General features: G+C 48.7%; 18 protein-coding genes, 5 long non-coding RNA genes and 2 other non-coding genes across 97 annotated transcripts in view; 11 read left to right on the plus strand and 14 right to left on the minus strand.

Moving 5' to 3' along the window:
* The first annotated feature begins 4160 nt into the window (after positions 1-4160).
* CD27 (CD27 molecule) lies at positions 4161-10481 on the plus strand. 2 transcript variants are annotated; one of them, XM_045462805.1, is made up of 6 exons: positions 4164-4479; positions 4626-4757; positions 8860-9039; positions 9268-9357; positions 9611-9730; positions 9978-10481. In XM_045462805.1, the coding sequence occupies exons 1-6, from the start codon at positions 4344-4346 to the stop codon at positions 10100-10102; spliced, it is 783 nt and encodes a 260-aa protein (XP_045318761.1). In that variant the 5' UTR covers positions 4164-4343; the 3' UTR covers positions 10103-10481. The 2 variants fall into 2 exon arrangements, with proteins under 2 accessions (XP_045318762.1, XP_045318761.1); XM_045462806.1 differs by lacking the exon at positions 4626-4757 and having other exon boundaries at positions 4161-4479.
* Positions 10482-10571: 90 nt separating this feature from the next.
* TAPBPL (TAP binding protein like) lies at positions 10572-18178 on the plus strand. The gene is given in 9 exon segments (XM_045462804.1): positions 10572-10685; positions 10869-11118; positions 11904-12122; positions 12269-12523; positions 15067-15279; positions 15282-15404; positions 15981-16283; positions 17471-17554; positions 17738-18178. Coding segments are annotated over 8 exon segments (1308 nt in total). The 5' UTR covers positions 10572-10685; positions 10869-11051; the 3' UTR covers positions 17782-18178.
* VAMP1 (vesicle associated membrane protein 1) lies at positions 14138-25669 on the minus strand. Of its 2 annotated transcripts, none has more exons than XM_045462808.1 (5): positions 25389-25669; positions 22535-22661; positions 22174-22332; positions 21509-21560; positions 14138-14559 (listed from the first exon to the last, which is right to left on the minus strand). In XM_045462808.1, coding segments are annotated over exons 1-5 (405 nt in total). In that variant the 5' UTR covers positions 25391-25669; the 3' UTR covers positions 14138-14494. The 2 variants fall into 2 exon arrangements, with proteins under 2 accessions (XP_045318764.1, XP_045318763.1); XM_045462807.1 differs by lacking the exon at positions 14138-14559 and adding an exon at positions 18887-21094 and having other exon boundaries at positions 25389-25567.
* Positions 25670-38715: 13046 nt separating this feature from the next.
* On the minus strand, positions 38716-40216 carry MRPL51 (mitochondrial ribosomal protein L51). The gene is made up of 4 exons (XM_045463248.1): positions 40105-40216; positions 39684-39778; positions 39490-39600; positions 38716-39040 (listed from the first exon to the last, which is right to left on the minus strand). Exons 2-4 carry the CDS (start codon positions 39760-39762, stop codon positions 38844-38846), a joined length of 387 nt encoding a protein of 128 aa, XP_045319204.1. The 5' UTR covers positions 39763-39778; positions 40105-40216; the 3' UTR covers positions 38716-38843.
* On the plus strand, positions 40019-70763 carry NCAPD2 (non-SMC condensin I complex subunit D2). Of its 7 annotated transcripts, none has more exons than XM_045463228.1 (32): positions 40019-40144; positions 41798-41947; positions 50329-50404; positions 50670-50728; positions 51211-51389; positions 51700-51842; positions 53995-54122; positions 54195-54318; positions 54492-54639; positions 55574-55771; positions 56107-56241; positions 56339-56426; positions 56519-56699; positions 60511-60635; positions 61003-61239; positions 61548-61722; positions 61971-62055; positions 64149-64282; positions 64628-64760; positions 64850-64934; positions 65011-65178; positions 65504-65673; positions 66690-66801; positions 66877-67000; positions 67081-67236; positions 67711-67888; positions 67980-68074; positions 68512-68592; positions 68697-68880; positions 69805-69931; positions 70019-70180; positions 70434-70763. In XM_045463228.1, the coding sequence occupies exons 2-32, from the start codon at positions 41821-41823 to the stop codon at positions 70517-70519; spliced, it is 4203 nt and encodes a 1400-aa protein (XP_045319184.1). In that variant the 5' UTR covers positions 40019-40144; positions 41798-41820; the 3' UTR covers positions 70520-70763. The 7 variants fall into 7 exon arrangements, 5 of the variants coding, with proteins under 5 accessions (XP_045319184.1, XP_045319182.1, XP_045319183.1 ...); XM_045463226.1 differs by lacking the exon at positions 40019-40144 and adding an exon at positions 40461-40779; XM_045463227.1 differs by lacking the exon at positions 40019-40144 and adding an exon at positions 40461-40693.
* Positions 50806-51134, plus strand: LOC123592346. The gene has a single exon (XR_006709734.1). It is a non-coding gene; the product is annotated as a small nucleolar RNA U85 (small nucleolar RNA).
* LOC123590274 lies at positions 63911-65067 on the minus strand. Its single transcript, XR_006708698.1, has 2 exons — positions 64821-65067; positions 63911-64306 (listed from the first exon to the last, which is right to left on the minus strand). It is a non-coding gene; the product is annotated as an uncharacterized LOC123590274 (long non-coding RNA).
* LOC123590273 lies at positions 66291-72761 on the minus strand. The gene is made up of 3 exons (XR_006708697.1): positions 72561-72761; positions 67677-67771; positions 66291-66394 (listed from the first exon to the last, which is right to left on the minus strand). It is a non-coding gene; the product is annotated as an uncharacterized LOC123590273 (long non-coding RNA).
* A 551-nt stretch (positions 72762-73312) lies between these two features.
* On the plus strand, positions 73313-77579 carry GAPDH (glyceraldehyde-3-phosphate dehydrogenase). Its single transcript, XM_045463247.1, has 11 exons — positions 73313-73403; positions 73659-73699; positions 75497-75596; positions 75680-75786; positions 75909-75999; positions 76109-76224; positions 76327-76408; positions 76624-76775; positions 76860-76938; positions 77042-77223; positions 77310-77579. Exons 2-11 carry the CDS (start codon positions 73677-73679, stop codon positions 77377-77379), a joined length of 1002 nt encoding a protein of 333 aa, XP_045319203.1. The 5' UTR covers positions 73313-73403; positions 73659-73676; the 3' UTR covers positions 77380-77579.
* Positions 77580-78638: 1059 nt separating this feature from the next.
* Positions 78639-91840, minus strand: IFFO1 (intermediate filament family orphan 1). 13 transcript variants are annotated; one of them, XM_045463237.1, is made up of 10 exons: positions 91017-91840; positions 86984-87044; positions 86738-86833; positions 85907-86047; positions 85557-85565; positions 84738-84919; positions 84494-84614; positions 84134-84229; positions 80315-80445; positions 78639-79742 (listed from the first exon to the last, which is right to left on the minus strand). In XM_045463237.1, the coding sequence occupies exons 1-10, from the start codon at positions 91787-91789 to the stop codon at positions 79643-79645; spliced, it is 1710 nt and encodes a 569-aa protein (XP_045319193.1). In that variant the 5' UTR covers positions 91790-91840; the 3' UTR covers positions 78639-79642. The 13 variants fall into 13 exon arrangements, with proteins under 13 accessions (XP_045319193.1, XP_045319197.1, XP_045319196.1 ...); XM_045463241.1 differs by having other exon boundaries at positions 78639-79746; positions 84134-84226; positions 84738-84895; positions 85557-85562; positions 91017-91839; XM_045463240.1 differs by having other exon boundaries at positions 78639-79746; positions 84738-84895; positions 85557-85562; positions 91017-91839.
* Positions 91841-92321: 481 nt separating this feature from the next.
* On the minus strand, positions 92322-102578 carry NOP2 (NOP2 nucleolar protein). Of its 2 annotated transcripts, none has more exons than XM_045463232.1 (16): positions 102445-102578; positions 102058-102164; positions 100335-100380; positions 100074-100162; positions 99656-99897; positions 97988-98043; positions 97712-97872; positions 97413-97612; positions 97168-97257; positions 96234-96321; positions 96017-96157; positions 95299-95438; positions 95063-95152; positions 94762-94884; positions 94413-94641; positions 92322-93104 (listed from the first exon to the last, which is right to left on the minus strand). In XM_045463232.1, the coding sequence occupies exons 2-16, from the start codon at positions 102158-102160 to the stop codon at positions 92446-92448; spliced, it is 2457 nt and encodes an 818-aa protein (XP_045319188.1). In that variant the 5' UTR covers positions 102161-102164; positions 102445-102578; the 3' UTR covers positions 92322-92445. The 2 variants fall into 2 exon arrangements, with proteins under 2 accessions (XP_045319188.1, XP_045319189.1); XM_045463233.1 differs by having other exon boundaries at positions 102428-102552.
* A 961-nt stretch (positions 102579-103539) lies between these two features.
* CHD4 (chromodomain helicase DNA binding protein 4) lies at positions 103540-134703 on the minus strand. 23 transcript variants are annotated; one of them, XM_045463217.1, is made up of 40 exons: positions 134488-134703; positions 133438-133615; positions 129676-129797; positions 129241-129435; positions 128908-129026; positions 128542-128783; positions 128165-128292; positions 127783-127918; positions 127452-127630; positions 127019-127258; positions 126298-126501; positions 125970-126175; positions 125464-125595; positions 125287-125383; positions 124229-124420; positions 123332-123532; positions 123029-123166; positions 122631-122752; positions 122363-122536; positions 121863-122004; positions 121646-121777; positions 121413-121530; positions 119008-119132; positions 118487-118724; positions 118148-118323; positions 114359-114536; positions 114188-114274; positions 114014-114102; positions 113774-113907; positions 113288-113432; positions 113008-113173; positions 112657-112754; positions 112418-112547; positions 110557-110628; positions 110111-110248; positions 109773-109881; positions 109534-109666; positions 105150-105348; positions 104255-104418; positions 103540-104091 (listed from the first exon to the last, which is right to left on the minus strand). In XM_045463217.1, exons 2-40 carry the CDS (start codon positions 133535-133537, stop codon positions 104074-104076), a joined length of 5718 nt encoding a protein of 1905 aa, XP_045319173.1. In that variant the 5' UTR covers positions 133538-133615; positions 134488-134703; the 3' UTR covers positions 103540-104073. The 23 variants fall into 23 exon arrangements, with proteins under 23 accessions (XP_045319173.1, XP_045319172.1, XP_045319170.1 ...); XM_045463216.1 differs by having other exon boundaries at positions 105153-105348; positions 114359-114539; XM_045463214.1 differs by having other exon boundaries at positions 114359-114539.
* Positions 112840-112975, minus strand: LOC123592334. Its single transcript, XR_006709723.1, has one exon. It is a non-coding gene; the product is annotated as a small Cajal body-specific RNA 11 (non-coding RNA).
* Positions 134704-142896: 8193 nt separating the features above from the next.
* Positions 142897-155816, minus strand: LPAR5 (lysophosphatidic acid receptor 5). 6 transcript variants are annotated; one of them, XM_045462736.1, is made up of 5 exons: positions 154941-155266; positions 153564-153693; positions 153116-153255; positions 152368-152540; positions 142897-146541 (listed from the first exon to the last, which is right to left on the minus strand). In XM_045462736.1, exon 5 carries the CDS (start codon positions 146331-146333, stop codon positions 145212-145214), a length of 1122 nt encoding a protein of 373 aa, XP_045318692.1. In that variant the 5' UTR covers positions 146334-146541; positions 152368-152540; positions 153116-153255; positions 153564-153693; positions 154941-155266; the 3' UTR covers positions 142897-145211. The 6 variants fall into 6 exon arrangements, 5 of the variants coding, with proteins under 5 accessions (XP_045318692.1, XP_045318693.1, XP_045318695.1 ...); XM_045462737.1 differs by having other exon boundaries at positions 153106-153255; XM_045462739.1 differs by lacking the exon at positions 154941-155266 and adding an exon at positions 154415-154833.
* A 623-nt stretch (positions 155817-156439) lies between these two features.
* On the minus strand, positions 156440-164412 carry LOC123590006 (acrosin binding protein). Of its 2 annotated transcripts, none has more exons than XM_045462735.1 (10): positions 164251-164412; positions 163730-163948; positions 163460-163554; positions 162851-162968; positions 161737-162205; positions 161122-161254; positions 158973-159152; positions 158673-158840; positions 157526-157609; positions 156440-156569 (listed from the first exon to the last, which is right to left on the minus strand). In XM_045462735.1, the coding sequence occupies exons 1-10, from the start codon at positions 164291-164293 to the stop codon at positions 156489-156491; spliced, it is 1590 nt and encodes a 529-aa protein (XP_045318691.1). In that variant the 5' UTR covers positions 164294-164412; the 3' UTR covers positions 156440-156488. The 2 variants fall into 2 exon arrangements, with proteins under 2 accessions (XP_045318691.1, XP_045318690.1); XM_045462734.1 differs by lacking the exon at positions 156440-156569 and adding an exon at positions 156603-156948.
* Positions 164413-164489: 77 nt separating this feature from the next.
* LOC123590009 lies at positions 164490-171896 on the plus strand. 2 transcript variants are annotated; one of them, XR_006708555.1, is made up of 4 exons: positions 164490-164608; positions 167795-167919; positions 168047-168129; positions 171784-171896. It is a non-coding gene; the product is annotated as an uncharacterized LOC123590009 (long non-coding RNA). The 2 variants fall into 2 exon arrangements; XR_006708556.1 differs by lacking the exon at positions 171784-171896 and adding an exon at positions 168536-168728.
* Positions 164953-172464, minus strand: ING4 (inhibitor of growth family member 4). Of its 6 annotated transcripts, XM_045462746.1 has the most exons (9): positions 172290-172333; positions 169195-169266; positions 168433-168887; positions 167304-167470; positions 167010-167124; positions 166738-166846; positions 166348-166495; positions 166019-166080; positions 164953-165906 (listed from the first exon to the last, which is right to left on the minus strand). In XM_045462746.1, exons 4-9 carry the CDS (start codon positions 167430-167432, stop codon positions 165867-165869), a joined length of 603 nt encoding a protein of 200 aa, XP_045318702.1. In that variant the 5' UTR covers positions 167433-167470; positions 168433-168887; positions 169195-169266; positions 172290-172333; the 3' UTR covers positions 164953-165866. The 6 variants fall into 6 exon arrangements, with proteins under 6 accessions (XP_045318702.1, XP_045318701.1, XP_045318700.1 ...); XM_045462745.1 differs by lacking the exon at positions 168433-168887 and having other exon boundaries at positions 166738-166843; positions 167019-167124; positions 172290-172401; XM_045462744.1 differs by lacking the exon at positions 168433-168887 and having other exon boundaries at positions 167019-167124; positions 172290-172401.
* Positions 172465-174825: 2361 nt separating this feature from the next.
* On the minus strand, positions 174826-194107 carry ZNF384 (zinc finger protein 384). 14 transcript variants are annotated; one of them, XM_045466305.1, is made up of 13 exons: positions 193946-194107; positions 193678-193739; positions 192744-192803; positions 186681-186751; positions 186158-186395; positions 185875-185922; positions 185337-185670; positions 184399-184491; positions 180435-180659; positions 179547-179729; positions 177964-178042; positions 176844-177002; positions 174826-176185 (listed from the first exon to the last, which is right to left on the minus strand). In XM_045466305.1, the coding sequence occupies exons 4-13, from the start codon at positions 186744-186746 to the stop codon at positions 175793-175795; spliced, it is 1818 nt and encodes a 605-aa protein (XP_045322261.1). In that variant the 5' UTR covers positions 186747-186751; positions 192744-192803; positions 193678-193739; positions 193946-194107; the 3' UTR covers positions 174826-175792. The 14 variants fall into 14 exon arrangements, with proteins under 14 accessions (XP_045322261.1, XP_045322258.1, XP_045322259.1 ...); XM_045466302.1 differs by lacking the exon at positions 193678-193739; XM_045466303.1 differs by lacking the exon at positions 193946-194107 and having other exon boundaries at positions 193678-193914.
* Positions 176059-198058, plus strand: LOC123591710. The gene is made up of 3 exons (XR_006709468.1): positions 176059-176196; positions 194161-194423; positions 197950-198058. It is a non-coding gene; the product is annotated as an uncharacterized LOC123591710 (long non-coding RNA).
* On the minus strand, positions 197979-204589 carry LOC123591708 (PILR alpha associated neural protein). 3 transcript variants are annotated; one of them, XM_045466318.1, is made up of 6 exons: positions 204485-204589; positions 202249-202308; positions 201474-201985; positions 200625-200706; positions 199583-199804; positions 197979-199271 (listed from the first exon to the last, which is right to left on the minus strand). In XM_045466318.1, the coding sequence occupies exons 2-6, from the start codon at positions 202263-202265 to the stop codon at positions 199250-199252; spliced, it is 855 nt and encodes a 284-aa protein (XP_045322274.1). In that variant the 5' UTR covers positions 202266-202308; positions 204485-204589; the 3' UTR covers positions 197979-199249. The 3 variants fall into 3 exon arrangements, with proteins under 3 accessions (XP_045322274.1, XP_045322275.1, XP_045322276.1); XM_045466319.1 differs by lacking the exon at positions 204485-204589 and adding an exon at positions 204006-204409; XM_045466320.1 differs by lacking the exon at positions 204485-204589 and adding an exon at positions 202543-202676.
* An 18867-nt stretch (positions 204590-223456) lies between these two features.
* Positions 223457-229266, plus strand: COPS7A (COP9 signalosome subunit 7A). 3 transcript variants are annotated; one of them, XM_045466323.1, is made up of 8 exons: positions 223457-223743; positions 224113-224317; positions 226034-226109; positions 226571-226659; positions 227620-227822; positions 228433-228538; positions 228703-228854; positions 229022-229266. In XM_045466323.1, the coding sequence occupies exons 2-8, from the start codon at positions 224156-224158 to the stop codon at positions 229059-229061; spliced, it is 828 nt and encodes a 275-aa protein (XP_045322279.1). In that variant the 5' UTR covers positions 223457-223743; positions 224113-224155; the 3' UTR covers positions 229062-229266. The 3 variants fall into 3 exon arrangements, with proteins under 3 accessions (XP_045322279.1, XP_045322277.1, XP_045322278.1); XM_045466321.1 differs by having other exon boundaries at positions 223457-223657; XM_045466322.1 differs by having other exon boundaries at positions 223457-223626.
* A 12515-nt stretch (positions 229267-241781) lies between these two features.
* On the plus strand, positions 241782-246924 carry LOC123590171. Its single transcript, XR_006708643.1, has 4 exons — positions 241782-241911; positions 242300-242372; positions 242956-243160; positions 246820-246924. It is a non-coding gene; the product is annotated as an uncharacterized LOC123590171 (long non-coding RNA).
* MLF2 (myeloid leukemia factor 2) lies at positions 246187-251940 on the minus strand. The gene is made up of 9 exons (XM_045463051.1): positions 251294-251940; positions 250643-250720; positions 250256-250382; positions 249969-250004; positions 249094-249147; positions 248563-248691; positions 248236-248395; positions 246986-247198; positions 246187-246742 (listed from the first exon to the last, which is right to left on the minus strand). The coding sequence occupies exons 2-8, from the start codon at positions 250690-250692 to the stop codon at positions 247011-247013; spliced, it is 744 nt and encodes a 247-aa protein (XP_045319007.1). The 5' UTR covers positions 250693-250720; positions 251294-251940; the 3' UTR covers positions 246187-246742; positions 246986-247010.
* An 8841-nt stretch (positions 251941-260781) lies between these two features.
* Positions 260782-266878, plus strand: PTMS (parathymosin). The gene is made up of 6 exons (XM_045466449.1): positions 260782-260832; positions 261939-262622; positions 265603-265674; positions 265870-265948; positions 266091-266152; positions 266323-266878. The coding sequence occupies exons 1-6, from the start codon at positions 260782-260784 to the stop codon at positions 266371-266373; spliced, it is 999 nt and encodes a 332-aa protein (XP_045322405.1). The 3' UTR covers positions 266374-266878.
* Positions 266879-268180: 1302 nt separating this feature from the next.
* The window catches only part of LAG3 (lymphocyte activating 3), a 6450-nt gene continuing 614 nt past the window's right edge, over positions 268181-274016 (plus strand). The window contains exons 1-7 of the mRNA XM_045463074.1: positions 268181-268764; positions 269064-269211; positions 269583-269873; positions 270623-270882; positions 271296-271571; positions 273458-273700; positions 273963-274016. The exon at positions 273963-274016 is cut by the window's right edge and continues 77 nt beyond it. Of these exons, the coding sequence (XP_045319030.1) occupies positions 268707-268764; positions 269064-269211; positions 269583-269873; positions 270623-270882; positions 271296-271571; positions 273458-273700; positions 273963-274016 (1330 nt within the window). The 5' untranslated portion in view covers positions 268181-268706. The remainder of the gene's footprint in view (positions 268765-269063; positions 269212-269582; positions 269874-270622; positions 270883-271295; positions 271572-273457; positions 273701-273962) is intronic.

Below are 274016 nucleotides of genomic sequence, written 5' to 3' on the forward strand. Positions count from 1 at the left end.
CTCCCTCTCTTTGACCCTCCCCCGTTCATGCTCTGTCTCTCTCTGTCTCAGAGATAAATAAATGTTAAAAATAAAATAAAAATAAAAATTTTACATTTGTCTTTGAGATTATTTGGTCAATTTCTGATTCTGTCACTGGTGTGTCAATTACATGAGGGCAGAAACCACATGTTTGTTTGTTTGTTTGTTTGTTTGTTTGTTTCATCTTTGTGATCCATTACCTGGCATAGAATGTATGTGCAAAAAATTCTTGTTGAGAGAAGAGTGGAATTTGGGAGGTCAATGTGCCCTCGGGCCCCCTGAAATTTCAAACTTATAATTGTGGATAGAACTGTCAAGGAATATAGCTGAGGATAGACCATCTAATACTCAGCAAGTAATACTCACTTAAGTGCCAGGAGATGCTAGGAGCTGGAGATGAGAAACTGAAAAGTGGTCAGAGGTTGGAAGAAATGCCCACAAATGCTTGGTCCCCTTTGACTGAGGAGTCCCAAGAATGCAAATTATAGAAGTGGGAAGTGAGTGCACCCCACTGTGCTGCCCACTTGGCTACATGGTCTCTCAAAGAGTGGCTGGGAAGGAGGACCTAAAGTGGTGGGTCGGGGGGAAAGGATGGGGTGGCGTCATCAAAGAAAGGCAGGAGTGGAGGACAAAGGAATGGAATGGGGGACAAAGAAGACTAGAAAAACTAAGGCATTTGGATATTAAAGATCAGGAACAGTGATTTCTGATGCCTATGTAATGTAACAGAACTCCCTTCTAATGAAAGATCTTGGAGAGAATGTGTTCCTGTGAGTACTTTGACTGATAGATTTATAAAGGGCCGAGACTGATTTGGAGATTAGGAGCTGAAGACAGATGAGGTATGCTGCCAGACAGAACATTTCTGAAAGGCAGACTGTGACAGAAAGGGCAGGGTGGGGTGGGGGCGGTGTCAGCAAGATAGTGCCTTTCCCACCTTGTAAGGTAGCAAGATCACTGATTAATCTCTGGGGTGGGAAGGACCATTGAGAACAAGAATATCCAAAATACAATTTTAGGTTGTATCTTTATGAATATAAACCTTCAGGGGTGCCTAGGTGGCTTACTTGGTTAAGTGTCCAACTTTGGCTCAGGTGATGATCTCACAGTTCATGAGTTCAAGCCCCACATTGGGCTCTTTGCTGTCAGCACAGAGCCCACTTCAGATCCTCTGTCCCCATCTCCCTCTGCCCCTCTCCCATTTGCTCTCATGCTCTCTCTCTCTCTCTCTCTCTCTCTCTCTCTCAAAAATAAACATTAAAAAAAAAAAACCTTCTGGGGCACCTGGGTGGCTCAGTCGGTTGAGCATCCGACTTCGTCTCAGGTCATGATCTCGCAGACCATGAGTTCGAGCCCCGCATCGGGCTCTGTGCTGACAGCTGGGAGCCTGGAGCCTGACTCAGATTCTGTGTCTCCCTCTCTCTCTGCCCCTGCCCCACTCATACTCTGTGTCTCTGTCTCTCAATAATAAATAAACATTTTACAAATTTTTTTAAAAAAACAAAAAACCTTCAGTAAAAGTTTTGCCACACCTAACAAGCTTCTGTTTATAGCTGGTTTGGAAAATTCAAGAAAGCCCTGTGTCTCAAATTTGGAACCTGTGCGAGCAGAGGTAAGGGAACAGCCAGGCGCACAGAAGCAGGAACAGGACTTTAGCTGAAAGAGGAGTCGGAACGAGAGGTGACTGTAACAGCTGACCCACTGAAATTTATCCAGTAGACAGTCCTGTCTCCTCCCCACTCTGCCCAGGACCTGCCCTGCCTGGAAGCTGAGCAGTGTCTTACCTAGATGTCGAGGAGGAGAGTGGCCCCAGCTGACATCCACGCTATGGTCACTGCTCCAGATCGAGAGTTTAGTCACGCCCTCAAAAGCAATGAAAATCAGGGGTGCCGGGCTGCCTCGGTCGATAGAGCATGTGACTCTTGATCTCAGGGTTATGAGTTCAGGCCCCACACTGGGCATGGAGCCTACTTAAAAAAAAAAAAAAAAAAAGTAACAAATATCACCAAAAGAAAAGTCTTCTGTGGGCCTGTCTCTGGAGATGCAAGAGAAGGAAGGAGATGTTGAAAAGAGAATATGTATCTCTGTGCCAGCAGGTGTGGAGAGAAGCTGCACCCCAAAAGAGAATGTGGTAGTAGAAGATTCTGAAGGAGAGGTCAGCAGGTTGCACCCACAGGGTCTGTGGACAAAAGGAAGGAACTGTCCAGGGAGCCAGTCCAGGAAAGGCCAAGACTCGCCAGAAATTGATGCAAACAGCACAGCAGGCAGGAGATGAGGTCATTCCATTTGCCCAGAGGAAAGTGAGGTCGAGAAAGCTGGCTTTCCTCCTCCTGGCCAGGGTACTCCAGGACAGCCAGGCAGACCCTGCTCCTGCCCTTGCCCCCACAGAGAGGGGACGATGGGCCCTAGCTCAGAGCATGGAATCCTCCCTCGCATGGCTGAGCAGCTCATGACTAGTCAGTCCTCCCAGGGCCCCCAATTCCCTTTTGGGTAAGTTCTCTGTAAAGGTCCCAACTGCCCATTGTTCCTGCATGGGGTCATCCATCCCCACAGGCCCCCACCTCCCCATGCCCACCAAGGTTTAAGATTCACAGTGAAGACAGTGACCATAACCTGGGGAGCGGCAGGACTGGTAATGACGGCACAAGCCTCAGATCCCACGGTTCACACTCTGAGGTGGGAATTCAGGCACCCTGCCAGATAGTGGAAAGGATGGTTGGGTACAAGTCATTCTTCAGATCACACTCATATGTGGCTTCCCACTTGGGAGGACCCTCTTAAAGAGAAGAGGGGGCTGGGGAAAGGCGGGAGGATGGAAAATATGAAGAGAAAGGAAACCAGGGCGAGAGAGAGAACAGACCTAACAAGTGAGATCACAGAAGTGTGACATTTTATGGGCAGAGCGGAAAACAACTGCGAGGCCCCTGAATGAAACGTGGCCTGGAGAAATAAGCCATGTGTTCCCAGGACTCAAAGAGGGAAAAGCCCAGCTAGCTCTCACATCCCCAGATCAGCCTTTCCAGGAGGACAGAGCAAGGAGGAGTCTAAGACCCAGAGGAGTCTAACCCCACATGACTAAGCTGGGAAGGGAAATGCCCCAGGTGCTCCAGGACACCAGGGATGGACACAGCTGGAGGTGGGGGTGGGAAGGGAGGGTAAAGATGGTAGTAAGGTGAGGAAGGAGGGCCAATGGACAGGCGTGATCCCCGTCCCACAGGTTGGCAGGAAGATTAGATGAGATCACATGTCATTTCCTTGCAGAGTCCGGCAGAGAGGGAACCGGTTTAAATCCCTTGTTTGCAGTTCTGAACAATTCTGTAGCAGTCTTTTGGCCATAAAACCAGACCTCGGTTGATGCAAGGGTTAGTTACAGTCCTATCCATCCCTACTTAATTTTGTTTTTTTTTGTTTTTGTTTTGTTTTTGTTTTTTTTTTTTAGAGAGAGAGAAAGAAAGCAGGGGAGAGGGGCAGAGGAAGAAAGAGACAAAGAATCTTGGGCAGGCTCCATGCCCCAGGACAGAGCCTGACACAGGGCTCGATCCCACAACCGTGAGATCATGATTCTGGGATCATGACCCAAGCCAAAATCAAGAGTCAGCCGCTCAACCACTCAACTGAGCCTCCCAGGTGCCCCAAACCCCACTTAGTTTAAATATTCAATAGTTTTGCTACAGAAATGTTGTGCTTGAGTGTGAGTGCTACCCCGGCCCCATGAGGCATCTTGTGGTGCTAGCTTCTCCCCCAAGTCTGAAAAATTCTGAGTTCAGAAACTTATCTGACCCCAGCTGTTTCAGATAAAGGTTTGTGGGCCTGTACTCAGTTCAGGCTCCCCTTCCTCCTCTAAACCATCAAGAGCTTGTAAGCTGTGAACAGGGGGTGATGTGGGCATAACGTGTACAAGTGCGTGAATAGGAGAGGTCAGTGCCCCACGCATCCAACATTGGGTAAAAGAGGACGGCACGAATGGGTTAAGTTCTTAGCGAGCACAGAGGCCAGCGTGTTGGAGGTGGTGGATGCCTTTGAAGAGCAGCAAGTCTTCTGACAGAGCGTGCCCTTTAATGCTCTCCCCACACCCAGCACCCAGCACATGGAAAAGGGGGAGGGGGTGGAAGTCACTGCTTTGAGAAAAAAAACAGCCACCAGAGAGCTTCAGCTGCCATCAAAGGTCGGCTTGCACCTGAAACCAGCAACTCGAAGAGCACCTACAGCTGCTGCCCAGGAGGTGCAGAGAGCAGGCGCCTGCACCCAGCTGGGGGCAGCAGGTCTGCAGAGCCCAGAGGTCAGTGGCTGGAGTGCAGAAAGAGCTCCCCTGGGCAAGAGCCATGGCCCGGCCACCCCCCTGCTGGCTGTGGATTCTGGGGACCCTGGCGGGGCTCTCAGCTACCCTGGCCCCCCAGTGCTGTCCAGAGAAGCATTACTGGGCCCAGGGACAACTGTGCTGCCAGATGTGTAAGCCAGGTAAGAGAGAAGCCCTCGCCAGGGGTTTGGGGTGAAGGGCAGTGGAGAGCACATCTGAGTTCCAGCAAGGAGAGGAAGCCGGTACCACCTTGAAGAGGGCAGAGAAGTGGCCTTCCTTGGGCCTTGACCCGGATCTCTGCTCACAGGGACTTTCCTGGTGAAGGACTGTGACAGACACGGAGAGGCTGCTCAGTGTGATCCATGCATACCGGGGGCCTCCTTCTCACCAGACCACCACATCCGGCGCCACTGTGAGAGTTGTCGGCATTGTAACTCTGGTGAGATGGGCAAACCTCTGGGGGATCAAGGTGGCAGAGCCGGGGATGGAGAAGCAAAGAGGAGGGAGGTCAGAGCTTGTCACTTCAAGGCTACTGCAAGTGGAGCCAATGCTGGGAAATGGAGTGCCCTGGGCAGGGCACATATTGATGTGGAGAGAACTCTAGCGTTACAGGGAATGGGGTAAGCAGAATTTGGGGAGTTGCGGAGAATGGGTGCACAACTCAGATGACAATATAAAGGGGAAGTGAAAAAAAAGGGAGGTGGTCCTAGGTCCCAGATTTCAGGTGAGCAAACCCCCATTGATGAATTGGCTGCGTCTGAAGTGCACATTCATTTGGAACTTGGAGTACATCTATCTATCTTTCTTTCTTTCTTTCTTTCTTTCTTTCTTTCTTTGTTTCTCTTTCTTTCTTTCTTTCTTTCTTTCTTTCTTTCTTTCTTTTTTTATGTATTTATTTGAGAGAGAGAGAGAACAGAGGAGAGGCAGAGAGAGGGAGAGAGAGAATCCCAAGCAGGCTCCACAGTCAGCACAGAGCCCAATGTGGGGCTTGAACTCACGAACTGTGAGATCATGACCTGAGCCAAAATCAAGAGTCAAATCCTTAACCAACTGAGTCATCCAAGCACCCCCTTTTTTTTTTTTTTTTATATTTATTTTGAGAGAGAGAGAGTGCAGGGGAGGGGCAGAGAGAGAGGGGGGGGGGGGGAAGAGAGAATCCCAAGCAAGCTCCAAGCTGTCAGTATGGAGCCCAACTCAGGGCTCAATCTCACAAACCATGAGACCATGGTCTGAGCCAAAATCAAGAGCTGAAGGCTCAACTGACTGAGCCACCCAGGTGCCCCTAAGGAAATAACAATACCAGCCAGTCGAGTAACATCCTTTCTTTCCTTCTTTCTTTTTTTTTTTTTTTTTTTTGCACAACAGCCAATTTAGGAAAATGAATATGTATGTGGCCTATATTTCTTGTTTATTTTGTAATTTTATCTTTAAAAAAAATTTTTAATGTTTATTTATTTTTGGGAGACAGAGAGACAGAGTGCAAGCAGGGGAGGGGCAGAGAGAGAGAGAGGGAGACACAGAATCTGAAGCAGGCTCCAGGCTCTAAGCTCCATCTGAGCTGTCAGCACAGAGCCTGATGTGGGACTCAAGCCCACGAAGCGCAGGATCATGACCTGGGTTGAAGTCGGATGCTTAACTGACTGAGCCACCCAGGCACCCCAGTAATTTTATCTTTTTTAAATGAAGAAGTAACATGTGCAGCTGATGTGAATTCTTTTATTATTTCTGCATCTTAGCTAGAATTTCAGAATCTGTGTGCCAGCCCAGATAGAGCAGCAGACTTTAAAGTGGTCCCTTGGGGCACCTGGGTGGCTCAGTCAGTTGCACATCCAACTTCGGCTCAGGTCATGATCTCACAGTTCGTGGGTTCTAGCCCCACATCAGGCTTTGCACTGACAGCACGGAGCCTGCCTGGGATTCTCTCTCCCTCTCTCTTTCTCTGGTCTTCCCCCTCTCTTTTTTTCTCTCTCTCAAAATAAATAAATATTAAAAAATAAAAATAAAAACAAATGAAAAAAGGTTTGCCATTGCAAGTAAGTCAAAAAAAAAAAAACAAAAACAACAACATCTCAAATACACAAGAAGTATTCCTCAGTCCACTCAACTTAAAAATATATTAATGGATGCTTCTCTCTTCTTGTCAGCAACCCCAGCAGGGTTGGAATTATTTATTTATTTTTGATGTTTATTTATTTTGAGAGAGAGAGTGAACACGAGCAGGGCAGGGGCAGAGAGAGTGGGAGAGAGAGAATCCCAACCAGGCTCCATGCTCAGCACGGAGCCCTACTCAGGGCTTGATCTCAGGAACTGTGAGATCATGACTGGAGCCAACACCAAGAGTAGGATGCCCAACCGACTTAACCACACAGGCACCCCTGGAATTATTTTAGTCAAAGTCCACCCACTCATTCTGCAGGCCCCGCCAAAAGGCCTTTTCCCAATACTGTACCAGCCTGAACTCCCTTTGCTGTGTTCCAGACCAGGCGGTTCAGACTCAGCCCATAGGCCCCCAAAACTCTCAGGCAGCAATTGGCTGAGGGACTCCAGGTGACGGGGGTCAGGGGTGAGGCTGAATGAGTTTGGCCCCCTCTGGACCTCAGTATTCCCATGGGTAAGATGGAAAAGTGCTTAAAATTCTCCTGGAATTTGGGGCACAGGTTATACAAGGTGAAAAGAACTCCCAGGTCTCTGGATACTCCTCACTAAAAACAATGGCACGCCTTCCATTGTAACCAAGCCCAGCCCCCTCCTTAACCCTTCTCTTGCCTTTGGGCAGATACCCTCCTGCCCACCCCCTCCTGGGTCTGAGGTGATCTTCCTCACCTTTGCCTACCTCTTCTCCTCTCCCCTATCACTGTTCTCTTCTTGCAGATCCTTGTCCAGGCTGGCTCACAATTCCTGGTAAGCCACAAGGAAACCAAATTCTAGTAGCAACTACGAGTCAAAATTCAGAAAGAAGCAGCCCTAGGGGCCTAAGGATGGGAAGAAGGAATTTGTGTCCCTCTCCCTTTCCTCACAAAAAGCACATGCTAAAGGAATATTAGAGTACTAGTAGGCATCTTCGACATCTGCCAGCCTTCCTTTCTGCACCCCTCCTTGCCTGTGGGGGCTCTTCTCCCTGGTTCCCCATGAGTGCACTCTCCTAAGGTCCCACCAGTCCATGGGCAAACCTGGCCCACGTCCGGGTGCCAATGCCTTCCCCAGAATCACCCTCCTCTTCTTAACCCCAACCACCTGTGAGTCCAACCCAGACTAGAACCCCTCACATCCTCCTCCTCTAGTATAATTTATTGGCAGTCATTCAGCACCCGACCTCTATACTTGAATAACATTTCTATTTAAAAGGCAAAGTAGGGGTACCTGGGTGGCTCAGTCGGTTGAGTGTCCGACTTCAGCTCAGGTCATGATCTCACGGTTTGTGGGTTTGAGCCCTGCATCGGGCTCTGTGCTGACAGCTCAGAGCCTGGAGCCAGCTTCAGATTCTGTGTCTCCCTCTCTCTCTGCCCTCCTCTGTTTGCACTCTGTGTCTCTGTCTCTCAAAAATAAATAAACATTTAAAAAAAATTTTTTTAAGGCAAAGTGTGTTAGTAATGAAGTAAATCTCTAGTAAAGTTAAAAACCTAACAGGGGGCCACCTGGGTGGCTCAGTTGCTTAAGTGTCCAACTCTTGATTTCAGCTCAGGTCATGATCTCATGGTTTGTGGGTTTGAGCCCGCGTCGGGCTCTGCACTGCCAGCTCAGAGCCTGCTTGAGATTCTCTCTCTCCCTCTCTTTTTGCCCCTCCCCCCCCTCAAAAATGAACATTTAAAAACCAATTAAAAAATAAAAACCTATCAGGGACCATAGCAGCACTATTCCTGATTGCTTAAAAACTGGACACTACCCACGTGCCATTTGCAGTAGAATAGATAACTGAATCATGGGAAATTCATACAGTGGAATACTATACAGCAGGAGAAGGAATAGCCTATGGTTACAATGTTGATGAATTTCACAAAGATTGAATAAGAGTGCCTGATACAAGTAAGTACACACGCATGACTACACAAATGTAGTGCAAAAAGAAGCAAAATGAACTCGCAATGTTAGGAAGTCAGGCTAGATAGTGGTTATGTGTGGGTGGGAGGAGGTAGTGACTAGAAAGGAACTCTGCTTCTCTTGTCTATGGGTCCAATTTGTAGCAATTCTCAAGCTTGACGCTTCTGATCTGTGTACCTCTCTGTAAGTAAATTACACTTCAAGAAGTTATAAAAGTATCAGTGAATAAGAGAGAAAATCATGCAAGCTGTTTCTACTTTTTCCAGTTTGCATTTCCGAAGCATGAATTTTCTAAAAGATCTACATTTTTCCTTTCATGGCAATAGCAATAAAGGCAGAGGCACTGGGTGACAGCGAGGGAGGGGCAGGCCCTTGTGTAGACGGGGCAGGAGTTCCGGGAGCCGGGTCTGGGACGGCAGCTCAAGATAGGATTTAGCGAGCACACCTTGCAGGTCTCTGAGGCCTGAGCTTCTCGTGTTCCTCCTGCCCCCCTCTGTCCCCAGGTCTCCTCATTCGAAACTGCACCCTCACCGCCAATGCAGAGTGTGCCTGCCCCAAGGGCTGGCAGTGCAGGGACAAGGAGTGTACCGAGTGTGATCCTCCTTCAAACCCCTCACTGACACCTCGTCCATCTCAGGCCCCAGGCCCACACCCACAACCCACCCACTTACCTTACGCCAAAAGTAAGTTCCAGGCAACATTTTGTCCAGTCACAGGGCTAAGTGTCACCCCCACCCCCACCCCCCCCCCCCCCCCCCCCCGCCAACCAGCACCCTCCCCACATAAGTTGCCTGGCCAGCTGGTCAGCCTTCCCATCTCACCCAGCACCTCTTAGGCCTCAGGCCTTCATTCAGCCCAGGCTTGTGCCCTGGGAGGTGCCCTGCTGCTGCTCACCCTGTCTCTTTTTCCAGAGATGCCAGAGGCCGGGACAGTCCGGCAGGTGCAAACTCTAGCTGATTTCAGGCGGCTGCCTGTCCCAGCTCTCTCTACCCACGGACCACGTGAGTTTCCTCCCCATTCTCCACCCCCAGAGAGAATGCATACAAGAGAGGGAAGTCAGCCAGAAAGCTCCTGGAGTAGGAGTAAGAAGTAGGAGAAGCAGAATCTAAGGATTAGGAAAGAACTTAGTCCAATGGTAGCAGTGGGGATTGGGGTGAGAGAGAGATGGCAGATGGGTAACAGGAGGCCTGGGCTGAGGAGAGTCGAGACCTAGGCCCTCCCCAAAAACACTTGTGTGGCCCCTGTCTACCACAGCCCAAAGGTCCCTGTGCAGCACAGACTGCATCCGCATCTTTGTGGTCCTCTCTGGAATGTTTCTTGCTTTCACCATGGTCGGAGCCCTGTGCCTCCATCAACAAAGAAAAAATGGACTAAGTAAGAGACAAAATGCAGGTCTCCAGTCCTGTCCCTGCACCCCACCCTACTTCCTTAGCCCCGCCACCCATGCCTGGAACCTCTGGGAAGCCTCCCTCGCACCATCTTTACCAACCCTTGCTCCTGCCTTCTCTCTCGCCTCTTCGTGGGCACCCCCTGACAGCCTCCCCCAAGCTAACCCTCCTTTGTTCATGTCCACTCTCTTCACCACCCCCCACCTTTACTGCCTCTGATTCTCCTCCTGCAGACAAAGAAGAAAGTCCAGTGATGCCTGCAGAGCCTTGTCCTTACAGCTGCCCCAGGGAGGAAGAGGGGGGCGCCATCCCCATTCAGGAAGACTACCGAAAACCAGAGCCTGCTTCCTACCCCTGAGCGTGCTCGCCTTGGGGGGTGGGGAGGTCATCACTACAATAAAATCCCAGCCTCAGTCCCACCCCATCGGCCACCCAGGCTGATGAGCCGAATGAGACCTGGCACCCCCGGTTTCAGTACCATCCTCTTATCAGGACCCTTTCCTGTGTGCAGACTTGAGAACGTGCCTTTTGGAGACTGGCAGTGACAAGGACACGAGGGGATGCGGTGGAGGGTGGGTCACAGGAGCCCGAGTGTGCCCTGGCTCAGCCGGCTTCGCCCCTGCGCTGCACTGGAGGGCTGAGGCCCTAGCTGGAAAACACACTTCTGCCTACGAACCCCCACGTGCTGTATCACTGACGTAGAAATTCGGCAAAATAAAGTGACGGCCAGCCACACACCGATGCTCTCCGCCCGGGCTCTGAAATTCAATCTCTGGGCGCCAGCCACTCCCAGATCCGGGATCTGAAGGAGGAGCTCTCTCCTGGGCGGACTGGTGCTAGGGGCCCGCCCCAGTCGCCGAAGGAGGACCGCCAGGGGGTGTGGCACCAACCGAAAATGAAGAAAGGTTCCCAGGCTCCTGGGGATCCTGCTTCTGGCTTCGGTCTCTGCCTCCCCCCACCCCCTCCCTTACTTCGGCTCCGCTCTCTTGGGTGGGGGGTCCAAGGGTGCATGCCGTTGAAGTCAGGTCTTGACAGAACGAGACGATTTGCGGGAGGCGGGGGAAGAAAAGAGAACCGTGATCACGACGCTGGCACGCGCGCCTAGTTAGTAGTTTCACTCCCAGGCAGAAGCAGCCGCGGTGACACTCGAAGTGAAAGCGAAAGAGGAGGAGGCCAACGGCTGGAGAGAAAGCGACAGGCCAGAAAGTGTGGTTCGGAGAGCCCCCTCTTCTCCAGCCGGGACGCGCCCGCCGGAGCAGTGGGGAAGGGCGGCGGGGCGGGGCGGGAGGGGTGGCAGCGCAGCCCCCATGGGCGCGGGGCAGGGCTGGTGCCTGCTGCTCTGCCTGGCCCTGTCCCGCGTGGCGGCAGACCCAGGTGAGCGGGGAGCGCCGGCCGGAGTGGGGGGAGGGGGAGGGAAGAGGAGGGTGGGGGTGTTGGGCCCAGGGCGCACCAGGGACCCACCCACCCCGAGATTCCAGAAGGGGAAGGGGGTGGGGGGAGGGGGCCGGCTTCCAGCAGCCTCCTAAGCCCAACAGGAGAAAGGCTGGCAAAATAAGGAACCAGTGGTGTTGGGGAGGAGGCCGCAACCTGTGGGATAAGGGCAAAGGAAGAGAGGCCTCCTGGGGGATGCGGTGGGGGGCCTAGTGGAGAGGGCACTGCCTGGGAGCAGACACCTTCCCAAGCGGAAAGCTGGGAAATCCCCGGGAGGTGTGCCATGGAGGTGGGGGAGGGGAAGGCCACCTGTAACCGCAGAAAGCTGAGTAGACCCAGTGGGCTGGCTGGGAAATTGTGCGAACTCCCCTCGCCACACGGGCGGCCTGTCTCCTCTCCCAGTGGCAATTTTGCTCATTTATGTGCTTTTGCCGAGAATTCCTTTGACTGAAGAGAGAGTTTTTTGGCTGGCAGTTGTAATGAGAATAAAAACATAAACTCTCCTGACCAATGTAAATCAGGACTTTAATTCATACCAGGTATGTGCCTGGACTAGCAGGTGCTTCCCAGAAAGCTGGTTTGGGGGTGACGAGAGGGACACAGAGACAGCTAGGACCCTGGATGACAACTTCTACACCTTCCTTGATGACTCCACAGTTGGGGTGCGAGGCGAGTACAGAGGCAACTCTCTGGGCAAGAGGGTGCTCACTCCTGTCTTTAACCTGCAGAAGAAAGGCAGTGGCGGAAGGTGGATGTGGTCCTAGACTGCTTCCTGGTGGAGGAAGACAGGCACCCTGGAAGTCTTGCCGGCAGTAGGACCACGGTGGAGGCCTTGCTCGTGCTGAGGCAGGTACCAGTGCTGGATGACGGCTCCCTGGAAGCCTTCACTGATTTCCAAGGGGGCACACTGGCCAAAGACAACCCACCTGTTACCTTCGAGGCCTCAGGTAAGAGCCCTCCACCCTATGTCTCAATCTTTCTGGGCTCCCTCCGCTGGGACGGTGCAGTTCCTGAGGACACCCACCGCACCTGTTTCCCATGGACCCAGGTGTTCTCAATCCAACTAGACCTCTGTGCTGCCCTTCTGCCCCAGTGAACTTGGTACAGATTCCTCAAGCCGAGGCCTTACTCCATGCTGACTGCAACGGGAAGGAGGTGTCCTGTGAGATCTCCCACTATTTCCTCCAGGCCACTAAGAAAGCTTCGTTCATCGCCAACGTGCAGGTACCCGGAGGGGGACCTAGTGTCTCCATGGTGATGAAGGTTCTCAGGGATGCTGAGAATGGGGCTGTCTTGCACCCCACACTGAAGCTGCCCCTGAGCCCCCAGGGGATGGTGCAGACTGCAGGTGAGAAAATTAAAAGTAGCAGAAATGAAGTTGTGGGTTTTTTCAAGTGGGCAGCTCATGGGGGACTAGAAGAAGGAAGGGAATAAGTACACTTCCATCCACATCAGTCATCTCAGGGTGTCCCCTAGCCTCAGTCCTTTCTCCTAAAGACCCAAAGGATTGGATTGGGATCATTTTCACCTCCCTTGTGTGAGGAAATGACATGCGAGGCTCTGTTCACGTACGCTGTCCATAGCAGTGTTATTAAACCAAGCACCAGTTGTATCGCGGTGAAAGCCAGCCTGTTCTGGTGCTTCAAGATGATTAGAGTGACACACATGCAGGATTTGTTCATTAACTCTTATTAGCAAAACCTGGTTCTTGCCCTTTGCAACCTGGCACATCCCAGAGGACACAGGAAATTGAGAACATGATGATAGGCTTCTCCAGAGTTCCTCAAATCCAGTATTTTGCCTCCAAAAAGAGGACAACCAAGTCCAGAGATTAGGGGGCTAGCCTCTTATCCTTAGAAAGCCCCAGAAGACTCAACCTAACTTTACCCTGCCACAGCAGAAAAGAGGGGTTCTCATGTCTGTCCAGTGTTAGCCATAGTCCTAGCATGGCTTAGGTATTCCCCTTAAGCCATGCTAGGGTATTCCCCCTTTGGGGGAGGTATTCCCCCCCTGTCTTTCTACCTTTTGTAGGGATATTTCAAACCTACAAAAATGTAAAAGAATAATGTAATGAGCACCTGTGTACCATTCACCCAATTATTTTTTAATGTTTATTTATTTTTGAAGGAAAGAGAGATAGAGCACGAGCAGGGGAGGGGCAGACAGAGAAGGAGACACAGAATCCGAAGCAGGCTCCAGGCTCCGAGCTGTCAGCACAGAGCCTGACACAGGGCTCGAACTCACCTGCCATGAGATCATGACCTGAGCCGAAGTTGGTAGCTTAACCTACTGAGCCACCCAGATGCCCCTGTATCAACCAATTATTAATGTCTTGCCGCATTCTCTCTCTTGATAGATGAAAGGATAGGTATCCCTCCCTGAACTGAAAGTAAATTGCAGACATTCCAACACTTCACCCCAAATGTTTCCATGTATGTCATGTATTGGCTCATAACACAAAGTTTATAACCAAAAACAAGGATATTCTCTTTCATAATCACAAAACCATCACCTTGGCAGGAAATCAAGGTGGGGAGCAGTCTAGGGTGGTGCAGGCAATAAGGGAGTACAGTGTGTAAAGACTTTAAGAACATATTCTCACCATTACATCACCACCATATTGACAATCTTGAACACTATCACTGATAAAACACTCCTCCCTGCCCAGGCAGTCCATTCCTACCATTACTTGGTACACCACTGAGCATTAGACTTAAGAAATGTTCTTTAATGTTCATTTATTTTGAGAGAGAGGGAGAATGGGCGTATGTGCGCACATACAAGTGGGAAGGGGCAGAGAGAGAATCCCAAGCAGGCTCCATACCGTCAGTGCACAGTTGGACGTGGCACTTGAACTCATGAATCGTGAGATCATGACCTGAGCTGAAGTCAAGACGCTTAACCGACTGAGACACCCAGGTGCCGCCAGACTTAAGAAATTTTTAAATTGATGCAATAGTACTGTCAATATAGAGTCCAAGTTCAAATTTCTCCAGTGGTCCCATTAATGTTCTAGTTTGTTTTTAAGTCCAGGATTCAAACAAGGGTCATGCATTCAGTTGTCCTGTGCCTTTAGCCTCCTTTACTCCAGAACAGTCTTTTCCTAGCATTGACATTTTGAAGAGTCCAGGCCTGCTGTCTTGTAGAGTATCCCACCATTTGGATGTGTCTGATTGTTTTCGTCATTGGATTCAGCTTCAGCATGTTTGGCACGAATACTACCACTGGGTGCTTTTTAAATTTCTTATTCCTATTTAGTCTTTGCAGCAGCTTCGCCTTAAGCAGATGACCTTGGCAACCCTTACTGCCTTGCCCAAGGTCACAGAGCTAGTAAGTGGAAGAAGCAGGGTTCCAAAGCTTTTGCTGCTATTCCAGTGGTCTTACCTGAGGGTCAATGGTAACACATAATTTTGCATGTGTAATTTTCTGGTGAGACGTCCATAGCTTTCGTCAGATTATCCAGGGGTAAGTGACTCCAAAATAGTTAGGATTACCATGTGTGCCATGCTGCTTTTCCACAGCACCATTTCTTTGTGGTTCCATCTTTTTTTTTTTTTTTTTTTAATTTATTTATTTTGAGAGAGAGAGAGAGAGCATAAGCAGGGGAGGGGCAGAGAGAAGGACAGACAGAATCCCGAGCAGGCTCCACACCATCAGTGCAGAACCCAACGTGGGGCTTGAACTCATGAACTGTGAGATCATGACCTGAGCCATGATCCAGGGTCAGATGCCTAACTGTGCCACCCACGTGCCCCATTTTGTGGTTGCACCTGATGGGAAATGTCCAGGAAGGAGGCAGGGGCAGGCATACGCCCACAACATGCCCACAGCTTAGCGATCAGGTGGACTCAAGGAAGTAGCCCACAGTCACCCTTCTTTTTCTCACTATAGTGGAGCTCCAAGTGACAACACAGACCCCATTGCTGAATTTCCTGCTGGGGTCCTCAGCCTCCCTGCACTGTGGCTTCTCCGTGGCCCCGGGCTTAGACCTGACTGGCGTGGAGTGGCGGCTGCAACATAAGGGCCAAGGCCAGCTGGTGTACAGCTGGACCACGGGGCAGCGGCAGGCCAAGCGGGAGAGTGCCTCCCTGGAGTCAGAGCAGCTACTCCTGGCCGGGATGCCTCCCTCACCCTGCCTAGCCTCACCCTGAAGGACGAGGGGACCTACATTTGCCAGATCACCACCTCTCTGTACCAAGCCCAACAGATCGTCCAGCTCCACGTCCAAGGTGAGGTCATTTTCGGTTCTCCAAGGAGACAGGAAGGGATATGCCTATGGAGGTGTTTTCCAGGACAGCATCCAACACAAGGGCAATTTTCTGAGAAGCAGGCTGAATGGCCACAACCTAACTGCCATCTCCATCCTAGAAGTGCAGACTGTTCTCTGTCAGACTCCAGGGTAATTCCAGTACGCAATTTCCCAGCCCAGGAGCCTGCTGCCCTGCCCTGGCTGGCTGTCTCCAAGTACCTCCGTCCTCTGGAGCACATCCTAAGAAGGAGCAGCGGCAAACCATGGAGGGGCTGTCTGACTGGCAGGAGTATTTCATCACTGACGTCCTTTAAAATCGCCAGCTTATAGTGATGATAAGAACCCAACCTTTCGTTGGTTTTCCTATTGCTTTTCAATTACCTGTGGAAGGCGCACCCCTCCTGGCCCACATCTAGAGTGGACCCATTACAGCCCCCTTGGCACTCCACTGAGCTCCCACAACCCGCTCTTACTCCCAGCAGGAAGAGAATGCTTTGGGCAACTCTGTTGTCCGGCTGGATATCTCTGGAATCTGATTCCTCGTTCTTTCTTCTAGCTTCCCCCAAAGTACAACTAAGCTTGACAAACAAAGCGCTGCCACCCACCCTCATCTGCAACATCGCTGGCTATTATCCTCTGGACGTGACTGTGACGTGGATCCGAGAAGAGCCAGGTGGAGCCCCAGTCCCCGTCTCTGGGGCCTCCTTCTCCAGCCTCCGACAAAGCACAGCGGGCACCTACAGCGTCTCCTCCTTCTTGAAGGCAGAACCTGGCCCTGAAGGCACCACTTACACCTGCCAGGTCTCCCACATCTCCCTGGAGGAGCCCCTTAGGTCCACCGCCTGGGTTGCCCCACCAGGTACTAGGAGTGCCCTCTTTTCCCCACCTCCATACTTGGGCTCATGGCTCGCCTGCCCCCAGCTCATCTTTGGCCTTGTTCTGCTTCCCTCAGCACTTTGTTCAGCCTTGGCTCCTTTCCCAAGGTGGCAGCCTCCATAGCTGCCACCACATGCCGAGATGCATCATTACACCCCAGGTTCCAGGGTACCAGGCGATGTACTGACAGCGGGAGATCAAGGGTGAATTGTTCCTGCCCTCAAGGCGCTTAGTCAGGTTGGAGGGACTGACTAGGCAGTCAGAGGACAGCCTGGAGGAGACATTCAAGCCAAGCTAGCTAGCTCAGTGGGAAGGGAACAGCTAAGATGGGAAAAAGGGCGCATCTGACGGCCAAATTATAAGTCTAAGGAAAATGTGGGAACTGCACAGCTAGAGCCAAGGGTGTGTGGGAAAAGAGAGAAGTGGCTCTAAAGCTTGAAAGTGACTACATTTATTGAGCATTTACATGAATCAAGCACTCAGCTGTACGATCACATGTATTATCACAACTCCCATTTTACTGTTGAGCAAACTGGCACTTACAGATGTTAAGAAATTTGCCCAAAGTCACCTACCTCATAAATGGTAAAAAAGAAAATATGAAAAATGGGCTGCCCTACAGCCTTCAACCCTCTCTGGCTATTAGTGGGTAGATCGCAATGGGCCTTCGAGCTGGAATTTCATGCTGAAGTCACAGAATGTCATTGAAAGGTTTTCGACAAGAGATGCAAACATCCAGGAACACTGGGCATCATTTGGTGGCTCGCCAGACTGCCAAGTTTCCCAAAAACTGGGAGTTTTGCCTCAGCTTACACCATTCCCCAGCTAGTTGCAAAATTCCAGTTTACCCGTCAACAATTAATCTAATCTAAATCGCTCTCGTGAAGCAATTAAAAATGTCCCAGGGTGGAAGAGGTAGGAAATCCCGTGTGGAGGAACACACGGACACCCAACAATCTTGAACAAGTATGAATACTACAGTGCGCCCAGGTCCTGGGCAAAAGCAGAACACTTGCTATGAGCTCCTTCACCAGTGATAGGGTGTCTGTCTGTCTCTCCCTCTCCTTCCCTCCCTCCCTCCCTCCTTTGTTCCTCTTGCTGGGGATCTGGCTTGGGCTCAGAAAGGATTCCTGCCTACTAATTCCTGCCTATGCTGCTTTCAACCTACAGAGCAGAAAACGGCCTTTGGAGTCCTCTTGGCCAGCAGCCTCTTCCTTCTTACACTGTTGTTCCTGGGGCTCCAGAGATGGCCAGGTAAGCTCCTGCTGGTCCTTAGCCCTGCCCCAGCCCCTCTTCACCTGAAGATTAGCCAGCTGTAGCCCCCTCCCCACCCAGACCAAGATGAAACCCAAGTGTCCCGAGTCCCGGCCCATCCCCCCACCATTTATGGGGTTACCCCAACTGAAACCAACCTCCTACCCCCTTGTTTTCCCCTAGCTCCCTCACCGAGGTCTGCCAAGACGCTGAGGCCCTCTCGGTAACCACTCTCCTGCCTCAGTAAGAAGAAAGAGTAGTCACATTCTCCCAGAAGGACCCTAGCCAAGTGTCAGAAATCAAAAAGGCCTGAAGAAAAGCATGAGGAAGGCACAGGTCACAGGGGCTTGGGCTCTGGCTCTGTGCACGTCTCTGCCTTCCTTCATTGTGTCCCTGGGCTGAACACCAAGGGAGAAAACGTGAAGAGGTGAGAGGGTGGTAGGAAGGCAGAATGTCTGTGTGGAGGTTAAAAATAAGCCTGTGGTAGGAAAAGAAAATGGGAAGACATTAAGAAAGGAGCAAGTGAGGGGCCGGGGCGGGGGGGGGGCAAAATGGTGGGGGTTGGGCTATCACATGCAAACATTTGAACTCTGTCCAAATAAAAGCCCCTTGTGTCCTCAGAAACAAAGCTTTTCCACGTTGCCATCTTTCCCCACACTGGACCCAAATGAGCCCTGTCCCCAAGCCTAGCCATGCCGCCGACTCACAGAGTGTTCAAGGTGTCAAACGAAGGCCCTCAGAGGCAGCCTTGGGGCGCCACGCCCGTTGCTCTGTGTACCCTTGAGCTGCAATTAAGGTTGTGCCCCTTTAGACAGCTACCGGGCATTTCAGGATACCTACAAACTCCTCAGTCCCTCAACTGCAGGGGAAGATGTCTCTTTTCATCCATTCCTAAATTGTGTCTGGTCAGCACAGTGGAACTCGGCGTAAGGAAACTGTACGTGAGGCTGCTGGGGAACGGGCGTGTTTGCTGAGGCCTCATCTCGGCACACCCCCGGGACAGGCCGCGCAGCCTGGGGACCTAGGAAGGAGGTGGACAGGAGGTGTCTGAGAAAACCTGCAGTTGTTTGTGAGGTGATGTTCGAGATGCCCACTCAGCTTCCTGCCATCACTTCCTCTCGCTAGCACCTGGAAGAGTTGGGCTGCTCCAGGTACGAACAAGAGCAGAGACCACTTCCTCTGCCAACACACACATCTTTCATCTCGAGAAGACCACACGGCACACATAAGCCAGCCTTCCGGCCTCACACAACATCAGACTAGAGAAGGAAAACAATCCCCCACCCTGGCCCCTCCTCAGTGACTCCAACCCAAACAACAACCAAGTCAGCATAGTGGTAGGAATTTATATTTTTTGCCTTTGTTCAGAATACATGAGATTGGTAAATATGCCACATGCCTTTGGTGGAAGTACAACTGTTATTATTCTATACAAGTGTGGGGTTGGGGGTAGGAAAAAAGACAGAGGTGATGACAGACAAACAGTGGAAACCCCACATCGCCTCATGGCAAACCAAAGAAGAAGGGGATGTGGGAAGCTTGGCTTCATTTGACTGCAAAGTCCCAGGGTTTGGTTGCATATTTGCTCATGCACATGGGTGGTTGGGGGGGCGGGGGGGCACAGCAAAGACACAGAAGAGGGTACAGGGTGGGGTGAGAAAGAAAGTAGAAGGGCAAACATCCCCAAAAGAACAAAGCCAACTACATCTGGTGAGCCTCAGAGGGACAGAAACCCAGGAAAGAATTCCTGTGACAGGGCTAGGTGGGCCAAGAGGGCGAATTGGCTCCAGGCTCGGGACACATCGAGGACACTGGTGGTTCTTCTCCAGCGGTGACCCCCTGCATTAGGCAAGGAGGAGCCCAGAGGAGAGTGGAGACCTTCGAGGGGGGCCGTTGGGAGGGTACACTGACTGCTTTCTTCCAGCTCTTCAGTCCTGCCCTGGGGCAGGACGAAGGGAATGTGGGAAAAGGGGGCAAAGGGAAAGGAAAGATGGTTTTGCGCAATGAAATGCTGCTGCGTGGAAAATGGCATCCAGACCCAGCCCAGCCTGGCCTCAGCCTCTTCCTACACATGGGCCAGATGACGGGAAGAATAAAGGGTCATGGGTGCTCCCCCTCCTGTTCCCAGCCTGCCCTCCTCCCCTCACACCTGGGTCTGTTCCACTCAACACCCTATCCTGAAGTCCACCAGTGGCCGCCTCAGCTTCCACTGTCTGTCCCCACAAACCACACAGAGGAAAGGAAAGGAGGCAAAGTGGCATTCAGATGGGTACAGGTGGTTTAGAAGGGGAATACAGTGCAGGAAGAACAGACAGGTGGCTCTCGATGAGAGGGCCCCATGACAGCACAGCAGTCCACAAGCACACTTGTCTACAGACCGTCCTGCCTCCCACCTGAGACTGGGCTGGCAAGTATGTTGGACTTCTCTGAACACTCAGAATCGGCTACCCTCAGGAAGGACCTCCTGCCTCGTCCTTGCCTTTGGCAAGTAGCTGGGAATAGTGTAGAGAAAAGGAGCCCCTGAGAGTCCAAGGACCCTCATTCCTAACACTTCACACTTTATCAATGGGAAGGGAGGAACAGGACCCTCCTCAAAAAGCAGGCAAGAGGTAGCTTCTTCCGATCTTGTTATTTTCAGATTGGGTCCTTGACTCATTGTCTCTCTGGAATTAACACATACTCTCTCTTTATCTATGCCAACAATTAAAATGGAGAGTCCCAAGCTTTGGCTCTATATTTGGTATTCTCAGGAACAACACAGAATGCTGCAGAAAATGTGGATGAGAGACAGCCCCTTGTAGTCATGAGCTTATGGGGCTGCATCTAGGATAGGAATGAAGCTGGTACTTTAGCAATTAACGTGTGTGCTCTAGGTCTCCAGAAAACAAAGCAAAAGGTTGTAATATCCCTGACAACATAGAAAATCTTGGACTAACAGATTAGAAATTACTGCAAAAATAAGCTTGACTTTCTAAAAGGGTATCGCACCAGAACCAAGTTGGTCTCTGGGCCCACCCCAGGATCCTCTGCAGGCCTGGCCTAGAAGAAGAGCCCCATGTGACCAGGGCAGTCTTGAGTGAGCTGCCATTCTTCTAGCTGTTCACAGCCTCCTCCTGCCAGTGGCCTGGCCTTTCCTGGTGGCACCACGGGCACCAGATACCCTTCTCCTCCCCTTGGTCTTGGCACCTTCTTGGGCATATCACCCCAGCTACACCTCTTCCTCTTCTCTTGGCCTCCCACTCTTTTTGGCTTTGGGGGAACTTGAGTGGGTACATAAGAAGGGGGTAGGGGGAAGGTGCCAGCTGTTGCTCTTCAGGTGGTTACTTCAGGATGGTGCCACGAGCAGCATTTCTAGTGTTGAGGGACACAGTGCAAATGAAAGCAACAGAAAAGAAGGAGTGGGCGACGGAGAAGCCTGGACGGGGTGGACGGAGGTAGATGGGGACGTTTGTTGAGAGAGTAAACAGAGGGAAGGGGACATGAGTTGGATGGCAATGGAGAACAGGGAAGGGGTGGCACATTCTCAAGTAAAAAAGTAGACTGGACACAGGAATCAGGAAGTCCCAGATGGAAAAGAGAAAGAGACAGGAGAAAACAAGAGGGCAAATTACATCAAGTTACTAGACAGTCGGGGCTTACAGTTGCAGGTGTCCCATCCCCATGGTCTCCCCTAAGCCCAGCCAGTGACAAACAGCATAGCCCCAATTCCTCAGAATAGGAGGGACCATCTTCCCACAATATCTTGCAGAGGGAAGGCTTGCCCACCTAGGAAGTCCTTCGTCCTTGACCTCCCTCCCTCCCAAACCGGGTGATGACCCCACAGCAGCGATCTCCATACCTCAGTCAGAGCAGCCCCACTCCCCAGGCAGGCAGGCAGGCAGGCAGGCAGGGCTGGGAGAAGACTCCAGGACCTTCCCACCTCTTCACCCCACCAGCAACCTCAGCAATACTTACTTACAATAACTACCACGATGATGGCACAGATAGCTCCCAGCATGATCATCATCTGAGGAAACATTGACCAAAAATGGGCCCTTGGATTTAGGGAAGGAGGAAAGACCTATAACCCTAACCCTAACCCTAACCCTAACCCTGCACCACATCTGAAGCTTCCCAGAAACATTATAGCATCTGCAGCCTGCTCTGTTTCACTTAGCGCCTGTTGCCCGAAGGCCTTGAAAGGAACTCGAGTGGAGGTGTAGACTTGGAATCTTTAGCCAGCTAGTTCATTTTTCATCATGAAGTGTTCAGCTCATTCCTAAAAGCTGCAGGTATTTAAATATATATCTAGCCTAGCCATCATGCTGAGGTTAGTTGTGTGTGGGGAATGTCCAGGGGAAATTTTTCCAGGGATCTTTTGGGGAAAAGCAGCTTGACTGACCATTTCCAAACTCCTCAGGGTATCACTGTCCCCCAGTTAGTGGTTCTGAATACTCTAGCCTACCCTGGTGGCCAATTCCGGGTAATGCATCTCAAGGAGGCTTTCAGGTTTTCTCCCGAGTTCTGCAGGGCAGAGATCCTGTGCCACTAGAGGTAAGGAAGGTATGCGGCCAAAGGTTTTCTTGCCTTCTAAGAGTTGAGGCCCAGGAAGTAAAGGCAGAGAGAAAAAGAAAACTCACCTTGCAGTTTTTCCACCAATACTTCCTCTTTAGCTTGGCAGCACTGCTCTCAAATTGTGATGCTCCCACCTGCAAGGCGTCAGCTCGGTCATCCAGCTGTGACAGTATCTCATCCCTCTTCAGGACCTTGTCCACATTCACACGCATGATGTCCACCACCTGAGGGAGGTTGCAGAAACAAAGCCAGTAAGCTTCCTTGCTAGCGACAGAGGTAAGAACAACAAGGGAATCACAAGTCTGGCCCCATGTAACTCAAGAATGCCTTGCCCTTCTATTAAAAAAAAAAAAAAAAAGAAAAAAGAAAAAAAGTTTCTAAACTTCTAGCAGCTGGAAACTCTCAGAGACAAAGCTCTCCACTTACTTCCTCCACTTGTGCCTGGGTTTGCTGTAGTCGTCTGTTACTGGTCGTATTAGGAGGAGGGCCAGGGGGGCCCCCACCTGGGGCAGCCCCTTCTGCCCCTTCAGTGGGCGGCTGAGCCGGAGCAGACCTGTGGAGAGAAGTGGGCCAAGTACACAACGTAACCGAGACAGAAAGGAATCCCATGTATTCTCACCCCCATCACCAACGCCAAGGTGATTAGGTTATATGCAACTAGAAGGGATTCTAACTTCTTGACAACACCAAGTAAGAAGATGCAGCGTACAGGAAGAACCAAAAGACGAAAAATCCTGTAACAACACTTCGATGGGGCTCAGGGACATCCAGGATGGCATCAAGAGATCCTGCTTGGGGCTATCCTTTGACCCAAACTCAAATATCCTCTGGCACAATGGCTACGGGGACAAATGTGCCAGTCTTAGACTAGATGGTACTTTCCTGTCAGAAGCCTTTCACATGAAGTCAAACTGGAAAATTCCTATCCAGGTTAGGAGAAATTCACACAAAAACTAAACCCTCAGGACAAGCTTGTGGACTGAGCAGCTCTTTTACACAAAGCCTGAAAAAAGGGCAAGCCGACAGACCCTGCTTAAGAGGATCTAGTTAACAGTTGTTTCACACAATCATTAGTATGTTGGGACTGCCATGAGGACAACTTGGGAAAATCACCAAAGGCAAGGCTTCTGTAGGTAGAGTTGAGTCAGGACTGTTAGCTTGCTTTGTTTGGGGCAGAGAAGATGGGGGTTTTACTTAGGTAGAACTGGGGCCCAAAGCAATTGTGCTAGTTATGAAACTGTTCCAAGAACATAGACAGGAAGCAAAAATATGGGTAATGGTCCCCAATGTACATGCATCACAAACATCATGGCCCTTCCTTTTCTAGATTTGGCATCAAGTCTCAGGAGGCTCCCCTAGTTCTTTATGTCCCAAAGAGAAATCCTGGTTTATACTACTATACACAGAGATTGTTCTTACTTTCCCTTAGCCTTAGAAAGGGTCTTCAACATAAGCTCCTTTCCATGTCCCAACAATGGAGGCTAAATTCATCTCCTAAAGAATTTCTAGAAGTCTAACCTAGGGCATGAGATTTTTCTCTCCCAAGGAAGACTCCACTGGCAGAGGGAGATTCTCAAACTTGATGGAGAATAGATGTTATAGTAAGAACTCCTCAAACAGAAGCAGAATCTCAAAAACATACCTCCCAGGCCCAGTCCAAGAGCAAAAGCATTAGGAATTAAACCATCACAAGTCACCAAAAGGAAATGCCTTGACTACTCACAATAGAATACCCAGAAGTTCTTCCTCCCTAAGTGAATTTCTTTTGGTCTTAAAAAAATAGAGAATAACTTCAGAAAGGCTTTACCAGCTGATTATACCCGACTCATCCCCATTCAAGAAATCACTTTCTCATTTCCCTCTAAAGCACAAAAGAAGCAAAGAAAAGAAATACACAAAGCCATGGAAGCCACAAGACTCTTGTGTTACTACTGAGCTAAGCAATCTAGTTCTCTGAAGGTGGAAAACTCAGTATGTAGCAGCCAGTATTTGATCTTGGAAGCAGTCCAGTATGGTGGCACCAATGACAAGATTAAGGTCAGAGATCTCGTGATGCCCTGCTAGTCACCATGCTCTCTCCATCTCCTTCAGTTCATCCCACATGCCTGCTACTGGGAACCAGTCCACTGAGAAGGATCCCCCCTCCTCCCCAAAGCAGGAGGAAAAAAAAAAAAAAAATGGAATCTTAGGGCTTGGCCAAAATGCATAGAATATCACATACACTTAAAACTGTAGAAATCAAATAAAGAAAAATGAAATGGTTACAAAGCATCTGAAGGGACCATTTCACTTACTATTTGTTGGAAGTTGGGAACACTCAGCAATAAAATATCCAGGGGTAGTCATAACCCATATGAAACCTTAATGAAATCTTTTCCCTTTTTTGTCACTAGGAGAAGCAACACAAATATATCTAGGACCAAGCCAGGACTCCAGACAGTAACAAGAAAGAAAAATCTTTTTTTAATTCATTGTGGTCCTGACAGGGAAATACTTGATTCGTCTAGCCACAGTTCTCCCCCAGGATCTTGGGAACGGGGCTGATGTTGAAGACGGTCAGAGACTAAATTGATTTGTTGGGGGAAGGCAGGGATCCTTGGTTCTGTTTCTCTTCCAAATACTTGGCTAAGAGTCAACGACAGGAAAACACCTCCTATACAGGTGGCCTTGAGATGAATGGCTGCTGGGAATCACATGCCACTGCCCCTTGAGTCTTTCTGAGCTGCTCGCCTGGCGCCAAAGAACTGTCAGATAAGTTTCGGGACCTTTGCGTACTGCCAAGAGGGGCGTGGGAGAGGTGGGTAACGCGTCACAGTTGAGATGAGGGGCATACATAAATCCAGACATTGCAGGGCAACCCAAGTTACTAACTGGCAGGTGCACTACTCATTACTGTTTCCAGAGGCCGCAAGTACAATTAGACAACAAGAAAGGGTCTTGAACCCCCTCCCCAGTGTCTCCATGCCCCACCTTCGCCCGGTCCCGGGCTTCACTATTACAGAGACCTGAATGAGGCGCCCCGCAGGCGAGAGAAGACAGTGCAATGAAGGTGGGACCCCCGCGCCCCTACCCCGCCTGTGGGGTGCTGGCTGTGGCTGCTGCAGGAATGGGGTACTGCCTTCTCTCCCCAGGGGTGGCCAGGTCTGGGGGCGGCGCGCGGTGGTGCTTCCCCGTGTCGCTGCAGCTGCTGCAATGCGCCATTTTCCGTCCCGCAGAGTCTGGCGCTGAGGGTGGGAGTTGGCGAGGAAGTGTCGAGCCCCCCACACCAGAGTCCACTCACATTTCTGTGGCGGCGGAGGGCTCCGTCTTTTCTCCCGTGGCTGCGGCGAGGCTACAGACCGGGGGACCGCTGCGGGTGAAGTCGACGGAAGTGCCGCGCTTCGCCGCCACCTGACCACCCGGGGCTCTAGCTGCGGTGGAACATACCGCAGCTGCCGCGCGGGCCTCACTCTTTATTAGTGTCGGCCACGCCTCCCAGTAACGTAGACAATCCCGCAGCCCAATCCGAGCCCAGGACAGGCGCCAGTCCAGAAGCCAAGCCCGAATAAAGCCAAGCCCGCCCCGTCCCTACAAATTGGCCAATCCCAGCTCTCCCCTCTTATTCCCGACTCCGGAAAAGAGCCGTTGCTTAGGGGATCGGTTCTCTGACCACTTCAACTGTCGTTTGCTTACCAGTCTAACTAAGCGACGGGATTAGATGGAAAAACGCGCCAGCTCTCTGGAAGGGAGGCGCCAACAGTTTGATTTAGGCCTTTTGGGTACCTAGCAGCCAATCGCTGAGCAGTTCCTGCAGTCCGGGCCCGCCCACGACCCCAGGCGCTCGCAGCACCAGCCAATCACAGCCGCGGGCGGGCCCAACTCGCAGTGACCTAGACACCAGCGTGCTGGGTGTAGAGGCAGTTCCGCTCACAGAGGTTCAGCTCACAGGCCAGCAGACCTGGTCGGCGCTCCGCCTTACCTACCCACCTCCCACAAACAACTCTGATGTACAGAATCCATAAAGGCCGAGCCCCAAGTCCTCAAGACCCAGTACCAGACGCGGGGTTCTGTCCCTCCAGAGCAATTAGGAAGGCTTTATTCATCCTTTTCCTTCAACATAGCCAGCAAGCTCCTCATGCAATGAATTATCCTAAATCGAACTCCCCCCTGTAATCCCTCCCAGGTAGGCTACCACACTGACTCAGTTGCCCAAACCAGAAACCTAGAAACCACCCTAGATTTCCTTCCCCGTTCATCTGTACCCTTCCTCTGATAATTCACCAAGCTGAGTGGATCTTTCCTTCTTAGTTTTTCAAGAATTCGTTTCCCTCGTATCACTGTCCTACTCTCACTTTAGACTATTATGCCTTGCCTGGACACTATCCGTTGTAAAACTTACCATTATTTTAGCTTCCGCTAAGGAAAAAAGAAAACTGACACAATGCTTTCTTATCACTTAGAATTTTTATTTTATATTTATTGAAAGTGTAGATTTATATACAGATTTTTTATAATAGTTCACTCTTGTGCATACATAAAAAGGAAATTTTAAAAGAGCAACATGGTAACAGTATTCCCAAAACTTCACATTCAGAGCCTGACTCTTATGATTTTTTTTTTTTTTTTTTTTTTTACTTACTCTTAGATGTCCATGATTTTTCACACAATGTAGTCCTCTGTGCATGCCATCAAGGGCTTCGGTGATGCGGCATTTCTTAAAGTAGAGTGTTTCTCTTCTGTCTCCAGAATTTTCTTCCAAGCCTTAGACACCCATTTGGCAAGTTTTGATTCTTCTGCCTAGGTATGACAAATACAGTATGACTACCATCTGGCTAATAGTTACAGTGAAACATCCCAATTTAGATATTTTTTACCATCTTTTTTTTTTTTTAAGTTTATTTCTTTTTGAGAGGCGGGGAGGGGCAGAGAGAGGGAGACACAGAATCCCAACCAAGCAAGCTCCAGGCTCTGAGCTGTCAGCACAGAGCCGGAGGCAGGATTCAAACTCACCAACTAGGAGATCATGACCTGAGCTGAAGTTGGACGCTCAACCAACTGAGCCACCCAGGCACCCCCCAATTTAGATGTTAAAATGAAAAGAAAAAAATGCCTCCTAGAATCAGTGAACTATATCTTTCTGCTTCTAGTCTTGCCCTCCCTCATATCCATCCTCTAAGAAACTACCAGGATGATCTATCCAAATGTTACAATCCTGCTTAAACCCTCAAAACCCCACCAAATCTCCCCTGGGAAAAAAACCTTAAAATCACCGAGTTTTTAAAAAATTAAGATCACTGGAGAAAAAACTTAAAAGCACTGAATTTTTTTTTAATTAATATGTTTTGGGGTGCCTGGGTGGCTCAGTCAGTTGAGTGTCCAACTTTGGCTCAGGTCATGATCTTGCGGTTCATGGATTTGAGCCCCAGTCAGGCTCTGAGCTGTCAGAGCCTGCTTGGGATTCTCTGTCTCCCTCTCTCTCTGCTCCTCCCCACTCATGCTCTGTCTCTCTTTCTCTCTCTCTGTCTCTGTCTCTGTCTCTCTCTCAAAAATAAACATTAAAGGGCGCCTGGGTGGCTCAGGCGGCCCATTTCGGCTCAGGTCATGATCTCGCGGTCGGTGAGTTCGAGCCCCGCGTCGGGCTCTGTGCTGACAGCTCAGAGCCTGGAGCCTGTTTCAGATTCTGTGTCTCCCTCTCTCTGACCCTCTCCCGTTCGTGCTCCGTCTCTCTCTGTCTCAAAAATAAATAAATTTTAAAAAAAATTAAAAAATAAAAAAATAAACATTAAAAATAAATTTAAAGGGGCGCCTGGGTGGCGCAGTCGGTTAAGCGTCCGACTTCAGCCAGGTCACGATCTCGCGGTCCGGGAGTTCGAGCCCCGCGTCGGGCTCTGGGCTGATGGCTCAGAGCCTGGAGCCTGTTTCCGATTCTGTGTCTCCCTCTCTCTCTGCCCCTCCCCCGTTCATGCTCTGTCTCTCTCTGTCCCAAAAATAAATAAACGTTGAAAAAAAATAAAATAAAATAAATTTAAAAAATAACAATTACCATGTTTTTAAACTTGCTAAAAAAATAATTATAGATTCACATGAGGTGGCCCTCAAAAAAGTACAGATAGGTTCCCCATCTCCCTTCACTTACCTCCCCCAGTGATAGCAGTACCCTATTAAAACCAGGATATTGACATTGGTACAATCCTTGGAGTTTATTCATATTTCATCAGTTTTACATGCATTCACATGTGCATGTAGCTTTAAATGTAGATTCCTGTAACCACCACCACACTCATGATACAGAACTGTTACATTACTACAAGACTCCCCTGTGCTATCTTTTCATAGCCACACCTACCAATCCTTGTCAGACACTAATTTGTTCTCCATCTCTATAATTTTATTTCAAGAATATTATAGAAGTGGAATCATACAAATGAAACCTTTTAAGATTGGCTTTTTTTCCCATTTTTGCCTATGGATGTCCCATTGCTCAAGGACCATTTGCTGAAAAAGCAGTCCTTCCTCCATGATATCCTTGAGATCCATCCAATTTGTGTGTATCAATAATTTTCATTGTTGAGTTGTATTCTGTGGAATGGATATGTCATAATTTGTTTAACCATCTACCTGATAAAAAGACATTTGGGCTGATTTCAGTTTGAGATTACAAATAAGACTGCTATGAACAGCCATGTACAGGTTTGCATGAACATAATTTTCTCTGGGACAAGAGAGAAATTACTGGTTTGGAAGGTAATTGCATGTTTAGTTTCAGAAAAAAACTGCCAAACTGGTTTCCGGAATTGCTTTACCATTTAAATTACCACAAGCAGTGTAAGTGGGATCCAGCTTCTCCACATCTTCACCACTACTTGGTGTTGTCGCTGTTTCTTTTTTATTCTAGCCATTCTAATAGGTATGTAGTCATATATCATTGTAGTTTCTTTTTTTTTTTTTTTTTTTTTAAGTAGTCTCCATGCTTAGTATAAAGTCCAATGCCAGGCTTGAACTCATGACCCTGAGTTCAAGACCTGAGCTGAGATCAAGAGTCAGACGCCAACCTACTGAGTCACCCAGGCACCCGGGATCATTGTAGTTTTAACTCTCATTTCTATGATGGCTGATTATGTTGAACATGTTTTAATGTGATTTTTGCCTCCTATATATATATCCTCTTTGATGAAAGGTCTGCTCATATCTTTTGCCTGTTTTCTTTTTTTTTTTAATTTTTAAAAAATGTTTATTGATATTGAGAGAGAGAGAAAGAGAGAGAGTGCACGTGAGCAAGGGAGAGGCAGAGAGAGAGAGAGAGGAAGAGAGAGAATCCCAAGCAGGCTCCGTGCTGTCAGCACAGAGCCCAACATGGGGCTTGATCTCACAAATCTTGACATCATGACCTGAGCCGAGATCAAGAGTCGAATGGTTCACCGACTGAGCCACCCAGGTGCCCTGACCATTTTCTAATTGGGTTGTTCATTTTTTTACTATTGAGTTTTAGGAATTCTTCAAATATTCCAGATAAAGTACTTCGTCTGATAGGTGCTTTCTCCTGGTCTGTCATTTGCCTTTTCATCCTCTCAAAGGGATCTCACACAGAGCGAAGGTTTTCAATTCTGTTTAGATCCAATTTATCAACTTGTCCTCCTATGGATTATACTTTTGGTGTGAAGTCAAGGAAGCTTTGCCTAGCCCTACATCCTGATGATTATTTTCTTATTTTATTTTCTAAAAGTTGTACATTTTTGTGTTTCACATATAAGTCTGTGATCCATTTTGAGTTCATTGTCGTATAAGGTGTAAAGTTTAGATCAGAGTTCATTTTCTTGTTTATGGATGTCCATTGCTCCAGACCATTTGTTGAAAAAAGCAAACCTTCCTCTGTTGAATTGCTTTTGCACCTTTGTCAAAAATCAGTTTGGTATATTTGGGCAGATCTATTTCTGGGTTCTCTTCAGTTCCACTGATCTATGTGTCTTTCCTTCTGCCAATAACACACTGTCTTAATTACTGTAGCTATAAATAGTAAGTCTTAACATCAGGTAGAACTATTTCTCCCACTTTATTATTGTTGTTGTTTTCAAAATTGTTTTAGCTATTCTAGATTCTTTGCCTCAAAGGTTATCTTTAAAATGAATTTACAGGGGCGCCTGGGTGGCGCAGTCGGTCAAGCCTCCGACTTCAGCCAGGTCACGATCTCGCGGTCCATGAGTTCGAGCCCCGCGTCAGGCTCTGGGCTGATGGCTCAGAGCCTGGAGCCTGTTTCCGATTCTGTGTCTCCCTCTCTCTCTGCCCCTCCCCCGTTCATGCTCTGTCTCTCTCTGTCCCCAAAAAATAAACGTTGAAAAAAAAAAATTAAAAAAAAAAAAAAAAGTAAAATGAATTTACAGGGCACCTGGGTGGCTCAGTTGGTTTGGCAGCTGACTTCGGCTCAGGTCATGATCTCAGGGCTCGTGAGCACAACCCCCCCCCCCCCCCCGCCCCTCCAGTCAGTCTCTGTGCTGACAGCTCAGAACCTGGAGCCTGCTTCAGATTCTGTGTCTCCCTCACTCTCTACCCCTCCCCCACTCACACTGTGTCTCTGTCTGTCTCAAAGGTAAATAAACATTAAAAAAAAAATTTTAATGCATTTATGAGCTGATAAGAAAATAGACTGTAGACCAAAATAAAGACTATAGACCAAAAACTAAGTCAAAGTCAAAGCTGCTACCCAGAGAGGTAAGCTGAGCACTGAAGTCTGTTTTGCCTTGCAGCATTTGCTAAAAAGTTGAATTTAGGCATGGTGATGGACTCACCAGTTGCCACTGTGTCATGGGAGACAGAGCTCAGGGCTTTTCTGGGGTTGGAAATCTAACAGAAGATCCCCACCATTAAGTCAGAACCTCTATGTCTTCGTTTAAGAGTGGATTCAAAATATTCTAACACCCATGCTGTCCCTAGGGGACTTCATAGGAAACTGCTTGTCTGGAACCTAGGTGCCTAGTGGAGATCTTTTTTTATTTTATTTTTTCTTGTAAACACTAGTAAAGAATTTATGACCACAAGCTGTGGCTTTACTGTCTGAATTTTTTGTTGATCCTAAGAACAAAATGGCAAGAATTTAAAGTGATTCTAGGTTGACAGTCCCACCAAGCACCTGGCAAAAGTGATGCAATTCTCTCTGGATGAGCTCATCTTTGATCTAGGCCCTGGGGAATTTCCACAGATACAGTTCCAAAAAATATAAATTGTGGTCAAAAATTGCAAACAAATAAGGAACAAAGGTCCAAGAGCAAGAGCCAACAGAGGTAGGGATAGGAAGTAAGAAAGAAAGTTAGAAAATCAAGCCAAATAGTCCAATATCTGACTAACAGGAATTCTAAAAGAGAAAACAGGATATAAGACAGAGATATAAAAGAAATAAAAGAAAATTTTCCTGAATTGAACAAGTCTCTCTGGATTAAACAGTGTGCTATGTGCCCAACACAACGAAAGAAAAAAGAAGCATATCAAGACACATTTTTATGAAATTGGAATATTTTGGAAAAAAGAGAAGAAGCTAAAAAAATTCAAAAAGAGGGGGGAAAAGAACAGGAATCAGAATAGCATCTCAATACAGTATTAGAAGATAGAAGACGGGCCGCCTGGGTGGCGCAGTCGGTTGAGCGTCCGACTTCAGCCAGGTCACGATCTCGCGGTCCGGGAGTTCGAGCCCCGCGTCAGGCTCTGGGCTGATGGCTCGGAGCCTGGAGCCTGTTTCCGATTCTGTGTCTCCCTCTCTCTCTGCCCCTCCCCCGTTCGTGCTCTGTCTCTCTCTGTCCCAAAAATAAATAAACGTTGAAAAAAAAAATTTTTTTTAAATAAAAAAAAAAAGAAGATAGAAGACAATGTGGCAGTGTCTTTAAAATTCTGAAGAAATATCATTAACCTAGAATTTCATACCAATCTAACTACCAATATAAGATCATTTTTTTTAAAAGATCAATGTATATCAAAAGAAGAATATAGACTCCTTTCATTATCAAAATTCTTACCTCTCTATTTAAGTAGGCTACTACAAGATGCACTCTGGCAAACAGGAAAGAGAAAGGCAATAGATATAAGGAATGGAATGCTGGATCCACACACAAAAATGGTTAAAGAAAATCCTGGGTATGGAAGCTGTGCCATGTGTCCTGACCGAAGCAAGAGGATGGAAAAAAACTGCAGGAAAGTCTCCAGAGAAAAAAACTGATAAAGTATCTGCCATGTTTAAATATTTGAAAAGTAAGGGGTGCCTGGGTAGCTCAGTAGGTTAAGCTTCTGACTCTTGATCTCGGCTTTCATGGGATCCAGCCCTGTTCGAGTTCTGTGCTTACAGCACGGAGCCTTTTTGGGATTCTCTCTCTCCCTCTCCCTCTGCCCTTCCGCAACTCATGCACACGTGCATAAACACTCTCTTTCTCTCAAAATAAATAAATAAAAACTTTAAAAATAAATAAATAAGAGGCACCTGGGTGGCTCAGTCAGTTAAGCGTTGGACTCATGATTTCAGCCCAGGTCATGGTTTCACAGTTCGTGGGTTCGAGCCCTGAGTCAGGCTCTGAACTGGCAGTGTGGAGCCTGCTTGGGATTCTCTCTCCCTCTCTCTGCCCCTCCCCCCTCAAGTTCTCTCTCTCTCTCTCTCTCTCTCTCTCAAAATAAATAAATAAATAATAAAACTTTTAAAAAATTGTAAACATAAATAAATACATAATAAATAATTGAAAAATAATATGAACAAGTATTTAACAGTTCCAATGGGATATATGGAAAAAAATTAGAGCTAGATATATAGAAAATTACACAAAAGAAAAAGAGGCAATTAACTTGAGAAAAAACAAAAAGTTAAATAAGAAATAGAAGTTACTTTACATTTATGTCAATTGATTTTCAACAAGGGTGCCAAGACCATTTAATGGGGGAAAGAATAGTCTCTTCAACAAATGCTGCTGGACAACTGGATGTGAACATGCAAAAGAATGAATTTGGATGGCTACCTCCCACCATACACAAACATTAAATCAAAATGTATCAAAAAATTAAATGTAAGAGCTGAAACTACAAAAGTCTTAAAAGAAAACATAGCTATATGTCTTCATGACCTTGGATTAAGCAATGATTTCCTAGATATGATAACAAAAGCACAAACCGCAAAAGGAAAAATAAACAGGGCATCAGCAAATTATGAAACTTTTGTGCTTCAAAGAACGTGATCAAGACAATGAAAAGAATTCACAGAATCAAAGAAAATATTTGCAAATCAGATATCTGATATGGTAATTGTATCTAGGATATATAAAGGACTCTTCCAACTCAATTATAATTTTAAAAATTTGAAAATGGACAGAGGATCTAAATAAACATTTCTCAAAAAGAAGATAAGCAAATGGCCAATAAAGCACAAGAAAAATGCTCTATATCATTAGCCATCAGGGAAATACAGATCAAAGCCACAGTGAGACACTATTTTATGCCTACTAGGATGGCTATAATGAAAAACAAAACAAACAAAGAATACCAAATGGTGACAAGCCTGTAGAGAAATTAAACCTTCATACACTACAGGTAGAGATACAAAATAATGCAGCCAATTTGGAAAAGAGTTGGCAGTTCCTCAAATAGTTAAACATACAGTTACCATAGAGTGACCCAGGAACTCGACTCCTTGGTTTATACCCAAGAGAAATGAAAATGTCTACACAAAACCTTGTTACACAAATGTCCATGGCAGCATTTTTCAGAGTAACCACAGGGCACCTGGATGGCTCAGTTGGTTAAGCATCTGGCTCTTGACTTCGGCTCAGGTCATGATCTCATAGTTCATGAGTTCAAGCCCCACATCAGGATCCACACTGACAGTGTGGAGCCTGCTTGGGACTCTCTCCCTCTCTCTCTTCCCCTCCCTATTTGTGCTCTCTTTCTCTCGCAAAATAAACTTTAAAAAAAACAAAAAAAAAAGAATAACCAAAAAGTAAAAACAACCTAGATGTCCACCCACTGATGAATGGATAAATATGAGGTGGTATATCCATACAACGGAATATTATTCAGTAATAAAAAGGAATGAAGTACTAATATATGTTACAACATGGATGAACCTTGAAAGCACTATGCTAAATTTAAAAAGCCAGTCACAAAGGATGAAATCTGGTATGATTCCATTTAAGATGAAACATCCAGAATAGGCAAGAATGTATAGGGGCAGAAAGTGGGTTTGTGGTTGTCTAGAACCGGGAGGGAGGGGGAATTGAGGGTGACAGTTAAGGGGCATAGGATTTCGTTTTGGAGTAGTGATGAAAATGTTCCAAAATGATGATGGATGTACAACTCTGTGAATATACTAAAATCCATTGGATTGGTTGACTTGTATCTCGATAAAGATATAGAGGTTTTATTGTTTAAATGTTTTTCTTTTTTTAAATGATTGTTTATTTTTGAATGAGAAATTGGGGGAGGGACAGAGAGAGAGGGAAACGGAGGACCTGAAGTGGGCTCTGAAGTGCTCACAGCAGAGAGCCCCATGTGGGGCTCAAACTCATGAACCCCGAGATCATGACCTGAGCCACTCAGATACCTAAACGACAGAGCCACCCAAGCGCCCCAAGATACAGAATTTTTAAATAAGAAACACTAGTTATCCCCCAGTACACCAAGTAGTAAACAATATTTACATGGTCCTAATAATGTAAATACTGTCTACTGATTTAAGCCAAAATAACTATGATGAAGAGGAATGGGGAAAGGGCTACAAGAAAGGAGAGGATTGCAGAGTGTAAATCCAGTTTCCTGACAAGATAACTAATAGAGGCCACTGGCTTCCTCTTCCAAAATCAAACCTGGAGAATCTATAGAAGCTATAAGGAATCATGAATTTCAAGAACTAACAACAGAAGCACAAGAATGTCTTGGGGACACCAAAGACTATTGTTATGGGTTGAATTGTGTTCTTCAAAAATTTTTATATTGAAGTCCCAAGGCACCTGGCTGACTTGGTTTGTAGAGCATGTGAACCTTGATCTCAGGGTTATGAGTTCAAGCCCACACTGAGTAGAGATTATTTAAAAATAAAATGTTTAGGGGAGCCTGGGTGGCTCAGTCAGTTAAGCACCCAACTTCAACTCACATCATGATCTCACACTCCGTGAGTTCAAGCTCTACGTTGGGCTCTGTACTGACACTGTGGAGCCTGCTTGGGATTCTCTCTCTCTTCTTCTCTCTCTGCCCCTCCCCTGCTCACGCTCTCTCTCCCTCAAAATACATAAATCAACATTAAATATGTTTTTAAAAGATTCCTGTTTTAGACAATGAAAATCATATAATTTGTAAATGATCACAATTTGACAAATATTAAAAAAATGATAATTTGGGGCGCCTGGGTGGCGCAGTCGGTTAAGCGTCCGACTTCAGCCAGGTCACGATCTCGCGGCCCGTGGGTTCGAGCCCCGCGTCAGGCTCTGGGCTGATGGCTCAGAGCCTGGAGCCTGTTTCCGATTCTGTGTCTCCCTCTCTCTCTGCCCCTCCCCCGTTCATGCTCTGTCTCTCTCTGTCCCAAAAATAAATAAACGTTGAAAAAAAAAAAATTAAAAAAAAAAATGATAATTTGATCTCTATTCTTTCAACCCTCATATCCACTCTTTTTTTCTTTCTTTCCCTTTCTTCCTCCTTTCTTTCTTGACATTCACTAGGACTTTCAATACTAAGTTAAAGTGCAACAGGAATGTACGCATCCTTGTCTTGTTACTAATCTTTTTTTTCTTTTTAAAAAATTTATTTATTTAAATTCAACTTTGTTAACATACAGTATAGTGTTTGTTTCAGGAGTAGAACCCAGTAATTCATCACTTACATATAACACCCAGTGCTCATCCCAACAAGTGCCCTCCTTAATGCCCATTACACATTTAGCCCATCCTCCCACCTGTCTCCCCTTCAGCAATCCTCAGTTTGTTCTCTGTATTTAACAGTCTCTTATGTTTTGCCTTCCTCTCTGTTTTTACCTTATTTTTCCTTCCCTGTCCCTATGTTCATCTGTTGTTTTTTAAATTCCACATGCAAATTAAATCATATATTTGTCTTTTTCTGACTTATTTAGCTTATTATGTCTTATTACAGATCTTAAAGGGAATGCATGTCTATTAAATATTTGTGGTTGATCTCTAGTATGTAATCTTTACCAAGTTAAAGAAATTTCCTCCTGTTCCTAGCTTAACAGGTTTTTTATTTTAAATCATTGGGCTAAATCTTCATCTTTCATAACAGGAAGCTAATAAAGTCTAAAGCTGATAAATCATAAAGAGCAGTGGGGCATATTGTTTCAAATTATGATAATAAATACCAAAATATTTCAAAGAAGTGAGAGCCTTTCATTCGAGGAAGCTAGTTTGGAGGGTAGACAGGTGAAGCAGGGGACTTTTTGTCACACGACTTTCCCTTCTGTTTAATTAACTATATGCATGCATTACTTTGATTTTCTAAAAATAAAGCTTAATTTAGAAATAAATCAAGTCTCCTACACCATTTTAAAAATTGAGATATAATTCATATACCATATGATTATATAGTATACAATTGTTTTTTAGTGTATTCACAAGGTCGTGCAACCATCACTGCTAATTCCAGAACATTTTTACCATCCCTAAAAGAGCCTTGTATCTGTTAGCAGTCATCTCTCATTCCCTATCCCTTATCCCATTCCCTGGCAATAACTAATCTACTTTCTGTCTCTGTAGGTTTGCCTATTCTGGACATTTCATATGAATACAATACAAGCCTTTTATGACTGCCTTCTTTGGTTTATTAAAGTGTTTTCATGGTTCATTCATGTTGTTAGATGTATCAGTACCTCATTCTTTTTTATGGCTGAATAATATTCCATTGCATGAATATACCACATTTTCTGTATCAGTTGATAGACATTTGCTTTGTTTCTTCTTTTTTGCTATTATGAATAACAATGCTATGAACATTTATGTACCACTTTTTGTATGAACATGTTTTCATTTCTGGTGGGTATATACTTAGGAGTGGATTTGCTGGGTCATATGCACCACTGATCACTCTTCTCTTCCCCACTTGAAATGTTCTACCACTTATTTCTTTGCTGAAATCCAGCCTCTTCTAGGAAGCCTCTCCTGATTAGACCAAATACAATCTCTTATTTAGATCATTTATCACCAGTGGTTTCTAAACATGGTTAATGAAAATCACCTGAGGGATTTTACAATCAGAATTGTCTAAAATTAGGAGTCATGCTTTGAAAAAGTAAAAGGCTGGAAACAATCTAAATATCTATCAAAATGGAACTAGTTAAATCATTATGGTATAGAATGTGAGGATATAAAACAATCCAGGTTGTATTAAGTGAATAAGCAAGGTATAGAACGGTGTATATAGAATCCTCTTTTCATTAAAAATAAAAACTAAAAATAAATAGAATCCTCTTTTCAAAAGGAGATATAGAGTTAATACATGATTATATATGCACAGTTTATGTCCAAAGGACTAAAAAAAAAAAAAAAAAAAAAAATAGTGGTTGCCTCTGCAAAGCACAAAAAAAACAGGCCGTGAGAAAACTCTTTACCTGATTACCCTTCAGTAATTTAAAAAATTTCCATTGTATTTTTTTAATGTATTTTTTAAAAAAGTAGATGTGCAAGACTCAGCTCATCTCTACAGATCACAAATCTTTGGGGGCAGGGACCCGGCTTTTGAAATCGTGAAACTACCAACGTGATTCTGATGATCAGTCAGGCTTAGTATGCAAACCATTCATATGGTACTTAATGCCTCATATTAAAGTGTACATGTGAGAATATATCTTTATCCCCTAACTAGGAAATCATGTTATCTATTACATTTTTTCTTGCATTTCTCAACTTAGAAAAAGTACCCAATATTTTTGATGAAAATAATGAACAAGCATAATTCTATTTGTTACATTTCATTCCAGTATGAAAATGTTTTCAAACATACATTTAAGATAACAGCATTATGAAGCAATAAGAAATTACCCCTTCAATACATGAAAAGCTAAATGTCAAAAAGTGCCAACAATTTCCTTTTTCTTTTTTTTTTTTAAAGTTTATTTATTTTGAGAGCAGGGGAGTGGCCAAGAGAATCTCTAGCAGGCTCCACGACGGCAGCGCAGAGCCCCCATTAGGGGCTCAATCTCATGAACTGTGAGATCAGGACCTGAGCAGAAATCAAGAATCCAAGGCTCAACCAATTGAGCCACCCAGGTGCCCCGTTTCTTTTTTTTTTTTTTTTTAATGTTTATTTATTTTTGAGAGAGAGAGAGACAGAGAAAGACAGAGCATGAGTAGGGGAGGGGCAGAGAGAAAGGGAGACACAGAATCCAAAGCAGGTTCCAGGCTCCAAGCTGTCAGCACAGAGCTGGATGCGGGGCTGGAACCCACAAACCGCAAGATCAATGAGCTGAGCTGAAGTCAGACACTTAACTGACTGAGCCACCCAGGCGCCCCCACCCCCTTTTCTTTTTTAAAGGCTAAAAATATAGCTAGTCTGCAATGGGCAAGTGGTGAAGTCCAAACCTAAGACTTATGGATGGATGAGCCAGAGTTCATAGTCTACTTGAATGAATAAAAGTAGCATCTAGAGTAAAATAAAGAGCAGATAACAGATTCCAAAGAAGCCCCATTTTATTAGAGGGCATACAAATCCCAAAGGGAAAAGTACTGTCCCCCCCCCCCCCCCCCCCCCCCCCCCCCCGTGACAGATGTGTCTCTTCCACAGTTCCCAGCTTTCTCTTCTACCGGTACTTTCCATGTCTGTTAAAGTGTTTGTAGAGATAGCTGATGCGTTTGTTAAGGTTGTGCAGGTCATCAAGGAACATTCGATTTCCAACCATTTTCTTCTTTCGGATACAACGTTGCAATTCATTCCCCTTCCAGCCTCTAAGCCATCTGGGGCCCCTGATCAGTTCTTTGGGGTGCATTTCAAAGTCTCCTGTGTAATGTGAGAGAACACGTTAGTTCCCAGACAAGAGGCAACGAACACAGCCTCCACCAGCTAAGCCTTCAGCATGCAGTTGCATTTTCCTGAGCTGCGCCTACAGACAAGCAGCACCTACACGATCAAGAGCACAGACCCTGGAGCCAGACTGCTTGTGGTTCAAATTCTGGCACTGCCATTTACTAGCATTGGAAAAAAATCACTTAACCCCTCTGTGCTTCAGTTTCCTTACCTGTAAACTGAAAAAACAAAAAAACAACCCTTACTGTAAGGATTAATACATGTAGTGCACTTAGAACAGCGTCAAAAACAACCAGAATACGCACGTTAAGTGTCGGCTCTTATTACTGAGCATGGTACCATTCGTACACTGGTGGGGGGGAAAAAGATAATCTTACGTAAAAAATTACTCTGAAATTCTGTACCACGTAATCGAATCTTACCCAGGATCCCGATGTTGTCATACACCCCGAACATAGCCCTCTTCTCGTTCCAACGATCAACCACTTTGGGAGGCGGGAGGGTGAGCCTTACGTGGAACATTCCAGGAATACCTAGGGACGGGGAAGAAAGGGAATGAGTCTGAGCCGCTTACTGACAAGCAGTTCTCAGGGCAATTTTTACATCAGCCACTTACCCAGAGAGAAGCTTCTGCAGGATAGGGGCGCCCGGCCCCATAGGACCCTGCCTGCCCCCAAAGAGAGGCTCCCTGCCATTGCTCTCGTCTCTTCCCTACAACAGCAACCACACAAGCATAAGAGTAGGGTCACACGTGACCTTCGAGGAGCTGACAGGGACCTTCCGCGCCAGCCTCACAGGACACTAGACGGAAGGAGCCATCTTGGGTCTCATCGAGGTACCTCCCGCAGCCAGACCCGTCTTGGCTCCTCCTTCCCAAGCCACAAACCCCACCCTCCAAGTTCCGGTGTACAGAGGCCTTGAAACCCCGCCCAGGTGCTTCCGGTTCGCCCGCCGAAGTCTTGGAGAGTCCGAGGAGCAGAGGGATTCATTTCGTCGTTGCCTAGGACGCCCCAAAGCTGAGTCTCGAGGAAACTCACCCTTTCCTGGGGGCGTCCCTCAACTGTGAGGGAGATGAAGGTGCAAACTCTGGAACCCAAAACCTCTTTTTCTGTGCCTCACAGCAGTATTGTGTTGTAGCTGTTTTTATTATCCCTTTTCTACTGGGGAGGAAATCTGAGGCGCAGAGAGTGAAGTGACCTGCTGGACGTCACATAGAGGAGATGGCGGAACATGGATTAGAGCCTAAACCTTTTAACTCCCTGCTTGGACTTGCCTCCTGCCCCGGGGGGGGCGGGGCGGTGACTGAGAGGGTCACTAGCCCAAGGGCGCCATCACCGCCTAGCTAGAAAGGGCGGCAGAATGAAGCAGCCGCGAGACAAGGGGAGGTGGGCAGGGGATCTAGACCCTGCCCCGCCCCTGGCGGCGCGTCTGGCTTCCAGGCTCCTGAGATGTGATTGGCGGGTCTCTGCAGAGAGTGACGCGATTGGCCTCCTAACGGCGGTTGAGATTTGAACTCCACCTTTGTGGCTTTGCCCGCGCGGCGCCTGGCTCAGAGGCGGGTTTTTGCCTCCGCCTGCCGGGGATTGGCCGGTTTCTCTGCCCGCTTGAGTGCTGCGGTGCTGATTGGTGCGTATTGTGCAGTCCGTGTTTTTTCCTTCATTTCGGCCCCACGTCCTGAGTCGGAGGAGCGGCGGGTGAAGTTCTTTTCTGAGGTGTGGTGTTAATGGGCAGCGGGGAATGAAAGACTGGGAAGATTGGGGATGGGGCAGTATGACGCGATATTAGGCGTAATTCTGGCGGTAAGATGTAGTAGAAACAGTAAGTTTTAACAGACCCGTGCGGAATATGGGCAAATCTCTTAACCTTTTTTTTTTTTTTAGCTTCAGTTTCCTCATCTGTAAATAGGGTTGTGTTATGCATTCCATGAGATTGGCATTCGAAGAACTAGATCAGATATGATATATTCAAATAGCCTAATAAGAACGTGACACAAAGTAAACAGATGTTAAATGTTAATACTCTCCCATTCTGGAGCCAGGACACGCACTAGGCCATGCTGGCCCACTGCCCTAGCCTTGAGTGAGGCCTTCTCTCAGTGCATAAAAATGGAAATGTCCGTTAAAATGGAAATGCTAACTTGATGCATTGATATGCCACTTTGTATTTTTTTTTAATTTTTTTTTTAATGTTTATTAATTTTTGAAGGAGAGACAGAATGTGACGGGGCGGGGGGGGGGGGGTGTGGGCAGAGAGAGAGGGAGACATAGAATCTGATGCAGGCTCCAGGCTCTGAGCTGTCAGCACAGAGCCCGATGGGGGCTCGAACACACAAACCACCAGATCATGACCTGAGCCGAAGTCGGACGCTCAACCGACTGAGCCACCCAGGTGCCCTGCCACTTTGTATTTCTTTAAACATTCTCATGTCTTTTGACTCATTTGATCCTCAGAGCAACTTTGCAAAATAATCAGATTAGTAACTCTGTTGTGCAGATGAGGTTCAGGGGGGTAAGTGACATAACCAAATAGCAGAGTCACAACTAGAATTCGATTCTGAACTAGAATCCTGGACTAGTCCAGGGTTGCCTCACATCCTCTTAAGATAACGATACTGCCGTGGTATAAGTTTGATATAAGCGTCATATATCTGAGGGTGGAGGAATAATAGAACCAGATTAAAAAGACAGTCCTTAGATATAGATCTTGATCTGTTTGCTGTTTGGTTTCCAGCCCTGTGAGCCAGTGGGAGAAAGATGTGTCCCCAGCTGTATGAGTTCCATCTGCCTTTAGCCCCAGAGGAATTGTTGAAAAGTGGAGGAGTGAATCAGTATGTAGTGCAAGAGGTACTGTCCATCCGACATCTTCCATCACAGCTTAGAGGTAAGACTTCATAGCGGCTACTGTGCCTGGTCCTTCAAAACAGCCATCCCCCGTGTAATTATATTATTGGCCTTTTGCACTACACTGCTAAGCTCCATGAGGGCAAAGAACCCATCTTTCCTATTCATGGTTTTCTTCCTAGCATTGCTTGGGATGTATTACATGAAGAGTATCCACATTGACCTCCTTTTCTCAATCATTCAAAAAACAGTCGTGGTGTATGCAGCTACTCTTTGGAGAAAAACTTATTTTAGATCTTTACCTCTTACCATGTGCCAAAACTAAGTTCTGATGGATTTAAAAGTTACAGGAAAAGGTAGCTTTCTCAGAATGTATGGGACTTGACCTGACCTGTTTCAGGTAGTACTTTTTTAGAGTCTAGATCTCTTGTTTCCAGGGGTGTGCAATAATAAGAAAAAAATATGTACACCTACAACACTGAACAGTATATGCACAATACAGTTATCCGTTGAAACCTACAGATGGGGGCGCCTGGGTGGCGCAGTCGGTTAAGCGTCCGACTTCAGCCAGGTCACGATCTCGCGGTCCGTGAGTTCGAGCCCCGCGTCGGGCTCTGGGCTGATGGCTCAGAGCCTGGAGCCTGTTTCCGATTCTGTGTCTCCCGCTCTCTCTGCCCCTCCCCCATTCATGCTCTGTCTCTCTCTGTCCCAAAAATAAATGAAAAACATTGAAAAAAAAAAATTAAAAAAAAAAAAAAAAAAAAGAAACCTACAGATGAACAAGGCAATTTATACATTATCACTAAGACCTTGTAATGTCACTATACTTCTTGGAAGTGGTCTTTCAGGTTGTTTTAGAGAGGTACATAGAGTAGAGATTAAGATTCTGGAGCCAAGCTATCTGAATTTGAATCCTGGCTCTACCACTCTCACCTTAGACAAGTTACTTATTCTGTCTGTACCTGTTTCCTCATCTGTTAAGATAGGGATAATAGCCTACTTCATTTATTATCTTCTATAACAAGAAGGGTTGGTTAATGCAGCAGCTTGATAATTTAACTCCAGCTTTTCCCCTCTTGGCCATGATGGTTGCTAGATGCCAGCTCCTTGCTCTTATGTACAGAAGTAGTAAAGAAGTAGTATACTTCTTTCTTTTTTTAAAACTTTACCAGAAGCCTCCCAACAGACCTAGCCAGAATTGGATTTTGCCTATTTCCCTGAACTAATTACTGATAAGGGATACAGATTTACCCAGATTGTCTAAATTGATAAAGATTATTATCTAGGAGCCTCCCTAAACCCAGACATATCACCATTTGGTAAGTAAAGAACGCAGAGTGTGGAGGTCAACCAGTAGCTGGCAAGTCAACAGAATCCACTATGGTGGAGATAGACTATTCTGTCCATATAGTGTTGATATATGCGTCACCAATTGCACAGGCTGCACAGTGTAGTAAATTGTTCTTCAGTTATTATAATGCATCATTTTTTAAATGAATAATTACTCACTTTAAGAGTTCTTTTTATAATAATTGCATTGCTTTTGGTGTTTAGAACCCTAACTATAAGTTCTTTAAGATCAAATCATTTCCTTTTTCAATAGGTATTTACTGACGATACACTGTCAGACACTGTTCTGGGTCCTGGGGACACAACAGTAAACAAAACAGACAAGTTGACAAAGTTCTTTCTCTCAAGGTTCTCAACAAGGAATAAATAAATAAGGACTATGTCAGATGGCTATAAGTGCCAGGGAGAAAAGTAAGCAGGATAAACAAAATATGGTGTGGCAGGGTAGGAACTGCGTTTTATGTTGGATGATCAGTGAAGGCTTGCTGATCAGTGACATTTGAGCAGAGGCCTTAAAAGTGAAGAAGTAAACTATGCAGATAGTTCTCATAGGCCTTCTAAGCAGAGAGAAAAGCCAGTGCCAAGGCTCGGAGGTGGGAAAATGCCAATATGGTTGGAGTGGAGTAAGCTAGGGAAAGATGTCAGATGAGAAGTGGTGCAGGTTATTCTAGAGTCTTGCTCCTTACACTGTGGCCTTCAGACCAGCAAATTAGAATCATGATTTAGGAATTTATCAGAAATCCAAAAAAAAAAAAAAAAAAAAATGAAATCCAAGATAAAGACCCATCCCAGAACTACTGAATCAGAAAATCCGTTTTTTAAGAATATCCTTAGGTAATTCAGATGGACATTTAAGTTAGAGAAGCACTAATCTGGAGTCTTGTAGGTCATAATAAAGATTTAGCTTCAGTGTGAACACAGGAATGGCACAGTCTGACATTTTAAAAGTATCACTATTGTGTTAAATAGTGTGAGGGGCAAGGGAAGAAGCAGGAGACTCATTGAGAGGATAATACAGTAGTACCAGGTAGCTTGCCTTGCCTGGGGTGATAACAGTAGAGGTATTCATAAAAAGTTAGGTTCTGAATAGATGTTTTTGCCTTTTAATATTTTTTATTTATTTTTGAAAGAGAGAGTGCAAGCGGGGGAGGGTCAGAGAGAGGCGGGGACAGAGGATCTGACGCAGGGTCCATGCTAACAGCAGTGAGCCCAATGCGGAGCTCAAATTCAAGGGCTATGAATCATGACCTGAGCCGAAGTTGGACACTCAACAACTGAGCCGCCAAGGCACCCCAGGTTCTGAATAGATGTTAAAAGTAGAGCCAACAGGATTGTTGATGGATTGGCTGGGATTTACAGGGTTAGAGAAAGAAGAATCTAGGATGATTACAAGGTTTTTGGATCCGAGCAACTAGAAAAATGGAAGTACCATTTACTGAGATGGGGTAACTTATGAGAGGAGCAGCTTTGGGCTGTTGGTTGTAGAATTGTGGAGTTTGGGGGAGAGGTGCCCGCTACAGTTATATGTTTGGGGTTTAATGTTCAGCATGTAGAAGGCCATTTAAAGCCATGAAATTTGAGTGTAGATGGAGACAAAAAGCAGTTTAGAGATGTAAGAGCTGAGACAGCCCAGTATTTAGAGGCTGGAAAGATGAGAAAGAACCAGTAGGAGAAACTGAGGACCAGTCATTGAGGCAGAAAGTGAACAAAGGCACTAAACGGAGGCTAAATTAAGAGATGTTTCAAAAAGAAGTGGAGAGCTCAACTGCAAATTAATTACTGGACTTCACAATGCGGTGATTGGGGAAAGCGGTTTCAGAGGAGTGGTGGGGGCAAAAGGCTAATTGAAATAGGTGGGTTTATGAAAAAATGGGAAGACAGAGTTTAGATAACTTTCTGATTGTTTTGCTTTCATGAGTAACAGAGAAATGAGGTGATGATGGAGGAGGAGGTAGAGTTGAGGGAGGATTTTTTGTTTATTTTTTTATTTTGAGAGAGAGAGGAAGAGCAGGGGAAGGGCAGAGAGAAGGAGAGAGAGATAATCCCAAGCAGGCTCCATGCTGTCAGCACAGAGTCCATCGTGGGACTGGATTCCACAAACTGAGATCATGGCCTGAGCCAAAATCAAGAGTCAGAGACTTAACTGACTGAGCCACCCAGGCTCCCCGGGAGGATTTTTTATAAGATGGGTGGCATTACATGTGTATGTACTGAATGGAAGCTATCAGAGAAGGTTAGGTTGATGATGCAAGAGGGAGAGGGGACAGATTGTTGGAGTAGTATCTTTAGTAGGTAAGAGAGTGTGTAATCTGGTGCACAGAGGGAGGAGATGGTTTTACTAGAGGGTGGGACAGTTTATCTGCAGTAGCAAAAGAAAAGACAGAATAGCTAGGCACAGATGCAGGTAGTGAGGGGAAGAAATACAGATCTTGGGGCAGCTGGAAGTTCTCTTCTATGTGCTTCTTAATGTTTATTTTTGAGAGAGAGAGAGAGTAGGGGAGGGGCAGAGAGAGGGAGAAACAGAATCTGAAGCCAGCTCCAGGCTCCAAGCTGTCAACACAGAGCTCGACATGGGGCTTGAACCCACAGACTGCATGATCATGACCTGAGCCAAAGTTGGCTATTTAACCAACTGAGCCACCCAGGTGCCCCTCTTCTGTGTGATTCTATTTTCTCAGTGAGATAGGAAGTGAAGCCTTTAACTGAGAAGGAATTGGGGAAGAAGGCCTTGATCTTATGAGCAGAGGAAAGGTGTGAAATAATTGCCTAGAAGAAGGTGAGGAGGCCTGGGAATTTGTAACAGGCTTACCAAGAAATACTAAGGGCCCACTTGAGATTAATGGTCATAAGTTTAAAGTAAGAATAGTTAGCATGATTGTATATTTTTGTCAAGCCATTTTTATTTGTATGATTACATGAATGAAGTAAGCAGGCAGTTGAATTTAATCCAGATTTGCCAAGGGAGTAAATGTGAATTTTAGTGGAAAAAATTAGAAATATCATATTGTCTAACAATAGGGGCACCTGGCTGACTCAGTAGAGAATGCTACTCTTCATCTCAGGGTCCTGAGTTCAAGCCCCACATTGGACATGAAGCCTACATTATAAAGAAGAGAGGGACACCTGGGTGGCTCAGTCGATTAAGCGTCTGACTTCAGCTCAGGTCATGATCTCAATGCTCATGAGTTTGAGCCCCGTGTCGGGCTCTGTGCTGACAGCTTAGAGCCTGGAACCTGCTTTGATTCTGTGCCTCCCTCTTTCTCTATCCTCCCCAGCTCACACTCTGTCTCTCTCTGTCTCAAAAAATAAACATTAGAAAAATAAAAAAAAAAAAAGATACAATGTCTAATGATAGAGGAATAGTAAGTTAATTAAGATATATACATATGATGGACTATTATGTGACCATTAAAATTGTTTACAAAGGTTTTATAATATGCTTATTGTAAAATTAAGTTTTATTTATTTATTTGGAGAGAGAGAGTGGGGGACAAGCAGAGAGAGAGAGAATCCCAAGCAGGCTCCACGCTCAGCACAAGAGCCCAATGCAGGGCTCAATCCCACAACCCTGGGATCATGACCTGAACCAAAATCAAGAGTCGGATGCTCAACTGCCTGAGCCACCCAGGCACCCCATAATATTAAGTTTTAAAAAGCAGAACAGAGAAGTGAGTATGTGATATGACCTCAACAGCAGAAATACTAAGCATAGGAAAGAGATGGAAAAAAGTTAGCCAGATGTTAATTGCTGTGTATTTCTCTTTTCCATTTTTCTATATTTTCCAGATTACAGAAGGAAGTTTGTAAGAGTGGTAAATAGCTGGAGTGCCTGGGTGGCTCATTCGGTTAAAGCGTCTGACTCTTGATTTTGGCTCAGGTCACGATCTCACAGTTCATGGGATTGAGCCCTGCATCAGGCTCTGCGCTGGTAGTGCAGAGCCTGCTTGGGATTCTCTCTCTCCCTCTGTGTCTCCCTCTCTCTCTGCCTCTTCCCTGCTTGCTCTCTCTCTCTCTCTCTCTCTCTCAAAAAATAAATAAACTTTAAAAAAAGAGAGTGATAAATTACATATACTGAGTTACACTGTGTGCTAAGTATTATTCTGACTGCTTCACAGGATTATTTCTACTTAACCTTTACCAAAAAATTCTGAAAAGCCCTATGATGTGCAATCTTGTATTATTCCTCACTTAGAGAAGAGGAAACAGACTTAGTAAGCTAAGTAGCTTGGCCTGGTAAATGTTCAAGCCAAATATAAACCTAAATTAGCAGTCTGACTCTAGACTAGATCAGTAGGTAATGCTTCAAAGAATTAAACAGATATATGGACCAAGAAAATCATTAGTTGTAATAAAAAAAAAAATAGGTAGTTGGTAATATTTGAGAGAATAGTTGTTAGGTTGATAAATCCCACAAACAGATCAGGAAATTGAAAGAGGAGACACAATTTAAAGGGATATCCACATGCCCCTAGGTAGCTCAGTCATCTGACTTCAGCTCAGGTCATGATCTCATGCTTCGTGAGTTCAAGCTCTGTGTCAGGCTCTGTGCTGACAGCTTGGAGCCTGGAGCCTGCTTCTGATTCTGTGCCTCCCCCTCTGTCTGCCCCTCCGCCACTTGCGACTCTGTCTTTCTCTCTCAAAAATAAATAAATCTTAAAAGGGATATGATAGCAAAGTCAAATAAAAGGCATTGGGTGTTTTTGTTCTGTTTTAAAGAAGGGAGTCCTGGGGCACCTGTGTGGTTCAGTCAGTTGAGTGTTTGACTTGATTTTGGCTCAGGTTGTGATCTCAGGGTTTGGTTGTTGGGTTGGAGCCCTGTGTCGGGCTCTACAGTGGCGGTGCAGAGCCTGCTTGGGATTCCCTGTCTCCCTCTTTCTCTGCCCCTCCCCCATTCGTGCTCTCTTTCTCTCAAAATAAATAAATAAACTTTAAAACATAAAAATATAAAGGGACTCCTCAGTGGCTCAGTCAGGTTAAGTGTCTGACTTCGGCTCAGGTCATGATCTCATGGTTTGTGAGTTCAGGCCCTATGTTGGGCTCTGCACTGACAGTTCAGAGCCTGGAGCCTGCTTCAGGTCCTGTGTGTGTGTGTGTGTGTGTGTCTCAAAAGTAAATAAATAAACATTTTAAAAAAGTTTTTAATAAATAAATATATAAAGAAGGGAGGCCTGAGCATGCTGGCAGAATAAGAGCAGTTCCTGGACAGGATAAAACCAAAGGTGAAAAAGAAGAGATACATCTTTGGGGCAGTGGGACAGGTTAGCTTTTCTCTTGAGACTCCAGCAAAAAATGGGAAGATGTTGGCAGAGAGGTTTGTTGATAGGGAAGAAGGATTACAAAAGAGCGTTTGCTTTGTGTCTCATTCTTTTTTTAAAATTATACTTTGAATGTTTATTTTTTATTGAATCTTAAAATTCTCTCTCTCCCTCTGCCTCTCTCCCCCACTTGGGCTTGCTCACTGTCTCTCAAATTAAAAAAAAAATGTAATTGTGTATATACTCTAGAAGAAAGAACTTTACACAATTATTGTAAGCTGAGTTAGTAAAATATTTTTTATAGGAATATGGGTTAGCAATTCTGAAACTGCTTTATGTGTATACTAGGGTTAAGTAAAATATGTAAATTAACTCATTTTTAATATATAAACAGATCAAAACAGATATGACAGGTATGTATGTATATACACATACATGTCCTGCTATTCTCTACTGAGAGGACCTAAAAACAATGATACAGTGCAATAGCAGTAAGCCTAACTAGTGCCTAGAACTTGGTTTCTACATGCCATACTTCCACAAAAGAAATGAGGACTCTGTTGAGAATGGTTGATTGCAGAACTGGGCCAGGGAAAGTACAAGATGAGCCTGGAACATCTTATACCAGAAAGTAAGAGAGCAAAAGTGAAGGGACCACGTTGAAAGGACTGCAGGCAGGCCAAGTTGAAGGACCTCCCAGTGGTCAAGCATGGGATCATTTAAGCAACAAAATAAATAGTAGTAGGAATGCATTAAAATGGAATAAAGGAAATAACCGTGAGTCTATTCCAATTTGAATAAATAACCAGAGGGAAAGGGACAGCTCATCCTTAGAGTGGCATTCCCATTAGTAAGTGTAGAAGGAATGATGGAGATAGAAAAATCACCATATAGGGGCACCTGGCTGGCTCAGTCGGCAGGGCATACAACTCTTGATCTCGGTTGTAAATTCGAGCCCCATGTTGGGTATAGAGATTACTTTAAAACCTTTTTAAAAAGAAAGAAAGAAAAAAGAAAAGTCAAAGTGTTTACTAACACCTCAGTAATAACTGTGGCAGGCAAGAATCATGGACAGATTCGTGGGCAAAATGTGAGGAGAAACAAGATATTTGTACATTTTCAAAGTATCTCCCTAACAAGATACTTATTTGCTGCAAAAGAGGAAAATAGTAACTTTACAGAGGGGATGGCTGGCGAACACTAGCAGGTAATCAAGGTTAACATAGTAATAAGACATTGATACCATGTACTTCTTGGTGTGATGCTTTGATAGGAGACTCCCTTCTGTGGTCATTCTGCCAAAAATACATAACCTCAATCTAATCATGAGAAAATAGCAAACAAACCCAGACTGAGGAACATCGTACAGAAAAACTGAATAGTATACTTCAAAAGTGTCAAGATTGTGAAAGACAAAGATGGGAGGAGACTAAGGAGACATGACAACTGAATGCATTGTGGGATCCTGGATTGGATCCTGGACCAGAAAAAGGACATAAATAGAAGAACTAACAATTCAGATAACGTCTGTAGATTCATTAATAGCATTGAGTTCATGTTGATTTCTTATAGACTCTTGTACTGTGGTTATGGAAGATGTTAACATCATCAGAGTGAAAAGTACAAGAACTCTGTATTGTTTTTGCCACTTTTTGTCATTTCACAATTAAAAAAACCATAATAGATTACAGTGAAATGAACTGTCTCTTTTTGGTATTCAAGGAGTAAAAGTGATTAACTGGATTTTCTGCCATGCATGGATTTTACCAACAAGGCATCTCCCCTCTGTGTTGATTCATTTCTTTCATCTTTGTAGCATTTCAGGCTGCCTTCCGAGCTCAGGGGCCCCTGGCAATGCTGGAGCACTTTGATACTGTCTACAGCATTCTACAGTAAGTAGAACGCATCTGGCTGGTGCCATAAGAACTAGTGGCTGTTTACCTTAACGTTGCATGTTAGTCCTGAAATTCCAAATTATAGGTTCACTGATAAAGGTTCGGGGTGCTGATAATTCTACTAATGAGCATTGACCCCAACTTCACACCAGTTGAGCAATTTCACAGATGTGTTTAAGTCTTATATTCTTCAGGTTTGATCTGATCTAGAATGGGCTCTGCAGTTTCCTATCTCACCCCCCACACTTTCTTTCCCTCATAGTCACTTTCGAAGTATAGATCCTGGCCTCAAGGAAGATACTCTGGAATTCCTGATGAAAGGTGTTTACGGGTCAGGGGGTAGGGGATGGAAGGTGTTTGTTGTTGTTTGTTTGTTTACTGTTTCCTACATTTTATCAGCCACGTGATGATATCAAGGCTGTGGTGATTCAGTTGGTTTGGCTAAGCCCGGGGACCTTTGACCTATTAAGGTCTGTAATCTTGGTGGACAATACAGAGTTGTGTGTGTTCGCTGTAAGGGCAGACCAACAAGAAATATTTCCTACTTTTGAACTGCCTCTCTTTAATAGAGGTAGTTCTTCCAGTTGCCAAGGAGAAACTGGGGTAGCTGGCCTGAGAGAGTGGGGACAGGGCGTGTTCAGCGTGTCGGGGTCAGAGGTCCCAAAGGACTTGGCTTGTGTTGTGGCCACTGAGAGATGAAACACAGATCTTTGGTAATCTGATGGCTGCTGATGCTGGGTGTTTGGAAGCCAGAGCAGATGAGGAAAGTGAACAAAGCCGACTCCGGACTTTGCCCCTTGCAGTGGTATCCCGTCATTCCCAGGAACTTCCCACTGTCCTGGATGATGCAGCTCTGAGTGTGTCAGATAGGAGCGCCCACCTAAATGCCCTCAAAATGAACTGCTATGCTCTGATACGCCTCGTGGAATCCTTTGAGACCATGAGCAGCCAGACAAGCCTCATGGACCTGGACCTTGGGAAGGTAATTGGAGTTCTTGGCTCACTCAACATGGGGCCGGGAGAGATCAGAGGGTCAATGGGAAAGAAGAGAATCCAACAATTCTGGGAATCCTGTCTGTCCTTTTTTAGGATTTATGAGGAAGTACTCAAAAATATCACAGCATATCCTGCTCTGACAAGGAGCTCTTTTATATTTTACAATTTGTAATACATCTGCTGTGTTAGTTTCTACCTTATCTCAATACTGGACAGTTTGGGCACTCAGACTAGCAGATTTTGACCTGATTTGTCTTCCTTATTTTTCCCTAAATGTATGCATGATCCTTTTTTAGGGGAAGAAAACCCGGGCCAAGGCCGCCCACGGCTTTGACTGGGAAGAAGAGAGGCAACCAATTCTTCAGCTTCTAACACAGCTGCTCCAGCTGGACATTCGTCACCTGTGGAACCACTCAATAATTGAAGAGGAATTTGTCAGGTCGGTGGTTAAGATGGTCATAGTGAACTGTGAGGAACGAGGGCTCTGTTGCTAGATATGTCTTCTTTCTGAATACTTCATTTCATGCCTCACTTCTGTATGTAAGACATAGAAGTATACTCATAACATAGAATTGTTAGTAGGTAGATAACAAATGTTAGAAACTGCCATGAGTTTCTTATCTTTAATGCCCATTTGCTCATTCATGACATAGTATTTATTGAGAATCTCCTGGCTGCATGGCTGGTATTATTGCAGGCACTAGAAACATAAGTTTCTGCCCTCTTAGAGTTTATATTGTAGAGCAAAAGATGATTTTTAAAGTAAGTAAAATACATGGTTTGTTTTATACTTTATGATTGTGGAGAACAATAGAGGAGGGGATGGGGAGTTTGATGGAAGAGAGTTGTGATTTCTTTGAGAAAGAAACAGAGCATGAGGGGGAGGGACAGAGAGAGAGGGAGAGACAGAATCTGAAGCAGGCTCCAGGCTCAACTGTCAGCACAGAGCTCAATGTAGGGCTCGAATTCACAACCCATGAGATCATGACCTGAGCTGAAGTTGGATGCTCAACTGAGCCACCCAGACGCCCCGAGAGTTGTGATCTTAAATCAGCTGTTCTAGCAAGGCCTTTTTGAGGTGGTGACATTTGAGCAAAAACCCAGAGGAGGCCGTATGAGGCACGAGAATATGGAGGAATAAACAAGGGTGAGGAACGGAACAGCAGGTACAAAAACCCTGAGGAAGGCATATATCTGGCATGTACAGGTGGTAGCAGTGAGGCGAGAGACATGGCAGCTGAGCAGGTGAAAGGGATAGGCTGTGAAATCCCAGAAGCAGTGGGGAGCCAACTGTGCAGATCCTTGGCCATCATGGTGACTTTGCATTTTCTCAGAGTGAGATGGGGCCACTCAAGGGTTCTGAGCAGGGCAGTGACGTGGTCTGACTAGGGCTTTAACAGGATCATCCCGGCTGTTGTGTTGAAACAGACTATGAAGGGAAAGGAAGAAAGCAGGAGACCAGTTAGGAGGCTGTTGCAGTAAATTGGGCAAGAGATGATGGTAGCTTAGACCCAAGAGTGGCAGTGGATATGGGGAGAAGTGGATGGACTCTGTACTTTTTTCCCTAAGGTGGAGCTTACAGGATAATCTGACAGGTGTATGAAGTTTGAGGGAGAGTTCAGTCAAGGATGACTCACTCAGGGTTTTGACCTGAGCTTTCAGAATAAACATAAAAAGAGGCGGGGGTGGATGCTTGGTTGGCTCAGGGAGCTAAGCAGCTGACTCTTGATTTCGGCTCAGATCATGACCTCACGGTTCGTGAGTTCAAGCTCCACATTGGGCTCTGCATTGGCAGCACGGAGCTTGCTTGCAATTCTCTCTCTCTCTCTCTCTCTGCCCCTCCCCTGCGCTCTCTCGCTCTCTCTCTCTCTCTCTCTGCCCTTTCCCTGCTTCCTCTTTCTTTCTCTTTCTTCTCTCAAATAAATAAACATTTTTTAAAATGCTTAAAAAAAAGAGTTCAAAGTTTGAATACAAAGAGAGGATACAAAGATTGAGGTCCTTATCAGACATCCAAGCAATGTTGTCTGATTCCGATGTTGAATGTGCAAGTCTGGAGCACGAGAGGGAGGTCTGAGATAGGGTACCCATTTGGGCAGTCAGTGTATTTATATAAATGGTATTTATGCCCCAAGTCTGAGATTACCAAATCAGTAAGCATAGCTAGAGGAGAGCAGAAATCCTTACTGTACTCTGGGGAAGGGAGTCTGGCATCTGGGAAGCCACATGAAGTGTGTTTCCAGGAGAAATGTGGTCAGCTGCATCCAGTGCAGCTAAAAGGTCAACCAAGATGAGAACTGAATTAACCATGATGTTTAACCATGGGAAGTCATTGGTCACTTTCTCCTACCCTTTATCATCTATTTGGGTTCTGTATAAGTATAACTGGTTGAAGGTTGGTAATCTTGAAGGACAGAGCACCTATCTAGAGTCGGCAAAGCAAAAAGCACCTTGGTGTAGACGGTGATCAAAAGAATGAAGAAAGCTGGAAGACCCTGACTTTGGGGCAGGAGAAGGAGAATGAAAGCGGCAGGGCCCCAGTATAGATGCATCCACACAGCTGACTTCATCATCTCCCTCCCTCCTTTTCTCAGTTTGGTTACTGGCTGCTGCTACCGCCTCCTGGAGAACCCCACCATTAGTCACCAGAAGAACCGCCCCACCCGGGAAGCTATAACACGCCTGCTTGGTGTCGCCTTGACACGTTATAATCATATGCTCAGTAAGTTAGCCCTCTGCCTTGCCCCGCAGTTTCCATTTTGCCCGTAATTTCTCACGTGTAGTATTTCCACAGGTGCCACTGTGAAGATCATCCAGATGCTGCAGCACTTTGAACACCTGGCACCAGTACTGGTAGCGGCTGTGAGTCTGTGGGCAACTGATTATGGAATGAAGAGCATCGTGGGAGAGATTGTAAGGTGACTCTTGTCTAAGTTTCTGATTCTCATCTCCCTCAGGGGGAAGATAAAAGAAAGATTAGAAATGCATTCTCTGTACATACTAGGTTTCTTTAGATTTTAGATACCTGACTTCCCTTCCCTTACTGGGAACTGAATTATCTTGCTGTGGCTGTGCTTTCTTTCCTGCACAGAGAGATTGGACAGAAGTGTCCCCAGGAGCTGAGTCGGGACCCCTCAGGGGCAAAGGGCTTTGCAGCTTTTCTGACAGAACTAGCAGAACACATCCCAGCCATCCTGATGTCCAGCATGTGCATTTTGCTGGATCATCTGGATGGAGAGGTAAGTGGTCCCCTGGGAATCTCAGGTTCTTCTGGGAATTTTAAGGCTGTTTCTTATAACAAGAAGATGGCTTTCCCGTGAAGTCAAGGTGTCTAAGCATAACTTGGTGGCAGTTTCTTCCTACAGAGAAGCAGATAGAGTTTATTGACTAAAGAGCCATTTGTTAATCTCCATTTCAGTATCAACTGGTTTTATCCACGCCTGGTAAGGGGATGGCAATTCCATGCCTTAGGTCTAGTGAGAGTCACTCGGCCATCGTTCTGAGTCCCTTCCATTCATCAGGATGAAGCTCCTTCCATTCTTCCTACCATAGAGCTTGCCTGCACTCTCTGAACAGTGCCACTCTCAATTCTTTCTGCCTGGCTGCCTCCCGCACTGATGCAGGGCATCCCGGGTCAATGTCAAGGACAAAGATAGTCTCCTAGGTCATCTAGTGTATTGTAACTTCTTGTGCAAGACTCCATTCTCTGGCTCTTGGCCTGGTAAAAACCCCAACCCCTGTTCCTCACATTCTGCAGTGGACTTGCATGGCACCCTAGGGCTGACTTGTGCTTCTCTGTGTTTCATTCTTTTGTCAGTAAAATGCAAGAAGGAGTGGGAGGGAAGGGGGTGTTTTATTAGGATGGATCAAGGGCTTTGAAGCTTCATGAAAGGTAGAAATTAACGCTTTTTAAACGTGTACAGATGTGATGAGCCTTATGGGGAAAAAATTGGGGTTCTTGTTTATTTTGTCCCTATATTCTCAAGCAGACAAGGCCCCTTCCATTGTTCTCAGGAGTGGATACCTAGGCAACTGACCAGAAAAAGAGTGAAGCAAGCTTACCCTTAACTTAAGGCCTCACCTCTTCTTTGTGCCTGGACAGGCCCAAGAGTTTGGGGAAGGGAGAGTTAGCATTGGAGTGAGGAGCCTCAGACCAGACCACTTCTCCCGTAGAGTTACATGATGCGCAATGCTGTGCTGGCAGCTATGGCGGAGATGGTCCTGCAGGTTCTGAATGGTGATCAACTGGAGGAAGCAGCCCGAGACACCAGAGACCAGTTCTTGGACACCTTGCAAGCCCATGGCCACGACGTAAACTCCTTTGTGCGGAGCCGTGTTTTGCAGCTCTTTACCCGAATCGTCCAGCAGAAGGTGAATAGCCTTCTGCATGATAAAGACATAACAGTATTCTGTAGACAGGCTGGAGAAAAGAGGAATCCCGTGTCCCACAGAAGAGTCTAGAATTCACGTTCTTACTACCAGTAATAAAGGTCTTCCTCTACCAAGGGCAAGGTTGCCTGGCTCCATTTAAGGACTATACTGTGTCTTAACCACGACAAAGAGTAACTATTTTATATCCCATAGAAAAGTTTCTTTAGAATGAGTAGGTAGCTCACATACAGTGTACTTCAAGAACATTTTGAGTATGATGAACAGAATGGATGATGTGGTACGTGAGCTCATTCTTCTCTTCCTACCCCACATAGGCTCTCCCCTTGACACGTTTCCAAGCAGTGGTGGCCCTAGCAGTGGGACGTCTGGCAGACAAGTCAGTGCTAGTATGTAAAAATGCCATTCAGCTGCTGGCCAGTTTTCTTGCCAATAATCCCTTTTCCTGCAAGGTAAGTAGGCTTGATCTACCCAAAAGAGAAAGAATAAATGGAAACAGGAATGAAATTATGTGACTTAATGACCCTGATACTCATTTTACCTTGGTAGCTTAGTGACACTGACCTTGCTGGACCACTGCAGAAGGAAACCCAGAAATTACAAGAGATGAGGGCCCAGAGGCTAACTGCAGCTGCTTGTAAGTAGTTACTGTGTAGGAATCCTCACCCTAGACATCCTGTTCCCTGCCATCAGAAACTCCAAGAGTCTAAGTGAGACTTTCTCATTCAGCTGCAGTGCTGGACCCAGAGGAGGAGTGGGAAGCCATGCTGCCAGAGTTGAGGTCTACCCTGCGGCAGCTGCTAAAGCTTCCCCAGGAGGAAGAGGAGATTCCTGTGGTGATTGCTAGTACAGAGACCACCGAAGACGTGAAAGAACGCATCCATCAGTTGCTTGCCAAGGCTAGTTACGAGTATGTGAAAGAGTGAGATTTGCTCTAATGATCTTTTTAGGTTTAGAGTTAACTTATTTATGTGTGTGTGTATGTATGTATGTATTTATTTTTATTAAGTTTATTTACTTATTTTGAGAGACAGAGTGGGCCGGGAAGGGGGAAAGAATAAGGGAAGGAGGGAGAGAGAACCCCAAGCAGGCTCCGCACTGTCAGCACAGAACCCGACGTGGGGCTCCATTTCACAAGCCGTGAGATCATGACCTGAGCCAAAACTGAGTCGGATGCTTAACTGACTGAGCTACCCAGGCGCCCCCATTGGTTTTTTTGTTTTGTTTTGCTTTTTTTAATGTTTTACCTATATTTGAGGGAGAGGGAGACATAGAACCTGAAGCCGGCTCCAGTCTCTGAGTCGTCAGCACAGACCGCTGTGCAGAGCCCAGACTCACAAACTGTGAGATCATGACCTAAGCCAAAATCGGATGCCCAATGGACTGGGCCACCCAGGTGCCCCTAGAGTTAGTTAACTTTTTTTGTGTGTGTTTATTTATTTATTTTGAGAGAGTGTGTGTGTGAGCACAGGGGAGGAGCAGAGAGAGGGAGAGAGAGAATCCCAACCAGGCTCTGCACTGTCAGCGCAGAGCCCAACATGGAGCTCGAACTCAAAATGTGAGATCATGACCTAAGCTGAAACCAAGAATTGGACGCTTAACTGACTGAGCCACCTGGCGCCTCTAGAGTTAACTTTTGAGGAACAGTATTTCTTTAAAAGGAACTGCACTTGGGACAGCTGGGTGGCTCAGTCAGTTAAGCGTCTGACTGTCAATTTTAGCTCACATCATGATCTTAAAGTTTGTGAGATGAAGCCCCACATTGAGGTCTGTTTTGACAGCATGGGATTCTCTCTCTCTCACTCTCTGCCCCTCTCACCCTCTCACTTGTGTGCGCTCGCTCTCTCTCATAAAGAAAAGAAAAGAAAAGAAAAGAAAAGAAAGAAAGAAAGAAAGAAAGAAAGAAAGAAAGAAAGAAAGAGAAAAAGAAATCTTTTTAAAAGTCTTTAAAAAAACATCAGGGCACCTGGGTGGCTCAGTTGGTTAAGCGTCCAACTTCTGCTCAGGTCATGATCTTGTGGTTCATGAGTTCAAGCCCCACATCCAGCTCTCTGCTGTCAGCTCAGGGCCTGCTTCGGATCCTCTGTCCCTCCCCTGCTCACTTTCTCTCTCTCTCTCTCTCTCTCTCTCTCTCTCTCTCAAAAATAATAAAAGTCTTTAAAAAGTAAATAGGAGCACCTGGGTGGGACAGTCGGTTAAACATCTGACTCTTGATTTCAGCTTAGGTCATGATCTCACAGTTTATGAGTTCGAGCCCAGTGTCAGGCTCTGCGCTGATGCTGTGGAGCCTGTTTTGGATCGGTCTCCTTGTCTCTGGACCTCCCTTGCTTGTATGCTTTCTCTCGCTCTCTCTCTGTCTCTCTCAAAATAAATAAACTTAAAAAATTTTTGTTTAAATAAATGAAATGAACTGTACTTGGGGTATGCTGCCACCAAGTGAGGGTAGGTGTTTTCATTATAATAATGGCCTGAACACCAGATTTATGCCAAAGGCACAGTCCACAATTAAGCATGCTTTTCTTTTTTTTTTTTTTCTTTTTTTTTTTTTTTTTTTTTTCAACGTTTATTTATTTTTGGGACAGAGAGAGACAGAGCATGAACGGGGGAGGGAGGGGCAGAGAGAGAGGGAGACACAGAATCGGAAACAGGCTCCAGGCTCTGAGCCATCAGCCCAGAGCCTGACGTGGGGCTCGAACTCACAGACCACGAGATCATGACCTGGCTGAAGTCAGACGCTTAACCGACTGTGCCACCCAGGCGCCCCTTTGCTTTTCTACTTTTACAAATGTTTAAAGAAACCATGAAAACAGCTAAATGTAAATAATATTATAATTAAATATGCAAAAGTTCTCCATTTGAAGAAGAAAGCCTGTAAGTATAATTCTAGTTGTATAATCTTAAATAAGTTGCTTAAATTTCCTTGGCCTCAAGTTTCATTATTTGTAAAATAAGAAATTGATTAGGGGCGCCCAGCTGGTCATTCAGTAGAGCATGCAACTCTTGATCTCAGGGTCATGAGTTCAAGCCCCACATTGGGCGTAGAGCTTATTTTAAAAAGAAACAAACAAAAAAACCTTTAAAAAAATAAAAGCCTTTAAAAAAAGCAATTGATTAGATCATGTGGTCTCTAATTTCTTTCTACTAAATCCTGTGAGCTAATAAATAATATTAAACTCCGTTAATCCTACTTTAATCTTGAAATCAGCCTCATTGTTAATCCTGACCTTGGAGAACAGATTTCTCCCAGTGTTTTTGTGACTCTAGAACTTCAGGGCAGCTAGCAACAAAAGCCCTTCTAGCTATCAGCAGGTCTCCTTAAACCTCAGCCACAAGTTACTGATTTATTTCCTACCTAATTAGGCTGTTCAGAAAAGACTGAATGGAAGGTGGCTAGTTTGCTCTCCCTTATGTCTCTCTGGTATCTTTATTTACTTTGCTAAGGCGTAAAGAGGTACTGTAATTTTATAACTGCTTCTTCTGCCTCCAACCATATTAGTATTTTCTCCTGTCAGTTAAAATAAAGATTTCTTCTCATGTTAAAGATGTCCCCCCTCCTTCAGAAAACCTCAGCAGTCAGTGCTGGGTTATGGTCTTAATAACTGAGGTATTTGATGCCAGTTAAACATATGTTAGAACAAAACTTCTTTTAAAAACTTTTTAATAGTTTAATAATAGTATTTTTTAGAACAGAAAATTACATTAAAAAATGAGCCTGGCTGGCTCAGTCAGTATTGCATGCGACTCTTAAACCCAGGGTTGTGAGTTCAAGCCCCACATTGGGTGTAGAGATTACTTAAAAATCTTTTTTTTTTTTAATTAGTACATTCACACGGTACAAAATTTTAAATTATAACAAGGACATGCATTGTAAAGTCCCTTCCAAACCTATTTCCTAGCTACTTAGATTCACTTCCTATAAGGAAGCAACATTCCGAGTTTATCGCACACCCTTCTAGAGATAACAAAGACGTATAGTGTAACATATGTTCTTTTCCTTCCCTTCTTACACAAATGGTAGAGTTTTCTACCCACTGATCTACCACCTTGCCTTTTTTCACTTAACAACATACTGCAATGTTTTTAATATTTATACATGAATAGCTGCCTCATTCTTTTTTATGCTAACATTGACTCCCATTGTATGGATGTCCCATAAATTAATCAGTTATTGAACACTTACTTTTTCTAAACTTTGCCTTAGCAAAGTTTTTAAGTAGATGTTTGGAGTAGGTTTGTGACCTTTAAATTTGAAAAGTCTTATTTGAGTTTCTTTGAAGACTATGTAGTAAAGCCTTGTCACTTCAAAAATGGGAAAGTGTTTTGAGCTCCACCCTTGTAGGTGCTTCTCAACTTTTTTTTTTTTTTTTAATGTTTTTATTTTTGAGAGAGAGGGTGAGACAGAGTACTAGCAGGGGAGGGGCAGAGAGAGAGGGAGACACAGAATCCAAAGCAGGCTCCAGGCTCTGAGCTCTCACCACAGAGCCCGACATGGGGCTCAAACCCATGAACCGTGAGATCATGACCTGAGCTGAAGTCAGATGCTTAACCAACTGAGCCACCCAGGCGCCCCACTTCTCAACTTTTTAAGCATGAGAAGTGTCCCTTTTCTTTGGGGCAGTAAGTCTAAGTTCTCGATGTAATCATGAGGTAGGCTGCATTACAGAAGGCTGCAGTGACACTCCCGTGGGTGCCAAGTTGGTGACCGGTGGATGTTCTTCCAGGCAGGCCATCATTCTCACTCGAGAAGCCATAGGCCACTTCCAGGAGTCTGAGCCTTTCAGTCATGTGGACCCAGAGGAGTCAGAGGAGACCAGGTTCCTGAATCTCTTGGGGACTATTTTCAAAGGTATTTCTTTTCCTTCTTCAGTTAGCAAACAAAACATTTCAATTAGTATCGATGGGCTATTTACTTTATGCCAGACACTGGCCTGGGAGTGCCAGGAGGCACTGTGCCACAGCAGTCCAGAGGAGATTTGGCAGTGCTCTGGAATGGATACAGCCCATGGTCCTAAGATTGATAGTCATATGGCATGAAATGGTATTTCCAAACCATAGAGGATGTTCGGAATTTTTTGAGAAATGAACCAAGACATTTTACAGTAGGTTCTATGTATACCCTCCCGTTGTGGAAAGAACTATCCGGGGATGTTGTAGCCGATAGATTTCCCCATACACTTTAAGCAATAACCATCCTAGAATTCTCTAATTCCTAGGCCCAGCAGCTTCCACACAGGAGAATGCCCAGGGTTCTGCAGGGAACATGGGCCCAGGACAGACAGACAGTAAAGACAAGCCCAGTGTGTCAGAGCCTGTGAAATCCAGGGAAAGCGATGAGCTGGTGAAGCAGGAGATGCTGGTGCAGTATCTGCAGGACGCCTACAGCTTCTCTCTGAAGATTACAGAGGCCATTAGCATCATCAGCAAGATGATGTATGAAAACACAACTACAGGTGTGCCAGCATCCCTCTCTGTAAGGACTGTGTCTTGGGGTTGAAAAACCAGTCTTGCCTGTATTTTATTGATAACTGTCTGCTCCTTCAAAAGGCAAGGATTCTTTATTTCCGTTTGCTTTGTCTAGCTCTGTGGAGCAGACGTGGTATGCATAGGGTATTTCACGACAGGGCCATCTAGGATGATATTCTCGGGGGAAATGGAAGAAGCTTCCACTTGCATGTTGCTACAGTAGGAAAGGTTCTATCTCTAAGTATTGGGGGAATTTTGCCAAGCAGATGGGTGACATTTCTGTCTCTCCCCTCAGTGGTGCAGGAGGTGATTGAATTCTTTGTGATGGTGTTCCAATTTGGGGTACCTCAGGCCCTGTTCGGGGTGCGCCGCATGCTCCCTCTCATCTGGTCTAAGGAGCCTGGCATCCGGGAAGCTGTGCTTAATGCCTACCGCCAGCTTTACCTCAGCCCCAGAGGGGACTCTGCCAGGTATATGTGGTACCTTTGCCTCTGCCAGCTTTAACAGGGTCAGCTTCTCAGGGGACGTTTGCAGTCTCCTACAGGAATGGCAGGGGGCGGGGCATCCTTCTTGAGGAGTCCTGAATCTAATGGGGCTCAGGGCGGGGCTGGACTTCCAGTAAAGTCATCTGACACTGTGGTGGGATAGTCCTAATCACCTGTTTGCCAGGTTTAACTTGCCAGTTTTTAATGACCTCTGCTCTCTGCTATTCCCACAGAGCCAAAGCCCAGACTTTGATTCAGAATCTCTCTTTGCTACTAGTGGATGCCTCAGTTGGGACTATCCAGTGTCTTGAGGAAATTGTAAGTCTCTTTCTTTCCTTTCCTTACTTTCCTTCCTTCATTCCTTTCTTCCTTCCCTTCTTTTCTTTTCCTTTTCTTTCCTTTCTTTCTTTCTCTTTCTTTCTTCCCTTTCTTTCTTTCTTTCTTATTTGTTTGTTTGTTTGTTTATGTAATCTCTGCAGCCAATGTGGGACTCAAACTCATGACCCTGAGATCAAAAATCACATGCTCTTCTGACCAAGCCAGCCAGGCGCCCCCTTACTTCTATTTTCTTTACTCATTCAACAAGTATTAGTGATTACTATGTACATGTTCAGCAGTTTACTCAGCCCCACAAAGTATAAGATTGTTTTCAAGTTCCCAACTTAAAAGGAACCAACAGTATAGTGGGTAGCCAAAAAACATAAAACAGTTATAGAATGATGTGGCAAATAGGTAATTCAGTGCCAAAAAAATGTGGCACAGGTAATGGTTGTAGCAGCAATGGTGATAGGGTAACACTAATGACATGCCAGGGACTGTTCTTAGCAGTTTGCTCATATGAACTTGTGTAACCCTCACAACAACCCAGTGAGGTAATACTGTTAGTGTACATTTTACAGGGAGAAGCTTAAGGCACTGAGAGGTTAAGGAACTTGGCTAATCACAGCTGGTTGGTGGCAGAGACTCAGGCAATAAGAGCTCCAGAAAACATACTCATACCTTGTACGTTACCCTGACGAGTCCTGAGTGGGCAAGAGAGCAGTATGAGGTAGAACAGTCAAGGAAAGTTTCCTGGAGGTGGTAGGACTTAAACAGGGTCTTGATGAGTAGGATGTAGAGAGAGAAAGGAGGGAACACGTAGATGGAAAGCCATTTAAGAGCACAGAAAGTTGTGGCATGAAAAAGATCACGTTCTGGCTGGAAACTGTTATCTGCAAAAGATAATAAAGTGGGAGTGTAGGTTGGAACTGAATTGTAAAGGTCCCTGAATGCCTTTCACAAGTCCGGGACTTTCACCTTGTTGGCCAACATTTTAGTGAGGTGGACCTGCTTTTGAAGTACAAGTATTTGGGTTGTGGAGACAGGTGGAGGTGGTGCTGACCATCAGCTTCCACCAGGTGGAGCACTACCGCCAGCCACATTTTTCTCTTGGGGCGAAAAGGAGCCTGGTGGCAGCCGCTGGGCTGAAATGTCAGGCTAGCTCTCCTGGTCCAGAGCCCCTACTACAGGCAAAGGAGAGTTTTGTTTCTTTTCTTTTTTTTTTTTTTTTTTTTTTTTTTTATGTTTATTTATTTTTGAGAGAGAGACAGAGCATGAGTGGGGGAGGGGCAGAGAAAGAGGGAGACACAGAATCTATCTGAAGCAGACTCCAGGCTCTGAGCTGTCAGCACACAGCCTGATGCAGGTCTTGAACTCACGAACTGCAGGATCATGACCTGAGCCAGAATCGGACACTTATCGGACTGAGCCACCCAAGTGCTCCAAAGGAGAGCTATTTCTAAATGATGAGCAGAGGTGTGGCGTGATGAAGAAGATGTTTGGGAGACTGGTCCAACAGGAGCATACAGGTTGGTTCGAGAGGAGGCTAGAGATGAGGTCTACGGACCTTCTGTAAATGTGCAGCATCAAAGGACTAGACTCAGGCTGGGAGGAAAAGCTGTGGAGTTGCACTTAATGGAAGATAGATTATAAAGGAAAAATGGATAGGATTAAGTGGGGAAGAAATTAGCTGACTGTGAAGTGTTAAGCATATGTGATTGAGAATGTTGGTACCCTGGGCAAAATGAAAAGGCAAGGAAGGATGGAGTCTTCTGTTTTAGACATGTTGAGTTGTGGTCACAGCAACAACAGCTACTAGAAATCCCCGGAATGTAGTCAGAGCCATGGACTCACACAGACTTCAATATGTCATCTTAATAAATGTAGTTTTGAAGGCATGAAGGTAGAAGAGTGACAGAGGTGCAAGTACCTCCCCAAACCCCAACTTTACATTTCGAGCCTCCTTCTTCCTTTTCCATCCCTAAGTATTGCTTTTACCCACTTCGGGCTCTCAACGTTCTCTTCAGAGAAGCGGACCAAGGATTGGGGGGGTTGTTATTTTTTGGCCTGAGCCTTTTCTCTTTTCTCTTCAGCTCTGTGAGTTTGTGCAGAAGGATGAATTGAAACCGGCAGTGACCCAGCTGCTGTGGGAGCGGGCGACCGAGAAGGTCCCCTGCTCTCCTCTGGAGCGCTGTTCCTCTGTCATGCTTCTTGGGATGATGGCACGGTGAGGCTCAGATCCAGACAGATGCTAGGAATAAGAGGGAAAGGGAAGGTTCTGCCTTTCCTTCAATAACAGCAGTCAGGCCCAGCCAAGCTGTGTGCGTGAGTCGGCTGCCTAAGTGAAAAATAAAATAGAGTACCAGCGCCCCCCTCTGCACCCCGTGCAGCAGAAATAACGGGATTTGGTACAGCAAGAGGGATTCTGAGGGGCCAGCCCCATGTCAGAGCCTCTGCTGTCTGCTCCAGGGCTCTAGCCTTGCACTGAGTGCTGTTACCTACCCCGCTTGGCATTTTCCCCCACAGAGTCCTGTCCCTGACTAGCTTTGACTGTGTGGTTTCCTTTCTCTAGAGGAAAACCAGAAATCGTGGGAAGCAACTTAGACACACTGGTGAGCATAGGACTGGATGAGAAGTTTCCACAGGACTACAGGTTGGCCCAGCAGGTGTGCCATGCCATTGCCAACATCTCTGACAGGAGAAAGGTACATGGGGTCTCCAGACCAAGGAGAGTGGCCATCCTCTTACACACTCTCAACACATACCCACCTTTTGTCTTTCCTGTTCTCGACAGCCTTCTCTGAGCAAACGTCACCCTCCCTTCCGGCTGCCTCAGCAACATAGGTTGTTTGAGCGACTGCAAGAGGTGGTCACAAAAGGTGAGCTATCGTGAAGGCCTCGGGTAGAATGGAGTCCTTTGTCTGCAGTGGATGACTTCTCCCTTCTCCTCTACAGGCTTTGTCCACCCAGACCCACTCTGGATCCCATTCAAAGAGGTGGCAGTGACCCTCATTTACCAGCTGGCAGAGGGCCCCGAGGTGATCTGTGCCCAGATATTGCAGGGCTGTGCGAAGCAGGCCCTGGAGAAGCTGGGGGAGAAGAGCGCCACCCAGGAGGTCCCGAGTAAGTAGGCAAGAGGGTCCCCCGTGGGCAGCAGCCAGAGTCTACTGCCTTCCTTGTCGAGCCAGTAGCCACTGCCAGCACTGCTTCCTACAGCAGCCCCTGACCCTCCGCAGACCACACTGTCTCACTTCTGCCGCTCAGACTGGGCCAGTCACCGCCACCATCCCCGTCCCTCCCCGCCCACCCTCCCCCCGTCTCCATCTCTCTCTTCTGCGCCAGCTTGTGTATGGCACATGAGCAAGAGGTAGAGCCGTCGACACAGAATGCAGGGGCCTGCGAGATTTAATTTTGTCTCTTTCTCCCTGTTTTCCCTCCCCTCGTCCAGAGGACACCCCCATGCTCCCCACTTTCCTGTTGATGAACCTGCTGTCCCTGGCCGGAGATGTGGCTCTGCAGCAGCTGGTGCACTTGGAACAGGCAGTGAGCGGGGAGCTCTGTCGGCGCCGGGTTCTTCGGGAAGAGCAGGAGCAGAAGACTAAGGATCCAAAGGAGAAGGTGAATGAAGTGCCTGCGTGTTTGGGTTTGTGTCCCAAGCATTTCCCGGATTTATTTCCTGACTGTGGGTCACTCACGTTTCCTTCTGGGAATCTCTGCTTTTCTACTGTTAAATGAGGAAGACACCCTCCCTCCTTGCTGCTGTTACTGGGAAAGGTTAGTGAGAACAAAGATGGAGCAGTCTGTTGGTGACCACCCAGGAAGGAAAGTTTTAAGGAAACGTAGAGCGTTGAGTTAGGGACCTCGGCATGAAATCTAGGCTCCCCCTCAGGCACTGCTTGTGAGAATAAGTACACACGCGCCCCTTTTCCCATCAGCCATGGTTGCTGGGCCTGCCACCTTATGGGGACCTTGTGTTCTTTCCACTAGAGGCAGTGGTGTCTTGCAGACAAATAAGACACAGAGTATCTTGCAGCAGTGGAATTAGGTCTGACCTCTGTGACCTTGAACCATTGTCCCCATGATCCGTTTATTGATTGTATGCAGGAAATGACGTGCTTCTGTGAGGATGAATTCAGAGATGTAGGAATATGCTTTAGCAACTTGAAAATAATGCTGCTTGTTCCACTTTGAATTTGCCAGTTCACATTTGGCAACTTAGAAGTAAAACTACAGAGTCCTAGTTCTTTTCCTGTTTAATTAAGGTGTGCTTCCTCTTTATAGACACATTTGACCACTGTAGGAATGGTTTTACAGAACTTGCCTTTCCCCAGACACATTCCTGCAAAAAGAAAGACAGGCTGGAGTTAAAAATGCTGTCTTGGGGGCATCTGGGTGGCTCAGTCAGTTAAGCATCCTATGTCACCTTAGGTCATGATCTCATGGTTTCATGGGTTCGAGCCCTGAATCAGGCTGTGTGCTGACAGCTCAGAGCCTGGAGCCTGCTTCAGATTCTGTGTCTCCCTTGCTTTCTGCCCCTCCCCTGCTCATGCTGTCTCTCTTAAAAATAAAATATTAAAAATTTTAAAAAAATGCTGTCTTGGATGAGCCATGATCCCTGGTTTCTTCCCCATTAGAACACAAGCTCTGACACCACCATAGAGGAGGAGATGGGGCTGGCGGGCGCTGCCGCCGATGATCCAGAGGCAGAACTCATCCGCAGCATCTGTGAGAAGGAGCTGTTAGATGGTAAGAAGAATTGCTGAGGGACCTGCTCCCCGGCCGAGATAACCTGTCCCAGACCTAGAGCCGTTCTTCCGACAGGCAAACAGATCCTGGCTGCCTTTGTTCCACTTCTGCTTAAAGTCTGCAACAACCCGGGCCTCTACAGCAACCCAGAGCTCTCTGCAGCCGCTTCACTTGCCCTTGGCAAGTTCTGCATGATCAGGTAGGCCCTGGGGCCAGTACTGCCCTCTCATAGAGGATGGGGATGGTGCCTCTCCCTGATGATCCTTTCCTTGCCCCTAGTGCCACTTTCTGCGACTCCCAGCTTCGCCTGCTGTTCACCATGCTGGAAAAGTCCTCGCTCCCCATTGTCCGGTCTAACCTCATGGTTGCTGCTGGGGATCTGGCCATCCGCTTCCCTAACCTGGTGGACCCCTGGACACCTCATCTGTATGCTCGGTGAGAGATCCCTCATGACACTGTAGCAGGCCTTGCTAGCCCTGGGAGGCTGTAGTTCAGTCAGGATGAAAATCACTAAAACTGTTTCTCTGGTCTTTAGCATTACCTTGATATCTGTTTGATACTTGACCTGTACAGGCCCTCGCTAAGTATAGCCCCAAAGGAATTGGCACCTCTGTCCAAAGCGTTGGCTCCAAGCTTGGCCTCTTACCCCAATCCCAGCTTTCTAACTGCTTCTAGAATGTCACATTATGAAGGGGTGATAGAGGAGCACCTGGGTGGCTTAGTCAATAGAGCATGCAACTCTTAATCTTGGGTTCATGAGTTAGGGCCCCACGCTGAGGGTAGAGTTTACTTTAAAAAAAAAAAAAAAGAAGAAGAAGAAGGGGCAACAGATTCCTGCTGAGGGCCTTTCCCACCAGTGTCCCAATATAACTCACCATTAGTGCCAGTGACTTGAGATTTCACTCCTAGGCTCCGGGACCCAGCTCAGCAGGTGCGGAGAACAGCAGGGCTGGTGATGACCCACCTGATTCTAAAGGACATGGTGAAGGTGAAGGGGCAGGTGAGCGAGATGGCTGTGCTGCTCATCGACCCCGTGCCTCAGATCGCTGCCCTGGCCAAGAACTTCTTCAATGAGCTTTCCCACAAGGTGAGAGGCAGCAGGAGACCACTGCCGAGGGAACAGGCGCGCACACACAGACACACACCCTGTGTCGATAACATGACTCTCTCTCTCACAGGGCAATGCGATCTATAATCTCCTTCCAGATATCATCAGCCGCCTGTCAGACCCCGAGGGAGGGGTGGAGGAAGAGCCTTTCCACACCATCATGAAGTATGGTTCCCTGAGCCTTGGGGCACAGTTTTCATGTAGCACATGCTTAAGAATCAGACAAACGTGTATTTGAACTCTAGCTCTGCTACTTTGTAGCTGTATAACCTTCAGTAGTAACATAACCTCTCTGTGCCTGTTCCTCCTCTGTACAGTGAGGCCTCTGACACTTGCCCCTTAGTTCTTGAGGGGCTTCAGTACCATAGAGTTTCTAGTGCGGCGGTAGGCGCATAGGAGTCCTCACGACATGGCAGCAGTTTTTGTTACAAATTCCCATTCTCAGTGAGAATTTCGCAGAGGGGGTGGGGTGGATTTTTTCTGAGGGTCTAGGAAGAGGGCAGGACGATGACAGAAGGCGGGTGCTAGGGGAAGACAGGACTGTCCCGACAGGGACGGAGCTGCCCCTGGGAGGCCACACAACCACATCTCCCCTTCCTCAGGCAGCTCCTCTCCTACATCACCAAGGACAAGCAGACGGAGAGCCTGGTGGAGAAGCTGTGTCAGCGCTTCCGCACTGCCCGGTATGCCGGCTTCCCAAGGGGTGTCCCTGAGGCTGTGGGGCGGGGAAGGACGGGCCTTCGCTCCTCCATCTCGCTGCTCCTCACGACGCCTTTGCCATCTGCAGGACCGAGCGCCAGTATCGGGACCTGGCCTACTGTGTGTCACAGCTGCCCCTCACAGAGCGAGGCCTCCGCAGGATGCTGGACAATTTTGACTGCTTTGGGGACAAACTGTCGGATGAGTCCATCTTTAGTGCTTTTTTGTCAGTTGTGGGCAAACTTCGACGCGGAGCCAAGCCCGAGGGCAAGGTGAGCGCAGCTGCCATCCCGGTGCTGCCCGGACCTGCCTCACCTACCCCGCCCATTCCCCTCCCTCGGCTCGACTGCAACGAAGTAACCAGCACCACCTGAGACCAGATCTTTCTGTCTCCAATTCCTGTGTCTTTCTTTTTCTCTTGTTTAAAATGGATTTTATCTTTTACAGCAGTTTTAGGTTCAAAAGTAAATACTGAGTCGAAGGTAGAGTTCTTCCATATGTGCCCAGCTGCCACCCATGCAAACCCCCCCCCCCCGCTCTCAGTCTCCCCCACCAGAGTGGCACATTTGTTACAATCGACGAACCTATGTTGACACATCATTATCACCCAAAGTCCATAGTTGACCTTAGGGGTCACTCATTCTGTGGGTTTGGACAAAGTATGTTGTGGCCTGTGTCCATCATTATAGTATTACACAGTGCAGTTCCACTGCCCAAGAAGTCTTCTGTGCTCCCCCATCGCCCTCTGTCCCCCGACCCTTGGCAACCACTGATCTTTTTACTATTGTCACAGTTTTGTCTTTCCCAGAATGTCATATACTTGTAGTCCTGCAGTGTGTACCTTCCCTGGGTTGGGTTCTCTCAGTGATAAGCATTGATGTTTTCACCATGTCTTTCTTTCCATGGCCTTGTTTCTTTTTCATCTTAGAAATAAGTTTCCAGGCCTGCTCTTTTTTTTTTTTTTAATGGTCATTTTTGAGAGAGAGATACAGAGCATCAGTGGGGGAGGGGCAGAGAGAGACCAAGACACAGAATCCGAAGTAGACTCCAGGCTCTGAGCTGTCAGCATAGAACCCAGTGCGGGGCTCAAACTCAAGAGCCTTGAGATTACAGCCTGAGCCAAAGTCTGACGATTAACTGACCAAGCCACCCAGGTGCCCCTTCCAGGCCTGCTCTTAATCTCTTCCCCCCTCCAGGCTGTAATAGATGAATTTGAGCAGAAGCTTCGGGTCTGCCACACCAGAGGGCTGGATGCGGTGGAAGACCTTGAGGTTGGCCAGGGGGGTAGCCAGAGAGCCCCATCAGCCAAGAAACCATCCACTGGTACGTGAGGCAGCCCCACAAGTGGAGAGATCGGGCCCTCCTCTCAAAGTATCCTTTTTTTGGGACTCATGTGTTGGCCTTTTCTAGTCTCCAAGAGGCACCAGCGTCTGGCTTCTGCAGCCTCATCAGACGGTGACTTTGTCACCCCTGAGCCCCACCACACTGCCCGTCGGCATCCAAACACCCAACAGCGAGTTTCGAAAAAGAAACCCAGAATTGTCTTCTCGAGTGATGAGTCCAGCGAGGAAGGTAGGATGCTCCCTCCCAGATGTGGCTCGCAGGGAGCATAGCTTGGGGAGGGGTGGGGGGGAGGCCGGTTTTGATGGGGTCCTGCCCATGTAGATTCTCTCTGCCCCTGCCCTCCCCCCAGGTGTGTTTCTCTGGGCACAGTATGGGTTTTGTTTCTGGGCCTAGTCTGGGGCTGTCCCACTTGTTCTCTGAGATCTACTTTTCACCATCTTTGTGACTCAGCTTTTTCTTCCTCCTCCAATCCTCTGAATAGAGCTTTCAGCAGAGATGACGGAAGACGAGACACCCAAGAAAACAACCCCCATCCGCCGAGCACCTCCTCGAAGGCACAGGCCCTAGGAAGTCATCTTGCCTGTTCCTGTCCCTGCTGTGCGGGGTATCTTATGAAGTGAACTTGAATTCCGCTCCCTTGAAAAATACCGTTTTTGCCTGTCCTCTTGTCTTTTTAATATAGAATGGTCTTTATGATGTAAAGCATTTCTCTTAAACTGGCCTTACTGAACTGAATTGAGCTGCTTTCATTGGACTCTATGTCTGCCAGTCTCCTTGTTTCCTAATGAATAAATGTTTTTATATACTTTTAGACATTTTTCCTAAGCTTGTCTGTTTCAGCTTACATGAGCCCAGATGCAGGCAGCAGGGAGAGGAGCCCCAAAGTCCTGGGGCCTGTCTGAAGATCTGATAAGCTCCATGCTCCCCCAGTGCCTCGTCTTCCCCTCCTCCACCTCCCCATGCCGCACGAAGGACAGGACACCTCCCCACGCCGCATGAGGGACAGGATTGCTGCACGGTGGAGAAGCGTGCAGTGGCCAGTCTCCACACCAGTGTGGCACTACTCGGGGGCCTTCTGGCAATGCCTAGAGATAGTTTTTTGTCATCACAACCTAGGTGGGAGGGATGCTATCAGCATCTAGTGGGCAGAGGCCAGGGATGTTGCTAAATATCCTACAATGCAGAAAACAGACCCCCAAAACAGAATTATTTGGCCCAAAATGCCAATCAGTGGTACCAAGGTGGAGAAACCCTTCTCTAGACCAAGGGCTGATCTGCGTCCTCCCCTCCCCCGGCGTGCTCCCTGAGCCCATCTCTGAGGCAGTGACTGACCTAGCCAGCTGAGCAGATGGAAGGTCAGGTCCTGATCCCCTCCAGCTCTAGATAATATCTGTGGAGTCGGTCTGTCTACCTAGAGATTCCTTAACTGTTCCAGGGTCTGTGGCAAGTCGGCTCTCAGCGCAGGCACTGCTTCAGCCTGCCCACCTCTCAGCTCCCCAAGTCTGCTCTGCTGAGTCACCTGGACCAGAGGCAGTGAGCGTGCTCTCATGACAACACTGGTGTCTTTGCTGTCATGACAACAGCAGGCTGCATCAGTAATGCTCCCGTGCGCACTGAGCTCCCTCTGGCAGAAGACACTAATGAAAGATGACACACACACTTTGGGTAGTGCCGGGGCTCGGAGGGGCCCCTGAGGCCCTTTCCAGGGAAAGGGTTAATGGTCCTGGTCGAGCATGAGCAGGAATGAAACAGGGACAGCTGGGTCCCAGTGCCAGGCCCCAGCAGACCGCCAGTGGCACTTGCCACCTCCTGTCACCATTAGGTGCCCTCTGGCCCTACTCTTGGGGTTCATGAAAAGCCTGGAAACCAACCATGCACGAGGCCACCAGACAGATACAGACTTGGCTCTGGGGCCCCAAGGAGGGAGGGCAGTCCCAGAAAGGGCAGGGGCCAGGGTTGGAGTCGGGGTGCGGGAGAGCGTGCCCTCTGCCTTTTAAGCAAAGGTTATCACCAGGCAGGCTAAACTTAGCCACAGGCTCTTCAGCTAGAAAAGGGGGCTGGTCTCAGGTTACGCTGGGCCAGCAAAGAGGCCCCTGGATCCCCAGCCCCCAGCACCTGCTGATGGGCCATGTCCATTCCACCCCACCCCCTTACAAACCCTCTGTCCTCTCAAGCGTTCAAATGTAGTCCTTCTTCCATTCTCAGCTCGCAAAACTGGCGCAGCTTGGGCTCCAGACTGTTGGAGTGGCGTGGATCCCTTCCTCCACCTCGTGTGGGTCTGGGGGCCTGTTCCCACCATGTCCCCAAAGCCTCCCAATTTTTTCTCTCTTCTGGACTCCTCACCCTGCCCCCAACATCCCCTGGGCGCAGGCAGGGAAGAGGAGTCCCTGGCTCTGGGGCCGACCGGCACGTCCCAGGATGGGGAGGGACTTCCGCCCTCACGTCCCGATAGCGGCCCCGGGCTGGAGGAGATGAAGGGGGCACTGTGTCCCAGCCCTGGCGGCACAGCACTCTGGTCTCCCGGGAGCGACTTTGTGGGAGGCCTAGCCCGGCCTGGGGGAGAGCAGCTGGTGCACACAGGGCCTGGTTTGTCCGCCCCAATTATTACCTCTCTGGGCTGCCCGAGCTGCAGGACAGCGTGACCTTCAGTGCAGAAACCTCCCCCTCAAGCCGCCCGCCAAGCCTCCTTCCTCTCCAGGCCCCCACTGTCCAGTGCCAGCCCAGGCCCCCGGCCCAGAAAGGCCGGGAGCCAGGGCCTGGGGAGGGGGAAGTGGGGGCTGGGCAGGGCCCGGCCTGAGACTGGCTGACCCCTCCCGGGCCTTTTTCCTCTGCGGTTCCCCCGCTACTACCGAAGAGCCTTGAGAATAAGTTCCCCAGCCTTCCCGCCTCTCAGCCTCTGAAAGAAAGGAGACGGGGGGGGGGGGGGGGGGGGGGGGGGTGGCAGCGTGCGGCCGCGAGCAACCCGTCTCTGGCCCCAACTCCCCATCCCACAAGCTCCCAAAGTCCTCCTGTTTCATGTGTGCAGCGGTCCTGGCTCCCGGAGGTCTTCCGTTGTCACCGGGAGGCCAGCCCTGGAGTCAACAGCTTGCTGCATGCCCACAGGGCTGCCCTAGATGCCATCAGCGATCCCTGGCTCCACTGGGCCCGTCTCGGTCCCCTCCCCCCCCCCCCCCCCCCCCACTGTGTTCCTAGCCCACATGCTCGGTGCGTGCACACTTGACCAAAAAAAAAAAAAAAAAAATCGGGCCCTGCTACTCACGGCTTTACGGGCGCACGTAGCTCAGGCCTCTGCGCCCTTGGGCCGTGACTGGGCAAGCCAGCGGGAGGCGGGGCCCGCACCCCCTCTTTTTCCCGCCACGCCCCGCCGCTATAAATTGAGACTGCAGCCTCCGCCAGTGCTCTCTGCTCCTCCCCGTTCGACAGACAGCCGCATCTTCTGGTGCAGTGCCAGGTAGAACCAGGCAAAGCCAGGCAAAGCTAGGCTGAGGGGAGCCACGGGAGGCTCGGGCACGGCTCGGAAGGGGGCCGGGAGCGCTCGCGGGCAGGGGGTGGGCCGCGCGGCCGGGTCCCCGCATTGCAGGGGCGGGAAGACGGACGTGCCCGAGCGCGGGTTGGGAATGGAGGCCTGGGGGGAGGGGAGGGCAGCGGCCGGGCTGCAGCCGCCTCCCGCCCCCGCGCTCTAATGGTCGCTTTTCTCTGCCCGCAGCCGCGTCCCCGAGACACGATGGTGAAGGTCGGAGTCAACGGGTGAGTTAGGGGGTGGGGTAGGGTGGGGCATCGAGTCCCGCGGCCCCGGGCGAACCGCTACTGCGGGCATTGCCCTGCTTAGTCTTCGCAAGCGCGTGAGGGACGTGGGTGCGGTGGTCCTACCCCCCCACCCCCACCCCCAAGGAGAACTCAAGGTCGGCGCTCTGACCTGGCCGAGGCTCCCGCCTTAAAGAGCCGCGTGGGCCACCCTCCCCCAGGCTGTGGCTCCTCATGCAATGCCGCCCCCGCGGGCGCGAGCCGCCCGCAGCCCTCCGCCCCACCTGCCTCCGATAGACGAGAGCGCCCCCCTCCCGGCATAGGACCCATCCCTTTAATCCCCAGCTGGGGCTTCTTTCTTTGCTTTCGCGCCCTGCGGGGTCACGTGCCGGGAAGGAGCCCCTCCCCCACCGGCCGGCGGCCTCCCCACCTACCGGGGTGCCCGGGCCTGAGCTGGGTGCAGAGCCCGCTGGGAGGGCCCGTTTGCGGGAACCCGGCCGCCATGTTGCAACAGGGAAGGAAGTGAATGAACCACCGTTAGGCAACCTTCCTTAGCTCTTCACTGTTCCTCCTTCCTCGCCTATGACTAACCCTCCTGATCCTGCATGGGTGGGGTGGAGTCGCCTTTATCCCGTAAACCAGGTGAGGCAAGGCTTCCTTCGGTCTTGCTCTTAAAAGAGCTGGACTTCAGAACTCTGACCGGAGACCATCCCTTAAGCTGCCAGTCACATTTCCCCTCAGGGATGCTTCTTCTAGACGATTCTCTGATGAATCAAACATGGGTTTAGGGGAGTCCTCTTGTGTCCTTTTTTTTCCTCCCCCCTTTTCCGGAGAGGTGTGGTAGCTGCAGCTTAGTGCCATGTTGGGGGAGCTGAGTCATGGGCAGAAATTTTCCACTACAAAATGGCCTCTGTAGCAGCAGCCCCTTTCATCACACTGGCTCTCCTGGAGGCTCCTTTCTTCCATCCATACCTAGAGCTGACCCAACCCTAAAGGCCAGGCTATAAAGGTCACTGGGAGGATTAGGTGTCTGTGAGCCTTGGGAATCCTGCCCTTCTCCGCGTTCCATCTTCCAGAAATCAGATCCCCTCTCCACTCTAATCTGGGGTTAAATATAGCTGCCTGACCTTTCTGCAGCTTGGGGCCTGGGCTACTACTCTTTTTGCCCCCACCCACCCCACACACACATCTGTTGCTCCTGCTCCTGATTTTTGGAAGAGGGTTTGCAGGGACAAGTGGCTTAGCAAATTAGAGCCCTCAGATCAGGGGGTTGAGAAGCATTCCTTTTTCCCCTTCTCTTCGTTTTGGAGGAAGAGATGGGCTTTCCCCTTCCAGTTAACTTCTGACCTTTACTCTTGCCCTTTGAACTTGGTGATGCTAAGTATGCAACTCTTTGCTCCCTGGAGGGTGTCTCCTGATGCTGGGCCAGACAGGGAACAAGCATTCCCAGGGAGGGCACAGATAGTGGGGGAGATAAATGCCATGTGCCAGGCATGTGTCCAGACTGCGGGGGTGGCCAGAGCAGAGCCCTGCATGGCCATTGCTCCTTTGCAGGACTTGTAATGACTAGGGAGTTGGGCCAGTCTCTGAACCTAATCACTTCTTGGGCAGGCTTCACTTTCTGGCCAGGCTGTCCTGGCAGGATTGCTCAAGAAAGATAAAATTAGACTTCTTGGACTTTTCTGGAGGGAAGTGCCATCTTCTAACCTCTGGAAGAGGATGGGTTGGTCTATGGCTGTTTCCATGCCTGGGAGAATTCTCTACCCCTTTTTCATTCCTTCTCGCCTCTGTCTTTACCAGATTTGGCCGTATTGGGCGCCTGGTCACCAGGGCTGCTTTTAACTCTGGCAAAGTGGACATTGTCGCCATCAATGACCCCTTCATTGACCTCAACTACATGGTGAGTGCTGCCCCCACAGCTGGCGTAGGGAGCAGAGCCTGGCTGAAGCGCAGCCGCTTGATGGCCCTCACTTGTCCCTCCAGGTCTACATGTTCCAGTACGATTCCACCCACGGCAAATTCCACGGCACAGTCAAGGCTGAGAACGGGAAACTTGTCATCAATGGAAAGCCCATCACCATCTTCCAGGAGTAAGTGTAGAAGACGGAACAGGGTGGAATTTGCTTTGAGGGAGTTACTAGGATGGGCTGACAACCTTGGGTGGTACATGGTACCCCGTGTCCCTGAGCTTTCGACTCATCTCCCTTTATAGGCGAGATCCCGCCAACATCAAATGGGGTGATGCTGGTGCTGAGTATGTTGTGGAGTCTACTGGGGTCTTCACCACCATGGAGAAGGCTGGGGTGAGTGGCAGGGAGAGTAAAGATGGGGGGTGGGGTTTGGTATAGCAGGAATGATGGGGAACCCTTGAGGAGAGGGAGAGTGTGGATTATGATGATTACTCTACCACAGGCTCACTTGAAGGGTGGGGCCAAGAGGGTCATCATCTCTGCCCCTTCTGCTGATGCCCCCATGTTTGTGATGGGCGTGAACCACGAGAAATATGACAACTCTCTCAAGATTGTCAGGTGAGCACAGCAGAGGGGAGAGGGGAGTGGGGAGGTGGTCAGATGGTACTGTGTGTTGCCAGGTGGACGTGTTCTTGCCTTGACCTGCCTCCCTCTTTTCAGCAATGCCTCCTGCACCACCAACTGCCTGGCCCCTCTGGCCAAGGTCATCCATGACCACTTCGGCATCGTGGAGGGACTCATGGTACGGGTGATGGGGAAAGTGTCCAGTGCGTTTATTTCTCACCAAGGGCTAGATCCTCTTCCCTTCTTCGAACGTGGCCCTGGGCTGTGGGGACCATGGGGCATTGGGGGTTCCGAGGGACTGGCTCAGGTCACTGTCTCAAGTCTTCCCAGGGGAGGAGGGGGTCAACTTTAGGGGTGCTGTGCGGACCTTCACTCCCTCCTCCACGCTTGCAGACCACAGTCCATGCCATCACCGCCACCCAGAAGACCGTGGACGGCCCCTCTGGGAAGCTGTGGCGTGATGGCCGAGGGGCTGCCCAGAACATCATCCCTGCTTCTACTGGCGCTGCCAAGGCTGTGGGCAAGGTCATCCCTGAGCTGAATGGGTGAGGTTCCTTGCTCTTCTTTGCCCTGGGGGTCTGTGGAACCGGGAGGAGCAGTACTGACCCTGCTTTGCCTGCTGTCTGCAGGAAGCTCACTGGCATGGCCTTCCGTGTCCCCACCCCCAATGTGTCCGTCGTGGATCTGACCTGCCGCCTGGAGAAAGCTGTAAGTAGGAGTTGGAAAAGGATTCGTGGGCTCGGGGTTTGTGTCTTGGGTAAAAAACAGCAAGATTGGAACTTGAATAACCATCTCGTTTTTACCTTTTTAGGCCAAATACGATGACATCAAGAAGGTGGTGAAGCAGGCATCAGAGGGCCCTCTCAAGGGCATCCTGGGCTACACTGAGGACCAGGTTGTCTCCTGCGACTTTAACAGTGACACCCACTCTTCCACCTTCGACGCTGGGGCTGGCATTGCGCTCAATGACCACTTTGTCAAGCTCATTTCCTGGTATGCTGCTGGGGTGTGGTTGGGGGTGTGGCGCCCTCTGGTGGCCGGTTCACGAAAATAGGCCTGAACTCTTGATCCTCTTTCAGGTATGACAATGAATTTGGCTACAGCAACCGGGTGGTGGACCTCATGGTCCACATGGCCTCCAAGGAGTAAGAGCCCCCTAGACCACCAGCCCCAGCAAGAGGAAGAAGAGAGAGGCCCTCAGCTGCTGGGGAGTCCTTGCCCCCGTTCATCACCCAACACACTTGAGAATCTCCTGACCTCCAGTTTCCATCCCAGACCCCCTGAAGAAGGGGAGGGGCTTGGGGAGCCCTACCTTATCATGTACCATCAATAAAGTATACTGTATCCAACCAACTCTTGTGGGGTTTTTGTTTTGTTTTTTAGCTTTTTCCAGGGTCTGGGATAAACGGGAGGGGAGCTAGGCTGGTGCCAAAGAGAACTAGACTTTGCTGCGAGTACCCAAGAAGGGCCCAGCATACCCCAACCAGACCTAAAACTCCACTGTAGGTCCTGGGCCCAAGTGAAAGGCCTTACAAAAGCACATGTGCATGGGCACTCACTAATTTGAAGACCAGTCTGTCTTCGCTTTGGCTTAGTTTCCCTCTAAGGCTTTTAGGTGCTATGTGATGGGGCACATCCACTTCAGAGGACAAGGCTGTTTTGTCACTGGGTCACCTGGCTTCCTCTCTCTGAAAGCTGTTCTGTCTGCCGCTCCCTGGAGGAGGAACACTGGCACGGGGAGTCAGGGCTTAGGAATTGGGCTACCAAGTCCTCGCGGCCTTGACTGGTTACCTGGTCACTCGGAAGCAGAGCCCTAGCGACGTGGAATACAGTCGAACCGCCAGGGTGCAAAGTCCACCCTGCCTCACAGGTGTGAGGTCTTGAGTAAATTATTTACTTTTGTGTGCCCTAGTTACTCATCTGCAAAGTGATCCGCTACACCCAGCCCCTAAAGGTTTTCCAGAAGGATTATGTTCGGTCGGCTACATAAGTGCACACCACTGTGCAGCAAATGATCAGGAAAAGGGGTAATGCCCACCGCGGTTTAAGAAGATTACTGTCATCTGTGGGTGAGGACTCCGTGGGCAGAGACACAGGCTAGCACCAGCCACGTGGGCAGAGGCCCTGGTTCTGGGCCCAGAACCAGACTTGGCCCCAGCTTGTGTCTCTCTAGTATTTTTTGTGACTTTTTAAAACTTTTTTGTTGAGGTATAACTTACAGAGGGTTAAATGCACAAACTGTGGTCCCGGGCCTCTGCCACTTGTTCCACTTGGGCAAGTTACCTACCACCTCCAGGTGCCTTCCTTTGCACCTGCTTGTATGTCGAGTGAGGAAAACCGGTGTGTGCCTCACAGAGGGGATGGTGTAGCTACTACCAGAAAGTGCTTGAAACAGTGACACAGAAGTGTTCAATAAATACTCGCCAGTTTCATTATTATTAAAGACTCCATTCAAATGTCCGCTCAGCACAGCTTCCCTCAGGCAGTTATGCTGACGTGTCCGCATTCACGGCTCCCCAGTTTCTCCCAAGCTTTTCCAAGTCCAGGACATCTCAGCCTGCTGCTCTCAGTGTATGACAGGCACGGAGGAGGCACATCTTCAGCTGATACTTGAAGAAACTGAGACCCTGAGCACACATGTACACACACACACACACACACACCACACATGCACACACACATACAAGTAGCTTCACCTTTTTCTCTGCCACTCAGCATTGGGAAACTTCCATCTCCCTCCACGGTACTGCACCCAGTCGGATCCAGAAGCCGCCTAGACCGGAGGCCCCTTCAATGCATGGCACTTCCATAAAGGATGGGTCACAGCCCCATCACTGCCATCCACGGGTGGATGACAACGCAAGGGGGGACAGAGCGCCCTGCCCGGTCCCGCCTCCCTCCACCTGCACCTTGGAGGGAAGCCCTCTCCCACTGCATGTGTGTTGCACAAGCCCTGGAAGGACCAGCCTAATCCACTTCATACCAGTGCCTGGGCCAGTTAGCACCAGTACAGAATCAAAGACAGTAAGCTGGCTCGAGGCCTCAAGAGATGGAAGGAAGATCTGACAATCACATTCCTTACTCAATGGAGAAAGTAAGGGGCCACGATCGCTCTGGCAGCATTTTAAAGATGAGAAGTAGCAGACGCCCACGCGTGAAGGCAGGAGAGCCCCAGCTGTGGTGGGAGTCACCTGGGAAGGGCAGGCTGAGCCTCGCTCCAGACACCTCAGAACCCTGAAGGCCAAGGACTAAGGCAGGAAGCCCGAGGGAGGAGCGCCCCAGTCCCCAGGGGCGAGGCTTGGTGCGGCGGGACGGATGGCGTTCCCCTTCTGTGAACCCCCCACCCCTCTGCCTCTGTGAGTTCCCGGCAGGGTGGGGCCCCAGGCCACCAGGCTGGAGGTAGGTCCCTATCTCATGGAGCTATCAGATGAGACATCGCGATCGGAGTCCTCAGTCTCGCTTGGCGGCGGCGGCGGCGGGTCGCTAAGCGGGACCGCAGTGAAAGCAGGAGACTTTCTAGAAAAAAACACCAGTTGTCACCTTGGGGCAGGGAGGAATCCTGATGACACTGGCATTCCTCTCCCGTGGCCTTACTCTCTGGCAGGCCAATGAATGCCATCTCAGGCAAGGGCAGGAGGGCCACAGGGGTGAGGGTGGATGCAGGGTGAGGGCAGTGGGGAAGGGAGAGGGAAATCCCTCCCGCCCCACCCTGATGGGGGATATGGTCCCTGTCTTTATCCTGGGGACTCTGGGAGGCTCAGAGTTCAGAAATATCTCAAATCGCAGTATGAGAGATGTTGTCTGAGCCCGAGTGCAGACTTGATGTCCCCAGCTTTGTGTCTCTCTGTAGTATTTTTGTGACTTTTTAGAACTTACTTTTTTGTTGGAGTTTAACTCACAGAGAGATGCACGAACTGTGGGCCTGGCTTTCAATAAAAAACTGCCCCCATGCCCCTTCTGTTCCTTGCCGGTTTTTAGCTACAGGGTTCTCAGGGCTTGCCCACCAACGGCCTCTGGTGCATGCACCCTTGGAGGAGGACACAGAAGGCGGGCCGCGCCCCACACTCCAGGGGGAGGTCCTCACCGGTCTCCAGACTGGGTGATTAGCCGACGGCAGGTCTCCATCTGTACGTCCAAGCCCCGCTTCATGCTGCACATCTCCATGTACTCGTGCAAGTGCCGGTTCATGTCATTCTTGGCCGTGGCCAGCTCCAGCTGTGGCAGGCGCAGGACGAGACCATCCAGGTCAGCAGTGCCCCTGCCCTTAACCCCCAGGGGCTAACACACCAAGAGCACCAGGCATGGGGCCCAGGTGGCCACGGGTGAAGGCTCAGATTTCAAAATAAGTCAGATGCTGGCGCCTGGGTGGCTCAGTCGGCGAAGTGGCTGACTCTTGACTTTGGCTCAGGTCATGATCTCACAGTTCGTGAGCTCAAGCCCAGCACTGGGCTCTGTGCTCACAGCAAGGAGCCTGCTTCATACCCTCTGCCTCCCTCTTTCTGCCCTTCCCCTGCTCCGTGTCTCTCTCTCTCTCTCAAAAATAAACATTTTTTTTTTAAATAAAAAAGTCCGATCAAGCCAGAAGGCACCAATATACCATCATTCCTTTTAGTTTTCCTGGGGATCTTTGCCTACAGAGGAAGACAGAGGTCTCTGCTACAGGCCTGCATTCTTGCAACAGACCTTCATTGACGAGAGGAACCTAAGTGTGGGCAGGACAGAGAGCCCAGGGTGGCTATCTGTGCACGGCCTTGCTCCCTCCCTGGGCTTCCTGCAGGCCCAATACAATGCTACACCCAGTCTGTCTCCCTCACTAATTTGGGTGCTCCTGGAAGGTGGCCACAGGCCTTTTTAAAATTTTTTAATTTTATTTTTCATAGAGACAGAGCACAAGTGGGGGAAGGGCAAGAGAGAAGGAGACACAGAATCTGAAGCAGGCTCCAGGCTCTGAGCTGTCAGCACAGAGCCCGACACGGGGCTCGAACCCACAAACCACAAGATCATGACCTGAGCCGAAATCAGAAGCTCAACCAACTGAGCCACCCAGGCACCTACATTTTTTTTTTTTTTAAATGTTTATTTTTCAGAGAGAGCACAAGCGGGGGAGGGGGCAGAGAGAAAGGGGGACAGAGGATCTGAAGTGGGTTCCGTGCTGACAGCAGTGAGCCCCATGAGGGGCTTGAACTCACGAACCTCGAGATCACAACCTGAGTCGAAGTCAGAAGCTCAACCAACTGAACCACCCAGGCGCCCCCGCTCCCAGCCCCAGGTCTTATTCATCTCTGCATGTGCCCAGCCCCAAGATGGGAAATTACTTAGTGAGCCTTTTTGAAGTAGCCACAAGCCTCATGGCACAAAGGAGGGGACCTGCCCCGCACTGTTGAAAGAGGCTCAATCCTCCTCTTATCACTCTCGTCTCCTGAGTGGGCAGTTCTCAGAGTCCAACAGAAAGACTTCTGCCACACCCAATGTCCTACTGCGTATAAGATGTATCCCGGTTCAAGAAATGTTACATGTGGGAAAAGGTGGGCTCAGAATCAAGGAAATACGAACTCCCTCTGAGCCAGATTCTGCCACAGGCTTTGAGGTAGAGCTGAGAGGAGGGGTGATGTGGAAAAGATCTGGGCCAGAGACAATCTGCTGCCTCTCTTTGTTTGGGGTACAAAGGACAGGGGCCAAACAGAGAGGCAGAATAAAACGGCTTGGAAGTAACCTGCTTGACTGCCTGAGAGCAAAGAGAAAGGGTAGGAAACTACCCGTGAATAATCTGAATTGGATAGAGGAAACCACCCAGAACTAATCCAAACTGGACAGGGAGAGGATGGGAACTGGGAGGAAGAAGTAAATGGGTCACAGGGCCGGAGAGAAGAGATGGTGGCCTGGGTGGGTCAGAAGCCTAGTGAGTACAGCTCGGATGGCGGCCCTGGTTCCAGAGCAGCAGGGCGTGCTCAGTGCAGGAAGGCATGATGTCACCAGCTCTTGCCCAGATTGGCTGCCACCTACACCCCAATTTCTCCAGCTAAGGAGAGCAGCAGGGGAAGGGGCTAGCTTCCGGAGCCCAGCACTCACCAGGACAGGAAAGAAAGAAATGAAGCAATTATATTCTATCCAAAGACAAGGCTAGGACCACCACCTGTCTGTACATATCTGTACGTATGCCCTTACTTCATGCATTTAAAGCAGGGGTGAGGAGGGGCGCCTGGATGGCTCAGTCGGTTGGGCGTCTGACTTCCTCTCAGGTCATGATCTCACAGTTCATGAGTCCTAGCCCTGTATCGGGCTCTGTGCTGACAGTTTAGAGCCTGGAGCCTGCTTTGGACCCTGTGTCTCCCTCTGTCTCTGCCTTCCCCTGCTCACGCACTGTTTCTCAAAAATGAATAAACATTAAAAAAAAAATTTTTTTTTTTTTTTTAATTTTAAAGCAGGGGTGAGGAGAGGCAGCACCACAGTTGGGAGGCATCTAACAGCCTCCACTGAGAACTGCAGACTCACTGTGTGGCCAGAGACAGGGTAGGGCTGGGACTAGATGGAGAGGAAGGATGAACTCCCTCCCAACCTCCACCTGGGCCTTGGCTTTACCACCGACAATGGGAAATGCTCCTTGCATCTATGCCAGTGACCCCAGGATGGGTCACCAGGGTCAGCACTGCACCCAAAGCCCCCTGTCAGCTCTCCCAACACCTCTCCTAACACCAATCTGCTGCGAGAAAAGAGGAAGACTGTGACATGGGTGTCAAGGAGCGAGCAGAGAGCGACTCTCCCTTCCCCTCTACTCAACAGAGAACAGAAACCTAGCTGCGCCTTTAAAACTTAGCATCTGTCTGCCTGGGCAAGCAACAAAACCAGGCTGACTTAAAGGGGCAGGACCACTTGATGTGTGTTGGGAGGATGAGCATGTAGGAGAATCATCTGTCAACTTCCATCTCAAAATGCGGGCGGCGTGAGACAAGCAAGGGTATAAATGTGCTATGTGGGCTTGAAGAGAGGCCGAGAGTTACAGAGGCCCACATGCGTCTTCCCCAAGCCGGAGCGCTCAGGGCCAGGGAAGGGTCCTCTCCACGAGCAGGAGGGCACCCAGGATCCGCAGCCAGCCCCCTCCCCTCAGCCCCGCCACCCAGGGTGCCACAAACCGCCACAGCCCTGCAGACCTAGCATCTAAGTTAGAGCACCCGCTTCCCTTGCCATCTTGAGAAGGATCTTCCAGGCTAGGGAATGACAATGGAGGTTCCTCCGTCAGCTGAAAGGCTGAACTGAAGAATCACCCAAGTTCAAGTTTACTTCTTAGAGGACTCTACTATCAAACCACCAGGAGTGATAATACTAATAAAGCCACCATGCAGTATGCTTACTAGGAGACAGACACTGCCCTCAGCTCTACGTGTGCATCATTTCATTTGATATTCAAACAACCCTGTGAGGAAGGTACGATCAAGATCCCACTTGAGGGGCACCTGAGTGGCTCAGTCAGTTAAGCATCTGACTCTTGATTTCCGTTTGGGTCATGATCTCACGGTTTGTGAGTTCAAGCCCCGAACTGGGCTCTGTGCTAGCAGTGAGGAGCCTGGTTGGGATTCTGTATCTCCCTCTCTCTCTCTGCCCCTCCCCACTCACTCTGTCTCTCTCTCAAAATAACTAAGCTTAAAAAAAAAAAAAAAAAGATCCCGCGTGACAACTAAAACAGGCTGAGAGACCATAAGCAGCCTGTTAGAAGTTGGAGTGGTAGAAAGTAGGTGACAGGGATGAGATCAGAGCCCCCATCCGTCCTCCTCCCTGGAGAACCTGAGGTCTTTCTTAAGGTTCCACCCCCACAAAAGAAAGGGGGAAGGCCTGGTGTCTGGGGTCCCGCCGCCCCGCTCACAACCCACGGGCCACCCGTGGGCCTCGGCTTCAACGCCAGTCTTACCTCTATTTGGTCAATGGTTTCCTGATATTCTTTTTCCCGGGTTTTGAACAGGGACTCGGTATCTTTGATCACCTTCTCCAAACTGTCTTCCTGCTGCTGAAGCGGAAAGGGAAGCAAGGGAGAGGCCAATGGGGAGGGTGGTGGGGGCATTCCACAGGGGCGAGGCAGGGGAGAGAGAGAGAGTCCGGTTAAAGGAAGCTGCTGAAAGCCGAGAGAAGGAAGAAGGAAGACGGGAGAGGCAGGTACAGGATGGAGGCCACAGAGGGAAAGCAGCAAGGAGTGCAGGGAGGGGAGAGGGGGATGGGGCGTCCAGCTGGGGGGCAGGACTGGCGGGGCCCTGAGGCCGGGAGGGGCCGTTACCTCTCCCTGCGCCTCTGCAGCTGCCATGGCATAGCCTGAGAAATCCTCCCAAAGCAGCAGGGTCTCCTCAGTCTCCTCCCAAGTCAGGCTGTCACAGTCGTCCTCAAAATCATACTCCCTCCTAGAGACAGGGAACCCGCTGTCAAGAGGGGGGTGGGGCCTTCCTGCGGGCGGAGGGCCACTGTCGGGGAGCTCCGGCCTCTGGGGGGCTGCTGAGGGTGGGCCTGGAGGACTCGGGACTCACAGCTGGTTGAGCATGCGCTGCATCTCCTCGTTGATGCTGAGGGCTGTGCTCTCCTCCTCATCCCCATCGGGCTGGCGGGGCCCATCACTCTCCGACAGGGAGGTGTCCTCCTCGATGGCAGCCTTGCGCTCCCGCTTCCGCCCCCCCATGGATGGGACCTTAATGGGAGACAAGTGCAGAGACTACAGAGACGAGGCCGGGTGCATGAGGAGAAGGGCGGGTGGGCGCCGGCAGGGGTGGGGCGGGTGGGAGGGGAGAAGCGTGAACCAGCGGGAGGGCGGGGTGGACAGAGAGAGAAGACACAGTTACAACGACAGGAACAGACACCAGAGTTACCGAGAGACAGGCAGACAGACACAGATGGGGACAGGGCTGCAGACTGAGAAGGAAGAAAAAGAAGAAACAGAAAATAGGGCGGTAAGATCAGGGGAGAAATGGCCTGTTGTGACCACACTATGATGTGCATAATGGCTACAGAGGATTTGTTTTCTAAAAAAAAAAAAAAAAAAAAAAAAAAAGAAGTCTTTCTAATGAAATGACCAAACTAAAAGGAAAGTTTTTGGCTGCAAGGAAGAGGAGGACGCGGTGTAGACAAAGGAGAACCTGAATCATATATCCAGATCTGGAAAGCCGCAGAAGGGATAGAAATGAAGCAAAGAGGGCACGAGGTAGAGTAAAGGGGGGAAGGGCAAGGAAAACAGAGACAGGAAAAGAAATCTGTGCCGAAAAGCCCAGCGGGTCAAAACTGACGGCCGAGGCCTGGGTGGTTTAGAAACTGGGACTGGGACATTAAAAAGCTTGCATGAGAGCAAAACTAACCAGCTTCTTCTGTGGAGAAAGCAAGAAAAGATGAAAGAAAGAGAGGAGAGGAGGTGGACAGAGGAGAGAGAGAGGGAGGGGAGAGACGGTGTTAGAGACGCTTCCAAACCTTCTCTTTCAGAGGCTGTTCCTTGCCCCCCAAGCCTCGTCCCACCAAGGGCCCCAGGGGGCCGAGGTAAGGTCCTCCAAGAAGGAGGGCAGGGCCCGGCTCCCAGCCAGCAATGATGCAAGGTTCACGGCCTGCCCCCACCCTCTCCTGAGGAGCTCAGGCACCGGGGAGGTGTGGGCAGGGTGTCTGGGGCCAAGGCCTGCCCTCGTCCCGGGGCCTGCGGGCAGCCCAGTGCCCTCACCTGGAACATCTTGATCATGTCCTCACAGTTGCGCTGCTGAGCCACGTCGCATAGTTTGGCGGTGATGTCGATGCGGCGACAGATGTCCATATCTACCTTCATGGCCTTTTCCTGGATCTTTGTGTCCAGCTCAGACAGGTTCTGTCCGGGGAACGCAGGGAGTGGTGAGGAGGCAGCCAGCACTCTGGACAAGGACCAATAAGGGCCCTGGCAAGACCCTTACCCTTCCAGTCACATATCACCGCTGACCCCTCCTCCTGGACGCCCTCCCCTGGCACTCGTGGGCTGCTCATGCAGCTGGCGCACTGTTCGCACGGGCGGGGGGAGCCCTGGACACGGTGGCCCGGGACGCGCAGGGGCTCCCCCCCAGAACTTACGCTGCCAGAGAGAGAGGCCAGTGGCAGTTACAAGAGTGGAGAAAGTATTGCAAGAAGAACGGCTGACACTTCAGCATTACGTCTGTGCCAGCATGGTGCTAAGTAGAGTATGTCTTCATGGGCACGCGCCTTGCCTCGCCCATTCCACAGAGGACACAGGCAGAGCGGTGGGGGGACTCACCAGGGCCACACCGCTAGCAGCTTGCAGAGCCGGGATCTGGCCTCTTAACTAACTGCTTAACCACCTCTAGAAATGAGAGAGGCCACACTGCCTCTCAGACACGACACTGGGACTTCCGTTCCTTCTCTCCCTCTTGCATGAGGGTGGGGTGGGGGGCAGGCAGAGGGAGAGGCACGGCACACCAGGCGGCAGCAGTGACCAGGAAGTCAACCGGCCCAAACTCGAAGGGCCCGCCTGCTCTGGCCGGTTTCGGGGTGCGGCGGCTGCACTCACATTGCTCATGAGCCCCTTGAAGACCACTAGCTCCGCTTTCAACTGCTCCACCTTCATCGCTAGCTCCTCCTGGCAGGCGTCAGCCTCTTGGGCTTCCTGCAGTCAGGGAGAAAGCCCCACCGTTAGCGGCTAGCGGCGCTGCCGAGGTAGGAGGCAGATGAAGACAAGGAGGGGCGGTGGGGGGGGGGGGGGCGAGTGGGCAGCAGGGGGCTGAGGGTGCTGGGTGGGGGGGCAGGCGGCCCTCACCTCCTGCAGCTCGTTCACTCGCTCCTGCAGCTGTATCCGCACAGTGTACTCCTCTTCCCACCTGGCAGACACGGGGGGCAGGGAGGGAACGTGGGTGCAGAGTCCCACCCCGCCCCGGCAGCTCCCTGCTCCCCACCCCTCTGGCTCAGGCCTCTCCCTGACTCTAGGTCTGGTGCCCTAGATGCACCGGGGCTGTGGGCAGCCACGTCTGGCCGGCCAGCGGGTGGCCAGCCGCAGCTGTCCGGTGGCTCCACACTTCCTGGCAAGTGTGAGTCGGCCAGCTGCCTTCCCGGAACCTCCAGAACCTGGGGCCGCGCCCCAGGAACTGTATTTAAGAGCAACTGCTGCCACTATGCTCCCTCATGGCGCCCGTCCCCTCAGGCCCCAGCCCCACCAGCTGCCTGGCTGGCCTCCTCCCCTGTCCTGCCCGCACCAGACCACCAGGCCCACCAGCCCGGTCCCCCACCTTCAGTGGCACAGATCCGGTCTCCCGCCTCCTGCCTGCACCAGACCAGGGCTCCTCTAGCCCGCTGCCCTGCCTCTTGTGGTGCCATTTAACCCTGGAGAAGCAGCTGCAGGACACACACCACATCAACAGAGTTGGTCAAGAGCCTGGTAGGAGATGCTCAAAGTCCATCCCCCACAAGCTCCAGAAACCGCCCACCCAGGACCCGTGGAAGCGAGCCGTAGAGAGGAGACCGGGCTGGCCCTGAAGCAAGAAACCTGTGGGAAGCAGGAGCCTGGAGTTCCCAGGCACCCAAACCTGGAGGGACAGGAAGATCAGAGTATGAAAAAGCGCCTCGCTCTACAGTGGCTGGGAACCAGAAGCAGCATGTCCTAGGCTCTAGAATTCCGAGACTAGAACCCCAAGTAGCTAAAAGACACCCTTGGCCGCAGGCAGGGTTGGCTGCCCGGGGCTAGGTTTTTCACTCAATGTGAGTCCACGGTGAGCCGGCGCACAGGCCCTGGCATCGCCAAGGTGAAAGGGCAGTGGAGGCGGCCATGGCCCTGCTTAGGGTTTTGGGACCCTGCGAGGGTGGCAGGGATGGCGGAACTTCTCAGACCCCGTTCACACAGACTCTCAGTGCCTGCCGCTTCTTCCAGTGTGAGAAAGGAGGGGATGATACCACGAGAGAAACCGCAGTATCAGAAACATGGCTAAAGTCTCAAAGAGGACGGCAAGAAAAATGAAAGCCCAAGCGAGTGGGTTCTGCAGACATGGGACTCAATCCTCCCTTCCCCACCTCCATCCTCCCCCCCAACCCTCCTTCCTCCTCTCCTCCCCGGGTTCGCCTGCAGCCTCTTCCCTGTTCCTCCCCCACATCTGCACTGCAGTGTTCCTAATAATAACTCCTCTACATCACCCGCTGCCCCTCCCGCATGGGCAGGGAAGAGGCAGCCAGCCTGGCCACCACCCTGCTGGCCCATCACACAGCCCAGCCCCAGGCCCTCTTGGCTCTCTGTCCACCCTTCCCTGCTGCCCCCATGTCCTTCCCACTTTTGCACTGGCATTCTCAGACAGTCGGGGCCAGTGAGGGGCCCTTGCAGCATCAAGTTATACAGTTTCATAGATAAGACTTTATCTTTTTGGGGCCTGTGGTTTCTCCATCTACAACCTGAAGGCATGGAACGCAGTACCCTCATACTCCTGAGGCTGTGAGTCCCTGGAGAAAGAAAGCAAGACTCACAAGGGGACGATGGCCCTGGGCAAGATGCATGGGAAAGGGTAGCAAGCGACAAATTCAGGTAGAAATTTAAGTAAGGAAATTAGGGAAGGATTGAGATGAACACAGTCTTAGAACACACACAAAAAATCTGAAAATAAGTCATCTAGAAGTTACTAGAATTCTTTAAAATTTATTAATTTTTTTTTTAGTATAATCTCTACACCCAACATGGGGCTCAAACTCAGGACCCCGAGATCAAGAGTCGCATGGTCCCCCTGGATGCTTACTAGAATCCTATTTGCTCTCCATCCAGACTTTCCCACAAATAGGTTCCTTCCGACCTCCATTCAAATCTCATCTCACTTACAAGGTCCCCTAGACATGAGTAGAATTTGAACAATTTCCGTGTATTCTGTGTTTACTAAAGACCTCTCTCCCAAATAAATTATATCCTGGAGCAAAGTGAGGAAGCCGGGGCCATTCCTACACTAGAAAAACTGAGGCCAGGAAAGAGAGATCCACCCAAGGCTGCACACAGCAGGGGCGCTGAAAATAGAACCCAGGAGGCTTCAGCTTCTTCCCAGTTTAGTGCTCAAGCTATACCCATGACTTCCGGGCTACTGACAGGAGCTACAGTGTTGCTTTAAAGAGAACAGAACGAGGGCACAGGATCTGGGGTGGAAGAATGAGTAACTGCCAGTGTCACGTACCATACAACTCTAGCTGCGGGGCCCTCTGCACAGCAGCATGCTGCAGAGCGATGAGCTCATCAGTCCCCAAGGAATAACTCTCTGCTGCCCTGGACAGCTGGACCAAGGACAAACACTCTTTCAGTTAAGAAAAAAAAAAAAATACCGGAGAACAGCAGTTGTTTCTGTGGTTATGGATGCATTCCAGAACTGCCCCCATTCTGCTGCTGACAGTGTTAATTAACTCGTGCAGGGGCAGGGGCGGGGGCAGGGGCAGGCTGGTTTTGGGTGGCATCTGTGTGATGGCTTTAGGAGGTCTGAGAGTCCCAAAGGTACTTATAACATGGACTACAACGAAGGAAGCCAGCATGAGGACAGGACTCAACCTTAGAAAGCCTGCTGATCTGCGATCTGCTAGACTCTAGCAGGTTACAGACCCCTGAAGGTTGCCCCCAGACTCAGGGGTAATTTCCCATAGCATTCAGCCAAGCCCCAGCCCACACCAAGCTGCAACACAGGACCGCAAAGGTAGTTCCCAGGCCTGTCCACAAGGGGTCAGAGTAGCTGATTAAGAGGTTAAACCTGATGGCGCCCAAACTAAAGCCTCCTTCTGACCTGTCATCCTCCTCCTCCACCATGGCATCCCTCAAAGTCTACAAAGAGCTGGCTGTGCTCGTGCTCCTTACTAATGGCCTGGTTATCAATCCTCTAAGGGATCCACTTGTACAGCCAGCGCTAGCATCATATCCCTTCTCCTGGCCCCTTGTGCTACCCTGCCAGTCCCCCACAGAAAGCCAAATCCTCATCCTCAGGGAGCACTGGGCCTGCCCTCCAGATGCCTTATACTCACAGGGTGTGTCCATATTCTCAACTTTTCCCCACTCACTTCCTCTGCTGGCTCTACTCACATTTCGTCATCCTTTGGCTCTTTGTGCTTTTACAGATTCCCCCAGCCTCCATGGCCCTAAGACAACTACCAGTCCCTTCCCCCTTTCCCTAGGGAACTCCTTTTCCCCTTTTTTTCTTTTCTTTTCTTTTTTCTTTCCATTATTTACTCCACACAATGTTCTGAGGCCCCAGAGCCTTTCATATGGAACTGAGTAGGTAGGTACCCAGTTTCCACCGACACTGCTTTGGGAAACCCAGAGTAGGGGTAGGATCACCCACTGTGAGATGCAGCCCCTCCCTCACCACCCCCTCCTAATTTCAGTAGACTCCCAAATGAAAGCGATTATCCTTTTGATCAGTACTTGGAGCTTCTAGCACAAAAGTGCCCTGGGGGCTGAGACTGGTATTACCCCAGATGTGACCTCTCAAATGCGAGACCCTTTCACATCTCATACAACCCCACAGAACAGGGGCAGCCAAACACTGCGGTCTAGATGAGACAGAAAGAAAAGCCACAAGAAAAATATGTATTCCCCACAGCACTCCGCTCCGAGTCTCCTTCTTCCTGTCACGAGTGCGACTTCTGCATTCCCTGTGGATTCCAGTCTTCCTGTATCCAATGCCGTGTAAATACTTCCAAGCTCCTCCTTACACAGCAGGAACTTTACTCTCATTTTATTCCTCCCTGATTCTTGGGCCGCAACGCTCTCCTCTCCTGAACCCACACCTAGTCCAGGCCCCACGTGTGGCATGACACTGAGCCCGGTCCCCACCTGCCCGGTCCCCTACCTCCGCTTGTACTCGTCCCGCTCGCGCTTCACTTTAGCCAGGACGTTGTAGAGCGCACGGATCTCGGGGGTGATGGTGTCGATCTGGACGCCCACCCCGTCGGGGTGCACCCACGACAGGCCAGGCCCTTGCACCAGAGTGGGCTCCAGTCCCGGCCCGAGCCGGCGGGCGTGAGAGAAGGACCAGATGGTGCCGGGCATGAAGCGGGCTGACGAGGAGTAGGAGGTGGAGGTGGAGGTGGAGGGCGACGAGTGGCTGGCAGCGGAGGGCGCGAGGGGGCCGGCTGGCGAGCGCGCGGGCGAGCCCAGCACCCGCGCCGACTGGGTGCAGACGGCGGCCGGCCGGGCGCCGAGAGGCAGCCCCAGGGGCCGGATGGGGCTGACGAAGCCGGTCTGCACGGCCTGGTCGCGGCGAGCCAGGCCCCGCCGGCCCTGCTTACCCTCCTCCAGCGCCTGCTGCAGCTGCTTCTCCAGCAGCCGGTTGCGGCGCTCCAGCTCGTGCACCTTGGCCAGAAAGCAGCGGAACCGGAGGTTCAGGGTCTTGAGCACGTTGATGTTGGAGCCCAGGTCGTTGCGGAGTGCCATGGCGGCGGGGGGCGCCGGGCCCGGCCCGGGCGGCGAGTAGGCAGCCGGGCCGGCCGGGGCGAGCGGCGCCGGGGACACGTCCCCTCCCCCGGCCAAGTGGTCGCCTCCCAGGGGTTCCCCTAGCGGTCCGGCCAGCCCCTGCTGCTCCTGTTGTAGGAGGAAGAGGTTGGGGCCGAATAACGGATTCATGGCTGCGTCTTCTGCTGGGAGACCGAGACCGCTACAGGAGCAGGGATGGAGGGCAAGGGAGAAGAGCCAATGAGGCGCCAGGCGGACGCGGAGCAACCAATCAGACAGCTCGGCGGGAGGGGCAGAGGTCAGGGGGGCGGGGAAGGACAGGGAAGAAGCCAATGAAAGGCTCACTTGGAGGCTGGCACCTGGACCTTTCCGGGTCTGAGGCTGAGCGGACCCCAGTCCACGCCTGCAATCCAGCCAGGGTGGCAGAAAAACATAAAATCCAGGCCCTTCAGTACTCCTTGGGTTCTGGTGGCAGGATGCCCATCCTCCCTACATCCCTATTGCCCTCCTCTTGCCGGAGTCCAACTACCCTAAGCTCTGATTCCATGACTCTTCCTCCCTGAGACCACAGAAACCCAGGAGCCTGAAACTGATTTCTCAGTATACCAGTTTCCTCTCTTCAGAGGGTCCCTGTCCCACCTTCCCAGCCCTACCCTTAAGCAGCAAAGCCAGGACCCAGTCCCCTCAAAAAACACACAGTGGCCAGAGAGTATAAAATGTGTATTAGATTTCATATGCACAGTGGGGACACCAACCTCACAGAGGCCATAGTTCCAAACCAGTGATTAACAGTAATGAACCACCCCTGCCTACTTTCAACCATTCGTCTAAGACGACAGATGGCTGCTGCCTCTGGACTGAGATTTTCTCCTCTTTGCTGGTGGGGGCCGGCTGGAACTGAGAAGGGACACAGTGGAAGTCTCAGGCCCCTTGGGGGTGCCATTCTGCTTCCGGAAGGCAGCTTTCTTGAAAGGCTCTTCTGGCAATTGCTGCTTTACCTTCTCAGCCCTTTTGCTGTTTCCAAGGGGCTGATCACAGTCCTCAGGCTTGAGAGTGGCCTGGGTCTTGGAGAGGGATAGCACTGGCACTTCCGCGTCCGTGCCCCTGGAAGCATTCTGCTTCTGGAAGGCAACTTTCTTGGAGGCCTGTGGCATAGCTGACTGTTGCTTTAGTTTCCTAGGCACCTTTGGTCCCCTGATCACTTCAGCTTTTTGAGCTGGCTGGCTGCTATCTTGGAGCTTAGAAGAAGCTTGGGACTTTGTGTCACAAGATACAGTAGGCGAACTTGAGTCTGTCCCTTTGGAGATGCCATTCTGCTTCTGGAAGGAGGCCTTCTTGGGATGTTGCCGTTTCTGCAACTGCTGCTTTGCTTTCACAGCCACTCTGGCTTTCTTGGCAGGATGGCTGCTGCCCTTAGGCTTGGGGGTCATCTGATCTTTCACCTCAGGCAAGTCTAGGTTTGTAGGGGTGGAAGCTGCAGAATTTCCTGGTTTAAAATTAAGCATATGGTTTGAGAAAATGGGCCTCATCACTGGATCCTCATCATTAGTGGAGCAGGTAAATGGTATTAAGATAAGAAAACTGTCTGGGTACTGTTGGCCAAGTGTTCCACACAGCTGGGATAGTGCCTAAGAGCACACTACCTAAATTCGTATTACTTAACATCACCTGGCCTTTACTCAAGTCATATTTGAACCTCGTATTAAGGAAAAAAGGATCAAAAAATAAATTACGAGAAAGGGATCATTCCCCACCCATAGGCAAAAAGGTTTCAAACGAAGCTCTGTCCCCTTGAGGGCAGGAGGTAACAAGGCACTCTGAGGAGGGAAATCCTGAATACACCTGAAGCACTGGGCTTTTTAAATCAAAGAACACTTTTTTTTTCATGTGGATTTTGATGAGATACAAGAAAATAAGTCACACATAGCAACCAGAAACAAGCCAGTAAGACATAAGTGAGAAATGACATTAAATAGGTACTTTTCAAGTTACAGTGAAAAAAAAAGTTACAGCAAATTTCTCTAGTTCTAGTTCTTAAGGTTTCTGTTAACATTCAGATGTGACTTTTGTGAGGGACATTATTTATAAAGAAAAAAAAAAAATCAGGGCACCTGGCTGGCTCAGTCAGTAGAGCACATGATTCTTGATCTCAGGGTAATGAGTTCAAGCCCCATGCTGGGCTTGAACTCAAGAAGTTACTTAAATAAGTAAATAAAAAAATCAACTCAATAAGTCACAGTTTGTAGTCCAAGAAACCTGCCTCTCCCTCTTCTAACTAAACCTGGGTTATATCCCAGCATGCAGCACCATCAAGCCTGTTCCAGAAACCCCACCCTTCTCTCTGAGATCCACGCCAGACTCAAGATGACTGAGAAAAAGAGCTGCAATTAACGTGATGGACTCAGAGAACTGCTGATAGTTCTGAGGAGACTTGTGCCAACCCGGTGCTGACAGTGCTGGACCAGCAGAGGTCTATTACCAGGAAGGCACCCCTTGGCCAAGAAGGAAAAGAAACCACAACTGCACTGGGAGTGCATCTAGTGCCGAAAGACTGCAGCGACTTGGCAGAATCAAGGGAAAAGTCCCCATCTGTACGTGTGCTTTAACATACACTCAAATGGGGTCCAGGCTCTGGAACAATTCTAATTGAAATGAAAGAGGCTTCTCATCCAAGCACGCAAAGGCTGGTGTAAGGGAGGCAGAAGTACCTCCCTTCCCTGCGTCACACGCCTCTTTCAAGGCAGAGAGAGCAAAGGTGGTGGGTGATGAAGGGGAGAAAGAGCAGACTGCTTACCTGTTTGGGATTGAGGGATAGAATTAGAGAATTTCTTGAACTTGGCAATAAAGAAACCATCCATATTGTGGGTGTGAGGATAGAAGCGGCGGGTAGAACGCAGAGTGGGGTGGAAGCGCCTTTCTCGAAAGCGAGTAAAACCTTCCTGGCCAAAGTCTAGACCTGTGGGCACCAACCGCACATTCCTCTTTTTCAGGGCATAGTCTACCACCCACTCATTCTCTTCCACCTGGATATGTGGGGGAGACAAAAATGGACGGAAAAGCAGAGCTGGAGTTGAAGAGAGCTCTAAGGGGCAAAGAGACCCCTAGCCCTGTCCCCTCTTGCTCTGCCACAACAAAGGCCTCACCATGATGGAACAAGTGCAGTAGACAAGGTAGCCACCTGTCTTGGAGGTGGCATTGACAGAGTCAATAGCACTCAGGAGCAACTCCTTCTGAAGGTGAGCACAACGGAGGATGTCCTTCTCATCCTGTCCCAAGGAGAGACCGATACGAGGGTGTCAAAACTTCAAAAGGCAGCCTCAGAAGAGGCGAGCTACTAACTGCTCAAGGTGCCCCTCTACCTCCCATTCCACCTCTGCAAGGCCCAGCCAAGCCCTCTCAGCTGGCCCCCACTCCCACCCTTAGCCCCACCCCCCAACTCCTCACCTTGTTAGTCTTCACAGCTGGGTCTTTGGAGATGACCCCGGTGCCACTGCAGGGTGCATCCAAAAGTACTCGGTCAAAGCCCCCCACCACCTGGGGAGAAGGGGTAGGTTAGTTAGATGTTTTGGCAACCTGTACCGCACCATTATTTCCTAGGAGCAAGTCTAAATACCGTGAGGTCAGGAAGGGGACAGGTGAACTGGAAGACCTCAAGAGAGACACACATAGGGGAACCCCACCTTGGGGAACTGACGCCCATCGTAGTGGCTGATGATGGTGTTAGTGACTCCCAACCGGTGCAGATTACCCACGACGCTCTTGAGCCGCTCAGCATTGGCATCATTGGCAAGAATCACACCTGTGTTCTTCATCAGCTGGGCTGAGGGGAGAGAGGGCACAGTGCTCACCAGCCAGCTCCTCTGCCTCCACACCCGCTGGCCACCCTCCTGCCCAAGAACCCGTAAGTGAAGTCTCACTGCTTCAAGGCAACTTCACTCCCAATAAGCCTCCTCCCCATAGTCTACTGTACGGGTCTACCCAATCTGCACTCTGAGATGAACAAGACTGCTGGTGTGGTTTTTTTCACTGTTACCGAACATCTTTTTGGTGCTAACAGCTAAATGAAATGGTTATGACTACTTATGTGCTGAACACTTGACCAAGGACTTCTAACAGTGTATCTTAATCCTAACAACCCAAGCATAATATAACCCCCAAGCCAAGGACACTTACCACCCCATTTTACAGATAACGAGAGAAGACCAGGGGCTTGCCTGAGGTCATATGGGTAGTTAGTGGCACACATGGGGCTGAACCAGGCTGGCTCCAGAGCCTACACTCCTCACTACTCTGCTAGTTGCTTGTGTATGGTTTTCTTGCATACTAGTAAGTTAGCAACCCCATCTACTCCAAAAGCAGAAAGCCAAACGGCTCCTACCCCACCTTCCCTTCTCATACCTATGTAGCTAGTCTTTCCTCCAGGAGCACAACACATGTCCAGGATCCGCTCGTGTTCCTGGGGTGCCAAGGCCATGACTGGCAACATACTTGAGGCTCCTTGAAGCATATAGTGCCCAGCCAGGTACTCGGGGGTAGCACCTGTGGAAGGACACCCATCTGTGACATGCTGGGACGAGGGCAGGGACAGAAGGGCTTCCAGGCAGGGAACACTTACCAATGGGCACCGAAGAATCATATACCACCAGTCCAGTCTTTGACCACTTGCCCAGGGGATCCAGGTTAACGCCACGGTTAATCAGCGCCTGAAGATAAAATGAAGATTTTAAGACCCTGTAGGTTCCTACACCCAGAAAACAGGTGGAAATATGAAAACGTGGTTCTACTGAGGCCTGTGGCACCACCACTTCCAGAGCTTGTAGTCACGATACAATCACCACAGACTCATTGGCTGTGGCCTCTCCCATACCATCCTATGATGTCCTTTCCCTTAGCCTGAGGCTCCAACTCAAGGTCTGAATTCCAGCCCAATGGAGCAGACTGCCAGCTCCTGTCCTTTTGTTTCCTGGAACTGAACTCTGATTTTCCAAAAGCCTCAGGCACCCCTGCCATCCAAAAATGTAACATCACAACACACTAAAGATAATGATCAGGTAGGTTACCTTCGCACCAGGAGAAAGACTACATACAACGCCACACCACTAACCGTAGAACAGTGGTCTTTACCATGGGGTCCCTGAACCCTTGGAAACGAGGAGTTTAAAATACTGTTTGTTCATGTGTGTCATGTCTTTTTCTGGGGGCAGGAACCACAGTTTTACCAACTCTTCAATGATCTAAAAGGCAGACAACTCCCATTTTGTTCTGAGGCAGCACTTTTTCCCTGATGCCAGCGTCCTAACCCTGTCACAAGGAACAGAGGCTGAAGGGATGAGTCTCCCACTCCACAGAGGTCCTGGGCCCTGAGTCAGTCAGGTAAATCCAGCATGACACTAAGCCTGCCTGGGTTTGCCTCCTGGGATCATGCCTGTACAAGAAATGCTTAGGTACTAAGACCCCAGCCCCCCAACCCCCTTCAGAGTGAGAAAGAGGAGTCTCTGGGGTTAGAAGTCAACACTTCCCTGAGATAAATCTCAAAATCCAGCCCTCACCTGAGCAAGGTCTCGGCGCCGGGTTTTCAAGGTATTGGTCCTGAGTGTGATGGGCCGAGGTACCTCATTAGCTTCTAAGAACTCCACCAACTGAGGAAGCAAAATGGCAGGGAGCAAGTCAGGCTGGCCAAGGAGCTCAGCCAGAAGAGAAAAGAGCAAGGAGACGGACTGCCTTCCTCATTCAGGGTAAAACAGAGAAGATAAGAAAAGAAAAGCAGAAGGGGCTTTAGATTATAATTCATTACCTCAGACAGAGGGAAGAGGTCCATGAGCTTGCCAAGCAGGAAGTCTCCATAGGAGTAGTAAGTGGCCAGATCCTTCTGAAGCCGGTGCAGATATTCAGAACGAGATCTACCTTCCTCCCGCTGCGTCCCAAAATCACGCAGCACTGCCACTATATCTTGGATGCGCTTGTGAATTCGTTGCAAGTCTGGAGCCTGGGCATGTGGACGTGTTAAGGAACTGTTTGGTGATGTCCCAGGGCCTGGAAATCCCCTCTCTCAAGCACCTTCTCCCTACCCCTCACCCCGCATTGGAAGGATATCCTGCTCCATCTCCCCAGCAGAGGGCAGCACAAAGGGCTCCTCCTCATCCACATTGATCTGCAGGCCCCCATCTGTCTCATCATTCTTTTGAGGGCCTGACTCAGGGGATTCTTCCTCGGCTTCCTCCTCCTCCTCAGTCTCCTCCTCACTCCATTGGCTCCTACAAACAGGTCCAGAAACAGTGATTCACAGATGAAAACAGACACCTCCTCCTTCCTCAATTCCTTCATCCCAGCTGTTGCCTGGGCTCCATCCTAAGAGTTTCCAAAACTCACCCAGCAACAGCTTCCTGGGCCTTTTGCTTCCGGGCAGCCCTCTCAATGGGCAGCAGCTGAAAAAAGAGGCAGGGGCTAGTAATGCAAAGCCTGCTCTGTCACCCTCCCAAGTAGTATCCCATCTCTGTACTTTGTTTCCTAAGTGCAAATGTAACACTCTCAGAAGGAAGGAGGAAAGCTAAAGTGAATAGAAGTGAATATGTCAACCATTGTTGAAACTAAGTAACAGATCATAGAGTTTCATCACACTATTCTACTTTTGTGTGTAACTCACTTCCCATTAAAAGTTCTGAATGTTAATACACCCCCATATGTATACAGAAGAGACAAAAATTGTCCTTGGATATCCATTTTGCCACATTTCTTCCAGACATACTATTTTTCGTAGTTGAAATTGTGATGCATTTTCACATGTGTTTCCTGCCTTTTTTCATTCATTCACAGATCACCAGTATTTTCATAGACATAACGGCCAAATGTTAATTTAGTATATAAATGAACCATAATTTACTGAAGCATATTGGTTATTTTGGCAGTTTTCAGAGTTTTGGGTATTAAGGTCCACAAGGTGTCTGCAAATCTCCTAACAGTAACTCTGTAGAGAAAAGGCAGACTGTGAGAAACAGTGCAAATGGGAACTTTCTTTTCATCCTATACAACCCTGTATCACCTGAGTTTTCCTAACATATACTAATTGTGTAATACATAGATAATTTTTTTTTAGATTTTTTTAATTTTTTTTTTTTTAACATTTATTTATTTTTGAGAAAAGAGCACGAGAGGGGGAGGAGAAAGAGGGAGACACAGAATCTGAAACAGACTCCAGGCTCTGAGCTGTCAGCACAGAGCCCGATGTGGGGCTCAAACTCACGGACCATGAGATCATGACCTGAGCCGAAGTCGGACGCCCAACTGACTGAGCCACCCAGGCACCCCAGATTTTTTTTTTTTTAAAGTAATCTCTACACCCAACATGGGGCTCAAACTAACAACCCTGAAATCAACAGTTGCATGTTCTACCAACTGAGCCAGCCAGGAACCCCTACATAAATGTGAATAAATCTTTGTCCACATTCTGGATCATCTTCTTAAACGGAATTACTAGGTCAAAAGGAAGAAACTCCTAAGGTTCTCAGATACCAAATGCTTTATAAAAAATGTGTATGCATTTCTATTCCCCTCACGTTGGGCATTCAAAGATTCCCCTGACCATATCCTCACCACCACTGAACAGTCTCCTATTTCAAAATGCTCTATCCTACAGCTTTTCTATACTTGTATATGCACTGAGCAAAAACACAGATGACAGGAAAACAGTGGCAGAATGCTAAAACCCCTTTTCTCTACTCCACTTATCCTCATCACTGATGGATATTCTCAAGGATCTGGAAAAACTAGGGACGCCTGGGTGGCTCAGTCAGTTAAGCGTCTGACTTCAGCTCAGGTCATGATCTAGCGGTTCATGAGTTCGAGCCCCATGTTAGGCTCTGTGCTGACAGCTCAGAGCCTGGAGCCTGCTCCAGATTCTATGTCTCCCTCTCTCTGCCCCTCCCCTACTCTCACTTTGTCTCACTCTGTCTCTCAAAAATAAACAAATGTAAAAAAAAAAAAGGATCTGTAAAAACTAAAAGGCAAGGATCCCTGAACATCCACAGAGAGAAACCTCACCTCTTCACCTTCCTCGTCCTCTGAGTTGGAGTCAGCGCCATAGTCATCTATCATATCAGCGTCACTGTCCTCAGAGCCCCAGAGGCCCCCCTGGTTCACCACATCATCCTCTTCGGAGTCGTCTTCCTCCTCTTCCTCCTCACTGCTGTGGGTTGGTGCTGGACGCTTCTTGCCTTGAGAAGCACGGAGTAAGGACTGGGCTCCCTTCTTACCAGGTGTCTGGACAGCTCCTCCAGAGACTCCTAAGGGTTTGAATAATCCTAGACTGATGGCAGGCACACACTGATGAACCCTGTACTTTCTACCCCTAAAAATGTCCTCTGGCTGTTCCTTTCACTCCAGAAATGCTCAACAAGTCCTTCCCTACCCAGGACGTAGAGGACTTCTCATGTAGCACACAGCTCCTATGTTCACTGACCTTTTGGTAACTTTCCAGGGAATGGTTTGGCCCCAGGAAACTTAGGCATCTCAAGGGCTTCAGCAGAACCCAACCTTCTCTTGGCTGCCCTGAAACGATATGTGGAGGAAACAGAACACACCTTTAGACTCTGCCATAGAAATGCATAGAAATCCAACAGTCCCCAAACAACCCTTTCCATCAGTATGATTACATGTAATCATGTGACTAAAGATGAACAGTACCAATTTCGTCTATGGAAGTATGGACACCCACACTCACCTTTTTCGAGCACGACTAGACAGCCTCTTAGAACTTTCATCACCCGCTGTATTTAAAAAAGAGAGAGAGGCAAAACAGTAGGTCACAGGGGAAATGAAAAAAGAACATTAGAAAATAAAAGTGAAGAAAAAATTAATTCACTAATTAAAGGGAGTAGGTTGTAACTTGCTTCATAGCCCTCCAGGAAGAGTTGGATGAGAGATGTAAAGATGATCTCCATCTGGTTGTGCATCACCCAAATCCAAACTGGGCCTCCCTCCAGGCTTCTGATTTCAATCAATAGCATTACTACCATCTTGAAAACAAAAGATTCAAAATTCATCTTTTCTCTCTGGCCTTGGACCTAGTGTACAGAGACATGGCTAAACGCACCAAAGGTCCGAGCTGGTAATGGGTTGGTAAATATGGGACCCGTTATGATTCCTCCTTCAGGAAAATGGTGAAAACAATCTGAAATAAGCCAGCATGGCACATACACTTGCTCCTTCTGTGGCAAAACCAAGATGCAAAGACTAAGCTGCGCAGATCTGGCACTGTGGTCCCTACACTACCACTTCTGCCATCGCCATTAAGTCTGCCAACAGAAGACCGAAGGAGTTGAAAGACCTGTAGAAGCTCCACCATTTCAAACACTGCTAAGTCTGTAAGAAATGGACGAAGTTATGTAACAAACAAAACTGTCTTCTCCTTTCCTTTCCTCTCAATTTACTCAGTAACCAACCACAGATTTTACCTTTGTAGGTGATTTTTTCGTATGTTCTCCAAGAAATAGAAAGTTTAAATCTCAGCCCTGTCATTTACACGACCAAGTTACTTAATCTCTCAGCTTTCATCTCCTTAACAATGCCTCTCTCACAGGGCGCTAAGAGAACGAGATGAATGAGGCAAGATAATGTATCCAAAAGCTTCAGTATAGTGCCTAGCACTTTCTAATACCTCAATAATCTGCACTGTTTTCTCTAAATGCCCAACACAAAGTACCTGTCCATTCTTCTCTCCCACCCCAGCCTTCCATGCAGCAGACATGTGGGAATCAGATCTGTGCCTTGCCATAGCCATGCCCTCCACAACACAACTAGTTGATGGTGACCACTTTCTTCTCAACTTCCACTTACTAACACGTCAACCATCTTCTAAAACCCAGCTTACAATCCTTTTTTTTTTTTTTTAACATTTATTTATTTATTTTGAGTGAGCACAAGCAGGGCAGGTGCAGAGAAAGAGAGGCATAGAGAAGAGAGAGAGAATCCCAAGCAGGCTCTGCGCTGTACAGAGCCCTACAAGGGGCTCGATCCCTCAAACTGTGAGATCGTGACCTGAGATCAAGACCTGGGCTGAGATCAAGAGCCGGACTCTTAACTGAGTCATCCAGGTGTCCCCCAGCTTAAAATCTTTTTAAACTCTAACTGTGTAGGTCGTCTAAATTCCTTCAATGTTAACCTGGACCTCCCCTTGCATGGGTGCTTCAGTCCCTGCTACGACTTCTGTAAGTGCTAAGGACAGTGTTTGATTCATACTTACTTTCTAATAACTCACACAATATACTCTGGTTTCTCTAGAAACTGTCTAAATTCAGTAACTCGGCTCAAAGAAAAGTCTACTTGAACAGTGACTACAGAGACTAAAAACGGAAGAGGATATGATACAGATGAAACACTGGAGCAAAACCTAAAGAACTGGAGAAGGGAGGAGGTGAGGGGAGGAGGCCAGGCCTAACCCTTACCTGCAGGCAAGAATCTGGCTAGTTCGGTCTCAGCACCCTTCTGTTTCCGGGCCTTACGGCCTGGCCCGCGCTTCTCCTTGGCAGGGTCCAACTTGCGCCCCATAGTACTGGGGAAAAGAAAAATGGGAGAAGGTAGAGTCGCGCGTATTGGAAAGGGAAACGGAGACCGCATACTTAGAATATTAGACTGGGAAAGGGAATCGCCTCGAATCTCGACTCAGCACTCCCAACAGCCCCTAATGGCATGACAAAACCTCCATTTTATGCTGGACCCGGCCCTTGGGTCCCACACCATTTGTACTACGTCCCCCTCCCGACGCCCCAGTCTGAGTCAGTGCAGTCACCCTTCCCCAACTTCCTCCACACCCACCCGAAGCCTCGGCTCACTTGAAATAGGGTCCAGGCCCGAGAGGCCCCTGGATAAGCGGCTCGGCACTCCACGTGCACTCTGAGACCAGGGTCAGACACCACACGCTACGGAAATGTTTCACGCAGGCGCACAGAGCGCGCCCGCCTCGTAGCCCCGCCTCTTCCGGTCGGCCGCAGAACCCAGAACTTAAGCTCCCCCTGGGAACGCGCGCGAGGCTGGCGGCAGCACCGCCGGAGGAAATTCGCAGGTGGACCTCTTCCACTCAGTCCCCGGGAGCGGAGAAAGCAATGCGGACGGAACCCTTTTCAACCCCCCCTCCGCCCCACACACCCCACCCCCGTCCGCAAAGGGTTGGCCTCTTGCCTCATTGCAGGTTATCAGTGGGAAAAACTGGTACCTCCACGCCGCCGCTCCTCCAACCAGGGCGTGAGACTTCGGCCCTCCTCCGCCCTACCATCGTCTCAAGACCAAGGAATCGCATGCTTCTCACCTCCCAGCCCTTTGATTAGGAGACCCGCTTCTTCGGCCCCCAAAACCCCCGCTCAGCCCGTTAAGTAAGGTTCGTCTCTGCCTGGGTTCACATCTCTAGAGGCTAGAGGAAGACTTCTTGTGTCCTAATTTCACATTAGTTAACAAAAAATTACAGCCTTCCTCCAAATAAACACTAAGGCGGTGCTTAGCAGCTGTTAAAAACATTTCCAAGCACTTTACTATTTTTATCTTCACAACTCTATGAAGAAGATATCTTTATTTTATAGGAGAAATCTACAGCCCAGGTAAGTTAACTCCCTCAGGTCACAAAGCCATGAATCAGTAGTACAGGGTATGAACCCAAGTATGGTTTTGGAGCCTCACATTTTCCAGGTGGCAGTCATCCTTGATCCCCACCACATAAGGCACATGCACGCAGAACATGGCTCTTCTAAAGAATATCAGAACACAAGGTGACCCCCTTAGGTTTCAAATACACATTTCCCAGAGCTCCTGTCATACACACTCATCCACCTGCACCTACACCCACACTGAACCAGAGCACTAAAATACAAGGAAACTTTTATTTTCAATTTTCATCAAGAAATTTGCTGTGGTTTTTTATGCTTTTGGTTCTTTTCTTTTTTTTTTTTTTTTTTTTTCCACTTTATTTCATTCTAGCTGCTCAGTGGCTGGAGCCGCTGGGTTCCTGGTATTAAAAAGATGCCAACAGAGGTAGCTGTGTCTCGCCCAGGGGCCCGGCCCACTCTGAATACCCCCAAAAAAGGAGAAAAGAAAACACAAAATAAAACAACAAAATAAAACCAAAAGGAGGAAGAAATTCAGATCGTTTTCTTCAAGCCTGGCGGGAACCCACAAGAGTTTGTGTGTAACAGGCGTTACGGTGGGGAGAAGCCAGGGCCCAGAAGAAGGCCAGCCTGCCAGCTCCCTGCAGATGGCGCCGGCGCTACTGCTGCATGTCTCTCCAGCAGGAAGGGCACCACCGCCCCTCACTCCCTCCCCTTCCCCAGTGCACTGGGGGCTGTTCCTTTACAATGTGGAAGATGGGGCAGAAGGAAGGAGAGGGTCTCTCAGGCCCCAGGGGAGAAGCTGGGCAAGGGAAAGTGAGGAAGGTCACTGCTCAGCGGTGGAGGTGGTATCATCGATCCGGATCTTCACTGCTGCTGGGCTACCTACAGGAAAGAGAGCCAAGGGAGTCAGAATTCCAAACCATAGGAATCTACCTGATCCCAAGGGAACTCACCGGTGAGACCCTGCACCCCCCAACCAGGAGAGCAATATTACAAGTTCCAGACTGGCTCTGCTGGAACAGCTGGCCAGAAGAAAACACACTACCTGCTGTGGAGTAGGTTCGGGTGCTCGGTTTGCCAGGCGGCTGAGAATGTTACGCTCTGACATCTGTAGCCTCACAGCAACTGGGGGAATTCGGGCTATAGTAGCTGGGAGTCGAGTCACATCGGCTTTCATGTCACTCAGCAGTTCTTCTAGCTGTTTCAGAACTGCATGGGGTGGGGGTGTGGGGGGAAACAGATGGTGAGCTGTGGTAGTCAAGACTGAGATCCTTCTTAGCATGGTGAACCAGGCCCCTCTGTTACTTCTCAGTGATCCAAGTGACTGATGTGCTGGAGTATGGTCTGTCAGTCAGAGTCACCTGACTGGCCTCCACCATACCCAAGTTACTACTTCTTATATTCTACTTCCAACTGTCCATGATGCTATGCTTTTTTATGCCACTTAGCCCTCAATGCACTTTGCTCCATATTGTCTCGTCTGTATTCTCCCTCCATGAGAGAAGCTTATTCCTGTTGTTTCCTTTTTTCATCATCTTCCCTCTCCAGCTTTTGGAGCTATCTCCTCCTTCCTTTGTAACAACCTTTTTTTCCTCATTTCACCCTCCACCCCACCCCCCATGTTTGAACTTTAGTTAGAAACGAAATGTTGAAAGGGATCTAGAATCTAACTGGATCTTAAATCACCTGAAGTCACCTCTAAATTATCTCAGATGATACTCTATTATTCTGCTTTGCTTTCCACCTCCAAGAACTTGAATATATGGAGTTAAAAGAGGCAAAGAACCACTGTCCTTGATTGCCTGTAAGATATTAGCTTTTCAAGGAAGAAAGCAAAGATCCCAGCCAGAGGGACTCTGAAAGTTTTGGAAACAAGGAGTAACTATGTATTCAGGAGGAGGAAGGAGACCGAGTCAGCAGGAGGCAGGGGAGCCACTGGCTACCTTTGTGCAGGACTGCATTGGCTGGCTTGTTTCCTGCCATTGACTCCTTAGACAGGTGCTGATGACTCTCCGCCAAACACTCCACCTCAGCAAAGCGGGTGTTTAGGGCCATGGAAGGGTGAGAAGGGTCCTCAGACATGTTCAGGTAAGCTGCCCGGCGCAGCTGTTCCTCAATCACCAGGGCTTGTTCTAAGAGCTAGAGAAGGATAAAGAGGAGATGGGGGTTGGACTGATACTTACTCTGCTGATTTTTGACAGGCTTCTCAGAACCTATAAAGAACCTTACAGACGGCTCCCCCACACACAAGCAGCTCAACATCACATTGCTTTTGCTTTTCTTAATCCCCATTTGGAAGTCCATGTTTTTAAAACTCCTTGCCCTTTATTGATTTGCTTATACAAAAATGATAGTTTCAATTTAGAAAGTAGATCGTATAAAAAATTAAGATTGTAAGTAATTGCACCTCCTAAAGATACTGTTAACATGTTCTGGTTTTTCTTTGCATATATATTTTTTATGTACCAGAGATCACTCTCTCTCTGTAGATCTACATCATGGCTTCACTCAAAATTCCATAGTAAAAATCTTCCTTTATTATTAACTGCTCTTGACAAAAAATGCTTTTTTTAAAAAATTTTTTTAACATTTACTTATTTTTTGAGAGAGAAAGACAGAGCAGGAGCAGGGGAGGGGCAGAGAGGGAGACACAGAATCCGAAACAGGCTCCAGGCTCTGAGCCATCAGCACAGAGCCCGATGTGGGCCTTGAACTCACTAACCATGAGATCATGACCTGAGCTGAAGTCGGATGCTTAACCAACTGAGCCACCCAGGCGCCCCTGACAAAAGATGCTTTTTAGTGGTTGCATGATAGTCCCTTCTATGGATATACCTACCACATCATATCACTTAAGTTGTTTTACTTTTTAAAATTATTTTATTTTCTTTTGTCTCCATATCTCATTTCCATTCCCTTTCCTTCCCCAATAGGCAACGCTTATAATATACTTACTGAGTGGTTTTTGGTGTTTTTGAAGACTGAATATTGGTTCATGTGCATATTTCTAATTTAACAAAATGTTGTTCTGTACACATAAAAAGCTTTTTCTTCCTTTCCCCACTTCAGATCTTTTTAATTTGTTCAATTTATGTTGTTCTATCACATATATTTTGTTTCTTCTGTTGCTTAGAACGCTTCATGATGTCAACCCACATTTTACCTATGCACACTCCCAGTGTCCAGCTGAACATCTACGTTGCCTACAGGCCCCACCACCAAAAATTATGCTGCAATGAACACTTACACGTCACCTGATGGAGCTACGTAAAAGGTTCTTTGCAATATATTCCGAGGGACAGAATGCTGTTTCAGAAGTTATAAGACTTAATTTGCTCAAGTATCCATCCACTGGTTCTTAAAAACAATAAAGCCATTAGGGGTCAGGAAATAGGACAGTATGAGAATAATGGGCTGTTGTTTCTTCCACAGGACATGCTTCATCAAGCAGAATAATCTATCCCCAGACAGACCAAGCATCTACTTTCAATCTACAGATCCTGTCTCCTTCACCAACTGCCTCTTCCTGTCCCATACTATGAACTTTCTCCAGGGCCAGCCCTTGGCTTGCTATTCTTTTAACGCACTCCCTTAAGTGATTTCTCCTTTCCCAGTTCAGCCAGCACCTCTGTGCAAATGATGCTTTTTGAACCTTCATTTCAAGCACTGAGCGTTCTGATCCTACTCATGTGGTTGATCACTCTGATCCCACTTGTTTATGGTGATGGGGGTAGTGGGAGAACACTAGGACTTTTTCTAAAGTTTAACTCTACAAACTGCTCCCTCTTCATACTTCTCTGAACTGCCAATGATCATTTTTCTTGATGACTCAGGCTCAAAACTTTAGTTTGTATCTCAAATCCAATCAGTCAAGAGTCAGAAAACTATGGCCTATGGCCAAAATCTGGCACATTGGCTGTTTTTGTATGGCTCAAGAGCTAAGAATGGTTTTTTTACATTTTTAAAAAAATATCTTGTTTTTCTACGTAATCTCCACACCCATCGTAGGGCTCGAACTTGTAACCTCAAGGTCAAGAGCTGCACACTCTACCGACTGAGCCAGCCAGGTGCCCCAGTTTTTTACATTTTTAAATGACTAGAAAAAAATCAACAGTTTGTGACACTTTATAAAAATTATATGAAGGTCAAATTTTGGCATCAATAAATACAGTTTTATGGGAACACATTCATACTTACTCGTTTATCACCTGTGGCTACTTGCACACTACGAGAGTATTTGCAACATGTACGTCCCACAAAGCCTGAAATAGTTACTATCGAGCCCTATAATAGAAAAGGTTTGCTGACCCTACAATAAATCAGTAAATCCTATCAATTATTTGGTATTTTGTTTCGTTTATCTTATCCTTTTCATTTTCTACAACCAGCACCACAGCCCAGCCTTTACTACCTCATGACTGTACAGCAGTTCTATAATCTCATGAATGCTGTTTCCATTTCCCTTGGTCATATCAAAACTCTTCACAATCCTTCAATGCCTGCCCATTAACTAACTATAGGGTCAAGTCCAAACTCTCATCTGGTGCCAAAAAACGTACCTACTGACCTCTAACCCTTACCTATCTCTCCAACCTACCTCCCACCATCACCCAAACAAGTGTTCTCTACAGCCCGACTGGACTACTTGCTATTTGCAAACACCATAAGCTCTGCTGCCTCTAGATCTCTGCCCTACCTAATCCCGTTGGTTCAAACAGCCTTCTGTTTCTATCCAGTTATCTCTATTACATTAATCAAAACTTGGGGCACCTGGGTGGCGCAGTCGGTTAAGCATCCGACTTCAGCCAGGTCACGATCTCGCAGTCCGTGAGTTCGAGCCCCGCGTCGGGCTCTGGGCTGATGGCTCAGAGCCTAGAGCCTGTTTCCGATTCTGTGTCTCCCTCTCTCTCTGCCCCTCCCCCGTTCATGCTCTGTCTCTCTCTGTCCCAAAAATAAATAAACGTTGAAAAAAATATATATATATTAAAAAAAAAAAACTTAATTCCAATACCAGCTTCTCCACAAAGCCATTTGGGAGCTCTCTTCTGGCTCCCTAATTTTCCCTGGAGAACTTCCATATGAATCCCTCCCAATACACAGAGTGGCATTCATTTTATCACACATTTGCCTCTACCTTAAACCAAAAGTTCCTTGAGAATAGGCACCATGCCTTATCTTTGTATCCCTGTGCCACTCGTTGCTTGGCACATGTTTGAAGATTTATTAGTGTACATTTCTTACCCCCCAGTTACAGTCAGCTTAAAATCCCCATATCTTGTCTTCATGGTATCCCATTTTGATGGTCTGCACAAAGGTGCCCTCAATGTACGTTTGCTGAATTCTAGACTGAGACTCTCTTCAGCCCTGGGTTTACTAACTCTAGTGATTCTGAGAATGAAGCTCTACCTTTGCATCTCCTCTTTGTATCCACCCCACCCCTTATCCACACAGGTGCTCTCAGATGCAGATAAAAGTACCACTAGCCCACTGACAGCCCTCCCTCTTCAAAGATCCAATTCAGTCCCATCTCTGTATCTTTCCTGCACACTCCAACCTATAGTGTTCCCCCAACATATCCACTGCATGTCTGTGTCATTTATTGGTATGTATGTATTTAACTAGGCTCCATGCCCAACGTGGGGCTTGAACTCATGACCCTGAGATCAAGAGTTGCATGCCCTACTGGGTTAGCCAGGTGCCATTCTGTCTGTGTCATTTATTAGGCACAGTCATCTTCAGCCCTTGAAGAGCTGGTTAACTTTTGAGTCTCTAGGTCTTAATTTTTTTGTTTTTTTTTTTTTAACTTTTTATTTAAGTTATCTCTGTATTTGTGGGGCTTGAACTCACAACCCCAAAATCAAGAGTGGCATGCTTTTCCGACTGAGTCACCCAGGCGCCCCCATATTTCTAATATTTAAGATACTTGGGAACAAAGCCTTTCACAATATAAAAAGTTAAGTAACATACACAGGAAAACACAATAAACAGCATGGCTGCATGAATAGACTACCTCCTTTGTAGTCCCTTCTGCACTGTAAAGGCTGTCATTTCAGGGCGCCTGGGTGGTTCAGCTGGTTAAGCATTCAACTCTTGATTTCAGCTCAGGTCATGATCTCAGTTTGTGAGATCAAGCCCCACGTCTGGTCTCTGAGAGTGCAGAGCCTATTTGGGATTCTCTCTCCCTCTCTTTGCCCCTCCTCCTCTCCCCAAAATAAATAAATAATAAAATAAAATAAAATAAAATAAAATAAAATAAAATAAAATAAAATAAAATAAAAATAAAAACTGTCACTTCAACATTTCATTCCTCCCCATCCTGCTCACCTTGAACCTTCGGGCTAGAAACTTATTCTTGATCTCTAAGAAATTGCCACGATTCATTTCACCCTTGAAAGGTTCATTGAGGATGGCATAGCGTGGGTCATTCTGGATGTCCTGCCACCGGGCATAACCATGGCTATTGGAAAATTGCTCAGGAAAAACAAAACAAGGAAAGAACCTCAAACATGGGATCTTCAGAAACCTTCACCAAGAACCTCAGCCCAGACTCAGGCAAAGGATACTTTATGATGCCAGCCAGCAGCCAGTAGTCATGTCGCCGATGCCAGATCTCATAAGTCTTCTTGGTGACTGTGGCTGCCCGCTCCTCATTCTGCCAAAGGGAGTGCAACTCTGAAGAAAATTTGGGGAAGGTTGGGGAGAAAAAGAGACACAAATGTCTTTAAGAATTCAAAAAACTCTTTCTCTCTGCCCCCACAGATGCCATCTTAGTAGTATGCCATGCCTATGGCTTTCTAACACAGAATCAGCTTGACAGTCCCTCATCTAATGAAGTCTTTGTACAGGAACCCTAATTTCACTTTAGATGCTTCTAACCCCAGATGGTCCCTCATTGTCATACCAGTAAAACCACCATCTGCGATGTTGAACATAAATCGCTGTTTAATATTTTTTTTCTGCTTCTCGTCATTCAGGTCCTTGGGGGTCTCTCCATTCTGAAGCATCACCTCTTTTTTCTCTTCTTCTTCTTTCTTCTCTTCTACAGGATATGCAGAAGAAAAATATCAGCGCCATACAAAAGCATAGCACCTTGGCCTTTACCCACAGCATTATATGCTGCAAGTATCCAGCCACCTCCACCCTTTCTCCACACTGTTTCTCAAACCCAGAAAAAGATGCCACCGGCCCATGACAATCATATGTAGGGACAGATGGAGTCTTTTAGCTTGGGATAAAATAGCTATATGGGTGTGGATGGGAAGAGGCCAGGGGCTATCCCAGAGATAAAATCCTTGCATCTAGTTTTAGAGTCCTTTTTAATCATAACCAGCTTCTCCAAACACCCACCTTTGTCCTCTACCACAATGGGAGTCAGATCTACTGCTGACTTCTCCTCTACCTTCTCCACGTCAGCAACACCTGGGGAGAACAGATGGCATTGAGAGTGTATAAAGAAGAATGTTTTGGGGTGCTTGGCTGGCTCAGTCACAGGCATGCAACTCTTGATCTCGAGCTTGTGAATTCAAGCCCCATGTTGGATGTACAGATTACTCAAAAATAAAATCTTTTGGAGCACCTGAGTGACTCAGGGATTAAGCATCAAACTCTGGATTTTGGCCCAGGTCATTCATGATCTCACAATTTGTGGGACTGAGCCCTGAATCTGGCTCTGCACTGATAGCACAGAGCCTGCTTGGGATTCTCTCTGCCCTTCTCCCATTTGCGTGCACTCTCTCTCTCAAAATAAATAAACGTTAAAAAATAAATAAATAAAGGGGCACGTGGGTGGCTCAGTCGGTTGAGCATCCAACTTCAATTCAGGTCATGATAGAGCAGCTCGTGGGTTTGAGCCCCACTCAGGCTCTGTGCTGACAGCTCAGAGCCTGGAGCCTGCTTCGGATGTCTCCCTCTCTCTCTCTCTCTCTGCCCGTCACCCACTTGCACTCACTCTCAAAAAAAATAAAACATAAAGTTTTTTAAAATAAACATTAAACAAAATTTTTTTAACAAAACAAAAATAAATAAATAATAATTAATTAATTGACTTAAAAAAGAAGGGGGCTCCTGGCTAGCTCAGTCAGTTGAGCATCTGACTCTTGGTTTCAGCTCAGGTCATGATCTCACAAGATCTAGCCCCAAGTGGGGCTCTGCACCGACAGCACAGAGCCTGCTTGGGATTCTCTCTGCCCCTACCCTGCTCATGCTTGCTTTAAACTTACATATTAACTTAAAAAACAAAATAAATGGGGTGCCTGGGTGGCGCAGTCGGTTAAGCGTCTGACTTCAGCCAGGTCACGATCTCGCGGTCCGTGAGTTCGAGCCCCGCGTCGGGCTCTGGGCTGATGGCTCAGAGTCTGGAGCCTGTTTCCGATTCTGTGTCTCCCTCTCTCTCTGCCCCTCCCCCGTTCATGCTCTGTCTCTCTCTGTCCCAAAAATAAAAATAAAACATTGAAAAAAAAAAAATTAAAAAAAAAAAAAATAATAAAAAAAAATAAAAAAAATAAAAAAATAAAAAATGTTCTCTGTTCCTCACCATAGCCAAATGGAACAGTCTTTTTTTTTTTTCTTCTTAAGTTTATTTATCTACTTGGAGAAAGAGACAGGGGAGTGAGAGCACATGCAAATGGGGAAGGGGCAAAGAGAGAGAATCCCAAGCAGGCTCTGCACTGTCAGCAAGGAGCCTGACTTGGGGCTTGAACTCACAAACCCTGAGATCATGACCTGAGCTGAAGTCTGGCGCTTAACTAATCTAATCGAGCCACCCACATGCCCTGGAACAGTCTTAATCCTAAATCTCCATGATTAACATCATAAAAGACATCTTAAGGGGGAAAAAACCCTTAATTTAAATTCAAGGGTGCAGGATTCTTCAGGGTTTCACTTCTTCCTGACACCCCATAGCCCAGTTAAAAGTCCAAGAGCTTCACAGGGATCTGCACAATGTAGTACTTGAAAATGTGGATACCGGGGCGCCTGGGTGGCGCAGTCGGTTGAGCGTCCGACTTCAGCCAGGTCACGATCTCACGGTCCGTGAGTTCGAGCCCCGCGTCAGGCTCTGGGCTGATGGCTCGGAGCCTGGAGCCTGGAGCCTGTTTCCGATTCTGTGTCTCCCTCTCTCTCTGCCCCTCCCCCGTTCATGCTCTGTCTCTCTCTGTCCCAAAAATAAATAAACGTTGAAAAAAAAAAAAAAAAAAGAAAATGTGGATACCTTTGGGCTCTGTCTCCATCGGTTCCTCTGTTCTCTCCTTCACCTCTGCCTTTTCCACTTTCTCCTCTCCCTCGGGAGGTTCAACAAGGACTTTTTCATCCTCTGAGGCAGGGGCAGGGGGTTGTGTACACTTCAAAGGAAAAAGACGTAAGTTGAAGCAAACAGGCCAACGATCGAAAAGGATGAATGGGCTTATCCATTTACCTTTGGTATGGCATCCAGTCACCCCCATCTCTTACCTCGACAGTGGCCTCTGGGGCTGCAGATTTAACCTCCTTTTCTCCTTCTGCACTCTCTTCTTCTTTGAGGCTATTCTCTTCTATTTTTATCCCATCCTCTGCAGACCAACAGAAGACAATTAATTAGGAGGAAGGTCCTAGACCAGCGAGAAGGTCACACCCGCTCAGTTTGTCTCATCTTAAGTTGTCCTCTCGTGCCTTTAAGAGCCAGCCCTATTCTTAGGACGGCTCTCCTAAACTGAGAGGGAGATTGCTCTGTGTCCTGCCAGACTCCCCTGTTAGAGCTGAGCACAAGGGAGCAAAGCATAGGCAAGGACAAAAGACAGAAAAAGAGAGTACAAGCACACTTACCAGCAGGTGGGGCAGGTGCAGGGGTATTGGGTTGTGTGTCCCCTGGAGTGGAGGGTGTGGGAGTCTTTGGGGAAGGTGACCCTGGCTGGGACATTTTCTTGTTCTCCTCTACTTCAGCAAGTTCAGGCATGCTCCAGCGCCCATTGACATGTTCAAACTCCTGAACCTGGAGCAATAAGACAAGATAGTGAAGACTCAATTCCAGCTCTAGGTTCCTTTCCTATTGGCCCTCCAGTTTCCCCTACAAACTCTGAACAATGAAAAGAGGCTCAGGGCTCACCTTCTTTCGAATCAAGGACATGACACCAATTCTAGTAAGGACATGCTGGCGAGACAGGCCTTCTCGGGGGACACCATCAGCAAAGGTCTCAGCCCCATCTGCCCCCGGCTCACATAAATGTCGCATAAAAAGAGACACATAAGCCCTGTAGTAAGGAGGTGAAAAATGAGTTAAACAGCTATCAGGCCAACTCCTAGATGAGATCTTTCCAACCACTTAGGCATTAACTTAGGCAACAACCACTCTGGCTCCATCTTGAGATAAAGCCCACAATCGCATTGAAGGATGGTTCTCCAGATCCCACACCACGCCCCAGGTTCTCTTCTAGGGAAGCTAGAAACACAAAGAGCTCTATTACTAACAGCTTCACCCATCAACTTCAACAGAGAACACGGACAATTTCCCTGCACAGCCTGGACGAGTAGTGTGGAATGACCAGAGATTAAAAACTCTTGCTGTGTACAGTCACTCCAGCTCTCAACTTACTTGAACTCTTTCTCTGATTTGCCTCGCAGATCTCTCACAAGCCACTGGGTGGTAAAAGCATCCTGAGGTGGCATCCCATATCGCATAATTGCATTAAGAAAGGCTTTTCGCTGACGAGCATTAAAGCCAAGTACCTAGAAGAAGAAGGAGCCTACGTGAGAGGGAGCAGGTCTTACTCCATCAAAGACCAAATATCAAGCACTCACCCATCACCCCTCCTTAGAATCAAATAGCACTTACTTCAATATTCCCACCAACACGGGCCAACAGAGGAGGCAATGGCTTATCTTTATCATTCCGCAGGCCCTTGCGACTGGGCCTGCGGGGAGCTGCAAAAAGAAAAGGAGGCATAAGCGACACTGACAGAGGTATTAAAGTAACATTTAAAAGTCAGCAGAAAGGCATAGCCCTCACCTTCTGAGCGTTCATCAAAGTCTTCATCACCTTCCTCTGAGGCCACTGAATAATCGGACTGGTTGTCGGACTGGTCGTCCTGCCAATCTGGAGGGAGAGAGGGCAGATGAGCGGGGCCCACTGCTCTAGTGGAACGGCCCATGGGTGGGGGGCGGGGCCGGCCACACACACCTCGGTCCTCCTGGGAGCCATCATTGTAGTTGACCTGTTTACGGATTCTTTTTCCTTTGCCCAGATTTCGGGCTAGATCTTCTTGCTGCTGCTCATAATGGTGCCGCAGCAATTTCTCCCAGTAGTCAGGATCCACACTTTCTTCCTGTTTTATGATTTCTCGTTCTACCTCCTCTTCCTCCTGGGACAGAGGGAGGGCCAGGACTCAGGGGTGCTGAAGTCAGCACCACCAGCTACCCCTGGTCCTCACAGTTCCCACTGTGCTAGCTCCTTTTCAGGACTGGACTCTGAAATACTTAGTGTGCCTGGTTGGACCTAAGAACTTAAGAGAAATTTAATTGACAGGACATGGCTCCTCATAATTACATAGAGATTAGCAGTCAACATAACTAAAGAAAAACATGAGATGACGTTATCACAAGAGAAGCATGAAGAGACAGTATGCTTTCTTCTAACACTTTTTACTGAGACCTACACAGTTGGGAGACAGCAAAATATACGAAAAAGAGATTAGATAGGAAGGGAGAACAGAAGGGCTTCTGGGGGCGCCTGGGTGGCTCAGTCAGTTAAGTGGCCGACTTCAGCTCAGGTCATGATCTCGCAGACCGTGAGTTCAAGCCCTGCGTCAGGCTCTGTGCTGACAGCTCAGAGCCTGGAGCCTGTTTCAGATTCTGTGTCTCCCTCTTTCTGACCCTCCCTCGTTCATGCTCTGTCTCTCTCTGCCTCAAAAATAAATAAACGTTAAAAAAAAAAAATTTTTTTAAAAAGGGCTTCTGAAATACTACAAAAAATCTTCATAAGAGATAAAGTAAAAGGACCATAAGCTCTTCTGTTCTTCATAATTTCATAAAAATTTGCCAACTGTGTGCAAAAAACAAAACCAAATTACACATACATACTCTCTTATGTTCTAGTAATGTTTACGTTCCTCCAAAAATCTTTTTTTCAGACACTTCAAGACCAGTAACTGATTCCAAATCCCTTACATTAGAACTAAACCACTACTAACAGCATATTAGAAACACCCTAAATGTCTATCATTATGGAACTAACTGAATCAATTCCTGGGGCTGGGGAGTGGGCAAAATGGATGAAGAGGGTCAAAAGGTACGAACCTCCAGTTATAAAATAAACAAGTCCTGTGAATGTAACACACAGCATGGTGATTACAGTTAATAACACTGTATTGCATATTTGAAAGTTGCTGAGAATAGATCTTAAAAGTTCTCATCACAAGAAAAAAAAACGCACAACTATGCATGGTAACAGATGTTAACTAGACTTACCAGGTGATTGTTTCACAAAATACATAAATATCAGATCAATTTGTTGTACAACAGAAACTAAACATATATGCTGTCAATTTCACCTCAATCTTAAAAAATAAATCATGGGGGCGCCTGGGTGGCTTAGTGGATTAAGTGTCCAATTCTCAATTTCAGCTCTGGTCATGATCTTATGGTTCATGGGATCCAGCCCCATGTCAGGCTCGGGATTCTCTCTCACTCTCTCTCTCTCTCTCTCTCTCTCTGCCCCTCCCCGCTTGCTTGTTCATGCTCTCTCTAAATAAATAAATAAATATTTAAGTAAATAAATAACGGTACTTACAAACAAAGATATATTATGCAGCAAAAAAAAGGGGCAAAGGGGAGGCCTGGTTGGCTCAACTGGTACGGCACATGACTCTTGATCTCAGGGTTATAAAGTATGAGCCCCACACTAGGTATAGAGATTAGTTAAAAAATATATAATCTTTTTTTTTTTTAATTTTTTTTTTTCAACGTTTATTTATTTTTGGGACAGAGAGAGACAGAGCATGAACAGGGGAGGGGCAGAGAGAGAGGGAGACACAGAATCGGAAACAGGCTCCAGGTTCTGAGCCATCAGCCCAGAGCCTGACGCGGGGCTCGAACTCACGGACCGCGAGATCGTGACCTGGCTGAAGTCGGACGCTTAACCGACTGCGCCAGCCAGGCGCCCCAAAAAATATATAATCTTAAAAACAATTTTTTTTTAAAGGAGGAGGAGCTCTTTATGTAATTTATTTGGGCTAAATCTCCAAGATTAATCAAATGGACAAAAAGCAAGGTACAGAACATCATATATGACTACTTTTGTGTTTAAAATGAAAAGGGAAAAAAGTGTTTAAAAATTCCCCTTTTTTCAACGTTTTTTTATTTATTTTTGGGACAGAGAGAGACAGAGCATGAACGGGGGAGGGGCAGAGAGAGAGGGAGACACAGAATCGGAAACAGGCTCCAGGCTCTGAGCCATCAGCCCAGAGCCCGACGCGGGGCTCGAACTCACGGACCGCGAGATCGTGACCTGGCTGAAGTCGGACGCTCAACCGACTGCGCCACCCAGGCGCCCCGAAAAAAGTGTTTATATGTGTGTATGTATGTATATATAGGCACATGCATGTATACATATGTATGAATGTAATTTGTATGCACATAAAATACCTTTAGGAAAATATACAAAAAACTGAAAACTTCAGTTATCCCCAGGGAGGGAACTAGATGGGAAAGAGATACCTTGGTATCTTCTGAATTTTGAATGTGCATTACTATTTATTCAAAAAATACAATTTAAAAAATCTTACAAGGTAGATGGCAGCCACAGCTCCTAATGAGAGGGCCATTTGTATACCTGAGTAGTCAACAGCAGAGGTTATCAATGGGAGGACCACCCTCCCTTCCCAACCATTCAGCATGTGCTGCCCCAAGCCAATCACCCCTCCGTGCAGTCACTGCCCCAACAGAAACACAAAGCACCTTACAGGAGGGTGGTTTTGACTGAATACTACAGCCCATACACCTATGTCAGACTTCTCAGTCACAGTTCCAACAGAGTCTAGTAGCATCATCTCCAGAAGAAAACAAAGAGAACAGGTATATATCAGAAAAACACAGCAATAAGGGGGGGATGGTTTTGAGTTGGAAAGCTGGGAAAAGATGGCAAAGACTGCCAGAAAGCTATGCCAATTCAAAGAACTCTGAGTTGAATGGTCTAAAGAGGACCAGAAGAAAAAGCCAATTTGTTTTTTTTCATTTTATACTCTACTTTTGGGGAAGAAAATTATTAAAGAAGCCACACATTCATCAGTTTTAGGGTTTTTGTTTTGTTTTTGGTAAAAAAGGAAAGGAACAGAAGAAAAAGGGAAAACAGTTCTATTGCTATAAAAAGTACAGGGAAATAGGGGCACCTGGGAGGCTCAGTTGGTTAAGCAACTGACTTCGGCTCAGGTCATGATCTCACAGTTTGTGAGTTGGAGCCCCACATCAGGATCTCTGCTGTCAGCACAGAGCCCGATTTAGATCCTCTGTCCCCTTCTCTCTCTTTGCTCTTCCTCCACTCACTCATTGCACACACGTGTGAGCGCCTGCTCTCCAAAATAAAAATACTAAAAAAAAAGAAGTACAGGGAAATAGGCTGCCCAGATATGTATCTCATCTCCTGCCTTTTCTCCCAAGAGATTTGAGATGGAAATCAAAAGTTTATTTGTAGGATCAATAAACTACAGAAGATAACTGAGATTCTGATAAGGAAGAGCTAATATATATATAAACGTTTTGAGTGTGAAATTTGGCTATGAGTTTCCTGATAGCCACGGCAAAAATGAGAATGTGACTGCCCATGTGTGATAATATTTACTTTAAAAGAGGTATATCAATTCAATGTACTGATTTACCTACAGATGTTTTCCTCTTGTCTCAAATACCATCCTGGTCGCAATAACAAATTCCAGACCAGTCATCAAGCACAGCATTGCCTTGGACTCATACTCACCCCCATCTCTTCTTCCCGCACCACGTACTGGGCCACTTTGAATGAGCTCAAATATTCATTCATGCCCTGCAATTCTGTGTCTTCTGTCTCATCCTGGTTACGGTCCAGAAGTCGCTCAATGGCCTTATCATCATAGTGGATAACACTGCTATCTTCTCCCTCTTTGTTGTCTCCTCCTACAAAGAATAAGGGGTCCATACCCTCAAAGTCAGATTCAGCAGCTGCAGTGAAAAAGCAAGTCCCACAGGACCCTAGGTCCAAGTCTCAGGACCCTAAATATCAAATATACCCTCTAGAGAGGCCAAGCCCCACACCAAAACAAGTTCCTGACTAGCTCACCTCCATCTGTGGCTTCATCCTTAAATAGTTCTTCAGTGCCAAACTTGAGGATGTCATCAAGCTCCTGTTTGGACATGGATCCAGTCTTGGAGCCCAGCCCAGGCCGAACCACTAGATGCGTCAGCATCATCTTCTTCTTTGCCACCTGCGTGATGCGCTCCTCCACTGACGCACGGGTCACAAACCGATATATCATCACCTTCTTATTCTGCCCAATACGGTGAGCTCTACTAAAAGCCTGAAGGTGGGCACGATGCAAAGTCAGAAACTGAAGTAATCCTATTTTCCTGCTTCTGCATTTGCCTTCACACAAACTTGCCCCCCAGACCCCACCTTCTCTCATGTTACCCCCAAATTAAGACCTTGGCTAACCCAAACTCTCTGGTTCACAATAAGGTAAAAGACACAAAAAGAATCTACTGTTTTCCCCTGAAACAACTAATTCCAGATGGTGGAGCCCTCACAGAGAACACTGCATTACCAATAAGTTACTGTATATGAAGGCCACTACCTCTGCTCACCTGGATGTCATTATGGGGGTTCCAGTCAGAGTCATAGATAATAACTGTGTCAGCAGTGGCCAGATTGATTCCAAGGCCCCCAGCTCGAGTAGAAAGCAAGAAGCAGAACTGTTGAGCACCCGGTGCTAAGGAAGGAACAAAAATCATTAGAAGGGTCTCCTGAGGGGCACCTGGCTGGCTTAGTCAGTAGAGCATTTGACTCTTGATCTCAGGGTTGGGAGTTCGATCCCAAAGTTGGGTGTAGAGATCACTTAAAAATAATAAAAAAATCTTAAAAAAAAAAAGTGTCTCCTGAATTCCAATTAATAAATGTAGAAGGAATGTCAGAAATACAAAACCTCATCAGGCAAACATCAGAGTAGTAAAAGTTTGAGGAGAAACAGTGCATGACCATACTCTCAAATACCTCCTTCATCCAGTTATGTAACAGATAAATCGTGGGGGTGAAAGGCACAGGATAGAGAATATGGTCAGTGATACTGTAATAGTGTTGTATGACAGATAGTAACTACACTTGTGGTGAGCAGAGTGTAACTTTTAGAGTTACACTCTAAGTTCACTACCTTGCACACCTGACACTAATGTTAACACTGTGTCAAATATACTTCAACTAAAAAAAAAAAGATATTTATCAATTACAATGTGAAAAAGAGTAGCTTTACAGTGGAGAAACTAAGCAGGTATCACCTGAACTGAAGGATCAAGGTTAACATTACCAGTAATGAGACATTATCAACATCATGTCCTCCCCCTGACATGATACACCAAAAAGAACACTGTGGGGCACCGGAGTGGCTCAGTCGGTTAAGCAACCAACACTTGGTTGCAGCTCAGGTCATGGTCTCATGATTCGTGAGTTCAAGCCCCACATTGCATTGATGGTGCAGAGCCTGCTTGGGATCCTCTCTCACCCTCTCTCTCACTGCCCCTCCCCCACTCATTTTCTCTTCCTCTCTCTCACTCTCAACATAAATAAATTTAAAAAACATGGAGGGGCACCTGGGTGGTTCAGTTAAGCGTCCAACTTTTGATTTCAGCTCAGGTCATGATCTCATAGTCTGTGAGACCGAGCCCTGCAAAAGGCTCTGCGCTGGCAGCACAGAGCCTGCTTGGGATTCTCTCCTCTCTCTCTCTCTCTGCACCTCCCCTCCATGTGCGTGTGCAAGCGTGCACACTCTCTCTCAAAATAAATGAACATTTTTTAAAAAGTTCTTTAAAATAAATGGGGGGGAAAAAGAATACGGCATTGCTTCTATGGTATTCTTGTCCAAAAAGTCTAAAAACCTCAATCTACTCACGAGAAAACATCAGACAAACCCAAACTCACAGACATTCTACACAATAAATAACCAGCAATCATAAAAAGTATCAACAATAGGGGTGCCTGGGTGGCTCAGTGGGTTAAGCAGCCAACTTCACTCAGGTCATGATCTCCTGGTTTGTGAGTTCGAGCTCCATGTCAGACCCTTTGCTGACAGCTCAGAGCATGAAGCCTGCTTTGGATTCAGTGTCTCCCTCTCTCTCTGCCCCTCCTCGTCTCACACTCTTGTCCCGGTCTCTCAAAAATGAATAAACGTTAAAAAAAAATTTTTTTTTTTAAAGTATCAATGGCACGACAACAAAGGAAAGAATGAAGAAATATGTCAGACAGAAAAAGACACAACAACCAAATGCAATGTGGGATCTAATACTGGATCCTGAAACAGGAAAAGGACATTAGGAGGAAAACTGGTGACATTCAATTAAGGTCTACAGCTTAGTTAGTAGTATGACATCACTCATAATTTCCTGCTTTTGACAGTTGTACTGTGGTTATATAAGTTGTTATCGTTAAGAGAAGTTAAGCGAAGATATATGTGAACTCTGTATTATTTTCTTCCGACTTTTAAGTCCAAAATTATTTTAAAATAAAAAATGAGGGGGCGCCTGGCTGGCTCAGTCAGGGAGAGCGTACAACTCTTGATCTCGTGGTCATGAGTTTGAGCCCCATGGTGGGTGTAGAGATTACTAAAATAAATAACCTTTTAAAAAAATAAACAATATAAAAAAATGAGGAGGGGGAAGGGGTGGCTACGGAGACAAGTCTGCCACGAAATTGCTAATTGAGCTTGGGTTAAGTCCTGCTCCCTCTGTGGGCCTCAAGATACAATGAAAAAGGTTAATTAAATACAACGCTCTTCTTCCAGCAGAAAGAACGAAGACTCCAACAAAAGAAAAAAAAATCTGCTAGGAATAGTTCAACACATTTTTCCAATCAAAGGCATTCAAAAGCTTTAATTCTTCCATATCAATTGACAAAAACTCAAAAGAACCACACAGAAAAGCAGATACACAAGAACAAGTAATCCATCCAAAGACATGAGTCAATGAGAATTCCTGGATTGAAGGTACTCCTTTCCTCTTACCATTGAAGCGGTCAATGGCCTCTTGTCGCATGTTCCCAGTTATCCCACCATCAATACGTTCATACTTATAACCTTCATGTTCCAAGAAATCCTCCAACAAGTCCAGCATCTTGGTCATCTGGAAAAGGAGCAGAGTTTAATTAAAGGGGAGTCAGATGGTAATTGCTTTCCTCACGTCACTGAGGGTTGTCTACTGCTCCCTCTCAAAGCTCCCAGCTCCTCCCACACAATACCTGAGAGAAGATGAGTACACGGTGCCCACCCTCCTTAAGGTTCTTAAGCATCTTCTGTAGCAGCAATAATTTTCCAGATGCTCGGATTAGAGCACTGCCATCATACATGCCATTGGGCATTTTAGGGGCTTCCTGAAGAAAGAAGCAAAAAGAAAAGAACACTGAACAAAATGGAGCAATTCCAACCCAGCAAAGAACGAGAGGAGGCACAACATACCATCGCAGCCACAGGGAAAAGATATGGGTGGTTGCAGCACTTCTTAAGATCCATCACCACATTCAGCAGAGAGACCTGGTTGCCACCCCCTCGAGCATTGAGTGCTTCAAAATTTCGAGTGAGGATGTACTTGTAGTATTTCCTACATGGGCAAGACAGAAAGAGAAGTCAGATTCAAGAGCCTTCATAGGACTTACAACCTTTATACAACTCCCAAGACAGTCCCAAGGTCTGAGATCTTCCTTCCAACATATCTTGCTTCAGGACTAAGGAAACCTAACAAGCACCACCAACACCAACAGCACAAACACCATCATGTTAAATAAAGTACTTAACTAAGTAAGAACTATGACTAGGAACAATTAGGTTTCTGTAGACTTTGCTTGTTCCTGTCACCAGATGCCCTGAAGCAGAATGCAGGGAGGAATAAGAAACACTTGGCAAACTAGTAGATGTCTATCCACAAAATGGAGTCAGTGCTTCTGTCCCTTCTGACTTACTTCTGCATGGGGCTCAGCTCCACACGCACAATCAGTTCTGTCTTGGATGGCATATTTTTGAACACGTCAGCTTTGAGCCGCCGCAACATGTGAGGGCCCAGCATATCGTGCAGTTTTTTAATCTGGTCTTCCTTGGCAATGTCTGCAAACTCCTCCAAAAAGCCTTCCAAATTGCTTCAGAAAAAGAAAAGACAGTCATATAGGAAATGGGCAACAGGAAGAATTAGAAGCAGAATTATCAGCTGATTACAGATAAACACACACTTACTGGAACCTCTCTGGGGTGAGAAAGTTGAGGAGATGAAACAACTCTTCTAGATTGTTTTGTAATGGAGTCCCGGTCAGCAACAGTTTGTGTTGAAGTGAGTAACCATTTAAGACCCGGAAGAACTGGAGAAGCAGATGGAGAAGATAAAATTCAGTGAAAAGAGGGTTCCAGTATACCTTTGCAAACTAAGCTATTTTGCTGCCCAATGGTTAAGCTGCCATCTCCCCTCCATTTCCATCTCCCTTTTAAGGTCTGACCACCAAGGAGTATCACAGGTAAGGAAGGAGTGCAGAAGCCATTTGACCAGTTCCTCTCCTCCTAACACTCCCCTTAATGAGTAGGTGGCACTAAAAAACTAAAACTGGAAGCCATAACCTCCCTCCCCGCTTCCTTCTCACCTTTGACTGATTGTTCTTGAGCCGATGCGCTTCATCCACAATGAGGCATGCCCAATCAATGGAACCCAAGATAGCCATGTCAATGGTGATCAACTCATAAGACGTCAGCAGCACATGGAATTTCACAGATGCCTCTTTCTGCACAAGGAGGTGACCCGGTCACTAATGTTCAACTCCTCCAGTGCAGGCAAACCCAAGGGACTTTCCCTCCCCCCAACTGTTATCCTTCGGCCTCACCCCACTCTAAGCAGACTAAGCCCACATCAACAACTCTCTAAGGTGGTCTCCCTCCCAGTGAGATACCTTCATGCGAGAGGCTTTCTTGCCACCACGAATGGCGTTGTCTTCAAAAGAGAACTCATTCTCTCGGATGATGGCACGGCTGTCTTTGTCACCCACATACGTCACCACATACATATCTGGAGCCCACATTTCAAACTCCCGCTCCCAGTTGATGATGGTAGAAAGAGGGGCACTCACTAGGAAGGGGCCTTTGGAATGACCCTTGGAGAAAGAAGAGAAGTGGCAGAATAAGGACTGAGGGCCCCAACACAATGCTGGCCCAGCGCCCACCTCTACACTAGGACCAGCTGAGGGCTGGCATGTGTGCTGCTGCTCCTATCCTCACCTTTTCAATGCCCTGCCTACTCCTTCCCACAAAGTCACACTCGCCTTTACAGGGAGTTTAAAACCCAATTTCTTCCTAGAAGTCTTTCCATGCTAATTCCACCCACAACTCTGCTCATCTCAACAGGTATTCTCCCCCCAAGGACTGAGGCTCTATGAATCCACCACTGATTCTACCCAAGGTTCCATCCACTCAGTCTGTCTCTATGTACACATGTCTGTCTTAGAGGCACTTGGGTGGCTCAGCTGGCTAAGCATCTGACTCTTGGTTTCAGCTCAGGTCATGATCTCCGTTTTGTGAATTCAAGCCCGACATCAGGCTCCGAGCTGCAGTGTGGAACCTACTTGAGATTCTCTCTCTCTCCCTCTCTGTCCCTTCCCACTCGTGCTGTCTCTGTCTCTTAAATAAACAAACTTAAAAAAAAAAAAGCGTCTATCTTCATGTCATTCCACAGTGTTCTTCAAGGTCTGGGACCAATTATTTTCTTCCTTTTTTGTTTCTCCTCATTGTGTGAAAAGACCACGAACACGAAATACCCATACACAAAAACCTCACAGCCCCAACTTTCGTACCTCCTTGTAGAGAGAATAGAGGAAGACTGCTGTTTGGACAGTCTTCCCAAGGCCCATCTCATCAGCCAAGATGGTGTCGGTGCCCTGAGCCCAGGAGAAGCGCAACCAGTTCAAGCCCTCCATCTGATAGGGGTGCAGGGTTCCACCTGTAGCATCCAGGTACTCTGGCTGTCGCTCATACTTCACTGTTGGCTGAAGAATGAAAGGAAGAAGTGAAGAGCTGGCCAGGAACTCCCTTCCTTCCGTAAGACAGAAGCTGCCTCCTCTTCACACATCCTCACTAGATCCTCAAGAGCCACAAAGAATTGTGGGGAGGGGCACCTGGGTGGTTCAGTGGGTTGAGCATCCAGCTTCAGCTTGGGTCATGATCACAGTTTGCGAGTTCGAGCCCCACATCAGGCTCTCTGCTATCAGCACAGAGCCCACTTTGGATCCTCGGTCTCCCCGCCTCTGCCCTTCCCTGCCCCCTTCTCTCAAAATAAATAAACACTAAAAAAAAAAAAAAAAAAAGAAAAGAAAAGAAATGTAGGGGGAAAATATCCTTAATAGCTGTTGTAATTTTGTGTTTTATTTAGTATCCTCCGGGAAGCAAGGCAACTAACCTATCAGGCGATCAGAGATCTTGGTCTTACAATCTCACGAAAGACACATCATAGCCTCCCTAGCAATACAATAATTCTACTACACAAGAGCCACCAGGTAAATAATCATATGTTCCCCCTGGAGTCATCTTTTTCACCTTAACAGTCCTCATATTATATTACACAAATAAAACCCACAGGAACTGAACCCTGAATTAAGGGTCAGAAGACCCAGGTTCCGATAAGTTTCTTAACACTTTCTCAATCGTAGAAAGCATATGTCCTATGTTTTTATTTTTCTGATGATGCAAAGAGAAAATGATCCTAGTGTTTCCCTCGTTCACAGAGATGTGGAGAGGTGGGGAAGCATTCTAGCTCTGAAGTTCCTACCGGCAGAGTGCCATCGATAGACTGGAGCACACAAGATTTATCGTCCAACCCAACAAATTGTGCCCTCCCTCTTCTGCCCCAACTCACATCAACTGTTGGAGTTTCAGGAGGCCTCTCCAACTTCCTCAGCTTCACCTTCTTGAGCTTCTTGCCTGGTCGTCCTTCCTCACCCCTCATTAACTCCCTAAAGAAGACAGACAACACAAGGCTGCCTAAGGTCCTTCTCAGTAAGAACCAACTCCACACCTCACCAAAGTCACCCACCTGTGGTTCCAATAGCTCTGCTTGAACAGGTCGTAGTCCTGTATCTCCACATCCTCACTCTCCCAGGATGCCTGATCATAGGGTAAGTCCCGCCACTTGATCAAGTAATGGACATGGCCCTTCTTATCCACACTGCAAGGTCAAGGAGAAAAAAAGTCCTCAGAACCAGAAGGCCATGCTCCTCTTCTCCTAAGTAAGCCTCGCTTTCAAATACTGCCAGTAATGTATGTTCCAAACAGACTTCTAGGAAGGCCAAATGCCACATATATGGAGTCTCTACCATACCAGTCTCTGGACCTAAAATTACATCTAATCTAGTCTTCTATGGTTCAAATACCAGAATTCAGTCGGTTAGTAGTAATGTATGGAGCATACATCTCTTCCAAGTTTAAGTTACTGGTGACATCTCTTTCCTCAATTCCTTTGGCAGCAGTCTCCCAGTGGACATGCTGCCTATTTCCAGCATGCCCAAGACAGCCACCAGTCTGGCCCAGCTCCTCTGGTACCTGTGGTTAAGAATTCGGTGGATCATCATCCACTCAGGTTTTATCCCATAGCGATAGAAACGTTCCTCCATCTCTGCAAATTTAGGGTCTTTGTTCTTGCGCTTTCGGCTCTTCTCTTCATCACCACCAAAGTCCCCAGACGGTGGTTCATCCATATCGTTCTTCCGCTGGTAGTTTCGAAACATCACTTGACAGTGCAGCTCCAACTGCAAACAGAAAGGGGTTGATTCAGTCACTGAGGAGTGGCATTCACTCCTTCCATCCACAAGGCTGTTTTTCATGACCCTCTCCATTGTGGCCCCCAGATCTCTAGCCTTCCCAGGTTTACCTGCAGTTCAGACACCCAGGAGCAGTGCCAGTAAGACATGCCTTGCCATTTCACAAAGAACTGCCGCTCTGGCCGCCCCTCCAGGGGCTTAGGGGAGGGAGTATTGGGATCAGCATCTGGAGGCCGAGGCACTGGTGTGGGAGATGGTGGCTGACCCCACTTCCAGATTAGAATCTTCTGAACTTTGCCCTTAAGAGCTGGACACTGAGAGAAAAAGATGATTCAACACCAAATCATTACCAAGGGGAGGAAATGATACAGCCCACAGCCTCAACATTATCAAAGAATTATTAAAATAACACTTCTCATTTTAAAAAGAACCATTCTAGTAAAGAATAACAGAACTCCCTCTCTCCACTTCTGGAGCCTAGAACTCCTCTCTATGAAGTAACTGAAAAGCAATTAAGTGACCCTATTAAACCATTCTAAACCGCCAAGACCTAATGGATGCTCTAGGATGGAAGAACACTGCTCTACTCTCCTTAAGAGAGCTGGCAGAGCATCAACTCCTCTGTTCAAAGTTAGTCCTACATTTTCCCAGACAAAAGTATCCCCAGACTGCATGAGAAAGGAAAATACCTATCTCAGGGCTAAAAGATACAGTTCTCCAATGACCTCTCCTGCACCTCAGCCTCCTGATGCCTACATATAGAAGAGATAAACCCTTCTGCTAGATTACACTATCCACACATCCCACCCTGGCTGGGGTCAGTTAACTCACCGTACAACGGGGACAGAGCCATTCACCATTAGGGATCTCTGGAAGTGGGGGGTTCAGACAGTGGATGTGGTAGGATGAAGGACAAGTGTCACAGCAGAGCAGCTCCCCACCGTCTTTACAGACACGACAGAATTCCATATGGTGGTCATCCTCCTCTTCAGGGTCTCCTCCAACCTCTTCCAGGATCTCCTCACCCTCCGAATTGTCCTCTTTAGCCTCCCACTGGATGCCTTCCTTCTCCTGCAGTAAAAGTCCAGAGTCAGATTATTACCACCCCCCACCCACCCACCCACCCAAGTCTGAACCACACTCATCATTTTTTTGAATGTTTCCCAAAGTCCACACCAGCAACACCACCCAAGCCCAAAAGATCTTTGATCACCCCACCCTTCCTCTTGAGGGTTCCAAAAAGCCACAATGGCCAGGTACTCACGCAGTGTGGGCAGCTCCACTTGCCCTCAGGAGCCTTCTCCATGTCCGGATCCAGGCAGACCATGTGGTAAGCTCGGGGACAGGTATCACACAGGATGATCTCACCGCCTTGCTGGCACACCTCGCAATAGTCCTGGTGGTCTGTCTCATAACCATCCACAGCAGTCACCTCCTCCTCGCCTGGGCAAGGAAGAGGGAAAGCCCAGTTATTAGAAAAAAACTACCTCCCCCCACCCCGTCTAAAATAAACCAACTCCTATCTCCTTAGGGAGATTCTTCCCCAGTCATCCCCACCCCATCCCATCACACACAGATACAAAAAAGAAACACACCTTTCTTCTTCTTTTTAGTGGTTCGGAGTTTCTTGCGGCTGCGGCTACTACGGCTGGTAGAACCATCAGAAACAGAATAGCTATTGATACTGGCATCATCGAAGTCAGATTCCACATCTAAGTCATCATCCTCACTCTGACAGAATAAAAAAGGAGAAGGTTAGAGGTCGAAGCCAAGGGAAGGGGAGTGCTAGAGAAGGGATCCCTCTTTTACTAGGGATGCTAGAATCCCAGCAAAGACTATCATATAAGGAGCCTAGTCACCTTGTTCTAGGGCCAACTCTCCCCATGCTTACATGCCTACTGTGAAGGCTAGATCCCGACATAGGTAACATCCTATCAGATACGGCACCCTCACCAACGGGATAGGCTGGGCTCTCACCGAGGATCTCTTACGCTTAGAACCAAAACCTCCCAGCTTGATTTTCAGGGGAGCTACTTTCTTGGGTTTAGGCTTCTTGGCATCAGGTACACGAGGGCTGCCCTTGGGCTTCCTCCGAGCATTGGGACCTAAAACCAGAAGAGTGCAAGTAAGATCATACAATCCAAATGCACAGCAAAGGGCAGAAAGAGGGGAAGGCAGTAAAGTGTTCTCTACCTGAGCTGGTTTCCCCGTGTCCAGCTTCCCAAATGTCCCTCCTAAATCCAAGATTCATTCCTCCCTCCCACTTCTATCTTTAGGCTGACAGAAGAACATCTCCATGTTTTCTCTGTCCTCATATCCCAAGCCCACATCAGTCCCATTGGGTCCCATTTCACCTTTGCCCTCCTTGGTCTTGGCCTTGCGGATAGGCACCTCCACAGGGGGAGGAGGTGGTGCAACTTCAGTGGCCGTCACCATGCTCTCCACCACAGCCACTGCTGCTGCCGCTGCTGCTGCCACTGATGCCCCAGAACTGCCTTTGAAGGGGTTGTTGGTGCTAAACTCACGCCACTTTGCACCCAAAACCATCATCATCTTGGAGACAGCAATCTTGGGGTTTTTGGCAGCAATGAGGGGTCTGTGGAGACATGGACAAGAACAGCAAAGAGGGAAAAGTTTAACAATAAAAGAGAGAGAGAAAGAGAAGTGAAAAGAGATTACAGAAGCACTCTCCTCCCCTAGCCCCAAAACCCTCTTCTTACCGGACAAACTGGCTAAAGGCCTTGTAGTTGGTGAGGGTGCGATAATCCTCCTCTGAGAACACATGGTCAATGTCTTCCATGCCCCAGTCTTCCAGGAGCTGAGCGGACGATTTAGGTTCCTGCAGAGAGAGCAAGGTCAAACACCTGACATCTAGTGCCCACCCCTGCTCAGGGAATGAGTTGAAACAAAAGATTGCAAGACCAGGGGAGGAGAGTGGAGAGAAAATCATTATAAACAGGAAGAGAAAACATTCTAAGGGGCAGTGGAGTATCTGGGAGACAAAAGACAGAAGTTGACAGCAAGCACAGGGAAGAGGACAGAGATCCAGGCACCTTTGAATCATCATCATCGTCATCCTCCTCCTCCTCTTCCTTCCTCTTGGATTTGCTCTTCTTTTCTTTCTTAGGTCCAAGCTTCTTCTTCTTCTTCTTGCCAGGGGTATAGTCGCTGCCCTCACTGTCTGAGCGCAGAGCCACCTCTTCCTCCTCCTCCACAAACTCCGGCCCCTCCCCAGAGCTGTCCCCCAGCTGCCGGCATAAGAGCATACGCTGGAGCAGGGAAGGGGGAGAGGGAGAGGGAGACAGACACACACATGCTACACACATGCTGACCTCAGGACAGCCCTGAGGCTCATCCCCAGGACCTGGCCCACCACTCCAGAAGAAACAAATGCCACGCCACCGCCCCCCCACACCCCGCGCCTCAACCTTTCACAGAGCTCCTCTGTTCTTCCTCTTATTCCCCAAAACATCCAGTCACCCACTCACCTCCTTTTTTTGGCGCTTGCTCTTAGGGATTTTAGGGTCCCGAGGCTTCTTAGGCTTTTTCTTCTTCTTGAGCTTTGGAGTCTCTGCTTCTGACAAATCCTCTTCTGGGTCCTCTTCATTTTCTACACATAGTTGGCAGAGAAAGGTAGGTAGAGAATAGATCAATAGCAAAAGGTTAGAGCCTAATCCAGAGGCTTTAGACTTTATTCCCCCACCTCTTGTCCCAGATTCCACTGAAGAGAACTGCTATACTCTCCACAGAAGGAAGCTGATACTCAGGACAAAAACAGACAAAGAGAGAGCTGTATATACCCGAAATAAGCCTGCCAGGCCAGAGCAGGCCCACCTCAGGCAGCTGTCCAGACCCCTGCCTCCTTTCCCTCATACCTAATAGGAGTCCTGTATATGTTCACCAGTGCAGCTGAATCAAGCTGCTGAGAGTTAACCAAATAAAAGAAATAGGTCTAGCTCTCCTGTAACTGGCCACCAAGTATTCTATAAACCAGGGAGTGAGAATGAAAGGTCCTACCCAGAAGGCCGAAACAACAGAATACACCTTCACAGACATTCCCAGAATGGTTATCAGTTCAGGGGTCCCATAAACCACACCCTTCACTCCCCACTTTGGGTCATCACTGCTCAAAACCACCAACCCCACCCCACCCCCCACCAAGCCCCAGGTTCAGTTGCCAGCCCAATATCACACCCACTCTCAAACATAATTTCCTTTCCCCATCTCCAGCTCCACTGTTCCTCCCAGCTTCTCCTGGGTCAGTAGCCTCTTCTCCCCAGGGGCCCAAATCAGCCCAGCTGTCACCATCCCCTCCACACACACACACACACACACACACACACACACACACACACCGCCCCCCCCCCCCCCCATCCTCCTCCCATCTGGCTCCACCTCCTCCCCTGGCTGGGAGCACACACAAAGCCTGGGGTAATACTGAGAGCTCCTGGGCAGGGATAGGTGGGAAGGGGCACAGAGGGGGAGGAGAAGGCCAGGAGGCAGCTTCCTTTGTAACTAACACACATTCACACCAGCTCCCTCCTCCCTCCTCTCTCTCCTTCTTCCTAAGCCACCCCCGCCCTGGGAGGGGGGGGAGTGGAGAAGGGAGTGGAGAGAAGGAGGGAGTGCCTCACCCACTGAAGAGAGGGAAAATGGCTCCTGACCGCAGAAGCCAGCCCAGGGCACCCAGCTGCCAACATAGGACAGACAGGAAGTAGCAGGGGAGGGGGGTGGGGTTGATAGAGGTAGCCGGGGAAAGACTACCCTCACAAAGACTTCCCAAATTACTACCTGGCCCCAAGTCCACATGCCACTTTTCCTAACACCTATTCTGGGATGACACAGTTCTCAAGAGGCCACTCTAATGTCCTACGCAAAGAAACCCAAGACAGACATGAAGGTAATACTACAAGAGGGACGAGATTACTCCCTCAATCATAATAATTGTTTCAATCATCAGTACTAAGATTTAACAAAGGCTCAGTAGAGCTGCGGTCAGAACATAAAACCTCAAATTTCTGATATCCAAAAGATTTACATTGAGGAATGGGAACCCACCAGAAGTCTCTGAAACTCCGTTTCCTCCTCACCACCTACCTTCCCCAAGAGTCCAAGCAATAGATCCTAAACCACCTCTCACGGATTAGAAGGAGCCACCTATCCAACATATGGGAGTGATGTCTACACCAAGAAAAAAGGAGCAGCACCTGGACAGTGCTGGACAATAATACGCTTCCTTCAATCCTACACATGCTCTTCGCTCCTGACCCCCAGAACTAGCCCTAATATGCTTCTGACTCCGCCCTTCTTGAGCAAGGCAGATACTAGGGAACATGAGACATTAAGCTTGACAAAGCACCATCAGCCTCCCCCCACTCAGCCCAGGATCAGGCCAGGCACAAGAAAGCCCCTCCCATTCCCTTGGGAAAGGAACACCAGCCTGGATCTTACCAGAAAGAACCATTTTCTTAAGGCTGCTCCCCAGCAATCCCCATGTCGTCCCCCTCACTAATCAGTTACATCTTTCGGTTCCTCGTCCTCCTCCCCTCCATAAAAGCTGGAGCTGGGCACAAGGACAAACCCAAGCAAGTGAAGGGGACACCCATCCACATAAGGCCCCCAAACTTCTCAGGCAGATAATGTGCTGATATGACAAGCGGCAAAGTGGCTGAGACATAAAAGAAGATTTGGGAAAGGGGCAGGAATGGGGTGTGGCAAGTGGAAAAACTGGGTCATGCTACAGCTTGGGGCAGAGTTCACCCTGGGAGCCTGCACAGCTCCCAATCAACATGGGGGGGCAGCCCCAGACCAAGGGCCCAATGGGAAGCCAAGATGTGGAACCAATATTGGCTAGATAGCACTAGTCTACTTCTCTCGCCCCTCACAGAAAGGATCAGATCAGGTTACTAATACCACCACCCCACCCCCACGTCGGGCAACAGCACAGAAATTTGCCACCTTGCCCTACACAAGGATGATGAGACTCAAGCCTAAGTTTCTCATCCCAACAGCTGAAGACTCAGTAACACGACTGCCCCTCTCCAAAGAGACCCCAGTTTCAAATGAAGACTTTCCACTTAGAAAATGCCCAATGTAGAAACATCTTTCCCAGACCACCTCAACTTGCTGCTGGAGCTAAGAAGAAGGCAGAAGTGAAAAAGGTTTGATGGGAAACAAAAACAGAACCAGCAAGCTCTGGAACTTAAAAAAAATAAGTAAATATAAACAGAGAGAATAAAGAAATGGCATGTCAAAAAAAAACAAAAAAACAAACACCTGGAAAAAAAAAGGTCAAGGAAACAAATAGGTGACTTAGCCAAGGGCTCTGAAAAAGGAAAGACAGGCGAGAGAGAGACATCCACTTAAATGCATGACATCAATCACCATTTGAGAACAGACAAGGGCTACTCCAATCAGGCAGGATGGTTATAACCATACGAGTTTGGCCAGTCCGAGGAGCCACCCCCAAACACAGACAGAACAACCCCCAACACACCTACACAAACATTTCAGGCCACCAGCCCAAACCCCAGGCTACCTGCGCAGAGGTAGAAGCCTCTAAGAAAAAAAAAGTCTGGATTATTTCCACTTGCCAGAGAAAGGGGGTGCTCCCTAGTATAACCTTCAGGCTGTGACATCCTACCCCTAGACCCCATCATTTCCCCACTCGAAACATTCCAGCAATCTGCAGGCTAAAAGCGCTCTACAACCCAGCTGAGGAGCGCAATTCAAACTTCACACAGTTGAGACAGCACAGAAAACCGGTAACTGATCAGAAGCTAAAAATAATCAGATAGAGAGTAACCAGCACTCCCTCTCTCCTTTCCACAGCAGCAACCACAAGATCCTGCTAACACAGATGCCCGGCTGGTCTCCAGCAAGCAATCCTCAACACCCACCCCCCGCCCCCCCGCAGTCCCAGCCACCTGCATTTCTCCAAGGACCCACACAAGGTAAGGTCTGCCAGCCCAGAGAGCTCCCTCAACGGGGACCTGCAGAGCATTCCTGAAGACCAGACAGTGCAGCAAGCTTGCATCTTGGTCCCAGAGCCCAGGAGGCACATGGCTTCCACCCCCTCCCACAAGAGCTCCGCAGAAGGGAACCACTCCCTTCGGATGCCCTCCACCTCAGACTCTGCACAGAGAGAGAGAGAGAGAGAGAGGGAGAGAAACTCAACCCTGCCTCACCAGAGTCGCTAGGGAGGGCCCAAATGCCTCCTTCCTGCCCTGGGCCCTTGGGGAAGATGTTACCTGGGTGGGGTGGGGGCAGGCTGTTGTTCAAAAGTGCATCCATATCCTCCTCCTCGCTGCCCGCCGAGCAGGGGGACGGGGAGCCCAGGCCCGACGCCATCCCCTTCCGCTCCCGGCCAGGGAATTGGCCCAGCTGCTCCTGCCTGCGGCCTGGGGCCCTCTACACTGGCCCGAGTCACTGTGCGGGGGAGGGGGGGAAGAAAGAGAGAACAGTCAGTGACGCGCACTGTCCCCCTCCCCCACACCCACCCGCTCTTTCCGCCCACCACCACCAGCGGCCCCCCCACCCCAGCCACCCTAGCAGGGCACCCGAACCACTCAGGCTGAACTTAGTTCCACACTCCTCGAGGGCAGCCCGGAAGCCGGCTCCCCAACTGGAGCCCCCCCAGATGAGCGGGAGCGACGCCCCCGAGGGCAGGCTGGTGCAGGCTTGGGGAGGGGAGAAACCGGGCTGGACCGAGCAGGGTGTGACGGGGGGAGGGGGTGTCCGAGTGGCCGCGGCGAGGGGGGGGCCGGGGGAGGCGGCAGGCAGCGAGGCGCTCGGGGACACAAGGTCACTTGGGGGTGGGGGGGCGCCTCCCTGCGCCTGGGGAGGGGCCAGTCCCCAGACAGGGCAGCTCTCCAAAGGCTGTCCTCTGGGACAAACTCAGGTTCTCCAGAGGAGCCGCGGGGCCGAGGGGGCGTGGAGGCTCAGGGCTCCAGGGGGCTGGAGGTAGGGACGTGGGGGCCGAGGGAGCGCCCACCAGGCAGGGGGCCGGGCCACGTGTCCCGGGGGGCAAGTGAGCAAAGGGCGAGGGGGCGGGCGCCGGGCATTGTGGGAGACCAAGCCCGAGGTGGGAGTCGAGGGGAGCAAGACTCCGGCCGGCTTAGGGCGGGGGAGGCGGGGGGGGGCAGGGCGCCCTGCAGGCCATGGAAAGGAAGGGTCAGCTCCTCCAAGCAGGGGGCGGTCCGCGAGTCCCGGACGTCTGAGGAAGGGGTGGTAGAGGGATGAGCCTGGGGGCTGGTCGGGCTGAGAGGGGCGTCTCTTTGGGAACCCCGCGCTCTCCTCACCCCGGAGCCGCCGCAGGTCGCGCTGGGTCCGGCCCGGTGTCACTCCCGCTCCGGCTCCTCCTCGCCGCGGCCGAAGGGGGGAAAATGGCTCCGGCTCCGGCGTCGCCTCTTAAAGGGCCCGAAACACCGGCCGGGAAATCCCACCGCACAGGCCCCGCCCCCCCACGGACAGCCCATAATAACCTCAACCAACTCTAACCCCCCCTCCACTACCGCCACCCTCCTCCTTAGGTCTCCCGGGCAACCCCCGCCCCCTCGTCGCTCAGGCAACCACTGGCCACGCCCCCTTCGAGCGCGCGCGCGCGTGTCACCCGGGCAACCACCCACCTCCTGGCCATCCCATAATACACACGGACAGCCCCCCCCCCCCCACACACACACACACCACCCCCCCCACACACGCACTCCATACACCTATATGCCAAGGCTGTTGACATCTCATAATATTGCAGACCTTTTGCAACTAACCCTTTCCCCACCTCAGACATCCCATAATAGCCACCCTTTGCCAACTTCTTCACTCTTGGCCCTAATGCTGACATCCCATAATAATTCGTCACCTCTCCTTTTCATGGCCATCCCATAATAAGCACCCCTCCCAGCACTTCAGCCTCACATCCCATAATATTCATCCCCATCCCCCACAGACATCCCATAATAACCACTCTTCATCCACCCCCAGTTTGATATCCCATAATAGTCAGAAACGCACCCCCCCACCACATTACAACAACGGACACTTCGGCCTCCTCCCACACACATCCCGTAATAATCAGTTTCCTACTTTCTATACTGGCATCCCATAATAACCAACCCCCTAGCCTGCAGGGGCTGAGGGCAGCTCAGGCTAGGGTCTAGATCCTCATACCAGCACCCTCAGCCTTCACACATTTCATTCTAACTCCACAGCTCATGATAACCACTTCTCCCTGTCAAAGACATATCCCATAATGATCAGCACCCTACAGAGATGGTCATCTAATCTCCTTTCCTCTAACACTGGAAAGATATCCCGTAATTTTACTCCCCTACCCCACACCCTGATATCCCATAATAATGTCAAGGAGCCTGTGGTCCACCAGACATACTATAATACTCCTAGCACAACCCAGCCTCATATCCCATAATGCTTCATCTCCAGCCACCACCCCTATACCTTTCCAGCCAGGCATCCCATAATATTCATAGTCACTACCTCCCCCACCTCCACTGGCTGTCAGTCTATTCTAACAACCAGAGCCACAAGGGTGAAGCAGGCTACCCACACTGCCCTGTGCCCGCCCCAACTTGTACACACCTTCATCCCTTTCTGGGCCAAAGCAGTATCCTGGCATAAAGCCTCTTGCTGTCTAGGACAAACCCTACCTTTCCTCATCTCACCATTTCCAGACACTCAGGAACTGAGAGTCAACCCAGGGTCCCACGCAATCCAACCAAAATCCAGTTATTCTTCAGATACTTACCTCCAGCTCTTAGTTTTGAGTAAGACCAATCAAATACCATGCTGGCCAAATGAGCCATTTAGATAAAGTTTAATTTACCCACAGCATCCCATAATAATTATAAACTCCTATTTTAGAAAGGAGTCTTTAGACTATTTCTCAACATTCCAGCAGTCCTCCTCCCACCTCACCCTGCCTCCCCCAGGTCAGGTGGTCCATTCATCAACACACGTGGGTCACTCCTATGGATGGACATTCCACCATAATGTGAAATGAGGATCCTTCTATATAGATACCAAGAGTCTAGACCTGCTTTCCCTCTACTCACTCACTGCTACTACTCATGTCCATCCAACAGACGTCGACAACTGTGTACCTAGTAAGGCACCAAGCTGGACACCATGGGGAATGCAAGGACCCCAGATGCCTCCCTCCAAGAAGTATAAATAATCCATCAAACTATGAGAGAAGATAGAATATCCGGTGTCCAGGAAGAACTACTGAGTGCTATTTCCCATTTCCTGTTACAGAGAATAAAACAAATCCCAACTGATCTCAGGAAAGATCAGATTCCAGGGTGGCTTAGTCAGTTTAGCATCCAGCTCTTCATTTTGGCTCAGGTAGTGATTTCATGGTTCGTGAGTTCAAGCCCCAAGTCAGGCTCTGGGCTGGCAGTGCAGAGCCTACTTGGGATTCTCTCTGTGTGCCTCTCTCCTGCTGTATCTCTCAAAATAAATAAATAAACTAAAAAAAAAGAGAGAGAGAGAAGAGATCAGATCCCAGTAGAGGTTCTTAATAGTCCTTCTAGAGGGTGGAAGGTATTCCAAAAGGATTTACAATATAGATGGGTAATCAAGATATCTCCCATCTGTTCCCTACCAAACTAAGGGATTTTCATTGGAAAGCAATGTTCAACTATCCAGTGTTTCTAATACTGAAATCCTAAAATATCATCTGCCCTCCTTTTTTTTTAAGTTTATTTTTATTTATTTTGAGAAAGATACAGAGAGCAAGCAGGGGAAGGGCAGAGAGAGAGGGAGACAGAATCCCAAGCAGGCTCCACACTCAGCACGGAGCTGGACGCAAGGCTGGAACTCATGAACCATGAGATCATGACCTCATCTTGTTGCAGCCTCATTCTCCATCCAAAAAAAAAAATCCCTTTGATGTGTAATATTCACCATCTTCCCTCCTCTCATGTACAAGTCAGCATTCCAGGATGCCTTCTTCATTCAATTTTGTCACAAGGTAGCCTTTCAACATATACCCTCCCCTTCCCTAATTGGGCCTGCTGGTACCTTGGGGACCCAGCCCTAGAAAGTCCAAGAGCCCAATCTTAAAACCCTTTAGCTCTCAGAGAACCTGAACCCATAAACCTGTCACTTTGCCCTCTTTCTGATCCCCAGAGAACCAGGATCCAAGTGAAAATGAGTGTCTGGCTGCTCTGAACCCCCAAGCCTGAGAGCATGTCTGTCTTTGCTTTCATATGCCTTTTTCACACAAATCCAAGACCTGTGGCAGTGGGACAGGTTGAAGAGAAATTTGAACTTCCTCCTAGGAGGGGCCTTCCTGATCAGACGTGAGTAGGATCAACCTCACACCGTCTCTGTGTTGCCCTCCTAATCTCAACTTTCCTAGAGAAAGGGCCTGGCCAGAGGACTCTGCCCTCCTCCTGGAACCCAGAGCTGGAGATCTGGCAAGGACAAATAAATTCAGGAGAGACAAGAGCTTGCTTTAGGAAGTCAACATCCCTTTGTTTCTAAGCGGAGCACAAGTGATGCTGATACATCTTTCCACCAACTCCTGCCTGACTTAACTCCCTGGACAATCCTTTTGCCACACCCATGTGGTATGCAGACCCTTACCCCCATTCTGCAAAGCTGCCACAGTCTTCCTCATTCAATTCTCATGACACCAAGATTGGGCCCCATTCATTTGTGCAAATCCTCCCCCATGATTGTTCCGAGTACTAAAGATGAACCTTGTACTCATTTAGGGGAGAGGAGGGAGCTCTTTTAAGATACCATAATGTGGGTATACCTTCTTTTAACTCCTTTGTATACAGAGCTGCAAGTATCTACTGTGCCCTCCTCTCTCCCCTTTTCTCTAGGGGATCCAGCCTGCCTCTCAGCCTCAAATTCCCTTCTGTAATATCTCCATCTGCCCCACAGACTTTTCATCATATATATACCACATTACTACAATGATTCGTAATGTAAACCAGGAAGACAGTTTTATAACTGGGTAGTCACAGCTTTGAGCGTGATATAAACACTGATAGCTTTTGTCCCCCACAGCCCTCCCTGCCCCTATCCCTGCAAGTTCTACCCACTTATCCCCTTGTCATCTTACTCCCCACCTCTCCCTGCTACCGCCACAAGAATGTTAGAATCCCTTTCTCTCTTCTTGAATTCCAGAGAAGGCTGGGATGTGTGTGTTTATGTATTGCTTTTGTGGTCTTTATGCTTCTGTGCTCCCCCACTCCCTACCCTGGCCCCATGCTACCCTTCCAGATAAATTATAAATAAACCACTAGCATGATTGGCCCACAGAGACTAAGGGTGGGATAATCTCCTGATTAACGCACCCAGGGGGACAGCCTCTCTAGCCGGTTACCTTAGAGTTCTGTTTCCATCCCGTGGTACAGAAGAACCTAGAATAACACTCAGAGTGGGTTGTCCATGGAGTTTTCAGCACATGCTCTCTCTGCATCTCCGTTCTGTGTAAGCCCCAGAAACTCTGCACATAAGAGGTCTAAGAGACCAGTGTTCTCCTGCTTTATCAGAAAAGGAGTTTGGAAAGACAACATAGGGAAAAAAAAAAGCCACAGTGACAGTGCATTCTGATGGCTAGACAGGATGCAGGTCGCGCAGGGCTTGGGGGGCTGGGGGGGGTGAGGGGGGAGAGCTGTAGTGACAGGCTAGGCATTTGCCCCTCAGAAACCAACAGAGCCTCTGTTTCCTGGGTATGACTGCAAGGTTGCAAAGCCCCCCTGGCCCAACCCTGCTACCCGAGCTATGGTCCCAAGGCTCAAAATCCAGGAAGGCCAAGGGGGAGAAGAGTACTTGGGTACTGTGTTCACCCAGGAGCACCACTCCCTCTGATGTGCCACACAGCCAGAACACCAGAACGCAGGCGTTCTCACTGCCAGCCCAGCTCTACTGGCCCTGGACTCAGCGACCATGCAGCTCACAAGCTGCAAAAGGACCCAGGTGTCCAGGGTTCAAATTTGACCAGCTCCAGCCTGCCCCAGGGGCCCCTTCAAACATCTGTCACAGAAGAACCTCTCCAGCCAGTTACTCTTGCCAGGCCTCAGGTCTGGCTCCAGGGCTCACCCCACCCTCCAGAGCTCCTTTCCCTCCCTCTTCCTTCCTTTCCTTCCCCACCCCCCACCCCTCCCCAGAGCTTCACCTACCCAGGACAGCCCCACCCAGCTGTGCAGGGCACATCCCATAATAATCCTTCTCCTTGCTAGCCCCCACCCCCCCCAAAAAAGAGAGGCGGCCATCCCATAATAGCCACCCACAAGAGACATTCCGCGGTGACCGCCCCCTCCCTGCAGAGCTGCCGGGAGCAGCCATCCCATAATAGCTGGCCGCCTGTTTTACTGGTTACGGCTGTGGAGGGAGCTGGAGAGGAAATGGAGGGGAGGGGGGAGGGGAAGAGGATCAAGGGCCCCCACTTTGTGGAGGAAGAAGAGGGAGGAGAGTGGCCCAAGGGGATAGGAAGCCAAGGGGACACCGTGCAGGTGGGAGGTGTGGTCCACTGGCCACCACAGCCCTGCTTTGGGGCTTGCTCCCCATTCTCCAGGGGCTGCCTTTCCCCCTGAGCACCCTGGAGGTGTCTGCTAGTCAGGGGAGATGCCTAGGATGGGTTGAGGTGCTCAAAGTGTGTGCGTGTGTAGGGGGGGTGCATTTCAGGTGTTCCCCTTGGACCGTTTGAGAGAGAAGGCAGACCTTAGAGTGGATGGAAAGAGAGTAAGGGGTGGGGGGGCTGGAGAAGAGCTCCTCAGGCCCTCCCCATTCTGCACCACCATCCCATAATAATCCCCCCAGCCCCACTCCCCCTCCCACACACGACATCCCATAATATCTTCTGGAGAAGCAGTCCCCGCAGTAGGTACAAAGAGCTATCCCATAATATGCTCCCCCACCCCCACTCGCCACCCCCCCAACTTGGCCCCCCCCTCAGTCACATGCAGCCGGTGCCATCCCCCGCTGCTCCCCCCTCTGGCCACCGAAGGCCTTGCCAGCCCATAATACTCTTGCCTCTGGTCGCAGGAGGCCTCCAGCCCATAATATTCCCTTCCACCACCACCCCCCCTTCCCGCCCCGCACCCCTTCCTCCCGCCTCCAGTTGGATCCGGGCCTCACCAGCCCATAATATTCCCCAGTCTCCTAAGGCTGTTCCAGCCCATAATACTCTCCCTGTCTCCTAAGGCCTCTCCATCCCATAATACTGCCAGACGCCTGACCTGTGGGCCAAACCCCAGCCCGTTCCACACATCGAGGCTGTGTCAGCGCCGCTGGTCTCCCTCCCTGTCCCTCCCTCCTCCCTCCTCGGCGCTTTGCCTCCCGGGCTCTCTCCCGCCCTCCTGCCCTAGGCCCCTCTCCGGGCCCCACCCTGTGCCTGCCTGGGCCCTTACTTCCCCTCCAGCCTCCTCTCTTGCCCTTTCTCCTTTGCTTGGTTCTTCATCCCATGCCCCCTCTCCTCTCCCTTTCAGGCACTTTTCTACCTGAGACTCCTCTGTCTGTGGGATGGACATTATTAGGCCTAGTGGGGAGAGAGTGCCCCCAGAGGGCAACAGGCCAGTCACTGCCCCTGGAAACTGTCTACTTGACCTAGCACCATGGAAACTTGCCCAGCCTGCCTTGCCCACCCATCCCCTGGCCCTAGTTCTGATTGCTGGCAGAGCTCTGTCTGGGTGAGGATTCACCTTGGAGCCCTTGCTGCCTTCCAAAAACACTCCCCTTGGGCATCACAAACAGACTTTACCAATAGCATCTCCTCCCCACACTCCTGTTGAAAAGAGAGCTCCCCCTTATGGGATTTCTCTCAGGTGCCCTTCAAAGGTGATCTCATGGATCTCTCAACAACCCAACAAGTAGATACTATGATCCCCATTTCACAGAGGAGAAAACAGAGGTTCAGAGAGTTTAAGTGTCTTGCTAAAGTCACATTGTCAAGAAGTGACAGAGCTGAAATTAGTACCGCCTAGGTTGGTTCGATTCTGAAGTTCTGAGAGCCTTTGTGTTCCCCAAGGCCTGTGTGAGAAACTGCACTTTTCAGTGCTATCTCCTCTGGAAAGGATATGGCACGGTGACCACCCAGCCTCCCTCTGTCTCAGGGTCTCCTAAGAGTGAAGAAGAAAGTCCATGTTGTGAGATTAAACACCCCCCCTCCCCATTTCCTCCATGGGACCCCAGGTGGCAACCCAGTAGGAATTTTCCTCAAGATCGTTCAGGGCTGAGAGAGAAGCCTCTCTGCCCCTTTGGTACCCCTTACCTTGGCTGTGATTCTCCTGAATTTGTTTTATTTCAAGACCAATGATTGTGTGTCTACTCCCACCTACTCTCACCCTGTGGAGGGACCATCCAACAGAGGAGGCCAACTTTGAGGAGAACCAGGGGGAGGTCCCCTCTTCAGCTTAGTTGGCAGGCAATCAAGAGTGCTGCCTTGGAGATGTTGGGTACCTCCTGGCTGGGGGAGGGGAGTCACGGCCATCCTGCCTGGGTGTTCCACCAACTTGCTACTCCTTTCTGAAGCCTCGATGAGACGTATCTCAGGGCTCAGCACAACTGGAACCCTGAACGAGTCCAGTTCTCTGCACTGACACAGCCGCGTGGTGTTCTGCACCGGAATCTGAGGCAAGGGGAGGGGGAGGGGGAAGGTGTGCTGGAGGGTGAGTGGGTTAGGAGCAGGGAGGAAGTAGCGGGAAGAGGGAGCAGAGATGATACAGCAGATTCAGGGGGAGAGAAGTCATCAAGAGAGGTGGCCTGCATGAGGAGGGAAGGAGGAGTAAGGAACCCAGGGAGGGTGGATGTGACAGAGCCATGAGAAGGTGGGAAGCCTGAGGAAGGGGAGAGACAGTGGAATGTACTGCAAAGAGTAGGAGTTTGGGAGCCAAATGGATACTGTGCCTCTTCCTGGGTGTGTGACCTTCAGACTGAAGCTTCTTTAGGACGTTTTGTTTGTGAAATGGGGATAATAATCATCCCTAACTCACAGGGTTATTATAATTCTCAATCACTAAATAATATAATAATAATAAGCACTACACTGGGATCCTTGCAAGTATTTTTAAAACTTGTTAATGCTCCTCTCTCTCCACCTAGGATGTTCTCATTTTCCTCATTTGGACTTTCCTAAACCTCAAATAGGGTGACTCTAGGACATGGGGTGAGGGCTCTCTCTGGATTTCCCCACGTGTCACCTCCATCCTACTGCACACTCAGTAATTGGAGAATTCTGTGAAAATGGCAGTGGCTACGGGTCTTCTTAAACTTCCCCAGCCTGTTACTTGTCAGGTTCTTCTGTTCATTCCTCCTCTGCCTGCCACATCTCCTTAATCTAGTCTTGCCTCTCTGTACTCATGATAGAAACTCTTTGGATGTGCTGAATGTGGGGAAACAGTCCACCAGAACTTAGACACCCGAGATTTCACACTGGAGAGGACCCATTTCCATCCACCTCCACAGGCTATGGTCACACTTCTCTTCGACAATTTTAACAGCAGTCTGACCCGTCTTCCTTTCCCTTTAGATTCCCCTCCTCACTTCCCTACAATTTATCCCACACTGTTTGCCAGAATGAGCAAAACCCCACTCAGGAACCTTTACGGGCTTCCCACTGCCAACTAAATTAACTGCCAACACCTGACTCCCCATTCTTGAATCTTGTATCTTGAATGGTAGTTATTGACTTGTCTATGCTCCCCCACTAGATAATAAACTACTCCACACCAAAATTCAACTGTTTATCATTCAACAAGTATTTATTGAGCACTTTTTTTGTGCCAGGAGCTGTTCTAGATGCTGGAGATACATCAAAGAACCAAGCAAACCAAAATCCCTGCCTCCAGGGACTTTACATCATACCTGGGGAGGGGGGGGGGGGCGGGGAAACAGACAAGAAATTATAAAAATTATAAAAATAAATAAGTAAATTATATAGAATGTTAGAAGATGCTTGCTATGTGAATTTTTGGTACTTTGGATTCCATTCACATATCAGAATACAAAAATACTCAAGTAATTTTTAACAACTGTGTTCAATCCAGTTCGGTTGGGTAGGGCAAAGTTCTGAGACTTTGGAATACAACCACGTTTGATGCTCCCAGGGCTGGGAGGGCATGGGTCTTGAGCCCTAAGGATGAAGCAAGATGGGTCAGGTGCTAACCATCAGGCCTCTTCTAGAGCAACCAGAGGGCCTGGCCCAGGGCTGTATCTTCGCACCTGATGGTGGAAGGCTCTACTTGAAAGCTATCACTGAGGAATCTGGGTCACTTCTCTGCTTTGGCCACCAGGGGTCATTTTACCCCTGTAAATCACCATCTGAAGCACTCGCTTAAAGACACACAAAAGGCTTGCTCCAAACTAAAACACACAGAGACACACACAGGAAAACCCTGACACTGTCTATCTGTCTCTCTCAATCTCTTTCTATCTCTCTCCATCTCCCTTTCCCCCCTCCCACACACAGAAACATACATCATTGAGAGACACAGAGACAGAAATGCATACAGGACACACGCATGGCAGCAACTTCCTCAGTTACACAGAGTCTCAAGATGCCAACTCTGCAACCCCTCCCAGCCCAACTCCTGTAAAGAGGGAAGAAAACAGTAGGTGGCCCATGAACCAGTCTTCCATGTCCCTTGCCTCCAGCTTGCAAAGAACAGCCAGCCTATTCCTGTCCTCCCATTGCACTCTTTTTTCGCTGGAAAGTTCTTTCCTGGCTGTGGCAAGAGTTCCTTTTTCCCTTCCCAGGGAGAGAGGAGCCCTGCCCCTCCTCAGAGTGTTTGTGTGACTAGTTCACCCCCACCTCAGGGCTGCCGCTCCAGGAAGTCCAGGGTGGTGTTACACTGGGTGTGCAACTCCCACCTACCCCCTGCAAACCCTCAAGCCTTCTGGACTACAATTACCAATTGATTTGCCCAAGTATTGCCCTGTCCCTGGTAGTAATAAAAAACAATGTATGTATATGCCCTGGGAAGAAGCTACACGTGAGCTCTAATACTGGCTCTTTAAGGATGTCCACAAGGTCAAAGTTATTTTTGGAATCCTGCTTCTCCCACCATGTCATTTGTTCTTTGCATTCTCATCTCTCACAGGTATACAGAGGAGTTTTCCAGAGGCTTCATGAAATGTGATGACATTATTGCTCTCACAGCTAATGGAAAGTGTGCTTGTGTGTTTCTGTCGTTAACACTCGTGAGTTCTAATTTCTGTTATGGTTAAGTCTCAAAAGAATAAAGTGCAAGCAAAAGCCCTTTGGAATCCTTGAGTTGTTAAAGGGTCTGGGAACAAAGTTTAAGAACTGCTACTTTAGTACAAAGAATTTTCTCCTTAATTCTAGATGATGCACCAGAGGCAGAGAGAGAGAATTTAGGACCTAGAGTGGAGGCAGTCTCAAAAGCGGTGTGGGGTGGACAGAGACAAGTGAAAAGGGCTACAGGGACTGGATCTGGGGAAAAAAATACCCTCCAACACACAGTTTTGTCCTGCCCCCAACCACCCCACTTTGGGTGCCAGGTCCAAATTGTTACAAGTCACTAACCAAGAAGGAAACCAATTCTGTCTGTATCCATTAAACTCCGTATTGTTGAGTTTACTCGGCAAGGGAAGTTCTGGGCAAGGGAAGCCCAGGTGGAAATGAGGGTGGGTGGCACCTGAGGTCCTAAGACTACTGTGGTGGCTGTAAATCCAGGACACCCACTTTCTGCTCCATCTCCCAGCTCTCAAGAGTGTTTCATGACCACACCAAGGGCATGCCATCCAGTCATCTGCCTCTGCATTGGGAAAGCTCACAGCTTCACTTCCTAGGGACTGGGGAAGGGGTCGGCCTCAGGCTCACCATCACCACCAAATTAAAGAAGGCCATTAGCACAGCGGTCCTCCTTCCCAGGCTCCCCACAGTTTGTTCTTTTCTGCATTTCTGGGCGGGAGTTGCCTTCCAGAAGTCCCAAGTGCCCAATCCACTTCCCTCGTGTACACACCCTAATACGTGTCAGCGGCGAGGGGGTGAGAGGTGGGGGTGAGCGCGCGATGGCATGATGTGCTGTCAGAGGGCCGAGTCCTCGGGGAGCTGGGTTAAGGGTGTCCCCACGTTGGAGGGCCTGAGCAGCCCCTGTTCGGCGGTAGCCGGGGTGGTGATGCAAGTGGTCTCAGTGGGCTGTTCGGCGAGCGCCCCCTGAGCCCCGTTGGTGGCCAAGGTCCTGGCGCGGTTCGGAGTGCCCAGGCCTCGCAGGGTGTTGCGGAAACCCTCGGCGCTGAAGTAATACACCAGAGGGTCTAGCACGCAGTTGGCGCCGGCCAACAGCACCATCACCATCAGCACCCCGCGCACTCGATCGCAGACCTTGCTGTTCGCCGCCACCAGGTTGCCCCGCAGCAGCCCGTACACCGCCAGCGTGGCGTTGTAGGGCACGAAGCACAGCAGGAAGATGACGAGGTTGGCCAGCAGGAGGCGCACGGTCTTCCGCCGCCGCTGGCTCTGCGTGGCGTCGGGCCGCGCCAGGGTCCAGAAGACCCGGCCCGAAGAGTAGAGCACCGCCACCAGGGGCAGCAGGAAGCCCAGCGCCTCGGCCAGCAGCACGAGCGGCAGCAGCCCGCCCTTCCACAGCCTGTCTCCGAAGCTCTCGAAGCACAGGCGCACCTGGCCGCCGCCGTAGCTGCAGGACGAGGGCCTGTGCACCAGGACGGTGGGCACGGCGAACACGAGGATGAGCGCCCACACTCCCAGGCAGAGCAGCCGCGCCACGCGGGGCCGCCGCAGGTGGCGCAGCCGCAGCGGGTGCACGATGGCCGCGTAGCGGTCCACGTTGATGAGAGTCAGGAAGATGCAGCTGCCGTACATGTTCGTTTGGAAGATGGCGCCCGCTGTCTGGCACAGGAGGTCGGAGAAGGGCCAGTAGTGCAGGGCGTAGTAGGAGATGCGCACGGGCAGCGAGAGGGTGAAGAGCAGGTCGCTGGCCGCCAGGTTGCACATGTACACGCTCACGACGGAGTGCACGCGCAGCGCGCGCAGGAAGACCCAGAGGGCCAGCGCGTTGAGGGGGAGCCCTGCGGCCAGCACCAGGCTGTAGGCCACCATGTGCAGGCGGTGGGTGGGCCGGTAGTCGGGGCACGGGGGAACAGAACCGTTGGCAGGGGGAACAGAACTGTTGGTAGAGTTGGGCAACATCGTACCGAAGTGTGGGGAGGAGCTAGGCTGGGGGCATCATGAGGCACACTAGGACCCTGGCATCGCGTTCATCTCCAGGGCGGGGCCTGGAGGCCTCACAGAGAGAGCCCCAAAGCAAGCAGGGCATGGGAATGTGGGCTATGGCTGCGGAGCAGATGGCTGCCAGGGGTTGGACGCTTTGGGTCACGGCTTCATCAGCAGTGGAGACCTGGAATAGCAAGGGAAGCCAAAGTCAAGAGTATGAAAAGACAGGGTAGAAGTCACAAATGTTTATCTAGCTAACTTGGCTGGCCTCTTGGGTCTTTCCCCCACCTTCCATCCGGCCAGAATAGCTTTCTGCAGGAAGGCTGTGTAGCACAGTGTTAAATGCCCAGGCTCTGGAATCAGACTGCCAGGGTTTAAATCCTGATTTTGCCAGCTTGCCTAGCTTTGTCCTCAGAAAAGTGACTTAATCTCTCATTTTCCTTACCTGGGGGGAAAAAGAGGTTGTCATGAGGTTGTCAGATGAAATGAGATATGTGTAAAGTGCACAGGTTGCTGTTATTATCAAATAAAATTGCTCCCTTCCTGTCTTCTACAGATGTTTACTGAGCCTTTAGAAGGTTCCAGGCATGTTCAAAGCACTGAACAAAATGAAGGCCTCGCTTGCCCCCATCTGCCTTACATTCCATTAAGGGGAGACAGATAATAAAGTGCAAGTAAATAGGTATTATGTCCGACGGTGAGAATTATGATGGAGCACCTCCCCTGGAACTCCCCAGCTCTGCTGGCTCCCAGTTATCTAAAGAATAAAGTTCAAACTCCCAGGTGCAGTACAAAATCCTGAGCCTCACTCATTACATCACAGTTGCTCCTGTGTACGCTGGGTTTGTGGTCAGAGGTTCAGCTTGTGTGACCTCTCTCAGTTTTTTCATCCGTAAACTGGGGATAATAACACAAAGGGCTCTCAAAGGCGGATCGCACATCAGCATGGTCCTGCCAGGCAGGGGAAGGTTGTACTTTTCCAAGTGTTCCCTGGAGGATCTGACTAGGGAGCTTCCCAAATGGGGTCTGTGATGGATGGATGTTTGTTTTTGTTTTTGTTTTTTTTTTTTGGGGGGGGTTGTTTAAGTTTATTTTATCTTTGAGAGAGAGAGAGAAAGAGGGAGAGAGCAAGTGGGGGAGGGGCAGAGAGCGAGACAGAGGATCCGAAGCAGGCAGAGAGCAGCACCGCCCAGTGTGGGGCTCGAACTCATGAACTGCGAGATCATGACCTGAGCTGAAGTCAGACACTTAGCCAACTGAGCCACACAGGTGCCCCAGAAGGTGTTGTTTTAATGAGGGTTCAGAGGGGACCCTAAGTCCAGAAAGCGTGGCAGTGGGGCGAGGAGGTACCGAGGGCATTGCCGAGGCTGCTGGAGAGAGCAGACCACAGCAGCCACAGTGCTCAGGCAAAAGCTGGTGGACAACGGATATGGCCAGGAGGTAGAGGAGTCAGAGGGACAGGACATGGTCACAGGATCCCACCCTCCTTAGTGTCCTAATGCCACAGAAGCTACTCCTCCCTCTTTAACGCCCAAATGCCATCTTTTGGGCGGGGGGCTGAAATACACAGAACTTCAAAATTACCATTTTAACTGTCTAAGTATACAATTCAGTGACATTAAGTACACTCACAATGATGCGTGATCATCACTGCTACTTCCAGAACTTTTTCATCATCCCAAACCACTCTATACCCATTAAATAATAACTGCCTATTCTCTCCCCACACTCTCTCCAGCTCCTGGTAACCTCTATTCCACTTTCTGTCTCCAGGAATTTGCCTACTCTATTTGAATTAGTGTTTTCATTTTCTTTGGGTAAATACCCAGCAGTGGAATTACTGGATTATACGGTAAATTATTTTTAATTACTTGAGGAACCTCCATATTCTTTTCCAGAGTGGCTGGACCAATTTACATTCCCACTAACAATGCAAGAGGGCTCCTTTTTCCCCACATTCTCGCCAGAATTTCTTATTTCTTGTCTTTTTGATACCAGCCATTCTGACAAATGTAAGGTGATATCACATTGTTTTGAGATTGACTTGCATTTCCCTGATGATGAGCGACGTGGAGCATCTTTTCATGTGTCCACTGGCCATCCGTATGTCTTCTTTGGAAACGTGTCTACTCAGGTCCTCTGCCCATTTTTAAAAATAGATTATTTGGTATTTTGGTGTTGAATTTGCCTATCCTAGGTTCCTCATATGAGTGGAATCATATAGTATCTGTCCTTTTCTGTCTGGCTTATTTCACTTCACATAAAGTTTTCAAAGTCCATCCATGTTGTAGTATGTATCAGAATTGCAATCTTTTTTTTTCAACGTTTATTTATTTTTTTTTGGGACAGAGAGAGACAGAGCATGAACGGGGGAGGGGCAGAGAGAGAGGGAGACACAGAATCGGAAACAGGCTCCAGGCTCTGAGCCATCAGCCCAGAGCCTCACGCGGGGCTCGAACTCACGGACCGCGAGATCGTGACCTGGCTGAAGTCAGACGCTTAACCGACTGCGCCACCCAGGCGCCCCTGCAATCTTTTTTTTAATAGCGGAATAATATATGCATAAATTGTTTTTAATCTATTCATCTGGCAATGGTTACTTGGAATTTTATACGTTTTGGCTATTGTGAATAATGCTGTGAACGTGGGGTCCACATGCCATCTGAGGGAGCAGGGTCATCTGGAGACCCTGAGCAATTATTCCAAGATACTGAATTTATCCCTTTCAAAAGAAACTGCTTAAATTCTTTTTTGTTTAAGATTTTATTTTATTTTTTTTTTAATTTTTTTTTAACGTTTATTTATTTTTGGGACAGAGAGAGACAGAGCATGAACGGGGGAGGGGCAGAGAGAGAGGGAGACACAGAATCGGAAACAGGCTCCAGGCTCTGAGCCATCAGCCCAGAGCCTCACGCGGGGCTCGAACTCACGGATCGCGAGATCGTGACCTGGCTGAAGTCGGACGCTTAACCGACTGCGCCACCCAGGCGCCCCTAAGATTTTATTTTTAAGTAATCTCTACACCCAACATGGGCTCAAACTCACAACCCCGAGATCAAGAGTCTCCTGCTCCACCAACTGAGCCAGCCACGAGCCCTGGAACTGCTTAACTTCCTGCATGGAACCAAGTTGTAAACCTGACTCTAAGAGTTTTCTTGTGGGTTTTTTGCTCATTTGTTCTCCCCCCAACTACGACTACCAGCAGTTTAAGACTTGTGAGAGGTCTCGTAGAATAAAGGAAATAAACATTTCCTCTGCAAAATACCCATTTCAACAATGAAAATACTACAGGGGGATGAAACACACAGAAAGGCAAATGAAATGAGACTCTTTCCCTGACCCATGCCCCCCCCCGCCCCCCCATGCTTCTTTGCTCCGGTCACACCAAGCTAATGATAATTGGGCACATGCCTTTTGCACGTGCTCTGCCTCCCATTCCCCAGCTGGCAAAGTCAATCTTTCTTAGGACTCCGGAAAGCCTTGCCTGACTCCCTCCCTCCCCACAGGGCAGCTGTAGTTCCCTCACAGGTGCTTCCACTCTGTGCACAGGTTTCCCTTGGGTGTCCCACCTGTAGTGTAATTAGCTGTTCTTGGTCTGCCCCTCCCACTAGACTGTGAGCTCTTGGAGGGAGGGGCTGCGGACTGGGACTTAGTCATCGTTGTAGTCCGAGCCACTACCTCAATACATGTTGTGTGAAAATTGCTAGCGATCATTTACTGACCATCCGCCACATCCCGGGGTATTTTAGGCGCCTCGTCTTTATTCCTTCCAACAGTCCTTTGACTGTTCATTCTGATTTTTACGGGAAAGGAAACAGAAGCTCTAGAGCTCCGGTTGGCATTCAAACTCAGGATTCCAACCCAGCTCCAAGCTGCCCCGCTGCTTGCAACAAGAGTGGATGGTTGGATGTGAGGACGCATGTTCACGGAGCACTTGGTCTCTTAGCCCATGAGAAATCTGTGCCCATAGGGGCGCCCAGGGGGCTCAGCCGGCAGAGGGTCCAACTTCAGCTCAGGTCATGCTCTCGCAGTTCGTGGGTTTGAGCCCCAAGTCGGGCTCGCTGCTGTCAGCCCAAGAGCCCGCTTCGGATCCTCTGTCCTCCTCTCTCTCTCTGCCTCCTTCCCTGCTCATGCTGTCTCTCTAAAAATGAATAAACATTAAAAAGAAAAAGAAAACAGAAATCTGTGCCACAAATAAATTGTGTTTACTTCCTTATTTGCCCAGGTGCAATATATACTTTTTAATAGCCCACTTTTTCTCGACTTTCAAACACTGGTAACAGAGTCCTCTTGTTTTCACACACACACACAAGTGTGCCCCTCCTTAGGATGTCCTCTTACCTACTTAAGCACTTAGTTTGCTGCCTTGAACTCCTCCGGTTGTTTTATGTGTGTTTATTTGATTCCATTATCCCCACCTAGATGGTAAGGTCATTGGGTGGGGCCCTATCTTCCATCGCTTTATTCCCAAGCTCGCTCACACTTCAGTCTCTGCTTAGCAGGCCCTTGTGACATTCATTGGCCCCCTGGAAGGAAATCTGCCCCCACCCCCAATGTCCACCCATCCTGTAATCTTGCTGCAATATCTTTTGTATCAATCAGTCACACTCCTATCTTGTCCAGGTGTCTAACTCACTTAGTAAAGGACCATGTCCCCTAAAAGGCCTGTTCAGGAACAGCCTGCATTAAAATTTCAAAAACAGTTTACACTATAACTACAGTAACACTTTATCATTCTGAACCATTGCTTGAAGAATCGATAGCTTCTTACAACTGGGAGGCACATGCCTGACAATGAATGAGTGAATGAGTAATTATTTTCCAAGAATCCCAAGTATTTCTGTCAATAAAGTTACAATGTTAAAGAGACCATAAGGTACTAGGTGAGCTTCTGCTTAAAGGTACAGTTAGAGGGGTGCCTGGGTGGCTCAGTTGGTTAAGCTACCAACTTCGGCTCAGGTCATGATGTCATGATCTCGCAGTTTGTGGGTTCGAGCCCCGCACCGGGCTCTGTGCCGACAGCTCAGAGCCTGGAACCTACTTCAGATTCTATGTCTCCCCCTCTCTCTACGCCTCCCCTGCTCACACTGTGTCTCTCTGTCTCTCAATAATAAACATCAAAAAATTAAAATAAAATAAAGGTACAGTTAAAGACCCATAAAGCAGATGGTTATGCCTTCGTTACTGAATTCCAAAGTGGAGAAGTCCTTTCTGTCAAAAAGTCACCCCTTTCTAACAGACACACACACACAATGGCCCAAGCTGGGTGTTGAGAGGCTGCCAGGCCCTGCCCTGGTCCCCACCCCATCTGCCTGCTTTCCTGGGGCTCCTGTCAGTGGAGCTGAATGGGCACAGTGCCAGGCCAGATGGCAAAGATGGGAAAAACTGCCAAAAAGAAGGCAAACAGGAAATGGAAGGAGGGCTGTAGCTGGTGGCGGGGGGGGGAGGGGCAGCCCCAGGATCTCTCCCCAGTCCTGCCTTGAGAAAGAGGTCAGGTTGTGGGGGAAACGTAGGAAGCAAAAACAGCAGCTGCCCCAGAAAAAAATGAACACTGGGGCTCCGTTTCACCAGAGAGGAGGAGGGACTGGGAGGCCCACATAATCTTAGTAACCTCAACACGCACGGATGTGGTAACAAGCATACCACTACGCACACGTGCATGTGCCAAGGACACAGAGAGGTGTAGGTACACTAGGAGACGTGCACACGAGATCCCTCGTAACATACAAATCACTATACGCCCACACCCTCTCCCACACAAGTATGTGCATGTGTGGAGGCACGGACAACTGGGCCAGAGGAGGAAGAGTAGACCCAGCCCTTGCCTTAGGGACAATATTCTTACACATCCAGACGTACAGAGTCAGGCAGCCTCAGGAGCACATACCCATGCAGAGGTGCACAAATAGATCCCAGGGCCAAGACACTGAGGGGCAAAAAGGGACCCTGCATATGGAGGCCCCGGGAACTGGCCATTCCACACCACCCGCCCTCCCCACCACTCACACACCAGAGCGTGGACGGCCACTTTCCTCCTCCCTCGGTCTCTTTCAGCTTCCCGTGGGCACATCGAAGGCCCAGGTTCCTTAGGTCCTCTAGTCCTCTTGGACCTGTTCCATTGCCCTCTGAGCTGGGCTGGGCGCTGCTCTTTGCTGAGATAAGCCAGAGGGGCAGAGCTATTTTCTGCCAGGCAGGAAGTGAGAATGTGAGTCAAAATGGGCAGGAGGCTAGGTCATGGCCATTCCTCCCTGTTCTCCACGCAACCTGCCCGTGCTATCCACCCTTCTGGCGGCTGACCAGCCATGCAGAGAGGGCTGAAGAGAAAGGAATAGGTGATCCCAGACAGTGATGGGGGCAGGGCGGGGAAGAGAAATAACTCCTCTTTGTCCAGACTCCTCCTGTCTGCCACACTCCCCGTGCACACCCCCCTTGTCCCTCTTGCATATCCACCAAATGCCTTGCTCTCTCTGTCTCCTCTTTTTAGTAATTCACATCCTCCAGAAGTTCGAAAAGAAGGAATCTCAGATCTCCTCCTCCTTGCCCCGGCAGATCCGTTCTAGAAGAGCCCCAAACCTCATTTTCGATGCCAGAGGCCACAGCTGGGAGTCATGGCCAGCCAGTGTGTCCCACCCCTACACGGTGTGGGTTCTGACCATCCTGTCAGCTAAGTCCACTTCTGCTGTTGTGTGCAGGCAGCAGTAGGAGGATGTACCCTTTACCCACAGACAGGCTTAATTGTAAACTATACCTCTTACTACCTGAATGTTCATGCTCCTTCAACGGGTCCAAACTATGCTGGAGCCTCCAGCAGAAGCTTAACAAAGTCTGAAGGCTTTGTGAAAAGCTCTGTCCTGGAGCTGCTTGGAGGACACAGATGAATCGTGCTCATCTGAGGGGTCTGTGGTGTGGAGATAGTACAGTGTCGCCAGGCTCAGTGGACAGCCTATTCCTACCCGAGGGGCCACATTCTTCTCAAGAAGAGCCTCAGGCACAGGCCTCCAGAGGGGGGTGGGGGGAGTTGGGTCCTCTTTCCATCATCCCTCCTCCTGTTCCAGGCCTGCTCTGCTTTCTCCAGCCCAAATTCTTGCTCCAGCCTTCCACCCGCCCCCTGCTCCCCCCCTCGCTCCCCCCCACCCCCCCACCCCCGGCTTCCCCATCTGATATCATTCTCAGCCACGTCTTCTCCCCCTCCCTGGGTATTCTGACCTCCTGTCTCCCATTCTTCTCTGGGAAGCAGCAGAAAGCAAAGGTGGCCTACAGCTCAGTAATTCGTTTCCCCCTGTGTGTGGATGTCACCTCACCACCTGCACATCTCCCTCCACCCTGCTTTCAAGAGCTGGAAAAACAGGAAATAAAGTTACAATCTAGAGAAGTCACTCAGACCGGCTCAGCCCTATACGGCCCTACACTCGGAGTAGTCTATATGCATCTTACCCTTGCTTTGGGGGCTGGTTGGATCCTGCCCCCTCAGAGAAATCTGGAGCCCTTGGGCATCTTTTACCTTGCTCTGACCTCGGGAGGCATTTGTGCACCCCGGCTTCCCCCCTCCCCTCCTTCTCCGGGTGCCCGGGCATACAAGGCGTCTATGTGGCTGGGGCACAGGCTAGAGGGCAGCAGGCTAGAGAGGGCTGACAGCCTTAGGCAGAAACAGCAGAAGCTGGGCTCTGGTGCCTCCCGGGAAGTGAGGCTTACAGGTATGAGTGAGTTTCTATTTTCCCCCCAATCCTTACCTCCATCTCCCCCTGGGTCTAAGACTTACTTGGCCTAAAAGGAGCTCAAGATACAACCTGGTGGGAGGTCCCCCCCCCCAAACACAGGTAATAGGTAGGCAGTTGCCCTTAGTAGTATGATACGAGGGTATCATAAGGCCTTGCCGACCCTCAAATATTTCCCCCACCTGTGCTCAATATCTGAAATTTCATCCCCTTCATGCCACTCATGAGTCACATTCTATCAGAATTCTAGGGACATTAGAGACCAGCTCATCTAATCTTCTCATATAGAAGACGAGCGCATCGGGTTAAGGTGGTGTTTCTCAAAGCCCCATTAAAACGCACCTTGGTTAGCTGGGAAGGATAACTAGGAGAACACATCTGTGCCAGTGAGCCCATTAGCAGAGTCCGATGAGTTCATTGTCATCTAGCAGAGGGGCCCGGCCTCGGAGGGTGAGCGGGGGGTTAAGTTTTATCTGAGGGTGGGGAAGGGCTGGACGCCCCCCACCAGAGAGCCCTCCTAAGTGGCCGTGGGAAGCCCAACGTTCAGCATAATGGTGGGGACCTAAAGTGTGAAGGGGAGGTCACATCTCCCCCAAGATGCCCCAGTGTAGGGGCTTCAGACTTCAGAGGGGGCACTCCTGGGTGTGCCAAGCATGGTGGCTGTCTCCCCTGGCTTGGCCCCAAAAGGCCTGTCTGCCTGAGGCAGCCCCTTTTAGCTTTCTACTCTATTCAAAGAGGTTTTCCAGGGCCCATGGCCCACCCTCATCTCCATCCCACCCACAAATCCCACTCTGAAGGAGGGATGCTCCCCATCGTGCCCCCTACGAGGTTCAACCCCCTCCCCCCCCACCCCGTAACACCCCCATACCTGTGTTCCCTGTGGCTTCCGCTGCCTGCTCTGAGCTGGGCTGGGCTGGTAGGACCTGCTCCTGAGGTGGGTGGGGACACACTCTCCTGGCAGATCTCAGCAGGTCCCAGCTCCTTGCACTCACCCAACCCCACACACGGGATCCGGAGAGAGAGGAAGCAGCGCCCTCAGTGGCCTTCGGAGGTGGCCAGAGAAGAAATCCCAGCAGAGAATGGTACTTAATCCAGCCCCAACCCTTGCCTATTAATGATTCCCCCACCCATTGTTCACACACTCCCTAGCTTCCGGGAAGCTTAACTGGCACACCCACTCACTGATGCTGGATGACTAACCCACCAACCTCTCACTGTACTCACCAGTTCCCCCTGGGTGTCTCTTTCTCTTTTGGGTTCCAGCAGGCGGTTTCGCTCTATCCACTCATGGCCATCCCCCACCCTGCCCAGGGCCATTCCGCCCTGCTTCTGTCTGGCTCCCTCAGGCTGTGAGCTCTGAGGGCTGGGGGACAGTCCCTCGTCTCTGTGCCCTCTGGCTGAGCCCCTTGTCTTCTGTATCAACAAGGCTAGGCATGTTGTCCATGCTCAATACACAAAAACAAGTTAAAGTTTTTGAGTGGTAGGTGAAAAAGGATGTCATAGTCAAATAAGTCTGAGACACACCAGACTGAACAGGTTTCTCTGTTACAGGGCTTCTCAGAGCCTTTAACATACCATTAAAAGATTGACCATGTGTTCATAATTGAAGCGGATGAAGGTGCATGGGGGGCATTATACTATATTTTTGTGCGTGTTTCATCTTTTCTATTAATAAACAAGTTGGGTTTTTTTTTTAATTTTTTAAAAAGTGTATTTATTTATTTTGAGAGAGAGAGAGAGACAGAGTGAGCAGGGGAGAGGTGGAGAGAGAGAGGGAGAGAAGAGAATCTCAAGCTGACTCTGAGCTGTCAGCATGGAGCCTGACGCGAGGCTCAAACTCACAAACCGTGAGATCATGACCTGAGCTGAAACCAAGAGTTAGATGCTCAACCAAGTGAGCCACCCAGGTTCCCCAATTTTTTTTAATGTTCTTAATCACGGTGCTCCTGTAGAAGGAGAGACTATACAGGTTCTCAAACATACGTGTCCCTAGAACACATTTTGGGAGATCCCAAGTTATTAAAGGCCAATGCTGGAGTCACATTTCAATGTATATTGTCAAAATGTGACCACCTCAACCTTCAGACCATCTGGCCCATCGCTGGATGTGAAATCAAGCGTTTCCTGAGCTCCCCGCCCCAGCTGTTTCCTCTCTCTTGATAAAATGTAAGTTCTGCCCTACTTCCCTGGGGTTGTCCCCCCACCCCCATCCCTGGGACATTATCTCAGTCAGGCTCTGGCCTTTATCCTCCAGAGGGACAAGCCCATACTCATCTGTGGTCATGGACTTCAGAAATGAAGACACATGCCCGCATGGCCCACACAACCCCTCAGACCCCCGTCATGGCCTTCTTCAATCCAACTTCCTGACTTCTTAGGTCTTCTCCGGGAACATGGCTACTTCTTTGAGTACCATTCATGAGGTTCTTTCACCTTCAGATAGATCCATAAATCCCAGGGTTTGGAATGTTGATTCCCAGGGGGCAGGAAGGCAGTGCTGAGGATGGAATCATAACCAAAGTAGGCCACACAGGTTGAAAATAAACACTTTATGTAAAGACATCCTTTAAGGTGGGTGGAGTTTCCATCATGGACCCTTCTGGGATTGCTGCCCCCAACCCAAGGAAAACGTGAGTAGGAGCCAGGTAAGAGACCCATAAGGGGCAGCCAGGAAGCAAACTGACAGATGGGGTCTAAAAGCAATGGAGAATGTGGAAGGGTCGGGCTGCGGTGGAGACAGGATGGATCCCAGCTCATCCTGCTTGGCCTAGAGTCAAGGTGCTAAATTCCTGGCTCCATCGAAGCACAAGGTCCTCACTTTTGGCCTGGCTCAAGGCACTGTAAGTCTCATTCTGCAGACATCTCATACGGGACACCTACACAGGGATTGGGTACACACAGTCTGTGTCACAGAGCCTGGAGGCAGAGGCGTAGGGGTGGGGAGGTGTCAGACATCCCCACAAGAACCAGAGACGAGCAGGCATGGGTGCAGGGCAGTAGAAGGAAGGAGGAAACAGATGTGGGTTTTTAAGGCTGGCAAGAGACACCAAGGAGACCAACCCCCTCCTTTAAGAAGCCAGGAGTCTCAAGATGGAGGAGGAAGTGACTTATTCCAGACTACTTGGTGAGTAAGAGCGGGAGGCAAGACCAAGACCTCAACAGCCAATGCCCAACCTGGCTAGGGATTCTTGCTGCCATGCCCTCTGGGCCCTCACCTCTTACTTGCAGCATCTCTTCTGGACCCCCCTGGCCTGGGAGGGCCTCACTCAGTCTAAGACAGGAGGAGTGGGAGAGAGTGCTCTGGTGGAGGCCTCTGCCCAGAGATGCAAACAGGGAACTGTTTCTGATCCCTGCCGCTTGGAGCAGGCTGTGGAGGTGCTGGGAATAGACCGATCTGTGGTGACAGATCAAGGAGCCAATGGGAGAAGGGGGTGGGCGGGGTGAGGGGCTCACCTTCCGATCCCGGCTTCTCATCAGGCACTGTTGGCTCTTGAAGGCACAGTAGTTTGGATACTGCACATAGTCTGTGTCACAAATCTAAGCCAGGAGCCGGGAATGGGGAGGTGGGGAGACATGAGAAAGCTTATAGGACACCAGCCCTCCAGTGAATGCCCAAAATGGCAGAACCAGGGCCAGGGGTATAGCCCTCCAGAACCAGACCTTCCACAATGGGGGTGCCCCCTCCCTGAGGAATAGGCCTCTGTCCCCTTGGCTTTTCCTGCCCCACCCTCAGTCACAGTTTGGTGCTGAAAAGCCAGGAGCCGGAGAATAAGTGGCCGCCCTGCTGGTCAGCTTGCTGGGAAAGCAGCTGAGGAAGGGGGAAGGGGGTCCGATTCATGGTCCAGTCTCAGGGAGCCTTCTAGTGATGGCTAAGTGAGGGAGAGGGTAGAAGAATCATGTGTGACTTTGGGTGAATCACCCTCCTCTGTGGATCTCGCCTCCCCATCTCTACATAAATCCAGGGGAGGAACAGGGACAGTCTCGGAGAACCTTTTCAGATCTAGGGGCCTTTTCAGATCTAGGGGAGAAGAGCTGGGCAGGGGTCTGTCGGCTCAGCTATCAGCCCTTTCTTAAGGTGTTCTGGCTATCGCCTTGCCTGGATTTTCCCTGCTAAGCCACAGAAGGGAGGGACTTGGCCGTCAGTTACAGGGGGAGCTCCACAGGGGAGGTAACTGTGGGGAGAGGGGAAGCAAAGTTGATGCCACTGAAGCTGGGAAACACTGGGTCACAGGTCAGTGACACCTTGGGCATCACCTAGTCATTTGTTGTAGAGGTGAGTAGAACATTGGGCCAGCGTGGGAAGCGCCTTGACCAAAGCCCCTTAACTGGCAGAGCTGGGAGCAGAACCCCTGTCTCCTGCCTTCCTGTGCTCTCCCACCCTTCCGCCCCTCTGATTCCTGCTCCTTTGACAAGCACAATCCTGCTCTCTTTTTTGGAGGTGGGGGAGGTGGAAGGGCGTCTATTGGAAAGAGGCAGGAGGCTCAGGGAGGACTGGTTCCCAGAAGCCCGCGGCCTAGCCCCCCTTGCACATCCTAGGGCTACTTAGAGCAAGGAACTGGGATCAGTGGGATGGAGTTGAACTTTGGGGAAAGGCTCTGACCTTGGTGGGGAAATCCCCATCCTGGAAGCTAAGGAACTCAGTCTGGAGCCAGCCGGAGACTCGAATATCCTCACAGCCCTTTGTGGCTAGCCGGGCACACCAGAAGTCCATGCGGAGCCCACCATACATATCCAGCCCGTAAAAGCGGCCTGATGTTAGGGTCCCTACCTGTGGCACAGGGGACAGAGGAGACGTGCACGCCCCTGCCCCCCTCCCCCCAGCCAGCAGGCCTCCCTTCCCACTGCCCAGTCCTGCCTGGAGCCTGAGGCCTCCCCCACTGCAGGTCGCCCAGCAAGGTACCTGGGTACCGATGGACATGCTCTGGGCTATGAGCAAGGGGCTGATGAAGGGTGTTTTGTGGGAGTTGTCACACAGCTGCCGCTGCAGGACGGCCTCCGAGTGGCACTGTTCCAGCTTCAGGGAGCAGAAGTCACAGAGGGCACAGGTGGCTGAGTGCCGCCGCCCAAGGCTGTCACAGACCTGGGGCAGGAGTGTGGTTGACAGACTGAGGCTGAGACCCTTTCAGCTCTGCAGCGCTGTCCCCACAGAACCTCTTCGCGTTCAAGCTTTTGCAAAGGCTTCTCTAGCTTTTCTCCCTGCCCCCTCCCCGAGGGCTCCTCCAGGATCTCTCCTCAGCTCTCTATCTCTTCACCCTCTTCCCGGATGAGGTGTCTACGCCCAGGTAAGCTTCATCTTTCTGCAGGCAACACCCAACTCTTCATCATCAGTTCGGATCTCCCTCCTGAGCTCCGAATCCTCATTGCCACGTGCCTGACAGATGTCGATCACCGGGTGACCTACAAGCACTCCTAACTTAGACTCTCTGAAAAAGACTCCTGACCTTCCCTGTCTCTCCCTCTCTCTGCTAATGATAATGCTATCATTTACAGAGTTGACCCAGTGCTAGGCACCATGTCCATAAATGCTGTCACCTCACCTCCTTTAGCTTTCATCAGAGCCCTGTTCTATAGTTGGGCTTTTTTTTTTTTAATGCTTATTTATTTTTGAGAGAGAGCGAGCGAGCACGAGCAGGGTAATGGCAGAGAGAGAAGGAGACACAGAGTCCAAAGCAGGCTCCAGGCTCCGAGCCGTGAGCACAGAGCCTGATGCGGGGTTCGAACCCACGAACCATGAGACCATGACCCGAGCACATGCTTCAGATTGCCCTTTGAGATTTTTTGCCTTATGACCCTTACTCTCTCTCTCACTCTATCTTCTGCCATTCTGCTCCAGGTAAAATGTTTCTTGCTGTTCCCTTAACCAGACCCTGATATCCAGGGACCTCTCCATGACTCCCGAACTTCCTACACTCAAAAAAAAAAAAAAAAAAAAAAAAAGTCTCTCTCCAGCACCTACCACACGCTTCTTTTATAATGTTACTGAATCCCTCATGGCTCCTGGACCCCATAAGGGCAGGAGCCTTATGCTCGGGCTTGGTCCCTCATGCCTTTGTACCTACCATTCCCTCTAGCAGGAGCCTCTACCAAGCCCCTTCTTTTGCCTGCTTACCTTCTTTTATTTTCAGATCTGCTGTTTGAACATCAGTTCCTCTAAGACAAATTCTCTGACCCTCCCAAACATGGACCGTGGGGCCCCCAATCGGCTGCCTGTGCACTTTGTACTTGTCCATGGCTGCATTTATCCCTCGCACAGTTCCACCTGTTTCCTCATCTGTGTCTCCCACTAGATTCTAAGAAGACTGGATCTAGTGTACTCACCACCACCATCCCAAGTACCTAGTACAGAGTTGGTACACCGTACTCAAAAACCAATTATTTGTTGAACAAACGGATGGATGGATAGATGGCACGCCCGCTCTTGACAAAGGTTTGCTAACTTGTCTTTGAAAACCTACAGAATAGCTTCCTGGGAATGGGGCTTCCTTGGTGCTGAGTGCACACCGAGACTGGGATCTTTCTACACATCCTTGGAACGGGTCCTATTGCTCCTCTTGAAAGGGAAGCTACATCTAAGTCAAGGCCAAATACTGAAGATGGTGAACTAGATCAGGAGATGACTCAAGCCTAACAACAACTCAGCTGAAGCATGAACTCCAGACTGGAACAGATTCCAGACTAGGTCTTGAGTCTTCTTCCGTTTTTTTGTTTTGTTTTGTTTTGTTTTGTTTTGTTTTTTAAGTAGGCCAGCATGGAGCCTAATGCGAGGCTTGAACTGATGACCCTGAGATCAAGATCTGAGCTGAGATCTGAGCTGAGATCAAGAGTCAGACACTTAACCAAGTGAGCCACCCAAGCACCCTACTGAGCTTTCTTCCTTTAAGGTGAACTGGAGATATCCTTCCAAGGAAGGGATTCTCACTCGGAGAGAATGAAATGATGCCCGGGCTTTCTGTATCCCCACCTTCCCCCTACTCTCAAGGCCCAGTCTGGTGCCAGGCCCAGAGGATGGTCAATGAGCATGTATCCATTAAACAGCATTGCAGGCATACCGGCTTCCCGAAACCAAGGATCTCCTCCTCTATGTACTGCCAGGCCTTGGCTGTGGGGGTTATGGTACAGGTGTTCTCCACAATCGAATAGCACAGCACCAACAAGGCCTCTACGTGAGGCATCTGCAGGAGGCTGCAAGAAGACAGCACTGGCTGGTGGGGATGGGACAGAGGACCGGAGCAGAAAGCCACATCCACTCTTTTCCCCTCCCCTTTGGTGTCCGCTCTTAGTCACACACATTCAGCATGCCAACGGAGCTTTAGAGGCCTCCGGCCCAACGGCCTCCTTTTAGAAATGAGGAACTGAGGTCCAGAAAGGGGAAGTAATCTTCCTCAAAGTTGCAGTGTTCATCAGAGGCAGAGACAAGACCAGACCCCAAGCCTAGTAGCTTCGGGAACAGGAGCTACATCATGTAGAGAATGGGCATCTTAGGGTAGCGCTCAAGCCAATGACTGGTGACAGAACAGGTGGGGCAGACAGCTGCTAGGTGGCCCAGAAGCTGAAGCAGGCCTTAGTGGGTCTTGGAAGCCAAAGGCAGGGATAGGGAGCTTCTCCTTCCCAAAAAAGGCAGCAGGGAAGGTAGGGCTGGTGGGGGGAGTCAGAACCATCTGTACCTGTCACGGGTTGGCTTTCTCCAGATGGGTTCTTCATCATACAGATCATTCATTTCATCCATTTCCTGGGCCGACCGAATGAGCTCCTGGATGTTCTCCATCATCATAGGCGTGGACTCCACCTCCCGCACCCGGGGAGTGAAGGAGAAAGGGTTGGAAGACATAAACTCAGACTGGAACTTGACCTCTGGGTCTGACTGCAGCCCAGCCATGGCCTCCAGCCCCTCCTCTGTCCCCTGTCCTTCCTCCTGCTTTCCCTCCTCCTCCAGCTCCTCCTCTTGTTCCTCCTGCTCCTGCCCTTCCTCCTGCTTATGTTCTTGCCCTTGCTCGTGCTTGTGCTCCTGCCCTTGCTCGTGCTTGCGCTCGGACCCCTGCTCCTGGCCCCCCAGGGACAGGGAGGATTGTAGCAGCTCCTCCACATTGTTGTTGAGCCTCTCGGGCCAGGGCTGGAAGGCCTGTCGTTCTGTGGCTGCAGCAGGGGTCGGGAGGGACCGAGAAAGAGAACGGAAAGGAACAGTCAGGTTTCTGGCCCCGAGTGTCTTTGTTTACAGGGGGACGCACACAGACACAACAGCACAGGACAGCAGCCCAAATGACACTTACTTGCACCGTGCAGCGCACAAAACGTGGGGGGTACAAATACCACAGCAAAAGAATAATTACCACGGCGATTGTGGCATCTCCTTTCCACCTCCCTTACAAGTGCTCCTCTTCCCTAACTCCCATCTCAAATCCCACCTCGTGTCCCTCTCACTGAGGCAACACACCAAAGATTCTGAAAAGCGAGCAGCTAATCCTTTTGAGAGTGAAACTGTGAGCTTATGAAAGTCCCAGAGGACTTCCAGATGCAGGAATGTTTGGGGGAGCTAGGAAAAGTGAATTTTTCCTAGAGTTGTAAGCAATGTCAGATGATACTCTGGGAGGGAAAAGCCCTAACTTGTATTCATAAAGAGCAGGTTCCTCGCTTACATAAATAGCTGCCTGTGGCCAACCCCCTACCCTGCTCAATGTTCTTCCCCATTTCCTACCATGGATGCCTTAACTCTTAACTCTGGGGCTCTGGGATTTGTGGAAGGGCTTGCTGGTAGCCTCCCAGGGGCTGGGAGGGTCTCACCTGTGACGTGAGAAGAGAGGGGGGAGGTCATCGTGGTGGGTGGGATGTCAGAGGAAGAGTCAATCTCCTTGAGAGTGTTGGGTGAGAGGATTGAGACTGGCTGGGAGCACCGGACTCTCTGCAAGAAGAGAAGGACAGTGGGCATGCCTTTCCCAAAGGGCAGACTTCTACTCCCGCATACACCTCAGTCCTCTTCTGGCATGTGTCCTCTCTCACGGTTGCTGGGCAGGGATGAAGGGATATGGTCCCTGGTGGAACCCTCTAGACCTGAGAAAGGGTTCCCCTGTGAGATAAGACTCTGTGTCTAGGCCACACCTCTGCCTTCACTCTGGTGTTTGACTTGAGTGAAGTCACTCAAGTGTTGGAAGAAATGGGAGGGCTTGTCTCTTGGCCTCATCCCTACTTTTCTCGCAGTAACAAGATTGTTCCCCAAATCTGAAAGCCCAAGGCGAGACCGTATTCATGTGTAGTCTGAGCACATGACTGGCAAAGAGGCAGGGAGGGAGGATCTAAGGATGGCCTCTGGTGGAACCCTTCCTCAACTCCTCACCCCCTCCACCTCTCTGGAGATCTTAGGACACCAGATCCAACCTTCTTCTGGAGCCTCACCTTGGCGTAGTAGACGTGGTTGGAGCAACGATACTGAGTAAATTGGCAGAAGGACTCAAACCAGGAGGCATAAGGGAGGTCGGAGCAGACAGCGCCTGAGAATGGCAGGGGGTACAGGAAGTGAATACACTAGGGGGATCTCCCTCCTGGAGGGGGCTGTGGGTTCCTATGGTCGGCAGAGTGGAGAATATGGCCTCAGGGTAAGGTGCAGCCCGTACCCTTCCCTGGTCTCAAGTGAGCACGGGGCTGCCCCACTACTCTGGTCCTCACCGTCGGGCACCAAGCCGTGATTTTCGTATTGGTCCAGCTGGACGAGGGTGGGGTTCCGGCAGCCGTGCGTTGCACGGAGCCGGCAGGTAGTCTCTGCCTTCCAGGTTGGGGTCAGCAGTGCAAAGAAGCGTTCATATTCGGTGGCAGAGAGGGGGCTGCCTGGAGTGGAGGCCGAAATTGCATCCTGGGCTGGGGAAGATGTCGGAAGCAGGAGCAGCACTGCGGGGCAGGGAAACAGACGGATGGATGGACCGAACTCCAAAACCGGCTCCAGTCCCTGGACAGACCGAATGGCAGGTGGGGCCCCGTGGAAATTGGAAACTGGGGGATGTCTGGCCGGCGATCAGGGTGAGGAGATTCCAGGGGCAGAGGCTAAGGTGTGACCCCAGAAGTAGCTAGGGAGCAAAGCCAACGCGACCACCCTGAGAAAGCGTTTCAAAACCCTGCAGCAAGGGCTCTTGGGGGTCCGAGGACGGAGCCCCGGGTGAAAGGGACTGCTCCAGTGGGCGGGAACCTCTCACCCTTCAGGAGTGAGAGAAGGAAGCCAGCGAGTAGTTTCCTCATGGCCCCAGTCGATCCGCCCGCGTTTCCCGGACCAAAGCGGCCTCTAACGGGCCAAGCCAGAGACAGTCGGCGGGCGCGGGCGCGGGCTCGCCTACGGGGAGTGGAAGGTGCGGCCCAGACGTCACAAAGGGCTGGGGGCGGGGCCTCGGAAACTGACGCGCGCTCCGGGGTTCACCGCGCCAGCAGGGGTGGATGGGTCCTCACGTGTCATATTCCAACTCGAGAGGGTAAGGATGGCAAAAGCTGTCATTGACTCGGTACCTTCGATGGAGTGGGACATGTGTTGTTCTCTGCACGTGTTCCCTTATTCCCAAGGTAATCCCATAAAGCGGATACTATTATCCCTATATCACAGGTGACAAAACTGGGGTTTGGAGAGGCCTAGATGTGAATGTAGGCAGGGTTCTGGGGCAGGCAGGGACGGAATGTACAAAACAAGGTCCGGATCTACCTGTGTGGGAACTAAAGAGGGGCCCTTAAGGTAAGAAATGAGCCAAAAGGGGAAGCAAGCAGGGTCCAGGTGAGGAGGTGCTCAGGCGTCAGGCTGGTTCAGTCTAAGGAAGTGGTTTCCCAGTGGGAAGTGAGCAAGACAATCCATCCTCATACGGGAAAAATGTTTTTCTGTTTTGTGTTTAAAACAAGAAACCAAGCTAATAGTGTAATAGTACATGCACAAAACACAAATACACGTTTATTGGAAATCAAGTGAAAGATGGTTTACGGAGAAAAGATGCATAATTGTAAAAAGTTTTGGAAAGCCCTGGAGGCACACCCCCCAGCCAGCTTTGTCCTCCCCAAGGTGAGAAGTTGTGGACTCTGAAGCAGGGGTACCACTTCTGGTTCTATGTCTCGTTCTACTTCTGGCATTGTCATCCTCCCCCCTCTAGTCCAACCCAGAGGATGCAAAAAAAAGTTTAATTAGCACATGTACTAAAATAGTGTCTACAGTAAACACAGCAGACCAACACGCAGAGCTTTTATTCACCTACTCAAATTCCTTTACATGTGAGCGATCTGCATTCCACCTTGCCCCCTCTCCCATTCACAAGGCCAGGATGAATCCTGTTGGCACAGAGGAAGGGGTGCCCCTTCAACTAAGGCCACTGCCCAGATGCTCTGGGGGCGCCCCTACCATGGAAAAAGCAGGAGGAGAACAAAGAAAGCTTATCACACCACAGCCCCCCACAGGGGGAGGGAATTAGGAGGGCTGGGGAGTGCCCCCATGCTACTGCCCCAAGTCCTTAAATACAAAGCAAGGGGAGTAAAGAGGACCATCCCTCGGAAATACAGCACCAACCTCGGCATGGAGGCGAAAGGACAGTGGGCATAACCACTTCCCTCTGAGGGCGGCAGGCTGAATGAGAGCACAAACAGTTAGCGGCTGCAGCACCCCTCCCTACCAGGGTTTGGATGCAGCCTCAGCACCAGGAGTGGGGAGAGGGAAGGAGAAGGGGTGACAACACTGCGCCATCCGCTCTCCCTGAGCCCCCGGGCCCCAACACAGGCTTTCCTCTCCCCACTAGCCCAGGGCCGGGGACGTGGAAGAAACTGTGTGGGAATCCAAGGCCCTTATCTATTTCTTCTTCCGTTCCTGGGAGCAGCGTGGGCAGAACCTAGAAAGCAACGTGATAAGAGAGGCGGGCAGAGAAAGTGAGTGAAAGGGAGAGTGCCCTCCTCCACGCAGCTCCTGGGCAGCCCAGCGCCTACCGCAACTCTCTCACTCACCATTTCCCCCGAGGCTTGGTCGTCAGCCCCACACAGGCAAAGTGGAACCACTCGATGGAACACTGAAAAGGAGGAAGACGGAAGAAGCAGAAGTCAGGGGCCAGGGAAGGGCAGAGGAAAGAAAAGAAGTTCCCTCCACAGATTCCTGAGAACAGTGTTCCCGTATTCCGTATTCTCTTTGGAGAATACCTCTTTGGAGGTCCCGAGGCCAACCAACTCTGCCTTCCTCTTATCCTGGAGTCCCACTATTCAACCATGTCTTCCCCTCTTGTACCCACTCCCTCATGGCCCCCAGAACCCCATCTGGAGGCAAAACGGTTGGTTCTCACATCAGGGTTGTCACAGCCAATCATCTCTCCATAGGAGACCTGGTGACAAAGGCAATAGGTGGGTTCGTTGGGATCCACAGGCATATCCAACACATCAGAGGGGTGGACACTGCCAAAGGTCACTGAGGGCATCCCATACTCAGGACTTCTGCATGCCAAGAGGAAGAGAACGTGTCATCCGCAGGCAGGGTAACTACACAGGTGGTAGAAAGACATCCTGGTGGGGCAAGGGATTTGTGGCTTCTCTTCTCCATCCAGCAGATACCACAGGGACAAGGAGAAGTTACTGGCACAGAAGACGGAGAAAGTGGCAAGGGGCAGCGTGAGGCACGAGCGGGGCGGGAGAAAAAAAAATACGTCATTTGGCAAAGCGCTCCCTTATACACTCACGTGCGCACAAGTTTTAACTTCTTTTGGGCAGCCTTGGGAGCCTCCTCATCTGAGTTTTTCCCTTTGGAACGAGCACGGGCAGCTTTCTTCTCCTTTTGAGTCCGGCCTTCTAGGAAAGAGGGGGGAAGCCAGAAGGCAGGGAGACAGAAAGATGGGTTAACTCTTCCTTCTTCCACCTCCTTCCACGAGGCTGCCCCTCCCTAGGAGCTGAAGAGCTGCTTCTTCTCCCTCTGAATCCTCGCCCACCTCTCAAGCCCCGCCCCCCTCCTCACTCTTTTTGCCTTTGCTAGAAGAGCTGTCATAGTCACTTGACTCAATCTGCTTCTCCTTCAAATCAGCCTCAAAACGGGCCAGGTCTGTGTCCAGTCGCCGAATGTGTTTGTCCACCTAGGTAGAAGGAAGGAAAAGAGAGAGGTACAAGGGTAGTTCCAGTAAAAGACAAAAAAGCTAAGGCGGATTCTATGTATCTCCCAGACCCAAAACAGATCCCAATACAGCTGAAGGAGGGGTCTAGGACCCCAAGGATTAGATGGGAGGTAAGTGGGGAGCCGTGAACAGGGCCATACCATCTCATAGGTCTGCATGGCAAGCTGCACCTTGTCGTCACCAAATTCCTTGCACTTGCCATAGGCTTCCTGGATCTGTTTGAGAAGGGCCAATTTTTCCTCGGAGCTCAGGCTGCGGGCGCTACTCATATACTCAGTGGCCAACTTGTCAATTTCAGCCTTCAGGTCTACAACAGAGACAGAGGCCTGGTCACTATGGCCCCTGAGTGGCTAGGTGAAACACACTTCTTCCTCTTGTTTCTTGGACCTTTTCCACTGATCATCATAACCTTCGAACTAAAATGCCCTGAAAGTTCATAGGTACTGTGCCATTTACTCAAGTAATGCAACATATTGACAGTATTTGTCTTAGAGGTGCCTTCAGGTGCTGAAAACATGGCTAGCACCATTGGAACTTAAAATTATTGAAACATAAGGAGGGAGGGAGCCTTTGCACACCACACTAACACCAAAGTATATTTTTGTTGATGTCTGAAGATGCTTCTTTGCAGGGCTGGCTGCTTCTTGAACCATGAATTTTGTCTCACGGCCTCCCGATTCCTTGTCTCAAAAACATTCCGCAACAGCTCTGAGTGCTACGAACCCGGCTGGGTCATCTGCTGCTGCCGGCTTCCAGGTCTGTACATCTGTGACTCATCATTTAAAACTAGGCCCTAGTTCATTTATGTAACAGTTCTTCTACCCTATTTTGCTCATCAACCTGTTCGTATTTCCCATCACTTTTTTTTGTTTGTTCATCTTAGACATTGTTCCAAACATTTTCATACTGGAAGGCTGGTGATGTCCCAAGACAGTGAGAGTGTAGTTTTCTACTGCCTAATATTTGGTAAGGCTCATAAAGCATGTCGATGAAAAGAGACAAAAGAATGACTGTAGCATGGTGCAGCGACAGACAGCTGGCAGGATCTGTGTACGTACTATGTTTGTGCCCCATTTCATCTGAGGCCTTTGGAGGAAGCTGAAAATGCACATAGTTTGATAATCTCCAACTGTCTTTCTGTGCATGAACTCAAGAGCTGGAACTGAGTTACAAAGGATGCGAAGCTGGTTCCCAGCATTTGGCAGCCAGTTCTCAGGGGTCTGCATCCAGGATTTTAGATGATGTTCACCTTTTCGTGAGTAAACTTACCCAGGGTAGCTGAAATCACAGCTCTGGGTATTCTAACACCAGCTTGTCACATCTTTGAGCATGGCTACTTAAGGGTGGAAGATAAGACCTATATATCCTTCAGCAGGTACGGGGGATGGCTCCAACGGACGACATCTTTGACTTTGAAGAGACCAATCTGACCACTGTAGAGTAGCCTCAAGCTCCAAGTGAATGCCTCAATGCAGCCAAATTTGCTCAACATCCAAAAGAGGCCACAGATGGTATCTACTGCTTCTGTAAGGTTGAAGAATACAGTGTAGAGATCCTGATGTTAATTGCTGCTTTTCCTTCTTCTTTTTTTTTCTTTCTCTCTTTCCTTCTGTTTAAGGACTTCTCTACCAACATGACTTGCAGTCTACAGCCACAATGAATTTTTTGATAGTAATGTTATCAATCCAGTGGAGCAGAAACATCCTAGTCTTCCGACAATCTTCCTATAGACATATTGAACATAGAGAACAGAAATGATTCTAGAGTTGCCTTATCTCTGAATTCTTCTTGCAGATATAAAGAACATAACATCTTTGAATTCTTGAGGTATTGTCGCAATACTCTATTTACTATGAGAAGCAGATATAGAAATGCAGTTTATCACTGCTCTCCTTTTAAGAATTCCAAGAGAGTAAAAAAGAGAGAAGCCACAGTTCTCCAGATCAGACCAGATGACATGGTAACACCAAAGAGAAAAAGAAATGATCATCCACACTCCTTATACACACAAACCCCTTACTCTGTACGTACCCTCTGTTCTTTGGTCCAGGTCCCTCATGAGCTGAAAGTTTCTCTGCAGTTCAAATGGGAGGTTTTCGATACCTAGGGAGAAGAAAAGACACTGAGAATCACTCGACTTCATAGGCCTAACAGTTGTTTTTAAAGTACAGGTCCAAAACGGGACTCAGTTTTCCCTCCTTGGAACCGTTGGATTTATCTACAACAGCACTCATCATTCCTTTCTCAGAGGAGGCTGTGTCTGTGTCTCTCCACAACTAACTTTGCCATTTCTGCACAGCTTTCCCACCATTTGTCCCCTCAAGGACCTTACTCTACAAATCAGCCCCTCCCTTTCCTTGACTTTCAAACTTTGCCTCCAAGCTCCTTGCTGTTAACCCAAATACCCTCCTGGTATCCTCCAGCACTCCTCACACACACATGCACACGCGCGCGCGCGCGCACACACACACACACACACACACACACACACACACACTTCCACTCTGGTCTTCAGATCGTAGTCAGAATGTTCTTTTAAAAAACAAAAATGTAGGGGCGCCTGGGTGGCGCAGTCGGTTAAGCGGCCGACTTCAGCCAGGTCACGATCTCGCGGTCCGGGAGTTCGAGCCCCGCGTCAGGCTCTGGGCTGATGGCTCAGAGCCTGGAGCCTGTTTCCGATTCTGTGTCTCCCTCTCTCTCTGCCCCTCCCCCGTTCATGCTCTGTCTCTCTCTGTCCCAAAAAAAAAAAAAAAAAAAAAAAAAAAAAACCAAAAATGTAAACCTCGTCAAGTCATGCTCCTGCTTTAAAATCACCTGGTGACTTCCTATCACACAATTCCTATTCCCATTTTGCACTTTCTGGCCCATGCTCATCTTATGCCAGCCTTCATTCACGTCAGTCCCCCTTTGTGCTCTGTCTGATCTGACCAGACTGGTCTTCTCCGAGTGCCCCCAACTTGCCAGGGCTTGTCCTGCTACCTGGCTTTCCGTCTCCTGCTTTCTCTGCCTGGAATGCGCTGCTTGGGGTTCTTCATCCCACCTCCACCATATCTGTTGGCCTACTAAACTCTTCGTTCTTCAAAGTTCAGCCCAACCTGGACTTCTCCAGACTCCAGGTGGCCTGGATTATGCTCTCAAGTTATTCTATCTCTACCGTTGTTCGCATTTATCCAACTTCAATTAATAATTAATTGTGCAACCAGTTATTTGGTATCTATCTCCCTAGCCTTCCTTCTGGAAGTGTCTGTCTTCTCTCTTATTTTGCTATGGCTTGCAGACAGAGGGTCTTAAATAAATACCTGAACAAGTGCATCTATACTTGTCTCCCCACGAAAGAAAAATCTCTTTTCGTGACTCCATTTCAAACTTCTAAAATGCCTCCACTGCTTTAACCTATAATTTCAGGTCTGCTGCCACTAGTTTACGGAGATTACTTTGAGTTACCAATGACTTACCAAATCAAACGATCTATTATTAGTCCTATCTAAAAACAAATATGTCTGCAGCAGATGGCCCCATCTTCTTGCCTTCAGCAACTTTTTCTCCTCTTAGGATTCCAAGTCGCATCACATACTTTCTGATAATTCCAATAGTGATGGTTTCTTTACCTGTCCCTTAAATGTTAATGCTTTCTTGAGGTTATACTTTAATCCTCTCATTTTCTCACTTCACTTGTATTCCCTGAATGAACTCATTCCCTGAATGAACTCCCTGAATGATCTCATCCACTCCTACAGTCCATACCTAAACTTGTCTAAATTGAATTAAGTATATTGCTATACTCCTGAAGTTGAATTAAGTATATTGCTGATGGCATCCTGTCTACCTCATTTCCCAAGCATGAGATCAAGGAATCACCTTAGATTCTTCCTTCTCTCTCAACTACTCATTCAATCAGTGCTGTCCTTTTTGCTCCTAAATATTCCTGTCACTCTCTCAGACCTGACCTTCTCTCATACGTCAGTTATCTTCCTTTATTAAAATCACTCTACTTAAGAAAATCTGTTGGTTCTTCACTATTGAAAATGCAAACCTCTTAGCTTGGCTTAAAAGACCTTGTGCTATCCAGCCCCAGCCTCTTTTTCTAGCCACTTCCCAATCTTCCACCTTAGAGTCCTATGTATCAAACACTCTGACTTCACTTTTCCCTGACCTGCCATAAACCCATCATACCTTTGCTGATGCTTTTCCCAACCAGCAATTTCCTTTCTCTCTCCACACTGGCAAATAAACAGTCTTCAAAACTCTATTCAAATATCACATCCTCTGGTAAAGCTGTACCTACACCCCTAGGTAATTAGCCCTTCTTTCTCCAGTGCTACCAAGTCCTTTTAATGTATTTCTATGATTCCACTCATCACATTGTTTTGTAATCATTTATTAGCAGAATCTGTTATGAGCACTTGAGGGCAGGGTCTTTGTCTTACTCATTTTGCTATATCCGCAGTAGCTGCCATTAAGTCTGACCCAGAGCAGGGCCTCAATAAATGAATGAATGAATGAATGAATGAATGAACGACTCCCAACACCAAGACAAATGTAAGCCCATAGGGGTGACAGGCTTTGTGAAGGGGTGGATTACACAAATGGCAAACATAACACCAGATTTCTATTTGAAAGGAATTGGATCCAAGAAGAGAAGCCTTCCAGTTGATCACCCGACAGTCACTCATAGCCCCCTAGCCCAGGAGAGACCGCTTCTGAGAAAGAACTGAGCGGAGTAGCTGCGAGCAGGTCTTTGTCGCCGCTCCAAATGGCAGTGGGTGATACACTAACACAATCGATTCGGAACGATTCGGGGTGAAAAAAAAAAATATCCTGAAGCTGGAGGCCCTGGAGATGGGGTCGGCAAATATCTTCCCAGCTCTGCCCATTAGTCCTTCAAGAGCCATCCCCTCAGTCCTACCGCGCAGCCCCTCCCTCGTCTACACCCAAAAGCCAGGCCTCGACCCTGCTGCCCCGCCCCCTCTTTCTTCACACCGTCCAATACATTCTCTCACCGAACCCCTTCACAGTTGTGACTTTCTGACCACCGGGACTTCGGGGCCGTACGGCTCCTCAGTCCCGATTCCCGCCCCCCACCGCCACTCTATGACCCCTGACCCCCTCCTCCAGCCTGCTCTTACTGTCCAGATAATGTTCCAAATACATCCCCGCAGCCATCTTGAAGCAAAACAAAGCAACTTCCGATCCGCCCCGGAAGTGACTGAATCGCAACAGGCGCTGAAGCTATTATCCTTGGGTTGGAGCCTTTCCGCCCTTAAAAGAAGAGCTTCCGCCTCACTAAATTATCCGCTGGGACACATCCGCCCGACGTTGATACTTTCCCTTTTGCGTAGGTAGCCGGGGCCGCCGGTACTGAGGTACCTGGAGGCAGCTTTAGCCCGCTTCCGCCCTTACTGAGGCCCCAGTACGCGACCGAGGCAGGCATGACGTCACTGCAGGTCGCCATTTTGCATTACCTATCAAACTTTTTTTCCCTCCAAAAAAGGCGATGTGCGGTAATGCAAGGGAAAAAAATCCTTGTCTCTTTAGGATTGTATTCCGTAAATATCCCTTTTCAGCGTCTGGAGACTCTTTTTTCCTTTTTGCCGGGTATAAGTCTAGTGACCAGAGCAGGTCCCGGCTGAATCCAGACTTTCTTCAAGGTAGCTAGTTTCTTAACGAAGCTGGGGAGGCATAGTTGGTGTTGTGAGATTTGAACCCTCCGCCTTTCTGTTCACTCACACGCACATCAGCTCTCCTGGATTATTTTTTTTTTATAATCTCTATTTACTAAGAGTTACACAATAAAGCTATAATTCTCCACACCTCTTGTCCGGGTTCATGTCCTTTTATACTTGAATACATATACACACACATAAAATGACATACTACTTCCGGCCTTGCCCTCTTATTTTTGTCTCCCCCCCCTTCCCCCCCCCCCCCCCCCCCCCGTTCATGATGTTAACTAACACCAAGATTTGGAAAGGATTGGAGCACAGAGCTCACAACTGGGCCAGTTAGATGACAGCTGTCGTCCCAGTCAGCTACAGAATGAGGACTCTTTCTCATGAGGACTCATCCTCCATGAGGATGGAAAGCAATCCAGTGCACGACAGACTGCCACCACACTGGGAGACAACTCAAAGCACATAACCTAATAGTGGCGTTAGTAAAATCGCATTATGGAGATTGTCACCCCTCACAAATTCTTGATAATTATCAATGCCGCAGGGCAGGGCTTTAATGATACAGATTTTCAACCACCTAATTTAGACCAAGTATGTGAAGAAGGGTAAGGTGAAACCTCAGGTTTACTACTGAGCAGGTGGTAAGATACAGCAGTTGGATCTAGAAGACCACTCTGTCATGTCCCTGGATAAGCAATTTAATCTCTGTGCCTATGTCCTTCTCTGTGAGAATAACAGTACCTACCTCATAGAGTTCCTGCTACGAATGAGTGTGAATGAATCCTTAAAAAGAGTAGATTCTGGTTCTAATACTTGTGGTGAAGATAGGACGGTCAGGGCATTTTCAGCAATTGGTGAGAGCAGGGGAAAAAAGTAATATTCAGGAAGCTAACACACACGGACATATTTTGTCATATGGGATACATTCATTAGTGCCACACCACAGATTGAGAGATCTTGGACGTCCACCCAACAGACTAGCCGAGCCCAAAACTTAAGTGGGCATCATTTCATTGACTATACAAATCCCACCAGGTAATGAGCACAGTTCCCCAGCCGTACACAGAGGACAGCCACACCGTTGGGTGTTGGGCGCTTTGTCACAACTTTTTCAGTGCTTAAAGGTTTTTAATTCTCAAAAAGGAATCTTGGAGGTGATCTAGTCCAATCCCTTTACTTAACGGCTGAAGCTTCTTAGTCAACACCGGTTGGCGGTAAAGCCAAGGCAAAAGTCCAGGTTTCCTGACCACATTCTGCTCAGCCCAACTGTCCTGCCTCGCTACGCAGTTCTGGTTATGGCTTCCACCACTGCAAGCCTACATATATGGATAGGATAATAGATACATGTATGTACACACATTGCCAGTAGGAATTACAACCGAGCCCAGTGACACTCAGGCAGGAGTGTAGGCCCTTTCAAGAGGGCATGCTTCCATTTCTTTGACAGGGAGCTTCGTGGTTTTAACACATGACTGAAACCTTGCTGTCACAGACTTAGGCATCACAGTCCCCTTGACAGGATCTGTATGTAGAAACTCTCATAAACCAAGATTTCACTTGAATTATCAAAGCTGTGCCCTTTTACACTAGGGGACACACACACAGAGCCTCATCACGCAGCATTCACTCTTCACAGACACACACTCTAGTGTAAGTCCTTAGTACTGTCCTTGAACATCTCCCCAGATAGCTTCTTCCCATGCTCGCTCACATCAGTAGCTCCACTGCCTCTGATCCTTTTACACGAATTTATTTCTATACAAGGTTCTAAAAACACCCCTTGGTTTGTACATAAGTTTTTTTTTCTTCATTTTAAATTGCTTTATAACAACTGATTTCCTGATTTTTTTTCATTTTGTCTTTTCTCTGAAATCTGCCATGATTTAAAAACAAACAAAAAGGACAAAAGGAAATAAAAATGCCGTTGGCCAGAAGACAGGGTGGAGAAAAACAAAAAAGACAAAAATAAACAAAACATCAAATATGAAAATTCTGAGAGATAATGCATTTATAAACACAGAAATGGTTACAACAAAGATGGCCGTGATGAGTGGGTATATATATATATTTATATATATATTTATATATAAATCCGTGTCCGGCAATTGACCGTGGCACCTAGGGAGCTAAGTCCAGTCCTTGTGTTTGCCCTGAACTCTCCCTTCTCTGCAACACCCTTTGTTTTGGGCTTTCATAAAGAACACAAAGCTCCCACAGCTCCTCTGGCTTTGGGACTGGGAGACCGAGTATAGGGCCTTGGCTGGCAGAGAAGGGGAGAGGCCCCAAGGAAAACCATAACCCACGCTTCTAAGCCACCCTTGACCATTTTGGGGATCTCTGGCCCCTTGGGGACCACATCTCAGCCCTTGCCCCTTTACAAATAAAGGGGGTCTGACCCCCACTGAGATCTCCCTCTTCCAGCATTAGGTAGGAAGTGAAGTAAGACCACGAGGGGAAGACGGCTCCCGCTCATCGGGGCGTGTGAGAAACCTCCGTTCTTTTGCAGGCAAGAATAGAACAGGAGGCTGGTTGCATTTAGGGCTCCCTTCTCTCAGAGATCTGGGAGGACCAGCCTCTAGTCTTCCACCAGCCCCAACTTTTGAGGATTATGAGGGTAACGAGAGGGTAAGTGCCCACACTGGAAACGTTTCTATGAGGTCATAGCAAATCCCTCCCTTGAGCACCAACCCCCAATTTTGAAAAGCTATGCTTGGAAGGGGAGGCTGCTGGATTACACTACCAGCTCCTTATTCCTTTGCCAATCAGGAGGGCTGATATTCCTTTTGAAGAGGAGTTGAGAATAAGCATGGTATCCTGTGTAGGAAGGCCGTGCCTGAGGCCCAAGGAGATGGAGGCAAGGCCTGTCAAGGAAGAAGACTTTTCCCACCAAGAGAAGTTGGAGAAAGAAGGGACCAGAACTTCTTTCCCCTCTTCCCAGTGGGTGGCAGCACAGGTCTCTACGAGCTGGCCAGGTGCTCCACCTGGATGGTGCTGGTGGTGACAGTGAGGCAGATGTCCTTATGATGCTCCGCCGTCTTATAGGGGGTCAGGTCAAAGGAACACTGGGGTGGAGGGTTGGGGTTGCTGTCCCCACCACCCCCACCCTGGGGGGCTGCCCCAGGGGACTGGAAGTGTGGTGGCTGTGGCTGCTGTTGCTGCTGCTGCTGCTGCGATGCCTGGGAGGCCTGGGCTTGAGCCTGGGCTTGGGCTTGAGCCTGGGCCTGGGCCTGGGCCTGAGCCTGGGCCTGGGCCTGGGCCTGGGCCACCGCCGCTGCCGCCGCTGCTGCCTGCACTTGTTGCTGGAGATCAGGAGGGTTGTGTTTGCGCATATGTTTCATAAGGTACGTTTCCTGAAGGAGATGTGAAAAAGAGTTGAGGGATTAAAGAGAAGAAAAGAGGTTACTTATAACTGGCATCCTGGGCTCTTACTTTACTTCAAATAGAGCCATACTTATACGGGGACATTCTGGAGCCACGGGCAAATTGTCTCCAGAAGCCTCTTTCAGTGTTCAATACTGGGCAGAAAGGAGAGGGAGACCTTTGGAGTCACAGGGGGCATTCAGTTGGCACAGGGAAAGCGGTCATTTTCTCAAAGATCTTTGAATGGAACAACTTTACCACCTTTTCCTGGAGCCATTTAAAAAATCTTTCTCCCAAAACTGCAAGTTGCAAGTTTCATTATTTTGCCTTGTATTTAAGTAAAATTAAGAATCACCGCTTAGCCAAAAACAAAACAAAACAAAAAAAAAACGAAACAAAACAAAACAAAGAATCATTGCTTAGCAATCTTTCTCTATAGGCTTAAGAGCTCAGGCACCCCCCTCAATTCCCGAGTTACATGTCTGTGTCATTTCTGTTCTCTTTATCGATTCCGGTTAAGTTGGGAGCTAGGGAGCAAGCATATTCAAGGCAACAGCTCTTTATCCAGAGAGGTGGGGTGAAGTGGACCGTGGTCTCACAGGCCCAGAGGGCCTAAAGGGAAGTAAAGGGAAGGCACTGCGCACTCACCGATGTGTATGCCCGACTACAGATAGTGCAGGTATACACCTTGGCATGCTTCACCGTATGCGTAGATAGGTGCACCTCTAGTGAGGCTGCGTCCGTGTACGCCCGGTGACAGTTGTGGCACTTGAAGGGTTTATCTTTGTTGTGCTGCCGCCTGTGGGACTGGGAAAATGGGGAAAGAATCAGGATGAGGACCTTGGGCTCTTCCTTCCTGCCTCTGTGACCTTAATGGAAAAGCCCCGAGCTGGGTGTCAGCTTTCCAGATTCTCTTTCCATCGGAAGGCAACGCAAATTGCTTTTTTTTTTTAATGTTTCTTTTTCAGGGAAAAGAGTGAACAGGGGAGGTGCAGACAGAGTGGAACAGAGGATCCGAAACGGGCTCTGTGCTGACAGCAGAGAGCCCAATGCAGGGCTCGAATTCAGGAACCGTGTGATCATGAGCCAAAGTCAGATGCTAAACCGACTGAGCCACCCAGGCGCCCTGGGAAGCTGCTCAGTAAAACTTGAGGAGTTACAGGCAAAGGGAAGAGGTGTATGTATCTCCTGCAGCACATTCCAGGATCCTGGAAAATGAGAAGGATGGCTATACTGGCTCCACCGGCCCGGTGGTTCCCAAAGCGAAGCGGAGGGGACACTAGGGAATACCAAGACTTTTCCACAGGGCCCCCAAAGTCAAAACTGCTTTCAAAATGATAATAAGACTACGTTGGCCTTTTCATGCTCATTCTCTCATGACTGTACAGAGATCACACAATGCGTGATGTCACAAAGACTGAATGCAGTAGGAAGGTAGCCATCTTCTGGTAAGCTAGACACTAAAAAACACGCAAAGTGTAAAACGATGCCATTCTTTCCATTTTGGGGGGAGTGGGCGTATGTTTGGAAATAGGTTAATGTTAGTATGCAATGGGTTTGTTATTTTTAAGTGAGTCACTAAATATGCTTTCAAGTTTTTCAGTTTTACATTCTCTGTACTCACATCAACAAAAACTCTTCGGGTTTCCCAATAATTATTAAGGGTGTAAACAAGTCCTGAAAAAGTTCAGGAATCACTGTACTAGTCAAACGGCACTTTGAGCCCAGTGTCAGACACAAGGCCTCATGTGGAAGGTGGAACATTTACCTGCAGATTGGAGAGCTGCGTGAAGGCTTTCTCACAGCCCGGGTGTGCACATTTGTATGGTCTGTCACCGGTGTGGATTCTGCATAGGATGAGAAAAGAAGAAAGGGAAAGGAGGTCAGCAAGGCCACTCAGGGATCAGTTCCTTCACAAACCTCCTCAAGGTCACCCCTGCCCTCCTACAAGAGTTCAAGCTGGGTTTCCAGGAGGTCCCAGCCTCAGCTCCTCCCTGTCACGGATCACGCCATAGTGCCTGATCTCTGCTCACTGCCTCCATCACTCAGTTCAAGCTGGGCTCCTCTGCCGGGGGAGGAGGAACCGGCAGCGTGGCAGCCAAGAGATAGGCAGTCCCTAATTTGGCATACAAGTCAGCGACTATAGTAGCTATCCCTGATGAATGTTCAAAAACATACGGTGAACACACTGAAAAGAAACACAGAACACTTCTTCCTTGGCCCCCACAATACAACAAGCTATGCCCTCAGCCTTGAGCACCACTCCCAGAAAAAGTTCTGGTGTCAAAGAACAGCAGAGTTATGCTAATTATGGAGAGCAGCAGTGATATTAATACTCATGGAAACTCCTTGGGGCTTTTCCGAGTCCAGCCCCCTAACGGCAGGAGATGCCTACTTTAGTACCAATTTGACCTCTTTCCCAAACACTACAGGGCCCTCCACTGAGATGAGCCAAGGACTTGAGGGTCCGTAGACACCTGCTACTTATCGGGGACTTCAGAACTATCTTTGTGACCAGCTGCTTTTCTCGACCTCTAGTATAAAATCTTGGAAACATCACAGGACGAGTCTGTCTCCTTGTGAGGAAAGCCCGACTTCTCCTCTTTGCAAAACAAGGTATCTGACCACTTTGAGAGGGATCACCACGTCCGGAAACAGCCAGGTGAGAAGGCCTCTGGCCAGTAAGAGTTTTGGATTGCAGTTCAACTTGAGATACTGATGAAGGATGTCATCAACTCTTCCAGGTGGCAGGTTCACTCCCTCCTAGTCACTCCAGATTCATGGGACAAACAGTGGGCATCCTTATGAAGCAGGAGCTTTTTCATTTCATTTGCCGGTTCTCTGTGATCATTTCAGACATGTTTCGTTCTGTTCTCTATTCCTGGCATCCCTCAGAGCCTTGCTTATTGCCGTAGGTGTCACCAGGCTGAGACCCAGCGAAAAAAGTCTGATTACATTTCCTGTTCATACATGGTGCCCTAAGGGCTAGAGGTATGGTCTTCTCCAACCAAATGCCCTTGCTTCGGCATCCAGGAGAAAATCTTGCAGCATGTGCGTATTGGTGTTTTCGGGGAGAGAAATGAAGGCAGAAGTTGTCTCTGCTCCAGCTGAGTCTCTTCCTCCCATGTCACACAGTCATTGCATCTCCCCAGCGCAGCTTGTGCCCCAGAAAGGTTCTCTCGAGCGTCCACTCCAGGGTTGTTGTTTCTTCTTCTCCCAGGCGCCAGTCGTATGCTCCTCCGGCCAGGTCTCTCCCCCGCCCCCCGCATGCGGGTTGTTGTGTGTGTCCGGGGCGGGGGTGGGGAGGGCATGCCAGCGGGGCGGGGGCAGTAGCCCGCCACTCTCCCTTACCGTGTGTGCTGCTGGAGGTGGGAGAGCTGGCGGAAGGCCTTCTGGCAGTAGGAACAGTTGTAGGGCTTGGCCCCCGAGTGGATTCGGAGGTGCTGGGCCAGGTAGGAGGTGTTGGCGAAGGTCTTGGAGCAGTGCGGGCACTTGTGGGGCTTGATGGTCTCCGTGTGCATCTTGGAGTGGATCCTGCCGGAGAGGAGAGGAGAGGAGGGAAGGGGGGAGGAGGAAGCAGTTCGACACCACGGGCTCAGCTCTCTGCTGGGTGAAATGATGTTGCTTGACGGATGAGAGCACCCCCTCCTCCCTCCTCCCAAACATACTCCGGCCTGGAGAGGCTAATGGCGAGGACACCCAGATCTAGGTCGCTGCTGATCTTACGTCGGTGGCTAGAATGGCAGTGAGGTGATGCAGAGCCGCGGCCCCTGGCTCCTGGTAACCTTAACGGTCTCAGTCTTGTCAGCCCTCTGCTTTGTTCTAAGCTTACACACTCACCACATATACCCTGATTCCAAACAGTACTTTCAACAAAGACCAAATACCGCCTGTTCCCCATGGACCTGAAGTTGAATGCACACCTTGGCTCTGAACTGAAGCATACAGTATAAGCAGGGCCTGCTCTGCAGAAGATTTCCAAACACAGACAAAGAGAGAAACCACAAAAACCGTTCCAGACTTTGGGATTGGAGACCACAATTTCCCAGGCCCCTGCAAACTGCTAAAATACATAGTTTATTTTTCACAGACAGTAATGAGAGCGAACTGAGGCTCCCAAAGGGCAAAGTCACAAGGGAAAAAAGAAACCACGAGGACAGAAGAGAAGGCTCAGGCAACGTGGCCTTAGGGTAAGGGGTCTGCAGCTGGGTGACGGGATAAAACCAAGAGCAGCCTTACCGGGTGTGCTGCTGGAGGTGGGAGAGCTGGCGGAAGGATTTCTCACAGAAGTTACAACTGTAGGGCTTGGCCCCTGAGTGGATACGGATGTGCTGGGCCAGGTAGGAGCTGTTGGCGAAGGTCTTGGAGCAGTGCGGGCACTTGTGGGGCTTGGTCTCGGTGTGTGACTTGGAGTGGATCTGCATCTCCGACTTTGAGTAGAATGTCAGTGAGCACATCCGGCACCTGGCCCAAGAGAGGGCAGCGGTTAGAACCTTCCCACTGACAGAGCACTGCTGAACCCTCCCTCCACTTCCACAGAAGCCAGCCTATCTGATCTCTCTTACTACAACTATGTTGTAAGGCCCCTGAGGGGAGGATCTGTTCTACTCCTCTTTATAGACTAAATTAATACAGACCCACACAATACAAATATTCAGTACATGTCTGCTGAGTGACTGGACTCCCTAAGTGTGTACGGAAACAAGAATTCAACCAGAAAAGACAGGAAAATCTTATTATCGGCTCTAGGCTGATGCGAATTTCATCGGGCCAGCAGTATCAGCTAACTTCTGTTTTCCTTCTGCCTGTAACTTTATTTCAGACGTTAAAAGTGAGCTCCTTCCCCCAACTTCCCATGCATAAAGTACATCTCTCAGGTATCTCTCAAGTTCCTGAGACGATAATGAGGACAAACTGACTACATTCCCCAGAAGGGCTTCTCTCCTGTCTCCTCAGATAATTGTCTTCTCTCAGATTCTCTCCTACTTCCTTTTTGCCAGTGATTCCTAGAGGGATAGGGGTGGAAAAGGATCGGGATTACGTGGAAGGGGCTTTTCCAAATCATATACATCTGGCCTCCACTGTGCATCTGATGTTCCACCGACCACCACCATCCCTGAGCCCCTTGGCGATAAAGTGAGGGAACCGCTTTTACAAAGAGCTGAGGTTGCTGTTGGGAGTGGGCTGTAGCCCTCAAACACTGAGGAGGAAAAGATTTGTGAAACCCTGAGCTTCCATGCCAAACCTTTCCTCTTCCCTAGCACATGGAGCCCAAGTCAGCACTCGGGGATAACATCAACAGCAGCTGGTACACTTTCCCCCATCACCTGGTTGGTAATCCTTCCTGTTCTGACATTGCCCAACAGCATCAAGTAAGGAGGCCTCTGAGCAGGATAAGCCACAACTATTCAGCCTTTATCGAGGAAGTGCTATCTGTGTGTGAGCTGGAATGCTCTCATTCCTAAACAACCCCGCAGTGCAGCACAGTGTGAGCTGGCAGAAAGGGCAGCACCTGGAAGCCAGGCAACTGGGGAAAAAGTCCCTCTGCTTTGGTTCCTCCTCAACTTCTCCCTATAATCAGGGCTGGGGATGGTGCAGAGTGATGGTTTCGGCTTTTTTCGGATCCCAGGAGAAATCTTTAGAAAATAACTGAGATCACGACTAAAAAGAACTCTGCATTCCTCAGAGGAAAAAAAAATATCACGGTACTTGGAGGTGTGGCTCCTATATTAATGTTTCTACTAAAATTCCAATCGTTAAGGTCAATTTCTATTTCCCTGGTCACTTGGTAACTATGAAGGAAATCCAATCCCAGTTTACCAATCCTTGGCTGTTGTTTGGCTTGCCCAGCCATTATATGGGTGGTGGGGAGGTTCTGTTTATAGTTAGTATGGCCCAAAGGACACAGCCAATGTTAGTCTGGACACCTGGGCTCTACTCAGTGTTCGATTACAGGCTTGCTCATCAATCTAGACCTCAATTTTCTGGTCTGTAAAATGGAGAGATAAATATCTGCCTCCAGGGCCAGCAAATATTCAGAACAAAGGTAAGCCAAGTGTTCTCTAATAATTCAATTGCACTAATGTTAACATACCAGTGCTGACGGATGAGCTCATGCTACTATACATTTCACTGAAGTCAGAAACTGGACACATTGTCACTTGAGGGGAACAGTACTGAAGATACAAAATAATTTCCCTTGGTTGCTAAAATTCCTCAGACAAGTGGAACAACACGTACCGTTTTAACTCAAACACAAGCTCATAGTTTGTGTGTGAGTGTGGAACACACAACTGCACCCTTAGTATGAAATTAACTATAAAAGAGAAAATAACCCTCTTCATCAAAGTTCAACTAGAGAAGAATCCGCAAAACTTAAAGTCATAGTCAACGGACTGGCAACAAAATAAGCCCTCTCGAAAGGTAGAAGGTACAGCAACGATCAGAGTAATGAAAATCATAGTTGCCATTTGTTGTTGTGCCTGATACTACGAGGGCACCACACCAGTTAGGCACTTTAAACACACTGTCTCCACTCCTCACAACAGCCTAGCAAGCATTATCCCTGTTTTACAGAAAGGAACACGAAGGCTCAGAAAGGTTAAGTAATTTGCCAAAGGGCAAACAGCTATTCACTACAAAGCTATGATTCTAACCTAATTTTAAAGATTCCTCACACTAGAGGTTTTCAAGGAGAGGCAGACTGTCATCTGCCAGGAATGTGTAGAAGACTAAACTACAGGGAAGGAACTGGATTAGGTGACCCTTAAAGTACTTCCAACTCTGAAATGCTATGAAGCCAGATAAAAGAGTCCAAGTCTTTTAATGCAAGGTGTTGGGTAGCTGGAGAGAAATCTGACTTAGGAGTATTGTGGCAGTGGGCAGTTAGCAGGAGGCAGAAAAGCTACCACCCCTTATAGCTAGGTGCACAACTCCAGGGGGCACCATTCACATCCAACATACTAATGGGGCCCTTCTGGAAGCACACAGTGCAATGACCTTGTTCACAATAACAACTGAATTACCATCCCATTTTTTCCCTAAGATACTCAAAGATAATTTCAAATACTCTTGATTTTCCCTCAAAAACACATGATAGATGGGGGCCATGACTGATCTTCCCATTTTACAGATGGGAACAAAGAACTAGAAATAAGTTGACTTGCCCAGACTAATAGAACCCTAGTCCAACAATACTCAGTCAAATGTCACTGACCACAGGAATGAATGTGGTTGACTCAAACATGCATGGAAATAGGGATTTTCTGTGATTAAAAAGACTGCTTTGAAAATTCAGAGTTCTGAGTTTCTGAAGAAATTCCATTCACCTAGAATATAATTAGGCGCCCTTAAATTTCAGTTTTCTTTAGTCACCTGGGTGTGAGGCCTCTCAAGACTTCCCAATACACTGAGAGTGTAGAAAATGCTACCAGGACTTCCTTCCAATTGCATATTCACATTTCTTCCCATAGACACACTTTGGGAAGTCCAGAAATAGCTTTAATGTGGGTCCAAAAAATAAGCAAGTAAAAAAACAAAAACAAAAAACAAAAACCACAAAACGACAACAACAAAAAAAAACCCTTGACAGAATCAGAGGACCCTGATCCATGTGCAAAGCAGCATAGGATGTCAGGGACCTAGCCCATCAGTCTTACAACGACACACTTTACATAGGTGTATCTCCATGTCACAATGACCTCACTTTAAGCAAATACATAAAAATCCGGATTTATATAAAATAAAAGGGACTTTCATTTTATGAAATGATATATAGAAGATGCTTTTAAATGAATCAAACTTGTCAGGTACCTTTATAAAATGATATGATGTAAACATTTTCCAGGAACACTTTTATTGTATAAGGTGGGATACACCTGTAATAATAAAGCTGCAATGAACTTTCAGATTATGGGCTGGGATTCTGCAATGCTCAATACTTTCTACATAGCAACTCCCCTCCTCTTCACTTACAAAGAAGAACTTAAACACTCTGTAGTTGTGGCTACTCTCCACAGTAGACGTATACAGCAGAAATAAAAATAAATGCTAAATGACAACTATTTCTTATCTCTTTCTTCTGAAGTTCCCAACATTTCAAATCTTATCTGATATATACTCCCAACAAATGGGAGGCATAAACAGAATTCTCCCCATTTTACAGATGAGGAAACTGAGGCCCAGAGAGGGGGAAAGGACTTGCCCAGGGTCACACAGCAAGTTCGTGGTGGAGCCGGGAACTGAATCCATGAGCCCAAGGCTCTGTCCATTTCCTGTGCCGCAGTTCCCTTCGCTCCTAAAATGGGAACAACATTGCCCATCTCGGTACACTAAGGACAGACCCAGTCTCCCAGCCATGCACATCTGCCCCTGTCTGCACCAAAGCTGTGACAGTGGTTATCCCACTCTGTACACCGGGACCAAATTTCCCAAACCCACTAGGGCCCTTGATAGTTCTCAAGGGGATTAAAAGACTTGCAACTTTCAAAGGGTGGGGAGTCTACCTCTGTAATTATTTTCGTATAGCACCACATGCAAACGGAACACTTTTTTGGCAATGGACAACTTAAAGGAAGTCCAGAATCAAAATGACTTTCATGAATTAGAAAGTGAGCAAACAGGCACTTTATAAGCATATATTCCAAGGGCCAAAGGGTGACATCTTATTCCTCCCACCTTTTTATAGAGACCCCTCCCATCATCCCCACCATGCAGGGTCAGTGCTTAAATGTGGCCCAAGAACCAGTGGATGGCACACAGGTTAAGGTCAGGGGCTTTTCAGAAAAGTTTCTTAGGAAAATAGGAATGGAAAATGCAGAAAGCAAAAAGGAGCTGGAGACAGAGTCTGAAAGCCAGCCTAACACCTTACCATAAGAAAGAAACTCCATTATGTCATTCAAAAATTAGTCACTGCTGACTACCCCAAAAGGGAAGGAGTAAAATGGGTCTGCATCCTGGGGAAGAGTCACTCGAGAAGTGCTAAGAGCCCCACTTTCCTCCCCCACAAGAGAGCACCTGACATGCAAGTGGACCTGAGGTGGAAAGCTGTCGGCGTGGAGCCTGATCCGGGGCAAGACACAAAGGGGTAGGTGAGCTGAGACCGTGATCCTTGCCCCTCACTGCCCTGGCTCTGACTCTTACCTATAGGTCTTGCCGTCTTTCTGATGGTCATCGTCATCCTCAGGGGAGAGGACATAAGGGTCATTCATCTCAGGCAGCCCTGATTCCAGCATCCGCTTCTTCTTCCGGCCCCGAGGGGGCTTAGGAGCCACACTGCCACCTCCACCACCACCTCCGCCTCCTTCCTCTGTTAGGGTTGATGCTACCTTCTTGGAGAGATCAGGGACCACCTGCAGGGCTTGTGAGCCAGGGGGAAGAGCTGAGACAATCATGGGAGCCGAAATGGGGAAGGTCTGAGCTGATGAGGCTGTGGTCACAAGGGAGCCTGAGGGGGACGTGATTACCAAACCGGGACCTAGGATTGGGAGAAAAAGGAGATGGTGTCATGTTGTCCAGTCCTGATCCTAATCCTATTTAATTTCCCCCCAGATCATTGTCTAATCAACCCCTCACCACCGCCTCCCCAGCCCAGAGTATATAGGAAACCCCAAACCCTGTAGAAAAATAATGGTCTCCTAACCCCTGTCCCCACCCCACCCCCAGTAACAGTGAGATTTACCCCTTGATTGACTCCCTTCTCTTCTCCACCTCTGAGAACAGGAGACTCCTTGATTCAGAGAAGGAAAGAATGTCACCTCCTCAAAGGCAGGGACCGCATCTTCTACTTCTTTGTATCCCCCACAATGCCTAGCGCATTGCTAGGCACACAGTAGGCACTTAATAAAAATGTGATTGAGTAATCAAACACATATCCCACTCCCCATGTCCTTGGAGCCCTCCAGCCTGGGGTACTGATCATGGAAGATCAACACCTCAGATTGGAGAAGAGCAGAGTGGCTCACCAGCAGTCATCAGTCCTGTAGATGGCACAGGGACCACGGTGATGTTCTGGGTAACGGACGCCTGGCTATGTGGGGTCAGCTGGTCTGACTTGGACTCTGTGTCCATACTGATGCCTGAGGGCAGGGACACGGAGGCAGGCACTGTCAGCAAGGTGGGGTAGTGGGGTGGAGCCAGCCCACAGCCCTTCTCCGGCAGCAGCTGATCCTTCATCTTGTTGATGAACATCGTGTTCTCAATCTAAAAGAAAAGGAAAGGGGAGGCGAGCGGCCTCTTCAGAAAGAACCTGATTTTGTCTGTTCCCCGAGCACTTTACGATGTCCGTCCTCCAAGGAGTAAATAGTTCATATCTTTGTGCTTCCAGAGAAGCCAAAACAGAAACGCTAGAATTCTCGGTGGTGGGGGACCTGGTGAAGCAGCACGTGATTTATCTTGCTTCAGTCTCCACAGTACTAGAACTCACTACTCAAAAGTTGAAAAAAGTACATGATAGGGAAGGAGGAGAAAAACACCACCACCACCTACCTGTCCTGAGACTGTGGGGATAGAAGGCCAGAAGTACGGGTTAGAATTGAAGTGAGATTCTTCCATTCTACCTGAAGAAAGAAAGAGAGATCACATCATAGTGAGGAATAAATCTGAAGTAACCTGGCAACCGAGAAGGAGACATGAGGAGTTCCTGACCTCCTCTTCAGGACCTGACCACATGGCTGAGAATCTGCGGTGAAGATCTCTGGATCTACCATATTAGTTCCAGAGAGCCACTCAGCATGAAATCCAACAGAGCCTATCCTTCTCAAGATGCTGGTGGAAGAACTTAAACACATCTCGCTTAACCACAGAATGTCTCCCATTAGAAAGAGACTCAGTATTACTTTTCTTTGGTGACAAAAAGAGGAGCTGAAGGCATGAGCAGGGAAGGGATGTACCCAAGGTCACACAAAGCAAATCACTGACTGGCTAAAAAACAGTCGGGGTACCTATCCCCACTCTTTTCCTTTATCCTTCAAACATAGCTTCCTTGGGAAAGAGTTTCAACTGACATACCTGTCGTTCTACACAGCTAGGCTGGAACACAAAATGCGCAGGGGAATTAAAGAGCAAAATTGGCAGGAAATCACAACCAAGATATTTTCTGAGTACCAGATGCTACCTGGGGACCATGCCCCACTGATCCCACCAAGGTCCAAGAACACCCACGGTGCCACACTGGGTACCACACATGCGAAGCCAAGCAGTGAGAACCTGGAACTACCAGTTTAAAAGAGGGTTCCAGTGCCAGGAGTAGGAGCGCCCCACATCTCTACCTACAGGGATTCAGAATAGGGACAACAGTGCACCAAAACACATACACAGTACTAGACTCCTGCTCTGTATATCTCACACATGATGCTTCTAAGCATTCAAATTCTTCTCTGTATGTGGATGATAATTAAGCTAAAACTTTGGGAGTGAGGAATAAGCAAGAAAAGTAATCCTCAGAATCATGATGGGTACAGAACCTAGGCATCCCACCGCTCACTTTCCCACTCTGATCACTTCTCCTAGCAAGACCGTATGTTAACTGCAGTTATTCAAGAGCAGCTTCCCCAAATTCTGGATCCAGCCCAGCAGAAGGCAGGTGAAGAGGGAGGAAGAGACTGATGGAATGGGGAAATGACGAACAGCAAGAAGTAAACATTATCGTCATGCTGCTTTTCGAACCAGAAGCAACCAAGATTCAGGTGGGAAAGAAGGACCTGTGGCTTACAGCCATGGGGGGGTCCTGCTGAGGATGTTCTGGAGACAGATAGATACCAGAGCTACTAAGTGCTAAGAGGGTACACTGGACACAGAAACAGGTTAGAAGTAGATTAAGGAAACTAAGAAAGATCTGTAACAAAGGAGGAGAAACAGAACGGACATCACTCTAACGTAACCCCATTCCTCATCCTTCTCCAGAAATCTCACACGTTTTGCTCTATTAAACAGCAGTCTCAATGTTCATAAAACCTATAAAGGGAAGCACTACTGAATTTCAACCTACTCTTTCCTAAAAAGTAGCAGAGGAGAGGAATGCATCAAATCTGACTACAACTTCACACAAACAAGGCTCATTATTAACTGATTTGAGGATCAACCCCAGACAAATCCTGCTCCCCAACTCATAAAACACATCAGAACAGTCTCCAAAACAGGTGCTAACTTTAACAGCATTAACTTTAGCATTAACTTCCAGCATTAACCCAGGTCCTTCTTAGGCAACAGAAAACAAGAAACGATAGGGGCGCCTGAGTGGCTTAGTTGGTTAAGCATCAAACTGGCTCAGGTCATGGACTTGCAGTTTGTGAGTTCGAGCCCCTCATTGGGCTCTCTGCTGTCAGCACAGAGCCCACTTCAGATCCTGTCTCCCTCTCTCTCTGCCCCTCCCCTGCGTGCACACGTGCTCTGTCTCTCAAAAATAAATAAATAAACATTGAAAGAAAAATGACCAAATCACGGTTTGAGGGGATCCAATCTTGCCAAGCTTTTTGGGAAGCAGAGATCACATCTTGGACCTACCCATTGTCTCAAACACAGGACTTATCACCCAGTAAGCAATTCTGTATTTAGTAAACTGAAGGACACTGGACTCTGTACACACAGATTTTGAAAACAATGCTAGGGGCTCAAACCATAACCCACAACCCCCATCTGTCTAACCTTCGAGCTGAGAGAAATGATACAGAAAAGTCATGACATACGGTGGAAATGAAGTAGAGAATTAGGCCAGAGAATAAAGAGAGGAGGATCTAATTATAATTTCCCCCTAAAAAGTCAAGGAAGTAAATACATTACGGATGTGAAAATTTAGGAGGCAGGAACTGAAAGCCTGAAAATAATATCTTCAGATAGAATTCCTGTGTACAACGCCCCTCCTCACCAAAAAAGATTACATCCACTCATATTGTCCTACAAGTGGCTCAGGAGAAAGTTTCTGAGGGAAATAGACCCTGCAGGTTCTTATAAAGGGGACACACAAAGTGGTGTGGAGCACAGGACACGGTCAACATCACCATCAACATTTATTAAGTGCTTATTGTGTTCAGGGCACTGTTCTAAGCACTTCACAACTATCGTATCATTTAATTACCACAGCAATTCTATGAAGTAGGTACTGTAATCCCCATTTTTCAAATGAAGAAACTGAAGTCACAGAGTCAAACAGTAAATATCAGAGAAGAGATCTGAATGCAGATACCAAAGAGCCAATTAAGAATGGGGGTGCTACAAGAGACCAAACCCTACAACTGAAGTACATACTCTCTGATATTATGACTTGATGCATCAATTAAAATTTGCAACACGTCCAGGAATGGATTATACAATTTCCATGTAGTTCTCTATAAATGTTTCCAAAAGTGGAATTTTGGTAAGAGCAAAATGTAGCTAAAGATGATAGTTTCTGTTCACAACCTGTAAGACTTCACTTGGCCATTAAGATAACTGATTTTAGAATGATGGAATCGGGAGGAGTCTGGGTGGCTCAGTCGATTAAGCATCCAACTTCGGCTCAGGTCAAGATCTTGTGGTTCATGGACTTGAGCCCCGCGTGGGGCTCTGTGCTGACAGCTCAGAGCCTGGAGCCTGCTGTGGATTCTGTGTCTCCCCCTCTCTCTGCCCCTCCTCTGCTTGCACTCTCTCTCTCTCTCAAAAATAAATAAACATTGAAAAAACAAAACACCTAAATGATGGAATCAGAGTAAAAAGAACAGACCATCCAGAGGGATAAACTGAATAAAAGATTCCTCTGCTTCCCTGAATACCCAGTCTGTCCCTCTACTCTGGTTCTTAAGAGAACAAAACCGAAGATCAGAAAACCACAGCTGGTCCTAGGACAAAATGATAAATGTGCCTTGTGGGCTTCTGATAAATATGTCCACCCAAAAGAAGGGTACGTGAAAAGTTCTGCTCACCCAACTAGAAGCAATATTTGCCTGCAAAGTGACATCTGAGAAATGCTATACTACTGTTCTAAAAAGGCTGACTTTAGATCTCTGTATTCCTGAAATGATATCAAATGGAGAGCCAAGAAGGAAGGCTCTTGCCAGAATACCATGTAAATGGCGCCCCCTGGAGTTGTGTAACAGGGCAACAGGTACCAGATCACTCAAATACCTGTTTACTGTCCACTTTACCAATTAACCTCTTAACTTTCTATCTTTCATGGAGGAACTCTCCCCAAACCATCCCAACATCCAAGCAGGTATATACCAACATTCTTAACACCTGAAGACAAGCCCAACGATAGTACAGGGAAATCTCATTTAGAGTGCCACTTTTGATGATTATGCCAACATTTTAATAATAATAAAAAGAACTGGTTTACCCTACATTGGGAAGGAAGTGAAAGTCTTTTATTATAGACCCAAAAAACAGGAAAGAATAAGTAGAAAGAATGCTGGCAGATTAAAAATCTGAGTTCTAATTTCAATTTTACTATTGCACTATATCTCAACTATTCTGTTAATATAAGGTTTACTACAATTAAGTTGGATGGTATTTTTTTTTCAGAGGGTCAGAGAACTACATATTTCTTTTCCACTCTCAGACAAAATCTCAAAAGCACCAATGAGGTGCAGAAAAAAGACATTAAGTAACACCCATGAAACGTTTAGTAGGACTTGAACTCTTGCACCAGAGCTTTGTCCATCTGTCCACCCTTCCATAATGCCACCCGCCATCCAGAAATAAAGATGTCACTGCCTGCAGCATGTGGTTTTTGGTAGACCTAGTTAAGACCACCATCTCTTTCCTGGTACTTACTACATTCTCTACAATTGTTGTTTTTCAAATAAAGCACAGCATTTCCTCAGGAAAGCAATATTCTCAACAAACTTTTACAAAATCTTGAAAGACTCGTGCCAACCAAGGGTAGTAGCTGGAGAATGAACCTAGAAACTAAGACTTCTGGAATTTAATTCTAGGTCCCACATCAGTGCTTGACTCTGAATAATTTATCATTCTACTAAGTTTCTATCTGAGTAGATGATAGAGGAGAATAAACCCCTTAAAACAAATTCCTAAAGTATATGGTGGTGGGAGGCAGTTAAAAAAAGGGGGGGGGGATAAATAAAATGCTTTAAAGTGTTCCTGAATGGAAGAGAGTTAGAGAAATACTTCCATGTGATGACCACTACCAGTGACAATCACTGACAATTACATAAAAACCACATAATGACAAAGGTACTACCCAAAAGTATCAGATCTATAGCCTACAGCTTAGTAATCATCAACTAGAAGCACAAATAATAGAGATGCAAAGAACAATCAGCTCAAATTCAACTACAGAAAGAACTTGACTCAGAGATCTCAGACACTCTAGTGAGAAAAACTGTCCCAAAAAGCACAATTGTAGATAGGCTGCAATATTAGCTAACAACTTGAAGAAACACAGACAATGACCTTCCCCCCCGCCTCAGTAAGGAAACAAAATCTCTTTCCTCCAGTTCTAAGGACATTCAAGAAGGACCATCCCAATAGAACTTGGGGCCTTCCTACTACCTGTGAACTCTTCCAAGTACAAAATAAACCAGAACAGGTTTATCCCAAACACACCAACAGGACCACTACCACCCCACAGCTGTCAATCTGAGCCAGCAACTTCTATCCTGGGGACTGCTGGACCAATGGTACTCAGTACCCTGTGGGAAGAAGGGCACAGTGGTTCCCCTGGTCCTGCCCATGCCATTATAAATGATGGATCCAGGAAATGTGAGGCCATAAATAAATAAATAAATAAAGTGGGCAGGGGAAAGGGGGCGGGGCAGTTGGACGAGAGGGGATATGCACGTAATATTTAATCATCAACTTGGCTCAGAAACCTATGGGAAATAAATTTTATAAACCAGCCTGCAATCGGTTCTTAGGAGACACTTCTATGAGCTTGGAACTCAAACTCTTTTGGGTCTCAACATTGTCATTTTCAGAGTACCTAACACACTATCCACATCAAGCTTCATATTTTGAATTCTTGCAGACCTAGTTCTGGAGTCCACTCCATACAACTTTATCTACTTTACTTCAAACTACCCACAAACCACGTTTTTTGTTTTTTGTTTCTTTTTTTCCTGAAAACTCCATCCTGACACACCAAATTAAAATAACCCTGTGTCACAGATTCTAACCACTCAACAGAGCCACCCGAAGCACTCCACTGCGATATTGAGAATATGAACCCCACGCTAAACTCAACTCTGCTTGTTCCAAATACAGGAAAGCAATTCCGTAAGCTTTACGACAAGGACCACACTGGAGACTGGGGCCCATTTGTCCCCAAAGCAGAATAAATTTCTCCTCTGGACACAATGTAACCCCGCTTAGTGATTTCACTTGAGCATTTCATAATTCATTTCTGAGTACTAGTGGGAATGGATGAGATACAGTGCTAGCTTTTTACGCAAAAACTTCCTGGGTATTGTCAGGAGATAATTTTTCTCTCCCAGCTAACACCAGTATTACAATTGCTATTACTTGAAGAATTCTGTCACAGTGTCCCCAAGAAGCCCATTTAATCATGACCCCTTCTCCCCCCAATCCAGAAAAGCCATTAAGCCAAAATTGTCTTACCCTCTCTCTCTCTTCCTCCTGTCGTCTTATTCCTTCTCCTTTCCAGGGCTCCTGAACTTTCTGTGAACAAATTGTCTGGGTTACAGGGGCCAGTAAGGGTGCAGCCACCTGAGAACTGCGAAGAACCTCAGGAACTCTTGGACTGTCAGCAGTTAGTCTGGAAAGCAGGCGGACCCCCAACCAGCAATCCAAAGATGCAATCGTATAATAAGGAATGTAGTGCCACCCACTATGTGGATACAGGGAAATAAATCCAATTCTCAGGAACTAAGATGAACTCTATCACCAGTGCTTGGGTTCCACTCCTGGGCTCAGGCACTGGTTCTTCTTCGTTCCACAGGGCCACAGGTAACCAGGGGTCAGAGAACAGAAGAGGTGGAAGAAGAGAAGGGCCCCTGCCCCTGAGGACTGGCTCAGAAGGCAAAGCTGAAGACTAGGGGGATGCACAAGCCCTTGTGTCAGGCACAGTGCCAGTTCAGGCCCAGCCACTTCCTCTGGCCTCCCCCCCACTTCTGCGAGGACTTCGCCCCTGCCTACCCAAGGCCTTGCGCCAAGAAGTACCTCCCTCAGCCTGCACAGTGGTCTATCTACTGAAGACCCCAGCTGTTCCCAGAAAACCTTCGCTCCCCTGAGACAGCCCCTGGGAGCCTCCTCCTGATGTCGCCCCCCACCCCTTCCTCAAAGACCCTTCTTTGGGACGTCCCTCCTTCCCCTCCAGGGAGCTGAACTCTACCACCCACCAGACAGACACCCGCCCCCTAAGCCCCCCCATTCCTCCCCATCGCCCGCTCCTCCACAACCACTTCCGGTTCCGGGACGGACACACATACAGTCACACCGAGGACCCCCCCCCTTCCACGCCCCCCCAAGGAAAAGGGGAGGGGGGAGGAGCAGAGAGCTTGGCGCGCGCCGGCAGCAGCGGCGCGAGACTCACCCGGCGGCGACGGCTGCGGCGGCGCCAGAGCCTGAGCCAGAGCGCGGGAGGGGCGGCGTTTGCTGGGAAAGGAGGGAGCCGAATGGGGCGGGAGGACCAGCAGGGGGCGAGGGGAGGGGGGGAGCGCGAGGCGGTGCGCGCGGGCACGCACTTTCGGCGCGAGACAGACCCACACACTCACACGCACGGAATGCGCGCGAGACACCCGCAGGGCGGGGGCGCGAGGCAGTGGGTGGCCCCCTCCCTCCCTCCCTCCCCTAACACTCACCCGGAAGTGGTGCTGCAGCTCGTGCTCCCGAGAACCCCGATTCCTCCACGCCCCCTCCCTCCCTCCCTCCCCCCACGGGCTCAGAGTAGAGCTGCGGCGGAGAGAAGGCGGGAGCGCCGGAAACGAAAAAGGGGGGAGGGAGGGAAATGGCAATGCAGGGGGGGCGGCAATGGGAAAAGGGGGGGGAAACGCAAAGGTCGAGTCACTTCCGGGAGCGGCAGAGCACATCCGGCGCTGCCTGCACTCCAGTATCCTCAGGGCAGAAGTTACGACTAGTAAGGGCGGAAGTGGCTTCTGCCCAGCGACGCGGTAGAGCCCTGTGTGGATGTGACGTCACAACGGAAGCGAAGGCGGGTTCCGTTAAGGGCAGAAGTTGAACCTTCAGAACTGCGGTCCCGGGCTTCCGGAAGGGACTTCTGGGGAAGTGGGAGGGTGGAAACCGACAGGTTTATGAATTATGCATCAGGTACGAGAGGAGGTAGGAATTCTTAAAACACTATGGGTCCGTTTCCCTTCCTTCAGCGTAGAATAGGCTGATATAGGAAGTTACCATTATTTTTTGTTACACCCTTAAGAATGTCTCCATGCTTTGAATATGCCGGAAAGGATATTTTCTTGAGGTCCCTACTTAGGCCCGAAGAGTAACTGGTAACCTCTCCCTGACCACATCACGTACTCTTGGCTTTGGGTTTCTATGTTCTTGTTGCCTTCGTCCACGTCTCTATCTCCTCACGCTGCTTTACTTTTAAATATTGTACTCGCCACCACCTGATATTATATTGTTTGCTGTCCACCTCTTCCCGTTGGAATATCCGAGTCCGTGAGGGCAAGGGCTTGTGAATTGTTCACCGCTGTATCCTCAGAGCCTGGCATTTAGTGAGTGGTCAGTAAACGTTTGTCGTCGCATAAATGAACACTTACTATGAACTCTTTAAGGAAGCCTTGCTGGATTGCTTGAACGTATAAATGGTTCCCTTTCTCTGAATTTCCACAGCATTTAGTCTTGTACCTTTTTTTACTCTTAACTATTTCGTATATAGGACTCTTCAGCAAGCTTGTCAGCTCCTCAGGAAAGAAACGGTCTCCTACATGTTATCCTTCCCACTGCTTTGCTGAGGACATAGTAGATGCTGAAGAAATATATGCTATTTGAGTAAATGAATGCTGCCTCCAGCCTGCACCCTGATCTGACCAGAATCCCCCTGGGCTGAGCTCTATTTTGACTGCAGCAGTTGAAGTCCCTCCTATTGACAGCAATAGTTCCTTGCTTAGAAAGCAAAATAACCCTAATAGAAACAGTTGTAATGTCCACCTTACAGATAATGAAAATAAGATTGTGAAGATTTAAGTGATTTTTTTTTCAAAGTCACAGCAAGGAAGTTAGCAAAGGACACCTAAAAATATTAAGTTAAATGTTTAAATAGAAGATATGTTTCTTTGGTTTGTAATTGTAGTTTGTATCCTTTTGGAAGTGTCGACTCTCTTGATCACATTTTTGGGCACTCATTCTATGTTAAACTGAGTAGCAACAGTTGGCAGGATAAGATCTTAAGGGCTCAGCTGTGACCAGACCTAGTTGCTACATGGGTTAGAAATTGCTGATTCCAGAAACGTCGACTTTGAAGGCTGAGATAGAGAAGTGGGAGCAAAATAATGGTGATCACTCTCAGTCCCAGTTCTCATCTTCTTCTTTTCCTGTTTACATTAACTGGTGCTCCCTGAGCCTCAGTGTCTCCAACTGTCATCCCTTGCTCCTGCCCTTGCTGTAAGAAGCAAGTTTTAAGTGCTTTGAACTCCTTAGAGAAGAGCTTTAGAGATAAATGTGGGGCGTAGGGGGAGGAGGGCTGTTAATTTTAGCCTGGGGTTTTCCAGCTGGCACGCTGTTTCCATCTTGAATCACTTCCACACCCTGAGCTCCGCCTGGGAGATCCCTCCTCCTGGGGGCTTCCCCATTTCCTGGTTTGGTCTGAGCCATAATGGTAAGCATTCCAGAAAAATGCTTAAGAGAAGCCTGGCTGACTCATTTGATGCACAGCTCAGGAGGCAAAAAAAAAAAAAAAAAAAAAAAAAAGCATAGTGATGAGAGACGCTGGTCCCAGTGGTGCTTGTGAGGTGTGGCCTCCAAGAACCAAAAGGGTAGTGTGGCCATTGTTTGAGTTCTATAACTAAGCAATGACTCTGCCTCTACCACTTACAGCCTGCAAGGACCTCCAAAGGCCCCATAGTCTGTTTCAACTTTATGAGTGATAAAGGTTAAGATCTGTCCCCATGGCTGCCCAACGCTTCATAGTCATCACTACAATGTGATCTGGTTTGAGATATTTCCTTCAGAACAATTGGAAAGACTAGGACATCTCCTTTCTCCTCTGTCTTTCCCTGCCTTCTGACTTTCCATGGGGAAGGAGGATATTTAGGGAGAAGGAACAGGTGAGGATTTCCCAGTGTCTTGCTGGTGTATTTTAATTTATTTAAATTTAGAGAAACAGCAGGCTAATCAGGCAATAATTAATTCCCTCTTCATTAGGGGCCTTCATGCGTGCCTTTTGCATATGGATGAGCCTCGGGGTCACACTGTCCCTCTGAAGAGGTACAGTTGCAGAGAGTGAGAGAGCCCTGGTGTGCTCTCCAGGCACTTGAGCTCCTCCCCCTTCTAAGCTAGTGCTCCTCTTCTCCCCCACCCTCACCTGACAAGGACTAGATTCCTGGGGGGAATCCACCTCGGATCCCTCCCTCACTGTCCCCCCCCCCCCACCCATGTCCTCAGCACCTCTTCCTGCACCCTCGTGTTCCATCCAGCCCTCTCCCTTCCCCCAGCTCCTGCTGGGATCTCTTCAGGTCCCACTAGGTTGACTGTGAGCCCTCCTCAGCAGCTTGTTGGCTTTGCACCTCTGCTTTTAGTTGGTTCATCACTCCTTGGCCCCGCTCTGCCTTTTTCCTCTGTAGCAGTCTGTTTTTCTTAGGGAGTCTGATCCTCTGACTGCACATACTGCTCTGGTCCTGAGAAATAGGCTTCCTCCTCCCCACTCACCATTGTGTGCAATATGGATTCAGCCACACTTCCTCGAGTACACAATAAAGCTCCCCAACACCTAAAACACACACCTACCAACACCCATATCATCCTAATTGAAGCTGCAAAGATAAACACATGGAGGTGGTCAGAGTCCAGGGCAGCCCAGCTCTGGCACATTAGTCTCCTCTCCGCCCTGGAGCTCCCCATTTCTAGGGAGCAAGTGGGGCACAGATGGGGGCGGGGGAGAAATGGGACCTGGGTGGTTACCATGGCAACAGAGCCTAGCAACAGCTGAGAGGCTGATGTGTGGGCTTTCGCAGGGCTGTCACTAGAGCCAAACCTAGAATGGGGGCTCAGAGGTGACTTGATCCCAGCTGGGCAGCCTGTGTTCCCTCCCCCAAATATACCCCTTGATTCCACTCCCACACCCTAGCAGTGTCTCTCTCAAGAGAGAGCAGAGTGGGGAAAGCTAGTGAGAGTTAACCACAGGGGTTCCGGTACTGCACATCTTTTGGGGGGGCAGCTGTGGATGCGGGCAAGTTAGGGAGCAAGGCTCAGATAAACCAGGCAGAGCAGCCTCCTCCCTGTGGCCCCTCCCATCTCCTCCCCATTGCTCCATTTTTTTCCTTCTCCTTTCACCCTTCACCCTCCATCTGTCTTATCAGCTCTCTCCTCCTTGTCTTGCTTGCTCCGTTGCCTGTCCCTGTACATAATTTTCCCTTTCCTCTGCCTTCTTTCTTATGGTCTCTCTTAACCTTCACCGGCAAGTTACAGGCAAGCCACTCTTCTAGTTTCTCCTCCTGTTCTGGCTGCTCCCTTCAGCTTCTCCTTCCATTCTATCCCAGGTCAAAGCCCCGGAATCCTAACTCCAGGTTAAAGCAGGCCAGGTCACACTGGGGCTTAAGAGGTTTCTCCCCCAGCCCACCCACCCACCACCCTTCTTTTCCTCCCTCCTGGCTTCCTGTTGCTCCTCTCCCTCTCCCCTCTCCAGGGTTCATAAGCAGAACCAGGGGACTCAGGTATCTTGCAAAGGCTTTATTTGAAAATTTTGAAACTTACATCCCACAAGAATTCAAGATTATCACCACAAGAAGAAAGAGATAATACAAAAATATATATCACAGCATAGGAGCCAGGTAAGAGAGGAAGAAGGGAGGAAGGTGGAAAAATGGTGAGAATTAGGAACAAATGTGAGGGGAGGTGGGGGGGGGGACAGGCAAAAGGAAGGAGAGTGGAAGAACCATGGAGGGAGGGGAGAAGGAGGGTGAGGGAGCCCAGGAAGGGGAGGGAGAGATTGGGAGGCAGAGCTCCCAATGGCCTTGAACCAGCTGGCCCCAGTCCCTGGCAGCCTAGGTGGAGTTAGGGAGGCCCTTAGGGAAGCTGGAAAGTGGAGGACTGGCTCAGGGGCTCTGAATTCCAGAGAGTGACCCACACACAGACAGCCAGGACAAACAAGACGAGAGGGACTTAGGAGGAAGGGAAGGGCAAATAGGAGCCCCTTTCTCATGTAGTGCAGCAGGTGACTCCCCAAAAACCCATCTCCCAGACAACAATATAGCAGTGGAGTGGGGGAGGAGTTTGGGGCCTCACTACCCCCATTCCCATGGGGGAGCCCTCAGGGTAATGAGCACGCCCTTGGAGTCGGATGGGGAAGATGATGAAACACAACATGGCTTGGGATGGGACCATGACAGGTGGGGGCATGAGAAGCCCCCAGCTCACCTCCCACCCACCTCTAGGGCAGCATGCAGGGGCCACAGAAACCGGGTCAGTGGGTGTGCATGAGGGAGAGTGTGAGCACAACATACAACACCACAACATGGGGCCAGAAAGTGCATGTGAGACATAACAGGAAAGTCACCCGCTGACCACTGAGTGACTGAACTGAGCATGGAATGTGGGAAGAAGAGAAAGTGAAAGTGTGAAACAGAGAAGGTGAGGGATGGGGAGGGGGGGTGTGGGTGGAGAGAGGGTGCAGAAGACTGGCTGTACAAGAGCACAAGTGTGTGCAATGGCCCGGGAGGGTGGAGGTGAGTGTGCAAGGCTTTCATGTGAGTGTGCAAGGGTGGGGATGGGGGACCAGAAGCCACAAATATGTGAGGCCCCCACCTGAAGGAGGGTGAGCAGGTAAGATCACCTATGGGGCCAGTGAGTGTTCCAGGGTGGTGTGCAAGGGCAGGAGCCAGGAGCGCCTGTGGCCCCAGCTCCCACAGCTGCCCCACCCTCAGTGGGATGGGGGCTGTGCTGGCCCCTTGGCCTCCTGCTTGGCGGCACCCCAACATTGGGGGGCGTCACAGATTCACCAGGGGAATCCTGAGAGGAAGAGGGAAAGGGCACAGTCAGGAACCACAGGGTAGGCCAGAATTGAAAAGGAAGTCCGAGGCAAAGAAAGGGACTCAAGGAGAAGAGGGCAGAGCTGAGTTAAATGGCAGCGCGAGAACAGGACATAGATCCACAGAGAGGGGGAGAAGGAAGGGTCCCCCAGAGAGGAGCTGGTCCAGTCCTAGGAAGGGCCAGGAGCTGTGGCGGGTAGGTCTGTCTCCTCCCCACCCACCCAGGAGGGAGCACCCCCAACCAACGCTCCGGCCCTCCCGGCCCTCCCAGCCCTTTGCCCTTGCCCTCACCGGTTCAACTGGAAGGCTGGAGCCCCCTTGGGCTGGGGCATCCCAGGCCGGGGTCCCCCTCGGGGCTCCTCATGGTCAGGGGTAGGGGAAGGCGAATCCCCGAAGGCCCCCAGCACAGTGACCCCCGCTGGGGACAGGTCTGTCAGTGGCTGCTGGCTCTCCTCCTGCCTTAGGGCACCTTGCTGCCCAGAGGGCCTGCGTCGCTTCTGGCTTCGGTCCCAACTGGTGCACCAGAAAGAAAGAGGTTCTCTCACACATTAAGAAGCCCCCATCCTGGGCCTGCAGTGCTGGCCACCCCCACCCTCCCTCAGACACCTCGACATCCTACAGCAGAAAAACTGGCCTCTTGACAGTTCCCTACATCAAATCTCTGGAGACCAAGTGTCCATAAAGCTACTTTCCCTACCCGCCCCCCCCCCCGGGGGGGGTGCTCAAGGATGTAAACCTTCCAGACCTGGTCCAGGTCCACAGAATCAGTACCTCCTCCCCACCAACACAGAGTCCCCCAGAATTGCTCCCTCCCCCATGCGTACCCAGAAGAGCCATTTCTCTCTTCAGCAGGCGCCTGGCAAGTTTAGTTCTAGTTCAAAATCAGCTAATGACCTGGACACCTGAGTCTAATGATTCTCTCAGTAAAGTGTGAAGGACTGAGCGACCCATTATTAAATGCATGCAAAGAGCTCTGGACTTTCTCCCCCCCCCCCCCCCCCCCGGCAGCCCCAGGAAGGAGCTGTGCAGAACAGGTCAGTTTTCTCTGTCTTGGAGGAAATGCCCACCAAGGCATCCCTTACTAGCCCCCAGTGCACTTAAGTCCCCTGCCTCCCATTATCCTTGTATTTCCCTGGGAAAAATAATTTGCCCTGATTTCTGTCTCCCCAACCCCAAATCCTTACCACTTTTTCCCAAGGTCTTCCTTGCCGTAGCCCACCACTTCCTATCCCACATCCAGCAAAAACACTGCCCTTGCTCCTGCCCTCCTTCCAGCTAAACATTGCTAAACATCTGGTCCCCATCTGCCAGCACCCTCCTCCTTGCAGCTTACCAGAACTTGAAGATGATGCCAGTGGCCACGAGAACAATAATGATGGAGATGGTAATTGTGACATAGAGCTGGGGGTCCACACCTGATTGGGGTGGGGAGAAAGTTTTAGGGAGGCCTGAAGTGGTAGGGGCCAAGAGGGGGTGGGGGTGGGATTAGGCTTCAGGTTCAGTTAAATTTAGAGAGTGTCGCCATTTGAATCCACATTGTCCAATTCTTTCTGCTTTCCTGGACTCCCCCCCCAACCTTTATTCTTATCATCTGCTTTCCCTGGAGTTTTCAGTTCCTTTCCTCCACGTTCCCAAATCTGTATGCATGTGACGAGGAGGAGGCTGCAAGGTCAGAGAGAACCCCTCTCTCTGCACAGAAACTAAGGGGTAGGAATGTACATCTGTGCCCTAGCCTCACCCCCAAACTACTGGCCCTATCTTGGCATTCCCTGAGCTGAGATGTCACCCTGAAGGCCCTTGTCCTCCACGGTGTTCTTCTGCATGGAATACTCCCACTTCATTTTCAAGGTCCAGCTCCAATGTCAATTCTTGGAAGGTGTCCTGATCCCCAGGCAAAAGTAATCTCTCCCTTCCCTCTTTTCCTAAAAACATGCTGTGTATGCTTCTATTAGAGCACTTATTACATTGACTCATCCCTGAGTGTTTACACATCTGTCTTCTCCAGTGGACCTGAGCTCCTCCAGGGCTCAGATGGCAGTTCATCTCTGCCTCCTGTGCCGGCACAGTGCCTGACACGTTTGTGGGAAGAACTAACAGACAAGGACTTTGTCGCCGCCCTTAGAGCTTTCAACCAGCCTCCCCACCCCTCAACCCCCTACCAGCCTCCCCCACTCCTACTCACCTTCCCCACGGCCCCCAAAAAGGAACGGCCGCAGGGTGGCAGGTGCTTCTCCAAGGATGAGCCCATCTCCATCACCCCGCATGGAGTCTGAGTTGGGGTGTGGGGTGGCCAGCCCATGGGGGGCTGCAAAACCATAGTCCAGAGGCAGAAATCCAGGGTTGGCAGAGTTGGGGTCCCCCCCGTCCTCTCGAGACACTGTAGGGCCCCATACAATAGCCCAGGGGTACTGCGATGAGGGTGGCCCCTCCTCAAAGCCTGACGGGGTGGCAGGGGGTGCAGTGCCTGGCAGGACTTGACGACGAGATCTTGGGACCCGAGGGGATCGGCTTGGTGGGGGTGCCCGCTCCCACACGCACACATGGCGTGGGGCAGAGGGGCCTCCCCGGGCACAGGGGGGCCGGGCTGGGGCTGGTGGGGTTCGAGGGGAGGAGGAGGAACCTTGAGCAGGTGGTGGGAGGGGCAGCAACAGCAGTGGCCAGAGAGGGAGGAGGTGGGACAGCAGCAGTGCAGGCCTGCAAGAAGGGAGAGAAAGCGGGTGAGACTCAAGGCTGTCTTGGGCTTATGTGTGGGGAGCACAGGCTCCTACCAGAGATCCCAGGCTGCCTCCCTCCAGCTTTCTCTGGAAAAGCAGGTGGGCCTTGGAAAGACTGGCCTCATTTCCTACCTTCCTAGGGTCTGGCCCTTGGGATCGAAGGCCCTGGGTGGACCTAGGAGGGAAGGGGCCCAGACCCCAGGAGAAGTGGTCCCCAGCCTCCCTCTGCTGTACCAAACTTACCACATCTTGGACTTCATGTCTGAGCTCTTCCTCAGCTGTGACCCAGATTTTCAGCCTTCACTGGGGGAGAAAGGGAGGGTCGTCACATCTCAACCCTGTCCTGAGTGCTTCCCCAGCTCATTCAGCCACCAGTCCTATCCCCATTTGCCCTCTCAGGCTGCCAGCTGCCGCTTAGCATCCTTGGGGGGGGGGGGGGAGAAGGGGGGGAGAAGGGGGAGGGGACTCAAAGAGTGGTTCCTGTCTAGCCCCCAGCCCCTTATCTACTACTGCCCAGAAATCCCGCAACTTCCCCACCTCAGGGTCTACTCTCTCTTCTCTGGCTTCCTTCCTTCTCACTTCCTCTGCCCACAGCTCCAAGCTCTTGTTGGAGCTTAATTTAGAGCCAAGAACCTTGTGATTCCTTGAGCACCTACCACTAGGGAGGGAGTCTGAGAGTGGGGGAGGGAAAAGGAAGTGAATCTGAGTGAGTGTGTGAATGTGTGCGTGGTGTGCCCAAGGGGAGCCTCCCAGCTTGCCCACCGGGCTAGGGGTCCCAAGCATTTCTCTTATGCTGGGCCCAGGAATCTGCATCTTCCGGGGAAGGAGAATAGGGGATGGAAGACCAGAAAGAAAGAAAGACAGAGGTGGGTGGGGAAAAAACTACAGAGTATAATTTTCGCTTAATGTTAAATCATCCAAATGCATAGGTGCTCTCTGAAGGGAGGTGGAGCTGAGGAGAGGCCACCCCCTCAAATGTAACTCTCCTGGGTGAAGAGTCCAGGGAGAATCTGGATGGCTGGTTTTGAGAGAGGAAGGACATGTTCTCGGAGCTGAGGGTGGTGGATCTGGGGGGCCAGGCTCCCCAGAGTGGATGAGGATATGACACCCGGGGTCCTCTGGATTCTGCACATTAAGTACTCCCAGAGAATAAGAGGGGAATATGATGGGAAATTCTGGGGAAGGGAAAGGGGGAGCGGCTGGGGGTGGGGGGGGGGGGAGAGGTGAAGGGGTAAGGCGCTGAGAGAGGGAGGGGTGGTTAAGAGTGAGGAGAGGAGAAAGGTGAAGAGGAAGCTGGCACAGCGCACAGGGGGAGGGAGAATAGTCAGTCCCGAAAGAGAACGGACTGGGAAGGAGGTGGGCACAGAAGACGGGAAGCTTGGAGGATGCTAAAGGAAGAACAATATAAGAATACAGGTGAGAGAGGGAAACCGGGAGGGTGAAGGGGTCGCAGGATCAGGGGAAGAAGAGGGAAGGGCAGGAGGACGGGGAAGGAAAGGTCCAGGCAGAATGGGAAGTGTAAAGAGTGGAAGGGGAAGAGAGAAAAGGGGTGGAGAAGACCAGGCACGGGGAGAAAAGAAATGGAAAAAGGAGAGAACATAATACCGAGGACAGAATGAGAAGAGGAAGGGATGGGGGACAAAACACGGAGCAGCAAAGATGGAGGAGTTGGAAATTGTTTCTTCAAATGTAAAGGGATATGGAGCTATGGAAAGAGATAGCCTTCAGCCTGATGGGCTGAAGGGAGAGAGGGACGGGAAGGGAAGGAGGGAGGAAGGAGGTTAGAGCGAACCAGTGAAGCGAAGAAGGGCTGAAGGGGACATCTGTGGCCAGCTGACTCCAGGACTCACTTGCCTCTCTGCCTTGTGCATCCCCCCCACCCAAAACCAACGTCAACTCCAATCCCCGAGCCCCGCACCCTCTTTAGCCCACCCCCTCCAGGAAGCCCGCAGTCCCTAGCTTGGCGCGCCACCCCCACCCTCTCCTCGATTCTCACCGACCTGTTGTGCGCAGGAGACGAGCTGGGGGTGGGGCGGGAGCCTTGGGGTGGGGGAACTGGGCCCCATCCCCAGGGCTGCCCCGGGCCCACCCCTCCCACGGGCCCGCGCTCCCCGGACAGGCTGGAAAGCGGCGAGAGTGGGGGGAAGGCGAGGACCGGGAGGTCAGCGAACGGACTCCGAGGGAGGGAGCGCCGAGCGCAGGGAACCCGAGGCAGGAGGATGCACAGAGCCGAGGGCTGAGCCGGAGGCGGGATGGAGGCAGCCGCGGGGACGCTGACCGCTGCGCCAGGAGGGCAGGATGGAGTCGGGACCAGCGGAGGGATGGAGAGCTCGGAGGGGAAGGCGCGCCTAGGGGTTGGCTGCTCGAGCCCGGGCGAAGGACCGCGCCGGCAGGGGCGGGGGGCGGAGGGCGCCGAGTGGGGAAGGGCAGAGCCAGGCTCCCGCGGGCGGGGGCGTGGGGGGGGGTCCCTCTCGCTCACCTGCATGCCTGGCGCGGCGGCGCGACAGCTGCGGGCGCTCGGGGCTGCGCGGGGCTGGGGGGTCGAGAGGGCTTGTGGGGCACGGGGCATGGTCGGGGGGTTTGGCCGGTAGCCGGGGCGCTGGAGAGGGTTGGGGGGGTGGGGTGGGCGCCCGGGGCGCGGGGCGGCGGCGGCGGCGGGAGATGCTCGGCTCGGCTCGGCTCGGCTCGGCTCGGGCTGCGCTCGGCTCGGCTGGGCTCGGCGCGGCAGCTCCGAGAGCACGGTCTCCGCCTCTCCCCCTCCCGCGGTGGGCCCCGCACCGTTTAACCCTCCTGCTGCCGTGCCGCAGGAGTGCGCCCAGCTGGGTCCCAGGTGGAGGGTTGGAGAGGGCAGCGGAGGATGACCGCCAGTCTGATCCCCCGGGTTATGGTGGCGGGCTTCACGCCTTTCACCCAACTCCGTGGACATCCATGTTCATCCCCGTCGGCGTCTGAGATTCTGAGTCACCTAAGGCTCTGCGTCCCTAACCGCGTCTCGGTCCCTGGTGGAGATGGCAGAGCTCTGGGGATCAAGGTGGGGCTGAGGGTGGTGGTGAAGACCTCGAACCATCCTTGGATTATCCCAAGGCTTGATCCCCGATTCCACTCCGGTCCTGTGTACAATGCATTCTCTCCGAGGCAACGCGAATGCTATTTAAAATAAGTAGATCGAGTTGCATTACTCAGCTTTTTTAGTACTCAGATTATCCAGATTCCTTATTGTGACTTACAAGGCCCTGTATGACCTGTCCACTGGTTTGCTTTCTGATTTCCTCTCCTAACTCTCCTTATGCCCTAGCCACGTTGGACCTGATCTATGTTCCTCGAACTAGAGGATCTTAACCTGCCACTGGGCCTTGGCACTTATGTTCCCTTTGCCTGTAATGTTTTCCCCTGGCTTTTCACAATGACTCACTCTTTTCATTAAAATTTCACTGAGATCCAATGTCACCTCCTCTGAGAGGCCTTCCCTAGCCTCTCTATCAAAAGTAGCTTCCCCTAAAAAAAAAAAAAAAAAAAAAAAAAAAAAAAAAAAAAAAAAAGTAGCTTCCCCTCTGACTCTATCCTACCCCATCCCTCTCTACCATGTTTTATTCTGATTGTACTCCTAGGATGCCACGCTCTCCTACTTTCCTACCAACCTCACTGGCTTTCCCTTCCCCAGTCTTCTGCTCGACCTCTAAACGTTAGTGCTTGCTAGGGCTCAGTCCTTGGCTCTCTTCTCTTTCCACATTCTCTGTCCAGTGATGTCATCCAGTCCCAGGCCTTAAACACTATGTAAATGTCAGCGAGTCCTAAATTTATATCCAAAGCTCCAGACTCATTTACCCAACAGCCTGCTTGACATCTCCACTTGGACGTCTAATAGCCATGTGAAACTAATGTGGCTAAAATAAATGTCTTGAAGTCTTCCCCTGCCAATCCATTGCTCTCCGTGTGACCCATGCTGGGACATGACAACTACTTGTTCAGGCTGAAAACCTAGGAAACATCTTTCCCCACCTTTCCCTTTTCTCACTGATTCTTGCCCTGTATCTAATTCACCTGCAAGTTCTGCAAGGTGAGCTCTGCATACAAAATATATCCTGAATCCCTCCACTTCTCTCCTTCTATGTTACTTCCATCCTGGTTCAAGCCATCGTCGCTCATCTGGAAGAGGGCAATAGCTTCTTAGCTGGCCCCTTGCTTCTGCCCTTGCCCTTTACAAACTAGTCTTCACAATATCTAGTAATATTTTTATAATCTAAATCATATCATGCTCTTTCCTGCTTAAAATATTTGAGTGGCTTTTCATTGTACTTGGAATAAATCTGAACTCATTGTTAGGAGAGGCTCTCTAACCTGTACTCCTCCTCCGTGTTCAAACAATGCTCCTGCCAGATCAGATTTCTTGATGTTTTAGAACATCTGAAATCATTTCCTCAGCACCCCAGCACTTTTGACTCTCACTTCCTGAAAACCTTTGCCCACCCCTCATGCTCTTCACCTGGTTGGCTCCCTCTTGTTATTCAGTCACTTTATTTCATCAATATGATTTTTTTCCTTTTTTAAAAAATTTTATTTTAGAGAGAGAGAGCGTGCACACAATCAGGGGGTAGGGCAGAGGGAGAGAGAGAGAAAGACAATCCCAAGCAGGCTCTTTGCTTAGCACAGAGCCCAATGTGGGGTTTGATCCCATGACCCTGGGATCATGATCTGAGCCAAAATCAAGAGTTGGTCGCTTAACCAACTGAGCCACCGAGGCACCCTTATTTCATCAATATGTTTCCAACTCATCACTCTCTGAAATGATCTTATATTTGTTTACTGTTCATTGCCTCCCCCCACCCCTGCCAGCCATACACTAGAGAACAAAGATCTCATTTGGCTAGTTCACCCTGTATCCTACCTCAGAGTCTGGCACATAGTAGATGTTCAATATTTATTGCTTAGTAAATTTTACCTGGGACCCCTGCCCACTCAATTCTTCATTCTCTTCTCTGCTCTCCTCTTGCCTTTCCTGTCTGTCTGCCTGCCATCCCTGATCTCTGCCCTGTGCTGAATGCTTTAGGTTGAGTCTCTGCTCACACCCACGCTCCTCCAGATTCTTGCCCTCCATCGTCTGCATTATTACTGTCATTAGCCTGGCACTCCCGCCTCCCGGAAGGAAGCCTGCTGTTTTGACCAGCATCTGCAGCAGTTGCCCTCCTGTTTGTCTGTCCCTGACAGCCCTTCATTCCGAGGTCAGAAACAGCAGTGAGTGAGCCACCCTCCTAGTGTTTCCCTGTGGTCAGGGAAAAACAGTACACAGTGAATGTGAAACAGACTATGTGAGGCAGGGTGTGCAAATCATGCCATATCCTGGGCCCCACTGAACCCCATAGCCTGAGGATATGCTGTAAGAGGACTCATTAAATGATGGGTGTGGGTGAAATTTATCAAGTCAGTATTCACTACCCGTGTAAGTGCTTTTCACACCGATGACTTTGGATCATTATCAATTATTTCTAGTATTCTTTTTTTTTTTATTTTTAAAGTTTATTTCTCTATTGAGAGAGAGAGAGAGAATGAGTGGGGAGGGGCAGAGAGAGAGGGAAAGAGAGAATCCTAAGTAGGCTCCACACTGTAAGAGGGGAGCCCGACAAAGGGCTCTATCTCATGAACTGTGAGATCATGACCTGAGCTAAAATCAAGAGTCCGATACTTAACTGACTGAGCCACCCCGGTGCCCCATATTTCTACTATTCTTGATTCTTGCCTTCTTTTGACGACTCTTTTTGGAACACCTACTACATGCTGGGCACTGTGCTGCTGGCTTGAGACACAGTGGAGAGCAAGAACAAAGTCACCACTGTCTTCATGGAACTTAGAATCTAGTGAAGGAGACAATGAAATACAGAGTGATACATGTGTCTTCAGATAGTTTGAGAACCTTCCCGCAGTCCACAATCTATAAATTCTTTCCCTGTGTCTGCCTCTGTTGGTATCTTTATCATTATCTCTGTGCTCATTGGGGTTTCCCAGGATTTCTCAGGGTAAATTTCTGTCTGTTTCCTGTCCTCAAATGTCCAATGCCCTTCTGAACTCTTCCCACTCCCAGCTGATGATCTTGCTTGCTGTTTCTCTGAGAAAATAGAAGCAGACAGAAGAGAACTCTCCCTCACCCCCACCCCTGCCTCCACATCCTAGCCCACGTCTCCTGCTGGGTGAGGGGAGGTCTCAGGCCTCTCAACCACCCAAAGTCTTCACTCCAGTGGCTCTCCTTCCTCTCCTTGGCATCACTGTCCTTTCTACTTGATTATCCCAGCAGCATGTGAGCGTTTTGTAATTTATTACAGCTGAAAACAAGCCCTCCTTAGCTCCACCTTCCCCTTCTGTGTCTGCCCTTCTCTGTTTCCCTTTATAGCAAAGCATCTCAGAAGATGGTCTCTATTCACCATCTCTTCTCCTCCCAGTCCTTCTCTTTCTCTTTTACTAACTTAAATTCAACTATTTAATTTTTGCAACTCATTATTTTGAGTGGGTAATACACTCACATGTGCAAGAAAAGTTTTCAATATATAAAATATTGTAGGGGCGCCTGGGTGGCGCAGTCGGTTAAGCGTCCGACTTCAGCCGGGTCACGATCTCGCGGTCCGTGAGTTCGAGCCCCACGTCGGGCTCTGGGCTGATGGCTCAGAGCCTGGAGCCTGTTTCCGATTCTGTGTCTCCCTCTCTCTCTGCCCCTCCCCCGTTCATGCTCTGTCTCTCTCTGTCCCAAAAATAAACGTTGAAAAAAATTTTTTTTAAATATTGTATAGTGAGAGTTCTCATTCTTTCCCCCACCCACCATCTTTCCAGTTCCCATCCCTGCCTTCAGTGTGACTAATTTCTATGCATTCTTTCAGTTTCTGCATGCACAAGCAAATAGTAATATAAATTCTTATTCCCCTGTGTGTTTTACATAAAAATCGGCATACTGTGTATACTATTCTACATCTTTCCTGTTTTTTTTTTTTTAAGTTCATTTATTTATTTTGTGAGGCAGGGGGATAGAAAGAGAGAGAGTGCTGGGGAGAGGCAGAGAGAAGGAGAGAGAGATAATCCCAAGCAGGCTCCACACTGTGAGTACAGAGCCCAACTCAGGGCTCGAACCCATGAACCATGAGATCATGACCTGAGCCGAAATCAAGAGTTGGATGCTTAACCAAATGAGCCACCCAGGCGCCCCTACACCTTTTCTTTTTGACTCTTACTCATTTGTAGGAGTTCTTTATCTATCATGGCTACAAATCTTTTGTCAGCTTTATATATTGCAAATATCTTCTCTTTTGTGAGATATTTGTGACCTGTCCTTTACTTTTCTCATAATGTATCTTGATTATCAGAAGTTCTTCATTTTAATATAGGCATATTCATCAACCTTTAATTTATGATTATGCTTTTTGTATCTTATATAAAAAAAATCACCCTACCCTCCTGGTCAGAAAAATATTTTCTTACATATTCTTCAAAAGATTTTAAACTTTTGCTCTTTATACTTAAGTCCTAAGTCTACCTAGAATTGATTTTCTGTGATGGATTTTTATGACAATCTATTTTGCATTTTTTGATATGGAAAATCAATTATCCTAATTTTATTTACTAAATAGTCCCTCCCTTCTGCCTGATCTGCTTTGGTAACTCTGTTATGTATCAAAGTTCTATATCTACTTGGATCTGTTTCTGGACACTATTCTGTCTCATTAGTCAACTTTTTAAAACCTGCACCAATAGCACACTGTCCTATAGCTTTAAAATAAACCTAGATATCTCCTAGAGCAAATGCCACCTTGCCAATACACTCTTTTGGGGGAATATTTTGCCATTTCTTGGCCATTGCTGTATTTGAGAATCAACTTGTCAGGTTCCACAGGATTTTGATTGGAATTGCACTGAATCCAAAGTCCAATTTGAGTCTGACATCTTTTGGATACTGAAATTTCCCATCATGCATTTGGGATATCTTTTCCTTTATTTAGGTCCTTAATGTCTTTCAATGATGTTGTGTCATTTTCTGCATACAGATTATGCACATCTTTGGTTTTATTTATTCCTAGGCACTTCATTGCTTTTGTGTTATGGTAAATGGTATCTTTAAGATGACATTTCAAATTGGTTTTTGATGGTAAATAGAAATGCAATTGATTTTCAATATTGGTTTTAGAGCCAACCACTTTGATAAGCTCTCTCTGCTGTATAATTTTTCTATAGACTTTTTAAATTTTCTACAAAGACAATCATGTCATCTGCAAATGACGGCAGTTTGCTTTTTCCTTTCTGATACTATGCCTATAATTTCCTTTTCTTGTGCTGGCCAGGATCTTTAGTACAATGTTGAATACAAGCAGTGATAGCTGGCATCTTCCTTTTGTTCCCGGTTTTAAAAGAAATGCTTCCAATGTTTTCCCAGTAAGAATAGTGTTTTCTGTGTGTTTTTTAAAAATAACTTTTATCAAGTTAAGGAAAAATCCCTTTTATTCCTAGTTTGCTAAGAGTTTTGTCATGTATGGGTGTCGAATTAAATGCTCCTTAAAGCTCATTTTTATTGTGAAATGTGACACACGTAAAGACAAATGCAACAAAAATAAATACAAAATATATTGAGTACTTACAAAGGGAAAACTTACAGAGGAAATACTCCCGTGACTACCATCCAGGCTAACTAAAAAACCTTACCAGTGTTCAAAAAGGACTTGTGTGTTCCTGCTTGCTCATACATCATTCCCTCCTCGCCATAGGTAAGCAGTATTCTGACTTTTACAGCAATTACTTCCTTGCTTTTCCTCATATGTGTGTACATTCCTTAACTATATAGTTTCTTTTGTCTGCTTTTGAAGATATATGTATAAAACTGTATGTATTTGTTATGTATGTAGAAGTGGAATTAATGCATCATAGGGCATCTTCCACTTTATTAAATAATGCTAACCAGTTTTCCACAGTGGTTTAACCACTTGTACTCTCATTAACTATATATGAGAATGGCTTTTACTCTGGATTCTTGTCAACATTTGATTTTTTCAGACTTTAATCTTAGCTATTTTTGTTCATACAGTGATATTTCATTATGGCTTTAATTTGCATTGCTTGGTTACTAATGAAGGGGAGCAACTTTTCATGTTTGTTGACCTTGTGGATTACCTCTTGTGAAGTTGTAGTTTAAATCTGTAGTTCATGGTTATAATTTCTGTTGTTAGGAGGTTTTTTCCTATTAATTTGTAATATTTCCTATTAACTTATATACATCCTGGATACATCCTTTGTTAGTTATATATGTTATAAAAACTTCTTTCTGTTCTGTGACCTGTCTTTTGGTGAACAGATGTTCTTGATTTTTTTTAATCATAGGCTTAAACATTCTTTTTAAAATATTTTTTATTCTAGAGAGAAAAAAAGAGAGAGAGAGAGAGAGAGAGAGGATGAGCAGGGGAGAGGGGACAGAACGAGAGAGAGAATCCCAACCAGGCTCCACACTCAGTTCAGAACCCAGCCAGGGCTTGACCCCACAATGTTGGGATCATGACCAGAGCCAAAATTAAGAGTTGGATACCCAGCTGACTGGGCCAGCCAGGTGCTCCTGTTCTTGGTTTTAATGTAGTAAAATTGATCAATCTTTTTCTTAATAGTTAGTGTATTTGAGTCTTAAGAAATACTTCCCTACTCCGAATTCATGAATATATTCTATATTATCTTCTGCAAGTTATTTATTTATTGACTTATTTATAGTTTACTTATTTATTGATGGGGAAGGATAGAGAGAGGGGGAGAGAGAGAATCCCAAGAAGGTTCTGCACTGTCAGTGTGGAGCCTGACATGGGGTTCAATCTCACAAACTGTGATATCAAGACCTCAGCTGAAATCAAAAGTTGGATGCTTAACTAACTGAGCCACCCAGGAACCTCCATTCTTTTGAATTTTCTACATATGCTATCACGTTTTAATATTTTCTAAAAATGGCAACGGCTTTGCTTCTTTTTTATCTCATCCTTTATCCCTTTTTCCCTTGTCTTAGTGCTGTGGTTAGGATCCCCATTACAAGACTGAATAGAATTAGTGATACCAGGGATTCCTTTATCAGATTAACAAGTTCTCTTTGAGTTTTCTAAAATACTTTTTTAAGTAGGCTTCACACCCAGCACAGAGCCCAGTGCTGGCCAAAGTCATGACCCTGAGATCAAGGCCTGAGTTGAGATCAAGAGTCAGATGTTTGTTGATACTACCCAAAGCAATCTACATATTCAATCCAATCCCTATCAAAATAACACCAACATTTTTCACAGAGCTAGAACAAACAATCCTAAAATTTGTACGAAATTAGAAAAGACCCCGAATAGCCAAAGCAATCCTGGAAAAGAAAACCAAAGCTGGAAGCATCACAATTCCAGACTTCAAGCTGTATTACAAAGCTATTATCATCAAGACTGTATGGTACTGGCACAAAAACAGACACTCAGATCAATGGAACAGAATAGAGAACCCAGAAATGGACCCAGAAACGTATAGCCAACTAATCTGTGGCAAAGCATGAGAGAATATCCAATGGAAAAAAAGACAGTCTCTTCAGCAAATGGTGTTGGGAAAACTAGACAGCAACATGCAGAAGAATGGACCTGGACCACTTACTTACACCATACACAAAAATAAACTCAAAATAGATGAAAGACCTAAACATAAGACAGGAAGCCATCAAAATCCTAGAGGAGAAAATAGGCAAAAACCTCTTTGACCTTGGCTGCAGCAACTTCTTACTTGATATGTCTCTGGGGGCAAAGGAAACAAAAGCAAAAATGAACTATTGGGACTTCATCAAGATAAAAAGCTTCTGCACAGTGAAGGAAGCAACCAGCAAACCTAAAAGGCAACCTATGGAATGGGAGAAGATATTTGCAAATGACATATCAGATAAAGGGTTAGTATCCAAAATCTATAAAGATCTTATCAAACTCAACACCTAAAAAAACAAATAATCCAGTGAAGAAATGGGCAAAAGACATAAACAGACATTTTTCCAAAAAAGACATCCAGATGGCTAACAGACACTTAAAAAAATGCTCAACATCACCCATCATCGGGGAAATACAAATCAAAACCACAGTGAGATACCACCTCACACCTGTCAGAATGGCTAAAATTAACAACTCAGGTAACAACAGATGTTGGCAAGGATGCAGAGAAAAAGAAACCCTTTTGCACTGCTGGTGGGAATGCAAATTGGTGCAGTCACTCTGGAAAATAGTCTGAAGATTCCTCAAAAAATTAAAAATAGAACTATGCTATGACCCGGTAATTGCACTACTAGGTATTTATTGAAAGGATGCAGGAGTGCTGTTTCGAAGGGCACATGGACCCCAATGTTTAATTTTTTTTTTCAACGTTTATTTATTTTTGGGACAGAGAGAGACAGAGCATGAACGGGGGAGGGGCAGAGAGAGAGGGAGACACAGAATCGGAAACAGGCTCCAGGCTCTGAGCCATCAGCCCAGAGCCTGACACGGGGCTCGAACTCCCGGACTGAGAGATCGTGACCTGGCTGAAGTCGGACGCTTAACCGACTGTGCCACCCAGGCGCCCCGACCCCAATGTTTATAGCAGCGCTAATGACAATAGCCAAAGTATGGAAAGAGCCCAAATGTCCATCAACTGATGAATGGATAAAGAAGTTGTGGTATATATATACCATGGAATATTACTCAGAGATAAAAAAAAAAAAAAGAATGAAACCTTGCCATTTGCAATAATGTGGATGGAACTAGAGTGAATTATGCTAAGCAAAATAAGGTAGAGGAAGACAAATATCATATGATTTCACTCACATGTGGAATTTAAGATACAAAACAGATGAACATAAGGGAAGGGAAGTAAAAATAATATAAAAACAGAGAAGGAGATAAACCATAAAAGACTCTTAAATACAGAGAACAAACTGAAGGTTGCTAGTGGTGGAGTTGGGTGGACTGATGGGATAAATGGTTGAGGGGCATTAAGGAGGACAATTGTTGGGATGAGCACTGGGTGTTATATGTAAGTGATGAATCACTAAATTCTACTCCTGAAATCATTATTATGTTATTATGTTATGTTATTATTATGATACATTATTATGTATCATTAAGTTAACTAACTTGGATTAAAAAAAAAAAAAGTCTAACATTTAACTGACTGAGCCACCCAGGTGTCCCTCTAAAAAAATTTTTTTTTATCAAAAATGCATGTTGGGGCGCCTGGGTGGCGCAGTCGGTTAAGCGTCCGACTTCAGCCAGGTCACGATCTCGCGGTCCGGGAGTTCGAGCCCCGCGTCGGGCTCTGGGCTGATGGCTCGGAGCCTGGAGCCTGTTTCCGATTCTGTGTCTCCCTCTCTCTCTGCCCCTCCCCCGTTCATGCTCTGTCTCTCTCTGTCCCAAAAATAAATAAACGGAAAAAAAAAATTAAAAAAAAAATGCATGTTGATTTCATCACATGCTTTTTCTGTATTTATTGAGATGATTGTGTGATTTATTCCTTTAAGGTACTAATATGATGAATAGAATGAGTGTATTTTCTAATATTAAGCTACCCTTCAATTCTTGACATAAATTCAAGTTAGTCTTGGTGTATTATCTTTTAGCACATTGCTGGATTCAGTTTGCTAATGTTTTATTGAAGATTTTTGTGTCTCTGTTAATAAATGAAATTGGCTTGGGGCGCCTGGGTGGCACAGTCGGTTAAGCGTCCGACTTCAGCCAGGTCACGATCTCGCGGTCCGTGAGTTCGAGCCCTGCGTCGGGCTCTGGGCTGATGGCTCAGAGCCTGGAGCCTGTTTCCGATTCTGTGTCTCCCTCTCTCTCTGCCCCTCCCCCGTTCATGCTCTGTCTCTCTCTGTCCCAAAAATAAATAAACGTTGAAAAAAAAATTTAAAAAAATAAATGAAATTGGCCTATATAATTTTCCTTTCTAATATTGCCCTTTTCTGGTTTGGTTATGAAAGCAATTCTGGTCCCATATAATGAGTTGAGGAGAGTCCTTTCTTTTCCTATTTTCTGCAAAATTTATATAAGATTAATGTGATCTGCACTTTGGCAGTTTGGTGCTACTTGCCTGTATGATGTTGTTCTTAACTCTTTCTTTTTCTTTCACACCTCACATCTAATCTATTTGGAAATTCTCTTTATTCGAGCTTTAACTTAAATTCCAAATCCAACTACTTCTCACCTCCACTGCTACCACCCTCATCTAACCCACATCCATCTCTCACTTGGGTAATTACTGTGGACTCCAGACTGGACTCATTGTTTCTGTCCATGCAGCCATCATATTAAAAAAGAAAATTTTGGGGGCGCCTGGGTGGCGCAGTCGGTTAAGCGTCCGACTTCAGCCAGGTCACGATCTCGCGGTCCGCGAGTTCGAGCCCCGCGTCGGGCTCTGGGCTGATGGCTCAGAGCCTGGAGCCTGTTTCCGATTCTGTGTCTCCCTCTCTCTCTGCCCCTCCCCCGTTCATGCTCTGTCTCTCTCTGTCCCAAAAGTAAATGAACGTTGAAAAAAAAAAAAAAAGAAAAGAAAATTTTTGAAAAGTGATCTCTACACCCAGTGTGGGGCTCAAGCTCATGACCCCGGGATCAAGAATCACACACTTCACTGACTGAGCTAGCCAGGTGCCTCACAGCCTTCCTATTTTAAATATATGGGTAAGAACCTGTTACTCATCTGCTCAAATCTTCCACTGACTGCTCATCTCACTCAGAGTAAGCACCAAAGTCCTTACAATGGTCCACAAGGCCTGATAACAGCTAGTCACCTTGTTCTCTCTCTGACCTCATCCCCTAAGTCTCTCCCCTTGCTCACTCTGCTCTAACCACAGAGGCCCCCTTGATGTTCCTCAAACACATCAAGTATGTTCTCATCTCGAGCCTTTATATTTGTAGTTGGCTCTGCCTGGAATATCGTCCCCATAGAAATCCCCAGGACTTGCTCCTTTGTCTTCTTTTAACATCTCTGCTCCATTGTCACCATATCAGAGAGGTCTTTTCTTACTACAATATATAAAATAGTGGGGCACCATCAACTCTTGATTTCGGCTCAGGTCATGATCTCATGGTCATGGGATCAAGCCCTTCATCAGGCTCCACACTGAGTGTGGATCCTGCTTAAGATTCTGTCTCTCTCGGGGTGCCTGGGTGGCTCAGTCAGTTAAGCGTCTTACTTCAGCTTAGGTCACCATCTCACAGTTTGTGGGTTCGAGCCCTGCATCGGGCTCTGTGCTGGCAGCTCACAGCCTGGAGCCTGCTTCAGATTCTGTGTCTCCCTCTCTCTCTGCCTTTCCCCCGCTCACACTCTGTCTCTCTCTCTCAAAAATAAATAAACATAAAAATTAAAAAAAAAAAAGATTCTCTGTCTCCTTCTGCCCCCCCACTCACATGTGCACACTCTTTCTAAAATAAACTACAATTTAAAAATAAATAAATAAAATACCAAATGTCTCCTACATTCTCCCTACCCCTCTCCTTGCTTTATTCTTCTTCAAAATATTTATTACCTCCTGACCATTAATGTACATATGTATGTACTACCTGAGTCTCAACACAAGAATGTAAATACCAAGGTATTTTATCTATATGCCTATTAGCTAGAACAATGCCTGGCTATAAGAGGTGCTCAATGTATAACCTTTTGAATCAACAATGAATATATTATTATGTGTCTGACTACTTGGTATCAGTCAGCTTCTCTAGCTTTATTTCCGTGCATTTTGTTTTCCATCCTTAACATTAAAAACAGAGCACAGCCCCTCCCCCCATTGACCTTGTACATAACTGTCAGTAACAAGTGAATGCAAGTTACTTTGTAGGCTTTGCTTAAATTTCATTAGCTCCCATTTTCTTGTTGGAGATCTTTATTTTTCTGCCCTTATCCTCTTTCCTCATCTCTATTCCTTTGTTTTCTTTTTTTTTTAAGATTGAAAAAAATTTTTTTTAACATTTATTTATTTTTGAGACAGAGAGAGACAGAGCATGAACGGGGAGGGTCAGAGAGAGAGGGAGACGCAGAATCCGAAACAGGCTCCAAGCTCTGAGCGGTCAGCACAGAGCCTGATGCAGGGCTTGAACTCACGGACCGGACCGTGAGATCATGACCTGAGCTGAAGTCGGATGCTTAACCGACTGAGCCACCCAGGCGCCCCTCTTTTTTTTTTTTAAGATTTTTAAAAAAATGTTTATTTATTTTTGAGACCGAGAGAGATCAGGAGAGGGGCAGAGAGAGAGGGAGACAGAGGATCCAAAGCAGGCTCTGTGCTGACAGCAGAGAGCCCAATGTGGGGCTTGAACCCACAAACCACAGCTCATGACCTGAGCCAAAGTCAGATACTTAACTGAGTCACTCAGGCGCCCAAAGACTAGATCTCAGATTATCTCTGTCTCTCTCTTCCCTCCTTCCTTTCTGCTTTTTCTTCTCTTTCTTCCCTTTCTTTTTCTTTCTTTCTTTCTTGATTTTATTTTATTATTTTTTTCAATAATCTCCACACCCAACATAGGGCTCAAACTCACAGCCCTGAGATCAAGAGTCACAGGCTCCACTAACTAAGCCAGCCAGGCAACCCTTTTTCTTCTCTTTCTTAACACAGTGTCAAAATCAGACAAACTTGCATTTGGATCTCAGCTAATTATACTGACCTTCAATAAATTATTTAACTTCTGTGACCCTCAGTGTCCCCACAGGTTAACTAAGATATTGATATGCACCTCAAAGGGTTGTTGTAAAGATTGAATAACAACAGCAACAACACCCTACAGCTAACATCATACTTAGTGGTAAGAAACTAGAAGCTTTCTCATTAAGATCAAGTACAAGGCAAGGAAGTCCCTTCTCACCACTCCTCTTCAACATTGCACTGGAAATCCTTGCTAATGTAATAAGGAAATAAATAAATAAATAAATAAATAAATAAATAAATATTTTAAAAAATATAAAAGGTATACAGATTGGGAACAAAAACATAAAACTGTCTTTGTTTACAGAGGACATAATCATTTATGTAGGAAATCTGAAAAAATTGATTAAAAAAATTTTCCTAAAAAAACCCCAAAACTCTCTTGGAACTAATAAGCAAGTATAGCAAGTTTTGGGGTCCCTGGCTGGCTCAGTGGGTGGAGTGTGTGGTTCTTGATCTCAGGAATGTAAGTTCGAGCCCCAAGTTGGGTGTAGAGATTACTTAAAAATAAAATAAAATCTTTAAAAAAAAATTTTTTTTTCAACGTTTATTTATTTTTGGGACAGAGAGAGACAGAGCATGAATGGGGGAGGGGCAGAGAGAGAGGGAGACACAGAATCGGAAACAGGCTCCAGGCTCTGAGCCATCAGCCCAGAGCCCGACGCGGGGCTGAACTCACGGACCGCGAGATCGTGACCTGGCTGAAGTCGGACGCTTAACCGACTGCGCCACCCAGGCACCCCTAAAATAAAATCTTAAAAATAAACAAATAAACAAAAGAAAAACAGAAGTCAATTGCTTTCCTATATACCAACAATGAACAAGTGGAATTTGTAATTTAAAACAACATTCACATTAGCACGCCCAAAAGTGAAATACTTAGGTGTACATCTAACAAAATATACCTAAGAGCTATCTGAGAAAAACTATAAAACTCTGATGAACAAAACCAAAGAATTAAATAAATGGAAAGATAATCCATCTTTATGGATATGAAGAATCAATATTATCAAAATATCAGTTCTTCTCATCTTGACCTATAGAGTCAATGCAATCCCAATCCCAGAAAGTTATCTTAAGGATATTAACAAACTGAGGCAAAAGGCCCAGAATAGCCTATACAATACTGAAGGGGAAAAACAAAGTTAGGAAACTGAAACTATCTGATTTCAGGGCTTACTATAAAACTATGGTAATCAAGGGGTACCTGGATGGCTCAGTTGGTTAAGTATCGACTTCAGCCCAGGTCACGATCTCGTGGTTTGTGGGATCACACCCTGCATTGGGCTCTGTGCTGACAGCTCGGAACCTGGAGCCTACTTTGGATTGTGTGTTTCCCTCTCTCTGCCCTTCTCAAGCTCTATCTCTCTCTCAAAAATAAATAAACATTAAAAAAATTTAAAGCTATAATAATCAAGACAGTGTAGTATTAGTGAAAAAATAGACAAATAGATCAGTGGACCAGAATAGAGAGCCCAGAAATAGACCTCTATAAATATAGTCAAGTAACCCTTGACAAAAAAAGCAGAAGCAATACAATGGATCAAAGATAATCTCTTCACTTTTGGTGACTGTGAAGATGGGGAGATCCTGGCCTGGCCAAGGATGTTGGATCTCACTGTATTCCTAACTCTTCGACCTTTGTCTGAAGGCCCTCAATAAAATGGTTTGATCCTCTCCCCTTAAAAAAAGATAATCTCTTCAACAAATGATGCTGGAACACTGTATTATTCACATGAAAGAAAGAAAGAAAGAAAGAAAGAAAGAAAGAAAGAAAGAAAGAAAGAAAGAAAGAAATTTAGACACAAGAGTTTATACCCTTGGCAAAATTAACTCAAAATGGGTCACAGACCTAAATGCAAAATGCAAAACTATAAAACTCCTGGAAAATAACAGGAAAAACTTAGATGACCTTGAGTATGTTAATGCCTTTTTAGATACAACACCAATGACACAATCCATGAAAGAAATAATTATAAGCTGGACTTAATTAATATAAAAAAACTTCTGTTCTGCAATAGACCAACTAGAGAAGAGAAGTAGAAGACAAGCCACAGACTGGTAGATAATATTTGCAAAAGACACAGCTGATAAAGGATTGGTAGCCAAAATATACAAAAAAACTCAACAAACAAGAGGGGGAGCCCTGGGTGGCTCAGTTAAGCGCTCGACTCTTGGTTTCAGGTCAGGTCAGGATCTTATAGTTCGTAAGGTTGAGCCCTGTGTCAGGCTCTGTGTTGTCAGTGAGGAGCCTGCTTGGGATTCTCTCTGTCTCCTTCTCTCTGAACCACCTCCCTCTTTCTCAAAATAAATAAATAAACTTAAAAAAAAAAAAAAACTCAATTGGGGCCCCTGGGTGACTCAGCTGGTTAAGCGTCTGACTTTGGCTCAGGTCATGATCTCGCAGTTCATGAGTTCAAGCCCCATGTTGGTCTCTGTGCTGACAGCTTGGGGCCCAGATCCTGCTTAGGATTCTGTGTCTCCTTCTCTCTATGCCGCTCCCCCACTTGTGCTCTGTCTCTCTCTCAAAAGTAAATAAACGTTAAAAAAAATTAAAGACAAAAAAACAAACAAAAAACTCCAAAAAACTCAATGAACAAGAAAACAAACAACCCAATTAAAAAATGGGCCAAAGACCTTAACCGATACTCTATTAAAGACATCCAGGGGCGCCTGGGTGGCGCAGTCGGTTGGGCGTCCGACTTCGGCCAGGTCACGATCTCGCGGTCCGTGAGTTCGAGCCCCGCGTCAGGCTCTGGGCTGATGGCTCGGAGCCTGGAGCCTGTTTCCGATTCTGTGTCTCCCTCTCTCTCTGCCCCTCCCCCGTTCATGCTCTGTCTCTCTCTGTCCCAAAAATAAATAAACGTTGAAAAAAAAAAAATTAAAAAAAAAAAAAAAAAAGACATCCAGAAGGCAAGTAAGTATATGAAAGGATATTCCACATCATATGTCATCAGGGAAATGCAAATTAAAACAACAAGATACCACTACACATCTAGTAGAAGGGCCAAAATCTGGAACACTGACAATACCAAAGTTTGGCCAGCATGTGGAGCAAAAGAAACTTTCATGCATTGCTGATGAGTACAGCCATTTTGGAAGACAGTTTGGTGGTTTCTTACAAAACTAAATATACTCTTACCATATGATCAAGTGATCATGCTCCTTGATGTTTACTCAAAGGAACAAAGAACTTTGTCTATACCAAAACCTGCACATAGATGTTTATAGCAGCCTTATTCATAATTGCCAAAACTTGGAACAGACAAGAAGTCTTTCAGTAGGTAAATAGATAAACTGTAGTACATCCAGACAATGGAATACTAGTGGTGCTAAAAAGAAATGAGCTATTAAGCCATGAAAAGATAGGGAGGAATGTTAAAGTGCAAAAAGCCAATATGAGAAGGCCACATATGGTATGGTATGTTTTCCAATCTATGACATTCCGGAAAAGGCAAAACTGTGGAGACAATGAAAAAAGATCAGTAGTTGCTAGGGGTCCAGGGTGGGGAGAGATGAACAGGTAGGGCACAGAGAATTTTTCAGGCAGTGAAAATACTCTGTATGATATTATAATTATGGATATATGTCATTATTCATTATCCAAATCTACTGAATGTACACCACCAAGACTGAACCCTTAGATAAGCTATGGACTTTGGATGATTATGATGTGGTCAATAGATCATCCTTGGTAAAAAAAAAAAAAAAATGTACCATTTTGGTGAGTAATGTTGTTAATGGGGAGGTTAGGTATATGTGGGATCAGGACTTATTATGAGGAATCTTTGTACTTTACTCTCAATTTTATTGTAAACCTAAAGCTAAAAATAAAGTATTAAAATTTTTAAAAAATTATTTTAAGTAGGCTCCATACCAACATGGGGTTTGAACTCACGATCCTGACATCAAGAGTCACACGCTCTACTAACTGAGCCAGCCAGGTGCCCCTAAAAAATAAAGTCTTGGAGTGACTGGGTGGCTCAGTTGGTTGAGTGTCCAACTCTTGATTTTGGCTGTGGTTATGATCCCAGGGTTGTGGGACAGAGTCCTATGTCAGGTTCTGTGCTGACCCTGCTTGGGATTCTCTCTCTCTCTCTCTCTGCCCCTCTCCCCCACTCTCTAAAATTAAAATTAAAAAAAAAAGTCTGAAAGTTGAACAAATAAGTAAAGACATAGCACATAATAGAACATATGTGGACTCTTGTTCTTTCCTCATATTTTTCTTTTCCCTTCCCTCTTTAAACAATTTTTTAGTGGCTTATTTACTTATTTTTTGAGACAGAGACAGACAGAGTGTGAGCGGGGTAGGGGCAGAGAGAGAGGGAGACACAGAATTCAAAGTAGGCTCTAGGCTCTGAGCTGTCAGCACAGAGCCCAATGCAGGTCTTAAAACTATGAACCATAAGATCAAGACTTGAGCTGAAATCGCATGCTTAACCGACTGAGCCACCTAGGTGCCCCTTTCCTTTCCTCTTTAAATTGGTAAGATTGGACTCCTTAATTCTTTGGTTCTTTCAAACTTTGGATATTTTGGTATGCTTTTGATTCCTTTTCCTCACTTTTGTGTCATCTCTTCCCTTATTTTCTTCTTCTCTTTCTCCGCTGCCTCTTCCTCCTCCTTTTTTGATCCTTTCTCCCTCCTTGCCCCTCATCTCCTTACTCTGGTTCTGCTTCTCATTTGCTATCGTAAACTAAGCCATGTGGACCATAAACTTTGAGTTTGAAGTCCCTTCAGCTCCAGCAGTCTAACAGTCCTGTGATACTCCCTTCATTTATGTTCTCTTCCCCCCCCCCCCCTTTCTTCTCATTTCATTGCTTATAAATTGCTTAACTTCCCTGGGCCTCAGCTTTTCCATCTGGAAAATTGAAACAATAATAGATTGTTATCAATATCAAATGAATTAAGTAAAGCTCTTAGTTCAGCGCCTAACACAAAGGCCTCTGAGATGTCATTAACTTTGTTCTCATTTGACCTTCTGCAAGCAAGCCTGGTATGAAATTTAAACACTATAGAAATGTTAGTTGTTTATTATTTTCCCTAAAGTATCATGGTGACATGGAAGAATGGTCTCAGGCTTGAAGAAACCCGAGTTTCAGGCAAATCTCTAAATTCTTATGAGGCTCAGTTTCCTTATCTGTAAAATGAGAATAATAACAGATGCCTTCCTTCCACCGAGAGGTATTTCCTCTCTGAAGAATTAAAAGATGTAATGCACAGCAAAGCATCACTCTACCATGATAAACAGTGTCCTGGAGTCACACTAGGGATGCGGTATGAGGATTCAATGAGATAAGATGCCTGACCAACAGTAAGCACTCAATACACGTTATCTATTATTACTTCCTTTACTTTTTCCACTTCTTTCCTCTTGCTTCTCAAAAAAAAAAAAAAAAAAAAAAAAAAAAGTGGTTAAAATAGCCAGGTGATCCTTGCTGCTAAACTTCTATCATTGATTCTTGTCTCCTTCCTATCTCCTCATTTCTCTTTCCCGCAACCCCTCCCCCTTTCCCTTCTCCCTCTCTCTTTCCCGTTACAGCTTTCCTGTCCCTCAGGCACAGTGTGCAGCCCCGGATCTCCAGATTTCAGGCAGCTTAGATCTGACACATAGCCACCCGGTACCTGCTGGAGACCGGGGTTCCCTCAACAATAAAGTTTTATTGAAACAGGACAGGAAAAAAGGCGCCCGTCACTCTCCTCAACAGCCAATCAGAGAGTAGAATGACTGGCGCTCGCAGGCGCTTCAGCCGGCGGAAGGCAGAGGAGGGGCATGTCCCGCCCCAAACCGGTCTCTTAAGAGCGGAAGTACGACCCGGAAGCCAGCCATAGAGTTTAGTGGCCAGAGCGACTCTGTAGGGAGGTGGCAGGAAAGGCTCAGAACAGCTGCCGGAGGTGACGGAGCAGCGGCCCCGCCCGGTGTGCTGGAAGACGAAGCTTCCAGGTAGCTGCCGGCCCGCAGAGTCTGACCCAGGGTACGACTGGGCAGTCGGCGTGAGCCTACGGTCCCTGGGCGGCCTCTTTAAGGGAGGGGGCGGAGCCACGCGGAAGGATCCTGAGGGTGAGGTCACGTGGTTGGGGGCACTTGCGGGGCACCAAGGAAATTTCAGGGACTGTTGTTATTGGGGTGTACACCATGTGACGCCCCTTCCCCCACTACATCCTGTGCCTAGGGGTTCAATGGGGTGCACGTGGTGGGGCTTGGGATTGGCCCAGGGATGGGGGAGGGGGCGTGGCAACCCTGTCTCAGTCAGGTTTCCATCAAAGTGGCCAATTGTAGGATTCCTAGATCCGAGTTTTAAACTACTCCACCTCTGTTTCCTCATTTGCAGAAGTGACTCAGTGCGTCTGCAATCCAGCCCCTGACCCCAGTGCCTCTCGTCCTCCCAGTGTTCAGGGACCTCCAGCTTCACATCCTCTTTCCTTGCAGCTCCAGATATCCTGAGCCCAGGTCCCCCCAGCTCAGTGCAGCCATGAGTGCCGAGGTGAAGGTGACAGGGCAGAACCAGGAGCAATTTCTGCTCCTGGCCAAGTCAGCCAAGGGGGCAGCGCTGGCCACACTCATCCACCAGGTGCTGGAGGCTCCTGGTGTCTACGTGTTTGGGGAACTGCTGGATATGCCTAATGTTAGAGAGGTGGGTTCCTGACCTGGATAGCCCACAGGGAGGCTTGGGTCTAAGTTTGAATTTGAGAATGGGTGGGCAGGACTCACTGGCAACCCCATAACCATTCAGTTGAATTAGAATATGATGATGATTAGTTAGCAGCTGGCATAAATAAGTAGGCAGGTAAACCTCTTAGTTCCCTTTGGTGATGAGTGATCTGTGAAACCCAGTATTTTTCATTTTTAAGCAAAAGAACATGTGGTTCAGAAAAGGAGACCTGATTCCAGCCTGTCTCCACCAATGTAGTAGCCCTTAATAAAATCATGTCACCTTGATCGGGTCATTTTTACTTTAGGACCTCAGTTTTCTCTTTTAAAATTGGAGCGGACACTGCCCTTCACTGTTAATTATAGAAATCAGGTGAGATTATGGGAAGTATAAAGTCCAGTACAAATGGAAGGAACGAACGTGAAACTGACATGCCCTCCTCTCCCCACTTTGTCCCCTTTGCTAATTCACTTAAGTGAGGTAAATGTCTAGAAGTGTTAGAAGGTGTCTTTTCCCCAGAGATGTGTGGCAAGATGCTAGGAACAGAGCAGAGAGAACTATTCACACAGAAGAGGCAGGGTTAAGAGTTAAAGTCTAGAGTGGGTGGATCACAAAGATGTTTGACATTAGCCCAAGTCCTGAGATGCTATGGCATTGGTATATGGGCAAACTGTGTTAAGTTTTTGAGGGCCAGTGATTGACTGAGTCAATGGATTTAACCTTTTGGGACCACTCTGGTATGGAGAAAACTGCCTTTCTCTCCCTGCTTTCCTAGGCCGTGGAACTAAAGAGGGTCCATTAAGGTGAAGAAAAAGAAGTATTTATTGGGTGTTTGTTTATCTCTCTGCTAGTCATCTGGGAATACCAGAGAAATACAAGACACAGTGCAGACACAGTGCTTATTACTCTTCTAAAACTTATATTCCAGTTGCAGAGATAAGATAAATGGATATAGATGTGTAAGTTATTTATTTAGCAAGTATTTATTGAGAGCCAAACACGCGCATAGCTCTTCTAGAACTAAGTGGGATACCAGGGACTAGTAAGGGACCTAAGCGGGATACCAGGGACTGGTACTCTTACTGAAAAGAAGGATATTCTTAGGTAACAGCCTAAATTAAGTGCCAGTATGAGTGATCAGTGATAGGAGAGGAGATCTGGGTGCGCTGACCTGGGTGATGAAAGCCTCCTGGGTGCAGCAGGTCTGACACAGAGGCCACAAATTCCAGCACCTGCTGAGGCCATGCAGCTGTCGGAGATGAGTAAGGCTAATGCAGGAGTGTTGGGTGAATTAGGAAGGACAGCAGACTGCCTAAAGGATATTCAGATTCAGAAATATGAAGCACACCCTAAGGACCAGAACACTGTGTGTGTGTGTGTGTGTGTGTGTACATGTACATGCATGTGCACGTGCTGCTGAACACTTGTTTTCAATTCAGAATTTAGGGTAGGAATTGAAGATGTATGAAGGAAGAGGGCCTGGTGAATTGGGAGAATAGTGTAAACAAAGGCCGTGAGGTAGAAATGAGGCCTTCCCATAGGGAGAGTGATCAGAGAGGCAGAGAGGTACTCTCGGTGAGCTGGGAGAGATGATGGGAGAGGGGCCAGATGGGGCCAGAAAGTGGAATTCAAAACAGGGTAAGGCTGGGAGGCTGGGGAGAGGCCCATCCTGTCACATCTTCCTTCCTATTCCTGCAGCTGGCTGAGAGTGACTTCGCTTCCACATTCCGGCTGCTCACAGTGTTTGCTTATGGGACATATGCTGATTACTTAGGTAACCGGAGGGCTAGAGCTCTGGCGTCGTGGAGGTGGGAGAAGGGCAATTTCTCTCTCTTTTTTTTAAATGTTTATTTATTTTTGAGACCACGCACAAGCATCCTTGTGCGAGTGGGGGACGGGCAGAGAGAGACAGAGACAGAGCATCCAAGCAAGCTCTGAAGCTGTCAGCGCGGAGCCCAGTGTGGGGCCTGAATTCACAAACTGTGAGGTCACGACCTGAGCCGAAGTCGGATGCTTAATTGACTGAGCCACCCAGGTGCCCCCAGAAGGGCAATTTCTGAAAGAACTTAGAAGGAATTGCTGGGATACCCTCCTGGGGTACATAGGTCAGGGTTAAGACTTGAATTGGCATGGAAAACTAAAAAAAAAAAAAAAAAAAAAGAAGGCAAAGGAAGAGGCTAGGGCCTCCCACAAAAGCGTAATCCAAACTTCCTACACTTTCTCCTTTTTTCGTAGCTGAAGCCCGGAATCTTCCCCCACTCACAGAGGCTCAGAAGAATAAGCTTCGACACCTATCAGTTGTCACCCTGGCTGCCAAAGTCAAGGTGAGTAAGAGTCCCCCCCCCCCCCCATCCCTGCCCCCAGTCCTGAGCCAAAGAGTTATATCCCTTCACAAAGGGCCTATTTGAAGGGAATTTGCATTCAGACAGCCTATGTCCACACAGTTGTTCTGCCTTTCCACCCCCACCCTGTCCCTCCAAGGTATCTAAACTCTACTGCCTGTAGCCTTTCAGCCTGAATATTATTCTCTTAGTTTTCTGTTTTGTTTCTGTTTTTCATTCAACACTTTTTGCCTTTTGGGTCAAAATAGCAACTGGGATGCCATTCTTTTGTTTAATAATCACCCTCCCCGCTAGAGAAAGTCCCACACCAACAGCCTCAGCTTTCAGATCTGAGAACAAGACTCTCTCTTCTGGTGCAGTGCTAGGCTTCTGTTTGCTAGAAATATCTCTGCAGGTTCAGTTTTTTAAATACCCTCTCCCACCTGTCTACCTTCTCCCAATTATTATTTGATTCTCTTGTTGTTTCATGGTTTTACATAAATCACGTGTCTCTCTGTCGTGAGATGCTCTTTGGAAGGAGCTGGAGTATAAATGATGCACAGTAACTCCAGATCCCTCCCACACCACATACTCCCGTTTTGTCAGGCTTATCTGGACCAAGGTCTGTGTGCTGTCCTGAGCTGTGGCCAGAGGAGTGACACCCAGGCAGATGTCACTTTCTTCCTCTGTGGCGTGGGAGGAATAAGGTCGAAGGGGAATATAAATCTTCGATTTTATTTCTGGCTATTCTTCTCAGGATGTTATTTTTCAGGTGGCAGTGCTTTTGCTTATTTTGCTTTAGAACCAGCCTTTTAGAGGAAATCATTCAGGAATAGGAACAGAGAGTAGGTAGGGGAGCCTGGGCAGGAGGGGAAAGGAGGGAAAAGTCTTGGAAGCCCTCGTCTGCTTGCAGAACTGCACAAATCCCAGCCCAACCACCCACCCCCCCGCCCCTGGCCCCAGTGTATCCCATATGCAGTGTTGCTGGAGGCCCTCGCCCTGCGCAATGTGCGGCAGCTGGAAGACCTTGTCATTGAAGCTGTGTATGCCGACGTTCTCCGCGGCTCCCTGGACCAGCGCAATCAGCGGCTAGAGGTTGACTACAGCATCGGGCGGGACATCCAGCGCCAGGACCTCAGTGCCATTGCTCGGACCCTGCAGGAGTGGTGAGACCCGTGTCCTGGCCCTGTTCCTTCTCTTCTCACTCCAAGAAAGGGGGAGGGCTTCTGAAGGAGGGAGGGCTGGTCTGGGCTGGGCTGCAGCAGTGGAATCCCAGACGTTGAAGGGAAATGAGCTCATTCCTCCAAAGGCTTCTGAGGGCAGAAGGGAGCAGAGGAGGGCCTGGGAGGCAGGAGGCCAGAGGCAGTGTCCTTGGTACAGTAAGTGGGGGAAGGGAGGAGGAGCGGTACTGTAACCTGCACTGTCTACAGGCCGTGGGTCTCTTCCACTTCCGTTTTTCTCTTTCTGTTCTTGTCTAGCTTAAATTCATTAATATACCTTTTTTATTTTATTTTTTTTCTCCAACATCTACCCAGTTTTGTTTTTAGTTCCTACTCGCATGTTACACGTTACTCCAGGCACTTCCTATACCTCTCGTATCCAACCTGAGTGTCTCTGTGGCTCCTGGGACTCTTGTTGCCGGTGGTTTCCAGGTGCCCTGGCGAGGGTTCCTTACTCGGACAAGGGTTTGGCTGCAGGATATCCTGAGTCTGTTTTTCACGAGTGCGTGATCACCGCTGCCTTCCACTGACACTTCTTCGTTCCTGATCCTCGCAGGTGTGTGGGCTGTGAGGTGGTGCTGTCAGGCATTGAGGAGCAGGTGAGCCGTGCCAACCAACACAAGGAGCAACAGCTAGGCCTGAAGCAACAGATCGAGAGCGAGGTGAGCAGGCAGGGGATCAGGACGGACCCAGGCTCCTCCAGTCTGGGCCAGTCGTCCTGTGCAGGGGGGTTTGCACCGTGGCTGTAGCAGATAGACAAGACAGGCAGGGACTGTCAGATTCTGGAACTTCCCTCACTATCCCCCATTTCTTTTCATCCTGGCAGGTCGCCAACCTTAAAAAAACCATTAAAGTTACAACAGCAGCAGCCGCCGCGGCTACCTCTCAGGACCCTGAGCAACACCTGACTGAGCTGAGGGAACCTGCTCCTGGCACCAACCAGCGCCAGCCCAGCAAGAAAGCCTCAAAGGGCAAGGGGTGAGCCACTGTGGCAGGAACCACTTGCTTCTGGGGTGCCCTGCTTTTACTTTAGAGACCTAGCTGTCTTCAGCCCTTCAGTCATTTGCATGGGGGTAGGATATGGGGGGAGCCCTCAGGCGTTAGGGGATTCCCTGCAGCCTTTCTCTCTCTCTTCCCCTTGCCAGGCTCCGAGGGAGCGCCAAGATTTGGTCCAAGTCGAACTGAAAGGACTGTCATTTCTTCCCTGGGGATGTGGGGTCCCAGCTTCCTGCCTGTCCCTTAGGAGTCCTCAGAGAGCCTTCCTGTGCCCCTGGCCAGCTGATAATCCTAGGTTCATGACCCTTAACCTCCCTCTCCTCTCCGTGACCCCCAAGCATATATCACACCTTCTCTAGGGAGGAGGCAAGTACAAGTCATGATTTTGTTGGTACTTTTGCTTTATGTGGCTTTCTTATGTGTCTCATTGTCTCCCTCCACCTCCCTGCTGTACTCTCCCCCTATTTCTTTAATGGGGGGGTGGGCAGCAACATCTCTCCTTGTTTGTTATATATCATTGAGTAGGTGGGGCTGCTTCTCCAGCATAACCCACATGTGTTTCTTCTCGTACCTCTCCACCCCTGCATGCTTAATGCCCAGTTTGTACTCCTTACCCCCAGCCTATTTGGGCAGCATCTGAAGAGCCATAGGGCTCCCACCTTTATTCCCACCCGGAGAATTCTGGGAGCCAGTCTGCCATTCTAGGAGTCACTGGACACTTTCATCCTAGAATCCTGTCACACTACAGTTTTTTCCTTTCCTCTCTCCTCCGCTTGGGTCCTGGGAATGCTGCTGCTTCAATGACCCCAGAGCCTAAGAAGGGCAGCTGTCTCTTGAGATCTTGAGAGATGGTTCTTTCTTAGCCCTGGCTATCTTGGAAAGCCTGATGGCAATCCTGGAAGGATTTATACTTCCTTTTGTGAGTTTGGTGGGGAAGGGAAGGGGATATAGATTGTATAAAAAAAAAAAAAAAGTATATATACATATATCTATATATAACATGAAACAGAAATAAATCTATGAGAAGTCTATCTACAAACATGCCCTGAAATGGGTATCTTCTGTCTTTGGTATTCATGGTTGGGAAGAAGGTTCATTGTCAGTCCCCTCTAAAGCAAAGTACTGGAAGAAGAAGAGAACCAGATACTGTGTGCTGAGTCCTGGCCTAGGAGCCGAGAGTCCTAGATCTTGAGTTGTACGACAGGACAAATTGCTCAGTAACCCAGCACTCAGTCAGAAGCAGTTGGATACTTAGCACGAACATGTGATAAGTGCTGGAGATGCAAAATGACGGTCACTGCCCCTTCTTTCAAGGAGCTTGAGTTCAGCCTGTTGCCTTCCTTCTTATAGACTTATACAGGGGGGAGTTGATAATAACCTTCAGGTTTTGCATCAGAACCACACAGAACTCTGAGATCTTAGTAAGAAGCAGCAGGCTCCTGTCTGCTGTCCAAGGCAGAACTTACTGTGCTGGGAGGATTGGTCTCCTCCGTCTAGTGTAGTGCTGTGCACTCTTTAGAATTGGGAACTCTGGTGTAAGGGACAATTCCCCTCCTCCCACTTGCACGCAAAGCAATTGCCTCTTGAGGGTCCCACTATTGACTGAGCTGCTTTCCAGAGGTTGTGTTATTCTCTAAGCGGAGATTTAGGATAGACCACTCTTCACTGGTGCTAAAGGTCTCAGTCATAGAATTAGAAAGTGGAGTGAGATCCTGAGGTTTTGATTAAAAGTGGACTGGGTGAGGGGGCGCCTGGGTGGCTCAATCAGTTAATCATCTGACTTTGGTTCAGGTCATGATCTCATCATGGCTTGTGAGTTCAAGTGCCGTGTTGGGCTCTGTACTGACAGCCCAGAGCCTGGAGCCTGCTTCAGTTTCTGTGTCTTCCTCTCTCTCTGCCCCTCCCCCTCTTGCACGTGCTCTTTCTCTCTCTCAAAAATAAATGAGCATTTAAAAAAAATTTTTTTTTTTTTTAAATAAACTCCTTCTTCCTCCCACACCCTCCAATGTGTAGAAGTTGCTCATTCATGGCACTTTGAACCTGTCCCCCCTGCCTCTGCCCCTGCCCCAACTTTTCACTTGAACTTAGTATCTTGGGTTTTTTTGTAAGCTACTTCCAGCAAATGGCTCTATTACTTCCCTGACCTCTCTTAGTGCCAGCCTTCAGTGGATGGCTCCAAAGTCTACTGTGGGCTGAGCTGGGACTCCTTGCTTAACACCCAAAGCAGGAGGGGAACCATTCACATTCACAAGGACATGCAAATGAAGTTTGTGTTTGACTTACAAAGACAGGGCCCTTGGCTACCAAAGCATGAAGATGGGGCAGCAGATTATTTGGGGGCTCAGTTTTTGACCATGAAGTTTGGTTCAGGATTTAAGGATCCTATGTATATAATCAAGCACAAGGCACCAGGAAAATTTCCAACCAAGACTCTTACCACCACTGGCATACTCTCATACTGATCTTAGGTGATCTTTAGGGCTGGCCCACTATGGTAAAAGGAGGAAGAAGACTTGCCTTTATGAGAATTCAGAGTTCATGCATATGAAAAGGTGACACTTAAAAGATTAAGCCAAAGTCTCTGACGCTAAAAACAGCAATTGGACTAGTGTACATCTTTATGCACAAGAAGAGCAAAGACAACGTCTATAGTCAGTATTCATGAAATCCTGTTGAAGAAAGATTAGAAATTCTCCATTTAGATGTGTCTTCCAACATGTTTGGGAGCTTAGAGGGGCAGTCTAGGCAGTGTATTAAGTTATCTAACATTGTGTAACAAATTACTCTAAAATTTAGTGGCTTAAAACAATGCACATTTTTTTAATCTCAGTTTCCTGTTTCTGTGATTCAGGAATCTGGGCACACTATTTCCTGCCTTAGGGTCCTTCATAAGGCTGTAATCAAAGTGTTAGGTGGGGCCATATCACCTCAAAGTTTCAATGGGAAAGACCTGCTTCCAGCCACACTCTTGATTATCAGCAGGATTTACTACCACCTAGGTGGCCAGACTGAGGACCTCCTTTCCGGTCTGTTGGTCAGAGGCACCCCAGATAGCCCTCTCCATCAGAGCAAGAGCCAGAGAGACCACATCAGGAAAGCAGAATCAGTCTTGTAACTTAATCACAGAAGAGGTATCTCATTACTTCTAGTCACCAGGTCCAGTCTAGTGACCGTCAGAAGTCAGGGATCATTGGAAGCCATATTGGAATTTTCCTACTACAGGCAATGTTTCTGTGGGCCACCAGCATCAGAAACATCAGGGGAGTTCTTGAAAATGCATATTCCTGGAGCCTCCTCCCACTTCAGTTCCTACTGAATTCGAATCTCCAGGATGTGGACTGGAAATATCCCTTCACTGCCCTCTTTGACTCCACTCTGAGCTGTGAAGTCCCATTTATATAAGCAGATTTACCCAGATCAGTGCCAACTTGGATCAGCTGAAAAGGTTTTTACTGCAGGGCCTTGGAGAACAGGTAAGTAGGCCCAAGGTCACCATCTGGTAGAGAAGGATGTGCAAAGGTGAAACTTCAAGTACAGGACAAGAGAGAAGACTTGACTTGTCCTTTGAGGTTCTTAAGTATATGATGATATAATTAAAAGTGTGATAAGTGCTAAGAAGTATAGAGTGACATGAAAGCATTTAACATAGGGATCTACGCCTAACCTGGGGTCAGGAAAGCCTTCAAGGATGTGATCTTTCCACTGAAACTAGAAGCCCATGTGGCAGTTAGCCTGACAAAGGAAGGGAGGATAGTGGGATGAAGACCTGGAGGCAGAAAGGTTCCATCCTGTGACCTACTGCCTCTCCCCAATTAAATAATTTGGGAAATGGGGCAGGGAATATAATTCTATTCTTTTACTTAAATGTTCATTTGTCTATTCAGTGAATTGGCAAATATATCTTGGCTGAAAAATCTGAAATAGAATAAACCACAGTGGGGGCACCTGCGTGGCTCACTCGGTTAAGCGTCCGACTTCAGCCTAGGTCATGATCTCACCGTTCCTGAGTTCGAGCCTTGCATCGGGCTCTGTGCTGACAGCTCAGAGCCTGGAGCCTGTTTGAGATTCTCTGTCTCCCTTTCTCTCTCTACCCCTCCCTCACTCACACTCTGTCTCTCTCAAAAATGGACATTAGGGGTGCCTGGGTGGTGCAGTTGGTTAAGCGTCCGACTTCAGCCAGGTCACGATCTCACGGTCCGTGAGTTCGAGCCCCGCGTCAGGCTCTGGGCTGATGGCTCAGAGCCTGGAGCCTGTTTCCGATTCTGTGTCTCCCTCTCTCTCTGCCCCTCCCCCTTTCATGCTCTGTCTCTCTCTGTCCCAAAAATAAATAAACGTTGGAAAAAAAAAATTTTTTTTTTTAAATAGACATTAAAAAAATTTAGAATAAACCGCGATGTGTATGTTATACCTCTTGGCTTTGGGGTTTGGGGTGATTTTTGTTTTTTTTTTTTTTTGCCTGTCTCTGTTTTCCAATCTTTTTATGATATTTGCTAATAATTATAAAGACATATTAAGTGCTTAGTCAAGCACTATTCTAAATGCTTTATGTATATAAACTCATTTAATCTACACAACCTACTGAGGTTTGTGCCATTATTTTCTTCTAAAGATGACAAAAGAGGTACAGGGAGGTTATGTAATTTGCTCGAGATTACACACATCATAAGTGGAGAAGGCACACCCTCTGCCCATCACTCCCATGTTCCGGGACAGAATGCACGGGACAGCTATCTGAGATTTCAGAGAAGTAAATGGTAGGGAGGAAGGAACCAGAATTTGGAGTTCCATGAAAACAGTGGTGAGCTTACCATCCCCTCCCCCTAACTCCATTATCACCCAGAATGCACTAAAAGGCCTCCCCAAACCTGGAAGTGTACATCAGGTATGAACTGAAAGAGTTCCTCTTGGAGCCCTCTGTTGCAGGTCTGAGGAGCAGGAAAGGGACTTCTAAGGGTCCGAGACGGGGAAATCCGTTGCTTTTCTTTTTCCCTTCTCTTCCCCTGTTAGCCCCAGGCACTGCCACGGTGGTGTAGTTATAGTAGCACAATGACAGCAACAGTGACTGTGCAGGCACTGAAAACTGAGGGAGAACTCCTTTGACCACAGAAGCTGTGGTCCCAAGAGTGTGAATCAAATCCCTCTGCTTTTTTCTTTCTTTGTTCTCTTGATGCTTAGCCCAGACATATAGTGGGAAATGCTCAGCAAAGTAGAGAAGTTAAAGCCCCAGTTTTCTTGGGCAAAGGATTGGGAAAAGAAGAACGAGAGAATCAGAGTGTCAGATCACAGAGAGGAGGGAAATCGAGAGTCCCATAGAGTTGTGTGTGAACTCTTGGGCTCACCTCAAAGCTGCACAAGCATGGATCTGACCTTCAACATCTTACCAAAGCTTTATGAAACGAGCTACAGGGTGGACCACTGTCTAGGTCTGACTGACCACTGGGTGGCACACATAAAGGACTGATCTAGATAGCACCACAAAGTTAAACTGACATCAGAACCACAATACAAAGAAGGTAGGTGGCTGCTTGAACCAAACCTGGTCGATAGACTGCTAAAATAAAAAACACTCTCACTAGGATTTTAATAGGATCCAGGGGCTCAAAACGATATTCAAAATATCCAGGATACAACATAAAATTACTCAGCCTACAAAGTACTCTCCAGGGAAAAGACAACCAACCCCAAGATGACAGAAATGTTGGAATTTAAAGCAAAGACTTCAAAGCAGTTAGTATAACTATACTGGAAGAAGAAAGGGAGAATGCTTTTGAAATACATGGAAAGATAGAAAGTTTTAGCAAAGAAATAGAAGACATAAGGAAGAACCAAGTGGAACTTTTAGAACTGAAAAATAGGAGTAACCAAAATAAAATATTCACTGGAGAGCAGAATGGGAGATGACTTTGAAGATAATCAATATAAATTATGCAACCTAAACAACAAACAAAAACCGGTTTAAAAAAAAAAAAACCCACAGAACCTCAGAGACCTGCGGGATAAGACCAAATATCTAGCATTTGTGTCAACAGAGTCCCAGAAGGTGAGGAGAAAAAATATGATTTAGAAAAATTATTGACAGAATTCATGGCTAAAATGTTTGGTTCCAAATTTGGCAGAAACACACAGATTCAAGAAGCTTGGTGAACAGCAAACAGAATATACTCAAAGAAATCTATGACCGGACATAATAATCAAATTGCTGAAAATCAAAGATATAGAAAAATATCCAAAGAACATCTAGAAAAAAGAATCCATTTCCTATAAGGAATCAATGACTCAGATAACTGCAGATTTCTCATCAGAAACTATGGAATCCAGAGGGAGCTGGAACAACACTTAAAGTGCTGGAAGAAAAGTGTCAAGTCAGAATTCTATATCCAATGAAAATGTCAATCAGCAGTTACATAAAATAAAGACATTCTTAGGTGAAGGAAAGCATAAGGATTTGTCACTAGCAGAGCTGCTGTACAAGAAATGCTAAAGAAAGTTCTTCAAACAGAAGAAAAATGATAACAGGAAACTGGGGACATCAAGAAGGAGGAGCAACAGAAATGGTAAATATAGATTGTTCTTTTAAGTTCTTTAACATGTCTATAATGGTTGAAAGTAAAAATTATGAAACTGTGGTGGGGTTTCCAGCATTTGTAGATGTAATGCATAAGACAATTGCAACATAAAGGAGAGACAATAAAGGGACGGACCTACATAGTGGTAAAGCCTACATTTAATTTGAAGTGGTGAAGGACAAAATCTAAGTGGACTCTGATAAGTGTGTATTTTATAAGCCTTAGAGCAAGGGTTAGGAAGCCATATTCCACAGGCTTGTTTTGTAAATAAAATGTTATTGGAACATAGTTACAGCTTACTCATTTACATATTGTCTCTGGCTGCTTTCACACTATAGCACCAGATGTTTTGTTTTGTTTTAATTCTAAGATAGATAACATATAGTGTTATATTAGTTTCAGATGTACAATATAGTGATTCAATAATTCCATACGTTACCTAGTACTCATCATGACAAATGTCCTCCTTAATCCTCATCACCTATTTCATCCATTCCCTAACCCACCTCCCCTCTGGTAACCATCAGTTTGTTCTCACTAGTTAAGAGTCTGTTTTTTGGCTTCTCTCTCTGTCTCTCTCTGTCTCTCTTCTCTTTGCTCATTTGTTTCTTAAATTCCATATATGAGTTAAATTATATGGTATTTGTCTTTCTCTAACTTATTTTGCTTAGCCTAATATTCTCTAGCTCCATGTTATCGCAAATGGAAAGATTTCATTCTTTTTATAACTGATTAATATTCCGTTGTGTATACATACAACATCTTTATCCATTCATCAGTCAGTGGACTCTTTGGGCTGCTTCCATATCTTGGCTATTATAAATAATGCTACTCTAAACATAGGGCATCCTGAGGAGTGCCTATATCTCTTTGGGTGCGTGTATCCCTTTGAATTAGTATTCTCATATTTTGTGGGTGTATACCCAGTAGTGCGATTACTGGCTCATAGGGTAGTTCTATTTTTAACTTTTTGAGGAATCTCCATACTGTTTTTCACAGTGTCTGCACCAGCGTATGGCACCAGAGTTGAGTGTTGCAAGAGACATTGTGTGATCTGCGAAGGCCAACATGTTTGTTATCTGGCCCTTTACAGATAACAGCTTGCCATTCCTGCTCTAGAACAACCACTTAAAAAACAAAAACAAACAAACAAACAAAAACTAAAAGAAAAATTTAGTGAAAACAGGTTAAAGAGAAATACTAAATAATATCCAAATCAAAAGAAGGCTGGAAAGTGGAGATAGCTGAATTATCAATGGAGGAGCAAACAGAAATAATAAAGTTATAGAAGTAAATCCAAACATATTAATACTTACATTAAATGTAAATAGCCTAAATATATCAATTAAAAGATTATCTAAATGGGCTTTTAAAAACCACAAAAGATCTGACTATATTCTGCCTTCAAAAAACCCATTTTAGGTATAAAATAGGTGAAGTAGCTATAGTAATATCAGGGCAATTAACTTCAGAAGAAAGAAAATTACTAGATGAACATTACATAACGAAGAAAAGTTTGATTTTCCAAGAAGACATAATTCTAAATGACTTTGTGTCTAACTGCAGAGCTTCAACATACATGAAGTGAAAACTGATAGATATCAAAGAAAAAAATGGGCAGATCCACAATTATAGTTAAAAATGTCAAAACTCCTCTCCCAGTAACCAACAGAACAAATAAACAAAATTAGCAGATGTAACAAAGTATATAGAACTGAATGATGCCATCAACCAACAGGATCTAACTTAAATTTATAGAACATGTCCCCAACACAGCAGAATCACAACTTCTTTTCAAGGGTACATGGCACATTTACCAAGATAGATTATGTCCTGAGTCATAAAACAAATCTCAACAAATTTAAAAGAAGTCCGATAAAGTATGCTCTCTGACCATTATGGAATTAAAATTAGAACTCAAGAACAGAAAACAGGGAAATCTCCAAACACATGGAAACTGAACAACATGCTCTTAAATAACCCATGGATCAAAAAGGATGTCCCAAGAGAAATTAGAAAATATTGTGAATTTAACAAAAAAGAAAATACAAAGTAGCAAAATCTGTGGGATGTGGTTAAAGGCAATGATTATAGCATATAGAAGAAAAATTATAGCATCAAAATCTTAGAAAAGAAGAAAGGTCTCAAGTCAACAATCTATACTTCTACCTTGAGAAGGTACATGAACAGCAAAATAAACACAAAGCAAGCAAAAGGAAAACATAATAAGAGTGCAAGCAGAAGGAAAACATAATAAGAGTATCAATTAGTGAAATTGAGGGGAACCTGGCTGACTCAGTCAGTAGAGTGTGCAACTTTTAATCTCAGGGTTGTGAGACCAAATCCCATATCGAGTGTGGAGATTACTTAAGAATAAAAAATCTTGGCGCACCTGGGTTGCTCAGTTGGTTGATTGTCCAACTCTTGATTTCAGCTCAGGTCATGATCTCACTGTTGTGAGATTGGTCCTATGTCAGGCTCTGTGCTGAGTGTGAAGCCTGCTAAGATTCTCTCTCTCTCTCTCAAAATTAAAAATAATTTTAATTAAAATTAAAATAATTAAAAAATAAAAATAAATTTTAAAAAACTTAAAAAAAAAGAAATTAATGAAATTGAAAACAGAAAAATAGAAAAAAATTAATGAAACCAGAGGTCAATTATTGGAAATGATCAATAAAATTGATAAACCTCTAGCCATACTGACCAAAAAAAATTTTTTTTTAATTAAAAAAAAAGAGAGGAGCCTGGCTGACTCAGTCAGTAGGGCATGTGACTCTTGATCTTGGGGTTGTGAGTTTGAGCCCCATGTTGGGTGTAGAGATTACTTAAAAATAAAATCTTTTTTTTAAGGTTTTTTGTTTTCGTTTTTGTTTTTGTTTTGTTTTGTTTTGTTTTGTTTTGTTTGCTTGAGAGAGAGTGAGAAAGAGAGTGTGTGAGCAGGGAAGGGGCAGAGAGAGAGAGAGAGGGAGAAAGAATCCCAAGCAGGCTTCACACTGTCAGCTCAGAGCTCAACGTGGGGCTCGAACTCACCAACTGTGAGATCATGACCTGAGCTGAAATCAAGAGTTGGACACTTATCAGACTGAGCCACCCAGGCACCCCAAAAATAAAATTAAAAAATTAAAAAAGAGAAAAGACACAAAATACTAACATCAGGAATAAAAGGGGGGGGCAATTGGCTGGCTCCGTCAGTAGAACATGTGACTCGACCTTGGGGGTTGTGAGTTCAAGCCCCACGTTGAGTGTAGAGATTACATTAAAAAAAATCCTTAAAAAACTTAAAAATAAAAAGGAATAAAAGAGGGGATATCGCTACAGTTCCCACAGACATTAAAATGTCATAAGGGAATACTACAAACAATCCTACACACATAAATTCAACAATTTAAACAAAATGGACCAACTCCTTGAAAGCCACAAGCTATCAAAACTCATCCAAAAAGAAAGAGATGTAAATATGAAATGTACAGCTACAAAGCTTTTGAAAGATAACATAGGATAAAATCTTAGTTATCCAGGGGCGCCTGGGTGGCTCAGTCGGTTAAGTGTCCAACTTCGGCTCAGGTCATGATCTCACAGTCCGTGAGTTCAAGCCCCGCGTCGGGCTCTGTGCTGACAGCTCAGAGCCTGGAGCCTGTTTCAGATTCTGTGTCTCCCTCTCTCTCTGATCCTCCCCTGTTCATGCTCTGTCTCTCTCTGTCTCAAAAATAAATAAACGTTAAAAAAAAAAATTAAAAAAAAAAAAAAACTTTGTTATCCAGAGTTAGGCAAAGTGTTCTTGGATATGACATCCAAAATTTGATATAAAAGAAAACAGTGGTAAGTTGGACTTCATCTCAATTACAATTTTTTCTTTGAAAAAGAAAATGTCAAGAGGAAGAAAAGCAACAGAATGGGAGAGAATTAGTTGTGAATCCCTATTTAACAAAGGACTTCTAACCAGAATATATAAAGAACTCTGATGTCAAATAAGCACGTGAAGAGATGCTCGACATCATTAGTCTTTAGGGAAGTACAAATTAAAACTTGCAATAGACAAGATGTCTATTAGAATAAATAGAAGAATGCCTACACACTTAATAGAATGGGGTAAAATAAAATAGAAAATGACAATACTAAGTGCTGGCAAGGATGCAAAGCAACCTGGGCTCTCTCACATTGCTGTTGAGAATGCTGAAAAATGCAAAATGCTGCAGAATGGTGCAGCCACCCTGGAAAAGTTTGGCATTTTCTTATACAGTTAAATATACACCTTGGGAATTCAAGCTGGTGCAGCCACTCTGGAAAAACAGTATGGAGGTTCCTCAAAAAACTAAAAATAGAACTACCCTATGACCCAGCAATTACACTAGGCATTTATCCATGGGATACAGGTGTGCTGTTTCAAAGGGACACATGCACCCCCCCATGTTTATAGCAGCACTATCAACAATAGCCGAAGTATAGAAAGAGCCCAAATGTCCATCGATGGATGAATGGATAAAGAAGATGTGGTATTTATATACAATGGAGTATTACTCAGCCATCAAAAAGAGTGAAATCTTGCCATTTGCAACTATGTGGATGGAACTGGAGGGTATTATGCTAAGTGAAATTAGTCAGAGAAAGACAAAAATCAAATGACTTCACTCATATGAGGACTTTAAGAGACAAAACAGATTAACATAAGGGAAAGGAAACAAAAATAATTTAAAAACAGGGAGGCGGACAAAACAGAAGAGACTCATAAATATGGAGAACAAACTGAGCGTTACTGGAAGGGTTGTGGGAGGGGGGATGGCTAAATGGGTAAAGGGCATTAAGGAATCTACTGAAATCATTGTTTCACTATATACTAACTAATTTGGATGTAAATTTTAAAAAATTAAAAATAAAATTAAAAAAATTAAAAAAATATATATATATATATATACACTTACCATATGACCTCACAATCCCACTCCATTTCATTCCTAAAGAAATTAAAACATGTTCACACAAAAACATGTACACAAATGTTTATGGCAGTTCTGTCCATTATTGCCCCAAACTGGAAACTGGAATGTCCTTGGACAGGTGAATGGATAAACCGACTATAAGCACACAGAATACTACTCAGCAATAAAAAGGAGTAAACTATTAATACACGCAACAGCATGAGTGAATCTCAAAGGCATTATGCTGAAAGAAAGAGCTTCTCTCATGTATGATTTCATTATATGACATTCTGGAAATGGCAGAATTATAGCAGTGGGAAACAAATTGGTCGTTGTCAGGGTTAGGATTGGAGGAAGGGTGTGACCACAAAGGAGCAGCAGGACGAGGTTGGGGGTGATGGAACTGTTTTGATCCTGATTGTGGTGGTGCTTACACAGATCTGCATGTGTTAAAAGTCACAGAACTGTACACACACACACATACACACACACACAGACAGCAATTTTACTATATGTTAAAAGATACAAGATTTAGGGCATCTGGGTGTCTTAGTCAGTTGAGTGCCTGACTTGATTTCAGCTCAGGTCATGATCTCACAGTTTGGGTTGGAACCCCACATTAGGCTCTGCACTGATAGCATGGAGCCTGCATGATTCTCTCTCTCCCTCTCTCTCCACTCCTCCCACCTCTCTCTGTCTCTCAAAATAAATAAACTTAAAAAAAATACAAGATTTAAAAAACAGGCATATAGGCTACTGGTATTCATCATTTTAAGCAATGTTATTATTTGAGTAATTTTTAAATGGTTTCTTTTTGGGGCGCCCGGGTGGCTCAGTCGGTTAGATGGCTGACTTCGACTCAGGTCATGATCTCACAGCTTGAAGGCTCGTAGGTTCAAGGCCCGTGTCAGGCTCTGTCCTGGTAGCTCAGAGCCTGGAGCCTGCTTCCGATTCTGTGTCTCCCTCTCTCTCTCTGCCCCTCCCCTGCTCACGCTCTGTCTGTCTCTCTCTCAAAAATAAACACTAAAAAAAATTTTTTTAATTGTTTCTTTTAATGTTTATTTTTGAGACAGCATGTGCAAGCAGGGGAGGGGCAGAGAGAGAGACAGGGAGAAACAGAGGATCCGAAGCGGGCTCCATGCTGACAGAAGAGAGCCCGACGTGGGACTTGAACCTGTGAGCCATGAGATCATGACCTGAGCCAAAGTCTGATGCTTAACCGACTGAGCCACACAGGCGCCCCTAATACAAAAGTTTTTAAAAATTACCGAGGAACTATTTAAAGGAACCCCATGGTGACACATTCTGTACAACCCATTAGTATCCTTTGTGTCAATCCGGATTTTGAGCCCTGGCTCTTGCAGTGCTGCTAGCTAGCTAACTGCGTGGTCAACAGTCACCTCTGTTTCTTAAGCAGTGACATAGGAGCAGGGGTTTGGATGACACCTGTAATTGTTGCTAAGCTGTGTGGAATCCTCTCCAACCTCAAGATTCCACTTCAGGAGGTCCAGGGTGGTGATGCCCATCTGCTACCACACTTGGTAACATCCAGAGAAGGTGAGCCACAAGGTCTCTAACTCTAAAAGTGTTATTATTTATAGCGTATCGTTATTCATAGTATATATTTAGCATATAGCATGTTATTTATAGCATATAGCATATAGCAAATATAGGGTTTGCTTACATTAAGGTCTATGTGAATTGGGAACCTGCTTCTGCCCTTCCCTGCCATGTTGCCTGTCAGTTGGGAATTTCACACCCGACACACACAAACCCAGGATATCTTCACTAAAGTCACCAGCAGTTTTCCAAGAATCTCTCCATCAAACCATTTCCCACCTCAGTGTGACCTTGACCTTTCCTAAGGTATTTCTGCTCCCCCCTTTTTAGAGACTCAAGTCCACCTCTAGGGCCCTATCCCATGCCCCCCTCTCCTATCTTCCAGCTCCATGTGTCCAAATGTCCTAGCCGCGGACACTCGGTTGGCCGCTTGGCTGGCGAACACTTACATCTTGGAGGTAATTCTGCAGAACCTGCAAGCCCTCCGGGTGGCAGGTGACAGCAGATGAAGAGGGTGGGAGGGATGCCGAGGGGAACTGGGGGCAGCACCCTATTCCTATGCCAAAGATAAGGTCTTCAGGGAAGAAAAAAAATCCTAAAGGGCAGACAAGGGCCAAGGAACTTGGAGTGCTAACTTATCCCAGGGACAGCCAGAGCAGAGCGTGGGGGCGGGGAGTGGGGCGCAGACAGGGAGGGCTGAGCCCAGAGGGAGAAGCACCACCTGCTTGTCCTTGTCTCCCTAGAGCTCCCATTTAAGGGCGGACATTGAGGATGGGAAGGCTCAGAGCTGCCAGCGCTCCCTGCCCAACCTCCAAAGCAGCTCTGCCCACCTTCTGCATCCCAGGCCCCTCCATGTACGTCCCTCATGCCATGCCAGCTCTGTGCCCCCCACAGGCTCTCCTCAGGGATGGAGGCTAGCTGGGAGGCTGCTTGGGGGAACCGATACCCAAGGCCTTCCCTCCCCATGTCCCCAGTCCCCTGTTTTTTTTCTTACCTTTTAGCACCTCCTGTGCCTAACTGTCCCTGTCTTCACCTCCCCAGCTTCCAGTGCAGCCCCACCTGGATCCCACCCCTCTAATCTGAAGACCCCAGTAATGTCTAAGGAGAGAAATAAAGACGACTTTTTTTTTTTTTTTAATCCCTATCCCAACTGGAATGGACTGAGAGAAGGAAACCTTGACCCTTGCTGCTCCGTCAGCTGTTGGGAGGCCCCATGCTCAGGACTGGGAGCATCGGGGCAGGGCAGGTATGTGGAGTATTTAAGTGGACTTGGAATATGTGGGTTGAGAGACCTGAATACTGGGTTATCATTGTGGATCAACTCCTGGTCCTCTGGGTGACTGGTTTGTGACTTGGGCATTGGATTGCAGAAGAAGGGAGGAAAGGGACATTGGATAAAGGGTGTCAGTAGGACCCGAGGCCCTTTGTTACCATAGGAAGGAAAACATCCCAAACTGCAAGCAGGCCTGGGTCAGAGTGGCCCAAAACATTTGCTTCTACTTGTTGGTCTGGAAAGCTGAGGCCTAGAAAGGGCAGAAGATAATAATTGGGTAGCTGGCATCGCAGAGGGCTGGAGGCCAGGATGATGATTTCCAAGTTGTGGCTGGGAGTATTTTAGGAGTCCTGAGGATGGGCACAGAGATGAGGATCACCAGAGAGCATCAAAGGAGCAAGACAGAGGAATCAGGGAGAAATCAGTCATTTGTAACCCGTGCACTGTGTCAAATGCTTTCTGCATACTACATCACGGATTTCAGTTCTGCAGGATGGACCCATGTCTCCCCTGCCGTCAGCGAGCGCCTAGAAAGGCCCATTTTACAAAGTGGGAAACTGATGAGAGATTAAGAATTCTTCCTGGTCATGCTAAGTGGTGGAGTCAGGTCTTACTCATGTCAGGCTGGGTTCATAATTTCACTCCTGTAGATAGCTTAACCTCCAGCCAAATATCAGCCATGAGGAAAATAATGCGTCCAACCATGTCCTCCGGATGCTGGGGCCAAGGGCTGGGGGGATGGCTGTTGTGAATGAGGCTGGGCCCAGTTGGAGAGTTGACCAGAAATAAAATGTCGGCTTCCTTCCCGAGGGTTCCTTTCCCATTTCTGCCCCCTGGCCCTCACCTTGCAGTGGCGGACAGGTCAACAAGTGCCAGGGGGCTGGTTCTTGGGCACCTCACCAGGAGAATGTTGCTCACTAACTCCCCACAACAGATCCCTGCTGAGAACCAGTCACGGGTTCTAGGAGTAAGAAGCACTGAGTTGAAGGGTGGTCCTCACCCAAGTGCAGGAAGTAGGGGTGAAAATCAGTTCATGTGCCTGAAAGCCAGTTCCCATATGGGAGAGCTCGTGGAACACTAGGTTGACTCACCTAGATTGAAATCCGGGTAACCCTTGCCCTGCTCCAGCCCCCACTCAGAACCATACCTGTGAGTGCGGGCATTGTGAAATCCAGATTGACCAGGTTGGCCATGAACTGCAGCCTAAGATTTTACAGCTTGCCGGAAACTTCAGGGAAGTGAATAACTTGCCCAAGACCACATGGCTGGGCTGGTGGCAGAGCCGAGGACCCAGCCTCTGGGCATCCCTTACAAGTCTAGGGTTCTTTGTCCTGTGGGCTCCACGGGAGACTCACGAAAGCTGTTCCCACTCCCAGAAGAAGGACATATATGTGTTTGGACAGAGCACAGATTGACACTTGGGACTGACGGCTGTGGACGCTTTGAGTCCCATCATCTACAATTCAGCCACCCGGGAGGAGATGAATTATCTATACAGGCGCCCCTCACCTTTTACAAGTTTACATTACACCATTTCACATGTGCAGAAGACCGGTTTGGGCTAACACAAAGAAATACGAAGGGGATTTTTGCTTTTGCCAGACAAAGTGAAAATAGCTTTCGGCAAGCTTTTGGTTTTGCAGCAAGTTATAGAGGTGCCATATGCCCAGAGCGGCAAGAGGGCGGTCACCACGCTCCTTCCCCCAGAGCTATACTCAGCTTCTCTGCATCAGGCCTAGCTCTGAGCTGTCTGTGAGCATCCGTTTGCTCTGTGCGTCCCTTAGCAAGACGGTTTCAGAAAATTCAAGGTTATTTTTTGGGTCTGGGAATGCTCAAACACTTCTCCATAGAAGTTAATAGTAATCGGTTCGCTTTATGCCATTTCAGCTTCCGAAAGCTTTCACAGGAACACTGTTTTCGGATAGCGGGGGGAGCCTGTACTTGTTTGACTTCTGAGATTCCTGGATTCTTTTGGCCACAGGGTTGTTTCCCTTGACCCCGATCATGGATCTTCACCAGCCCTATGTAATGAGATTTGGCACATGTCCTGGAATAGGACGTCAATGCATGATCGTTGCTCTCTACTTCCTCCCTCTGCTCGTTCAGCTACTAGACAGATCCTCTTGAATCTGTTTGTTCACAGAGGACATGGGAAAGATCCTCCCTTCCCTAAGAGGAACTAGAGCCTGGAGTTGTTTGTGTGTGTGTGTTGTTTAAGTAAGCTCTATGCCCAACATGGGGCTTAAACTCACAACCCTGAGATTAAGAGTCGCATGCTGTGCTGAGCCAGCCAGGTGCCTGTGCTGTTTTGTTTCTTTGACTTTGATTTACCATAAACTGAGAAGAACCAAAGATTGTTATAAAGAAACCATCACCAGACCCTTACCAGCATTTACTATCATTAAGTAAGTTCCCAAGAACAGAGTGACCCATTTGGCCGAGCCAGGTCAAGCCAAGAGTGAACGTCTTGAGAAATTTGAGCACTTCATGCCCTTCCAGTACTGCTCAGGTTCCAGGTTGGTTTTCTTCTCTGGTCTCCTTCCCTGGGCTCAAATTCTCAACAACTGAGGGTGGAAGGACATTGCTGACTCCAAAGCGCCTCCCCCTCGAAGGCCTGTGCCTTCCTGCTCGGTACCACATGTGTTCCCACCCACAGTCCAGGAGAGAATCTATGCCCAAGGGACAAGGGGCACCAAATTCCTCAGGCACCTAGGAGATATGCCTTACATTCTCCCTGACATGTGAAGTTACAGTAAAAGCAAGGGAGACAGCAGCCAAGGGTGAAACTGCTTGTTTTCACCCATCAGCCTAGCCCAACTGACTTCGCTGCTGTTGCTCTGGGCTCTGACTGTCCCACTGTTGTTACCACCGAAGTACTGGGCTTGAACTCGAGTTAAGAAGGCCACACGTGGAGACAGAGGGAAGGCAAGAAGGTGACGAGAAGACAGGAGGGTTGAATTTGAACAGGGAAAAGATCAAAAGTAAAGCCAGAATCCTACTTGCTCTTTTTTCCATTCTCCTTTATTCCATAAACACCTAGTTACAAGTTGCACAAATCAAAAAATAAAGGCAGAGAAGGGTGTAGGGAAGGTTTTTGTGATGTGCAGGGAGTGGGAAGGGAGAAAGGGATGGGAGCCTGTCCTCTCCCTCCACACACAGCCCTGGATAAGGGCTATGGCCTCTGCAGTGGGGGATCTGAGGAGGAGGTGGGCAAAGATCCAGGGCAGCTGAGGGATAGAGGAAGCCCCTAAACCCAGAGCTCACCCCAAAAGCCCCTTCGATGCATGGCGAGGGTAGAAAGGGGAAGGTGAGGAGGCTCAAAGATGGAGCAGCAAAATGAAAAATCAAGTTAGCAGATACAGGAGAAGTGGACTCATCATGGTAGGGGATTAAAGAAGGAAAAAGTAGGTAAAGGGGGCAGTGAAAGGTTCTCCCTGAGACCCCCAGGGAGAGGTGGGGGGCCAGCTTGCCTGTTAATTTAATATTAAATTGGGAGTGGGAGCTGGAGAGGAAAAAGTTATTTGGGGGATGATTTCTCAGCCTCTCAGCCTGTACCTGGAAGGGAAAGAGAGAAGAGCGAGTCAAAAGACAAAACGTAAAGGCCAGGAGTTGGGTTCACTCTCCCATTCCAGTGGCAGCATTCTTCTCTTCACACCAACTAAAACTTACACCATCAAAGGCAGTAATTGCTGGGCACCTGGACTCCTTCTGCCTCATGACAAAGGAATGTGCACAGGTACGTGCCTCAACCCCCCCTCCGTGCTTGACACCTTACAATTCCTCCCTCTCAATACTTACAAGAGAGGCTGAGGGCCTAGGGCCCTCACCAGTCATAGCGGCGGGACTGTCGGGAGGGGGAGTCCTCAGGTCCCTGTATAGCCAGGCGGGGAGGCCCCTCAGCCCTTCGTCCCCCACCCCCTGAAGCCTCATGCCGTCGAAATTCCAGAGGGCGCTGCTGCCGGAATCGGGATGTCTCCCTCCGCCATTCATCATCAAATGCTGCAGCCTCACCTGAAGAGCACAGAGACCAGACGTGACATTTAAATATACAGGCTGGCTTCTGGAAGCAGAGGCAAGCGTGAGCAAATACAGCAAAGGCTGAAACTATGTGTGGGGACATGTTGAGGGACACCAACAATTTCTGTTCTTTTTTTTTTAATTTTTTTTAACGTTTATTTATTTTTGAGACAGAGACAGAGCATGAACGGGGGAGGGTCAGAGAGAGGGAGACACAGAATCTGAAACCGGCTCCAGGCTCTGAGCTGTCAGCACAGAGCCCGACGCGGGGCTCGAACTCACAGACTGCGAGATCATGACCTGAGCCGAAGTCGGACGCTTACCCGACTGAGCCACCCAGGCGCCCCAACAATTTCTGTTCTTAGTAGTCTGGGGTTCCATATGGTTCCACGAGCTAATAGCCAACAGCGATTCCAATGTGGAAGCCACCAGCAGGCCTAAGGCAGGACTACTCAAGAAGGAAATCAGAAACGGGGTAATTATGAAGTTAAGGAGCATAGTGCCATGCACACAATAAGTACTTAATAAATACTTATTGACTTGAGAAAGAAAAAAACTGATCCTGACAGTTGGCCTCTCCTTGGCGAGGAGACTGCCAGGGCTTGACTTAGCCCCTAAAGCTGACAGGACAGGGCTCAAGTGAGGTCAGAACAGGAGGCCTGGAGCGCCTGGATGGCTCAGTCAGTTAGGTGTCCGACTTCGGCTCGGGTCATGATCTCACAGTTTGTGGGTTTGTGCAGTTGGGCTCTGTGCTGACAGCTGGGAGCCTGGAGCCTGCTTCGGATTCTGTGTCTCCCTCTCTCTCTGCTCTTCCCCCATCATGCTGTCTCTCTCTGTCTCTCAAAAATAAAAACGTTTAAAAAAATTAAAAAAAAAAAAAAAAAAAAAAAAGAATAGGAGGTCCACCCAGAACTTTGCCAAGAAACATCTACAGAGGTAAGGACAGAAAGCTGGTTGGTGTCTCCTAGCTCGCAGGAACGGGACCAGTGGCCCGGGAGCCAGAAGGGTGATGAGAAAAAAAGAAGGCTCACTCTCATCCAGGTTGATATAATCCTGCCGCTCCTCCTGGTCCCCTGTGCGGTGGTTTCGGGAGCGCTGGAGGATGTGAGCCCGGTCTCGGATGTGATGCCCGATGGACATCTGCTCTAGCCCACTGTCCGAGTCCCGTACGGTCCTGCGAGTCTCCCGGATCTGGGAGGAGGCAGAACACAGCACACAGCTGTCCCTTCCAAAGCCTGGCTACACCAAGCCGGGATAGACAAACCACCCCGAACCCAATCATGAAAAAAGAAGCCAGGGTTTCTGTGCGTGTCATTCAACCCTGCCTTCTCTGGGATATCAGAAGCCCTTCAACTCACCCCGCCTGGTGCCGAGCGCATCTCTGACGTCTCCTGGTAGACCTTGGGGGCACCATCACCCGTATTGGAGTAGGAGATGACAGTGGAGGATGAAAAGGTCTGGCAATTGCCTCCAGCTGTCATGTGTTCCTGTGGAGGAAAACACACAGCAGGACTGAACGGTCCCTCTGGCGAAGGGATCCCACATTTCAGCTGCCTGTTCCTGTCTGTATCTTTCTTACAAAACATGAGAAATGAGAAAACATCAGGACTCATCAGTACCCCCCAAATTCCTCTGAGTCCAACAATAAACAAGAAAGACCTTTAGAGACTGAGCCTTAATCGCATGCTTAATAAGACTGCTCCTGCTGCTTCCTAGTTAGGCCAGGAGAACAGATAAGGGAACCCAATGCTCTCTGGGTTCAATGACTTTATCCGGCTTGAGCCTTTCCCTAGGGCACTCTTGCCTGCCCCCGCCTCAGAGGACTCAAGAGGTGTCGCCAGCCATCACTGAGAACAAGACTGCAAAAGCGTATGGCGCAAGAGCCTCACCATGTTCCCAATCATGTCGTTCATCATCCCAAACATGTCCATGAAGCCACCTGACTGCAGCAAAGAGATGGAAAACAGAGTCAGGAAAGCAAAGTCAGTGCTCAGATTATCTTGTTTAGGCACCCACTAGACGCATGGCTACACATTCCCTTTCTCCTCTTCCCTCACACGGAGCAACAGCTCTGTCTCTTCATTAGCATGGCCAGTACATGGAATGTTCCTCTCCGTGTTTCCCTTCCCACATACTGCTACCTTCCTCCTCAGTCTCTATGGCTGCTCTGATCCCATCTTCATTCTCCTGACTGCCTTATTTCCTCCTATCTTTAAGAAGCACACCCAAGTAAATGAATTATAACCTACAAAAAAAGTGATGGGCATGAAATAGTAAAAAACAAAAAAAACCTCTAAAAAGCCATCTCTTGCTGGCCCTTCAACTGCGTCTCAATCCTCAGGAAGACAAACTTTGCTAGGCAATCACATTTCCCTAATAGGTATTGCTCCTAGAATGCAGGGGTCAGTAAGTGAACATCTTTAACCCACAGGACTCAGAGCACACAACAGGCCCAGAGCTTTGCGAACACTATAAAAAGATTGTAGGGGTGCCTGGGTGGTTCAGTCAGTTAAGTGACAGAACTCTTGATTTCGGCTCAGGTCATGACCTCACACTTTGTGAGATGGAACCCCGGAGTCGGGCTCTGCACTGACAGCACGGAGCCTGCTTGGGATTCATCCTCTCTCTCTCAAAATAAATAAATCAACTTTAGAAAGATTCCAGGGTTACCCATAAAGCTATTCCAGAGAGCCACATTTGGAAATAATATCTAAGGGCCTAGAGTGTGTCTGAGATGGAAGGACACAAAGATGTTAGGACTCACCATTCCCAGCATCCCAAAGGGGGAAACAGTCCCAGCCTGCAGGAAAACACAAAGAACAAATTGGAGACCACATCCTATTCATTACAACCCCAAGCCCATGGACCCAGCTTTTTTTCCATCCTCCTCTCAAAAGGAGATCACAAAACCCTTTTGGCAGACCCTTTCCCCCACTCCTAAAAAAAGATCATTCCACTTGCTAAGCTGGCTAAAGCGTAAGAAAGATCAAGGACTTTATTAACCACCCTCCAGGCTTCCTTTGGGTCTCAGGTATGTTGCAGCACCATTACCTGCATCCTACGGCTGGCAGGCCTGGTCCCTGGCATGTTGCCATCTGTGATGCTGAGGAAGGGGCTATATCCAAAGCCACCTGACAACATTCGGTTCATATGCTGACGGTGAATAGCAAAGGGGTCCCTGTGGAGTGAGTATACAGTGGATGGCAGAAGGGCCAAACAGTCAACACCCACTCCCCGCCTCCCCCAGCAAAAAAGAAAAGTCATGGGGAAACAGTGGCACAGACGCCTATTTCCTCTCCAAGTCTGAGCTAGAGTTGAGTATCCAGCTGGTTCCAGCCAATGCCAGCAATGGGAACCCAGATGTCTGTCTGAATCACTTAGAGACCTGAATTGGAGTAGGATGAGCGCCCTAGAACACAAGGGGGAGGGAATACTCACATCAGGAACATAGGATCCTCGGGCTCCACGTCCCTCATAAAACGGAACATCCTGATTTTAGCTCCAGGGGGCTCCACGCTGTAAAGATGTGGAGGCTCAGATACTCGGAGGTAGCCAGGCTTTTTGCACACCTGGCTCAGTGAAGGGACTCAGGACACTGTCCCTTCCAAATGCTGTAACTGAACCCCCCAAACTCCAGTGAGACCCTTCTCCAGATGGTGGTCGACACCACCCTCACGGGAGAGAAGAGCTCTTCAAACCTCTCAAGGAGGGCCGTGGAAAATTTTTCCAAGCCTCGCAGTCTTCTGCCTCCCCCCACTCACAGCCATCCTCTTCCAAGAGCCCTGGACAGAAGCATAGCCCCCTCCCCCGACGCCACTGTTCCAGATGCGAATCCCGAGGGCAGGCCCTCGCCCCAGCAATGACCCCAGCCACTCGGCCCCCTTCTCACCCCGAGCCGCCTCCAAGCCTCCCCCAGGCCGGCCTCACTATCCCCACCGCGCTTGTCTGCCGCTCCCCCGGCCCGCGCCTCACCGCCGGGCGAGCCGGAGCGGTAGGCCTGGCCCTCTCCCCTCCCCGCATCCCAGACCCTGCAGCCCCGCGGGCCCGCTCCCGCCCTGGCCCCGGCTGCCCGCTCTGCTCGAGCCTCACCGGTCCCCGATTCGGGCTCAGCGGCCCATCCGGCCGGTCTCGCCTCTCGGTGCGCTGCAGAATCGGGGGTTGCGGCCCGGTACGCGGGATTGGTCCGGGCTGGTGCTCCTCGGCCTCCCGCGCCGCCTCCTCCCAAGGCTGCCACCTCCGTACCCCCCCTCGGCCCACGGAGCCCGAACCGCGGCCAGGCCCGGACGGAAGTGACGTCACGATGTGACAGCCCGCCCCGGGGCCGGGCCCGCGGAGCTCCGCCCACTGGCGGGCGAGGGGAGTGGGCTGGGGCCGGCTTCCCGGGCGGCGGAGCTTGCGGCCGCGGGGTCTTCCGGGGACCAGGGGAGGGGAGGCCTCATGACTAACCTGGATTTGGGCTCTGTGGACTGGAAGAGGCTCCCTGCGAGGGTGTGGGGGAGGAGCAGAGGCTCCCCTTCCTCGGGAGGGACGGGGCGGGGGAGGGCGGTGCGGCACGTTCCCTCAGGGGAAGGAAGAGACCGTGGGGCAGATTCCCATGGGGGGGAGGGGCGGGCTCCCTGTGGGCGACTGGGTGGGGCGGATCCTGGGGGGAACATTAAGCAGATTTTTCTACCCGAGCGGCGTTCAGCCCAAGAGGGAGGAAGGGCGGCCGTTCTGCGGGGGAGGCGCTAGGGCCAGTCCCGTCGGGAGGAGGCGCGTTCCAAGCAGGGGCGGGGTCCTCGGAGTGACGTACAGGAGGAGGTGACAGTTCTGCCCCTGTCTAGCTCTGGCTTCGAGAACTCCGGCGGGGCCAAAGAGAATCCAGGTTGGGAGGGCTGGCCGCCAGATGGCGCTCTTCGGCCAGGCTGGAACTACAGCCCTTTGGGAACTGGCGTTGGCGAGGCTCCTGGACCCCTCAGTTACCCTGTGTGAAGGGTAGGTCTGGGCAAAGGTTGTAGTTCTGAAATCATTTAGTTTAGCGCCAGTCTCTCCCCTTTCTTTTTCTCTGACTGCTGTGTCCTCAAGAGCTCTGAGTCCTGCACTGATCTTTCTTGCCTTTAGGCAGGTAGGTTGGTAGGTCAAGGGTCTAAAGTTTGGGAGAAGAAGGGGTGGAGTGCTCCATTAACCAGGATCACCCAGGGGTGGAGCTGAAATCAGACCCAGAAGACCCAACTCCAAGGCCAAAGACTGAAACTTTGACATACTAAATGTCTTGCATAAAATCTGGCCCCACTGGAGAGAAGGGCCCTCCCCCTGGGTGTCAGGGGAATTTGGACTGTCTAGGGAGGGACTTTAAACCAGACTCTTCCAAACTCTAGCTCTCCCTGGTTCTTTACTCTGGCTGCTAGCCATATTAGTGCTGTGTGGAGGCTGACAACGTGAAACACTTGTTCCCAATATGTACTTCACTAGGGGTGAAGGAGGAGGGGGTTCCTGGTGGCTCAGAAAAAGGTACTGCGAGCAGGGCTTCTCAGTCAGGTTTTTTTGGACTTGATCATTTTTTTTAAGTTTATTTTTTGAGAGAGAGAGAGAGAGACAGTGTGAGCAGGGGAGGGGCAGACAGAGAGGGAGACACTGAATCTGAAGCAGGCTCCAGGCTCCGAGCTGTCAGCACAGAGTCTGATGTGGGGCTTGCACTCACAAACCATGAGATCATGACCTGGGCTGAAGTCTGACGCTTAACCGACTGAGCCACCCAGGTGCCCCTGGACTTGATCATTATTAAAGAGGGAAAAACAATAGTGGAGACAGAGGGGGACAGATAATTTAGAAGCTGGCAGACTGGCAAAACCAAAGAAAGACAAAGACAGCATAAAAGAAAATTTGTTTTTCATTGATATTTCTGGGGAAGAGACTTAGTCACATCTTTGAAGTTTATTCTCTAGATTATCTCTGGACATCCCACTCTGCAACTGCCGCTTTTCCTCTTGCCCCAAAGGCAGTTTGGCATGTGATCAGTTATTCTCTCAGTGAGCATTCTGTGGCCCAGACTTATAAGTGTGGTCCCTCACCTTCCAGCCTCTCCCTTCTCATCCCATTATGTCCAACTTTCACAGAATTGGATAGGAGATCTGGCCTCCTCTTTTTTTCTTTTTCCACTACTTGGTATTGTCTACCTATTGCTTTTTAGGTGTGTAGAAAACTTTCTCTTCTTTCTTCCAAAACAAGAATCTGATGTCCGTCATTTTTACCTTTGTCTGATTTTAAATCAGTGTGTTACCTCTCCTGAGAGTATTTACAAACTACAACTTAGCTTCTAACTGTGAGACAAAGCTCCAAACCTGGGCTTTGTCTGAAGTTAAAAAGAAATTATTGAATATGTGGGGATGAAGACGGAAGCGCAAGAGCTCATTTTCAGAGTCCCCAGAGACATACTTCATAGGCAGCCATCTACCCCAGAAATTGAAGGAATGTAATTTTACAAGTAACCTTTATGTCCCCCACAACCAGAGTTCGTGTCTCCCTTCTCCCTTGCCTTCCCTTTCCTTTCCTGTCCCTCCCTTTCCCTTCCTCTATTTCTCTTTCCTTCTTCCCTCCCTCACACCTTCCCTCTCTCCCTCCTTTCCTTCCTTCCTTCCTTCCTTCCTTCCTTCCTTCCTTCCTTCCTCCCTCCCTCCCTCCCTCCCTTCCCTCCTTCCCTTTCCTTCCATCTCTGTCCAGTGAACTCTGATGAACAGAAATTCTTCAGTTACTGGATTGTCTTGTATATGACAAGATGTAGGAGGGGTGTGGACCCTGCCAGGAGTGAGGCTTAACACAAGGAGGATAGGATTTGGGGAAGGAAGAGAAACAATGTGGTTCTCACATTCCCTGCTCTATCTGATGGAGTCAAAGTCAGGAAGTCCTTGTGAGAGTAGAGCTGGGCCAGAAAAGGAGCCCCCATTAGATTGTGAGGTCATGCATTTGGGGCAATCCCAGGACAGTTGGATATTAAGACAGAATGAAGATGGGGCAATGATGTCCGATTCAGGGGAGGCTGGATTTCCTGCCTGAGCCAAAGCGAATGGGTGCGATTGAGTGTAGGTGTGTATGTATAGGCACATATGTATTGGGGAAGCGAGAAAAACCCTGAAAATTAGTGCTAAGGTGCCCTAGGTAGAGTAAGCTGTACTGTGAACACCAGGTCAGGGTAAGATTAAAAAGTGACTCAGGAGCATGTTTCTTAAGTCAACTTTTCAGTTTGTTTTCATATCTGTATCCACTCAGCAAATATTTATTAAATGTCTACTATGTGTCAGGTAATATTCCTGGCTCTGGAGATACAGTAGTGAGAGAAAAATAAAGCAAGGTAGACGGGGGATAGAGGAATAGGCAAGTAGCTGGGAAGTGGTGGTTGCTTTTTAGGGTGACTAGGGAAGTTCCCCCTGATGAGATGACATTTAAGCAGAGACCTAACAAGCTCAGGAATAGATGAGGTGAGTGCAGTCTGGGCAGAGGAAATAGTAAGAGCAAAGGCCCCGAGGCAGAAGAATGCTTAGTGTGTTCAAGGGACCACAAAGAAGGCAATGTGCCTAGACTGAGGAAGAGCACTATTGGATATGAGAAGATAGGAAGATAGGAAGAGCAGTAGTAAGAGACAAGGTCACAGAGAAAGAAGGAAGCCAGATAATGTGGGATTTTGTAAGACCTACAAAAGGATCACTTTGACTACTGTATGGAGAATAGACTATTGGAGGACAAATCGTCCCTGTTGGGGGACAAATAGTCCCTTTCTGGAGAAACAGACCTATTAGCATGCTGTTGCCATAATCCAGGTGAGATCTGCCGGTACCTTAGAGTAGATCAGAAACAGTGGAGGAGGAGGAGTGGTCAGATTATATGTATATGTATATATGTACACATATATACATATATATAATTTTTTAAATATTTATTTATTTTTGTGAAGAGTCAAGAATCACTCCAAAGTTTCTTGACCTGGGTGCCTGAATGAGAAAGAAATGACCATTCTGCTTTCCCCATTGTACTGAGAACATACAAGTACTGGTCTGAGAATATATTGAAATTGTGTCTGGCTGTAAGATTCTGACCATGTGGCTGGCTACACAGGATAACTGATCCAGATAGTCTTACCTTTAGCAGCTAACTACCTTAAAGTAGAAGGAGATGTAGACAACAGAAATAAGTGAATTCCAGGGGTGCCTGGGTGGCTCAGTCAGCTTAGGTCATGATCTCACAGTTCATGAGTTGGAGCCCCGCGTCTGGCTCTGTGCTGACAACTCAGAGCCTAGAGCCTGCTTTGGATTCTGTCTCCCTCTCTCTCTGCCCCTCGCCTGCTTACGCTTGGTGTCTCTCTCTCTCTCTCTCTCTAAAAAAAATATATATATATTAAAAAAATAAAAATAAATAAGTGAATTCTATATGCAGTTTGACCACACGATATTTGTTGTTAGACCATCTTGAGTAGATATGGTAATGTGAATAATCAGCATTAGAATTTGAGGTTTTAAGTCTTAAGAACTTCCTATCCTCTAATCTTTTCAAGAAGACATTCTGAAGGAGGCAGAATGCCTTGTGATTAACATAGACATAAGGATTGGAGTTTGTGCTACCTGTGCGGTAGCTCCTGTCAATATTTGCTGAACTCTTACTATGTGCCAGGCATGGTGCTAGGTGCTGGGAATAAAAAGACAAGGGAGACATGGTCTCTGCCCAAGAAGTTTCACAGCTTAGCAAGGGTAGGCAGCATGGATTTGATTATAATCCTGTGATGAAGGCTGCAAGAGAAAAATGTATATTAAAAGTGCAAAAGTGGTTGAGAAGAAGGAGTCAGTGACCTGGGGACTGGGGTAGGGAATCCAGGAGAGTACTCCAGGCAGGATATGTGATCAGTGCAAAAGTACGCTTGCTCCATTTGGGAAGAACTGTAAGGAGGAAAACATTGAATGAAGCAAAACTTTTGAGGGAACAGTGCTGAGAGATAAGAGTACATAGGTTCAAAGGGACTAGAACTTGAAGGGCCCTGTTTGCTTCTGGACCTCATCCTATAGGTGTGGGGAAGCTATCAAGAGGTTTTATGTAGGGAAATGACAACAGTCCATTTGTATTTTAGGTAGAAAGTCAGTTTATGCATTTCAGGAAACATTTTTGAGCTTCTCCAATATGCCAGGTAGGGAGGTCAGTGCTGGAGATACAGACATTCTTAGATCATGGTTGAAAACCCTAGTGAATTAAGCTTAAAGTCAACAAGTGATGTTCACTTCTGGAGTGAGACAGGACTGAGTTTGGAGAGAAGGGGAGGCACTTAAGGAATCTTTAGAAAGTGAAATGTGGGAGTCCTGGGGAGGGAAAGAAAAGGTGGTCTTGGATGACTCTGCGGCAGGAATGAACTGGTGAAGGACAGTACCTTTAACTGAACTAGAAAACAAGGGAATTTCACCTGGATCACGTCAGGTTTGAAGAGCTCCAGAGGATCCAAGAATTGACGAACAGAAGGGAAGGAGTCCCAGTGTTAGAGAGAGGGGTTTGAGAGTCATCCATATTTGAGGTCTGTGCTGGCACTGGGGCTTAAAACCAGGGAAATACATGTGGAATCGCTAAGGGAGGCTGAGTCACAGGCAAGTGTTCGGGCAACACTGTCATTCATTGCCTTCTCCTGGTTACTGAGTCCTCCCTCTGCACAAAATGAGTCTCTAGCTGTCATGCCTGGTAACATTTTCCTATAGCTTTTTCATTTTTACTTTCTGTCCTCTGCCTCAGCCACATGGTGTGTTAAATTTGTGAAACTGTGGAAACCCTGAGCGGACGTGCACCTACGGTAAAGTATACAACAACAATGGCCCATGTGACTTTCAACACAGCAGCCAGAGTTGCTCTGGACATTCTGTTGATTTCAGTTCAGGTCATGATCCCGGGGCCCAGGAAGCCTGCTTAAGATTCTCTCTCTCCCCCTGTGCTCCTCTGCCCTGCTTGCATTCACTCTCAAATTAAAATAAAATAAAATAATAATAATAAATTAATTTTTAAAAAATGTAGTTCCTCAGTTGCACTAGCCACATTTCAAGTGTTCAATAACTACACGTGGCTAGTGGCCACTGCATTGGAAAGTGCAGATATAGAACATTTCCATCATCACAGAAAATCTTATTGGACAGAGCCAGAAAGCACCTATAAATGTTCCTTCTGGACTTTTCAGAGGGTCTGTGAAGGCTTTTTGAAAAGAGTGCACATGGAGAGAAATTAAAGGAGGACAGTAGAGGGTCGGGCAGTGGCAAACTATGCGTGGTCTAAAAGTGAAGGAGGTCAGGAAGAGGGCATGAAGAATTAAAGAAGCCAATCAAAAAATCTGGAGGAGACGTGGGATGGTAAAACCAATTCTTTTTGCTGGAGAGAAGATTCATGGGGAAGTAAGAAAGCCTACAACTTTTGGTTGTGACGATGATAGCATAAAAAGACAGTGACCACCAGGACATCAGTAGTTAGAAAATCCCAAGTCAGAGAGAGAGGCAAGTCAGTGTCCTGGGAGTGGGTTGTGTGTTTCCTGGGCCTGCTCAAAGAAGAAGGTAGAGAAGGCTCAGAGAATGGGTCCGAAATGATGTGTCAGGGCTTGGAATTCAGTGATTTATTGAGCTCTTCCTCTGTGGTGCCTCCAGTCGTGCTAGGTCTAGTGCACAGGGACAGGGGAGACCATCAGTAAGGGTGGAGGAACCAACAGGGGCTGTTTGGAGTTGGGAACAATGTATAAGGATTTGGAAAACCGGGAGAGATCTGGGAGGCATTTTGGAAAAGTGTACTGATAGAGGGGACCATGTGCTGTCTGGTTTGCCTGGTAGAGTGCTGGACACATGTCCCTTTTCAGGTTGCCCTTGAAATCTCCCCACCTGTTCCTTGAGGGCAGGGACCATTTTTCAGCTTTTGTGTCTCCATCACAGAGTGTGGTGGCTGACACCAAGGAGGAGCTCAATAAAAATTTGTTGAAATGCAAGGGTTCAGGCTTCATAAAGGGGGCAAAAAGAAAACTTGGAATTTAAAAACTTTACCTCTACTTAAAAGTGCGTAGAACATGATGATGGATACAACTGGACGGGTAGTGTTCATGATGGATGTGCCTTACTGTTGTGAGGAGGCTTTCTTTTTTTTCTTTTCTTTTTTTAAATTTTTAAAAAATATTTTATTTATTTTTGATAGAGAGAGACAGAGCACAAGTGGGGGAGGGGCAGAGAGAGAAGGAGACCCAGAATCCGAAGCAGGCTCCAGGCTCCGAGCTGTCAGCACAGAGTCTGATGCGGGGCTCAAACTCACAAATTGTGAGATCATGACCTGAGTCGAAGTCGGACACTCAACCGACTGAGCCACCCAGGCGCCCCCTTTTCTTTTTTTAAAATGTTTATTTATTTTTGATGGAGAGAGAGAGAGAGAGAATGAGAGAGCATGGTACGCACACATGAGCAGGGGAGAGGCAGGATCTGAAGCAGGCTCTGCGCTGTCAGCACAGAGTCGGACACAGGGCTCGAACCCACGGAATTGTGACATCATGACCTGAGCTGAAATCAAGAGTCAGATGCTTAACCGATTGAGCCACCGGGCACACTGTGACGAGGATTTCTTAAGGAACATTCCTGTAGACAATGAACTCAAACGTGAGCAAACTTAGGCTGGTTTAGGCATCTCTCTAGGGGTCCCTCTCCTCTCAACTCTCCACTGAATTTTGAAAAGATGAAAAAAAAAAAAAAAGGAAAAATGAGGAATAGAAAATGAGTTATTGGAAGTGGAATGAGAATAAAAAAAGCAGTGAGGAGTCCAACTCCTTAGCAGTGGGGAGGTCCAACTTTCAGGTTTCTGTTGTCCAAAGCCTTCACTGATAACTAGGCCTTCCTTAGCACTTAACTTATCAGATAAACAGGCAAGCTGAAAAACCTCAGGAAACTGGAGAGAGGGAAGAATTCACTTAGGAATAAGATAGCAATTGGGACACCTGGTTGGCTCAGTTGGTGGAGCATGTGACTCTTGATCTTTGGTTTGTAAGTTCGAGTCCCAGGTTGGGTGCAGAGATTACTTAACAAAATAATAATAAAAAATAAAAAGTCTGCCTGGGTCCTTCCCTCACAGAGCTGACACTCTAGTGGGGAAACTGAAGAACCACTTGCCACATTTGAAAAGACTGAGAAGGTAATAATTAGAATTGAACACCTTCCAGACGGTAAGGAAGTAAATGTCTAGGATGTCAAGCCAGAAGTCCTGGTTTCCAGGGGCTCATGCCTCCCTTATTCTCACCTGGCTTCCCTTTTCCAACCTCCAGAAAATTCGTAAGAAGCACCAGGTTTCCCCATTCAACTAGTGGGAGAAAATCTCAGTTGGACTGGGGAGTAATAGAACCCTATGAATAGGCAAGCCTCTACAAGGTCTCAGAAATAGTTCTCTGGAAAGGAGCAAACACAAGCTGGCATCATTTAACACCACTGGCCCCAGAGGCCCAGAGACTAACCCTAAGGGGTATGGGGTTAGGCTTTCAGCTCACGGCTTACTCCAAATTCATCCTAAGTTTCACTTCTAGCTTCTTTCTCCTGAAGCCAAGACTTCAGGAGACTGGTCTGCTGTCCAACCAGACAGGAAAGCATAAGAGATGCTTCTCCCATGCAGGAAGGGAATTAGATCCAGGCCTTCTGCTTCCTGGATCTTTTTCTCGTGGTCCCTGGGGACCCTAGTGTCCAAACTCTTAGATTCTCAAGGCACTCCCTTGGGCCTTGGGGCAGGATTCCCATTCTCTGCCTCTCCATCTCCCTGGAATTTTCCACTGCAGCTGCCTCCGCTCCCAGACACCCCTCCCTGGGCAAAATTCCCGGCTCCCTCCGCCTCCCCTTCCTAATCACACCTCATTCCCACCCCCAGCCCAGAGGCCCAGCCCACAGTCCGGCCCACTCCCCACACTAACCCCGGTGGTCCCAGTTAGAGAAATGGGAGGCCAGGCCCTCCTACAAGGGTGAGAGGGAGGGTCCCAGGCTCTCTCCAGGGCGGGGAGAAAGGACAGTGGAGGGGCTGGTCCCCTGTGGGGCTGGAGTGGGGGGAGTGGCCCTCCTCAAATCCCCATATAAGGCAGGGCAAGCAGTTAGACTCCTGGATTGGCTGATTCAAATGAGCATTCCACCTGGCAACAGGGTTTCTATTGGCTCTGAGGAAAAATAGGAGGAAGGTGGATGGAGGTTGTTGGTGGCGGTGATTGGAGGGGGGAGGGGAGTGGAGGTGACCGGAGTGGGGGGCGGTTACCAGGGCAACAGGGTAAGAGCCCAGCAGGGTGTCCGAGACGGCAGGCGGGGCTGGGAGGTGGAGAAGGGGATGAGGAAAGGAGGGTGGGAAGGAGAGGAAAGAGACTGACAGGAGGGAGCGAGACTGGGAGACTGGGTGGGGGGTAAAGGAGAGGGGAGAGGGAGAGAAATGAAGCAAGAAGAGTACAGAGATGGAGCGGGTCAGAGATCGCTAAAGACATCAGTGAGTGAGTCAGAGAAACAGATAGAGATAGAGATGGAAAGATCTCCGAGAACGATGATCAGAGTCTGTCCGGCAAGGAAAAACCTGGGTGGGGCTCCAAGATTTTTGAGGAGATGGAGACCGAGAAACTGATAGAAGAGTCAGAAAGAGAAATTGGGAAGTGTGTACACCACGGGCCCAAAAGATGGTATTTTTAAGCACTCAGATACCAAATGATGATGATCGATCAGTGTGTCCTCCTTAAGAAAATGAAAATAATAAGACAAATAATGATAATGATAGACAAATATGGGAGTGTACACACACCAAAGGTATCTTTTTCCAAACCCTAGCCTTCCACTCCATCCACCTTCCTGACGGTTAACACACCCAGCTCCTGAAATTCCAAGCTTCTGAAAATCATCCAAAGATACCAAGACTGAGGGCCTGGAACTGAGGATGAGTGGTACAGGGCGGGGCTGGAACTCCAGACCTGAACCCCTTGCAAAGGGGGCAAATACAATCCAGAAAGGCTAGGGAAGATGGCAACCGAGGAAAGAGAAAAGGAAAGAGAGGGAAAATGTGGACAATCAGGACCTGGAGAGGAGTTGGAGGGAATCAGCGAAGGATCTAGGGCCTGGTGACAGACTCACATGGGACAGGAACAGTGTGGTCTGGGGGGGGGGGGGGGGAAGAGATCAGAGATGGAAGGGTAGAAGAGGGAGATGAGAGGTGGAGAAGAGGCAACCGAAGAATGAGAGATGTGAGGTATAAATTGTTGTGAGGGAGGGGTCTGGGTACAGATGAATGAACAGGGATGAAGAGAAAAAGAAGGACCAGGCGAAGACAAGTGAGATGAGATGGGCGAATAAGAGCGGTCCGAGATGGAAGAGAAGGAAGGAGCCTGGAGGGCCTCTGACACCTCTAGATCTCGAGAAAGATCCAGGACGGGAGGAACCCAGTAGGGGTCACAAATGTCAGCCTAGGGCAGGACAGAGGGTGTGCTGCCCTTTTGGCCCTTCCATCTTAAGGCCAGAGAATGGAGATGCAGGACGGGAACGGAAAGCCAGCGCGATGTGGAAGTAGCTCCGCCACCCTCTTCCTCTTCTTTAAGCTTTTGGTTTCTCAAATACCTGCCCGGCCTTTCCATCTGCTTCTCCCACCCCATCCCTTGGCAAAATCTCAGGATTTCTTGCGGGGGGGCTGGGGGGGGTTGGGGGAGGGTCAGTAGGATTCTGGCCATCCCTCCAGTCCGCCCCCAAAAGACAGACTCCACTTTCGCAGGCAGTAGGTCGGGATTCGGAGAGGTCCCTCCCCGCAGGAACCCCACCCCTTTCCACCTCCTCGCTCCACTCCTTTTCTCCTCGACCGTCAGTCTCTCCATTTCCCCTCCTGGTCCTGTCCTCCCTCCCGCCTCTCGCGCGCTCCCTCCCCTCGCTTTCATCCTCCTATCCCCACCTCGCCAACCTCCGCTTTCATCCCCCTCCCCTCTCCTCTCCTCCCCGCTCCCGCCAGCCCCACCCCTGGGAAGCCCCTCCCGTCGGGCAGCGCCGCCTTTATAAGCGGGTTCCCTGCCCGGGGGCGGCAGCGGCTGGTCGGCGGCAGCTCTGCTGGTGCGGGGGCGGCGAGCCGAGGACCGAGCGACCGCGGCCGGAGCGCGCCGGCCACCGCCCGCACCGCCCTTCCGCCCGCCCTCCGGACGGCCGCAGCCCTGCGGGTCTCCGCTCCAGACCCACCCCCGCCCCACCCCGCGCGCCTCTGCCGCCTCTTCCAGAGACCCAGCTTGCTGAGCGGCCGCCGCTGCCGCTGTCGCCGCCGCCGCCGCCACCGCGCCAGGTTCCGGCCGCGGCCACCCTCCGCCGTCCAGGGCCCCTCCGTCCCGGCCCCGGGACCCCGGCTCCCCGCCAGCCCCGGCCCCGGCCCCGGCACCATGTCGGAGAAGAGCGTGGAGGCAGCGGCCGAGTTGAGCGCCAAGGTACGGGCGGGGACGGCGGCGGCCCGGACCGCGCGCGATCCCCGGGCTCCGCGCGGTCTTGCGCCCCACGCTAACCCCGACGGCCCCACGCTGCCCTGGCGCCGGGTCCCGGCGGACCCCACTCCGCCCTCCCCCCCGCTCCCCTGCCCGGCGCTGCCTACCCCGCTTCGCGCGGCTCCCGCCAGCGCCCTCTAGCTTCCAGAGCGCTGCGCGCCGCGGCTCCGGCCTCGCCGCTCGGCCCGCGCCCGGCCCCCGCCGCCGTCCCCACCCCTCTCCGGCTCCGGCTCCGGCTCGCGCGCCTCTACCCCGTCCGCTTCCCGTCGGAGCGCGCCCCGGCTCACTTTACCGTGCCCCTCCCCCGCTCCGTCTCTCCGCGCCCCGTTTCCCCGGCTCTCCTTCCAGTCTGACCTCACCTTTCCTCTCCTAAGCGGTTTGAGATCCTCCAGAGTAAACAGGACTCTCCCGGGAGGCTGCCGCTCTCGGGCCCCTCCCCTCGAGGCCCGACCGCCTCTTGCTTCTGTGCTCGGACAGCTATTGCCTGTGTCTGTTTTCTCCTTCTCTCCTTTCCTTCCCTTCCATCTATATCCATTTCTTACCCCACTGGCCTTCAGCTTTCTTTTCTCTCCAGAGCCCCCTCCAGCCTCTCCCCTCACCCCCCGCCCCCTTCACGCTTAAAGAGTCTTGGATTCCTAAAAATCAGAAGCGGGGCGGGAATAGCCTTCGAGAAAGCTGAAGCTCAGCGTTACATGGCATTGCATCGAGCCGTCCTTGCTCTCATCAGCTCCCTTCCCTGGCCCCATCCCTTTGCCCTTGCCTCTCTTCCAGCCTTCCTCTAATTTCCCTAGGGAACCTGCTGAGTGTCGCTTTGGGAAATTAATTCGGCCAGCGCTTGGGGGCTGGGAGCCCGACTTCGGGGGAGGGGGTAGGGTTGGTTGTTGAGGAGGTCACAGAGGTCTCCTAGAGGCCCCAGAAGTGAAAGAGGGCAACCAGTGGGATTAAAGGCAGTGGCAGAGAGGGGCTATGTGTGAGAGCTGATAAGGTGTGCCGTGTGGCCCTCCGGTGGGCTGTGCGGTGGCATGTGACTTCACTGAGTAGGTGTCTTTGTATGTCTGTAATCCAGCGAGTGTGTGGGACTGCCCGTGTCAGTTACATGTGTGCATGTGGAGACGTAGATGTTCTGGAGCCATGTTGCCGCTTTGTGAGTGCCGAATGGCATTGCTGTGCTCTCGTGCTGTCTCAAGAGTGTGTGCCAGGATGCCCAAACACCGGGCCATGTGTCTCCGGATCTCGTGGGCGCTCCTCTGTAGCTGTGTGTGTGAATCGGTGTCAGCCTGTGTCAGTGTGTGTGCCTGTGTTGAGTTAATGAGGCCAGGGAGCTGCTTAGCACAAGACCTAGGTCACACACCCTCCTGGAAAAGGGATCATGGAAGGACAGTGACCAGAAGGACAGGACAGGGGAGGAGAGGGCCCGGCCCCTTGGACTTTGTCTCTGGTAGTCTCCCTCCCTCCCTCCCTGCGGTTCTCCCTCCCTCCCTCCCTCCCTCTCTATCAGGCCAGATGGGAAACTCAGGCCAGGGCAGCACAGACCTGGTGCTGGGGCCCCCAGAGAGAAGCTGACTAGCCCCTGGCTCTCTAGGCCCAGGATGTAGAGGAGAGCCCACCAGGTAGTAGAAATGCCATCCCCACCATGTGGCAACTAAATGAGGACAGGGAAGTGGCATGAAGAAACCTAGCTGGAGTGAGAGGGTCCAGTGTTCTGTGTTCCTCTTAAAGGGAAAAGGGAATTGAGTGTCCCTCCAGGTCAACCATTCTGCACCAACCTCTACTCCTATTCCTGATCCTGTTCCAGAAAGGACACACCCTCCCGGGAGAGCCACTCACACAGAAAACTTCCATCCACATGGAATCAGATACACAGAGTTGCACACCAGCACCACATCTGATGGCACAGGGACATCCACAGTTGAACAGTGCCTGCCAAGGGCGGTTGGGGTGGGGGTGGGGGGGTGTGGAAAGAGGACTGGAATCTAAATTGGAAGGGCCAGTGTGATGTCCAGAGAGAAGGGACCCATGCACAACTCCTGTCTGCCACATCAGAATAAGACATCAAAGGTGTGCCTGCTGGGTGGGCTCCTGGGGTGAAGGAGAGAGGGGGGGCAGTGGAGGGAGGGCACCCTAGGCAGGTACCTTCCCCTACTACATTCCCATCCCACCCCAGACCTTGTTTGTCTTTCTCTCTATCTGCCATGTCCGATACCCTCTCCCTTCCATGTTTCCTTTATCGTACTTTACCTATGTTCCCCCTGGAAATGGTGACTTCTACCCTTCCACACCACTGCCTGCACCAGGGGCTGGGCTTAGGGAGGAGGAAACTACTCGGAACTGGTTTGGAGTAGGTGTGCATCAGGCTGGGGTGCTCTCCCTATTCCTGTTGTGTTTGGCCAAGTAGGAGCCTGAGGAGTTGGGGGACACACAGACAAACAAAGGCATTCAAGGCTGAGAGGGGAAGCCGGGAGGGATGCCCAGGAGAGAGAATACTCAGGAAAAGGCCCCAGAGGTAGACAAAAGGCAGAGCAGGGCAGGCTGTGGGAGGGGGCAGGCCAGGAAGGCGGAGGGACCTCAAGAGGGGGTGGGGCATCAGGGCTGCGAGCAGATGGAGGGGATTTGCTTTGCTGAGCTGAACTCTTCAGCCCAGGAGGTTTTGGAGAACTTGATGGGGGTCATGAGCAGTTACCTTGGCTGTCCATTCCTCTATCTTCATCACTTTTCTCTCCTCCCTTGAGTCTTGGGGAAGGTGTCTGGTCTCAGCCCCTTTGTGGCCGTAGGGACCCGGGGACCTCTGTTCTGCCTCTGAGCTGTTGTGGCCAACTCCTCCGTTTTTACACTCCTGTAAAGCTCACTGCAGAGGGAGAACGGGGCGAGAGGGACCGGCTGCAGCTCATTTGTGGTGAGAGGAAGGTGACCTCTTTCTCTCTTGCAGGACCTGAAGGAGAAGAAAGAGAAGGTGGAGGAGAAGGCAAGCCGGAAAGAGCGAAAGAAAGAAGTGGTGGAGGTGAGCAGGGGTCAGGTGGAGACTCAGATCCCCCCTCCAGTTACCTTGGGGGGGCTGGGTCCTGCGTTTGCTTTGGCCCCTCCCATCCTCCGCGCCCCACCCTTTGGGCCCTCAACACCACTGCCATTGGTGGTGGTGGAGGCACACCGCTAGCCTGGCCAGCCTGACACTGCTCTCCCTCCTTGTCCCCTGCAGGAGGAGGAGAACGGAGCTGAGGAGGAAGAAGAAGAAACTGCTGAGGACGGAGAGGAGGAGGATGAGGGGGAAGAAGAAGGTGGGGAGGGGCAGGGGAGGCTGGGCTCAAAGGAACAGAGTCAGGGTGGGCTTGAAGACCTGAAGCAGGGCTGAGGGCGACCACAGGGGGTCTGTGCCAGAGCTTCCTGCCCTTCCCCAATGACCCGTTTCTGGCTCCTCAGATGAGGAAGAAGAAGAAGATGACGACGAAGGGCCCGCGCTGAAGAGAGCTGCTGAAGAGGAGGTTTGGGCTGGGTTGTGGGGCCTGAGGGGCTGTCAGGGCTGCAGCAGGGGCTGGGAGCCCTTTGGACTTGGACCTGGATGCCTGTGGTGCCCGGGCGGGGGCTGGAGCAGGGCAGGGACAGGGGGAGGTCCCTCTCCCATTTTGCAGCTACCCCAACTCTCCCTCCACAGGATGAAGCGGATCCCAAGCGGCAGAAGACAGAAAATGGGGCGTCGGCATGAGCCCCCCCGCCAATGGGCTGGGGGTGGGAGGCCCCTCGGGGCCTGGAGGTGGGGGTGGGAACAGACGAGTGCAGCCACTCTTCACCCGGTTCCTTGCTCTGGGCCCTGCACCAGAACTGCCACCCTCTTTGTCCCCAGCCTTCTCATGTCCGCCTCTCCAGACACTGCCCCTTCCATCCTCACTCTGCCATTGTTCCACCTCCCGACCTGCTCCATCTGAGCTCCCCAGCTGGTCCCCAATTGCTCCTCTCCCTGTCTTTGCTCTCCTCTTCCCTTCCCCACCCCTCCTCGGGTAGCCTCTCCTCCCTCACCTCTGCATCTCAGCCTCATGTCCTGCCCGTCCCTACCCTGCCTGATCCCTGAGTCTCCCTCAGATCCCCTTCTCTCAGACAGCGCCAGGCCGGGGTGGGGCCAGGGTTGGGGCCGAGCCCCACAGCTGCCCTCCTCCCCTCCCCTCCCCTTTTTGTATAATTTAATAAAGAAACGGTCGCGCTTCTGTTTTTAACCTGTCTCCTGCTTTCCCGGGGCAGAGGGAGGAGGGTGGCTGACGTCAGGTTCTGTCAGGACCCTTTTCTTCTGTAAAAAAGCAGCTGCACCCTCCTACCACCCACCACTCAAGAAGACAAGATCAGCACTCCAGGGATGGACAGGGAGCACAGCTTCTCTGAGAGCTAACTTCTGTCCTGGTTTTGGATTCTTGGGGATTCTCCTCCCCAGCAGAACGTACACACTTCCCTGCTAGCCCACACCAGGTCTAGACACTGCTGAGCCCAGTGGAAAGCTACCAGCTCTGTTGTGCTGAACCAGGCAAAGAAGCAGCCTCAGAAACAGGAAGTCCCGCCCCTGAAGTGGGAGAGGGCTGGGAGGCCTGGGTCTCGGCCTCCTAGGACAGGGAGTGAGAGTTGCCTGGCATCAAACGTGCCCTACACCTGGCACTGACAAAATGAGCCCTTGGGCAGGCCGAGGAGAGAAGTCCAGGGCCTCTTGGGGTTCCCAGGTGTGGTGGGGGCTCTTGGCACCTGCACTCCACCCCTCTGGGCTGGGCTTCTCAGGCTGGGTGGGGTGGAGAGCAAGAGTTCCCCTCTGTCAGGCTTCCTTCCCTAGTTCTGTCTCGGTTTTTCTCGAGTTTGATCTCTGTTGCAGGATTTCTGCATTTCACCACATCACCCTTGCCCTGTCTCACAGTTCAAAGCCTCTGGTTTGGGAGAAGCTGATGAGGACACAGTGGTCTGAGCTGGAGGGGGGTGTGTGTGACTCAACCCCATCATTCTTCAAGAGGACACCCTTAACTCACCCAGCGTCAGGACTATACACCCAGATACACACACCTTTTGGCTCATACTCCCTAACTGACCAGGGCAAATTAATCTTTGAACCTGCCTCAGTTTCTTCATCTGTACAATGGTGAAATATCACATTTCATGAGTTACTGTATCTAAAGTGTCCTATACAGTGCCTGGCATATAATGAAAGCTCAATATAATGTAGCTTCCCCCGCCCCCCGGACTTGGGGTTCCCTTCCCCATACCTACCATCTTTTAGGTTCATTGTACTCCCAGGAACCATTGGGCAGGTGGGGAGTCCGGTGATGTGCTAAGTGAAAGTCTGGGGAGGTTAAGGGAATGAGGGAGGAGATGGCACCAAGGGAAGAGCTTGCTAAGAAAAAAAAGTGTTAATGGTGGGACTGGAGTGGCAGCTTAGAGATGGGCAGGTAGTTCCAGGCAGAAAAGGCTTTTGGAGAGAACCAGAAGGTCCCTGGGGAAAGGATTCAAAGGGAGGGAGGGAGGGAGGGAGGGAAGGGGGGGTGAAGGGTTGGCGGGGACACCCAGGACTGAGGAAATAAACAAGGGGAGCGCCACCACAGAAGTGGAGGGTAATGCTGCTGGGAATCAACCCCCTCAGACTTTCCACTGCGAAGCGAAACTGTGAGCCCTGGGGTGTGTGTGGGGGGGCAACGGGGAGGGGAAGTGGGGAAGGTGGAGGGAAGGCAGAAGGACAGGGGCGAGGGCCCTAGGAGCAGCAGAACTGCCTCCCAGCTCAAGACAGCCACCTGGCCTCCACTCTGCTCTCTGCCACTGCCTTGCCCCATTCACTGGGACACCCCCACCCCCTCCCCTAACTCCTGCTGACCAATCTGGCCGGCTTGCCTCTGGATTCCAGTCTCTGGTACATTGGTTCTTGCCCCTACCTCCAGGCTTCTGTCCCTGTCCCTCTTCTAGATTCCCTTCTTCCACCCGGTATCTTTGCAGAACCCCTCTTTTGTCCATCTGTCCCTCCCTTCTTTCTGACCTCTTCCCTTTGGGGGGCTCAGCGTGGCCCAGGCCTAAGGGGAGATGTGGGAGGCTCAGTTCCTGGTTCTGCTGCTTCTGCAGCTGCAGCGGGTGGCTCCAGGTAAGATGGGGCTGACCCTCTGGGAGGGTTGCCCTCCAGACCCACGGGGATGGGGGGTGGTCAGCAGGGGTTTCTGGACCTCACGGATGCCAAGGTCCTTAGCTTCGGTGGATTCTTCTAAGGCCTTGCTCCGGGCAGTCTTTCTGCCCCAAAGCCTCTCCATGGTCTTCCCGTTGGGTGGGGAAGGGGCAGCCCAATGTCTACTTCAGCCCTGTTTCTCCTTCAGGTAGCTGAGGCTCCTCTATTCCTCAGTCTTCTGGCTCATGGCCCCTCACCTTGACCTCTCTTTTCCTCCCCAGTGGAGGCTCCAGGGTCTGAGACAGAGGTCTCTGTGGTGTGGGCCCAGGAGGGGGCTCCTGCCCAGCTCCCCTGCAGCCCCACAATCCCCCTCCAGGATGTCAGCCTTCTGAGAACAGCAGGGGTCACTTGGCACCATCTACCAGACAGGTATGCACCCAGAACTTGGGCAACAGAACCCCCAAATCCAACAGCAATGGCACCCAGACTCATAACCCAAGGCCCAAGCCAGCCTCCAGTCTCCTGCCCTGAGCTGTCGATCCCCCAGAACCCAGTGGCTCGGTCTCCCCCGCTGCCTTTCCTTGGAAGACTTCTCCCCTCACACCTGCATCCCTTCTATGCCCGCCTCTCCAAGCGTGGATGGCGCTGGCCCCATCCGAGGGGGGACGAGGATGGGGACGGTCAGCGGTCAAGAGATCTTTTGGGTGGGTTTCCTCATCCTCGAAGTGGGGCTGGGCTGCATCTCGCCCCGGGCTTCTTCCCCCTCGAATTTCTCAGTCCCGTCCCTCTCTCCCGTCCAGTGGCCCGCCGGCTCCCGCGCCCAGCCTGCGCCCCGCGGCGCCCTCCGCCCAGGGCCCGGGGCCGCGCCGCTACGTGGTGCTGATGCAGGCTCCCGGCGGCCTGCGCAGCGGGAGGCCGCCCCTGCAGCCCCGCGTGCAGCTGGAAGAGCGCGGCCTCCAGCGCGGGGACTTCTCGCTGTGGCTGCGCCCGGCCCGACGCGCCGACGCCGGCGAGTACCGCGCTGCGGTGCACCTCCGGGACCGCTCCCTCGCCTGCCGCCTCCGTCTGCGCGTGGGCCAGGCCTCCAGTAGGTGGGGGCGGGCCGTGGGGAGCGGGGCTGGAGCAGGGCGCCGCGTTCCCCGCCGCCCCGGAGGCAGGAAGGGCTGGGGCAGGGGCTGTGCTTCTAAGAATGCGCCCTGGGCAGGGCGGGAGAGGGCCCCCCCGCGCCCCCCCCCCCCCGCCTCCAGGAGGGTAGCGGAAGGGGGTGGGGGGGCAGAGTGGAAGGTGCCCCCAGAGAAGCATGTGTGTGGGGGAGGGGAGGACCCTAGGGAGAGATCGTATCACCCCTGGAACTCCCCTCCCCCACCCACCCTGGGAGTGCCAGGGTGGAGGAGGGGAGGCACCCCTGGGTTGCGGGGGGCCGGGGGGGGGGGGGGGTGGGGTGGGGTGGGGTGGGGAGAGTGTTGGGCTAGAGTGACTCATTTCAGACTTCTGTAGCTCAGGGGGTGGGCTTGGTGGATATCCTCGGGCAAGGCCTGGTGAAAGGGGAGGGTAGACCCAGCCGAGTAAACTGGAGGCACCGGAGGCAGGGGTGGGGGGAAGTAGGCAGAAGATTCCTGAGCATCCATTCTAAGCGCCTCCATGTGCCAGGCACTGGACTGGGGCGGGGCGGGGGAGGGGGTGTTGCGTGGTGGAGCGGGGCGGGGGGCGGGTGGTGGAGGAGAGCTGGAGTGGAAAAGACAAAGAAGTCTACAGCTTGGGGCCTGTTTCCAGCCTAGTTGGCCTGCTGCGTTTGGAAGGTGTTTCTTGTGGAGCTAATCACACCTTCTTTATCCTTGAGCAGTGACTGCCAGCCCCCAGGGTCTCTCCGGATCTCCGACTGGGTCATCTTGAACTGCTCCTTCAGCCGCCCTGACCTGCCAGCCTCTGTGCACTGGTTCCGAGGCAGAGTCCCTGTCCAGGAGTCCCCCCATCACCACTTAGCTGGAAGCCTCCTCTTCCTGCCCCAAGTGAGCCCCTTGGACTCTGGGCCGTGGGGCTGCCTCCTCACCTACAGAGATGGCTTCAATGTCTCCATTACATACAACCTCACTGTTCTGGGTAACTCCTCCAGTCTGACTTCATACTTGACCACAACCCCTTCCTGCCCCCCTGACACCTCCCCCTGACTTATGGGTCCCCAAACCAGGTCTCCGGCAGCTGGTGCCCACTGTGATTGCCTGGGCCTCACTGTCCAACTCCCTCATAGTATCTCATGTTGCAGCCTTTTCACCGCCTTCCCCTCTTCTGGCTTTTCCTTGTGGCCTCACTGGCCAGCCTTTGGTCTCCCCCCTGGCCCAGCCTACATGGGGGTTTCAGAGCATCCTCAGCTCATCCACATTATCTGCTCCCTTGCACCCTTCAGAGCCTGACCACCTCCTTTGTCTTCTGCCTCCCTTACCTACAGCTCCAGGGCTCCAGCCCCTCTGTGCCTCCTGCTCTCAGCTTCAACTTTGGCTTCTCTTTTTTCCCAGGTCTGGAGCCCTCAGTGCCTCTGACTGTGTATGCTGGAGCAGGTTCCAGGGTGGAGCTGCCCTGCCACCTGCCTCCCGGTTTGGGGACCCAGTCTTCTCTCACTGCCAAGTGGGCCCCTCCTGGTGGAGGCCCCGACCTCCTGGTGGCTGGAGACAATGGCAACTTTACCCTTCCACTGGAGGCTGTGAGCCAGGCCCAGGCTGGGACCTACACCTGCCACGTCCATCTGCAGGGGCAGCAGCTCAGTGTCACTGTCACCTTGGCAGTCATCACAGGTCAGCCCCAGGTGGGAAAGGAGTAGGTCCCATCCCAGGGGAGCTGGGACAGGGAGGGAAGGCTGGCTGGGCAGAGACTGGGCAAATCTGCTTCACGATGCCACGCCACTGGGCAGAAGTCGCAGAGGCTGCCCTTGTGGCCTCCTCTTTTCTCGCCCCCACATAAGGAACCACCGAAACAGAAAGTCTCCCCTGAGTCACTAGATGAACATTCCACCCTACTCTGAATGGGGGGCGGGGGGGGGGGGGGAAAGGTCTGAGAAGTTACAAGGACAGGTGGCAAAAGTTTGAATGGTTCAGAAGAGGTGGAATATAGCTCTGGAACCCTTGTCTACTTTGGGACCAGGGCTTGGGTTAAAGTTGCAGGAAGTGGCCTGGATTTGGGAGGAGTTAATCAATCAGTCCCTTGGTCAGCAAATATTTACTGAGCAAGGGCTTTTTTTTTTTTAAAGACAGTATAAAACAAACACAGGAAGAAAAAAAAAAAAACCCTCAAAACTCAGAAGTATGTGTTGATTGATTGGTAACTATGAGCCACAGCAGCTTGGTTGTGTCCTGCCGTACTCACCTGTGGCCGCTAAATAGTGGTACTGAATAGTAGGTCTTATTAAGGTACATTGGTTGAAGGAATAAATGAATATGTTAACAGTCATACATCTCCTGAGGGTCAGTGCTGAATTTCCACCTGTTCCAGGATACCTAGATATGGTACCCCCACCTCAGCCTCACTCTGAACCCCATCTTTTCCTCACACTGAGCCCTCTTGCTGACTTAGCCTTTCTGTCAGTAACTCCCCCCTACCCCACCCCCCGCCCCAATCCCACTTGCCCTGACACTTAGCCTCCCACTTCCTCCACATCCAGTCAGTTGACAAAGCCTCCCAATTCTTTCCATCCAAGGTTGTCTTCATCTTCTTCTTCTTTTGTTTTAAGTTTATTTATAGTTCTTTAGAGAGAGGGATGGGGAAGAGCAGAGAGAGAGAGACTCCCAAGCAGCCCCCCACAATGTCAGTGCAGAGCCCGACGTGGGGCTCGAACCCACGAACCATGAGATCATAACCTGAGCTGAAATCAAGAGTCAGACGCTTAACCGACTGAGCCACCCAGCTGCCCCTGTCTCAGGTCTTCTTGAGCGTCAGCTGTTTTGTGTTAGTGTTCCATGCTATGTCATGACAGCTCACTGGGAGAGACTGTTACCCCTGTTTTACAGAGAAAGAATTTCTCAAATCACACAGCTGGGAAGTACCAGCCTCGGGGTCTAAGGTCAGGTGTGTTTGTCACCAAGTCTTCAGGTGCCTGTACACCATGCTCAACTCAAGACCCTTCACCATTGGTGTCTTCTTACCCGTGCTATCTCTCACTGTACAGCTTTGAGATGCTGTCTGTAGATCAGCCATCTGTGGGTCAGTTCACTGTTCTCCGAACGTTCGGAAAGGGGGGTAGAGTTCATTCAGGGGGCACCTCAAGGCAGGGGACACTGACGTGAACCAAGTCATGGAAACAAGAAAAGTGCAAGGTGTATGGTGGTGGGGGGGGGGGTGGGCAACATACCTGACTCATATTGGGGTTCCTGAACATTTGGGTAGAAAGTAATGTAAAAGAATCCAAAATAGTATTTGCTATGTGATCCTTCTGGGCCAGTTTGAGTTTGAACTGTCCCCTGAAGGCAGTAGAGAGCCTGGAAAGCTTTGAGGCAGCAAGCGGAGTGATCTGCCCAGAGCTTTGTCTTGATAAGATTAATTTGGCCATGACCCTGATCTCCTCCCCTCAACCTCACCCAATCAGAGCCCAGGTGAGTGCAGGGCGATTGAGACTTGGGAGTTGACTCTGTGGTTTCAAGTGAGGGGGTCGGGCCCCCAAAGGTCTCTTCCCTCTGATTTTTTTCAGTGACTCCCAAGTCCTCTGGGTTACCTGGCAACCCGAGAAAACTGCTTTGTGAGGTGACTCCAGCATCCGGACAAGAGCGTTTTGTGTGGAGCCCCCTGGATAAGCCGTCTTGGGGAAGTTCCCCAGGACCCTGGCTGGAGTTGCAGCAGGCCAGACTCGTTTCTCAGCCCTGGCAGTGCCACGTGTACCAGGGGGAGAGGCTTCTCGGGACAGCGGTATCCTTCGCTGAGCCGTCTGGCCCAGGTCTGAGACCCCACAGCGCTACAGCGCCAGCTCCAGACCAACCATCTTAATCCCGCTTTCCAGACCCCTCCCCTGCCCCATCCCAGCTCTTTTCTTTCTAACCTCCAGCTTTTGTCCAGGCCTGAACTCACTTCTGCTATTAATTAGCTAACAATCCTGCATAAGTCCCTACACTCTGGGTCTCGCTGTCTCATTGGCATCTGTAACATATGAGGGTGTGGCAAGATATGACCCTATGCCTAATGCTGTACTTCTCTTGTAGGTGCCCAACACTCTGGGAGGGGCTCAGGTCCCCTGAAGACAGGCCAGCTCCCTC

The sequence above is a fragment of the Leopardus geoffroyi genome, chromosome B4 (genome assembly GCF_018350155.1).
Source record: "Leopardus geoffroyi isolate Oge1 chromosome B4, O.geoffroyi_Oge1_pat1.0, whole genome shotgun sequence".
In the NCBI taxonomy this organism is placed as follows: domain Eukaryota; kingdom Metazoa; phylum Chordata; class Mammalia; order Carnivora; family Felidae; genus Leopardus; species Leopardus geoffroyi.

Bases quoted from the DNA above. Each gene is read 5' to 3' on its own strand.
- CD27 (XM_045462805.1), top strand. From the start codon at position 4,344: ATGGCCCGGCCACCCCCCTGCTGGCTGTGGATTCTGGGGACCCTGGCG. The intron at 9,040-9,267 runs GTAAGTTCCAGG...CTCTTTTTCCAG, and splicing joins CCACTTACCTTACGCCAAAA to AGATGCCAGAGGCCGGGACA. The intron at 9,358-9,610 runs GTGAGTTTCCTC...TGTCTACCACAG, and splicing joins TCTCTCTACCCACGGACCAC to CCCAAAGGTCCCTGTGCAGC.
- VAMP1 (XM_045462808.1), bottom strand. The intron at 22,333-22,534 runs GTAAGTGGAGAG...AACCTCCCTCAG, and splicing joins CCCAGGCACAAGTGGAGGAA to GTGGTGGACATCATGCGTGT. The intron at 21,561-22,173 runs GTGAGTTTTCTT...ATGTTTCCTCAG, and splicing joins ATTGGTGGAAAAACTGCAAG to ATGATGATCATGCTGGGAGC.
- MRPL51 (XM_045463248.1), bottom strand. From the start codon at position 39,762: ATGGCAGGGAGCCTCTCTTTGGGGGCAGGCAGGGTCCTATGGGGCCGG. The intron at 39,601-39,683 runs GTAAGTGGCTGA...CCCCGTCCCTAG, and splicing joins CTGCAGAAGCTTCTCTCTGG to GTATTCCTGGAATGTTCCAC. The intron at 39,041-39,489 runs GTAAGATTCGAT...CACATTACACAG, and splicing joins TGACAACATCGGGATCCTGG to GAGACTTTGAAATGCACCCC.
- NCAPD2 (XM_045463228.1), top strand. From the start codon at position 41,821: ATGTGTCCCCAGCTGTATGAGTTCCATCTGCCTTTAGCCCCAGAGGAA. The intron at 56,700-60,510 runs GTATGTGAAAGA...ATGTTCTTCCAG, and splicing joins CTTGCCAAGGCTAGTTACGA to GCAGGCCATCATTCTCACTC. The intron at 67,001-67,080 runs GTAGGCCCTGGG...CCTTGCCCCTAG, and splicing joins GGCAAGTTCTGCATGATCAG to TGCCACTTTCTGCGACTCCC.
- GAPDH (XM_045463247.1), top strand. From the start codon at position 73,677: ATGGTGAAGGTCGGAGTCAACGG. The intron at 73,700-75,496 runs GTGAGTTAGGGG...TGTCTTTACCAG, and splicing joins GTGAAGGTCGGAGTCAACGG to ATTTGGCCGTATTGGGCGCC. The intron at 76,225-76,326 runs GTGAGCACAGCA...CCCTCTTTTCAG, and splicing joins AACTCTCTCAAGATTGTCAG to CAATGCCTCCTGCACCACCA.
- IFFO1 (XM_045463234.1), bottom strand. From the start codon at position 91,789: ATGAATCCGTTATTCGGCCCCAACCTCTTCCTCCTACAACAGGAGCAG. The intron at 86,834-86,983 runs GTGAGGGCCGCC...CCCTGACTGCAG, and splicing joins GAGTGAACGAGCTGCAGGAG to GAAGCCCAAGAGGCTGACGC. The intron at 80,446-84,133 runs GTAAGACTGGCG...CGCCTGCCACAG, and splicing joins AAACCATTGACCAAATAGAG to CTGGAGCTGGCCACGGCCAA.
- NOP2 (XM_045463232.1), bottom strand. From the start codon at position 102,160: ATGGGGCGCAAGTTGGACCCTGCCAAGGAGAAGCGCGGGCCAGGCCGT. The intron at 97,873-97,987 runs GTGAGTTTTGGA...ACCTGTTTGTAG, and splicing joins GCCCAGGAAGCTGTTGCTGG to GAGCCAATGGAGTGAGGAGG. The intron at 97,258-97,412 runs GTAATGAATTAT...TTGCTTCCTCAG, and splicing joins ACCTCTTCCCTCTGTCTGAG to TTGGTGGAGTTCTTAGAAGC.
- CHD4 (XM_045463202.1), bottom strand. From the start codon at position 133,537: ATGGCGTCGGGCCTGGGCTCCCCGTCCCCCTGCTCGGCGGGCAGCGAG. The intron at 125,596-125,969 runs GTACCAGAGGAG...TTGACCTTGCAG, and splicing joins CACCGAATTCTTAACCACAG to TGTGGATAAGAAGGGCCATG. The intron at 114,103-114,187 runs GTGAGGGCTATG...TTCTTTTTGCAG, and splicing joins CTTTGATGAACGCTCAGAAG to CTCCCCGCAGGCCCAGTCGC.
- LPAR5 (XM_045462740.1), bottom strand. From the start codon at position 146,333: ATGTTGCCCAACTCTACCAACAGTTCTGTTCCCCCTGCCAACGGTTCT.
- LOC123590006 (XM_045462734.1), bottom strand. From the start codon at position 164,293: ATGAGGAAACTACTCGCTGGCTTCCTTCTCTCACTCCTGAAGG. The intron at 163,949-164,250 runs GTGAGAGGTTCC...CCTGCCCCGCAG, and splicing joins CCTTCTCTCACTCCTGAAGG to TGCTGCTCCTGCTTCCGACA. The intron at 157,610-158,672 runs GTCAGAGCCTTT...CTCCTGGCTTAG, and splicing joins ATGGGGATTTCCCCACCAAG to ATTTGTGACACAGACTATGT.
- ING4 (XM_045462742.1), bottom strand. From the start codon at position 172,326: ATGGCTGCGGGGATGTATTTGGAACATTATCTGGACA. The intron at 169,267-172,289 runs GTAAGAGCAGGC...TCTTCTCCCTAG, and splicing joins TTTGGAACATTATCTGGACA to GTATCGAAAACCTCCCATTT. The intron at 166,496-166,737 runs GTGAGTGTATAA...CTTGGCATGCAG, and splicing joins AAGTTAAAACTTGTGCGCAC to AAGTCCTGAGTATGGGATGC.
- ZNF384 (XM_045466302.1), bottom strand. From the start codon at position 186,746: ATGGAAGAATCTCACTTCAATTCTAACCCGTACTTCTGGCCTTCTATC. The intron at 185,923-186,157 runs GTGAGCCACTCT...CTCTGAATCAAG, and splicing joins TACAGGACTGATGACTGCTG to GAGTCTCCTGTTCTCAGAGG. The intron at 177,003-177,963 runs GTAAATGTTCCA...CCATTTTCCCAG, and splicing joins CGCAGCTCTCCAATCTGCAG to TCCCACAGGCGGCAGCACAA.
- LOC123591708 (XM_045466318.1), bottom strand. The intron at 200,707-201,473 runs GTGAGTAGGAGT...CACCCCAATCAG, and splicing joins TTTTGGGGGCCGTGGGGAAG to GTGTGGACCCCCAGCTCTAT. The intron at 199,805-200,624 runs GTAAGCTGCAAG...CTGGTGCACCAG, and splicing joins GGCATCATCTTCAAGTTCTG to TTGGGACCGAAGCCAGAAGC.
- COPS7A (XM_045466323.1), top strand. From the start codon at position 224,156: ATGAGTGCCGAGGTGAAGGTGACAGGGCAGAACCAGGAGCAATTTCTG. The intron at 224,318-226,033 runs GTGGGTTCCTGA...CTATTCCTGCAG, and splicing joins ATATGCCTAATGTTAGAGAG to CTGGCTGAGAGTGACTTCGC. The intron at 227,823-228,432 runs GTGAGACCCGTG...TGATCCTCGCAG, and splicing joins GCTCGGACCCTGCAGGAGTG to GTGTGTGGGCTGTGAGGTGG.
- MLF2 (XM_045463051.1), bottom strand. From the start codon at position 250,692: ATGTTCCGTTTTATGAGGGACGTGGAGCCCGAGGATCCTATGTTCCTG. The intron at 250,005-250,255 runs GTAATGGTGCTG...GTTTTCCTGCAG, and splicing joins CTGCCAGCCGTAGGATGCAG to GCTGGGACTGTTTCCCCCTT. The intron at 248,396-248,562 runs GTGAGTTGAAGG...GCCTCCTCCCAG, and splicing joins TGCGCTCGGCACCAGGCGGG to ATCCGGGAGACTCGCAGGAC.
- PTMS (XM_045466449.1), top strand. From the start codon at position 260,782: ATGGAGACCGAGAAACTGATAGAAGAGTCAGAAAGAGAAATTGGGAAG. The intron at 260,833-261,938 runs GTACACCACGGG...CGCAGGCAGTAG, and splicing joins AAAGAGAAATTGGGAAGTGT to GTCGGGATTCGGAGAGGTCC. The intron at 262,623-265,602 runs GTACGGGCGGGG...TCTCTCTTGCAG, and splicing joins CGGCCGAGTTGAGCGCCAAG to GACCTGAAGGAGAAGAAAGA.